The sequence below is a fragment of the Pezoporus wallicus genome, unplaced genomic scaffold, assembly GCF_028554395.1.
Source record: "Pezoporus wallicus isolate ANWC-B61680 ecotype Strahan unplaced genomic scaffold, APGP_CSIRO_Pwel_v1 contig_5418, whole genome shotgun sequence".
NCBI lineage: Eukaryota > Metazoa > Chordata > Aves > Psittaciformes > Psittacidae > Pezoporus > Pezoporus wallicus.
In genome coordinates this window covers 5,658,296-5,946,653 of record NW_026640709.1, presented here as the reverse complement: position 1 = coordinate 5,946,653, position 288,358 = coordinate 5,658,296, and the positions used below count along the sequence as shown (strand labels likewise).

At 39.3% G+C, this 288,358-nt stretch overlaps 1 protein-coding gene across 2 annotated transcripts; it reads left to right on the top strand.

The window, feature by feature from the left end:
* Positions 1-106,280: 106,280 nt before the first annotated feature.
* Positions 106,281-224,528, top strand: STXBP6 (syntaxin binding protein 6). 2 transcript variants are annotated; one of them, XM_057420095.1, is made up of 7 exons: positions 106,281-106,414; positions 138,395-138,580; positions 190,884-190,928; positions 192,325-192,455; positions 194,218-194,383; positions 220,472-220,629; positions 224,133-224,528. In XM_057420095.1, exons 2-7 carry the CDS (start codon positions 138,427-138,429, stop codon positions 224,154-224,156), a joined length of 678 nt encoding a protein of 225 aa, XP_057276078.1. In that variant the 5' UTR covers positions 106,281-106,414; positions 138,395-138,426; the 3' UTR covers positions 224,157-224,528. The 2 variants fall into 2 exon arrangements, with proteins under 2 accessions (XP_057276078.1, XP_057276079.1); XM_057420096.1 differs by lacking the exon at positions 190,884-190,928 and having other exon boundaries at positions 106,284-106,414.
* Positions 224,529-288,358: the final 63,830 nt, after the last annotated feature.

Genomic DNA, 288,358 nt, shown 5'->3' with positions numbered 1-288,358 from the left:
ACTGTTGGCCTAATACAAATATTATGGCTTAGTCCTTAGGTAAGGAAAGCTTTACTCATTTATAATCTCTCATAGAAACTAAAAGCCATGTGCTAACACTTAGCAGTTCTAGCAAGGTCTTCTAAAGTACTGAACTGTGGATTCAGAAAAATAAAAAGGAGATGACTTACAAAATACAGTCATTTTCAGTACAAGGTGCTAATGAAGTATATCTTATTTACACAGCCATAGATGAATCCTGAAAGATGTGACACAAACCAGTATCTTCCATAGTCTCACAGTAAATTCTGGCACCAGTCACAGAGTTACAGAGACACTGGTCAGTTGGAAGCAACCTCTAAATTGCTTGTCACCCCCCCCCCCATGCTGACAGCCTGTTCCAGTGCTTGGCTATGCAGACCATAAAGAAAGGTTTTCTTATGTTTGAATGGAATATACTGTATTTCAGTTTGTGTCCACTACCACTTTTCCTTTCCTTAGGCACCACAGAGCCAGGCTGTTATACACATTGATAAGATTTCTGCCAAGCCTGAGTAAGCAATACCTTATTCACATGAACAAAAAGATAAAACTTTCTAGAGAGCCAGATTTGGGAGCAGGGGGAGCGGAGCTATATCTATAGCAAATCCCACAAAATGTATCTATTAGAAAATTCTGGTGAGATGATTGGCAACAGATCTAAATCACAGTTCAAAACTATAAATCAAAACCAGAATAGCATAAAACTAAAAGAATTTTGTATTAAATATTTACTTGTATTAGCAGCTTACTCTCTTCTTTATATGTCAGCTAAGAGTAATGATGCTTTGATCCTACAGAACATGTACAAAACCCATTTTATTTCTGGCTCTACGTTGATTGTGCAACACATTGGGCTAGTGCAACGATATGTTATTGTTAATGCATTTTTGCTTGATTTTGGCTGTAAATGTGACAGCACACACTAACAGTTCTTGAAATGTAGGAAAATATGCCAAGATTAAAGACATGCATGTTAAAACATTGCAATGCCTCAGGACAGCAGGCATTTAAGATGGGAAACTTTTTTAAGAATCTGACAGACAGATTTCAGTTCTTCTAATCCCATTGCTCAAATTTGCATTAAGTACAAACCAAGTGTTTGAGGTGCCTGAGGATATGGCAGCATTAATTTACTTGCCTGCCCCTTGCCTCTGCTGCCCAGGATGACCCTCAGTATAACATTTGCTGTAAATTTCACCTTGATTAGACCTTGATGTAGGGCAGCAGGATTGTCAGTATGTTCCTAAATAACCTGATTGGAAGTGTTATCCAAATCTGCATTAGGAAGTGGAAATGCTGGTTCAGAAGGAAGGTCAGCAAACACAGCATCCTGTATAAAGCAAGGTAGGAGTGAATATGCTTATGTCAACAAATTATTTTCTCCCTTCTTGGCTGCAGTGGAACTTTTGTTCTCCTGTAGTCTTCCCAGGTTTTTCAGAGAAGCCCACAGCCTGGAGGGTACAGAATCGACAGCATGCCCACTAACAGCAGTGCCAAAAGAAAGAAGCCAATTTTTCAGGAACATTAGGATACAGGAATGAGAAATTGAGAGGTTTGGCAGTGGTGGTTATGTTTTCAATGCGGCATTCTCTTAAGTGATATCCAGGTTGAGCATAGCTTTTGACCTTAATTTATACAATTGAAATAAAATATTTTTGTCATACTTAGTACAAGTACTAAGAGTCCTTTTCTAACACATTTTTGTAAGGTTAAATATCAGACTGTCTCTATACTTCATATATTGTATACATTTATCTATGATGATTTCAATAAAAATTATTGAGATTAATATCTGTAAATAACGAGCATAACTATCATAAGTTGCAGTTACACATTTCCATGGAGCAGTGTCATGTTGAATGGATGGAATTATATAGCTCTTCTAATTCTGCAAACATAATAGAGTGAAAGCTTAGAATTACTCTATCTGGACCTGATTAAACAAATTATCATTGTGGAGTTATAATCATCCATTCTCTCTCATCTTTTAAAAAACTGTTATTTTCTCATGATTCACATGAAATTTGACCTCATCCTGTTCAGGATCTTCCTGAAGTTGGGTTAGACTTTGAAGCAATTCAGAGAGGGGTTTATGTGTCTGAATTGTGCCAGGCTGTAATTCTGGCTATGTTTTTCTTTTCTCTTATTTTAACCCAAAATATGATTTACAATTTTCTTGCTAAACAAAAAAATTGGAAAACTCTAACAGCTGTAGCTTTTATGTCATATTCCTATAACATATATCAGTACAGAGAAGTAGTGTGAATATACAAAGTATTTGTAATACTGTGTACAGTATTTGGAAAAGACTTGGTTAGATGAGATTAGGAATGCAGCTTTCAAACTGATACGATCCAGCAGCAAGGACTTGGAGCACTTCCTTTGCACTTTTTTGCCTTGATTTTCCCTATCATGCTATATGTACCTACTCAACTTGTTCTACAATCCTCTTCAGATACAACTTTAAGTAATTCTATTGTACTCGAAGGTTTACTGAACTGTTCTGCCCAGGATCTAGCATTTTCATTATTCAGATTATGTATTTGCCACCCTTCAGTTTTTCAATGTAGATTCTAATGAGACATTTTGCAACTTAATGATCAATTTCATTGTTTCATTTATTTAGAAAGCTTTAATGTATACTGTTGTGTCCTGGTGCTGTATCTCTTTCTCCCCTTCTGAAATGTCCTCATAACTGCAAGAATTGGAATAAAGAATCAATACATTCCTTAAGCATCTCTGGTATTACCATTAGTTCTCTTTTACTCACTGGTAAACCAACAGGTACTGGAGTGTATGGTGAACAGACTTGCTGCATGAAGACCAAATTAATAACTAGATTAATTATCAATCATCTACAGTTTATGTTTGTTTTAAAGTAAGGTGATAATTTTGTAAATTGTATTTGAGAAAAAACAGCATGATTTAACAAGGCTGGGCACTGTCAAGAAGAACAAAATGCTTTTGTATGCAGCAGGCAAAGAACCAGATTAAAAAAAAAAAAAAAAGCAGTTATGATTCTTGGTGATTCATATCTTTCTTAATAACAAGAAGTAAATAAGTAGAACATCAAGAGACAAATAAACCACAACAAACCTCAGCTTGTGATGACTAAGTATTTGTACTTTTTTTTCATTTCTTCAAAAACTTTATGATCTAAGCCACACCATTTCTATAAACCTGAACACATAGTTGCAAAATTCTATGCTAGCTTCTGAAAATCATCAGCATGAGACAGAGACTTTTCATTTACAAATCTGTAACAAATAATGGAGGCCAAAATGTGTATTTTTTCATTTATAGTTGTCCAATAAGGTTTTGATAGTTATTTCAGGGGTCATGCTGATACACACAACCTAAAGCCCTTTCCTAATTTGATACGTTGCAGGAGTCCCTAGAGTCAATTACAACTTTATGTTCTGTCTGCCCACTTGCATTTATAATTAGTTTGTGGGTTTAGTGCTTATTTGTTTCAGTTGTCTATTGTCATACAAAGCATACAGTTAAGTAGCTCTATGGACTCTGATGTCTCAAATAAAATTACAGATGTGGTGTCCTTGACAACTAAAAGGCAGTAAAGTGTTTTTTAAATTCTAAAATCTAAAATGGCATACGTGACTTACAGAAAACATTTTAAATATGCAACACTTGTCATGTATCCATTTGACATTTTCTATTAGAGATGCCACTGCCGTTATTTTTTATTTTAACTGAGTGGTGATCTTCAGTTCAAGTACTCTGTCTCTGATTATAATGGATGGTCTTATTTTAAATGAAAATTTGCTCCTGTCACACAGAAATCTACTATTATTACATTCTATTGCAATAATTTATTAACATCAAGAATATTAAATGAAGACACAGTGGGCATGGGAAACCTTTTTTTTTTTAATTCTAATTTAAATTTTTTTTCAGTTATTCAGAAGTGTCCCTAGCTACGCCAGAAAATGCTGTGCTGCTCAAAGCTTCCAGAACAAAGAGACAAGGAACTATTTTATATCTATGTGAATGTTTTGCTAAGGTTTCTTTCAGACTTACTTTATTCTGGATCACTATTAACATCTTTGAAATTAAAATTAGATGTTCCAATTTTTTAACAAACTGAGTACTCCCCAGACACTAAAACTACCTAAAAGTCAGCAAAGATTTACAGTACAATAGTTTTGTGAACAATTTCCTATGCATTATGTTAGACAAACCATGCTGTGCAACTTCATTGGTTTCATATTATGGTTCTCCTACTATGGATACAGTAGCCCATGCTGAGGATGTTCCATAAACTCTGCTCCCAGCCATTACAGGCTCTTCTGTTCATGTTGCTTCTTCAAAAGATGTTAGGGGACTATAAAAGCTACAAATGTAATTTGGTTTTGTTGCATTTCCACACAGAAGTAGAGTCATAAGTTGTTAAACTAAAGTCTTCCAGAAAAGTTTTCTACTGATTAAAAAAAAGCCAAGCAAAAAGAAAAGTAATTGATACTTCTATTTAAGAGCACAAGCATTCAGCAGAATCCAGCTCCATAAGAACAGTTAGTACAGGAATATGTTCCAGAATGAACAGTCACGGGAACATGTGAAGAACTCTGGCTTTCTACTTTTTCAAAGAAATACTAGTTTATAATTTCCAAATATCTGTCAAACAGCAGAATTGAAAAATAAGAAGACTGAATGTAACAAATTTCAGATCAATATTTAGAGTTAATTTCTATGCTGTTCCTGTTGAATTGTGCAAGAAAATTAGTGTCACATCAAATATCATTTATATTAATATAAATTAGACGTAACTCCACAGAAATCTTGTTATGACAATGTTCAGAAAGTTTCATGAGTTTTCATGAGTCTAATTTTTCACAGACACAAATTACTGCATTTGAAGAGTTATGCTCAGAATTCAGTGTAAAAAATGAACTAAGCATTGTACCTAATAATGTTCAGCAATAACAACAAAAATAAACTCTTAGTAATTACTAGCATATGAATATTTCACATGTACCAATTTTACAATGTTGATTTCAAGGGAGAACAATAAATGCAATAAATGATCTCGAAGCAAAACTATAACAAATGACAAATTGGTAGATCTCAGTATGAAGCTGCACAACAGAGGAGGGAAAAATCTCATTATACAGCCACTGTTATACAAAAAAAAATTCTTGTGTCTGAATATATCTACATGAAAAATCATTGTCTACATAGTTCCCTGCAGAAATAATAACTTGAAAAAAGCAAAACCACTACAAATAAAAGATTTGTCCTTCAGCAGTCAATTTGAAAATTCCAGGAGGACTGAACTGAGTTTAAATAATAATCTAATGGAACTTCTCCACGTTTTTAAAGGAATTTTTCTTTTCCTTGTAATCGAGCTCTGGTCAATTTGTTAAATTAATCTTCACTTTTAAGCAGGGGTGGGAGGATCAAGAAACTGGTGACATTACTTGTTTGAAAAAAAAGAAAGAGAATTTTCTACTGCTCTGATCAGGAAATAAAGAGCTTCTGTATTCACTATATGCCTTTTTGTTGTTGTTCTTTTCCCTTAACCTGGGCTCATTCATTATCCTGTACAAAAGAAAAGAAAACAATTAGTGTAGAACTAGATGGAACTAGTGTAGAACTAGATGGTTGGAACTAGATGATCTTAAAATCCTTTCCAACCCTAACTATTCTATGATTCTATGATTCTAACATCTGCTCTCAGGAACTAGGAAAAATATCAAATGGAAGAATCTTGAATAGATACAAAATTTTTGACCAAGACACCAAAACAAATCAAACAGAAGTTTTAAATTCCTCATTTTGAAGAATGAGTAATCCTCATTCTTTCCCAGTTCCTAACATCCTCTTCAGTCTACAGGTCTGTATTACCAACAAAAACATGAGCATTGTTTTCTTCCTTTATTTATAAACACATTTCACAGCTGAAACCAGTAAAGTCCCAGTTGGGTAAAGCCCAACAACCCTACTGAGGCATTTTCAAAGTATACTTTCATAGTTTTTTTGTTTCTGCAATCCCTAGATCATAACTCTATTTTAACTATCAGAGAAGTATGTGTGATTGATTAAAAAATATTTATTTCTCTGGTACATATTCTGCTTCATCCTAAATCAGGATCTGCTGACATTTCATTTGTAATGTTACATCCATCAACCAGCAGATAGCTCTGAGCTTGAATACTGTGGGTTTGTTTTGTGTTGTTGCTTTTTCCCTTTGACTGCTAATTGAAGTTCTTTTATCTTGAAAAGTCTGTTTCTTAAACTAGGCATCGGAGTAAAAGGATGTTTCTCTAGAACCTCATTAGTGATAAAAGTTTTTGGGATGCAACCACTTAGACTGTATAGTCATGCATACAGGCTTAACACTAAATTAAGCAGAGATGAATCAAAGACAAGATATCAGCAGTTTTTTATCTTAGGTTGGGGTGATGGGCAAAATGGATTTTTAGTGACGTCCCATTATTGATCTTTTACACACAGCTATTTTGTACCTTTTTCCATGCATAACTCCTTGGGGAAAAAAAAAAAAAAAATCTTTACATTAAAAAAAGCCAGACTGGGTACTGAGTTTTGTTACTCTTGGTGGGAAAAGTAGTTGTACAATTTTGAGTACAAAAGGAAAAGCCAGCTAATTCTACCTAAATCAAATTGACTATTTAACATCTGCCTGAAGAAAATAGAGTAAATCTCCCTGAAATTGGAATTTGTTGTAATATTGTGCTCAGCAAAAATAAGTATATTCTTCCCCACACTCATTTACTGCAGATTATTGATTTATGACACAAAATGTTTTTTGAGGTTGATAATGAACTATGTTAGAAGAAAGGTATGAGCTGAGAGTAGCTCTACAAATTTCCCACCATAATTTTTTACATAGGAACTCTCTTGAGAAAAGGAAAATTAAGTCACCCAGAAAGTAAACACTGGGTATTGTACAATACTGAATGACAGCATCATTTGGCAAGTAGATGAAGGATGTAACTTCTGCCTCCAGAAGTCTGGAGGATGTAACTTCTGTCTCCTCTGAGTCTGACAATGAATGCAGTCATGCTCTATTCTTCCCAACAGAGGTAAACTAGTTGACAATCAGGGTAGTCCCTATGCCAGCCAATTAACATTATGGGGATAGCATTAACTAATACAACTAAGGAAATGAAGAGAAATTCTCTTTGTTTAGGCAAATCTAAACTAGATAATGACACCTTTAATAATATTTCAAGTTAAAGTTTACATTCTTTACTGCAGTGCAGTGTAGAGATAGATAACCCTGTACTGAAAATATGCCAACTTGAGTGTCAGAGCAGTTTAGTTGCTGTACACTCCATAGCATTTAACTGACCCTTCCAAAAAGCAAACTGGCTCATCTGAAGCTTTACCCCATTGCAGTTACACTGTTCCTGGCACTTACAGCCAGTCATTCACTGTCAGTTTAGAGATTTCTCCTCTGGATCTCTGCATTCAGCAGAGGCACGGTCTGCCCCTATTTACACTGGTTCCAGGCTAATATGTAAGAATATGTAAGAATGAGAAATAATCTGCCTTAGGTATTCCACAGAATTCTCTTGTTGGGGAAAGAAAAAAGAACGTAAAACAGAAGAAAGCCTTAAAAACCACATAGGCTGCACTGACACACAAAAAAAAAGCCCTCCAGAGTTTAAAGCAAATATTTTCTGGAATTTTCTTGCTTTGAATTTTTAACTTCTACACTCTTCCGTACTACCACACAGGAACTTTTCCCCCTTCATGAAGAGCAGATACATGATTCATCTGCTTTGCATATTACCCTTAACTATCAAACTTACCTAAGCAAGTGATAAAGAGGAATGAAACAATGACACCTTCCCTCCAAGCAGAATGGTGATCGCTTGGGGTATCCTCATTGCTTTGCCTACCCTGTTTCCACATCAGAACATGTTCACTTAAATGCTCAATAAATAAGACCCTGGATTCTGTTCATTTTATAAAAAGAGGTTTCAGTTTTAGGTGAGAAACAATAGATGCAACATGGTTTAATTTCACTAGATACAGAAATATTTTTTTAAAAGGAAGCATTTATTAAGCACACCATCAATACAGGCTGTGGTCCAGTTCAGAAGGCCTTTCTGTTTTGTGGCAACAGAAGACTTCCTCAAATTAAAACAGAATTTAGTATTCAAAGCTTTTGATGTTAACACATTGTGATGCCTTCTAACTTCATAGTCCTACTATGTCTTTCTTAATATTATCCATTTGTTATTGAAATCTGACAATTCATCTTACCTCACAGTGATCTAAATTTCTATGTAAAAATTAGTAGACTTGAGTTATTGTAACAGTTCAGCCCACTTAGATACATGAGTCTGCATTGCCACTTGCTTTTTTTAATCTGCTACAGCATTTGAAGTCTTATGCTTAAGAAGTGCAGTACAGTTTGCTTGTACCTTCAAAGACAAGAGCAGGTTCTCAGACTATACCACTATTTCAGAGATAATCAGGATTTTATGAAAGCAAGATTGGACAGAAGTGGAAAATGTGGGATCTCTAGACTCTTTCTCCTTCCATTCACCTCCATTCATTTGGAATAATTGAAAAAAATTGGGTTTTTTTTATTAATTTTAGAACTCATTGTAATTGTTTGAATGCTTAGCAACATTCAAAAACTGGTTGCCTCACTACTTTGCTTTATAAAGGTGTTGCTGACTCACTCATATCACATTCTAAATTCAGATTAACTGCAAATAGATGGTATTTTATGCTGAATGCTGAAATGGTGCTTCAGGTCCTAGCAGCTGGCACACAGCTATGTGATTCCCTTTTTTCTTTTTGCTTAGGACTGCAGGCTGAAGTGGGTGAAGTTACTAACACACAAAAAAATTAATTACTAATACACAAAAAAATGCAAATTGCCATTTTCAAAGAGATACTGAATCTATTGTACAATTTGGTTTGAAAAAAACAAACTCAGAAGCAAGAGGTAGGAATATTATTTTTACCATGTAACAGATGTTAGTCCTATTGTTTAGTATTTTCCTGGAAGATACTAAAGTGCATTATTGGTAAGTGTAAAAAACAAAACAAAACAGAATAGAAAATTCGTGTAGAAACTCATACTTTCTTGGCCTGTAAAGAAAGTATTTTTTAGGCCCATCTTTCACACTGTAATACAGTTTCATCATAAAGGATTGGACTCTAATGTCAGTTTCCCTTTCCTACCAGCATTCCTGGTTAATATATTCAGGAAGGAACAGTCTTAAGTTCATTGTAGTCTTGGAGGATTCAAAGAGGAGTAGTAGTCAGCTCTAACATTGATATCAATGATTTGAAATCAGATTGAATGACACTATTTGAGCTAGGTGAAAATACTTTGAAAACTGCTGTAGAGGCACCAATCCCATTTCAAGTGTACTGACTCAAGGAACTGGAAAGGCATCATAAAGAACATATTATTCTTCCCATCCCCTCCGCTTGCTCAGAACTGTTAAAGGAATTTTTTGTAAGTGATTATCAATATCTAGTTAGATTCACACATTGGTGAAAGGGAAAACACATTCACCATCTTCAGTTATTTAGCAGGCCGCATCTTACTAAATTTAATAATAAACATTTTTAAATTCACAGGAAAAGCTAGACTATTTTAAGACATTGTCATAGGATGGTTGTAGTTTACTGTCAAAAAAAGCATATAGATAGAGGGAAGCCAAACTTGTAATGAAAGCAGACGCTGAGGCACACTGGAGAAACACTGCTGCTAGGAAAGTGATTTACTGTTGGAATTTCATTTCAGTTGTATCAAATGATGCATGTAGATTTAATAATTTTCTCTAATGGATCTTGGTTCAGTAGAAATGAATTGCTTAATGTAATAGAGTTAAAAAGCAGCATCTGATTTCGTTAAGGGTACAATCTTCTTGTATCATTCAACCAATCAGTGAACAACCTCATGAGAAAGAATATGTCATTGCTGATCAAAGAATTACTGTTATCAGTAAGTAAAACACAGTTTCTGTGTGAATCAAAAGCTGATTTAGATTTGATTTTTATCTGCTTTCAATCTGAAGAGCTCTCATTGCACATGGCTCCTATACTGAAATTGCATTCTTACATCAGTGCCTCATAGATTCTGACTGACTTGTAGGTCCTTCACATGTGTAGTTGTTCCATCCATATAAGACTCTGCACAACAAAAGTCATGTTCAATCTATCAGTCATTAAAACTATGCTAAACTCAAAATACCAGCTCTAAAGCTTTATGAATTTGCAGTCCTTAGTCCTATTCTTTTTTATTCCATACCTAATTTAAACTATTTTTAAAATAGTTATGTGTAAATTTCTGCAGAAAGTGAAAAGGTAAATGTAAGCTAGGTATTGAAATATAAAATTGACCTGGGGCAATCATGTTCTGCTAGTTGGTTGATTGGTTGGTGTATTTTACTTGATTAAAAAAAAATAATAAAACCTGACACATGGAACGTGAACAAAAGGACATTCATTTTTCAATAGAGTCACTAAATTGTTTACATTTTTACAGTTTAGAGTAAAACTGGATTCTCCCCCCTCACCCCCAAACATGTTTTAATCTTGGCTTTGATAACACTTCAGTATGTGTACTCTTCTATCCTTCTACCAATAAACAGCTGTTGAGATGGGTGAAATGAGCACAGACCAGAAAGAAACTTCCTTTTAGTATTGACAATTGCTTATAAAAAAAAAACAGGTTCCTGCTTCTGATACAGATACGAAAGATCATTACTGAAGGGGAAAGGGGAAGGAAAAGTTTTCTGGATGTTTCCAGTTGAAAGTTTCGCAGCATGATGACTGTGGTCATTTACTTCGAAGTGCAATGGCTAGAGCCTGAGCCAAGACTTAAATTTATACTTTGATAGTGAAAGGATAGGGAAGAATTCGGAATAAAAAAAAAGCTATGTCTATTTGCATTAGTTATTTAAATGAGAGTAGAAATTCACAAAAATCACTGAGCTCCAGCATAAGCCTTGATGTTTCCCTGGGAATAAGGCTTTATCACTGCTGCTAGAGCTGAATCAACTCTTCAAAGACCTCAGTGAACTAACAGAAAAATCTTTTAATTCATTTTCCTGGAATACTGTGGGTACTTCCTTTGAATTATTTTTTAGAAGACTGTAGGCAATCGCACTTTCCCTAATGAGGAGCTGACCTGTAGATCCTTATAGCATTTTACACCTGCTGACAGAATGAGAATCAGAGAATTCTAATATGCTTTTCTTACAGATATGAAAGGCAGTTTGTCTGGATCAATGAGGTTGATCTCTGCTGTCTAAGCAATGTCAGACCTTGATGGAATGAAGACGTGGGTAGGAGCAAAGGAACTCTGCTTTCAGCATTCTGTCAACAAGAGCAGAGATACCATTATAGGTAGGAAACCAAGACAGTGATTTGGCCTAAAGGACAAGGGAGAGCCTAGAGAGTAAAAGGCCTACATGAGTCCTAATTTCTTTCTCCATTTTATATGAATATTGGCATTGACCCTTTTCCCCACTTTTCTTAACAAAGATCTTTCATCCTGCTTTTCCTCAGTCTCTCTGCTGCAGCTGAAAGCCTTCACACCAGGATCTAACCTGTGCACATAATCTAGTCAACCTGTGACAATGTCATCTGTGCTTCAGCCATTGCCCCACAAGACAGCAACTCTGTTCCCCAGCCCTTGAAGGCCTTTAAAGACACCATGGGGGAAGTCCTCATGGAAGAAGAGTAGGTTTTCCTCCCAGCATCTCTCAGTTCTTCAGAAAGCCAGTGAAAAATAACTCATGATGCCCTACAAAGTGTAAGCTACAACGGAGCATTAATACCTAAAACACACAGAATTATACAGGTAATAACAATAATTGGCAGTAGCAGTGGCATACAAACACCTTAGGTAATTGATGTGATGAGCAAGAATTATACAAACTGCAAATTAAAACTGAATTTTCTATCACACTATCTGTGTATACAAATTTCCCTTATACTTTTTACATGTCAGAAGGGGAACATTCTGTTTTTCTTCCTTTCTGTTCTTTCTTCCTTTGATTCCTTTTTTTATTCCTTCCTTTCTTTCTTTCTAGAGACTTCTGAAACTAGCAAGATTTTATCACTGCACCTGAGCTTTGCACAATACAGTATCATAAATCAACTTACGTGTATTCTCCATCATACATCGCAGGGGGTTTCACTGCATGTACAACCTGATGAAGTGATTATTATGGCAAAACGAAAAATGGAAAGAAGAAAAATTTACAATCGTGACTCGAGCAGGTCTAACAATGGATATCTTATCATTTATTTAATGCATTTTGCATTACCTTTCAAAATATATTCTGAGATATATATCTTTCCAATTTTTCGCTGAGATCTCAGTGCTTGAGAACTGCTGGAGAGCTAACAATCAGTTCTGGATAAACTGTAGAACAAACTCAGCCCAGTAAAATAATTCTAGCCAAATATATCTGACACCTGGGAGTGAAAAAGGAAGCAAATATGATAGTGACAGAATTCACGGCAGGAAGCAACAGTAACAGTGATTCTGGCTCAAGCCATAGGTGTTATAGTGTAATTGCTGCTAGATGATCTAACATACTCTCTTTCTATAATACAGCCTTGGGTAAAGCCTGGCTACCAGCTGGCTGGCTATAACACCTGAATGCTAAAAAGTGCAATTTTAGAAGTGACATTGCTGATTTATTTGCAGAACACATCACCTGCCACTCGCAACATTGTTTGGGAGGGGGATCCGTTAAAAAAAGAAGCATCAGAACAGACATAAGGAGCTCTTCTTTCTGCTCACTGGCCTCTTTTCATCTCCTCTACTTATGTTTCAGTAGGTATTCTTCCCACTACTTCTAGGCTTTACGCTATGGTGGTGGTGCTGAATGCTGATGAGGCTATGCTTAACGCAACTTCAGGCAATGCAGTACTCCTGACAGCAGCCAAAGCTTTCTATAGTCAGACAGCATTCACCACAGCTTTTAAAGAACCTCCAATTAGTGAGCACCTAGACATAAAAGATAATAGAAGAAAACACTTAATAAGCACTTAAAACAAGACCTGATGAGGGGAACAAGGAAAAAAAACTAACACAGCATAATCATTCATATATTTGAGGCATACGTGCAGTCTGAAAACAATGTCTAAGGTTAATGTTTCTCTTCATTTCAATTACAAAATTTGTTTCAATATCTCTAATTTTACAGTTCTTTCTCTTTAAAAAATTGTGCTACATCGATCCTGTGTTTAGCTGGAACCTGTACAGTAACTGTATATTTCAGATTGAAGAATTCAAATTGAATTACCTACTTATCTAGCAGTCCCAAAGCAAATTGTGTGTTTCAGTGCTGTATAGCTCTAAAACCAATTATAGCACCATGCAGTCCTTGATAAGCACAAGTGATGTTTCAATTATAGATGGGCAGAGCCTGTTGAAGTAAAAATCAAACCTTCTTGAAAAGTCATTTATTAAATATAGATCATATTGGCAGGAACACCATTTTGGAAGTTTGTTTTTTCTTTCTTAAACATTTATAAATATTGATTACTGCAGACAGTACACTTTCAAAATACAGAACTGATTCTTTACACTATAAATAATATGGAATCATAATGCAAATCACCTGCAAAATCTTTCAAATTGAAATGCTCCAAAACATCCAAATATTTTTACATTGGAATACAAGTGCAGGGCTAAATTCTGAAGCTCAAATTCAGACATCTTCAAAATGAAACATATCTCTTCATAAGTAATGAAGTTTTTAGGGAGAACTGTTATCAATCCAATAAAGAAATAGAGTTTAGCCTATATAAGACAAAATGAACTAGGCTCAGAATGTGACATACAATGTATTATGTACAATGCTTTCTAAATTATAATCAGAAATAAATGAAGACTGAAAATTGGGCTGTTCAAGTATTGTTTCTTAATGAACTATAAACTTTCATCTTTCTTCAGATCCTAAACTCAAAATGGAAAAAATCCTTCTTTGGTGGTATCTATAGGTACAGGTTTCAAGAAGTATCAGAATTTCAGATTTTTTCACCTCCTGTGGCCTTCCATGTAATTGTAGACCTACATGAAGACACTCCAGATGATGCCATTACAGCAGGTTAATCTTCTTTTGATTGAATAGGTCAAGCCATATACTTCTTGCAGAGACTGCAATCAAGTTTCATTCCTGTCTGTTTTAGTATGAAGTAATGCAGACGAGGAATAATGAGGAGTTCAGAGTTCTGTGCCTCAGCCACACTTGTCCTCTCTGACATTCAGAACAATGCTGCGATTCGGAAAAAATTGTTAAAACTAATCTGGGATAACAAAACTAATTTCAATTGGATTAAAGGAAGATTTAAAAATTAGATCTCAAGGGAAATTGTTTTCTTCAGTCCTGACTGTGTAAAGACTTGTACATACGCTCATCTTTACTTGTGCAAATAAACCAGGTGTAGTCAACAGAATAATTCACAAAAATGGAATTTTAAACACATGCACCACATTTGTCAGGTCAGAGAGCTCTGTAAAATAGTGCCAAGCAATTCACTTGTTACATAGTTATTACTGCAGGGAAAAAGGCATTCTATTCAACTGAATAGATTATTTATGAAAAATGAGATGATGGATAGCTGAGTATTCTGCCTGAATCTACTCCATGGAATAAATCTCACCTGGCTTGTTAATGTGGTGACAGCTATGAATCTCATTATTTTAAGTTCTGACTGCCGGACGCAAGTTTTATCGCAATGACTGCCATGAGAAATAAGGATTGGTGAGGTTTTGGGGGGGGGTTGTTTTTTTTTTTAAAAACAAAAAGATATTACTTACTAAAATCAGAATCCCCTACCCTGACTACCCTGAGGTGAGCTTACAGCAGTCTGAGCTGTTCTTGGTAGAGCTGCTCTCAATAGCTGCTGTGGGTCTAGAGCACCTCTTTGTGGTATATTAGTGAGATGTTACTTATGAAAAAAAAACATGATAAGATGTATTTCTATATAATTGCAGGTAGCAACCTAGAAAAAAAAAATAAAAATGGAAAGAAAAACAAAACAAAAAAGAAAAATTGCTAGAAAAATATTAGTAGTAATTGTTAAATGACTGATGGATGAGTAGTAATGTGCAGAAAAAAATGACAGCTCTACTATCCTTCCTGTATTCTTTTTCAGTAGTTTCTGTTGCCACTCTGTATATCCTCACATAAAAAAGTATGTCCAACATGTATTTAATATAAGTATACGATTACATCTGCTATGACCAAGATGAAATTTATCTAAATATTCTTGCATTATTAAAATTGTCCTAAACGCAACTAAACACGTAAGTATGGTAACATAGAAGTTACAGTTACTTCAATTCATTTCTATGTCTGACTCAGTTCTTCACTGTCTAAATTGTCTGCATACTCTACTCGCAGAGAAAGGCAAAGGCGAGTCGGGATAATGATGGGAACAGGGAGTAGACTCCTTGCTTTTTCACAGGGACCATGAATTTCCCAGAGCTTCTCAGCTGACTGCAGGTCAGCTTCAAGGCAGCACAATTCTATGATTTAGAGGGAAGATGTTAAGGTAGAGATGTCTGTTTGGAGGTTACCTCAAGGAGTTATATTTAGTTATTCCGTATAAAAACAGCAGTTCTTTATGAACCAGTGACACATACAAAAAGTATTCTGTTATGGAAATTAACATAAGCATCAGATGGAGTTCAAGTTAGCTTGTACAACTGATATTTTAAGATGTGTTTTTTCAAGGGAGGAATTTCCTAAACTGAACCACTTTCAAATGTTTCCTTTAAAATAAATTATATATTATATAAGGAAAACACAAGTCTATTTTAAAGTAATGCTCATTTCACGTGGAAACTAAACTAATTCAGGTAATAAGAAATAAAAAAAAAAATGCTAGAGTTCAATCACAGTGTATAAGCCATTACACCTAAAGCCAAACTTCAGAATTAATATGAAATATCTCCCTAGTACTGCATTCAGAGTTGTCACTGGCTATTTCTTTGGCAAGACAAAATTTAGAAGGAGGATCAGTCTGTTTATAGAGTTATTCATCCATCATGTAAAGGTTTTTCCAAAAAAAGTATCTAATATAAAAAAATCCCACTAAATTTCTTTTTTGGACGCAGAAACTCTCTGTCCTTGTGCTGGCAGTACCCAGGGGGGACTTTCATCTTCATGCATGCTAGAGAATAAATCAGTCCTCAGAAGTGGGACTTTTATGTGTCATAGAACATTCCCACTGGAAATTCATGTACATTTTAATATAAATGAGCATTTATAATTTCTAAAGCTTAAAACCCCCATAATTGTTCCCTAACCAGCATTTATGTACAATGCCTTTGTTTGTCTGTCAAGCCAACCTTAAGAATTTTTTCCTACTATTGCAGAGGCCACTCTTGCAAGGATTAGAACATATGACAAATATGGAAAGATAAGAGAATCTGGTATTTGCTCTAAAGCTTAAGTCAGCTTTCCTGCTCTTTGAAGCATAAGCTTCTTTTTGAATTGTATCCAAATAGCCAGACGTCTTATGTGAATAATGTCTTACTATGCAAAGGTCTGTGAGATGACCATGGATTTCAAAAGGTATCTGTTCATTGGGAACTTTTAGAAAGAAAAGGAGTCTTACTTCAGCTTAGTGCAGTGTTTCAAATTGGTCTGTAAGCTTTTTGCTAGTTTTCCTGAAAGCCATTTTATTTAGAAACAATTCTGCAGTCATATTTTACATTTTAGCATGACAGGCAAACTGAAGCTGATGAAAGGTAGCCTGCTACTGTATGAGATGAGACAGTGGGCTAGTCCTAAACTTTCCATCATAGACACCAGATCACTATCTTGCTTCCTTGCCAGTGCAGGTACTTTAAGAAGCAGAAAAATTAAGCAGTTACATTCACTAGGCAAGGACCAGTTTTCTGTGCTGTATGAAGTGCTCCAGCAGTATAGGATATGGATATTAAATGCAACCATTACTAAAGACATCTTTTGAATACTGGATGCAGTCTTTACTGTAGATGTATCTAAATGTTGAATATAACATTCAATAACAGATTTCAGATGTGTTAGAAACTGGAAAAGGTACTCATAACAAATTGCTTCACTGATTTCTTTCAGTTCTTTTTCCATTCAGGAATTATATGTGATTTGACTGCAATTTTCTAGAATTTATCATTATCTGTGGAATAAGGTTTGTGAATTATTCTTGATCTGTAACTCATTAATGAGCAATTAGTTGGAAGAATTATACATTTAAATTCCTTGGTTAAAGATGTATCTTCTCCCTATGTGGGTTAGCACAACTGCTAAAATTCAAGTAGTGCCACGAGAATCCCAAATAGGCCCCAGACCAGTTGTACAGCAAGATATACAGCAGAAGACATACATTTGACTCCTGAGAGTCTAGGCATGCATAAAAGTGCAGTTTGAAAGTCTGTAAGCTTTTTTGCAATACATAAGTAAAATTAGCTGCTTCAATGTATTCTGGCTAGTAGAATGATTTCTGGACAGAAAAAAAAAATAGAACAGAAGGAGGTGTAAATGCATGAAAAAAAAACCCAAACAGACAACCCAGCCCCCCCCCCCCCCCCAAAAAAAAAAAAAAACCACAACTGTTCTTTTCAGATTGATTGGAAATGAATCAAGAAACCACACAACATGGAAAACCATATAAAATTGTCTTTTCCATGCCTTCAGCAGTGAATTTCTGGAGTACCTGGAATAATAACCCGGAACGGGGATACCAGTAGCTTCATGGATGGTACACCACCAAAAAAATCTATATTATTTTATGAGTGGTATATGCAAACCTGATCTGTTCAGCATTACCTTGACATCTTTGAAAGCAACAGTATGTCAAATGGGACTGCACAATGTTATGCTGACAATCCTGTCAAAAAACGTGGGACATGACAGAATGGAGAAACATGGGTACCCAGTATCAAGACAGTTAGGACAACAATGTCTTACACAGTATCTTGGAGGCAGAAGTTCTCCGGCAGTCATCATCCAAGCTAGACTACTTGGACTCTATTACTTGCTCTCTTATGAGCAGTAATATAAAAGTCTAAGAAGAAGCACAAGCACTAGCTCCCATGAATGAGACAAGTTACAGTGAACTCCGTAACCTTGGATCAGGAGCCTGAAGACTGTCTGCACTCTGCCTGGGCTACACAAATCCTCAAAATTAGAGCAAAACAACTGTTCTGAAAACTGTGGCCAAATTCCAAATGCCATTGCAGTGACCTTAGTATTGGGTCTAGAGAGAACGTGTCTCTGAGGAAGATAAGTTTTCAAGCTTTATTCACTCTGTTTTGTATAGTATCTTCAGCAGTCCATAGAACTGTAATTAATGTGAACAGAAAGGCACAGAAGTATTTAATTAATAATAAAAAAAAAATAAAATACAGCTGTATAGGATTCTAGCTCCAGGCAGATTCTGGCACCTTCATTCACTCCCATTGAGTAGTAGCAGTCAATTTTTAAAACTACAGAAGCATCTTCATTTTATGTTCCTTTTTTTTTTTTTTACTACTTGTGCTACTGAGAATCACATTCCCATCTAAAATGCATGCTACATAGCTAATTTATCATCACTGTGATGCCCTCTTTTCCTTTTGATTGTTCTAACACAGATTATGTGCAAATTATTCACATGACCTTTCTTTATGCCTGTTAAAAGTCTTTGCTAATTACAAATTCATTTCCAAGACTTTTATGACAATATTGTTCAACGTGAAAAGATAAAGATATATATGGTTCAGCTGATTATTTTGCATGCTAACAGTTGGTAGGAGCAAAGTCATGGGGATTTGATTGCTACCCTCGCTTTTAAGAAGTGATTGGTGCCAACATCTCCCTGAAAAGTAACTTTACTAATACTGGGGCAGCAGTTAGGAGATTTTGTTTGGATTGTTATTTTCTGGTAAGATAAATGCAGAAAGTAATCAGAATTGTTTCCAAAACAAATACAATTTGTCAGAGCTAGACATGGCTTGGCATTCAGGTAGTTCTCAAAACAGTCATGTTATTCCCTGGTAATTCTGGTTAGCTCACAACCAACGAAGGTTCTCTTCTGTGGATCAAGGATAAAAAAGGTCAAAGGGAAAAACAGTAGCACAACAATAATGAATCTCAGGTGGTCTCAGAAACTGTAACTGTCTCTGTAAACAATGCCTTTCACACAAAGAGCAGACTTTTATGTGTTATTTTGCAGCCTGTTTTTTCCAAGCTGTTATGGTTCCAATCAACTGTACCAAGGGTATTAATACCAACACAGCCTCAGAAGACGGAAAGGGACAATTGAACCCTTGCATGCTAACAGCTTTTTTACAACATCGTATTTCTACAGCACGAAAAGCAGATACACAATACATGGCATTCTCCTTAAGTAAGAAAATCATATTAAATATGCAGTTATTTGTTGATATATTCCCAGGACATGTGAAGAAGGAAGTTTCTCAAATGCCACCACAGTGGTTCTTTAATTTCTCTGTGAATGCTGCTAAACTTTGTACAATGTTTATAGCTCAGTAGGTACATTTTTCTGTCCATCTGAAACCCATCTGAGGTTGGTAGACCCAAATATTTTACATCACTAAGGCAAAATTGAAGTATAGTCTTTTTCTTATTTGAAGGAATATGCTCTAAATTTATAACCTCAAACTGGTATTAAAGTCTTATCTACTGGAATGATTGACAATTATGCATTTTTTGGCACTGTGTAATTATAGTCTGAGAAAAATATTGGCTTTTCTAACAGGCCTTTTCTATATTGCCTGAGAACTTTAATTTTCACTTTAGACAAGTCTACTTATGGTGTGCATGTGCCTGTCTGTTGCCTGTCAGTGGAGGGAAATAACAAATGTTTGAATATTCTGAAACTGTGTAAGGTGCCATATGTTCCTTTGTCTGCATATTATTTTAGTTTCAGTAAAAGAAGCAATTACAAGTATATTTCTAAGTGGCTAAAAATAAAGGCACAGTTTTAATTCTGCAACTTTAAAAAAAAATTAAAAATCAATATTGTTCTTCATTTTTATAAGTAAGAACAGCTCGTAAAAAACACTGCTCATGTGTAAGTAGTACTTTTAATTAACACTAAATTGCCAAGAGGGATTTCACAGGTGTGTGGATGTTGAAAGATTACTTTTTCAAAACTATACTCTTAATTATGGGAAAGAATAAAAGTCCTTTTAAATTATATTTCAGAAGAGAATGTACATGTAAATGCACAGCCATTTTCTTTTCAATGTTCTTTTTGCTGTGGGCTGTTTTGGTTTGGGTTGTTTTTTGGTTTTTTTTTTTTTTGAGGAAGGGAAAAGTAATCATACATCATGTTTGTATTTTGTCATCAGAATTCGAAGTCTTTTTCTTATATTTATTGTAATTAAGTATAATAAGTCACAATACGTTCACATTGATGTCCCTGCCCATTGCAGGGGGGTTGGAACTGAACCCTAACTAACTATTCTGTCATTCTATGATTCTACATGCAGCATGCTTTGGGACACTTTTACTATGCACTATGCAGTTATTTTGAATGGTCTCTCACGTGCATATGTTTTTGCTGTGGTTGCGATCTTTGACTGTCTTGGGAAATCTAGTCATTTTGCAGATGGGAGGCTAGTTGATGTGAAGCTAGTCTTGGTTAATATTAGCTGAATCAATGTATTCATACTTATTTATTAAAGCACTAATTGGAAAATATTCATTATTTGTATTATTTAGCCAATATTAACCTGCCATCAAATCACAAACCCTTCTGTGAGCACATGAACACTACTCTCTCTTCTCTCTACATGCTTTTGCTGTTTCCTTCAAGGTCATAATGCTCTCCCTCCACTTACATCCCTTGCTGTATTTATTGTGGTTCACATGGCCACTCCACTGCACTTGTTCTGATTCTTTGAGCAGCAAGATAGCTACGGCTGTAATCAGGGTAATTTGTTTTGTTTTGTTTTGTTTTGTTTTTTGTCTGGTTACTGCCTGCAGATTTGTTTATCACTTGTTTTTCTCTCCCCCCTCCACCCATCCCTTGTCCCCGACACCCTCCCATCCACACTTGTACTCATTCCTGACAGGTTTCTGTCCTTATAAAAGGCAAGTTTACATAAGGTAAATTGCAAGGTTAAAACTGAGGCAGTAAGAAAGCTCCCATACTAGTGAAGAGCAAGAATTCCTATTCTTTCAGCGTCCACAAAACACACCCCGAGTAGTTGCTGTCCCCCGTGGGCACTAGATGGCAGCATGTGTCAGCACTGCATTGAATCAGGCACGCACCACGTTAGAGCAGAACTGCTGCAAAACTTGCAGCCGAGAAGCAAAAATCTTCATCGTGGATTAACTCCATATCCATTAAATTTAGTTTTAAAACTCTCACTGTCTTTATACAGGAAGACAAGTGCCAACTCTGAGTGTCAGGCCCACTCCTCACTAAGACAACTGCATTTATAGTACTATTACCATCCTTCCATCCTTAAAACTAGACAGGCACTCTTTTCCTTCTGTGACTGCTGACGAAAGGTTGTTCCATTACTGTCTCCTGTATATAATGAACTTGTATCTGAAAAATGCATGTAAATGCCTTTTATTGCTAACTGAATGAAAACCAATATCACAATGAACCAAGTGCCCCAAGAACAGGGAACAGTAATATATAAAGATGAACAGGTGAAATTGAAATGATGTAAGGATGAGTTATGTGGTCAGATTCTTTTGGTATCGCTCAGTGCTCCTTTTATTTTGAACAGACAGTGAACAGTAGTTGAAGCTGATCTTTTGCACCAAAGACAATTACTTTTCTTTGTTGCAAGCCAACTATTTCTGCTTGTCCTCATATTCAGAAATAAAAATCAGCTCCCACAAAAGAATACTGCAGGAGAAGGTAGCAGCTGATCCTGTTATATCATGTAGAATCATACACTAGAGTGACATGTATCATTTCATACAAAAGAAAACACATCTCAGAGATAGAAACATAGTATAATTTAAGTTGGAAGGGTTCTCTGGAGATCATCAAGTCCAACTCTGTCGAAAGCAGGACTGATATGAGACCAGTTTCTCAGAGTCTTGTCAAGACAAGTTCTGAAAATCATTAGGTTAGGGTTGGAAGGGACCTTAAAAATCATCTAGCTCCAACCCCCCTGCCACAGGAAGGGACACCTTCCACTACAGCAGGTTGCTCCAAGCTCCATCCAGCCTGACCTTGACCACTGCCAGGGATGGGGCAAGCCACAACTTCTCTGGGCAACCTGTCCCAGGGCCTCACCACTCTCACAGTGAAGAATTTCCTCCTAGTATCTAATCAAATTTACTCTCTTTCAGCTTGAAACCATTCCTGTTTGTCCTGTCACTACATGCACTTGTAAAAAGTCCTTCTCCAGCTTTCTTGTAGGCCACCTTTAGGTACTGGAATACTTATTCCACAGTCTCTTTGAGAGGAGATGAAGATAAGAAATAGAGAATAAGCAAAATGTATCTCAGACTGGCAAACTGCAAGTCTTACTGACAGTGGGTGCATGTATGTGTGTGCACACCTGGATATGGAGCCGGTGGGAGGATCTACAGTCCTTGAACATTGTTGTCTCTCTGGAGGAATCTCTCCAGGAGGAAAACACACAATACGATACCTCTCTTCCCTTGAAGAGTTAGAAAGGGCATGTCTTTTACCTCTCTCTTCCTGTAGAAAATAACCCCCTTGTTTCATAGAAAACAAACTTCTGCTTGCTGAAAAACAGCGTAAAGCTCAGCTTTTTTTCCATATTTGTCTCCCTCCACTAGATTTTCCTACAAAACATATCAGGAGTCCAAAGACCTTTACCCACAATTCACAGTCATCCTTTCTGTGCTATAAAGCTCACACTCCTTACATTTTCTGTTGCTTTCTTCATCTGACCTATGAACAACCATGCTAAAAAGATCCCCAATACAGTATAGTAGTCAAAGCGTTACTTGTCGGCCTCCAAATACTAAAGTTGGATGAGAACACCTGGTCCTAAGCCGATAAGTATCAAGGCTGGGATAAATGAAGGGGAACAACACTCACTTGGAAAACAAAAAAACCCAACCAACCAATAATGCACAAATACAAAAATCACTCAATAATCAGAAAGCTGGAAAAAAAAAAAGAGACTATAAAATAAGCCTGTGTTATGTAAGTCACAGTCTGCGCTCTGTCTATTTTTTTGTTACTGCCTAATATTGGGTAAAAGCTCACTGAAATGTTTAATGCAAGATAAACTACATTTTTAGTGCTTAAATAGATGTATTTTTAGTTTCCCAATAGGGACATTGCTTTCTTCTTGCCCAGTTCCAAAACTTTCACCTCATATAGAGAAAGAAGCTCATATCTTCAAGTATCATCTCAGCTTAAAATAAAATAAATAAGGAAGTAAGTGAGTACAGTGAGCCCACTGTACTTCTCAGAAACATGGCAAATGAATTGATCAGATGATAAAACTCCTAAGAAACTTTTGTTGGTAAAAATCAGAGCAACTTACAGAATTTACTACAATCAAACAAGTATTCATTACAATATAAAGCAAAGGTTTAAAGGTCCTTTAATTACTTAAATGCAACTGTAAATGTAGACTTATTAATACAAAGAAATGAAATGAAAATCTGATATTCTTCAGGAATAGTTTTATTAATGATAGTTTGCTTTACTACTATAGCATGCACAAATTCTTTCAAGCTGTCGTGGTTTAAACCCAGTCAGGTAACTTGTTCACTCACTCCCAGTGAGTGGTGCCGAGCTGACAACAATCGAGGTCCGTGTCCGTTCCCCCTCCCCCCGCACCGGGGCTCTCCCCTTCCCCGCTCCCGGAGGAACGGGGAGGAGGATCGAGAGAGTGCAACTCCTACGGGTTGAGACAAGAACAGTCCAGCAACAAATCACCACCGCTACTATCAGCTAAAACAATGATAAGGGAAAATAACAAGGGAAGAGAATACGATACCACCGGCCAAGAAAGCGAGTTCCACCCGGAAGCCCCTGTCCTTCCGGGTAACTCCCAGTTACCCCTCACCCCGGCCATGACGTGCTGTGGTATGGAATACCTCCCTGACTAGCCCGGGTCAGGCGCCCCGTCTCTGCTTCCTCACAGCTTCCCCTCCTCCCTGGCAGAGCATGAGCCTCACAGAGTCCTTGGTCAGGGTAAACATCACTTAGCAACAACTGAAAACATCGGCTTCACCAACACTGTTCTCGAGCTAGAAGTCAAAACACAGCACTGCACCAGTTAACACAAAGGAAAAAACATGACTGCTACTGCTGAACCCAGGACACAAGCTCAACAAATACAGTCGATCCCCAGTTTCAATCCCAAAGAATACTTGTTTCATTTAAAGCATAGTTTAATTGTAGGTAAGTGCTGATATCTTATGGCAGGTATGCAATGAAAGCAAAGAATTTGCCAGATAAATACAATGCAAGATACTGACTTTTCTTCTTTAAATTATGTAAAGAATTTAGAAGAAGAATCAGTAGAATGAAGTCAAATAGCTCTGAGGAGGGATAGAAAAAGTACTAAAAGAAGCTTGATTTTTTTTAAGTAAATAAGAATTGCTTGTTTATGTATTTATTGAGAGAGAACAGGATCATTTCAATGAACTGAAAGCTTAGTAGATAGGATTAAGATTAGGACTCAGACTCTACTCTGAGTCTGAAACTCAGAATGTGAGTTTCAAATGGATATAAATTCTGAAGAAGTTAAAAACCTGATGAGTCTGAAAAGCAGCTTCTAGAATTATTTTTTTAAAGATATACTAGGGTAGTGTATGGGTGCAAACACTCTAGCGAAAGAGGCAAGACTGTGACAATTGCTGAATGCTACTACTGAGATGAAATAATAGCAAGGAAAGTGCTGAACAACATCAGAATGTAAAAGAGGTCATGAGTGCCTGAGACTGCAAGAGTAACCTGAACCTTTCAATGCTTTGCTGAGTAACAAGAGAACAGTAGATTATAAGAGGGGTGGTAAAGCTTACATAGTTGAGATGGAAACACACTGCTAGTCCTGAGGGTGCTCCCCGTGAGCAAGGTCCTTTTGGAAATCCAGGGAGGGTATAACTAAGGGAGAGTAGCACTGATCAGAGTGCAGATAGGCACTCTTTCCATGCAGCTGCCCTGACCTGGGCAACTTTGTGAGTGCTCACTGAAGGCAAATTTTAATAAATTACCATTAATTTTTAGTGGCTTAATGTTTTCCTAGTTAAAATATCCAGTTACCTTACATGCACATCAGGTCCAGATTTTGAAGCTTTAGATGCTTTCTTAGTAATTTTATCTAGAGTACATGTGAGAAAAAAAAAAAAAAAAAATCTATCTATAGAAATTCTACAGTATCTGAAAGTGGCTGAAGTAAAGTGTTGAGTCATTCCTTAATCCTGTAGGTAGAAATATGTGCAAGAGAGATGGTTTTGGAAGCTGGAAAGTAATTAGTTCCTCAAGTGAAAAGTACACAAGCTTTTGTGTATGAAAAAGCTTCTTCTTTCATCTTCATTAAATTCAGGCTACATCAGACCATGCTTTTAAGCTAAGTTAATTCAAAACCTCATACAATTCCCACACCTAGATCTGTTATACTGCATACTAGAGAATGAATGTTCTCAGAAATCTTTATTTTCACATTCAGCATCAGAAATCTTTCCTTGATAAGGAAAGAAGTATTTCAATAACTTATATTTCAAGAAGATTAATAATTTTATTTTCTCTGATTCCCAGTGACATATATTACACTAGCAGTACTGGACAGCAACAGCATGCTTTTCTACACATAGCAGTCTAGGTCCTTTAACGTTTTGAGACACAGTCAATCTGCTGCAGTATTTTCTCTCTCTCAAAGAGTGCTTTGGTCTCTGTATCTAATTTATGGGGACAAGACAGCCATTCTGTCAGCACTCCTGTAGTGGGACAAAATAAATAAGCTCTGCTGTTCCAAACACTTCTTACTAAGATGGTTATTTAACAGCATACAGAAGATAAAATATGAAGACAAGAACAGGGTCAAACCAAAGGTTCTTCTTGTCCTGCATTATTTTTCAGTAGTTTCCAGTAACAGATGCTTAGGGAAAAAATAATAGGAACCAACAATTATATAGATCTTCCTTTTCTCTGCTATACCATACAAGCCTTTTCACATAGCACTGTAGATGTTCACTAACCTGGAGACTGAATTTGCAGCATCTTGGTTCATAGACACTGCTTGAGTACTGATTCAATTTTAAAATAAGGATAGAAGTCCATTTTCTAACTCAACAATACTTTTAGTTTATCAACTAGCAATGAAGCTTGTATTTCAACAGTGTGAAAAAGTGACAAGGAAGTCTACATGTGCAGATACTCAGTTACTGCAAACAGTATAACCTATATTATAGCATGTTTCATAGCAGTAGGATAGGAGGCGATTCACATCCCCATCCCTGACACTGGCTGGATTGTGATTCAAAGCAATTTTCACATTTGGAAACCAGTCCACTGAGAAGTGATGGGTTCACAGCTCAACTGCTCAGGATCCTAGCACAGAGAGTGCTACGGTAGCGATTCCTTGGATGTCCTTCAAGGTGCTCACCAAGAGAGGAAAATGCACATATCTGAAGACTAAACGGAAGTATTTGCCCTAAAATTTTCAAATTCACCTTGTTTGTAAATTAAACTTTTAGCTTTCTTTTATTTTGCATACTATTTAATTTTATGATTCAGGCTTTATTTGTTGTTTGAAATAACTCAGTAGCTCTGCCAAAAAAAAAAAAAGTCCACTACCAAAATGCCAAGTAATAGAACAGATTAGTTCGGCTGCACTTACTGTTTGGGGAAAACAAAATTACAGGCAAGAGACCAGAAAGCAATGATTTTGGGTAAACTGCAATGGCTGGTAACAGCTTTGAGGTACTGAATAATCATAATGCATAATCATATGGGTCTCTGTCAGAATACAATGAAAGGAAACATTGTACCTTCAGACACACACAAATTATCCATCTGTGCAGATGATTTTGGAGTAGCTCTGTAACATTACTGTCATATAAGGTAACTCCAAACAATAGTACTGCGCAGGAGTACTGGGGCAGGTCCACCCACCATGACAAAAGCCCTGACAAAAGCTTCCCCCGCAGACCCATGAAGGCTTCCACGTGCACACTGCTTGTCCCATGCACGTGATGTGGGTCAGCGGGTGCAGGAGCAGGAATTTGGGCCCTTAGCCCATGGAACCTACATGACCATATCTGACCACAGCTCAGATTCAATCAGGGTATAAAATGAGCCCCTCCAGCAGCCATTTGGTTTTCCCTGGAGCAGTGGGCCTGCAGTAAGGGATTCTCCCCTTGGTAAGGACACCATCCAAGGGAACAACTCAAGGTCAAAAGCCCTCCCTTTCAGGTGAGTGAGTGCACGTTTTGGATCACTGGCCACAAAGTTTAAGAATCAGCAGTGTAGTGATGAATCCATGTGATATTCTGAATCTGTACTTGATGGAGTTTTAATTGAGCTTTATAATAATATTCGTTTGGCCTCAAGTTATTGGTTCTATTACATTTAAATTGGCACAGTGGGTGAGCTTCCGTAGAGGAACTGTGGAGGCAGGGATGCGCCCCTTCTCCCGCGGCTGTACAGTGGGCAAAGTGGTTCGATGCAGCAGCAGTCCCAGAGATAATCGAACAGAGCTGTAGCCGTGAGGGAGGTGGTGAAGAGAGTGCTTGCGCCATCTTGGGCACATGCTTAGTACTGGCACAGGGAGGTTTGCTTAGCAAGGAGTATTTTGGAGAAGCAATTGGAGATGGACTGTTTAAAAGAGGAACTGAAAAGAGAAAGGGGGAGAACGCATTTATTGGAACAAAGAAGTGAAATTATGCTGATAAGAGAAAATAAACACAAAAACCCACAAACAAACAAAAACCAAACAACCCCATGTGAGGATGGAGGCACGGACCCAGAGGTAGAGTGCAAGCTGGATCCTTTATTGAACAGATTACACAATATTTATATGCTTCCAAGCAATTAGCCAAGCACATCTGTGTTTGCCTTGCGGTTACATCAGGTGAAAGATCTATCTGATTTTCCTATCGACCTCTTTCCAGTTCCGCCATCCTTGTTCCTTGCCAGTTCCAACATCTTCCGAGTACCAGTCAGGGACAGGTCACTATTAATTGCCTACTATAGTTCCTCCTTCCCATGGCCACTCTTAATTGCCACTTTGATACATTCCAACCCCCACACCCCAAAACCCAAAAAACAACCCAAAACGCAGTGTTGTCCAAAATCGGAAGTTGATTGCAGGTACAGATGCCGAGGATTGGGACGGAGATGCCTGGGGAGTTTCAAGAAGAAAGAAATGTGCGACCTGTCATTAAACACGAAAGACACGCAGGTCTGCGCAGCTCCTGTTCGGGACCAGAGCCAAGAGAAATTGCAAATGCGACTTTTGCCAGATGAAACAGAAACTGTATTTTGTGGAGAGCCCCTCTGACGGGGGGTGGGGGAGATCGGCTACTGTTAAGCGATCAAGAAGCAAGCAGGTTTTTGGGGTCCAGAAGTGTTTGGACTGGAGAGTAGAGCTCAGGAGCAAGGGGAGAAGGTCACTGTTACAGCTGTCAGAGCTTCCGGAGGGAGTACAAAGCACTGTTTGCACCTAAGTGATGTCTGAGAGAGGGCTGCACTGAGTATTGATGGCCGCTCCGGCACATCTCAGCCACCTCAGACCCATCCCTAAGAGAGTACCAGACGTCCTGAAGATGTGTGTTCAGTCTCTTAGGGAGAGAATTCAAGCACAATTGGGAAGCCCTTCAGAACTTCCCCATGCACCTTTTTGCTCAGGCGGAGACGTTACACAATATAGTCACCCCCAGGCGGGAGATGGTATGGGCCGATCCAGAGGGAGGTGTTGGCAAGTGCAGGAGCATCCGGCCGGTCGGTGACAAACCATGGGCGGCTCCGGTCTGCCCACCGGGATCCCGAATCATCCTGAGGGACCGGAACAGATTTGGGTTTCGGAAAGAAATTACATTCAGTGAAAAGCATTAGTATTAGGGGTATCCCAGCAAGGTTGCACTGTCAACCCAGCGATCACATCTGGAAAGTGGTGGAATTATTGGGAGGAACTGCCCAAACAGACAGGAGCCCGCAAATCCAGCAACGGTACCTTGAGCCCTTTCACACCTTGGTGGGCAGACTTGAAGGGGTCAACCGAGTTGCCTGTTTGGGCCTCGGGCCGCCCTCTCCATTTGGTTAACACCAGCCGATGCAATGCTGATGAGGCCTCCTGTGGACACATCCGCGTGGGGCCAAAGGGAATAAGTCTGGGATTATTAAGTGATACAGGGCCCAAATTATTGTTTTAAATAAACAGCAGGCAAAGAACTTAGGAATTAAATTGTCAAGGAAAGCTATAAATATAGTGGGGATAACTGGTGTAGCAAAAAAATCCCCCTTAGCTTGAACTTAACTCTGGCTACTAGGGGAGAAAAGGATAAGAGCTGTGGAAGCAGCTCTAAGTCCTCACAAGGAAAATGCATTCAGATTTGACATACCAGCAGGCAAGCAGTGGTATCTACCCAATGGCAGGGTGTGGAGTTCTGGATGCAGAGAGGCAGAAGTCACTCATGAGCTTTTTCAGACTGCCCCTTCACTACCACAATCTGTAATAACCCGTGTGTCTCAATATCCACTGCCAAATGGGGCATCATTGAAGTAATGAAAGATCTAGAGAAGAGACAAAAGTCATGCTCAGTCCCCTTATAACTCTCTAGTCTGGCCAGTCCGTAAGGTTGATGGCCAGTGGTGTTTAAGAGTTGATCACAGGAAACAATAGTAGTACTCCACCACTGACTGCTGCTGTCCCAAGAATAACCTCCATAGTATACAACCTGCTGTCCACCCCTGGATGGCCACTCCAGATGTTAAGAATATGTTTTTTATGGTTCCCCTAAGGGAAGAAGACAAACCTCAGTTTGCTTTCACATGGGAGGGGACGATAAACACCTTTAACCAACTTGCACAAGGGTATAAACACTCCCCCACTATTGCCCACATTGCTTGAGCCCAGCTCCTCTATACTATGGATGTGCCAGAAGGCGTCCACCTACATCAGTATGTAGATAATACACTGATTGGTGGAGCTTGAACAATAAATTATGTTTGTTGTTTCTGTGACAAGTACTTGAAATGATTGGTTTACAGTTGTAATTTTGGTTATGCTTCTAGATGTGCATAAACAGTTGGCTTTCATGGCTAGATTCATAACTTTCAAAGCACATATTGGCAATAGTATCAATCAGGCAACCCAAACACACTAGTCAGCTTCCTGACGATTCAGGGAATTAAAAAAAAAAACCAAAATAAAACAACTCAAAATATATTTGTATTCATTCTTTAAGTTTTCTTCAGTAAAATATTACTATGTGGGATAAAAGCAGATTAAGCAAAAGTATTTCTTATATGCTTAACCAGAATATGTCTTTCCTTTCTCAGGGTAAGGGATTTTTTTATAGTTTCACAATTATTTCTTAATCCTAAAATGTTTGCTTATGAAAAAAAGAAAAAAAAAGAAAAGAATTTCCTATATTTAAATGAGGAGTAATATTTAAAAGTTAGGGTTTAATGTTTTAAATTCATAAAAATATGCCCTATTACCTGGTTTGTGGGTTTAGGGGTGGTGTTGGGGATTTAGTTATTTTTCGTGTAATTTCTTAAAACAAATCCAGTAATAGTTTAGCAGCTTTATGCTTTGCTCACTAGAAGGAGTTCACAGGAGCAGTATAGAACCATAGAATCACAGAATGACTTGGGTTGGAAAGGACCTAAGATCATCTAGTTCCAACCCCCCTGCCGTGGGCAGGGACACCAGTGGGAGCCAGATACAGACAATGATATAGGCAGTGCCTGATACATTCTTCTGGATGTGTTTTTCCAGGTTGTAGCTACGGAGATTAAATTTTAAAGTATAGAAATGCACAAGTAGGTGAGTAAGAATAAAAAAAAAAAACAAAAAAAAACAACTAAATGCTCGTCTTTTCAAATCAAATGAAGTACCCAGGCTTTTGCACATTTATAGACACCACTTAAGTCTGCAATTTCATTTACCGCACTGAATAATGCTAAATATTTGCCTAATTATTTTTTTCTAAGTGTTTGGGATGGAAAAATTTTAAATAAAAAGAGCTGAAAGTCAACAAGTAAGAGACGTGTGATATTTTGGAAATCTTATTCTATATGCATTAGAATGTGTGGGGCGTTTCTAACTTGATTGGAATCCATGTTTATGAAGGGGAAGTGTATTCATGTGTGTAAGCATATCAGATTAGCCATAGTTTACTATAAGCAAAGATGTTATTTGACACAAAATATGTTTGCAAACAGAAAATAAAACAAAATCTTCATCATGTTATTCTCTCTCCCTGTCACTTAATCCTTACCACTCCTGTTTCCTAGTCTTAATTGGGCTACATTTTCTTTCACGCTCTGCTTATGAAATACCTCCTTCAGTTAAATGGGGTATGTCTCAAAGGAACTTTGCTCATTGTGGACTGTGTAGTTTATTTAAGTAAGATTTTATAGGTGCAATGTTAGTAATAAAATTAGAATGGTAAGATATTATAAATTGTGGAAAATAGAGATTAGTAGGTAAATACTAAGTTTGGTAAGAAACTCAACCAAGAGAAATTGGAATAGATGATACTATAAAAGAAAGCATTAATCACAGGAAGGTTATTTGTTTTGAAACAGATCTTAACACCTTTCTAAATCTGAGTAAAGTATGAGCTTGGTTTGTGACAATTTAGAGCTGGATGCAAGAGGACAGATATTTACAGTGCGAACTGAAATCCAAGCCTGTGTACTTGGGGATTAACAACAAAAAACCTTCTATAAACTTGAAATTTAGTAGAAGCACTGTACAGGATTAAAATCTGACTGTGTTAGCTGATCTCAGAATGGCTGTGAGCTGTCAATATGAAATGAGCATTACAAAGGCAAATATAACTTGCCAATCATCTCAGTCATATTATTTACAAAGGAACGGTAATGCATTGTATAAGGCTCCAGTGAAACTAAATTTAGCATACAATGCATAATTCTAATTGCTGATACTTAGAATAGATTGATTTAATGTAAAAGAAATGTGAAGAAGGGACCTCTGTAATAATTAACAAAATTATAACCTTATCATAAATAAAAGAAGCCAAAAGGGTTGTTCAGCTCACAAATTACTGAGTAGGGGTGTATTTCTGTAAATACTCAAAGAGAAAACATTCAGGGTAGGGGCCGTTCAAGTTCATATATTTTACATAGAACTATCTGTTGGACTATATTTTACAGTGTGCTTTTTAATGAAATATTCACTGCAGTTGAATTTTGCAAGATTACGTCTTGGAGAAATATGGCTAATTATGCAATGCAGTCAATTAAAATTGGGCTCTTCCCAAAGTAAACTGCTAGCATGATGCTTGCAGTTTACATTCTTTAATTGTAAAATATGAGGTCCAGAACACTGCTTTCCCCTGTCTGAAATCCTTGCTATTTCATTATATCAGATGACTGTCAGGCAGAGCACCACAAGCTGGATTTCCAGGTACAAATCAAAAAGTGAACTTTGAAAAGGTCGTTAACACTCCCTTAAATTGTGATGTCCCTGTTGGAATGAACTGGCAACAGGATTTTTCTGTGTTGCTGATTTGGGCCAGTCAAACTGCAGTATATATTTAGTTTAACTCCTCTGACTATTAGATTAAATGCCTTTACAGTAAATTGTATTTACTGTGTATTATAATGCAATGGAGTCTTATTATTAAAATAATTTTTTTCTTTAGTGGTATTAGTGACAGAAATGGCTTAAAATTCAACTTTATTTCCACTTAGTAGATTTTAGAATAAACAGAAAATCAACATACTAATTTTTTTAAAAAACATGATTTTCACTCCCTTTAAATTTTTTAAACCATCTATTTTAAAACCAGAATTCTTTTCAAAAGAACTCAAATGAATAACTACCAGTTCTAGGCAGTCATCAGCACAGCAGGATCTTTTTAAGGAAAGAGCATGGCAGAAATGCATTCCTGCTCATACATGTATGCAGATAGTGAAGCAGTAAGTTAGTGTTAGTTGGATACATATAATGATTGCAGAGATAGTCTTGTCAAACTATACTATGATTAAATTTGTGTAGGCATTCCACTGACATCCATGTTGTTTGATATAATGGTGTATATTTCAATAACATTCGCCATATAGGTGAATGTAGGAGAAACAAAGGCATTTTTCCACAAGAGGGGGCTAACACTCTTCACTAGGTCCTGAATAGCACATTTTATTCAGAAATCTGAAACTTGGGCATTCCAGGTTAAACTTTCTCATTCCATGATATTTTCTCATTTTGCTGGTCTTTTCATGACATACAACAGAAACAGGAAGTTAAGGAAGTGGCCAGCTTCACCTTGGGTGATAGCAGCAGGACATGAGATCATTGTGACTGAGAGCTTTTCCCAGTGCAGCATATTCCCAATTTTTTAAAATTTTTTTAACATTTTTTTTTTTTTATGAAGAACTCTGGGCCTATTCTCACGTAATCTTTAGATATTTTTAAAACACTCTACCAAAAATCTGCAAAGAAAACCTTACTTAACTTCTCTGAGCTTACACAGCTGCTGAGCGCTTGGCAAGGAGTGAAAAAAACAGCAGTTACTGAAAGCAGCTTTATTCCTTAAATAAATGGAGAAAATTCAAATCTCCCTTCAGAACTTCTGATCTTAATTAAGAAAAAAAACAAAATTTCCCACAGACTTTCCATTTTGTTTGTAATGTTTCATCAAAGTAAAACAACTTATCAATGCAAAAAAAAAAAAGAAAACCACTTAAAACTGGTTTAGAGATAATCTGTCTAAAAAGTGACTGGAGACCCATATTCTCTTGGCTGTGACACAGAGTTAGAAATGGTTATAGTAATGGTAAGTTCTTTCTGTTATTATTTTAGTAGTACTTTTATTACTATTCATGATATTTATTGTTAAGGTAGCTACCGCTGAAAAAAAATGGCCTTCATTGCAAAGAATTCTAGAGCCACAGAACCTTAAAAACTCAGACTTTATTCAAACATTGGCTATTACTGATAAACTCTTATCATATAAGAATTATGTGTACATCATTTCCATATAGCATAAACTTGCATCAAAATATTAGTCCTAAATACTCTTAAATTACCTGAAAAAAAGATGAAGGAGTAAATATGAGGGAATTTGAGCTATTTTTCTATTATGAAATGCCTGGTCATTTTAACCTTGGAGAGGTTCTAGTCAGGGCATGAGCAAGAAACTTTTATTGGCAGGGAGTTCTTCTTAAAGCAAGGACTATATGGATGTGGTCCATGTGCATTTTCTGCCAACGAACTGAAATTAGATTTGCAGTCTGAAATGAGAGAGTAACTAGCCAAAGAGATTACTAGGAGCAAAGAATAAAGAAGAGCTGATGGCAAAAAAAAAGCTGATCTGTTCTACACCTTCATGACTTTCAGGGCCAGTAAGTTGTTTTTTAAGACAGGCTGAGGAAGTTGGAGCTGTTCAGCCTGGAGAAGAGAAGGCTGAGTGGAGACCTCATAGCATCCTTCCAGTGTCTGAAGGGGGCCTATAGGGATGCTGGAGAGGGACTCTTCATTAAGGACTGTAGTAACAGGACAAGGGGTAACGGGTAAAACTTCAACAGGGGAAGTTTAAGTTCGATATAAGAAGGAAATTCTTTCCTGTGAGGGTGGTGAGGCACTGGAATAGGTTGCCCAGGGAGGTTGTGAATGCTCCATCCCTGGCAGTGTTCAAGGCCAGGTTGGATGAGGCCTTGGGTGATATGATTTAGTGTAAGGTGTCCCTGCCCATGGCAGGGCGGTTGGAATTAGATGATCTTAAGGTCCTTTCCAACCCTAACGATTCTATGATTCTATGAATCACAGTTTCATCTGAAATTGTTGGTAGAGCACTCAGACTTGGTTAATCTATGCACCTTCAAAAAAAGTAAGTATCATTTATAGAGCTGAAATGTAGACTATAAAGAAGGTAGAAATCCACTTACATAAGCATTAACACATTGCAACAGGACTCTTTGTAATATAATTCAGTAAAGTGGGGAAGGGATAATAGAGATTTTAATATTTTAGTTCTTTTTTGTATAGTTCTTCCAGTTTGTTAAAATCATCATTTATTTGCAGTGTCAGGAAAAATTATTTTCATTTTTCCCATGGTTTTGTGGTGCGTTTGTTTGTTTAGTTGGTTTGGGTTTTCTTTTAGAAAACACTCTACTGTGCCATAGAGGTCAATAGAAACAGATTTTGCCATTTTGTGAAGGTGGCTGTGGCTTTGCAAAAGTACTGCATCTTGAAAATTGAGGGATCTGTTTGTCTAATATATGATACATAAATACCACTACAGGTGTCACTGAGAAGTACATAAAGAATTATACACTACAGAAACACAGTAGTTACGGTATGTAAGTGAATTTTTCATTGGAGTACAATAATACTTTAAATAAACAAAACAGAGATTATTTTTTTATTACTCATTTTAAACTAACATAAAGTGAAACATTTCCAGTAGCATATACTTCAGCAGCTGTATTTACTTTAAATACTGCAATGCAGTATTTAGAAAGATGAAGGCAAGTGCTTCTTCTTTCACACACAGGAGATAGATGCCTGAAGGAATCTGCCTGTGGAGGACAGAGTCAGGCAGAAGATGACCAGAGTTACTCAGAAAGCTCATTTAAAGGAAATTGCCATTCCTCTTTAAATGATGCAAGGACAATCTTTGCAATGTCATCTGTGATGAAAGAAAGAAAAAATGGTATTTTCCTTCAATACTGAACAAAGGAAATACTAAAATAAGAAAAATGTGTTAGTATTCCTTGCAAAGTTTTTTAGTGCTTATGTATTACTTAAGGCTGAACCCCTCAAGGCAGTTGCTGCCTATATGAATACATAAGCATTCGTTTTAAAAAGTGTTTCCATTTTCTGCAGCTGACAAGATAAGCTAGAATACATCACGTCAGTGAGCCTGAAAAATTCCCAGGCAGAGGGTAATTTCTGCAAACTGCTTACTTGTTTGTTTATATCTGATTATTTTACGCCTTCTCATGATTTCTACACAGCCTTAGTCACGACTCTTAAGTGCTTAAGAGGAGCAGTACCAGAGCAATTCTATTCCTTACACTACATCACTTTTTTTTCACCACTGCTCAGCTCCCGCTAAGAACCTTCCCCAGCTTCTAGAGTCATCTTCAGCAAAAAATGATGCCACTTACTTATGGCTGTAGCGAAGCATGAAGTACATCTATCCCCACTGTGGTTCCTGCAATGCGAATTTGGGATAGGATGAACAATGATCTTATACCCATTTTCTGATGTATGCTCTGACTGAAATGTTATACTAGCATCTATAGTGGGTCTACCAGGATGGAGTCACAACTGCCACTATTGTGTTCCTACAATATGTTCTCTCAATTTAACAGATTAAAAAGCTTTCTGCTTTGAAACCCTTGCTACTACTGTCAGCCAGGCCAACAGTGAGGGTTCAGATAGATTTTTTCCCATGATAAAATCTCATTTATTTTTATAATAATTACTATTTATAAGTTCTAACACAAGAATCTCTTAAGGTACTGCCCAAGAGTGCTGCTATACATTTGGTTAAAGAAGCTGTTAATACAGACTTTAATGTTGAACTTATCTGAAGCTAATTGGATTGCTTCTCCATCTTCCAATTGCAATCAGTGATTACTTAATGACTCTATGCAGTTACAGCTCCTTCATACAGTCCATCACTTGCATCATTGATTGCAGAAGAGTCAATTTCCAGAACACAAATGATTTCTGTGTTGTTTTAATAGTAGCTGAATAGATCAAAAAGATACCTTGTCGTAGTGAGCTAAAATTTCTCAGGGGAACTTTACATTGTGTGAAATTGTGAACTCAATCAGATACTGCAATTTTGAGATCCTTAATTCATCTTGAGAAATCCTTTTTTCCCTTTCTCCAGTTGATGAGATGCATTGATTAAGGCTTATAATGGAAAGTAGTTCAGCTAACAATCACAAATCTTCAAGAAGTTGAAACAAATGTAGAATGTTGCTCGTGAAAATCAGGTATTGAGAAATAGTCAAATGTTTGAAAAGTTAGTTAGACAAAAGCATTTCATCGAGTTTGAAGACCAACAGTCCTTTTCACAGGAAAGTGAACCACTCCAAATGTGTACATTTCACTTGTAAGAGGAAGTACTTCAACCATGTGCACATGCTTTTTGGAGCAGTGTTCTGGTTAGCTTAATTTATAGTATAGTATAGTATAGTATAGTATAGTATAGTATAGTATAGTATAGTATATAGTATATAGTATATAGTATAGTGTAGTAGCTAATATAGGCCATAATGTCTGATGCCTCTTTTCTGGAAATAGCCAGTCCCTGCTTCAAATTGCAAATCAAAAGAAAAAAGTATATAGTAAAAAATGAGCCAATAACCAGAAGCATGAATGGAGTGTTTTGTACCCAAAGACCTACCTTTGCAGAAAATAGTTTTATCATACTGGTCAAAATTTTGTATATACTTCCTGAACTCCTGCATTCCTCAAGAATTTTCTTTTTGGTGTCAATTGTTATAAGTGTCTATATATTTCAGATGGATTCAAGCAAGATCAAATTAATTAACCTGAATAAAATGCAACGACCCATAGTATTTTCCCTACAGTCTGAAGTTACAAACTATCCTTTATTTGACCAAAATAAACCTTGTCAATAACACTGTTAATTCAGATCATATGGTAATAAACTTTTATTTCAATTGTAAAACTAGGCAAAAGGCTTTATTTATTCCATTCTGCCTTATAGTCTGGCATATTACCATCGGTATTTTTCTGACATTGAATAAGAAGAGGGTCTTGGGTTTTTTGGTTTTTGGTTTTTTGGGGTTGTTTTTTGGGTTTTTTCTTTTTAATTCTGAGTACAAGAACTCATGGATGAAACTCTGCAGTTTTGGAAATAGATCTGGTGTACTTATTTTAATCAACCATTTCTAGCAGATACAGTTTTACCTTTCCTATCAGTAACAAATCTACATCACTACAACTTACTACAGAATCTACATAAAATAGTGTTTATTCAGTATATCTTATATATTTGCCAGTGAGCCAAAGAATTAAAAAAAAATCTCACTCTTAGTGATCCTTAGAACCCTTAGATTAAAAGATTACTAGTTTCCATGTTTTTTCATTTCTAAATGTAATCTAGGTAAAGGATACATAGGCAGCAGATCATCTGCTATTAATGGAGTTCCTGCTTCAGTTTCTAATTTCTTTTTTCCTTTCCCTTTTTTAAATCATGTTATTAGTGACAGCTCTTTTCTCCTTACCCAGGGTGGTGCTTCATTATAGCTAAGAAGATAAAGTAGGATGAAGGGGAATGGATTAAACTCCTATAAATGAAAAGTGTGGAGCAAAGTTTTTATCTTCCTTGTTCTGAATGGTTTTTGGTCGGAACTAAATGTTTGAGAAAAGGAAATGAATACTATAGCTGTCATGTTCCTCAAAGACACCATTCTCTGTAGTGGTAATTCTCCTGCATGGATAAAGCCTTCCGGTCCCACAGCAGAGCACTAGGCAAATTTACAGCCTTGCCAACAATGGTGTATAACTGACAGCAATAAAAGCCTGTTGAGGCCCACTGTTTGAAGGTATACTTGCAGTAGGTTATGAAGAGGAGAGACAATGAGGTGAGCACAAGAAGGTGAGCAAGGGTCCATTTCAATTCTTACACCATGATCTTTGGGCTTGCAGATCAGACAGCCTGGCATCTCACATAGATGGATTTGGTGTCTAATAGGCTCTCACTGTCTTCAACAAAAGCTGCACCAAGATGCATGTAGATACAGGATCTCAGTACAGCTACAGAGGACATCCTTTGGCTCTGGAATCCTTCATGTTCATCTTCCTTTGAACACTGTCCCTTCAACAGTTCTTTTTTCTGTGTCCATGGGATGTAGTGACTCCTTGGTATGCTTAAGCTTTCAGAGCAACACATAGGGCAGGAGGATCACTCCTTAGCAGATTCAGCTCTTCATTTCCAAATCTGGCACTGTGTTTTCTATACACTGTTTTATTCACTGCCACCTGCAGACTTTATTGGTCAAACATGACATAGAACATACCACTGTTTACAGTGATCAGTGTTTGCACTAAAAGCACCTGAGATGTTTACATTCAGCACCCCTTTAATCTGGTTAGACCTTTTCCTTTCAAAAATTATATTTGATGATGCAATTTTGTAACAGCTACTGGTGTCTGCCTACAAGACAAAGAGCCATGCTTTGTCTCCAAGGAAGTTCAGTATAATAAGTTTCTTGATAGTGATTAAGAAAAAAAGAGTTAACGTAAAGATAACTGGAATTTAGGGGAAAAAAGAACCCTAATATTGCAAATATCAATTACAGAAGAATACAATTGTGATATTCAAACGTTTCAACACAAAGTAGAATCAAAATACTTGAAAAAGAAAGCAAATCTAATGGAATGACTATAAAAGTTATTTCAGAATTATATAATATGACATATCTTTATCACAAATTAAGTATATAAACTTAAGCTTTTTTAATGAAATCATTTGGACTTCAAAACCATATACTAGGAAGCATTTGTTTTCAAAGCACTTTGGTGAGGGTTTATTTTTTATGAAAATAATTTATAACAAAGGCTTTATGATACAGGGGAAAAGTCTGTCAGGTAATGACAGGTCCCTTGGTAACAGCAATTTGTTTAGAAAGTATCTTTCAAAATGTACAATGACAGTTGTCCTTGCAAAAGTATAATTTCCTGATGCAACGCTGTCTATAAAAGCTATTGGAAATGCAACTGAGGAAGAAATGGTTTCAGTATGACTACTTTAGGATTCAGTTGGTAGTGAGATGCTAAAAAAAACCCAAATATTTTTAAAACAAGCTGGCCACCTTCATTTAAATAGAGAAAAAAAAAAACAAAACACAAGGCACAGCTGAAAGGCAAACAAGTCCTTGGAAGCTACAATGACACAGTTTTAATTATCTATATAGTTTTGAATCAGAAGTTTCTTTCTGTTGAATGCACTTCTCAAGCATAAGTGATGACTGTGATTCTACATACAAGTAAATATATGAAAGAAATATCCTTGCTGCAGAAGTCTAAAGATTTTTAAAAATTACTTTCAAATTAGGAGTTAATTTTGGTGCAATTAAATTTCACAAGTTACTCATCATAAACTTCTAGTGCATTTTCTAAGTCCTACAAAAGAAATTACATTAATTGTGTACTTAGATGCATTTCTCCATTATTTACAACATGCCAATATTCCATCTCAGCTTTCTCTGAAAGTACAGATATAAATAATTCATAGAGGCTTTTTACTTAAGGCTCTGTCCTTTGTAAAAATGGTCCAAAGTTAATAGATATGCAGGTTGTGTGAAACCAATGCCTTGAACCATTTTTGTCCACACAACTGATTTACTGACTGAGAACATCACCTTTCTCTTCAAAAGTTCTGGTAATAAATTGACAGCTACTGCGAAGGATAAGGGCAGAGGCATTGCAGATGAAAGCACATACACACAGGGCCACTAAGATATTAGGGATTTGAAGCAACTATCATTTAAGGATGGCTGAAAGAGCTGGGATTTTTTAACTTGGAGAGCAGATCTCTCTGGAGAGGCAGAGGCACTTACCAATGCATATAAGTACCTAAAAGGACTATGAAAAATTATGTAGCTTGTGATACACAGTGAAAAGACAAGAGGCAATGAATGCAAACTGTAACACAGGAAATTCCATTTAAACATAAGAAAAAAATACTGTAAGGGTGGTATTACATTGGTGTTACAGTCTGTTTCACTGTTCAGCTGACAGTAGCAGCAATTACTTGAAGTAGCCTGACGCTTTTTCTGATTGGCACCAGTCAATCAGGATGTCTGCGGTGCTGCCAAAACATTTTATATTCTCCCCACTAGAGTGCACAAGAGATTCAAAAGTGGAAATGCAGCGTCTAAGTGTTGTATGTTGAAAGCTTCATTCCTTCTGGGAGGAAACCCAGTTTTAATTAAAGTCACCACGTAATGAAGAACATGACTATGCTAGTGATTAATGACCCGCACTGTTTTACAGATAGTACCAATACTGAAAAGAAATGGTTTCAAATTGTAAGTTACTTAATATAATGGTATCTGCAGTGCTAAAATATCAGCTTGGGGATGGGGGAGGGGGGGAGGGGTTATAAATTGAAAACTGGTTGTTATTCTTAATACAACTTTAATTGCTGAAGATAAATTATGCCAGTGCCCTAGATGGAAAAATTAGGAATTCAAATGCGTACCTATAAAGCATTTGACTGGCATAAAGAAGGAGTTACATGCAGAATATATTTTGAAACCCACCTACTTGCTGCCTTTTAGAGTGTTAACCTTTCATGTACATGGAGTCATATTTGCTTTAAAAAGTAGCCTCTCTCCATGCCTGGAACTATGGTTATAGGCTTATCACCTATATGGCACATGATCCTGATCTTGAGGACTGGTTTAATGAAGTCTCTAAGATGCAGTGTGGCTGCATCCACTTTTTCCTTACTGTAGGTGCTTATTTATTATGGTCTTATTATGGTCTAATGTGAGGCATCCCTGCCCATTGCAGGGGGTTGGAACTAGATGATCTTAAGGTCCTTTCCAACCCTAACCATTCTATGATTTTGTGATTCTGTGATCCTATGATTTGTCAGTATATCCAGAATAAAGCGTTGCATCTTCTAGAACATAACTAGCACTAAGACCACGGACACTGAACCCTAACATAGCTGTGATGGTGAATTAATACATCTGCTAGAGAGCTAGCAATAAAGAAATGGTCTTAAGGCTCTTAAGTAGCAATATATTGCTCATTTTCACCCTATCATGTGACTTCTAATCAAGTTATAGTGGTTGTCGCACTCTTCTACTGAGGTCACCTTCAGCAGGAAGAATAAAAATCTTCCTGGTTCGCATCTGTCGTGGTTTAAACCCAGTCAGGTAATTCGTTCGCTCACTTCCCCCCCTTTCTTGCCCTCCCCCTGCTCCCGGAGGGACGGAGAGGAGAATTGAAAAGAATGCAACTCCCACGGGTTGAGATAAGAACAGTTTAGTAACTAAGGTATAACACAAATCACTACTGCTACCACCAATGATAATAATGATAAAGGAAATAACAAGGGAACAGAATACAACACCTCACCACCAGCCGACCGATAACTCGCCCCCCCCAAGCCCGACCAAGCTCTGACCGATACCTCCTCCAACCCTGCAGTCTCCCAGCCCTTCCGGCTAACTCCCAGTTACATCCTGGGCATGACGTGCTGTGGTATGGAATACCTCTTTGGTCAGTTTGGGTCAGGTGTCCTGTCTCTGCTTCCTCCTGGCTACCCCTCCCCCCTGGCAGAGCATGAGGCTCACAAAGTCCTTGGCCAAACCAAAACATCGCTATCAGCTCTGTTCCCGAGCTGAAAGTCAAAACACTGCACTGCACCAGCTACCAAGAAGGGGAAAAATGACTGCTACTGCTGAACCCAGGACAGCATCCTTGCAGAGCAGGTTTTGGTTCTCAAAGGACAGATACTTACAGACAATTTTCCAGCAACAGCTTCTTCCTTTTCTGCTACTACTTTATGACTAGTTTATTTGTTTTGTTTGCACCAGGATCCATTACAACCACCATCTGATTTAGGAATTCTTCTGATGGTAACTGAAATTAGAGCAAATATCCTGGCAAATGCTGACATCATTTGAATGCTCTCCATAATAAGCAAAGAGCTGAAATGATAATGATTGATCCTGCAGTACTCAGGGATGATTTTTGATCCTTTTTGCTATTTGATGCAACTCATGTGGCTTCCAAATGTTCAACGGGTGTCAGTTACCTGCTGGTAACTAGTAACTGGTTTTGAGGAATACGTTCAGCATTTGCTCCGTGCCTGGATACAACAATAACACTGGTATTTTATGAAGCATGTAGGCCTTTTTACAGGTCATATTTGGACTTCATATTGTTATGAACATCTACTGGTACAGCTAAACAATGAACTATTGCTCCCCAGGATGGCTTTTATATGAAATGTCATTGGGGGCAATATTTTTCTTTTTTCAGTATTTTATTAAAATAACATCCTCTCTCTTTTCTCATGTCATAATTCCTGTCTACAGAATTATTTACCAGTGCCTTTTTAATTTACACAGTTTCTCTCTTCTGAAAAGTTCTGCTCAGGTTATTCTTTTCACCCTGTGTTTTTATTATAGTTCCACTATTCAGAAGCTGAAAAGCATAGGCTGAGATGGAATTTTCAAAGCTTTTACATTAAAAGAGCAGACTTGTCCACTCTGCTGTAAGATATTTTGATGAAGTAAGCCATACATCATAGTGTTGCAGAGGTTTCCTGCTTTTCTTATTGGAAAATCTTTCTCGATATGTTGTGTTAGAAGTGCAAAGTCATTACAAGTAGATTTCCTGAAATATTAATGGCAAATATAAAATCATAGAATAGTTAGGGTTGGAAAGGACCTTAAGATCATCTAGTTCCAACTCTACTGCCATGGGCAGGGACACCTTCCTCTAAACCATGTCATTCAAGTCTCTGTCCAGCCTGGCCTTGAACACCACCAGGGATAGAGCATTCACAACATCACTGGGAAACCCATTCCAGTGCTTCACCACCCTCACAGTAAAGAACTTCTTCCTTATATCCAATCTAAAGTTCCCCGGTTTAAGTTATAACCCATTATCCCTTGTCCTGTCACTACAGTCCCTGCTGAAGAGTCTCTGTCCAGCACCCTTGCAGGCCCCCTTCAGATACTGGAAGGCTGCTATGAGGTCTCCACGCAGCCTTCTCTTCTCCAGGCTGAACAGCCCAAACTTAGGCTGAGCCTATCTTCATACAGGAGGTGCTCCAGTCCCCTAATCATCCTCATGGCCCTACTCTGCACTTGTTCCAACAGTTCCATGTCCTTTTTATGTTGAGGACACCAGAACTGCACACAATACTCCAAGTGAGGTCTCACAAGAGCAGAGTAGAGGGCCAGGATCATGTCCTTTGACCCGCTGGTCACGCTCCTTTTGATGCAGCCCAGGACACGGTTGGCTTTCTGGGCTGCGAGTGCACACTGAAGCCATCTGATGTTCATTTTCTCATCGACCAAAACCCCCAAGTCCTTCTCCACAGGGCTGCTCTGAATCTTTTCTCTGCCCAGCCTGGAGCTGTGCTTGGGATTGCAAGGTGTAGGACCTTGCACTTGGCATGGTTAAACTTCATGAGGTTGGCATCAGCCCACCTCACAAGTGTGTCAAGGCCCCTCTGGATGGCATTCCTTCCCTCCAGTGTATCAACCGAACTACACAGCTTGGTGTCATCGGCAAACTTGCTGAGGGTGCACTCAATCCCACTGTCCATGTCAGCGACAGATGTTGAACCAAGACCGGTCCCAACACCAATCCCTGAGGGACACCACTCTTTACTGGTCTCCAGCTGGACATAGAGCCATTCACCACAACTCTTTGTGTGCGGCCATCCAGCCAGTTCTTTATCGAACAAGTGGTTCACCTATCAAATGTCCCCTTAAACTTGCACTAACCGAACTTCAAATCCAGTTCTTAATATCATAGAATCATAGAACAGTTAGGGTTGAAAAGGACCTCAAGATCATCTAGTTCCAACCCCCCTGCCATGGGCAGGAACACCTCACACTAAACTATATCACCCAAGGCTCCGTCCAACCTGGCCTTGAACACCGCCAGGGATGGAGCATTCACAACTTCCTTGGGCAGCCCATTCCCGTGCCTCACCACCCTTACACAGTATCACAGTATCACAGTATTCTAGAGATTGGAAGGGACCTCGAAAGATCATCTAGTCCAATCCCCCTGCCGGATCAGGAACACCTAGATAAGGTTACACAGGAATGTGTCCAGGCGGGTTTTGAATGTCTCCAGGGAAGGAGACTCCACAACCTCCCTGGGCAGCCTGTTCCAGTGTTCCGTCACCCTCACTGAGAAGAAGTTTCTTCTCAAGTTTAAGTGGAAACTCTTGTGTTCCAGTTTGTACCCATTACCCCTTGTCCTATCATTGTTTGCCACTGAGTAGAGCCTGGCTCCATCCTCGTGACACTCGCCCTTTATATATTTATATACACTAATAAGGTCACCCCTCAGTCTCCTCTTTAAACTATAGAGACCCAGCTCCCTCAGTCTTTCCTCATAAGGGAGACACTCCACTCCCTTAATCATCTTAGTTGCCCTGCGCTGGACTCTCTCCAGCAGGTCCTGTCCTTCTTGAACTGAGGGGCCCAGAACTGGACACAATATTCCAGATGGGGTCTCACCAGGGCAGAGTAGAGGGGAAGGAGGACCTCTCTCGACCTACTAACCACCCCCCTTCTAATACACCCCAGGATGCCATTGGCCTTCTTGTCCACAAGGGCACAGTGTTGGCTCATGGTCATCCTGTCGTCCACTAGGACCCCCAGGTCCGTCTCTCCTACACCGCTAACAGGTCGTTCCCCAACCTATACTGGAACCTGGGGTTGTTCCTGCCCAGATGCAGGACTCTACACTTTCCCTTGTTATATTTCATCAAGTTATTCCCTGCCCAACTCTCCAGCCTGTCCAGGTCTCGCTGGATGGCAGCACAGCCTTCTGGCGTGTCAGCCACTCCTCCCAGCTTAGTGTCATCAGCAAACTTGCTGATAGTACACTCAATTCCCTCATCTAAATCATTGATGAATATATTAAATAATACTGGTCCCAGTACTGACCCTTGAGGCACTCCACTAGTTACAGGCCTCCAACTAGACTCCGCCCCATAGACTAAACTCTCTGGCTTCTCTCCTTCAGCCAGTTCACAGTCCACCTCACTACCTGATCATCCAGTCCACACTTCCTCAATTTAGCTGTGAGGATGCTGTGGGAGACTGTGTCAAATGCTTTGCTGAAGTCAAGGTAGACCACATCCACCGCTCTGCCATCATCCATCCACCGTGTTATTTCCTCATAAAAGGCTAAGAGATTGGTCAAGCATGATTTCCCCTTGGTGAAGCCATGTTGACTGCCCCTCATAACCCTCTTATCCTTGATATGCCTTAAGATGGCACCAAGGATAAGGTGTTCCATCACTTTCCCAGGGATGGAGGTGAGGCTGACCGGTCTATAGTTACCCAGGTCCTCCTTCTTGCCCTTTTTGAAGACTGGAGTGACATTTGCTTTCCTCCAGTCCTCAGGCACCTCTCCCGTTTCCCAAGACTTGGTAAAGATGATGGAGAGTGGTCTAGCAATGACTTCCGTCAGTTCCCTCAGCACCCACGGGTGCATCCCATCTGGACCCATGGATTTATGGATGTCCAGATTGCTCAACTGGTCTCTAACCCATTCCTCATCGACTAAGGCAAACCGCTCCGTCGACGTGACTTCGTGTAAGGTCTCAGGGGTCCAGGGCTCCTCAGGACTGCCTGCAGCAGATTAGACAGAGACAAAGAAGGCATTCAGTAACTCTGCCATCTCTGTATCTTCTGTCACCAGGGCACCCATCCCGTTCATCAGTGGGCCTACATTGCCTCTGGTGTTAGTTTTATCTGCCATGTATTTGAAAGAGCTCTTTCTGCTGTCCTTGACCCCTCTCGCCAGATTTAATTCTAAGGAGGCCTTAGTCATCCTAGCTGCCTTCCTACATCCTCTAGCAGTAGCCTTATATTCCTCCCAAGTGGCCAGCCCCTCCTTCCATGACCTGTAAACTCTCCTCTTCCACTTGAGCATAACCAGCAATTCCCTATTTAGCCACGCAGGTCTCCTGGCCCTCTTCCTTGACTTCCTACGTGTTGGGATGCTCCCATCTTGAGCTCGGAAAAAGCAATCCTTGAATGCCAACCAACTATCTTGGGCCCCTTTACCTTCAAACAGCCTTGCCCATGGGATTTCCCCTAGCAATTGCTTGAAAAGGCCAAAGTTTGCCCTGCTAAATTCCAGGGTTGCAATTCTACTTGCTATTCTACTGGTCCTACCACACAAGATCCTGAATTCCACCATCTCATGGTCGCTGCAACCAAGGCAGCCCTCAACCTTTACTGATTCGACCAGACCCTCCTTGTTAGTGAGGATGAGATCCAGCAGTGCTCCTCTCCTGGTTGGCTCATCCACCATTTGCAGGAGGAAGTTATCATCCATACACTGGAGGAACCTCCTGGACTGTGGCTGGGTTGCTGAGTGGTCCTTCCAGCAAACATCAGGGAAGTTAAAATCCCCCACGACGACCACGGCCTGTGACTGTGAGGCCGCTCTCAGCTGCCTGTAGAAGGCCTTGTCAACCTCCTCACCCTGATCTGGTGGTCTGTAACAGACACCCACAACAGTATCGCCCCTGCCAGCCTGCCCCTTAATTCTCACCCACAGACTCTCAACTCGCTCGTCATCTGTCCATGGACAGAACTCGGTGCATTGTAGTTGCTCCCACACATAAAGAGCAACTCCACCACCCCGCCTGGCTGCCCTGTCTTTCCTGAAAAGGACATAGCCCTCCGTGACTATATTCCAGTCATGTGAGCTGTCCCACCACGTCTCTGTAATTGCCACCAGATCATAGTCTCCTGACTTAACACAGGTTTCCAACTCCTCCTGCTTATTTCCCATGCTGCGCGCATTGGTGTACAGACATTCCAGGGAGCGAGCTGAGCACACCGATTTCACCCTAGGATTATAGGAGGCCTCCCAGTCTTCATCAATTCTGGAGTGCTGCCCCACTGGGGCAAGCCCAGCTACAACCCCATCCCCCTTCGAATCTAGTTTAAAGCTCTCCAAATGAGCCCTGCTAATTCGTGCCCCAGCATCCTTTTGCCTCTGTGAGATAAACCTTTCCCACACGCCATTGTCCAGACTGGTGCCCTATAAAACCAGCTGTTACCAAAGAATCCAAAGCCCTGCCTGTAGCACCAGTCTCGAAGCCAGTCGGTTATGAACTGAATCTTCCCATTCCTTCCCACATCATCAGTGGAAGATGGAAGGAGTGAGGAGAAGATCACTTGAGCCCCAGACTCTTTCGCCATCTGCCCCAAGGCCCTGTAGTCTTTCTTCATTCCCCTCAGATTGCGGGAAGCAGCTTCCCCCTCACCTGTCTGGAAGACCAGCAGCGGGTAGTAGTCTGTTGGGTGCACCAGGTTGGGGAGCGCCCTGGTGATATCCCTGATCCGGGCTCCAGGCAGACTACACACTTCCCTATGATGAGGGTCAACTCTGCATATCGGGCCCTCTGTTCCTCTCAGAAGGGAATCGCCTACTACAATGACCCTTCTTTCTTTCTTATCAGAGGCAGTCTTGAGGTGCAAAGTCGACCGCCTTTTCCTATGTGGCCTTGTAGGCTGGCCTTGCACCACATCCTCACCTACCTCTCCTTCAAGATCCAGGGCCTCTAACCTATTACGGAGGGACACCTGTGGAAGCAGGGCAGGAAGGGGGGAGTGTTTCCCACGACGCCGAACTGGAACTCACTTCCAACCCTCGTCGTCTTTTTGGTCCCCTACCAAACAGCGCAACAGCTACAGGGCAGGGGCTGTCTCAGGCCATCCGCCTCTGTGTGAGAGGGCAGGGGGTCCTTCCCCTTTTGGGGGGTATCTCCCTGGAACTGTTCTGACTGGCACGCCAGGGAGTTACTCCACCAGTCAATCTCCCTTTCACACTCCCTGATAGTCCTCAGTGTCTCAACCTCCTCCTTAAGTTTTGCCACCAGGCTAAGCAGATCTTCTACCTGCTCACAGCTCACGCAGGTGGAATGCCGTCCTCCCTCCCCTGGCAGCAGCAGGCTCTGGCACTCCCTGCATCCAGAGACCTGAACAGCCACGGTTTGGGACGGGGTCTCTGTCTGAGTTGCTGCAGTCACCTTACTGCAAGCTCTCTTTCTGGAGGCGACCATATTGGTCATCAGTCTGGGACACCAGCAACAGGGTCAGCAACGCGACCTGCTCGTTCCTCACTGCCCTCTCCGAGGCTCTTTCAAGGCAAGGGGCAGGGGGGTGGTCGCCGTCACCGTGAGAACACCCCCGCCACGTCAGCCGCTCTCTCGCAAGGGCTGCTGGGGCTTCGGGGATCGGGAGATGTCGGGAATCGCGATGTCTCTGCTCTATCCCCTCTGATTTTCCTAATCTCCGTTGACCCTCGCGGTCACTGAAGCGTGCCGGCTGTGGCTCTAGCTAGGCCAGCTCTGATCAGCTGACTGAATGAAAGTAAAGAACTTCTTCCTTATATCCAATCTAAACTTGCCCTGTTTAAGTTTTAACCCGTTACCCCTTGCCCTGTCACTACAGTCCCTAATGAAGAGTCCCTCCCCAGCATCCCTATAGGCCCCCTTCAGATACTGGAAGGCTGCTATGAGGTCTCCACGCAGCCTTCTCTTCTCCAGGCTGAGCAGTCCCAACCTTCTCAGCCTGTATTCAAACAGGAAGTGTTCCAGTCCCCTGATCATCCTCGTGGCCCTCCTCTGCACTTGTTCCAACAGTTCCATGTCCTTTTTATGTTGAGGACACCAGAACTGCACACAACACTCCAAGTGAGGTCTCATGAGAGCAGAATAGAGGAGCAGGATCACCTCATTCGACCTGCTGGTCACACTCCTTTTGATGCAGCCCAGGATACGGTTGGCTTCCTGAGCTGTGAGCTCTCACTGAAGCTGCCTCATGTTCATTTTCTCATCGACCAGCACCCCCAAGTCCTTCTCCGCAGGGCTGCTTTGAATCTCTTCTCTTCCCAGCCTGGAGCTGTGCCTGGGATTGCTCCAACTCAGGTGCAGGACCTTGCACTAGGCTTGGCTGAACTTCATGAGGTTGGCATCTGCCCACCCCCACCTCACAAGCATGTCAAGGTCCCTCTGGATGGCATTCCTTCCCTCCAGCATTATCAACCGAACTGCACAGCTTGCTATCATCAGCAAACTTGCTGAGGGTGACTCAGTCCCACTGTCCATGTCACCAAAAAAGATGTTGAACAGGATTGGTCCTAACACTGACCCCTCAGGGACACCACTCTTTACTGGTCTCCAGCTGGATATTGAGCCGTTGACTACAACTCTTTGCATGTGGCCGTCCAGCCAGTTCTTTATCCACCGAGTGCTCCATCCATCAAATTGATGTCTCTCCAATTTAGAGACAAGGACATTGTGTGGGACAGTGTTGAACGCTTTGCACAAGTCCAGGTAGATGACATCAACTGCTCTACCCCTGTCCATCAGTTCCATAGCCCCATCACAGAAGGCCACCAAATTGGTCAGGCAGGATTTCCCCTTAGTGAAGCCATGCTGGCTGTCACCAAGCACCTTGTTGATTTTCATGTGCCTTAGCATGCCTTCCAGGAGAGCCTGCTCCAAGATTTTGCCAGGCACAGAGTTGAGACTGACTGGTCTGTAATTCCCCGGGTCATCCATTTTCCCCTTCTTGAAAATGGGGGCTACATTTCCTTTTTTTCCAGTCTTCGGGAACTTCACCTGACTGTCATGATTTTTCAGATATGATGGACAGTGGCTTAGCAACTTCATTTGCCAGCTCCTTCAGGCCCCACAGATGGATTTCATCAGGTCCCATGGACTTGTGCATGTTCAGGTTCTTAGGATGGTCTTGAACTAGATCCTCTCCTACAGTGGGCCCAAGGTCTTCATTCTCACAGTCCCTGCGTCTGCCTTCCAAGACTTGGGTGGTGTGCTCAGGGCATTTGCCAGTGAAGACCGAGGCAAAGAAGTCATGAAGAACCACAGCCTTCTCCAAATCCAGGGTAGCCAGTTCTCCTGATAAGCCAATATCTCTACGAAGTGCCTGTTATGTCTAATTTACACTGAATTAAAATCCCCATCTCCAGAGATCTCTGAACAGAAATACACAGCAATTAAATACAGAGTAATTGAATATAATTCAATTAATAAATAATGAGTGCCATCTCTATGTGGTAACCCAAACTAAAAAAAAACACAATTGTGTTCCCTGAAAAGCACTTAAAATTCAGGTCCAGGCTATCAATTGCTATTTTGAATCAGGTATCAGGTATATGTTTTTAGAAATCAGTTTGTCATCCAGTTATGTTTTCCAAGTCTTGTTTTAAAATATATTTTTTGATAAATCTGATGAGGGTACAGAAAATCTGTGCTGGCAACAAATAAGTACATTCAGAATTCAAAATACATTTTGCATACAAAGGGTACAGAGTATGAACAAACAGGGAAAGTTAAGAGGGAGAAGGCTTCAATCTGTTCTTGTTGTATTTGAGAAGGACTACTTACATTGTCAGTGAGATGGTTGAGCCTGTTTGTCCGTAGAAGGAACCCAGTCGATTCTCAGAATGTTTCTGGAGCTGATACAGATTTTTAACCCTTTTTTGAATGTGCACAGCTCTGTTAGTTCCTTCCTACTTCTGTCTCATTAATAATATTTAACAAACTACTTAATTAAAGATTTAACTTCAGATAGAACCTATTTCTTTGCCTAAAGATAAATGCATCCTTTGATGCTGTCGTGGTTTAAACCCAGTCAGGTAACTCGTTCACTCACACCCCCCCCCTTCTTTCCCTCCCCCTACTCCCGGAGGGATGGAGAGGAGAATCGAAAAGAATGCAACTCCCACGGGTTGAGATAAGAACAGTTTAGTAACTAAGGTATAACACAAATCACTACTGCTACCACCAATAATAATAATGATAAAGGAAATAACAAGGGAAGAGAATACATCATCTCAGCACCAGCCGACCAATAACTCACCCCCCAAGCCCGACCAAGCTCCGACCGATACCTCCTCCAACCCTGCAGTTTCCCAGCCCTTCCGGCTAACTCCCAGTTACATCCTGGGCATGACGTGCTGTGGTATGGAATAGCTCTTTGGTCAGTTTGGGTCAGGTGTCCTGTCTCTGCTTCCTCCTGGCTTCCCCTCCTCCCTGGCAGAGCATGAGGCTCACAAAGTCCTTGGCCAAACCAAAACATTGCTATCAGCTCTGTTCCCAGGCCGAAAGTCAAAACACTGCACTGCATCAGCTACCAAGAAGGGGAAAAATGACTGCTACTGCTGAACCCAGGACATTATCCACCCCTTATTCCATACCATTCGCGTCATGCTCAGATCCCACATTTTCAATATACCATCACTCTTATCTCGGTGCACTCTTATCTTAGTGCACGGACCAGTACCTATAAAGCTGCTGTGTCCATCTGGTCCATGATGTCAGGCTCCATCTCTTGTAACAGTCTTCCAGAGCAGGAGAGACTGTGTGCAGTGTTCGCACTTGTGAATAACCTGGGCAATAGTGTCCATTGCTAAGTCCACCCCTCGATCATGAGTCCATCTCTGTGTTGCATCTCTGCTCTGATGGCCTGAAGTGCCATGGGCCCAGCAGGCTTAAAATAATTCACTGTCCCCTTCAGCAGTTTCTGCAGCTTGTCACTGGGGACTCCATACAGCTGCCTTCCATCTCCGATGCTTCCAAAGCACTGGAGGGGCCCAGTGGACTAGATACTTGCCCATACTGTCCCACACACCCTGCCACTCATGACTGTCCAGCTTTGGGGAAAATCTCTTGGTCACCCTATATCGTCGTCTAACCCCAGACAATACCCAAACCTGACTCTGCTTAACTTTTGAGATCAGACAAAATGGTTGTGGGTAGAACACAGTCTGTGTGTGTGCCAACATGCTGATCCCCATCACGATCAGCAGGCAGGTCCCAAGGATACCCAAAGGCCATTCAAAACCTTCAGAACTCTCAAACGATGCTGCTGTACTTGTCACTGGGGCTGGTGTAGCTGCTGTGCTTGCCGGCTCTCCCACCACCAGCTTCTCTTTTCCTGAGTCCAGCTCTTCCTCCTCTGCCTTGCTGGGAAACGCTGCGTGGAACACCTCAGCATTGTGATGAGTGACTATTAATCCAGTCAAATCTGTTGTTATCTCAACCCTTCGCGCCCCACGTTGGGCGCCAAAAAGAACTGTCGTGGTTTAAACCCAGTCAGGTAACTCGTTCACTCACACCCCCCCTGCTTCTTTCCCTCCCCCTCCTCCCGGAGGGATGGAGAGGAGAATCGAAAAGAATGCAACTCCCACGGGTTGAGATAAGAACAGTTTAGTAACTAAGGTATAACACAAATCACTACTGCTACCACCAGTAATAATAATGATAAAGGAAATAACAAGGGAAGAGAATACAACACCTCAGCACCAGCTGACCGATAACTCGCCCCCCAAGCCCGACCAAGCTCCGACTGATACCTCCTCCAACCCTGCAGTTTCCCAGCCCTTCCAGCTAACTCCCAGTTACATCCTGGGCATGACATGCTGTGGTATGGAATAGCTCTTTGGTCAGTTTGGGTCAGGTGTCCTGTCTCTGCTTCCTCCTGGCTTCCCCTCCTCCCTGGCAGAGCATGAGGCTCACAAAGTCCTTGGCCAAACCAAAACATTGCTATCAGCTCTGTTCCCAGGCTGAAAGTCAAAACACTGCACTGCATCAGCTACCAAGAAGGGGAAAAATGACTGCTACTGCTGAACCCAGGACAGATGCTTTGTTCATATAGTGTTAAAATTGATTTACTTTCCTCACAAGTTCCCCGCAGTAAACCTTTTTCTTTACCACTATCGCTGCTGTCACTACTGGCATATTTAGGATAATTAGATTATCTGTCATTTCTAACTGATAATATCCCAGGATTTCTACCAGTGAGTTTAGTGAAAGTTGCATAATGTTTCCCAGAAATATCCATCTACTCAACTCCCTTTTCATTACAACCTAATTTATTCTGTTGTCTTCTGTGCCTTACATTGCTTCCATGGATTTCTGCTTTATGAAACTTTGACTTTAATATCCATTCTCCAACTACCTCTATGGAATTTCTTATTATTTTCTGTAAAAGTTCTTATGAATAACTACTACAAGATTAGTTTTTAGTCTTTGATGAGCTTTTATATGTATCCTAAACATAATTTTCAGATGCTTATTTTAAACTAGCAGCTTGTGCTATTCTTAAAAAAAAAAAACAAAAACAAAAACCAAATCAAACCAAAAACCCAGGCAAGCAACCAACCAAAACCTTAGAACTCCGCAAGATACTTTGCATTCATAGTTTCTTTTTATCCTTCCACATTTTAAAGCACTAGTCTCATTGCTGAAGGCCCCTCTTCTCCCTTTACATTCTTTTCCATTGATTTACTCAGAAATCCTGTCTGGTGTCTACAAAAAATAAAAGAAACACACATAATTTTCACATCCTCTCATTTTCATATATATACGTTCTTTTGTTTCAAAGTTCATTTCCCATTTCTAAAGGAATTTACCAGCCTGCCAGTGTGACTCATTTAAATTGAATACACAACTCTTGCACTTAAAAACTAATTAAGTAGCCCAGAATACTTAACTCCATTGAGGGCTCCTGCTTTACTTAGGAGCATATAATTTCCTTAAAGCGATTTCTGGGAGGAAGAAAGGAAATTAATGAGCTCTTGTCCCAGAAGATTTTCTCCTGTTTCCTTTATGAATATTGCTTGGATCATTAAAATTTACAGAAACACATACAAATCTAACATGTATCCATACCATGAGGATAACAATGAAATGAAAAATTCAAAATGAATATAGCCAAAGTTAGCCCAACAGAAGTATTTTCTAACAGAAGCAAGTATTTAAATTTTACTATGCCTTTAATAGTTTTATTCAATGCTAGCTCAATTAAATGTCTAGGCACTGAAAAGAAAAAGGGTATTGAATACCCTTTGCTAGTGTTAAATTTGCACAAAATGATTGAGCTCCATTTTGATACCGTCATAGGGAAAAAAAAAAGGGGGGAAGGAAAACAAAAGTTGAACAAACTTATTTCTTATCAATTGGCTTATATGACAATTTTGTAATTAGAGCGTTGTGGAGTACACTGTATTCAAGGGCTTAGTGATTCTAAGTAAACCATGCCTACCCTATTGGGCCTTCTACTTAAGGCTTGAGAAGCCTGTTAACGTGAGCAGCTGCTCTAAGGGAGACTGCTGGAACTCCCCATGCTGGCCTGTGCTGTGCACTGGTGGCTCTTACAGCAGAGATGGCATTCCAGCATGCCAGAAGATTGATGATTTTGTTTGTTACACAAAATAAAATGTATCATATAGGAGGGAGGAGGAGCCTCTCCACAGATGAGATCTCCACAGTGTGCCATGGGAAAATCATCTGGCATCTGTCCGATGCTTCACAAATGCAGAATTCCCAGCCTCTGAAAGGACATAAGATTTATTTGCTATCTACATTCCTCTTTTTAGTCAAAATTCAGAACAAGCCTAAGAACAGTCAGGCAAAAGGGACTGGCTTGATAAATCATGTTTCTGTCTTCTTTTTGTCATGGAAGAAGATACTCATGTAATAATCCTACAATGAGCTTTCTGATTCACTGCTTTTTCTGTATATCAAAAAATACTCCACAGTCAACTGTGTCCAAATTGTGACACTTCCTTAGAGATTAAAACCCTTTCATTTTGAGAGATATTTTTAAGTTTATAGTCATCTACATAGTTTACAACTTATTCGTGAAGACAAACTTCATATTACTTAGAAAAACATGATTTTAAAACACCTTATTTTCTTCCCTTGGCGTTGCTCAGCCTGACCTCATATATTCAAAAAGATTATATGAATTCCCTAGTTACTTTAACTAAGACTCCAGATCAAATAATTAGAAATTTTATTAATTTAAGAAAAATACTTTTTTTTTATAAAGAGATAACGTAATTGGATTAGAAAAGTTTTACTGTGAAGAAGATGCCAAATGCATTTTATAGCTCCTGTGAAGGTCTTTATACATGCACAGATAAAAAAAAATAAAAATATAACCTGTTTTATTTTTCTCAGAAGTTCTTCAGGTTTTATTTCCTTTGTAATAAACAATGATGTCGGTTGAAATGAGCTATGCAGAGCTGGTTTGGGTCCTTCATTCCATCCACTACAGCAAGCCACCTAGTGTAGACAGCTATAGACAAGTAGCTAGAAAACAGTGAAACCAACCTGTGACAGTTATTAATCTAGTCTTTGAGAGCCAATATTCAACATCACACACAAGAACCTACTTACGTGTTACTCTTCTGTTTAAATTACATTTCTACTCAGTGATTGTTCAATTAATGGCACCATTAAAAAAAAAACAAACCAACACACAGAAAAAAAAAATCAAAAAAAAACCCAAGCAACAATAATAACAAAACCCAAGCTGAGGAAAAAAAAAAAAAGGATAAAAAATAACCCAACCAAGCAAAACCAAAAAAAAACAAAAAAAAAAGAAAACAACCAACAAAAAAATCAGAGTTCAGTACCAGGCCCAAACTATTTCTAGTATTAACCTGCAGTGATACAAAATTTTAATCACTGAAGTTATAACATAAATTTTTATGAAATAAAAGGAGTGTTTCTTCATTGAAATGGCTTATTGTCAATATGCCAGATCCTCTGTAAAATTAGTCTGTCGGTCTAATCAACTGTATTAAAAGTAGAAAGAAGGAATCAGGGGTATCTTGCAAACCTGAGTCTTCCTGAAACTCTTCCTTCATCTATCATCACCCAAGTCATTTTGGGTATGCCTATGAACATGTTAATGCTGTTAAGTAAGGAGTGCCACAAGACACAGCACCATAATGAGTCTGTAAAGCACAGCTTTATTTAAGTGCCATTGCTAAGGTTAACTCCCTCTCATCTAGTTATATGTAGATATTGGGAGACAGGCCTGGTGGAGTTCAGGTGGGACATTTTGTTTTTTAATTGTAAATCACAACAGGAGAACAATGATACCAAAAGTAACTGTTGAGATACTTATTGCCCTATGCAAGAATAAGTCACAGTTTATTAATATTAATTCAATAAATGCCCAGAATTATCAGTAATGGAAAGCTGCATCATGTGGTAACCATAATTAGGGCATCTCAGTTTGCATGTCTAACTACAGTAATGATGACTGTATTCAAATATATTTACTTTCCAAGTCTATACCTGAAGCATATTTAGCCATGCTTTTGCTCCAGCTGCTAGCAAAAGGAGCATAGTCAGAAGTTGTCAAGCCTTTTTGAGACTATTGCTGAGGTTTAAAGCAAGCTGAAACCTGATGTGTATTGTAAACTAAACTCCTTGTAATACTTGTACACTGTGGAATTAAAGCACTGTCTAACACCCCAAATGAAATGTTCCATACACATATACACATCCCTGAGCCTGAGAAGGTTTAAATATACACTAACTTAGTGGAGTGCAGTGTCAACTAGAGATCTTGCAAATACTACTGAATGAGCCATTTTATGTCATATATTTGAAATTCTTAGTACATAATTGGTCAACACCTGTGGCTTTTAATATTTCTAAAACCTTCTACTTTTATACTTATAAATGTTTTATAATCTCCTACAATTTTTTATAATGTGCTTAATATATCTCTGTCATTCAGTACTCTTTTATTCATAAACCTTTAATAAGAAAGATGACACTTTTTTTTTTTTGGTCAGATATTTTATTATGAGGTGAATAGCACAATGATGTCTCTAAACTGTAAAATCATTCCAGTGGAATCAAGGGTGACACTAATACACTAACCAGCAATGCTACCAGGCAAAATCATTTATGGAATAGCATGCTGTAAGTGTAAAATAGATTTAGTCTGTAGAAAACCAGTGTATCCTCTAATATTTTGTTTGGAAATGTGAATACAGCATATGGGTAGGTTTCTTTACTCAGTATCTCCTGAAAGCATCCATCTGAGATAGCATGTCACAGAACCCCTTCCTGCTTTTTGATTTTGCCATTCCTTTTACAACAAATGTCTCATTTTCAACTGCCTAGGAAGGAAAGTCTTCCAAAGATCCCAAAAGGTCATGAGGTGTGAACAGAATGAATCGTTTATAGAGCAACTTGGATGAATAAACCTTTACCTTTTTTTCTTCTGTAAATATGAACTTCACATAAAATATTATTTTCTCATTGAAAAATATTCTTTCTTTGACATAAGAGAATATTACAGCTTTGAAAATGTCTACTACATTAGCATATGACAATTTCATAAACAGGTTTTCTTATATTCTGGAACATAATTTTCATTAGAAGTCAAAACACATGTAAACTTGTTTTTTATTTTAATAGAAGAACATGTTCTTTTCCATGCAAACAATTTTTAATCTATGCTTCCAGGATGTTACAACAGAAGATAAAATGTTAATGTTGCTAAGATTAACTGTAGCCAAAAAAACTTTAAGAAAGATAAAATGACAGGGATCAAAATAAGCTATTCAGTGAAAAGTTGTCTGTAAATTTGTCAAAGCCCTTGATCAGGGCAAGTGCTACTGAGCAACAACTAAAACTAAACAACAACTAAAAATGTTGTTACCAGCATAGTTCTCAGGCTGAAGCCAAAATACAGCACTGCACCAGCTACTAGGAAAAAAATTAACTCTATCCCAGCTGAAACCAGGACAAATGGCTTCAGGGAAAATGTTTCTAAGATAATGGTCTACTTCTGGTCTGTTAGAGAACCATATATTCAGGTTCTGAAAATCTTACCTTTAAAACAGATGCTAGATTTCACCATTTACAATTTAAAAAGATTATTTAGGACTAAATTAAAACATAACACACAAGGATAAAAACTGATACTACATTTTGCTACAAAATTGCAACTACAGTCTTCATAATACTGCTGTGTATACACAGTAATACAATTAAAGAGCAATAATTGTCTGAAGTTTCACTTTGGTTAAATACATTAGTAGTTTACATGAAGTCTTTAAGTCTGGTTATTGGAATTAGCATCGATGTAGTCATTTCTTCAGAGTTCACAGAAGACTCAAATTCCAAAATATTTGGGTTTCCTTTTCCTTTCTTAATGCAACATAAAATCAGGAAAGGTTCCACAGATTGCAAATGTCATTTTATTTCATTAGCATTCTGCTTTTTTTAAAAAAAAATAAAATTTATCACAGACAAGTGTCACAGAAGAGTTTTCCATTCAGTGAAGATGATGTGGCAGGTTATTGGTTAAATTGGCCAAAACAAGGAATGAGACCTTAGTCTTTTGTTCCTATCAAGTTCTGCTGTCAACGAGCCGTTGGCAGAAAGAAACTATCCAGGTGCATTGCAAATGTGTGAGGGTAAGACCTCATGGTAAACAACACCAGGGAAATTATTCTTTTTTTCTCACAAGGCTATTTTTCAAATAGAAAAAATCCCTGACTCCTTACCATGCAGATGTAAAAACTGCTATATCAGCACGATAAGATGGGGAATACAAGTAATGTTTGGCAGTGGCTTAATCAGTTCTGGTGGTGAATCTGTAACTAGTCTAAATCATTACAGGCCAGTTTAAATTTTAATGGGTCTATTACTTATGTGACTTTTTAATGCTGTAATCTGATGAACTTTGGTCTCGTCATTTATACCTTCTTTCAATAAGTAACTGCATATTTAAACTCATTGAGGAACTCTATGGAACTATCATCTGTTAAAGTGTATAGCAGCTTTACATAATGCGGAAGCATGCCATGCAAGACTTCGACCATGCTGGCCTTGAACACAGCCAGGGATGGGGCATTCACAAACTCCCTGGGAAACCCATTCCCGTGCCTCACCACCCTAACAGGAAAGAATTTCTTCCTTATATCCAACCTAAGCCTCCCTTGTTTAAGTTTGAACCTGTTACCCTTTGTCCTATCACTACAGTCCCTAATGAAAAGTCCCTCCCCAGAATCTCTGTAGCCCCCCTTCAGATACTGGAAGGCTGCTATGAGGTCTCCACGCAGCCTTCTTTTCTCCAGGCTAAACAGCCCCAACTTTCTCAGCCTATCTTCATACGGAAGGTGCTCCAGTCCCCTGATCATCCTTGTGGCCCTCCTCTGCACTTGTTCCAACAGTTCCATGTCCTTTTTATGTTGAGGACACCAGAACTGCACACAATACTCCAAGTGAGATCTCACAAGAGCAGAGTAGAGGGCCAGGATCATGTCCTTCGACCTGCTGGTCACGCTCCTTTTGACACAGCCCAGGATACGGTTGGCTTTCTGGGCTCTGAGTGCACACTGAAGCCGTCTCATGCTCATTTTCTCATTGACCGACGTACCCAAGTCCTTCTCCGCAGGGCTGCTTTGAATCTCTTCTCTGACCAACCTGTAGCTGTGCCTGGGATTGCCCCGACCCAGGTGTAGAACCTCGCGCTTGGCATGGTTAAACTTCATGAGGTTGGCATCAGCCCACCTCACAAGTGTGTCAAGGTCCCTCTAGATGGCATTCCTTCCCTCCAGCATTATCAACCGAACTACACAGCTTGGTGTCATCAGCAAACTTGCTGAGGGTGACTCAGTCCCACTGTCCATGTCACCAAAAAAGATGTTGAACAAGACCGGTCCCAACACTGATCTCTGAGGGACACCACTCGTTACTGGTCTCCAGCCAGATATTGAGCTGTTGACCACAACTCTTTGCATGTGGCCATCCGGCCAGTTCTTTATCCACCGAGTGCTCCACCTATCAAATTGATGTCTCTTCAATTTAGAGACAAGGACATTGTGTGGAACAGTGTCGAATGCTTTGCACAAGTCCAGGCAGATGACATCAACTGCTCTACCCCTGTCCATCAGTTCCATAGCCCCATCACAGAAGGCCACCAAATTGGTCAGGCAGGATTTCCCCTTAGTGAAGCCATGCTGGCTGTCACCAAGCACCTTGTTGATTTTCATGTGCCTTAGCATGCCTTCCAGGAGAATCTGCTCCAAGATTTTGCCAGGCACAGAGGTGAGACTGACTGGTCTGTAATTCCCCCAGTCATCCATTTTCCCCTTCTTGAAAATGGGGGTTATATTTCCCTTTTTCCAGTCTTCGGGAACTTCACCTGACAGCTATGATTTTTCAGATATGATGGCCAGTGGCTTAGCAACTTCATTTGCCAGCTCCTTCAGGACCCACAGATGGATTTCATCAGGTCGCATGGACTTGTGTAAGTTCACGTTTTTAAGATGGTCTTGAACCAGATCCTCTCCTACAGCGGGCCGAAGGTCTTCATTCTCACAGTCCCTGCATCTGCCTTCTGAGACTTGGGTGGTGTGGTCAGAGCCTTTGCCAGTGAAGACCGAGGCAAAGAAGTCATTCAGAACCTCAGCCTTCTCCAAATCCAGGGTAGCCAGTTCTCCTGATAGCTTCAGGAGAGGCCACACGTTGTCTCTAGTCTTTCTTTTATTTGCAGTGTACCTATAGAATCCCTTTCTGTTATCCTTAGCATCTCTAGACAAGTTTAATTCTAACTGGGCCTTAGCTTTCCTAATCTTTTCCATCCTTTTGCTCCACTTTTCTCCTTTCTTGTTTATATTTTCTGCAACTTCATATAATTTTTAATGTACGTTTTACCTGCCAGCAGTATTTTTTTTTAAAATAAGACTAACACTGGATTCTGGCTGCACAGAGAATGTTCAGTGTTAACCATTCTTGTTTAGATCTCTAAAATTCAGCATGAAAGGCCAGAGTGGAAGTAATTTTTTAGTCATAAACTTTTGCCTATCAAATTTCAAGAAGACAAAAAGATGCAAAAAAAAATAAAATATATAAAAAATTTGCTCTCCTGAAGTTCGGGGATTTTTCACAATTTTCCTGTTGCTAAGATCACATTTAATGGAGACCACTACAGCTGAAGCAGTGTTAAGAAGAAAAGTATTCCTTTCCACGGGAAATAAAAAATTATATACGTTAGGACACTTCTGGAATAAGGGGTGGAAAAATAGATATCCTCTATGAACTGCTTCACTACCCACATTGCTATGTGATGTTAATAAAAGCCACCTGCAGTAATAAAATGGGCTCAGTTAGGCCGCTATAAAAATAAAGTAGTGCATAATTTAAGAAAGCGAGGATGTTACTAATGTTAGAACAAATCAAGAATCAAAATGTGTTTCCAACAATCATCTTAATTTACTTCTGACTTTATCTGAATTGACATGTCCCTTGGAAAGTTTTTGTTTAATAAATCAGCAATTTCTAAGGGAAACCTTTCCTATGTAATATTTTCAAACAACTCTAAACAGCATTGTGGGTGTTTTGTTTATTTTCTTAACATCATAATTCTTCACTCTTTCCATTATATTACAAATATGGATGTACTGGTTTTGGCTGGGATAGAGTTAATGAAAAAAAAAAAGGAAATTGTAAAAAAAAAGAAAGGTTTAGATCAGAATTTGTCAGCTTTGTAGTATGTAGAACAGAAACTTCATTACAGTACTTCTACCTGGGTCAGGCACACATTTAGATACATATTTACTAAAAATACAGACGTTCGTTTTGTGGTGCTTAAGCTGAAGCTAGTAGTCAATGCAATGGCTTAGAGTTTCATACTACTGAAGCCTATTCGTGGGTGCTGGGAGTAGTACCCTGGGAAGCGTGCTCACTGCCACACACCTGGCAGGGTTCCCTGGCAGTCATAGCTGCCAGTTCAAACAAGGCAATAAGTAAAATAGTGATTCATATTTGTCCCATTTAACTGTTAGGTTTTTGAAACAGTTTGAATGTAAGCATGGAGACCTGAAACCTCATGGCCTTGTTTTTATTTAAAAATGTAGTAAGAGTTCCAAAGGCAAACATCCTTTATGAATATGTGTGTGAAAATTATATAACAGTATGAAGGACCAAAAAGGAGGAGCATCTCTCCATAGAGAGGGTCTGTGCAGCATGCTGTGGGAAAGCCATCCTGGGTCCATCAGATGCTACATGAACATGGGGTTCCCAGCATCTGAGCTGAGGTAAGATTTACTCACTATCTAGATTTGTTTTTTGTCTTATTAAAGCAGCTATTTTATTATACCATTTGTTGTTGGACCTTTCTTTTTTACATAAAGAAGGAACCCTGCACCATGTCTCTTTCTCACCCCAACCAGTGCAGAGCACGTGGACTAACTCCATGTCTTCCAGACTTTTAAATCTCTTGCTATGCTTTGGATGTTGCCGTGACACACAAAAGACTTTTCTTCATCTTTTCAGTTGTCAAAATTTGCAAGTGGGAGTAGCTATCAATTAATTTCTTTCTCATTCCTGATACAGCCTCATGTATTGAGCAGCCCAAGATTTTTCTAAGCTTGGCATGGTAACAGATTTGTAGAGGAATTTGTTAGAATGGGGAAAATTCTGCAACATAAATCACTGTAGAAAATTGAAAGAACTATGATTCACCATAATTAGGGAGAAATTACATGTATTCTGTTTGATACCAGTCCGGTTTCTTCAACCAAAGGCAGTTGAAGCACACAAAAAAATATTTACTGTAGACTTACTTAAAATATTTGAAACCATTTGCATTAATTCATACATAAACAGCACCTCTGGAGTTAGACAGCAAATGATGTCTCTAGCAATAGATAACCAGTAATTACGTTTTTCCTGAAACCACATAAATGTTCTAAATAATGCAGCCACTTCTGTGTTAAAATTTCATGAGCTTGATTGTAATTATTCCCCAGTTTTTGTCAGTCTCGGCTCTACAGTAGACTCTACAAGGCCTGTTCCAGATCTAAAAATAACAACAGCTGTGCCTGTTTTGTCCTTTTTTTGACACTACAAGAGTGTAAATATGGATGGAAAATCCACTTTGCATGTTACTAAAAGGTTGCCAGATATGCATTTTGCCACATTTGATTTAAAGATGTTCTCTACTCATTTTTTAGCCTCGAAGTCACCAAGTGACTTTGTGAACAATAAGCAAGCAGAATGCCTTAGACAGCCTGTTACTAAGAAAAGACTTCTGGAAATTAGTTGGGAGCAGGGAAGGACAAGTTGTGGCCTCAGCATGGAATTGCAAGTTCACAGCAGAATTCCATAGGCAATAGATAATGGCATGGACTTTACTGCTGGCCTGAGAGAGAACTGATTTCTAGTCCTTCATGTAATTGGTACAAGCATGGAAGCCCATATCTTCCCTTCCTGGGGCATTTAACACAGTTTCCTCAACTAGAAAAGCTAAAAGTAGGCTTTAACAATCTCAGTTGTCTGAGTTAGCTTCTTAAAAAGCAACCCAAATCCTGAAATTCAGTATTTCACAGTACTTAGACAGGAAGAAATGAAATATAACCAGGTCTTATCCACAGCTTTCTCCTTGTATTTGTGGAAATACATGTTACATATTTAAGTAACTTATTGTTTGATTTGCTTAAAAGGAAATAACTCGAGCTATCATTTCAAAAATCAAAACAGAAGTGATGTTCACATAAGAACATTTTGCTGCACTTTTAGATAAAGGCAAGGCCGTGTAGGTGGTGAAAGCACCAGCACCAAGTGGGAGCTGCCTGAGGTCATCCTGTGGCCAAGGGATTTCCACACAGTCCTGAAGGTCATGAAGCACAGCACAGGCCTTGACACACAGTAATTTTTATGTCACTCATGCACTCCTTAGTATGTAATGATTTTCCAGCCAGGATCAATGCACAGGGGAAGGTAAAATATCTTTTGAAAAGTCAACACCAATGACAGAAATAGAAATATGGAAGAAAATGTCTAAAATGGAAAAAAAGAAAGTTTTCTGAGTCTATCCAGGGGAACAGTGGATACTTAATTTTCAAAATATAAATTTTACAGATACTCTTTTGCAAAATAGGAACAGTAACAAACTTCTTACAATTTGCACAGCTTTCTTGAGTTGTGGGCTTTTCAGTTTATGTCCAGAATATTGAATTGAAACTGCTTATTAAAGAAAATAAGCTATTTCAGATGGAGTAATCTGCCTTTGATTTTCTGTAAGGTTTATATAATAATCAGGTTCGGTTCAACAAAAATGTAAGCATGTGAGTACCTTTAAATACAGGCCAAATAATCTCTTAAACATTTCCACTGCTGGCTTTCTGCATTTATTTCACCTGATGCTTACAGCTAAGTCAAATTGACAATTCAAGGAACAAGTGAAGTTAATGATATCAAATTCAGGAAGGTCAATTTTAAAAGACAGAAGAGTAGTCCCAGCTGAGCAGCTTTGGACTACAGTGTGTTTAGCTTCTCTGTAAATCCATTCTAAATGCATGCAGCTTCTCTACATATGCTAAACATGAGTTTATATTTATTATTACCTTGTCTTACAATTCACCAATCAGAGCTTATCCTCTTACTATTACTACTGTATCTTTACTGGTTTAAATGATCTGCAATTACTATTGTTTCTGAAGATTTTTACAAAATACTATACACTATTTTGCAGTATGCATAGAATAAGGATGAAGAAACAGTTCAGTCCAAGGGGAGCTTGACAGGACTATGCCTGTCAAAAACAACAAGTAATAAAAGATATTGGTCAGTTTTCAAAATTTCAGTAATTCAGAAGTGAGAATATTTTTGCAGCTACAGAAGGACATCATAAGAACAGATAATCTGCTAAACTGCAATAGCTTCAATCTTTTTCAGGTTATTAAAGTTACAGGATTTAGGGGTACATATTGATTCTTTTGCCTTGTGAGTAGAATGCCACAGAGTTACTCTAGTTGTCTGGAGAAATACACAATGCCATCAAAATTTCATTCAAATATAAATTACATCAATATTCTATTATGATACTCTGGTGTGTGTACAAAGTGCGTAGATGATTTTTTAAAAGTCAGTTCAGTTTTTAAAAAGTTCTACCACTGGGAAAGCAAAAACATTCATATAATCTAGCAAAAGGCTAATTCAAATTTCATTTTACTCTGAGCATTTAGTCAGAAAACCCATCAGTTTTAAGTAGCTTGTCTTAAAGAAACTGTTGCGTTTATAGTACCATTCAATGCAGAAAGGTAGTTTCTTCAGGGTTGCACATGTTCTGTTTGTTCAGAGCTAAAAATTGTTTCAGTCTGCAGAGAACATTCTGAATTACCTATATTTTTAATTTCTTGTCTATATCACATGGCAGAAAATAAATATTACAACTCATATACAATATATAGTATACTGTACAAGCAGAACACTTAGGAGTTCATTGTGACAGCCTTCCTGATACTGAATTTTTTGCCTTCTGAGTAGTCCTATTGAAGGCAATTTATGAAGTCAGGAATTAATATTCAGCTCTGTATTAAATCTTTATATCAGTAATTTATAACAACTAATTCCCTTAAGCAGTCATCTTTCTCAAGTTTAATGCACTACAAATTACAGGAAAAAGAAACAATCTCACAAGCATCTTAATAGTATTCTGACTAATGAAATTCTTAAGACATAAAGACATAATAGTGACTTATCAACTGGTTTGCATGCATATTTTCTCAAATTACAGTTCAAATGTTAATTTTTCAACTGTTGTTAGCTACATAAAAATCTCAGTGATTGGTGAAATCATTCAAAAAAATTTGGCATTCTAGAAACAAATCATGCTTCTGTCCTCTCAATATAATGGTATTTTGTGATTTATAACATTTTCCTTTGAAAGTGTTCCCAAATGATTTGAAACATTCATCTGTTTTATAAAGCAAGCTCTGTTTTGAATAAATGTAGTAGCACAAGTACCAATTGCACCTTTCTGCTGTTACCTGAGATACTAATTCATTGCCTTGTGTAGCCTTTGTTAAAATTTATGTCTGGAATAAACTGGAATATCCAAAGAGTATACACTTTTAAATCGGGCATTTTTGCTCCAAAGCCAGTAGGTATGGTTACCTGTGTAACTATGGAATGAGCAAACATTAACAAGGAAAGAATGTGCTGTTAATGACAGCAAAAGGAACAGTGTGAAACTACTGAAGTCAATTGCATCCACTATTTGCCTAATCAAAAAGCAGGTATGATTGTGATTTGCAGGATACATTGGATAATATGATGACATGTGTCTGTATCTTTATTTACATGAATAAGTTTATTATTATGCAAAAGTCAATTTGCTTGGATGCAGAGATGAGATTCTCCTGCGCTGTCCATGAAGGTCCATAGATGCCTATGAACCAATAGCAGGAGTATAGTGCAGTGTGCAGAGCCAGGCCCACAAGAGTGTTAGGGCACTGTCCTGGGTTCAGCAGTAGCACTTTCTGCATGCAACTAAAACAGCTCTGGAAGAAAGCTTTAGCACTACTCCTAGAGAAAAATGAACAAAGCCATGTCCCTTGGTTTGTGAAAGACTCAGTGAGAAATACTGAAGGGTATTTGTGGCTATCTCTCCATTAAACATCCTGCCATAATTTCCTTGTGCATACGCAGTGATTTGTCCCACTCTTACCAAGACCCATTTTGACTCATACTGGAGTCTGGTAAGAATGACTAGAGGGCGGGGGGCCCAAGACTCTTGGTTGATATTCAAGGATGACCTGCTAAAAGTTCAGGAATGTTGCGTCCCAACTAGAGGGAAGTGCAGCAGGAGGGCCAGGAGACGTCCTTGGATTGATAAGATGCTGCTGAGGAAAATTTGAAGGAAAAAAGAGGCATATAAAATGTGGAAGAAGGGACAGGCAGCCAGGGAACAATACAGGGAAGTTGTCCAGGAAGCTAGGGACCAGGTTAGGAAAGCTAAGGCCCAGTTAGAATCAAACTTGGCTAGGGAAGTGAAAGATAACAGCAAGGGATTCTATAGGTACACTGCAAATAAAAGAAAGACTAGAGACAACGTGTGGCCTCTCCTGAAGCTATCAGGAGAACTGGCTACCCTGGATTTGGAGAAGGCTGAGGTTCTGAATGACTTCTTTGCTTCGGTCTTCACTGGCAAATGCCCTGACCACACCACCCAAGTCTTGGAAGGCAGATGCAGGGACTGTGAGAATGAAGACCTTGCGCCCACTGTAGGAGAGGATCTGATTCAAGACCATCTTAAAAACCTGAACTTACACAAGTCCATGCGACCTGATGAAATCCATCCATGGGTCCTGAAAGAGCTGGCAAATGAAGTTGCTAAGCCACTGGCCATCATATCTGAAAAATCATAGCTGTCAGGTGAAGTTCCCGAAGACTGGAAAAAGGGAAATATAACCCCCATTTTCAAGAAGGGGAAAATGGATGACCCGGGGAATTACAGACCAGTCAGTCTCACCTCTGTGCCTTGCAAAATCTTGGAGCAGGTTCTCCTGGAAGGCATGCTAAGGCACATGAAAATCAACAAGGTGCTTGGTGACAGCCAGCATGGCTTCACTAAGGGGAAATCCTGCCTGACCAATTTGGTGGCCTTCTGTGATGGGGCTATGGAACTGATGGACAGGGGTAGAGCAGTTGATGTCATCTACCTGGACTTGTGCAAAGCGTTCAACACTGTCCCACACAATGTCCTTGTCTCTAAATTGGAGAGACATCAATTTGATAGGTGGAGCACTCAGTGGATAAAGAACTGGCCGGATGGCCACATGCAAAGAGTTGTGGTCAATGGCTCAATATCCAGCTGGAGACCAGTAAAGAGGGCTCTGGAGGTTTAGTGTGAGGTGTCCCTGCCCACGGCAGGGTGGTTGGAACTAGATGATCTTGAGGTCCTTTCCAACCCTATTCTATGATTCTATGATACTAAGAACTGGGTTTGAAGTTCGGTTAGTGCAAGTTTAAGGGGATATTCTCAGTTTCTGGATTTCTCGGGGGCCATACTACAGAAGAAATCAGCATAGGCTATCAAGCCCTGATGATCTTCATCCCTTTCCATGACATGACCCACATGGAAGACACATGCAGTACATAGCAGATGCCTATTATTATTACCCTTGTGGAATAGGTAATATAGATCCTTAAAAATCTGAAAGATTGTCATTGGGATCAAAGCAGTCAGACAGCAAGCTGCCTTAATGATTTCAGTTCTGTCAGCTGTGGAAGTTATGTTTAAGGTCTCATACTCTGAATAATTGCCTTGGGACTTCAAAGAAACAAGGACTTCTGCCTTGTTCGACATATTCACAAAATACTTGGGAATAAGAAAGCGATAATTGGTGCTCATGATATGCAATTATTCACAGTAATCAATTTTAAGTTGACAGTGAAGTGTTGCACTCATAACACAATGAAAAATACAAAGGAAGGGCCACTGCTTCTCAATTGTGCAGACATTTTGTGTGAGACTCATTTGATCAAGTTTCCCATTCCCCATCAGAGATGTTACCCACTTTGTCCTAAAGCAGTTCCTGAAAACCCACATTTTTTTCTGTTGAATACCAAAAGTGATTAGGATCACAGTCTGAAACCCAAGTCTTTTTCAGAAAACTGCATTAACAAAATTTTCTAGCATCACCCTCGACCAGAGATACTGGAGGTTACTGATCTCTATATATTCACTGTAGTACAAACATATTACACCATAAACACTTTAAACTCATAATGCCTTAAACATGTCTTTTAGTGAATATTTTCATCTTAAGTTTTAATAAAATGGATTGCATTTGCCTGAATACTTTCCACATTACCATACTAAGTGTTGTTAGGGAAAGCATTATGTAAAGCATTAAAGAAGTTTATTTGGATTGAGATATTGCTGTAGATCAGTAAAGTATTCCTTTGGGAAAGGAATACAGAGGAGGACCACAGATTCTCTATATAATTTTCTTTTTTTTTTTTTTTTAACTGCCCAGTGAGTGTTCTGTACCTATGCAAAGCCCTTGCTAATGAACACTGGCTGCAGGTCTAACCCACTAATCATCATGAATTTTTTTCCAAACTCAAGAGATTTTTCATAGTAGCCCATGAGGCATACGAGGAAAATCTAGGACAATTTCACTGGATGACTCAGTTGCCATTAACAGGACTCAGGACAAGCTTCTTCTCAGCTCTTAGACAGCTGTTTACATATCGGCAATCTCCTGTTCTCAAGCTGTTAATATTTCTTACTACAAAAATGGATATCTCTGCAGACATGGAAAAAAAAATAAAAATCAATAATGACTGGATTGGCAGCATGAATCTCCAGTGCCTGCTGTTCTGAACCCCTGTTATGTTTTGTGGATGGTTTGAATTTTTCTAGTCTTCCAGGCAATAGGATTGATATTTTCACTCTTTTAAAGCACTATATATGTTAATTATTAGAGAGATATGAAACAGAAAATGGCAACTAGCTGGGGAAAAAGGTAGGCAAAAGAGAGCAAAAGATATGAAGAAATTTTATGTGTGAGTTCAAAGATGAATGCTGAAAAGGACAAGGGAAAATAGTACATCTTTCTAGATATGAAGAAGGGAAAATGAAAAGGAAAGAATGAGACAAAATTGTAATGAACCATATATAGCATAGAAATCATGGGAGACAAAAGAAATACGCAAGAGTGTAAAGCAAGGTAAGAGATTAAAAAAATAGAATTTCTAAATTAGTTTACTGCATTTACTTATCAGGCATGACTGATATAAGAAGTCTAGAAAATATATTGTCTCAGTCCCTTAAATCTAATACTGCTGCTAATTTCTGGGTTACCTATTTATTACAGAGAAAAATGGACAAAATGATTTGTGATGAATTTATCTTCTTACATTGTTTTCTCAGAGCGTGCTCTTTGTTCCTCTAAAGAAACAGGTTCATCTTTTCCCTGCTCCATAAATTCCTGGTGTTCCATATGAACTTTGCATTTCCATTAAGTTTTCTGAAGCAGAAAGAGGTTTTCATATTTGTTGAGCCAGGACTAACACATTCTGGTAGTGCTGGTCTGCAACATCAAAAGATGCTGATGCCATAGTCTTATTTGGACTCTTCCTGTAAGTTTCTTCCCATTTAGCTTTTGTCTTCACTGATAAGATTTTTTGGAGGTATCACGTCACTGATTATCAAAGTGAAATTCAAGTCCATTTAGTGGGGTCTGAAGCAGAACTTTTTGGTTGAGATATAAGGGTTAAGTTGATTTTACAGTTCCCAACTCATAGCCTGGGAGACACTTACTTTGACAACCTGGGTTAGTTTTGATTTCATATGTAACCTGGGAAAATTCCTAAGTATTAGTCACTGCCAATTTAAGGCATACGACATTTACAAAAAGGGTGCACTAGAGGGCTTTGAGGAAAACTGCAGGGACACTCCAAATAAAAGAAGGTGATTCTTCACACAATATGTAACTAGATTGTTACAAGCACTTGTAGATGCTAAAAGTTCACAAGAGTCAAAAAAGCCAAAGGTTTCATTGATGGAAGGGAAAAAAAAAGACTAGTAAATATAGAGGATCCTCAGGGATCCCTGGCGTTCCTCAGGAGTCAGTATCAGGACCAGCACTGTTCAACATCTTTCTCAGCAATATGGACAGTGGGATTGAGTGCATCCTCAGCAAGTGTGCAAACAAGACCAAGCTATGTAGTGCAGTCAACACACTGGAGGGAAGGGATGCCATCCAGAGGGACCTTGACAGCCTTGAGAAGTGTGCCCATGCCAACCTCATGAAGTTCGACAAAGCCAGGTACAAGGTCCTGCACATGGGTTGGGTAATCCCAAGCACAGCTACAGACCAGGCAGGTAATGGATTAGAATGGACTGAGAGTAGCCCTGAGGAAAAGGACATGGGTGTGTTGGTTGACAAAAAGCTCAGGGTGCCAAGTCAGCAGTGTGCACTTGCAGCTCAGAAAGCAAACATATTCTGGGCTGCATTGAAAGGATCGTGGCCAGGTGGTAAGGCATTGGAACAGGTTGCCCAGTGAAACTGCGGATGCCCCATCCCTGGCAATGTTCAAGGCCAGGCTGGGCAGAGCCTCGGGCAACCTGGTCTAGTAGAAGGTATCCCTGCACATGGCATGGGGTTTGGAACTAGATGAGCTTTAAGGTCCAAAAGATCTAACCCACACCATTCTGTGATGCTATGATTCTGTAATATGCTTCTGGCTTTGGAGTGGCTGATCTGTAAAATACTGGAGAAATGCAGGAGAATTTTCTGGGGAGGTGTCACTTGCAATTGCTATATTCTTTCCCTTTCTCCATGCTCTGCAGGCTACGCAGTTAAGCAAGTAATCAATGAAACCGGTGTTATCAGTCCTGGCAACTAATTAATCCTAAACATGACAGAAAGAGCCAAACATTCTTAATAGTACTGAAGATCAGCTGGCAATCAGCAGCAAAACTGGAAGACAATTATAACTTGGTTTGACCACTAAGATGGACTAAATTTTACAGGGAATCAGTTTATAGGCTTTCGTACAAGTTCTAGTAATGCAGCTGATTAAAAATACTTCATGTAAGATTTTTCAATTTGTCGTGGTTTAAACCCAGTCAGGTAACTTGTTCACTCACTCCTCCCCTCTTCTTTCCCTGCCCCTACTCCCGGAGGGATGGAGAGGAGAATCGAAAAGAATGCAACTCCCACGGGTTGAGATAAGAACAGTTTAGTAACTAAGGTATAACACAAATCACTACTGCTACCACCAACTACAACAATGATAAGGGAAAATAACAAGGGAAGAGAATACGATACCACCGGCCAAGAAACGAGTCCCACCCGGAAGCCCGTGTCCTTCCCAGTAACTCCCAGTTACCCCCCACCCCGGCCATGACGTGCTGTGGTATGGAATACCTCCCTGGCTAGCCCGGGTCAGGCGCCCCATCTCTGCTTCCTCACAGCTTCCCCTCCTCCCTGGCAGAGCATGAGCCTCACAAAGTCCTTGGTCAGGGTAAACATCACTTAGCAACAACCGAAAACATCCGTATCACCAGCACTGTTCCCAGGCTGGAAGTCAAAACACAGCACTGCACCAGCTAACACAAAGGAAAAACATGACTGCTACTGCTGAACCCAGGACACAATTTTTACACTGTAACCTGATGATTTGACAAAATCTAAATCTTTCAGGTAGAAATAACTGATTTTGTTAACATTTCTAGTACATTTATCAAAATTACTCAGATTAGCAAGTTTGAAAGGTATTTCAACTACACTGTTCTACTTGTATTATGTAATTTTACTACCATAAATAAAAATGGACTTCATCGTAAGAAGTAGAACTGATGTGAAGCAAAGAAACTACAGTATAAACAATAATTCATCACCTTTCCTCTATAGCATTTTGTCATCTTCTGACTTGACATTACATTCACTAGTAGTCAACCCATATATGAACCTATCAGCTGTTACACAGTATCAAGTTATAAACTCATTCTGGTCAATCTTTGAATTTTATTTTACTACAAGAATGTGGATTTTTTTTTTATTTCCCACAGGAGCCTTCTCTACTTTTTTTGGCCATGAGGGGGGGAATGCTGATCTGATGCCTCTTCAGTCTGCTGAACAGTGGCTATGTGGAGAGGAACAATTATCGGAGAAAAAAAGCAGAAAAAAACAGAGGGCTCAGAGGTTGCATTGATTTCCCTAAATCAGGGAATCAGCTGCAGCTCTGAAAAACCCAAGAGCCAGCTGCCTTATTCTGGAGTCAGGCCCAAGTTTCTGTCCTTCCATAATTACCATGGACATGAGAAGATACAAGCTTCAGCTGAAATGAAGGCTTAAATTAATATAACATAGAACTAAGGATAATCTTACACAGTATTGGAATAGCCAAGATAGAAATGTGAGACCATATTTTTTTATGCTTATTTTTCAGCAGGGCAGAGCAGAACAAAATGATAGCTTCTTAACTTACCAGCTTCCTTTTATATCCTATTTAATTGTCTGATCTTGAAATTCTTGTCCCATTGAAAAGTTAACACTGTAATGCAATATGTCTGCCTGAAATATATTATGCACTATGTTTTATTCCATGTCACCTCTGATGGGAAATAAGACATTTACACAGCATTCAGGGAATTAACTCGTTCATTGAAAAAGTAAACTTACTGGAAAAACAGAAAAACAAATCTGCGTGAAAATCAACAAACTCAGATTCCTACATTTAAACGGAAGAGGGAGGTAGAGGGCCAATGTCGGCACAGCTTCAAATACTGGGCATCATCAGGGTTATTTTCAGCTTGCACTAATGATTCAAAATATCCGGAAATTAATGTTGGTTTCCATGCAGCAAAGGTTGCCCAAGCAAGACTAAAGTTAATTTGAATTAGCTAGGTGACAGAATAGAACAAATGTGGCCATAACAGCATCCCCTGCTTGTCCATCAGATACGTGAGAGAACAGTCAAGTAAGAATGATCGCTTATTTAAAGCAATGTTGTGGTTGCCATCAGGCAGCCATAAGGCATTCAGCAAGCATTAATGTGGCACCTAGGATACATATTATCTAGAACATGATGGAGGTCTTAAGATGGCACCTGTAATGACAGGGTTTTATGAAAGACCACATTTTGAGAATTCACCACCTTATAATTAATGTGGAGGACAAATCACTTGGTGTCATCATCTGTCACAGTCATACAATACAGAGTATGCCAGACACTGCATAACTACATAATCAAGGTTTGTTCCTTCCTGATCATGTTTTCAATCTTAAGTATAAGATAAGAGGCAGATGGGAACAGTAAGGTTGAGAGTGACAATCACCATGTCAGCATGATGGGTATTACATTAGGCTGCCTAATAAATGTCAAAGTTTGAAAAGTGTCTATGAGCTATTTACAGACTACCAATTTATGTGGTACTCTGAGCACCTACTGTGGAACTATCAGTGAACGAGACTCCATCTTTGAATATGAGAATGGCAGATAAAGGCTGATGGTAACACAGTTCTCAGGATAATTATTTCAGACACTGGATAATAGAAATTGTACAGAATCATGTACCTTTCCCTTCTCATAAGGTTCTTCAAGCCACAGGGTAGGGATTCAAAAGGGAAAGCAGAGGTTTTAAGGTTGTTTTCTTGGTTCCTGCCAACAGTCTTTGTTATTGAGGCCCATTAAGCTCCTAAAACTATTTTTCACAGAACTTAGACTTTTCTGTGGTTGTCTGTTTACTTCAGTGACTTTTCTTGGGTGTGGAAATACTGCTGACATTCCACTTTGTTCATGTTTTTCAGATCAAATACTTAGAGATAACTTTTGACCCATTGCATGGGCAGTACACTTTTTGGACCATTTTACTGAGCTTCTCAGCATGAGAAGTCTGTGGAAACCAAGTTGTCAGCCTAATTTGAGAAAGAGCAACAGCAGCAGAAAAATAACAAGAGCCAGCTAACCCTTTAGTCAAAAGAGCTAAAATACAGCAACAGCAAATGCAGTCCCTGCTGTGAGGAAAGCTTTCTTGTCTATTGTTTTCTTGACTCTTTTCTGGAACTGATTTGTTATATGGTGGTGCTATTCCCTATTTGATTTACAAAGAAAATAAAGTCAATAAAACTGAACCAGCAGTCTAAAAATAGACCACTTGGTTTCCTTTTTTAAAAAAGAATCTTATTTAGTCACTTCTCCATACCCACACTGACCTTGTAATTTCACATGAAGGTTTGGGAATTTCAGCCTTGAGTTTATTCCTGCTTCTCTTGAAATTATCGCTATGATTTTTGGACTAAAATAATTTCTAGTGAAGTGTCATTGCTAGTACAAAAGCAAGGGAGGGAATGTTAAATTTCACTATCCTGAGACTGGAAATACCAATCAGTCTCCTATTCCAGAATACCACACATTCTTTCTCATTCACAGGCTATTTATGTAATACTGAATAAAATAAATATCTTGCCTACTTGTATACTTTTAGCTATACTTATAGAAGTGTTGGAGATGCTACAGTTAAGAACAGTTTAATAATTAAAGTACAATATAATAGTACTATTACTACTAATAATAATATTGAAAAGAGAAATAACAAAAAGAGAGAAAACAAAAAACCCAACAAACAACAGTGATGCACAATACCGTTGTTCACTTCCTGCTGACCAATACCCAGCCTGAACTGGGCAGTGATCAGTCCCTTTGGGGTAACTCCTCTCAGTTTATATACTGGGCATGACATGCTGTAGTATGGAATAGCCTTCAGCTAGTTTGGGTCAGGTGTCCTCTGTCTGGTCCCTCCCACCTTCTTGTGCCCCTCCTCACTGGCAGAGCATGAAAGAGTGAAAAGTCCTTGATCAGGGTAAGTGCTACTGAACAACTAAAACATGGGTGTGTTACCAGCATTGTTCTCAGAATAAATCCAAAACACAGCACTGCACCAGCTACAGGAAAAAAATGAGCTCTATCCCAGCCTAAACCAGGACAGCCATCCAGGCCAACTTTTTATTTAGCTACCAGTTTCATTCCAGTTTCCACTGCTAAATTACCTCCTCCCCCAGTCATTGCTTGCTCTTTGTGCAACACTAGCTATTATACACATTCAGAAAAAAATCCTCAACTGGCTTTCCCACTAGCAATTCTAACATCAAGACCTGATTCTACAACAAGTCTGTCAGGATGATAGAAGGGCTCAGTGCATTGACACTGGGCTACTTCTGAAGTTACAAAAGAAAATAAGGATCCTATTTCAAAATAATCCAAATGAAAGAAGTTAAAACCAACAGGAAATAGAGGAGTTGAATATCTAATGACATGTTCACATTTCTTTTACTTCATTTTTTTATCTATTTGAATTCTCTTTCTGAATTAAATGCATGATTAAGTCTACATGTTAGCACACATGTCTTATGCAACAAGCATTGTCTTCCACTACCTATCTTCTTCCCACTTTAGAAACTGATGTAATTTACTAAAATGTCTTTCTCCTTGATATTAAAATCAATATAGACAGAACTAATGCTTCTCTGGGAAGAGAACGACATGGGCTATCGTGATACAAAACAGGAAAAACTTACCATGTCACAAAAGCAGTGGCCACAGACGTTTTCCCTCAACTGTCCATTCTTTTCTTGCTGCCTTCTGCAAATGAAGAAGGAACTTCCAGTTCCTCCTGCAGATTTCCAGACTTTGGAAGCTGGACATAAAAGGTTACCACAGACCATAATCTGGCATACAGGGGATACCTACTGGGAGAATAACCCAAGGAAGAAAGTGCAGCCTCCTGAAAAAAGGAGGCACAGACCAGTAAACTGGTCTACAAAGCTCATTATCCTCAAATCCAAAGACACTATGCAAAAAAAAACAACTCCTCCTTGTGACTACACATGCAAATAGCATCCCAGCCCAGGGAACCCCCTTGCTAAACACACCAGAAACTACTGCCCCTTCACTTGCCTCCAGGGTGCAGTGGGGCCAGGTTGCTTGACTGAAGCTGGGGATGCAGCAGGATGGGAGGCACCAGAGCTGGCACTTTAGGCACATTTGACCGAGCATTGAAAGCTATGACCAAAGGGGCTCCATCCATCCATGCCAGCTAGGCCCCAAGTTACAGGGCAGCCCTGGTACCAGAGGGAAAAGGTGACACTTTCAGCCCCATATACAGTGGGACCATGCCAAGCAAGATGCCAGCTGCCCAGAAAGCCTGCCAGACCTGCACCCTGGCTACAGAGAGGCATGAGCTCAACCTAACTCCACAGCAACAGCAACAACCCTACAAAGAAGGCTTCTAACTTCTAGTTTGGTCACTTATCCTCTGGAACTTGCAAGCCTATATTTAAAAATAAGTTTTATTTTTAATCTTTTTTATCTCTCTTCCTTTATAAATATCAAATAAATAGTTCATATTGATCGTAGAGAGCCAAAATGCATTTTCCTGCTCAACAAAACTGTGCAAAGCATTTATGCAGGGTTGGCAATTTTAGCAATATGACAGGCTTTCTTGAGAAGTACATAATCATTGACATTCCAGTCTTGATTCCCACTCCAGAACTACCAGAAACAATATTCTGGTCTTTACAACAGAATTGAATTAATGTTTGTCATGTTGTCTTTTCTTTCCTTTGGAGAATGTTAATTCATTTTCTAGAAGAAGGTGTTTTAACACCAAAGTTGGGGGGGGGGGGGGGGGGGGGGGTTGAGCCCCTGAACAAGCCTTGGTCCCATATGCTCAGATCGCCTGTTCTGTAGCCACCTTGACCACTCTCATGCTATGCAGCTGAGGTCGTTCCCTTTAAGGGAAAAAAACATCTTTTGTCTCTAAGGGCAAAAAATGTCAGTTTTCCATAAGCCTCTGTGTCTCCTATAAAATATCTCAGTAGAATTACAGTCCATCTGATTAAATTCTGTAATGTCAGGCTATATTCTGCTCTACTGGCCTGCACTTGTAGTTTCTCAGGAGAAAAAGTATTGACAATAATTCTGTTTTCATTAACTTAGCTGTCTTGTATTGACCAGTTTTATGCTCTGTTCTTTTTCGAGGTGATAAAAATGATATCTCTTCTGAGTGGCAATTAGCATTTTAATCTTCTCAACCTTGGAGTAAAGATAACTGATCAAAGCAAAAGCTTACGGATGCTTTTAAACTGATTTGAGGATATTTGAGTAGAAAAAGATGCAAACGTAGCTAAGAAATTTCTTTTATGAGCATATGTCACTCATTTTGACCAGAGCATCTACAAAACATACTTTCTTGGCAGTTGCACTTTCAGTAACTGTTCCTGTCAGATAGGAAGAAATCAAAGATCATGCATTTGAAGTATGTGTTCTCTATAACTAACACAAGCATTGTGCCTAGGTTTGAAAGAGGAGGCTTCTAAAACTGCATAGATCCCTAGAATTTACTTTTTAGGGTCCAGCAGGATGGAAGAATGAATTCAGAATCACAGTGTGCCCGAGCTACATAATTAATTCTTCACAAACCAATAACTACCAGGACATGACTCTTTAATTTCCTGTTTCAGCTGATTTATATAGAGGGAAAAAATATAATGCTATATATTAACCACACAGTATTGAATAAAATCCTCTTTCTAAAGCCTTTTGACATTTATCTTTTCATGAGTATGTCTCCATGTAAGATGTGACATTGACCTTTGTGGGGCCTTTAGAACATCTATAGTAAAAATGCCATTGGTTTGTAATCTCAAAATGGGAAAAAGAGTTCAGAACCATACCCACCCATCTTTAAATTCTCATAGCTTCATATTGGATGCTGTTGCTAAAACAAAACACACAACTACATTTCAATAATAGAACACGTTTTAATGTGCTGTGTAAGAGAGCAAGGACAACTGCTGCCTATGTCTATAACCTGTATCTCTCAGCCTTAGGCTTGCCTAAACCTCAAATAATAACAACCTGCTCAAGTTTGCCTCTCTATAAGAACTTTGAAGTAAATAGTCTGCTATACTGTTCAGAGTTCAGCCATTCTGATTAAAACAATCTCTTCAAACTGGTATGAAGATTCAGGAATCTATCTACCATACCAGCTGTTAATTTGCTCAAGTATCTTACTTGCCTTTCTGTAAATGTGATCAGAAAGCTGTCTAATGGAAATTTTGATACAGATTACCAGAGCATTAGGGTAAAATGGGTAAAAGTGGTATCATGTTCTAGTCACACGGTGGGAGGACACTGGATGATTACCAACAAATAAGTGACAAAACCTGGGTCTTCACTGTAAAGAGGATGATGATCTATTAATGTGAGTGAACAAGAACACTGAGATCAAATGCTTATATTTCCAGGCTAGTCTGGAATGCACAGCCATACACAGAGAGCCCTTCTGTGTGAACCTAAGTGAGGACTGGAGCAACACTTGAACAGCATCAGAAACAGACTGAACAATCAGAATCACATAGCAGTCTAATGCTTCTCCTAGGTAGACTGATATTGTATTAATGAGCTTGAAATTATTCTGTTTGCTCAACTCTATCGGAAACTTCACATGAAATAGGTGACTGTGATAGCGTTGAAAACTGATGTGCTAACAGAAGGGTAGGTCATGAAAAAGCCAAGGTCAAGGGCAAAACATTTGGAAGAGCCTTTTTTATATCTGGATGTATTATTCCACATCTGTGCATGTTCCTCTTGCACTGTTGTTTTTTTTTTTCCAGCAACACAAAATAGCCATTGGCATTAAGAAGCTATGCTCAGACTGAGTTTTGCTACTCATGTGCTAATAACTTTGTGAAGCAGTTTAATAAAAACTAATTGTAGTCTATGCTGTGGGCTACTGCAAGAGCATACACTTACTGTGTTTTATTACTTTCTACTGCTTTGTTTTCTTACACTTTGGGCAACTTCAAATGACATCAAGCTGTATCTTAACCCGCTGGGAAAGTAATCCTGGGCTTTCAGGTAATGAGACTTAGTCACAAATTGACTGTGAACTGACACTGTTTCCCTGTATTTGCAAGTATTTAATTGCTTCTGAAAGAACTAATTATTCTAACTGATCAACAATGCAATGCAAAATGTATTTTCTCAACCTTCATTAAAATAATGAAGAAGAAGCAGTCTAGGACAAACTCTGTATCCCACATCTAATGTATATATTTTCATATGCAAAATACAGACCAGGGCTCAAGCTACTGCTATGATCCGTGAATAAGACTTTTCCACATCAGAATGTTAGGTAATTTGCTTGCCAAATCCTTTATTTATAAGGAAGAATTTGAATCAGGAAAGTGATTGCCCGTCTATTGAGGCCTAATGGATTCAAACTGCTGCCTAACAATTAAATAGTAATTACAATTATTTATTTTCACTGAAGTTAAAGAATATATTTTGCAACCTACTTAAAGGGGGGAAAGTTCAGGCTAAAGAAAAGATGAATTTGTAAAAAAAAAAGTGTAAACATTACCCTAATATTGCATTTTGCTATGTAAATTATATTCATTTATTTTATTGTATCAATAATTCACATAGAAAGAAGTAGCACTGGAGTCTAAACAAACTTTCTTCACAGAAATCTTCAATCCCAACTAGTTAATAAGTGCAGCGCTTTTAATCTCTGACAGCATCTGTTTAAAAAGGCTGTTAGCTTTTTCAGAACCACAGCATTGATCTTCTGTTTCAAAACCACTGCGTTTTTTTAAAAAACATTCATATATTGACAAATAGTCACAATGGTATAATTTTTTAAAAAAGCTACCAGAAATATATAGGAAAAGATTCATAGTGATTTCTTCAGACAAGAAATGCAGGAAGTGTCAAGCTCATTATCTCATTCCCTTCCCTTTTCTCTCTTTTTTTTTCTTTCTTTTCTATTTTTTCTATTTTCTTTTCTCTTCTTTTCTTTTCTTGTTTAGTCTTATCAGTGTAACAAGTCACCATCAGTATTTGACAAGATTTTCTAGCAAGGGCAACATGTTTGTTCCTAAGAGCAATTCAAATTATATGTGTCCAGCTTAGAGAAAACGTGTCAATAATTTTGATATAAATACATTCTCCCAAAAGCAAATAAATCTAGTATCTTTTATAAATACCATTTTAAAATTAAACTGGTACATGTAATACACCCTTTGAAATCCACCCTTGGATGGATTTCCATCCTTGGAAATATTCAAAAGCTGTTTGGACATAGTCCAGGCCAACCTGCTATAGGTGACCCTGCTTGAGCAGGGCAGGGGCAGGACTACATGACCCTCAGTGGTCCCTCTCAACCTCAACTGTTCTGTGATTTTGTGAAATCAGGCTCAAACACATTTACTTGTCTACTCAATATCTCATCTAGTGCCAGAAGTCAATAGCATGGCTTATTTTCTTTAAAAGTTTTTTTAATTTTCTATGGTTCATCTGTATCAGTGGAGGGAGAGCATTTCTAACAGTTGGCTATCTCAGACTGACAGTGACTAGGACAGGTGAAATAAAGTATTATTTGGCGTTACTTGACTCTCCTCATTGATTAGGGACAGTTTTGACAGCTAGCTTAGCCTGGAAGGTATTTTCTACATGGCTAAAGTTAGATAATCAGAATCATACCCTGAAGGACTGATTCCAAGTACATGAGATAGCATGAGTAGTTGAGATGTGCATCCTTAAAGCTTCTGTAGCTGGGTAGGATTGACACTAGAAACTGAAAAAATTATCCTCAGTATCTGTGGGCAATCACAAGCGTGTTGGGAGCCTGGGTGTTTAAACAGTTAAACCTTGAAATGTCATTCTAGATACTTTCTGAGCACTGGGGTTTAGCTGTTATTCCTTAGAATCCCAGAGAGACGTCACAGTCCTATTTTGCTGGCAGCATGTGTAAACCTGCCACAGTGAGTCCCCACCTCAGAAGTGCTTCAGAAATAAATATGTTATTGTCATTTATATTAGAAGAGAGGACTTCTGTGGGTAAAGGGAACTAGAGAAGTACGTGAGGAAAGAGTCAAATGTAAGGAATAGCAAATGTGGTTACAGTTGCAGATTTCCTTGCAATGGGGTTTCTCAGGGATTTGAAGGGAATCTTTGAATATTACATTTTGGAAAAAGGAAAGCGACACAGGACATAACTTTACACTATTCTTTGACAGAAAAATATAGACTTCATCTCTTTCTGAGGATCTTGCATGGAGAAGCTGCAGTGTTAGCAAAAGTCCCATGTTCAGCAGCAGTAATTGCAAATAGCAATTTGAGCAATAGATTTTCTCTCCATTCCCTGGACATTTCTTTAAGCAGAGATTTATCTACCAGACATTTTTGGACATTGCCTAGGAGCACAATTATACAGGTTTCCCAATTTCCATCTGAAAAATAGTATCAATTACTTCAATACACATCTAATATTTTAAATACATTCAGCATTCCCTGAATTTTAACAGCGATTAGTGAAATTAATAACCACAAATGGATTTTCTTGACTTGATTGCAGAAGCTGTTATTATTAGAGATTCAGAACATGAGTCTCTTACTTCAGTGAGCCTTTACAAGTGTGGAACTTAATGACTTTTCTATGCATTGCTTTCAGCATATTGCTAAGTATTAAAAATAATTTAGTTGGATAATAGCATGTCTCTGCTACCAAGAAAAGTGACCCAGAGTGGAAATGTTTTTATTTGACAGAATAGATTTTCCACAATAAGACTCTTCAAAAGTCATCACCAAAGGAGTGTTCTCCTAGTAGATTATTCAGTGCATTACTGAACCAAAGTTACAGGAAATAAAGCATAAGTCTCTTCTACGTAAATAAGCAGGACTAACTGGTACAGATTAAATTGTTTCTCTTAGAGACCTACCCTGTGGAAAAAAAATAATTTAAATTGCAATTCAAATTATGCTAGCTTCCTTGAGCTTTTTCCTAATGAGTTACTGAAACTACAGCCACAATTCACATCGGGAACCACCCAGTTTGGCATTAGCATCTACTTTTAACAGACAAGAATACAGCAATATTTTAGAAATTAAAAATGAAGTGCTGCTGCTGGGCCACAGAGAAGGATGCTTGTATACTTGCACAGTTCATACAGAATTCTGTATTCAGTCTCTCATTTTCATAAGGCCCAAGAAGCAATAGTATTAATAGTATTATCAGGATTATTGAAGTAGTGGGTCAGCTGTGTCACTTAACCAGATTTTCATGTAGCAATTTCTTTACATCTGTAATAGCTTGTGATTATACTCTAGGTGTAATTATATGTGTAAAATGTGACCAACAGCTTTTAGCCTCGTGTCCTAATGCCCCCCATATCCAGTTTCAGTGTGAAGCAGTAGCTGTAAAGGTGATGGGCAGAATGGAGCTGTCCCCAGAGCCCCTAATCAATAGGTCGAGGACTCTGCTGTAATGCGTGCATAAGGTAACCCAGTGCCTGGAGCTGCTGTTGCAAACTTCCAAGTGCTATGTCTGGTTTCCCTATGATCTTTTACTCCCCAGCTAGTTTATTGGTTCATGGTTAGACAAATGCAGTATACAACTAGATGTCCATATATCTCTTCCCTAAATTTCATATTTGGATAAGAAGAATTGATTGTGCAGTGTACTTCCCAACATGCTGAAAAAAGTTTTACTTGATGTATTGCTTTTTGTAGGTCTGTCCCTTGCCTTGTTTAAATAACGCAAATACACAGAAATTCTGTTCAAGAACAAGATAGAGCTTTAATTTCATAGAATCATAGAATCATAGAATCGTTAGGGTTGGAAAGGACCTTAAGATCATCTAGTACCAACCCCCCTGCCGTGGGCAGGGACACCTTACGCTAAAGCATATCACCCAAGGCCTCAATTTCACTATCACCTACTTGCAGATTTGTATTCTGTAATTTTTACACAGTTCAGTTTTCACATAAAAGGTAAGTTTTTAATACTAGCAACTAATTCATATAGGTCTTTTTAGAAATAACTATCAAAACACTTTTTAATCCCACTATGTAGTGGAGCACTGAAAGACAAGATGACTTGGTCAGTGTCATAAAACAAATATGCCCAGCGCTATATTATGTAACATGCTCTCCTATGCCAAGCACAAAGGGAAGTACAGCCACTTCTATTTATAGCTAAATAAATTTTCTCTAGAAATGTAAGTACTGTTTCTCTTTTTCACTTCATTCTAAAACAAAAGTCAGTTCTTCCCTTGATGGTCATAGATATAACATAAGCACATAACAACTGCTTTTTTAAAAAGCAGTACCTAGATTTCAATGATTCCAAGTATAGTCTTATTTTGCTTACATGCACAAACCACACTTCCAACCTATGTGATCAAGCACCAAATAAAAAATAATTTTCTTTTGGTATCTCAAATCAGCTTCAATATGCAATGCCTACAGAAAAATTCTTTCTCAAGAACTGTCTGTGGTCAAAAACCAAAGCAGAGTATAAGCCTTTTTTCACTCGGCCTCCTCTTCAAGCAGTTTCTGCACAGCACTGAACATATTTCTTTAAACCAAAACATTGCATTAAAAGTATGTGTAATAATACCATGTGTTAATTCTCACCATACTATATGTAATATGCATTAGGCTCAACACACAAAACTAGCTTTCCATTGTCTTTACAGCAGAAATTCTCTAAGGAAGGTTACAGTGATAAAAAACTCAGAATATCAATCTTTGAGTTTTTATTTCTAGCTCTAATTGCAGTTTATTTATCAACATCTTTAGTATGCCAGTAAATACTCTGGGGAAAATTGCAATGAAGCCCTGCAACAACCTAGAGATTTATTTCTAACGCTCTGATACTTTTGTTCAAAAGTTTTGTAAGGAACTGTGATGAGTCAGATGTCCTCCACAGGCAGAACTGTACAAAAGTTGAAAACTGTCTAACTGGTTGCTTGCTCACTCCTACTCAGCACAACAGGGGAAGAAAACTGGATAAGAAAGTTTGTGATTTGAGAGAAAGACAGAGACATCACTTACCAATGACTGGCTTGGGGAAAATTAATTCATTGCCAATTAGCATAGATTCAGTTAGTGAGAAACAAATACCTTTCTTCCCCCCTTTCCTACACTCAGCTTTACTTGTTCACTCTGAGTATGAGCTGTGGAAAATATAAAGCAACTCAGCTCAAAGAAAAAATCCTTCTTCTGTAATACTAATAACTCATGTTTATAACATATCTTCCGGTAATTTGCTCTCTATCACATGACTTTCATTTTAGGAGTACTTTAAGTTTTCCCCCATTCCAGGATGGTATTTTTCCAGACTTGATCAAACTTTAAGGAGTTTCATAAATCAAACTGAACTTTGAAATGAAAGTGCATAACTGTAACTACAGCAAATGGGCACTGTTTGCAGCACTGTAAATAGCGTTAATGAAAAGCAGACCAAGCAGAACTATCAGGCTACAGACCAGATGGTATCTGAAATTCTGTATTCATTGTGCTGGTTACCAGCAATTTCATGATGTTTTCCCAGATATAGTAATAACAATATATTAGCAAAATTACAGTTTTGTGATTCAAGTTAACATCTACATTATCTAGCATGCTTTTGGGTTTTTTTAACTCTAGCACTTGGCATCTATGTTACATTGGAATCTCAGGTTTTATGGCATAAAAAGTAGGATCTTGTTCACATTACTTCAGTGAAAAACTGCAGACTGTGACCACATAAAAGGTAAATTTAAAAAGGAAAAAAGACAAAACCCCATCTGGAACCCCAAATTTGTAAGCCCAGTTAGTAGCTTTAGAAAGCATTAATTGGCACTGCTGGATTCAAGCTTCCACAGTACAGCTGTTGGTTTGCTTTTTTTTTTGCTTGTTTGTTTAGGGGAGGAGTTATGTCTTTGCCTGAATTAAGATGTGTTATATAGAAAAGAGCACTTCTGAAACTTGAATAGCCATTCAAGACTTTTAAGTGAAATAATGGTGCAGACAGAGCTGAAAACTGTGAAGGGCAAATGCTTGAAAAGAGCATTAAGAGATGTATCTCTGGAACAGTTATTCTCTGAGGAGGTTAAGCAGGTAATGTCAGACAGAAAAGGAAGATTTTTTCAAAGAAGAGAATAAAAATCCTAGAAGTGGGAAGAAACTGGTTTCTATTGCAAAACAGGGCAAATTATGGTTCATGTGTTTTCTCTGAAGTCATTCATAAAGTATATTAAAACATATGCTATATCTGTAGTTAAAATATCTCAATAATATTTAATCAATTTGTTGATTTTTATAACTTGTCTTTTGACAAAAATTTCCCTGAAAATGTATATAAGCCCACAGTCAAAGCACTAATTAAATTTTAGATCAAATTTATTTAAGAGTCAGGTAGATTGTCCAACAAGCACTTTCAGTAAGAATAAATTGGAACAGATACTGGAAAAAGAATTCCTGGTAAGCACTAAAAACATGTTTCTATCTTCATTCCTCCCATCCTGTACCCCAGCACAAATGGTTGTGTATGTTCATACAGTGAACTGGGTCAGACAGCTGAGTGGATAAAAATGGGAGGAAGAGAGAGGGAGGAATCATTTTCTCTCAGATCAGATCCTGCATCCGGTTCATTACTTTGACACACAAACAATTTTCTGACACAGCTGAGCCTCGAGAGCAGGGAGCACACAGGTAAGGAGTATGCAGGGTTTCTTTAGGTGGGAATGGTGACCCGTAACTGCTGAAATGGCTGCTGAGAAACACCAGGTTCAGACAGTGGCAGCAGCTTGCTCTGCTGGTTTGAGCATTTTCCAAAATAATTGACAGGTTGACTTTTTATTACCAGTATTTATTTTCATCAGGATTATCTAAGCAAGTAAACCAGACAACTAGTAAGGATCAGAAAGGATAAGCTGCAGTAAACTTACTTCTCTTATTGTTAGATTTTTCTGCTATATTACATGGTTTTTTTCTTGCTTTTTAGCCTGAATTGCACACTTTTCATCTATTCAGTGACGCTTTAGGATTGAAGATTGTCTTTTAACCTTCTCAGCTATATGAAGATTACCCAGGCTGGTTGGCTAATGAACCCAGGCATCCTGTTGATCATGACGTTTGTTTACCTCTTACACAACAGTTCAGAGTCCAATGATGTGAGTAATGAGCTACAGTGAAACTTCTTCAACAGATATATATCAAATGAAAACTAATGTTTGCTTTCTAGTAGCTCCTAATGGACTGCTGAGCAGGCAAGAATGTTATGTTAATTTTTTTGACTTAACGTTTCTGGCAGTTGCAGAAGCTAGAAGAATGTGTTATGAGTCCAGCTAGCACTGTGTAGCTGCCTCATACAGGTTGCTGTTTCTAACTAGGTAGATGTAGATTGTCTTTTCCTTTTCTCTCTTATTTCATGATAATATTTTCTGTAGGAGACTCCTTTTTATAGCAGTGTCAGCTCCAACAGCAAAATACAATTCCTGTAGCCAAATGCACAATCTATAAAATTATTTAACTGAAACCTTCATTTACTTGCTACTGCAGCATGGCATAAAGTTTCCTTTAGGAAGGTAAACATTTTCTCTTCAGACACCAATTCGTTGATCATCTCCTTTATTGACTAAAACCTTGTATAAAGAAATGAAAGCAAGTGTATTTTGATTCTTATGTGCCAGTAACCAATCACAATAAAATATAACCTATTACAGGTACCTGCTCAGATTTCCTGTTCCATTAAAGAGACAGAAAGATACTGATGAACTTCACCGTAACTGGATCTCATCTTTTGTACATGAGAACAGACTTGGTAACCAGCTACCTAGTTCCACACTAAAACTGATTTGAGATCCCTGCTCTGCGTGCTGGAAAGCAAGGTACAATGCAGAACTTCATAGGCCAGAAAATGGCATATGAAAAATTGGCTCACATCAGAGCTCTCCAACTATCATCAAATTTATTTTTTGAAAAGTGGGCAAAATATGCAAAGGAGCATGCCAGGTCTTTTCTGTATTCTTCTGACCTCTGCCATGCACAGTACAGGACAGTTTGATTTTGTGGGACCTCAGTGGTCCCAGGTTAGGATGTAATGAAAGAGTAAATGAGGTGTTATCCTAGGCCTCCTATACTGAGATGTTGGTCTGCCCAGGCTAAGCACATTATAGTTCATTCTGTTATATGAAGAACACTGACATTTTCTGTGGGGCTTCCTGCATTTACTACTGGTTCTTAAGAAGTCACACAGGACAAACTATGCAACTTCTTATGAAAGCTGTGATTTAAGAGTGTGTTTTAACAGAAATGAAACTATTTTCAAAATACTTCAAAATATAAAACCACTTTCATACTGCTGGCTCCTCCTTTCAACATCTTTCAAGCTAAGGCTAAAAACCAAAGTATCTTCGAACTGAACTAAGCACAAGGCCTGCCCATATAAAACAACAGACATGCATATCTTAAGGGGAAAACACGCTCAATAATGCAACATGGTCCCTCAAGAAGAGTGATGTGCTTCTGCCTGTACAGCTTGTTCTCTGATAACGTATGAAACTGGGAGAGAGAATAGTATCTGTTCTTTCTGTCATGTTTTCACACTCTTGTGTCTATAATGCCTACAACCGAGCCTGCATGATACATAGGTCTGTGAGCTAGGAATAATTTTTGTGTCTTTTCCTGTTCTTTCCTAATAAAATGTGAGTTGGAAAAGGTAATTTGTAGTATGACAAAGCTGCTCCACTGATGAACTAAGCCCATAAATTATGTGGAATATTAGAATAATTTTTTGCCTGAACAAATCAAATTTAATCCCCAAGGGGATGGCTTTTTAGGCATTCAATAAAACAACATAAAAAAATCATTAGAACCTGATTTAGTCTATTAGGCTATTGCTGCCTTTCATAAGAATTAATTGCCATGGGACCTAAGGGTGGAATGGCACTTACACTGAAACTAGTATCAAACAGGCAAATAATTTCTTAAAATGTCCTTTTTATGAATTATTTGTAATGGGTTTACAAATGCTAAATGTATTTAGCATTTGTATATGCTATGGAAAAAAATATTTAGAGAACTAATAGCAAGTATCAGCAATTTACATCTAATTGATTACTAAATTACTACTTAATGATCAGTGAAGTTAATTCAAAATATATTAATCCTTGTTCATGGAAGGTAAGATTTAAGTATGTATAACTGAAAGGATTTTAAATCCACTAATACATGGAGCTGATATGATATTGGAGAAGAAAATGCAATTTCTTCAGGAGTCTTTCTAAAGTGCATACTTTATATATTACTGACAAATTTAAAAATATAAACCACCAATTTTAGACAGTAGCCAAAGCTTCCAAAAACTATGTTTCAGGACTCTCCTTTATACAAAATAGATTGAGTAAATAGGCTTACAAATGAAAATTTACATACACTTATACATTTACATTTACATTTTCCCCCAGAAGAAAGAGAAAAATAAACAAAAATATATAATAAAAAAATTCTAAAAAAAAACACAAAAATTTGCTGGGAATTTTTTTATTTACCTGGAGTTTTTGTTTGGGTGGGTTTTTTGAGGGGTTTTGGTTTGGTTTTTGGTTTTGGTTTTGGATTTTTGGTTGTTTTGTTTTGTTTTTTTTCACTTCCCAGTTTTTCCTAAGGTGGAAAAACTTCATTTCCTACATGAATAATTTTTAATAGGAATTTTTATCTTTAGCAACTCAAAGTGTAAAAACCTTCCATTTTACAGCCAAGGCCAGGAATCTTGACAGACGATGAAAAAGAATGACATTCCCCCTTTTCTTTCTTTTTAAAGATAACACCCAATATGAGAGATCGGCGTTGAAAGTGAACATGGCGGTTCAGAAGATGGCACTGCTCCCCCTGTTGAGTTTAAATGCTAGTGTGGTGTAAAGGGACAGGGCACGGCTGTCATTTAATGAAGTTGTACAAATTCCTTCCACATCCATTAATGCATATGACAAGGAAATTGAAAAATAAAATGTATGTTAATGCTTTGCTTATTTCTTCCTGGTATGAGTCAAGTAATAACACTATTACAATTCCAGTTATGTGTCTTATATGCCTCTCTGTGCTTATAGTATGTAAAATCACCTTTGTTCACATTATGGAAACATAGATGATGGAATTTCATTATTAATATCTTCTTTTTTATTGTTTTTGTCATGGTCAGACATTCATGATACTGTCCCTTATGTTCATTCTGCCCACAAATATACACCAAACACAGTAAAGAGAGTATCTCTTAATTACCTCTTATCTCACCTCTGGAAACTATTTTGCTATTGTTTTCTTTAATAAATAAAAGAATATTTACAATTTTCAGTCGTTTTCAGAAAGGAAAATCCACTTTATAGCTGTAATGCTTTAACAGAAAAAACGTAAAATAACAGATGTCAGTACAGATTGGATTTATTTTTCCAATATGCTTTTAAATGAATGAATGTGAAACTGTTAATACTTGTATCTCAGAAAATTGGTTATATTTACATAATTTTAATGTCTGTTTTTAATGTTAGAGCTGCAGTGACGTATGTGGGAGGTAACTGATGTTTGGCAGTTTCCCAAAAGAGCCTAGCTGCTATGAACTTGTCATTTAAGATGACAGCCATCTTTTCTTTCCTATTTATTTTGTGATTTCATAAAGCAGAACTTTTTTCACAATTAAATACTGAATGCAGCATTTATGCTCACAGTAGAGCTCAACGGTCAGATAAATGTTTCAACAATGCTATATGGACAAATTAAGAAGGGTATATTTTTCCTGGAAGAAAGGCATTCTAGTTTCCTAAATCACTCCTGTATTGTTGAAGCTGTACAGAGACATTTTCTTTCTGTTGCAGATAAAGGTACCTGCTGGTTCAAAACCTGTAGGCATCTTGAGAATGTGGTAAAATGAGATACACTAATAAACCAACCTGCAGAGGTTATGGTCAGGAAAGTGTGACGTTCTTTTACTCTGAATCTACACCCTTGCATGCTGTAGAGTCACATACACTTACGTTAATGCCACATAATTTTATTCCTTTTTTTTTACTTCTGTGTTATCAATACAGCTATGGAAGAATGATCTGGACTGCAGCTTTCCTTCTACATCATCGAAATTGTCAGCTTAGCTCAGTCTGCAGAGTTCTCATTAGAAAAGGAGTGGAGGGAATGAACAGCTTACTTTTTTCAGATTCCAGATGGAGTTTGTAAATCTGACAGGTGGGGAAGAGAAATGAGTGGGAAAGAAAGATTTTCATACTTGTGAAATGACAAAAATCTGCCCAGAAAGTCTTGAGAAAATGAATATTTGACAAACCAGAGTGGTATATTATACCTTTTCTGAGTATAACACTATTTGAGTGGTTAATACTTGTAACTAACACCCAGATAATCTGCAACTGGAAATGTCTCATATGAACACCAGCTGAGATTCTTGTCCATGAATAAATTACTTTGCATAAAGACTTGCACTATTAGGTGTTTCATTTGAACCTCATTTTCCTGCATTCTCCATGGATGAAAGGTTTCTCTGCTGTAGAAATACGAATCTTCCAGATACAGCTTTCTTGCTTGTTTTTAAAATTCAGTCATCATCTAATGTGTTTTCAGGCATTAAATATATGTACAAGGGCCATATGGAATGCACTTTTTACTGTACATAATTCTTTAAGATTTCACATAACTTTTAATATGCTGGGCTCCTTTGTGAGCTTGCAAGCATGAGGCTGTGATTTTTCAGATATGGGTATTAGACTACACTGCACAGGTGTCTAACTAGGTAGCTGTCTAGCTTTAGGTCAATACTTATCTGCTTGCTTGCTTCACATCTGACAGTGCAGCTTATCTGAAATAAACCAGACTTAAATAAATGTGGCAGTTAGTTTATATAAATCATACTTTCCATTTTGCACATTTGTAGATACTGGAGAGAGTAGAAAGAAAGCCAGGTTAAAAGCTTAAAAGCTAAGTTTTATACTACAAGACACTCGATTTCTGTATTTCCCAAATGTGTTTGAAAAGCAAAAGGTAAGGAAAGACACTGAAAAAAAGAAAATTGAATATGTGATAATGAAATATATAAGACTGAACCCCAAATTTCCCCTAACAGTTAATGAATAATTATGTTGATATACCTGATTGCTCTCTGCAAATCCCAGCTAATCACCTATGCAACACTACTGGCAGCAGCAGGTAGAGATGAGCTATACGGAAGCATATAGGGATTTGTGGAGCAGGTTTGTGAAGCCATCGTGAACGTCTGAACTCATATTTTGCTGCCTGGTCGGCTGTCATTGTAGGAAGGATGAACTAGATTGCACACGTGGTTCCTTCCGGTCCTATCTGGGAGCAATTGAGTGAAATTCCTGACTATGCTGAAGTGTTTCCATTCATTTGAATACGCCTGGATTAAATTTTAGTTTAATTTTCTAGGCAATCTGTTTTCCATCTCTGAATTTGCCTATATATTTATACAGACATATATACACACACTATATAAAAATATGTAGCATATATAGATGTCTATATACTATATACACATATATATATATACTTCCAGATTATACTGTGTTATGATACAGCCTTTAGCTGACTTGTAAGTTCTTCCAGAGCACAGGTAGGTAAAAGAAATGCTAGGTAAAATAAACAGCTGATGTCACTGTGTTGAGTTCTCCAGGACTTTAAGGCATTTGAAGATTCACAGTACAAGTAACTCACAGAAATGCTTTCATATCATTTATGATCCTCACCCTGACCTTCATAAGAAGTGGCATACAAAAAATAGTTTGATTGAAAGGAAATGGAATATGATTATGTTGAAACTAAGCAAGTTAATCCTGCATGATAATATATGCCCTTACGGAACTATTTTGCAATGTTAAAAAAAAACTTATTTTCTTTTAGCTTGCTCCTTTCATATCACATCATTAAAATGGAATTGAAAAATAAATAATCTAATTTCCTTTTCAATTTGTTCATAATTTTTTGAGGTTTTTATACTATTAGTCTTGAAATAATTTATTAGTTTTACATTTTTTTAATGAGAGTTTTCTTACTGTGTTTTTCACTTTTCGTGCAGGAACTGAAAACTCAAATATAAAGAATGTGACACAGGGTCAGTGTAAAGGTCTGTCTAATCCTTGCAGTGGCTGATAGCACATGCATAGCAGAAGAGTACAAGAACCAGGACATTATGTGATACTTTCACTTTTGGATTCTGGCAGAACAGTTAAGCTGGAGGTTTAAAACCAAAATTTTATGTTTAATAGCTCTCAGTGGAACCATCTTCGAAAAATTATCTTCTCCTATTGTCTTGTAACATATGAAAAAGATCAGTGTTTAATTTTTATTTGTGGTGTTTTACCCTTAAGCCTTTATATTGGAGACTGAAAGAAGATGACTGTACTTTTCCCTAAAAGAACAGCCCCAGAAGCTGTGAATCCATCAAATGATGTCAAAGCATCTAGAAAAACTGATACATAGAAAAGCTATTTCTATAGCCCAAAATGGGCTCTTGGCAGGGCTTCAAAATCCAGATATAAATTCCTTATGACCGCAGAAGGCCTGCTTCTGGGTCACAGAAGACAAAGTGCTTTCAAGGAATATGAGATTCATGATTTGGCTCTCAGTAGAGTGTAAACTGCTAAAGGCTGCATGCCTGCAGCCTGCATTCAGAAAGAACTCTGGCTCCTTTGTATTCAGAGAGGAGTATCAAACTCATAGATATCCTCTAGGGAAAATATGTGTATGCTGGGAAAATAAAGGTCCTGCCTCTGCTGCAGGGAAGTATTACACTGATGCTTTTAGAAATTGTGGAATATTTGTGACCTGCTATGCTGTGTTGTACTCCATAAATTCATCAGTTTTTTGCTACAAGCTCATTGTTACTTTAGCTGGTTTTAGAAAGAAAAACGGCTATTAAGCTGGTATTTAACACCTCACTGTCTGCAAAGTGCACAAAAGGAAAAGCATTGTTTACTGATTGACTCAAAGAGTTCTAATTTCTCCTCCTAATTTGTATCTTTATGCCTTAACCTATCACTCTTCAGGAAACAGCCACAATATTTATTCTCACAGGGGCTCTAGGCAGAGATTTATTAGCAACTGAATTTTTCAGATTAATATATGACTGAAATGCAAGGTGCCCTTACCAATTACAGAAATTGCAACCTATATAGCCAGGCTAAAGCATTTTTCATAAACTTAAGCTGGAATTAAATGTTGCTGCATTTGTATCCAGAATGTGTATTAGAAGTAGGTAGTAAGAACTACCAGAGTTCCAATAATTTTGTTTCCAACCAAGAAAACATATATGCTAAAAATATACTTAAAATATTACTTGGACAGCCTCTAAGAGTGCTTGGCTTCAAATTAGTCATCAAGTACTGAGGGATAATTATAGCACCATAGCACAGTGAGTGTGAGGAATTCTGGTTCTCCCTGCTGAAGCAAAGACAATTGCTGTGAACAGGCTCTCCACCCTTCTATAAACACTCGGTCTGGGAGCCTGGGGAAAGGACTACTTAGCTGATTTCTGCAAAAATGCATCTGTGTGTTGCTAGTCTGGAGCAGTAAGAGAAAATTTGTTTTAATCAAATCAGCGATAATTTTGATATCTTCTTCAATAGCTATGTCTTACTTTGGCATACTATCAGAGGCTCAAATGTGCTTATTAGTGCATTTTCCTAATTTTAGTGTATCCATCTGACAGCAATACCTGCTTTCTGTAGAAGTATCCCCCAAGCCTTATGACCTCCTCATGACCCTCCCCTCCCTTTTCATGTCAGTCCCAGCTACCCTTACATGCACCAAACAAGCCACATAGGCAGGATGAAAACCAGCCCTCTCTTTTCTGATGCAAACACCATGTCTCAGGTAACCAGCAACTGATGAACATGGACAGGACAGACCTTTTTTACTCAGGCTATGAATGCCTCCATCATATGCCTATACAGGAATAGCTGGCATATAAAAATTTCTTAGGCAGTCCCCACAGATGTCTTGACCACCACCACACTTTCCAGCTTTCAGCAAGACCTGAACTACATGCAGTAGCAATCTGTTCTGCTCTGAGATAGCAGATGCAAAATGCAATCCAAGGACTCTAATGTTTGATGAAGATGTTATATATCCTGGTGTCTGAACATGTTCTAGAGGGACGGGTTTTGTTTCTCTGCCCCCTTGTCAATCCCACATGCCTTTTCACACTTTAATCCAAATCTATCTTCTCTCTTTCTCACTTCCAGAATGTCCAAGACACATATTCAAATTTGGCAGCAAATTCCCTAAGGAAGAATTCACCTATATTTTTCTGCAAAAGTAGTACAATGCATTGGGGGACACGTTGAGAGCACTACTTCAGCAATCTCTCTAATGGCTTCTCCATGCTGCTAATCCACAGTGGAATTCCTGCCATACGGAGACAGATTTAATACGCAGAACCAACTCTGGTAGAATGAAAGTCTGGAAAAATGTATTACAATTGAAAAATTCCAAGTAGTAAGTACATGACTTACTTCCTCAGTCTGCCTAAGGAACAGAAGTATGCAAAGCACCACTGTTGCAGGTATGGACACTGACTTCAGAGGTCCCAAGACGGCAAGATAGTCAGCAAGGAGCTTGTGCAGAGCTCTGGGTAGGACAGATGCAATAGATTAGCAGATTGTCTTGTTTAAGACAAGTGAAGAAAAAGCAGACCTTTCCTTTTTCCCTTTGCTTACATTTTCTAGCCTTTCCTGCTCTAAAGGAATACCTAGCATACCCATGCTGTCTCCTTCAGAAACCTGAATCTGCATGTGGAGTTCAGCTACGTAGAACAGAGCCATCTAAGCCTTCTCACTGGAAAAAATAAAAATACACCCCATAGTCCCCTATCATCATCTAAGGCAAAGCATGACATGTTTTCAAAATATGGCCACATACTGAAATGACATTTGTGTTGCACACAACAGCCTATGAAGACATCTTACAGAAACAGTTCTGATTTAAACTGCTGCTCATTTATCCGAGTATGGAATTTTAGCTTTTTGTTCTGTGATTTTATAATCATGTAAAATATTCTATGGTTAGGCTTGTCTAGCACAAAAAAATTGAGAGCCTGAGTTCCCGTCCCATCCTTCATCTGCTCAGGAAAGTGTATGTTTTTTATTATAAACACAGTATCTTTTTAAAGCAATTGTGTTTTATTTGCAGGTTTCTACACTTCTGAAGCAAAGCAAAACACAGGCTTTCGTACTCTTGTATGCTCATTAACCAAATCATATTTTTAACATTTGAGAGGGGGTTTTCATATACAATGTAACATCAACAAGTATTTTCTCAGCCCAGGCAGAAAAATTGCATTCAAATGGAATTAATTGCTCACATGAGAATCAAATGCTGGTAATGTGGCATCTTAATAAGCAGAACCATCACTTTAAACATAATTTTTATATGCTTGTTAAAATAAAAATCACATTATATAATAATATCTATACACAATTTTTCTTCCTAGCTGACTTGTCACAACACAAAATGTCAATTCCCAACTGTTAAAAACTTGACGCTAACTTTTAAAACTAGGATTTGGATATTAACAAGACATCAGGTCAGGAAGTAGATGTATCATGATTTCCTCTTCCTCAACTGTGCTTTTTATTTTAGGAATTTTTGGCCTGATTGCTTTCATCTACTTCCCCTTTCGGGGAATCGAGTCTTAGGAGACAGGAGTTGCAAAGATATTTTCTTTCTTTCTTTTCCCCCTAACCTAAAAAAAAAAAAAGGGGGGGGGGAAGGAAAGTTACCTTTAGACATAAAAGCAAGCAAATATAACAAATATCCAAAAACTGCAAAGGAGGTCTGCCTAATTTATGCTAAGAAATGTTTATAAGGAACATTAATAATGACATGAAAGGAAGTTAGCTTGAATAGTTACCATTATACAGAGAATGAAAGCTTTTCAGGATGAACCTCACTTTAAAATTAATCTTTGTATTCAGAAGAGCAAACTTCAAGTACTTGGGAAGTTTATAATCCTTCTTGGGAAGTTAACATCAATGGCCATATATAGACATGTAATTAATTTAATTTTCTAATATAAAGGAAAAAAATCACTCATTCTTTTTTAAGTCCTCAAGATTATAAATTTTCAAAGCACCTTTTCATTGCATATGCTCCAATCCTTCAAATGCTGTATTGTAAATACAGTAATTCCCTCTCAAAACATTTATTATGTCTATGTATTATTGACGGCAACTGAATCAGCATTTTTAGCATTTAAATAAAACTGATGGTGCTGTCAATTGTATTATTTGGATTATTTGGTAAGTGATTTCAGGTCAAAAACCACAGTATTAACTAGACCGCAGTTTTGAAAGAAATAAACTGAGCATCTATTGCTTTATCTTTCTGTGCATATACATGCACATGTATGTGCATGCGTGTGTATATATATGTGTGCGTGTGTGCATGTGCATAGCTGCCCATTTTGGCAAACATAGTTTGACTAGCTCTCCCAGAGAATTAATCAACTAATCATGAGTGCAAAATTGCCCACTGAGAATTTAATTCATTGTCAGAATACACAAAGCCATTTAACCTGATTTTTTAAATGCCTGGTTGAGGCTGGGCACTGTGCTATGTAGGGGTTGAAAATTGATTTTATTAAATGCAAACTAAAACTCAAGTCATTAATGCTTGCCACTGTCCTTTGCTGTATGCAGAGAAACCTATTTAAAGTTTGAGATGGTTACGGTGCTGGAGCTGAATGAACTCCAAGGCTCTTCCCTCTGAAGTAAGGATTATAAGCCCTACTACTCCTGACAGTCTTGGAGATCAACAGAGTACATACCCGAAGTACACAGAAAACTATCTCCAGAGAAACATGCACATCTATATCCTTATGTAGGATGTTGATATAGATATACATGTAAACATTTTTAAAAAATATTCATTAAATAACCTATTAATTTCTTTCTTAAGACCAATGATTTGATTCTTTCTGCCTCTGAAGACAAGATTTAATTTATTGTCATTGATGTGAGCAATGTATCTTATAGCTTTCAGGTTGTAACTGGACTGCTTCCTAACAATCCTCCAAAAAGGCACATTGTCCCACATGCATATTTTCCTATTCAAGCAATCTGTCCATGCAAATTGTGTTTAATATAATTTCAGTGCAATTTCTAGCACTGGCAACGAGTGAGCCTCTTTCAGTGTTAATACCTTAACAGAGCCTGTAGATGATTTTACCAGCAGCAGACTCAAATTTGGCCCTGAATTTAACACTATTTCACATACTAAGTCTATGATACAGAGAGCACTGAAACTATTTTCAATTTGATGTGCCTTCACAAAAGGTAGACAGATGGTAGAACAACAAAGAAAAAGCCTCATAGGAAATCTATTGTAATGCTGTTATAAATTCGTATTAGGGAAAAAAAAAATCAAAACAATCCAATGAGTGGTGGTACACAGTTATTTCTGAGGCAGATTTTTGTATCTATCTGCCTTGGTGTGTCTTTTTCAAGACTGGCTGCAGAAACAAAGGTAAACATAACCATGAGAACAACAAATCTGAGTTCCAGACACTAACGCTTGGCAATATCTTAAAGCTTCTCTAAGATGTATGTTCTTCCCAGTTTTTACCAGTGCTGAATCAACTGCTCTGCAGATATAGATTTTCCAATTTTTATGGGTTTATTTGATGATTCTTATTAAAAAAAAGAAAAAGATGTAATCAGTAATGTTGGTGAGTGAAGAAAATTTATAGTTCAGTCTGTACTTCAAATCATGCCTTATTATTTATTGTTTCCTGTCTTATAAGCAGAGGTTTCTCTCTTTTTTTTTTTTACAATAAAACTGCCCCTTGCAATTTTCTTTACTCCTTTGTTCCACTTTGACGATCATTCAGCAATACACAAATTAGTTAGAAAAGAGTACAACAGTGGTTCCTTGAAGAGTGTCATATGGGAAGTTACAAGAAATATTAAGAAACATTCTCTGTCTTACTAGACATTTGACCACCATGAGGACAGAGGAGAGCTTTGCAGAGCTTGCCACAGTCCTGGCCCACCTCCTGATGTCCCCCAGTGCCGTGTCAGGGTAAAACATTCTCAGGGAGGTTTTGAATGTCTGTGTGGGCCTCAGACAGAGCCTCCTCACAGTGCTTTAGGATGACACTTGAATCAAACTCAGCCATGGAACCACAGGAAAAATTCATTAGGTTGGGCTCTTTAGAGGTCATTTTGTCCAAACTCAAAGCAGGGATAACTTCAAAGACAGATTTTGGCTTGATATCTTCAGTTATCTCTCTATACAATCTTTAAATGTACTCTTCCTCATTATTAAGTCATTTCAAATATAGTATTTAATTAGAGGAAACTACGTTTCATGTACAACTGATATTTCAAATATAAACCCACATAATGGTTTATACTTTAAACAAAATTAGGGTCTACAATCACTGCAACAATAAAAAATAAACTGAACGGTTTTCTGGGAGAACAAAACTTTCCCAAAACAGTCGGATTTTTCTTTTTTTTCAGTCACAGCTGCAAGTCGAATAGAAAAAGAATCTGGTTTCTAAGGAAGGCACATATTTGTTTTTTTTCATCTGGGACATGATTTAGAAAAGAAAAATACAGAGCCGACAGAACATTACACAACTTTGCACAGACATTACAGTAAATTATCTTGGGCTGTCTGCATCTTCTTTTCTTTACCATGAAGGGTGCTTTTCAAATAATTGCTACAAACTTTCTAAGAACTCGACTCTAAAGCAAAAAAATCCTCAACTGTAAAAATTGTTAAATTTACTGTTGTGACAGCATGTTTGTAACCTTTCTGAAGTCTTTGAATTTCATGCTCAGCCCCACGATCTTTACCACTAGTCTCCACATGGCTATGATAACTATTTAGGGATGATAAACAGAAAAGCATGCTGTGCAAATTATATATAATTTTATGTTGCATTCCCCATACCATATTACAAATCACACTAGAAATTCTGTGGTCAAGTCACATACTTTGTTAGGCCAGGCAGCATGTGATGTCATTCGCCTGGTAATCATAAACATTATGCATAGATTTTATCTGCTGCTTAAAAGAAACCTGTAATTAGTGACTAAGCCAACCAGATCTAATAAAAAGCTAGGGTCTTCCAAGCCCTCCAAACATGCATTAATGAACCCCCTTTAAAACTCGCACTGCTGCCTAACTCACTGTATGTATGTCTTTTCAGAGAGAGCATCTTTAAAAAAATTGAGGGAAACGTGACAAACTTTCTTTGCTTTATGTGTCCTATAGATCCTGCTGTAGAATATACCATATCAGGCTGTTTTCTATGAAGTGTTGTTTGTTCAGTCCAACTTTCTTCCCAGTCTCAGTCTTTTTGGTTGTTCTTTCAGCCTTATAGAAAGAATATGAGAAGGCATCGGGGCGGGGGGGCTCTTTCTTATGCAGGAAAGGAAGAATGAAAGATTAAAGAGAAGGAATGAGTCCTTTGCGACCTGCTACAGGAAGTGCAGAATTCCTGAGTGCTCCCACTGTAACAAAGGGGTGGGAGCAATTTGTTAAATGACCTTATTACCACCAAGAAGTCTGTATCTATTAATACAGACTTATCAATTTTGCAGTGCATAGATATATACTGCTTTTCTTGCAAACACTAGTAAATAATATTAATTTTGTGGACCAGATTGTACCAAATTTGCTAAGCAATGCTTGCTAATACTGAGCACTTTCAGAGGAAAATAAGACTCAGCAAGGTCAATGGGAATTATACTTTTATGTTAAAATTTATTTGTGCCTTTTAAAAAAACCCAGATGTAATTCTGTCCATTTATTTTCTTACATATAGATGCATTCTTTCATCACTAGAAAAAGCAATACTGCTTAATTCATTCTGAAGAAAAAGCAGGCTAATGGTCCTTCAAATGACACACTGGGGATATGCTGTAGCTTTGCAATATACTTGCTCTTTGTCACACATGACTGTTTTTTGCTTTTACCTTCCTTGCATAAGGTTCTAATCCTGCTGCTGTTCGCTCTCTACAGACCTGACCTCTTGGCACTTCAAGGCTGCCTGCCTTTCCACAGAGCAGCAGGCACACAAGCTGCCCTACTCCCTGCCCCTGCCATCCACCAAGTTCCCTGACTCACCCAATTACATTACTTTTAATCACAGACTTGGGTTTGCCATGAGGGTTTTTCTGATCAGAGGGCAACAACAGTAAGCAAGAGAAGCACCATATGCAGATGGCAGCAGAACACAGTTCTTGCTCCTCTAGCACCGCAGCCTGAGAAATTCAAAAGCCCAGGATACAGATCCCTTCCCTGCATAGTCCATATTGCACACTTTCTTATGAGTTATTATCTCTGTCTTGCATCTGCAAAGCATTTAAAGTGGTTAAATACTTTAGCTACGCACTAAGTATGAACACCAGCACTTGTCATTAGTGGCCTTGTGCATTCAGTTTATGCTACGTATCTTTAAATATGTTTGCACATTACTTCACATACAATGCTTCAGGTATCCTCCATAGTTAGTGCTGTGATGGACTGCAGACATCCTGCTCATTAGTCCTTTATTGAGCTGTTTATCAGTGACACTCCTAGGCATTCCAGTGGTTCAGCTGCATAGCTATAATAGATCTCCTGCTCTCCAGGCCTTCATGACACTTCTTTAGCCTAAATTCTGAGGTCATATTTCTCGGAAGCAGTTCATTGTCTGAAACATATTTTTAAGTGTCTTGCACACAAGCCACTTCCACAGTCTCGTGCTCCTGGAAGAAAGGCCAAGTTTTCCTTTTGAATACTCATATCTGAGTCTTAGACCCAGACAACCATCAGTATCTCCATTCCACTTCTGTCCTGGTGGAACTGATGGAAGAAGAATCTTCCAAGTCTGAACCTCCCTCCTGATCCCACAGGATTGTAGAACATACAGGCAAGCTCAGAGTTTCTCAGATCTCAACCTTGCAAACACTATGGCTCTCAGAGAGGTGCTTTGATAGAATTAATTAAAATAGTTTAAGACAGTATGGCTTCCCAGGTTTAAGCTCTGCCTCCTGGCCAGAGATTGCTGCAAGGAATGTTTACATTAGAGGTGCAGTTAAGTTTGTACTGAGATAACAGACTATGAATTGGGGTAGGAGAGGCACAAACACGTCCTGTTCTACTATGAAGACAGAAAACTGTGAAGGAGTCTGGCATTCTGCTGTGGGCAATAATCTCTCCAATGTATTCATTTTAATCCACCAGATATTACTTGTCTGAGCCTCTAGGCATTCAAATAATTTTACATGGCTGACTGACAGATTTTTTTTGTATTGTTTAGGGTTACTTTCGCGTGTAAACCCACTTGCTTGCCTAGACCCATTTGGCATGAAAACTGAAGTCTTCTGGACAGTTTTGGTGTGCTAAATCTGTCTAACTAATAAATTTATCCAGTCATAGGAGGAGAACTGTGTCTGAGCACAAGCATGCTGCTCAGCCTGACAAGCCCAAGGACACTGAGCTAGACATTTTACAGGAGCAGTACAAGCCATTTTAAATGAAAGACTATATGCTTAACTATAAACCAGAGTCCATCAATATAATTTGGCATTTCTAGCAGCAACAATCAACTTGCTGAAATTAAATAATAACAGTTCAAAAGATGATGGAAGCAAAAATGAGACACATTTGAAAGGTCTGTGTAACTGCAAAATTAAAAGCTGGACTTCAAGTTCTGCTCTCATCTGAAATACATTGACTGCAGAGAACTTCCACGGGGGAAAAAGAGAGAAAAAAATCAATCAAACAAACAAAACCAAAGAGTGAAACCCCACCAAAATACACTAGAGCTAAAGGAAGAAAAAATGGATAAAAGGTTGAAGGGCTGAAAAGTGCCATCTTTAGTGTTTCTGAATGCATATTCCAGCTCTTCTTGGTTTCTGGAATCAGGCAATTAAACGGCTATCTGAGCTTCAGTGTTACTTGTCTGTATGGTTGCAGACAAATTAGAAAATGACATTTTAGAAGACTTGGTATTTAGTTAGTAGGTAAGAATGGATACATATCTGGATGTTCTGGAGTTATTCCTCCTGAAAAACACAGTGATGAACTCTTTGAAGGTCTCAAAGCTCAGATTTGTGAGGAAAAAATGTAATCTTGTTTCCAACTTTGCCTCTCAGAGCTGTGTCCCGTGTTCCCTGTTTTCTGTTCACAGCAGTGCATTTGGCCAGAAGCCCACGGATGCTGGAGCCATTGAACTCTACCAGCAACCTGACTCACACAAAAAAGTGATCCCTATTTTGCGAATCTATTTTTAGTATGGAGGGAAAACTGAAGGCCACTGAAGGCCACCACAGGCTGAACTTCTTCATGCAGAAGATGGGGAGGCAGCAAGGCATTTGTGGGAGGCTGTTGCCTACAACTGAAGGAGATTGGCCTGTTTCCACGACACCCATGCAAAACTTACTGAAATTTATATGAGTCATTGAATGGATTTCAGGGCATTTTTTAATTGAGATCTAAAGGCGCAGCAACGCAACTGAGTGCAATGGACTGAAAAACGGAGGCGGTAGTGAGCAACTGCCACGCTGGAACATTAGCAACCTTTAGAGTGAAAGATGGTATCAAAATACACACACACTAAGCAGTCAATTTACATTTTCATTAAGTAACGGAAACTGTAGTAACTATAATTCATGTTGACAGTCATACAAAAATGCAGTGTGATAAACACTGTAAAATAAAGTACAAAAATATTTTGCTATGCTAGGAATGTTTATTTTCTTACTAACCAGCTTATTGTTTTCTAGCATTGCATTCCCAGAGTGAATACACAGCAGTCCTGGCAGCGTGGCGCTGAACCTGGGCATCTCACTGATGCCCACGGAGAAAGAACAGTCGCAGAATCTGTTTCCAGTCGCATCCTCACCCTCGTAGCCCTCTGGTGTTATTTACTTGAAGCCCGAGGCTGCAGCAGCACGTCACACCCTCAGGAAGCTCACCACGGGCTAGAGCAGCCGTGCCCGCACCTGACCGGCTCGGGGCTCTCCCGACGCGCACTCTTTGCGTCGCTTTACCTTCGGACTATGCAGAACAGCCAGACCCGGCTCCCGCACCGCGGGCTCTTTGTGACAAGGGGTTTACGTGCTGCCGTTGTCCTAGGCACATTCAGCGCTGCAAAACTCGCAAGAGCGCCGAGGGGATGCCTCAGACGTTCATTTTGGAGCTTTGCCCGTCCAAACTCTCGCAGCCCAGGAGCCGGGCGCTCCGCCCGCCCCGGCGGAACCCGCCCCCCGCGGAGCCTCCCCCGCCCGCCGCCACGCTGCGTGCTCGGCCCGCTCCCACGGTTCGCTCTCGGGGTGCGGCGCTGCCACCACTGCAGCCGCAGCCACTCAGGCTACGCGGGGCCCCGTAGGCGCGGAAGCGGCAGCCAGCCCGCCATCAGGAGCGTGTGGGGCTCGTCAATTCCCTCCCCTCCGACGATCCCAAACTCCCGTCCCAACGCGCTTAGTTCCTCCCCTCCTCCCAAACCCGCTTCCTGCCCCGCTTTTCCCTGCCGCCGGTTCGGGGCCGGCCCGGGACAGCGGTGGCGGGGGGCGGCCCGCGGGCGGCCCCAATTGGCGCAGCACGCTCACTTGGGGCCGCCCTCACGCCTTGGCGCTGGCAGCGCGGCAGCTGCCGCCGCGGGGCACAGCACGGAACGGAGGGGGTACGGCACAGTGCTGCGCTCCGCGCGGGTTCCGCGCGCTGCTGCATCCAGCAGGGGAGTCTGAGCCGGCAGGAAGGTAGGTGCGGGATGGTAGCCGCTGTGCCGCGGGTCGCCGTGGTGCGGGCGGGGTGGGAGCTGCGCTCGGTGGAGCACTGGCTCCCTGGGTGGCGGCGCCGCGCCCACCCCGTTGGGGCTGCCTGCTGCCGCGGCACCCGCGGGAGAAGCCCCCTGAGGAAGCTGCTAGCGAGTTAGCGCTCAACTCCGCAGTGGCGTCCCCCGCCCCGATCCGAGTGCCGGGAGTGCACTGGGCGTCCCGGGAGTGCCGGGCCAGGGCTGCGCCCTCGAGGGGAGGTGGCTGTTGCCGGGCGGGGCGGCCGCCCGCGGAGCCTGCGGAGCTGGGGTGAGGGAAGCGGTGCGTCTGGCAGCGCAGCCCTCCGCGCCTCGCCGTCGGAGGCTGTCGGAGCGGGACGGCGGGAGGGGGCCCTGTGATCCCCCCACAGCGGGAGACTCCGCTCCGACGCCGGCCCAGAGCCCTGCGAGGTGCCGGGGCCGCTGGTGCAGCCCGGGAGCAGTAGTTCTCTTGTTCCCTGTTGTGGAGATTCTCCGTGTGGTGAAGAGCAGCGCAAAACCGGCCGGCATATTAAGCGGATCTGCTGGTGTCCCTCCAGCGCTGTGTTTTAGGAGTAACCTTGACAATCCGGCGAAACGGCCACCACTGCTTTCCTTGCCGTGCCTGTCTTCTCTGCCGTCTCTCAGAACCAGGGAATGGAAAAGTAAAACTCGCAGTATCTGTCGTCTCTATCCTCTTGTATTGCTGTGGTGCTTCTGAAGTTGAAGGGAATATTTGCCATTATTTAGAGAAATGTGTTACTCTTTTTTTTTTTTTTTTCCCATCCTATTTTGTCCTCTGTCAAACGGGGGAGTTTCTATTTTAGGAATTGCATCACTTTGCAAATCCCTCTATCTTTCTCTAAACATAAGCTGCCTTTTAAGATGTGTTCAGCTTGTCTCTTCACATTTTGTGAGTCAGAACTAGTGTTACTGCCTTTCATTGCTTGAACAGGCACCACAGACCCATGACGCCTCTCTTTAAAGAGTTTTAAGAGTTGTTGCTCATGTGATGGGGATCATCTGGTATCTCTTTGTGCTTAACGTTCCTGATGCAGGCTGAACCTTAGCCTTTTCCATTCTGTGATACTGGAAGATGGCAATATGATCTTTTGATTCTCTTTTGATTATGAAATCTAATCAGAGCTGCAGCATCGAACTGTAGAAGTCTCTGACCTCACATCTCTTGTAGAAGGAATAAGCATAGGGCAGGGAAGTCGTACCTCGGTGGTGATGCATTGAGTTGGCAATCCCTAGGTTTCTTATTCACATCTGTAGTTTCTAAGCACCCTTTAACTCCTGAATTGTTCTGGAAGTGCAGTTAGATACTTTAATTAATGATGCCTTAAAACTCCAAACGTGGTGGGTTTTGAAGTAATGGACACGAAAGAAATATTTGCGGTAGTTTGAGTGTGAGTAATCATGGTGGTGAGTTATGATGTGCCTCTCCCCCCCCCCCCCCCCTTCTCTACCCCTGTCTCATGAAATACAGTTTTACAGTTTCTTGTCCCTGGGAAGAATGATCCCCTGTGGGGTTGATGGTAGCCTGCTTGATAGATTACTTGAAAAAGGTCTCTTTTAGTGAAATGTTACAGGGCCTTTCTGCCTGGGGGAATGCAGTTGTGGTGTAGTCATGCCACATTAATTTCCCTTGTGCATACTCTTAATTTTCTTTAAGGATATGCATTGAAAGTTCCATGGTCCCTTTAAAGATGCAGTAAGATAAATCAGTGAAAATAAAGATGTGACATTTTTAGAATGGAGAGAAAGTACCATTTTGGAAGTTAGCCCAATCACCATTTTGTGACAGCTTCTCCAGGTGAAGAAATTCCCAAGTAGAAGGTCTGGGAAGAACTGTGCTGTGGGAGGTAGAGGGTGTTTTACCCCTGAGTAAGAGTGTTTGCTGTGAGGACTGAGCTTCCTGTTAAATCTCACACTTGAAGATTTCCCATCTCCATTTCATATATCTTCAAGTCTCTGAGTGTCCCTCTAGACATGGTCTGGACTGAACATCTAGAGTCAGGGATGTGTGACGATAACACAATAATGTGTGTTGTAGAAGGCCCAAAGAGAAGTATTTTATGTTTTTTCTCCAACTGTATATTCAGATCACTTCATTCTTGTGTGCATGTGGGATTTTTAGACAGTGAGAATAATGCAAAAAAAAGCTATTTATAAGATGCTTAATATGAAGGTTTGGGTGTCCTTGTTTGCTTTCCGCTACTCCTCCCCCTCCCTCCCCCCAGTTGAATAGTTTAAACTACTGCAGGCTACTTACTTATACTGGATGGTCACTTCTTAAATAAGATGAATTTATTGATAGATACTTCTTGTGTTTGTACAGTTCTTGTACTAGATACGTATTAGCTTAAAAATACCATTTTTAAAAGAATGCAGGTTTGAAAACTATACAGGCTAAAATGACTTTCATTTAATACTAATGAAGTCCTGTGATATGCTGACTCTGGTAGATAGTGCATATGGCGACCAGGAAGCCAGTAAGTTTTCTTTGCGTTGCCAGGCACAAGTGGAACACATCTCTGAGAATCCATCCTTTCTCCAGTGTTTGCTGCTTGAAAGACCAAGGCCCCAACTCAAGAGTCCTACAAGATAATGAAGTGTATGCCGTTGAAGGGTAGAGCTGACTGTTAACCTACAGTAAACAAATTCCCACTCCACAAAACTAACCAAAACGTTTATATTAAAGTCACAAAGGTGCTAGCAGACTAGTCACTAATCTCGGCACGTATCAGAACATTTGGACACTTCACTATAGTGTGAGGAGCCTGCCATACAAGCTCAAGAAAATAAATGAACTATAAGGAGCTCACTATAACAGAGTAGTACCAGTCTGTCGGTAGTTGATCACATTGCCATTCTGGCAATGCAAAAAAACTTCTTACGGGCTTCCTGGTGGCCATTAGTTCCTTGCTGATAGGCAGCCACTGCAGGTGGGCTCTGTGCCTGTGGCCTTTACTACTTTTCTTCACTGAATACAAGTTACGGGATGCAGAGAGACAAAAGAATACCTGGTGTCTTTCCACTGGGAAAGACCAGCAAAAGAACTTGTGTTCAGCTGCCCTTAGCCTCTGAAGGACGGACTTAAAGGTGGGTGTTGAAACTCAGAATTCACAATTTGGTTTTGGCATTTTAAAATCTAAATCTACACCAAAGTGATTGCCTGAACAAAACAATCTGACTTTAAAATACAAAAACCCAGAAGGTCATCAAATTTCAGAACAGCGGAGGTTGGATGGGACTTCTGGAGGTCCTTTTTTTCACTTCTGGCACACCTTTAGGAGAAAAGCTGTGCTAAGATTAGCTTTTTTGTTTGTTTTGAGAGATGTAGAAAGGAAATCGTGGCTTGTAAATTTAGACGTTCACTAACTAAGAGGGAATATCAAACACAGGAGGTTTTGTCTTGTTCTTTGCCCTTTGTTTTTGTAAGCAGCTGGCAGACAGCTAAGTGAGGTCAGAGTGGCATTCACAGGTGGAATGGAGTTCTTGGTTACTACACCTGAAATTTTCCAAGTTATGTTTTCTCAGCTATCTTAAATGGGGACCTTTGCTGAGCCATCTTAAATTACGCCCAAACTATTTTTATCTTCATCAGTACAGAAGTTCAGTTTCAGTATAAGCATGCTTTCAGTATGTTTTGGGGAAGGATTATTCTTAACTGGGTTTAGTAAAGCTGCAACTTAAGAGAACTGAAATTGTGTCAATTGTTCATTTAAATCTTGAAAACATCTGTTTTACTGCAGCTTGTATTCATGTGCAGCTGTTTAGAAGTGACTGTCAGAGAAGCAAAGAATGATTCAACGGTATACCACATCACCAGTAATGCAGTATGATCTGTATTTGAGAAATGCAACCAAGACTGAATATTTACATGTTTTTCATAATTTTTCTGGGTGACAAACTAGTTTGGCTATGTTATGGTAGCAGGCGGAGGTTTTTTTTAAGGTAGGGTATCAGATCACTTTCAGTTTGCCGGGGCCTGGAATATACATACAGAAATTCATGTTCTTAAGAGTCTGACCTAATTGAATTCCTATGGAAATTAAAGAAAAGCCTGTAGTTGACTTCACAGGGACTCGAACAGAGCAGTTAGTCATGCTTTGTCCCATGGAGTTGCTTTACTTTTCCATCTGCTGTGTATTTAAGGAGGTTTCCTTTAATATGTAATTATGGGAATAGGTGACTTACGTTTTTCAGATGCTAAGGCTATAGTTACAGTACATAATCTGTTCTTGAAATACCCAAACCTAAGATTAAGTTTTTTTCTTATGGTGTCAGTTGTCTCTTACAAAGCTGTTAATTAATGTGCAGTTAGACACAAATTGCATTGTGGTTCAGTCTGGGTTTAAAACTAGTTTTTTATGTCAGGCCTTGCATTGACTCAGTTCTGAGTTGATGCTGTCAAGTTCAGGCACCTGATTACCCCCTGACCTGCAGTGTGCACATTTCCTGTCTAGTCAGTGGAAGGAGTTTGAAGCCTTGAGGGCATGAATTGGAGCATTCTGGTGTTTCACAAAATAGTAATGATGTTACTTCAATAAGCACTATCGAAAAGCATGAAATAGCTTTTATGTGAGTTGGGAATAAGGCAATGCCATTCTGTGACTGTACTACGTTTGATGATGTCTATTGGGTTATGTCCCATATGCACATAGCACACCACTGTCCCTGCATGCCTGAACGCTACCAAGGTAGTGCTGAATTATCCCTAGCCCAGAGGCTCAGTTGCTTGTGGTGTCTCTTGAGAAAGCTTTGTGAAGGTAAGATAATTAATTGATCTGTGAAGTTTCTCAGAATGAAGCTGGGACTTGTAACTTACTTTTAATGCCTTGATGAAATCTCAAATATGACACTTCTCATCTTGAAATAAAAGTAAAAACTCTGTGTCCAATATGATATTTTAGTCAGAGCGGTTATCTGATACACGATTAATAAGCTAGCCCTTAAAGGTATAAGAAACAAAAATGCCTATAGCTTGATTAAGATACGAGCTATGTATAGGGCATCTTCCGATGCTCAGAAGAATTACGTAAAAGAAGGCTAGTTTCAGGTTCTTGTTAGTTGTTTGACAATTTAGGGGACAAGAAGTATGCCATTAAAATATTTTAGTCTCTTGTAGCTTTTTAGATTTCCTAAAAAGAAAACTTCAAAGATAACCTGTCAGTTAAGAAATGTCTTGATTTTATTTACTTTTTTCCATAAAAGAAAAAAGTGTATCTAAATACTTTTTTATATAATGTTTACACACACATACATACTGGACTTGGTACTGGCACATAAAATAAGCCTTTTGGTGTCTCTTTTGTGAAAGTGACAGTAATGTTTTGGAGTGGGAGAGTAAGTGCTTATGATGAGCCTGGTACAGTCCCTTTTTAATGCTTCCAGATGTCTGTGGGTCCAGTCCTACTTCTAGTTAGTTGCATGTAAATCTTCTAATTCATTCTTAAAGAAATGACTACTTATACATGAGAGTGTGCAGGTCTGGACTGAGGTAAGGCTTGATATTGTTGACCTTACAGTAACAGTGCTTCTGCATTGTGACTTGGGTGGGGGTGATAAGAACATGTTTGCGACTCTGCTTCTGCTTCCCTGCTGCTCGTTTATTAGGGCCCTGACTCAGTTTTCTGGATGTTAGGTTAAATAAAACTGGGAATTCTCCAGTGGTGTCAGACACTTGTTTATTTCATGCTTGTCCCCTGCAGAAGCTCGTGAAACACTATATAGTCGAGATGCTGAAATAGCTTGTGATTAGGTGCTTGTTTGAAACAATAATAGCTGGTGTCTTCAAGTTATTTGAAACCTTGGACAAACTTTAAATACTGACTTTGTGTGTATGTGAAGGAAGTATTTTTTTTTTTTATTTAAAAGTTAACTGTATGGTTTGTGATTTGTTCTTTGTAGTCCATTTAGTTACTGGGAAAAGTGCAGGAGTGGGTTGTCTTTCCTGGTAACCCAAATACTAACTTGAATGTGAAGAGAGGCTTCCTTCCAGCCCCCTCTCAGAAGTGATGGGGCTGAGGAATGCAGTGGTGCAACTGACCTGGTGTTTAGCAGTACCTAACACCTGAGGTCTCACAAGTGTTCACTAGGTGCCAAGCTTTCCCGTATATCCCTGAGCTGGGTGTGGTGAGCCCACATTTGCTGTTGAAGTAAATGACTTTAAGTGAGTTGTTTAAGGTCATGTTGTATGTCAGTGATAAAACTGTGATAATAATGCATCTTTCTGTTTCTGTTTTTGTGTGTAGGTTGCCAGTGTATCAGACATTATTTTAACCTTTTAAGCAATTCAGTAGAACATGTGAAATTAACTCTGTGTGTATTTGAAGTCCCTTGGTATTTAAATTTATAGATTTATGCCATGGAGAATCTTGCCCAGTGGGTGACACCAACTTCTTCCCCTTTCCAGTTTGTAAAGAACAGTTACTTAGGTTTCCTAGAGTAAAGAACAGTTTGTAAAGAACAGTTTGTAAAGAACAGTTACTTAGGTTTCCTAGAGTAAAGAACAGTTTGTAAAGAACAGTTTGTAAAGAACAGTTACTTAGGTTTCCTAGAGTAAAATAGTCAATGGTGTATATGGATTATTACATTTTCTGCCTCTGTCTTTGTGCTTCTGTTGTATCTTGCTCTGTAGTCTGACAGTTTTTGCGTATACCCTGTCCTTGCACCAGAAGGAAATGAATTTTGGAATTCACTTTGGAACAGTGCAAGCCATGTGAAGGTGTAATGTCTGGGTGTTTCTCAGGAACCTGGTTTGGCAGCCAGTTACATGAGTGAATTTGTGCACTTCCTGCTGGTGACAAAACAGTAAATCCAGGGTTAGCTTTCTGTATGTTCCCTCCATTATGTGGATTTATTTCATATTCTTACAACACAGGCTTGTCTGAACTTCAGGATGTTCCCAGCTTTGATGTGAATTCTCATACTCATTTTTGCCTTATCATATGAACATTTTTCCCCTTGCCTTCCATTTTCCAAAAGAGTGGTATGTGATGGAGGTGACAACTTGTATGCATTATGGCTTTGAAAGCAAAACTTGTTCTTCTGAAAGGGGGGTCAATACGTAATTTTGCTGGCAATAGTAGAAAAATCCTTTTTAATCATTCAGTGAGATGGGGGGGGGGGAGAGAATTAGGAGAGGAGGAGGGACAGGGTAACAGGAGTAGGAAAAGTGGAACCTAAACAGTGATGTAAGACTATTACAATAAGCTATTCTGAGTAAACTCTTCTGAAAATGGAAAAGAGATAGGACTGATAAGTGCAGCAGTCCCTCTGTAGACATGTCTGAGATGGGAGGAAGTGATATTTCAACACCACTGAAACACGGAGAGGTGCAATGAGTAGCTTTCTTAACACTGAGGTGTGGAATCTGTTGGAGGTTTTCATCTGGTTAATGAACCAGTAGCACTGGTTCCTCTGCCTTCCTCAGGCAAGGGTTATTGCCATAACCTGGTCCCAGCTCTGTGTTACTATGATCTCGCCCTATATTTTCTGCTTTTATAATTTTGTCTATCTTTTCAGCATTTTTCATCATTTCTTGTATTGTCATCCTTTGTATGTATCTTTAATCATCAGACTGTTCTCTTTCAAACCTCATCTAGCAGTTCCCTGGAGCTTCTGAAGGGACATAGCAGGTGTGTATTCCCTTGTTGTGCCTCACCTTAAGCATGAACTTCCTTTTCTTTGGACAAAAAAAAAAAAAATTGAACAATGTTTGATTTCCTCCATTGACACGTTAGTTCTCCCCTTGCTATGTTTTCTTGTTCCCTTATCTAAATAATCAGATATTTTTTTTTTCAGTTTATCTTGAAAATAATTTTCAGGAGAGTAAGATGAGACATTTCCTTTCTAGTTTCCATTTCTCTCTACTTCCCAGTTGTCTTCCCTTTCACAAAGTTTCTTTAATCATTTTTGGGAGTTGCATACTTTAAATGAAATGGTGAGGTTACTGATGATAAGGGATGAAGATAAGTGTTCTGTAAATGCCATGTGGTATGTTCTGGGTCTTTCCAGATACGTCGTTATACTGTGTGACAGGAGGATGTCAAATATTTCACACACATTGAGTAAATAATAGCTGTTAGGAATAAATGCTTTTGATTTAGCAGAGCTGGGTGACTTGCTCCAGAAAATCCCAAAATGAAAAGCTGGAGAAGGTGTGGTTTGAATAAGTGTGGTTTGAATAAATAAGAGAATTATATTGGGTGACTAAATGGTTATCCTTATGCTGTCATGGAACTGTAGCAAAAGAAGCTGTGTCAGTGCTGAACGGTCACTAAAAATAAGAAAAAGACAAATATGAGACTCTCAGAGTTGGCTCCTGGTATGTCTAATACATATATACTGTGCAGAGCATTCTGCATTTAATAAAGCTGAAAATTGGAGCAATGTACATTCAGAGGTACAGGTCCACTGTGAGAGGTACAGTTGGAGCAATGTACATTCAGAGGTACAGGTCCACTGTGTTGGTATAATAAATAGTTCTATTTGTCTTTGGATTGGATTGGCAGCTGAGGGGAAAAAAAAACCCAAATGTGAAACATTTCTTGGAAGATATTTGGAAGGTTTATTAAGAGTGGATCCTTGTTTGATTGCAGATGGAAATCTTGCAATGCTCTTTAGGGTCTCTATGAAATTATTTGCTTACTGTAGGAAAGAACAGTCTCTCTCAAGTATATAAATGATGCTAGAATTGTCAAGCTGAGTGAGCAACTAAAAATAATGAGTTGCAAAGAATTCAGAGTGTGCATCTGGCTATTAGGGCTATACCCACACTTTTCTGGTATCATCCTTATGTGAAAAACATCTCTTGCTTTCTTCACTTGCTGTGCAGATGGCCATACAAAAGATTGCTCTATGAAGAAAGAATGAAACAGCACTCGGCGTAGTAGCTAAAAGTGCAGAATACACTTAACTCTGTCCTCAATATCAAAATCTTTCTCTTGTCGATTTAGACGCAGCTTTCGTAATGATGTATCTTTTGATAAATTGTTATTCTTGTAAAAATGAAATGAAATCCTTGTAAGAAGTTCTGAAAAAATATTTGTATCGTGCTGTGTGCCTGCACTCACGGCTCTTGCATTGTAGATGCTGATTTTTCCAGTTGCCTGAGCGTTGCATGCTTGTCTTCATATGAAATTTAATAGCACTTCCTTTCCTTCTTATCTTTTCTCCTCAGTTTTCCTTCTCCTGGTGTTATGTACTTGGATTGATTTTCTTTTCTATTCTGGCCCTTTACCAAATTTCACTTGAGTATGATGGGTACAAGTGGTTAAAACCACTATATTTGCAGCAGGATGTCTACTCAAATTGTGGCATGATTAGTGTGGAAGTTTAATATTAAATGGAGAAGACCTTGAAGAAAGAAAAATATTAAGCTATTAGCAAAAACATGCAAACCCTTGATGTTTAACAAAGTGTGGAATGCCATACACATTGTAGTTAAGAGCACTGATCACAAAATAATGTTAGTAACAGTTATATGAATCTTTAACAATTTTAGGACAGGTTTCTAGTTGGTTTAAAACTGTTTCACTTTTTACTCCAGCATATGTTCTCACAGCTCTCTGCCCTTCCCACTGCATTGTAACAGGGCCATTTTTCTTTTGTTTCAGAAATGAACAGAGGAGACAGAGGAGAGAATTGTATTTCTGAGGAAGGCAGCTCTAGAGCTGCTTACGAGGAAATACTAGATCTGAATTGTTCTTACTGCAGTGTGAAAAGACACCAGAGCAGTAAATAATTCTATTGTGTCGCAGCAAAGACAGCTAAAGGGCAGTAAACATTTGGGTTTGATTCTGAATCTAACTCGCGTAGTTTATTTAACAAGGCTACCTGCTTTAACAATAGAAGAGCAGGAACTTGTTGGCAGTGATCAGGTGAGTAGCAATTTGAGTTTCTATTTATGCCTTCCTCAGGTATTTGTACCTTGGGCTTACCAGATACGAAACGCTTTGAAGTAGTTAAAATATATTCAGAAGCTTGAAGGAATACCACATGCATTTGAATGCTTTGGAAATATTTGCCCTTTATTTTAGGCAGGCTTGCAGGTGCTCGGTATAAAGTTGTGAGGCACCAAATGTGGTGGCACACTGAAAGCACTGTGTTTCTCACTATGAACACAGCTGTACAAGCTGGCTTTTGGCTACTGGAAAAGATCCTGAAAAGGGTGAGTCCTAACAGAAGGCAGAGAAACCCAGTGGTTTCTGAAAGACCTAGTTCTTTCTCTCTGTCTAAAACATGGCTAGCATCATCTTTACAGTACAAGGGAGGAGAGAATCGGGCAGCCTTCCTGTGAGAGCTTGAGAGTCCATGCTGACTGTTTGAGAGCAGTGTATGAAAAAAATCCCATAATCTGCTGGCAGAGTAATGGTATAGCCAGAGAGCAGGGCTCAATCACAGAATGCTTTGGGTTGGAATTGACCTTAAAGATCATTCCGTTTCAGCTCCTTTCTTCCACTAGACCAAGTTCCATAAAGCCCTGTCCAACTTGGCCTTGAATTCTGCCAGGGATGGCGCAGCCACAACTTCTCTGGGCAACCTGTGCCAGCACCTCACTACCCTCATAGTGAAGAATTTATTCCTAATATCTAATCTAAATCTCCCCTCTTTCAGTTTAAAGCCATTCCTGAAATCTACTCTTAATCTGTTTAAGGTGTTGACAGATAGGAGAATGAACAACAGTAGTAGTCAGAATAGCCTCTTGATTTCTGTGCAGTGTGGATTTAAAGGCCCCCAAAGTGGTAGAACCACGTAAGTTTGTTTATGGAACTTGAAGCGGTTGTGGTGTTTGTTTCACCTGGGGCCTTTGTTTTCCCTCTCACCAATGCCCTTTTCATTCATATTTTGAAGTTATGCTGGGATTGTATCACTAATTTCAGTCATGCATGATTGCAGTGCTGTAAGTTTCCTCCTGTGTCTCTCCTTAAATAAAGGTAAGGAAAATTGATTGGATTGGGTAGATTGGATATAAGGAAGAAGTTCTTTACTGTAAGGGTGGAAAGGCACTAGAATGGGTTGCCCAGGGAAGTTGTGATTCTTCATCCCTGGGGGTGTTCAAGGCCAGGTTGGAAAGAGCCTTGAGTGACATGGTTCAGTGTGAGGTATCCCTGCCCGTGGCAGGGGTGGTTGGAACTTCATGATTTTAAGTTCCTTTCCAACCCTAACTATTCTATGATTCTATGAAAAGAAAGTAATTTCTGTTCCTGTTGAAAGTGTGTTACTGAATAATAGCAATGAGAGCATTTTAATAAAGCTGTTGTAGATTGCTTTATCACCCAAACACTGTTAACTCCTATTTGCTTTTCTTCTATACTACCTGCATAGTGTTCTTCTTCTTTCCCCCAACTTATGTACTGAAGATCCATAAATTAGGGGGGATTTGATAAATGAATCTCCTATCAGCTAAAATAATTTCAATGTTCAGGTTGTGGAATGAAATCTGGGGATTTGAATTGCTCAGAACATTCCTTAAAAGTATATACAAACAGTAAGTACAGGACAGGAGTTACAGCTTGACTGAGTTGGAATGAAGGTGTTGAACAGAATGAAGTACCATGGCAAAAAAACCTTTTCCTTTGTGTCTGAATTACCATAATAATGTTAAAAGATAAAGGATGTTGGTGCTGATTTAGCATGGAGACAAACTTTTTTCTTAATCTACATAATAAAAAGAGCAATTGCAGTAACTTCTGAGAGACAGTTCCTGGCAGACAGTAGAATTATGACTATATTGATAAAGTTGGTTGCATGATTTCTCCCCCTTCCTTTCTGAGGTGGAGGTAGTGGTTCCTCTCGTAGAGGAATTAACCCTGTTTATGTGCACAACAGCGAGACTGTGAAGAAAAGGTTCTCTAAAAATGCAGCTCTTAAGGCTTCATTGCAAGCATTTTTTAAACCTGAAAGTCAGTAGGCCTCAATCCTGTTTAGTGATTTGAGCTCATGATTGTTTAAGTTTTGAAAGACTGGCGTTGATGTCATACTGAATCTGCATAATGCCAGTGCTGGTTGCCTAATGTAGGTTATTTTTGTGAGCTGCTCCACATTCTGGACTCCATTGCTAATGCAGATATTTTGCATGATCTTCTGGAAGAAGAAAGGCTACTCTTTTCTGTGTTATTTTCTATATTCTAGTTTCAGAGTAACTGAAGAACATCCATTTGCCCACCATTTTCCACTAATGGCCACAGTAATCTCTCTATATATTTCCAGTTTTGCAAAACAAGTTTCTGAAAGTAACCAAAGAAGGGGCATTTTGAAATACAGCAGGAGGAGAAAGGGAATCTTTCCCTATGGATACTGTCACTATGCCAGAATGAGAACAATTTGGAAGTTTGGCCTTTGCATATAAGTTTTCTTTTTTTCACCCCCCAACCCCCACCCCCCCTGTTTTTTTTCTCATTGGTTTAATAGAGTGGGTATGCTGGAGATGTAACCCCTCTGTAATCATCATGGCAGGGGGGTTGGACCTAATTATCTTAAGGTCCTTTCCAACCCTAACTGTTTTATGATTCTGTGATCATATGAGAAAAATTCTTCTGTCTCAGAAGTAAAAATGGGAAGAGGGAAATTTGTGTGGGATAACAGAAGGATACAATTACGAATGTGAACTTCCAAATTTAGTGTTTTATTTCAGTATGTTTTCAGTTTGCATCTGTTTATTTACTTGTAACAGAATTACTACTGATTATGTAGAGATTAAACTTTCTTAGTGATGTTCATAATATCTTTTGCCCCTTTGTCTTAAGGGAGGAGGTAAGGAGCGCTGCCCTCTGCTCATAGATGACCTTTTTGTTTTGTACAACTGTGCTAGATGTTAACTGGCATGTTGCATTTTCATGCAATTTAAGGATGCTTTTTATTGTTTTTTCTTTGCTGTACTTAAAGATTCTTGTGTTTGTATTGTTCTTGTGTTCAGTAATTCACAAGAAATTGAAGTTACATTGGCTATTATATGGCTGTTTCTCTTTTGTACTTAGTAAGCATGTTTCATCATACCAGAAATTCTGTTCAGTCTAAGGCTAATTTTGGAAAAGAAAGAAAACTGTTGGTTTCTGTCTGGAACTTACTTGCTGGAGGGCAGAAACTTTGAACTGAAGGAATGCACATAATTTGTGTTCGAAGAAATTTTTAACCATAAAGAAAAATTCAATATGAATTGGAATCTTAGGTTTTTACTTGATTCCAGCTGTCCCTGGAGAGTGACTCGATTCATTTAATGCTTCACCTAGTCTCTCTCTATGTATATGATCTAACCACCTCTCTGACCTCCTCCTTTTGAATGCTTGGTGGCTGTTATTGCAGATTTTTAGTTAAGTGAAAATGACAACTTCAGTATAAATGAATTTTCAGATCCTTTTAAATAGGCACAAATTTTGTCCAATTGCTTGTAGATTGCATTGATCCCCTTGCATTGCTTTTAATGGGTTTGTGGGATCTGTAGCAGCTGGAAAGGAGTTTGTTTCATAACACTTGTCAGCATCACCATTTACAATTGGCGCAGCATACCATTACTGCTTGCTGTTAAAGTGCTGAGCTATTACAGCATGGATGCATGTGACCTCTGAGTCTGTTGAGCACCTTTATCCTATACATAAGCACTGCAATTACCTCATGCTGATGTGTCACAAGCATGGGCACAGACCTGGTGTGCAATACAGAATGCTCATGTAACAGAGGAACACTTGTTGGAGTGGTGTAATTGTGTGGTGCAAACAGCACGTGTATTTGTCAAACATGTTCTGGAACTAGTACAGATAAGTGGGTACCCGTTGGATGGACAGATGTCTAGCATTTTGATCTGTCAAATGCTAGAGGACAAGACTATCAAGTACTAAATAGAAAGCTTTTTCTTTTTTTTTTAATTTGGGTTTACAACGTTGAGATCTGTATTTCTTCTTATGCTGTTCAACCTAATTTTTTACATCAGCACATGAACCATAGTTTCCGGTTTTAGAAAGTCAGATTATTGGTTTTATTGTGACTTTTTAAGAGACTTATGCACTTTGGCAGTGTTGGTGAGTCTGAACTATTATGCAGAAGCAGCTGAAGCCTGAGTAGTATAAATGACATTAATAGTAATTAGGATTAAAGGATATTAAAACAATCCAAGGAATAGCTTGTTCCCTTTTATGTCTCATGTGCATGACATGATGAGTTTCCTTTGGTTTAGACAGATCTAGGAATGACATTTCCTGATTTCATCTCCTGAGGGGAAAAAATTTCTCTAGAAGGAAGTTACCTTGGGTTGGAATTAAAGACTGCTTAGAGAAATGGCAGTTGTAAATGTGTGCTGGAGATGTCACCAGGAGGGCCTGAATATTCTGAAATGCTTTCCAGATATGAGTTTCAATATGGGTTAAACTTCTTTCAGAATGAGAACTTCCCCATTCTCTAAGCCTGTCCTCAGAAATAAGTTGAGCTGTTGTTTTTGGTGTTCTCCTAGTACTGGTAATTCTCAACTGGTAGTTTTCCTGGCAGTGATGTTAGTTTGCATGTATATTTTATTGCTCTTTTCTATTTCAATTCTCAAAACGTTGCATTATGCACCAGAGAAGGCTAAGAAGAATCAGTTTGTTTTATCAGTACGTGGGTGCTTGTTTACAGCGGGCAGTTATGCTTTTAGTTTCATACATCCACCAACCAGAAATGGAGAAAACCTCTCAGAAATAATTAAACCTTTGAAGTACACCAAAATGACCTCAAAATTTCTCATATATGTACAGGGTGAAGTTCCAGTCTGTTATATATAGTCAGCATTTTGAGAGGCAGAATTAAACTGTTAAGGTTGGTAGCCAATGTCTTACTAATAGATACACATACTAGTGATCTGTGAGATGGTTTTAACTCTTTCTGAACAGCTACACAATTTCCTCAAAAATATGATTTAAAATGTCCATTTCACTATTCACTTACATAATAACAATGCTAGCTATTTGAAATCCTTTTGTTCTTTCTGTTGAAGGTTTTATTTCTTTTTTAATTTATTAAAGTTCACAGACTGGAATCTCCCTGACATTCGGAAGACTGCCTGTTGCTGGCCTATATGGAAAGGGAACCATGTTGAACTGTGAAGCAAGACCATTTTGTGCCTAAGTTTTCTTTCTGGTGTGATCCATTCTTCTTGCCAGAATGGGATTACGGAATCATAGAACAGTTAGGGTTGGAAAGGACCTTAAGATCATTTAGTTCCAACCCCCCTGCCATGGGCAGGGACACCTTATACTAAACCATGTCACCCAAGGCTCTGTCCAGCCCTGCCTTGAACACCACCAGGGACGGAGCATACACAATTTCCCTGGGCAAAGGGAATTATGCTCCCAGGATGTTGAAAAATACTGATAAGGATCATTTTGCAGCCTGAGCAGTTACTTCTATTATGTATGAACTGTCATGTTTGAATAAGAAGGAATTTTTATTGACACTGGTATGATGTGTTGGACTCTCACACTGTTGTTAGAGTGGTTGTCTTGTTGTCTTGACTTAGAGTGGAAGACCTGGTAAGACTTGGCAGATCTTTTGCCTTCTGTCTAATTTTGATTTCTTGCCAATGTCACAGAACCATTTTTTTAATGTACTCTTATTAGACTTGAATTGCTTGTATAATTTTTCTTTCCCACTAAATATCAGCTCAGGCTTTGTCAGAAGAACTATGTTCTTGACATGCTGGTGAGCATTTCAAAGAACATCATTATTCACTTCAGCTCTGTGCACTGAGGCTCTTGCCCACAGGAGGTATAGTGACTAAGGGAGATGGTGTAGCCTTTCTAGGTCAAAGTCAGATAAGGCTGCAGCTATTGTTCTGCCGAAGTCTCACAGCCCTCTCTCTGAAGATCTCCATCTGCAGTTCTGAAGTCCCTGCTGCCCTTGCTAACCATGAATAAGCATAAAGTCTCTGATTTGTTGGTATAGCTTTCAGATGTGTGCTGTCTGTCTTCCCACTACTCTGCTGGGCGGCCTCTTGCAAAGTTGCCTTTTCACTGAAAAAGAAAAAGAAAAATAGCTCAGGCTGGCTACTCCTGCTGAGTTGGAGACAGTACCATGTGCAAGCAATAGTTAGGTGTTTGTTTCTGTTTCCTTCCTTGTGCTTCTCTCCTCTTAATGGGCTGGCTGCCCTTTACTGGTAGCTTCCATGGTAATCTCTCTTGTGATCTACAGTCTGTTACTTAAAACTTTCTAAAAGCAAGTAAAAATCAGTTTTGTATGCTTGTTTCATTTGTTTTTTTCCCTTTTGCTGTCACAATAAGACTTCAAATAACTGTGATATCAGTATGGGCTTTGGATCCTGCTTGCTGCTCAGCATGTTTGCTCAAGCTGTTGTTGATGTTCATTGTGCAAGCAGTTGCTGATGGTTTTGAGTCACTCTTCCTTGTTTCTCGCATTGGTTAAACTTGCACAGGTGCCTGGCTGAGGTTGGGCTGTGATGGGGGGAGCTGGAGACCAGCCCTCCTGCAGCATCACTGGGGCAGGGGCTGATGGTCCTGGGAGGCTGACATGTGGTCCGGGGCTGGGCAGGGAGTGGGGAGCCCTTGGGGACTAGACAGGGCTGATAAGGCCTGTCAGGGTCCTGATAAAACCTATACAAGGTTTTAGCTGTAAAAATAAAATACCTAATTGAACAAATTCTTTTGTGAGAGTATTTTCTCTGATACATCATAGCCACCTGTTCCAGTTGGGGGAAATTTGCTTGCCAATTTATATTATTTAAGGTAGAAAGTAGACAAAAAAAATGGGATAATTCTAATAGTGCTTTTCATAGTTCTGAAACTAGGTTAATCTCAAATTCACTGGGAAGAATGCAGTGGGAATGTGACAAAATCACTTGTCTAAACCCAGCAGTTCTCTGGCTATTAGACAGTGAGCAGCTGATGGATGTATTGGTGTATTGAACTAGGTATGATACAAGTGACTTCTAGCAATTATCTTCTGAACTTTTGTACCTGCCCCAGGGAGTGCGAGCGACCAGGAACGCGGCGAACAGAGCGGGCAAACAGAGTGGGTCGAGGCAGTTTGCGAGACAGTTTGTGTGGGCAGGCGAGCGGGATGGTGAGCACTCGTTGTATGATCAGGGCCTGGTCTGGGAGCTCTGCTCTGGCTGCCCCGGCGGTGGCCAGCTTAGGCACTCAGACAGAGACAATGAGAGGTGAGGCTGCAGTGCAGAGCTCAGGGTGTAGAGAGTGCCTGCACTGGTCTGGTGAGGGGAGGGTGCACAATGGGCAGGGCTGCACTTGGTGCTCCCTGGTGGAGGTGCTGCGGGATGCTGTTAATAGACTGTGAGATTTCAGGGAAGCTGAGAGGAAGCAGGAATGCTTGCTCCCGGCCCAAACTGTGCAGGGGCCTCGAGCTTCACCTCTACCTCATGAAGGAAAGAAGGAGAACGTTAACCCGGGAAGCTGGGAATTAGTGACAAAAAAAAAACAACAAAAAAAAAGAAGGAAAAGGACAACCAAAAGCGAGGGGCTTCCCCCTAAATCCCCTGTCCCCACACAGAACCGCTTTGCTGTCCTGCAGGGGGCTAATGAGGAAGCGCACTCGAGCCAGAAACAGCCGCCTGATGCCCTGGTAAAGAAGATCTCTACTGGTGCTGCTAGGAAAAAGCGGCGGGTCGTAGTCGTAGGGGACTCTACACTGAAAGGGACAGAAGCACTTGTCTGCTGGCCAGACCCTGTCTCAAGGGAGGTGTGTTGCCTACCGGGGGCACGGATCAGGGATGTGGCAGAGAGGCTGCCTGCTCTAGAAAGTCCCACGGATTATTACCCACTCCTGGTGATACACGTGGGTGCTAGGGACATAGATAGTAGTAGCCTGGGGAACATAAAGAAGGACTACAGAGCCCTGGGGGAGGTGGTTAGGAGCTCTGGAGCTCAGGTGGGCTTTTCATCAATTCTCCAGGGTACAGGGGAGGACCTAAAAAAAGCTAGGAGGATTAGCCAGGTTAATAACTGGTTAAAAGGGTGGTGTCATAGTCAGGGGTTTGGGTGTCTTGAACATGGGACCCAAGCTTGTAGGCCAGGTCTAGTGGGGGCTGGTGGAGCTGGTCTGATAAAGAGGGGAAAGAGCAGTTTTGGTAGGAGGCTTGCCAGACTGGTCAAGGAGGCTTTAAACTAGATATGTTGGGGGAGGGGGGCATCATTCCATTCCAACACACCCAGTCAGTTGCCAGAACCTATAATAAATGCCTGGAGAAATGTAGAGATATCCCAGCTGCTCCAGCCAATGAGCCGGCTTCAGTTGGAGCTCGGCTCAGATGCCTCTATACAAATGCCCGTAGCATGGGGAACAAACAAGAGGAATTAGAGATGTGGGCACGTCTACGGGGGTATGATATAACAGGCAGCACAGAAACATGGTGGGATGGCTCCTACGACTGGAGTGTTGGAATGGAAGGTTACAGGCTCTTTAGGAAGGACAGTCCTGGCAGGCAAGGAGGGGGAGATGCCCTTTATGTTAGGGATAGGCTGGAGAGTATGGAACTCTTGTCTGGGGACACGTGAGCAGTCCACAGAGAGTTTGTGGGTCAGGGTTAAAGGGAATATAGCTATGGGAGACATTACTGTGGGGATCTGTTACAGACCGCCTGATCAAGGAGAACCTGCGGATGAAGCACTCTATAGACAGATAGGAAAAGCCTCACACTCACAGGCCCTTGTTCTCATGGGTGACTTCAACCACCCTGACATCTGTTGGAATGATGGTACGGCCCGGCACAAGCAATCGGAGGCTCCTCGACTGTGTGGAAGACAACTTCCTTCTGCAAGTAATAGAGGAGCCAACAAGGAGAGGTGCCGTGCTTGACCTCATGCTCACCAACAAGGAAGGGCTCGTTGGAAATGTGACGCTCCAGGGCAGCCTTGGATGCAGCGATCATGAGATGGTTGAATTTGAGATCCTCAGGACAGTGAGAAGAGTGTGCAGCAAGCTCACTGCCCTGGACTTCAAGAGAGCAGACTTTGGCCTCTTCAGGAACTTGCTTCGGAAGGTTCCATGGGATACAGCCCTAGAGGGCAAAGGGGCCCAAGACTGTTGGTTGATATTCAAGGATCACCTGCTACAAGCTCAGGAGTGTTGCATCCCAACAAGAAGGAAGTGCAGCAGGAGGGCCAGGAGACCTCCTTGGATGGATAAGGAGCTCCTGAGGAAAATTCAATTCAAAAAAGAGGCTTATAATACGTGGAAGCAAGGACAGGTGGCATGGGAAGAGTACAGGGATGTTGTCCGAGAAGCTAGGGACCAGGTTAGGAAAGCTAAGGACCAGTTAGAATTAAACTTAGCTAGAGGTATTAAAGATAACAGGAAGGGATTCTACAGGTACATAGCAAATAAAAAACAGACTAGGGAGAATGTAGCCCCCCTCAGGAAGCTCTCAGGAGAACTGGCTACCCTGGATTTGGAGAAGGCTGAGGTTCTGAATGACTTCTTTGCCTCAGTCTTCACTGGCAAAGGCTCTGACCACACCATCCAAGTCTTGGAAGGCAGATGAAGGGACTGTGAGAATGAAGACCTTGCGCCCACTGTAGGAGAGGATCTGGTTCGAGACCATCTTGAAAATCTGAACGTGCACAAGTCCATGGGTCCTGATGAAATCCATCCGCGGGTCCTGAAGGAGCTGGCAGAGGAAGTTGCGAAGCCGCTGGCCATCATATTTGAGAAATCATGGCAGTCAGGTGAAGTTCCCGATGACAGGTAAAAGGGAAATATCACCCCCATTTTCAAGAAGGGGAAAATGGATGACCCAGGGAACTACAGACCAGTCAGTCTCACCTCTGTGCCTGGCAAAATCTTGGAGCAGGTTCTCCTGGAAGGCATGCTAAGGCACATGAAAATCAACAAGGTGCTTGGTGACAGCCAGCATGGCTTCGCTAAGGGGAAATCCTGCCTGACCAATTTGGTGGCCTATGATGGGGCTACGGTACTGATGGACGGGGTAGAGCAGTTGATGTCATCTACCTGGACTTGTGCAAAGCGTTCGACACTGTCCCACATGACATCCTTGTCTCTAAATTGGAGAGACATCAATTTGATGGATGGACCACTCGGTGGATAAAGAACTGGCTGGATGGCTGCACACAAAGAGTTGTGGTCAATGGCTCAATGTCCAGCTGGAGACCAGTAACGAGTGGTGTCCCTCAGGGATCGGTGTTGGGACCGGTCTTGTTTAACATCTTTGTCACTGACACGGACAGTGGGATTGAGTGTGCCCTCAGCAAGTTTGCCGATGACACCAAGCTGTGTGGTTCGGTTGATACCCTGGAGGGAAGGAATGCCATCCAGAGGGACCTTGACACAGTTCTGGAGTGGGCTGATGCCAACCTCATGAAGTTTAACCATGACAAGTACAAGGTCCTACACCTGGGTCGGAGCAATCCCAGGCACAGCTACAGGTTGGGCAGAGAAGAGATTCAGAGCAGCCCTGCGGAGAAGGACTTGGGGGTGCTGGTCGATGAGAAAATGAACATGAGCTGGCAGTGTGTGCTTGCAGCCCAGAAAGCCAACCGTATCCTGGGTTGCATTAAAAGGAGTGTGACCAGCAGGTCGAAGAAGGTGATCCTGCCCCTTTACTCTGCTCTTGTGAGACTTTACCTGGAGTATTGTGTGCAGTTCTGGTGTCCTCAACATAAAAAGGACATGGAACTGTTGGAACAAGTCCAGAGGAGGGCCACAAGGATGATCAGGGGGCTGGCGCACCTCCCGTATAAAGACAGGCTGAGGAAGTTGGAGCTGTTCAGCCTGGAGAAGAGAAGGCTGCGTGGAGACCTCATAGCAGCCTTCCACTATCTGAAGTGGGCCTATAGGGATGCCTGAGAGGGACTCTTCATTAGGGACTGTAGTGATAGGACAAGGGGTAACGGGTTAAAACTTAAACAGGGGAAGTTTAGGTTGGATATAAGAAGGAAATTCTTTCCTGTTCGGGTGGTGAGGCACTGGAACAGGTTGCCCAGGGAGGTTGTGAATGCTCCATCCCTGGCATTGTTCAAGGCCAGGTTGGACGAGGCCTTGGGTGATATGATTTAGCGTAAGGTGTCCCTGCCCACGGCAGGGGTGTTGGAACTAGATGATCTTAAGGTCCTTTCCAACCCTAACGATTCTATGATTCTATGATTCTTTGATCTATCAGATAGATAACAATGCCCTTAGCAGACATGAATTTAAGAGCTCCATGTTGATTGCTTTGCTGCAGAAGTAGATCGGGGATGATAGGGAAGTGGTGATAATAGTGTTTTTGGGGCTTTTCATATCAAGATAAACAAAGTTTACTAAGGAACTGGTTTCATCTATCATACAGTGGTACTAAACTCTTATGTCACCAGCTCAAGTTAATCAGTTTGTCAGACCTAATAGTCTTAGGCCGGGAACATGAGAAGAGTCATACATTTGTTGTTAATTGCCGTAGGGTTTTTCCAGGTTGTTAACATTTCGGCTGCATGGATGCATGTCTCTCCTTACACTTTCTATGAAAGCTGTGAGAAAGGTCTTCTGTGGTATTGAACAGTATCTAGGACATTGAATAAAGACCAGAGATCCCATTAACTGCAAGTGAAAAGCAATATATTTGAGTATAAATAGAATTATTTGAAGTGGGGGAGTTTCTGACATTGTGTTTGGAGATGGTTTTCTAGGATTTCATGAAGGTATGGGTACTTAGCTTCCATTAATGTCTTGAAGTGCCAGGTTTTCTTCACTGGAATGCAAATTAGATACACCTTAGTGTAGTGTTACAAAAGAAACCGGATAGGAAGGAAGGAAGTATTATGTTAGAAAACAATGAGCCATGTGCAAAGGAGGATATGGTGATGACAGAGGAGAATGCAGGTGTGCATCATAAGTAAATTTATCTCTGTTGAACTGGCTGATACTGTGATTCTGTGCATTTTAGGGGTAGACAAAAATATTTTCATGGGGAAGAAGCAACCTTCATGTAGCAGCTAGTTCTCTTAAGTTAGCCTGACTCCACTTATGTTATCCAAGTGTCTAGTGAGAAGAACTTAAAAAATAAGTTAAATAACAAAACTGTCTAAATGAAATACTCTTTTGAGGTTTGATGTCAAACTGAACAATGCTGAAAGCTACTTCTTTCAATTTCATTATCTGTTCATAAGCTGTACTTGGGCCTCAGTATAATTTTATGTCACAAGGAACTAATGCTAATAGTTTTTGCTGCATAAGACCTATGGAAGTAAACTTTGAATCCTGAACTGTGAATATTTAGAAGTTAGACATATTTACACATCATAGCTGGTAAATCAAATCTTTATTGGTGATTTTCCTAAGGAAGTTGTTCAGGTGCTGGGAACATCTACCACTGTTTAAATTTTAACACAATAGTATTTAGAAAAGAGTAAGGCAGGAGTATGAATGTCATGCTTTATTTTCATCATACAAAGTGAAGCCTGGTATTTTTATGACTGAGACACGCTAAAGGAATTAATTCATCACAAACAAAATATTTTTGCTGGGATAGGAATGAGTCATGGGTTTGGGAACTGTGCTGGTCTCAGCACAATGGTATCACCAGAAAACTTAAGGGTTTTCATTGTGCTTTCCTAAAAGAAAAATTATGAAGTCAGTAAAACTTGCCTTCTTTTCACACTTTCAAGTGGCCTTCTACTTTTGAGCTGTTATGACACTAGGAACTCTTCCAGGAGAGCAGTTTCCTTTTCTTCCCCATTACATTTTCTATACTAGTAAAACCAAGAATCTGAATGCAGTGAGAAGAATCAAGAATACGGAAAGAATGGTGAAGAACAGCATGTTGTTGCCAGGTCACCTTTGGCCCAAATTTATAAATGGGTAAATACCATCACTAAGGTAAAAGCTTTGAGTGCTGGCGAAAAGTAGCACAGAAACTTTTCAAAGAAAAACAGATTTTAAACACAAACTACTTGAAAGGCATTTTTATGGCACTGTAGACAGCAGATGGTTATTGAAAATGAAGCTGTTGTCTTCTGCACTTGCTTTTTCTGAGGTTTTATTTGTGAACTGTTTTTATTTATCTAGTTGAGTCATGATTTATTTACAAGAAGAAATTGAGGTGACTTTCAATACTTCATTCTTGGTAATTTTTGTAGGAGATGTAGTAGGTTTTGAAGTGCTGTTTAAGAAGGCTATATTATAACTACATTTGTTGCTGTAGCTTGTAAGGTGAGAACAGCAACTGTTTTGTTGGCAGAAATGTATGCAGCTGGGTTAGCATAGTCACCTCAAACTTGATCTTTTCTCTCTGACACTTACAAAAATCTCGAATCCCATCATTGTCTCAAAGACATCAGTTTAGGAGTCAAGAGTAATCAGCTTTAAGAATGTTGTTTCTATACTTGTTTCTAAAGGCATCTGCGGAGATTACAGTAAGGTTTCAAGAATTAATTAACAGAGTGAACTGTAGTTTATTGTCAAAAGTAGTGCATATTCACACCAGTTGCACTGTGTTGATGCTAATGATGTGCAGCTGCAAGTTTTAGTATAGGATTAGTGTTCTTATGAATCGTCAAAAAACTGGAAGATGAAGGATGTTAACCACTTTAGTTGGTAACATCTCACAGTTAAACTGGTATAAGCTGGTGCTGAAAAGCTTGTTTTGGCTGAGGATAGGATTAGACTGATTTATGGTGAAACAATTTTACTACCTGTAACTGGTTATTTCTGTTCAGTTGTATGAGTCCCTACTGTTGCATATTGGGGACTGGGTTTGCACACATGAAGGATTTTCATGAGGCTGTTTATGCTGGAAAAAGAACGTTATATTTGGGAGAAACATGTATGTACTTTCATGGATTCTTTTTCAAGGCTGGAAGTTGTTTTCTCTTAACGTTGTATTCTGATGTTTTAGTTAAAGATGTAATCTGTTTCTTCCTGTTGCCCTCGCAGGAAGTTTTTGTGAGATAAAAATTGTAAGACTATATGGGATATGTGCTTATTGTTTTCAGTTGGCTGCCATTTTATCTAAGGGTGTTCCTTCTTGTATTGACATGTTTTCTGGCAGTAAACAGTTGGAAGGTTGGAGATGTCATTTTGTTTCTACCATCTGTGTTTACAGTTCAGCACTAGATGTGGGATATATTAATTTGATTTTGGCATAGAATTGCTGCAGAGGATATGCTGCCGTGGACATTGTCAATTACTGTACTTCTGAATTTGACAGGAAAATTGAAATTCTTAATCCATTTGAAAATATGTATTTCTAAACTGTGTATTTTTGGTGCTATAATTATTTTTGTGTAAGCCTGTAAAGGTAGATTCAGAGATAATGTTATTTCAGGGTTCATAGCTGTGGCCACTGTTTATAGACAATATAAACGATGCACGGTAAAGTTGTGAAATTGAGATCAGAAGGATACTCGACACTTGATTGAGCTGATTATCTTCTGGGATCAGTCTAATGGAAAATGTGTATTGCATAGTTTTTGTTTTGTTTTTTTTTAATGGTGTGTTTTTTGTTTGGGTTGTTTGGTTTTTGGGGGGTTTTATTAAGAGCTCCCCTATTGTGACACACGAAATTGTCCAAGGGTAGTTAAGGGTTATAAATGGAAGTTACGCGTGCAAGCAGTGTAGATTCACTCCTGAATTTATGAAATGGATGTTGCAGGGTTTTCGTATTGTACTGTCCTGTCCCCCTCCTTGGATAGAATGTTTCTTACACAAGCTCAGATGCTACTGTTTGCTGCACTTCCTCATGCCTTATGTTGTATTGTCTCAATTCAGGTGTCCAAACATATGGAATTGTTCAAAGTGAAAAGATTAAAAGAATGGTATTCCAATAACACTCTCTCTTGAGAAAATGTAAAAACACATAATAAAAAGAACTAAAGGATGTTTTCCATTCATTTAGGTTATCCAGGTTCCCCTCTTTCATCCCTCACTGTGCTGTTATGCTGTGTATCTCAGAATTTGGTGTAGACCTGTGAAATGTCACTATCATAGAATCATAGAATAGGTAGTATTGGAAAGGACCTTAAGATCATCTAGTTCCAACCTGCCTGCCATTGGCAGGGACACCTCACACTAGACCATGTCACCCAAGGCTCTGTCCAACCTCGCCTTGAACTGCAAGGGATGGAGCATTTACCACTTCCTTGGGCAGCCTGTTCCAGTGTCTCACCACCCTCACAGTAAAGAACTTCTTCCTCATATCTAACCTGAACTTCCCCTGTTTAAGTTTTAACCCGTTACCCCTTGTCCTATTGCTGCAGTTGCTGATGAAGGGTCCTTCTCTGGAATCCTTGTACACCCCCTTCATTTACTGGCAGGCTGCTAAGAGGTTTCCATGTAACCTTCTCTTCTCCAGGCTGAACAGCCCCAACTTTCTCAGCCTGTCTTCATACAGGAGGTGCTCCAGCCCCCTGATCATCCTTGTGGCCCTCCTCTGGACTTGTTCCAACAGCTCCATGTCCTTTTTATGTTGAGGACACCAGAACTGCACACAATACTCCAGGTGAGGTCTCACGAGAGCAGAGTAGAGGGCCAGGATCATGTCCTTCGACCTGCTGGTCACGCTCCTTTTGATGCAGCTCAGGATACGATTGGCTTTCTGGGCTGCAGGTGCACACTGAAGCCAGCTCATGTCCATTTTCTCATCGACCAGCACCCCCAAGTCCTTCTCCGCAGGGCTGCTCTGAATCTCTTCTCTGCCCAACCTGTAGCTGTGCCTGGGATTGCTCCGACCCAGGTGCAGGACCTTGCACTCAGTATGGTTAAACTTCATAAGGTTGGCATCAGCCCACCTCACAAGCGTGTCAAGGTCCCTCTGGATGGCATTCCTTCCCTCCACGGTATCAACCGAACCACACAGCTTGGTGTCATCGGCAAACTTGCTGAGGGCACACTCAATCCCACTGTCCATGTCAGCGACAAAGATGTTGAACAGGATCTGTCCTAACACTGATCGCTGAGGGACACCACTCTTCACCCATCTCCAATTGGACATTGAGCTATTGACTGCAGCTCTCTGCATGCCACCATCCAGTCAATTTTTTTTATCCACCAAGTGGTCCATCCATTGGGACAGTGTCAAACATTTTACACAAGTCCAGGTAGATGATGTCAACTGCTCTGCAGCTATCCACCATTTCTGTAACCCCATCATAGAAGGTCACCGAATCGGTCAGGCAGGATTTGCCCTTAGTGGAGCCATGCTGGCTGTCACCAACCACCTTGCTTCTTTTACCTTGATTAATACCGTATTGATCTATAAAGGATTTTAATCTAAAACTTGCTTCTTTGTCCAGATTTATAAATCTGATGAAAGCTTTCACATCCTCAAGAAGTCACTGTTTAGTCCCTGACAGGATTGCAGAGGGAAAAGTGGTGTCTTTTTTTAAGTGTAAAAGAATATCTCATTCCCAACAGGCTACCGCTTGACAAGATGATTCCTCCCCACCATCTCCATGTTTAATGGAAAATTTCTGGTTGTTAAAGTTGTTAAATTAGAATACTTCTGCCACTGATCACTGATTGCAGATCACTGTGAAATCATCAAGGGAGAGCAAAAAGCCACTGGTTTCCCTTCTAACTTTTCTTAGATTTCTGTGAGACTAAACAAACCATTCATTTAAAAAAAAGAAAAAAACAGAAGTATTCAAACATACAGTCTCTTCCCCTGCCCCAGATTCTGTCAGGAGCGTGGAGCTAAGCAATCAAGCATAGTGGGGGATAAAAGCCACAGACAGTGTTTAAAATAATTCCTGAGATGATTATGTCCCTTGAACAAAACACTGCAGCAGACTCGTTCAGGGTTTTTTGCTGTTTTGGTTTTTGTTTGATTTTGTTTTTTTTTTTTTGTAATTTCTTTAGTGTGCAGGACTCTGCAGTTTTTTCAAGATTTACTGAGCTCACCTGTTTTGGACTGGGTGATGCAACAGTTGGAGGATACCAGGGAAGAAGCATGCAGCATGTCAGAAATGTGTTCAGCTTGTGTTACTTGCCAGAATGAAAACTTTATTTAGTTAACTGCTAGAAAATATCAGGACACTGCCAACAGATGGTTTACTACTTCTACATACACAGTTCTTGTTTTTCTCTCAAGTAAAATGTTGGTGTAGTACTTTACAGAGGTCTCTCAGCCCTTACAAAGATTCCAGTATCCCCAGAACCTGATATATTCCATTAGAATAAGAATTATACTTTTTGCTAGTAAGTGATTTTGCTCGCATATTTGGAGTGATTGTAAAAAATATTTATGCTTACCAAAGAAAGTTGATTCACCTTGGATGAATGAAATTGAATGAATAGAAGGCTTTAATCCTTTGATATTATGTCTTATCCTATTGTATTACTCTGCTTTTGTACTCTTCCCCAGCATTAAAGTAATATAAAGGAACATCATAATAAAGAGTTTACCCCCCCCCCCTTTTTTTTTTTAACCCAGATGTGGTTGTTGCAGGTTACATTTCAGAAAATCGAAAAACTTCAGCCTGAGAGACCTGATTTCATTCCATCCTTCTCTTTTGCAATTTTCTATTTAGTAGATGACTGTAATGTGCAGAAATTTGCAGTCTGTACCACTGAGGAGGAATGGAAATAGAACTGTGAGGATTTGGAAAACATGATTTGCGAGCATACTTAAGCATACTAGTTGGAGTAAGCCAGTGGCAAGAATACTGTGCGCTACCTGTTAGCTGAAATAGCTGGGGGTTATTGCTGTGGTTTTGTTTTGTTTTTTCTTTAAAATACCTTCACCTAATACTGTGGCAACATCCTGTCTCTTTGCCAACTTGTACACTGAATTATAAATCCATTTAATATCTGTTTTTTCAGTGGTCAGTATTTAGTACTTGCAGAATTTGTGTTAATTGAACATCTGTAATTTTATTTGCTAATAAGGCAAAATCAGGCTCCTGTGAGATGTCTTGCTGGAGTAGCTACAGTGACTTGGTCTGTTCTAGTTATGTAGTATATACTGCAATATTAGCACTGCATAATATTTTTATGTATTTGCCAAGTTCTGATATAGCACAGGAATCACACAGCAGTCTACCAGAGCCTAAGTTCCAACCTGCATTTTAGCTATGCCTCTGTTTAACCCCCAAAATGAACTCAGTATACCAAGAAATCTGCTCCTGTCTTGAGACACGTTTATTCTTATCAAGAACCCACCTATGAACTCCCTTGTTTTATCACTTTTTGTTCAGTTTGCTGCTTTGTTGCAGTTTTTGATTTTGAGAAATTTTGTCTAAAGTGGCTCTGTGCTGTGTCCTCAATGAACCAATCTCACTAGTTGATGAAAGCTTCTGACATCTTGGGTTCTGTCTTTAAACCACATTTTCATGATCCTTGTAAACTGATAATGCTGGTATACTGCTGCCCAAGGCAACCCTAATCTTACCCCAGCTTTTCTTCCCATGTGCTGACGCACAGTTGTGTGCTGAGCTGAGTCAGGGAGCTGAGACACATGACTAAGCAGCATTGTCCAGGTGCCCCCTGAATTCTGACAGGCTTGTTGCCATGACCACTTCCCTGAGGAGCCTATTCTAGTGACCCATCAAGTAGTTCTTCCAGTTGACTCTGGTGCCATAAATGGAGCTGTGAGTCCAGATTTGAGGGTTGCATTTCAAAAAAGAAATGGACTAATGGGAAAGAGTTTGGAGAGGTGGAGTGTCTGAAGGAAGAAATCTGAGGAATGACAGAAGAAACTGAAATATTTCAGCCTGAAAATAAAATTCTAAGGGCAGATGTAATAACTGGTCTCAATATCTAAGCATATCTAAAAGGTCATAACAGTTAAGCTGACCTCTGAAGACAGTAATTTTCCATGTTGGGAAGTTAGAGAAGGATGACAAAATGTACTTCGATCATCTTGTTATTTTCAATCCTTTTAAAGTTTTTTATCTTGTCTATTTTAGAGTAAGATTGATCTACTGGTTTAATCCTTGTTTGCAGAGCTAATTAAACCTTGCTGTTATTTCTTTAAGATAGCATTAAGATAGCTTAATAAGCTTACTCTAAACCAACTTTAGGAATTGTTCTGTTCTAATATTTGTTCTTCAAGGATCTATAAGTTTGCCTTGGTTTAGCAATGATTTTGTGCTTCCCCAAAGTTGTACTGGCTATTTGTTGGAGACTACAACAAATATAGAATTGTGATAATAATGATCAAATATGTAGCCTCAACGCTTCCAGCAAGTAAAAAACCCAGACAATTATCACAATAGCAGGAACTATTGTGATATGGTGTTTTAATATGGTGTCTTTCAATGGTTTCCTAAGGTTGATGTCCTCTGTCAAGATGGTAACTTTATTAAAAGCAGAGTTGAGTGCTTGCTAGAGCTGTCAGTGGAGCCCAGCAATAGTTGGTTCCTCAGATGATTTCACACTGCAGGCACCATTTGAGTGATTAGCCTGTCCTACAAGCCCATCCCTGTTTGTGATTAAACTAAAGATTCTTGAAAACAGCAAGACCCAACATACTGAACTTTTTTAACATTACTTGCCCTTCCTTTTCTTCTTTCTTTCTTCATTTCTCCTTGCTAATTTACTGCTACTTAAATTCTGCATGCTGATGATTGGTTCCCCACTTCCTTCTGCATACTAATACTTCAACACAGATTCTGTCAATCTCCTTTTTTCTGCTTGCATAGTCCCATAAAACATCTGGATGTGAAAGATAAGTCAGCTGCTTGCTGACTGGCTGGCTGCCCAAAAACAGTCTGAGATTCTGGCTAACCACGAAGCAGTTCATGTTTTTTGTTATTGAGCATGTGAGATCTGTGAAGGCAACGTTAAGTATCTTGGGTTATTCAGTTGTATTTGTTTCAGAGACACTTACAGAGGAATGGTCGGCTGTTCCTAGGAGGAGCTTTTTAATTATAGGAATACCATGGAGAGGAATTGCAGTAGAGAAAGATTTGAAGAGATGCAAATGGGGCAGTGCATTGCAGGCACTAGTTCAAATCCACACAGGAATCTTCCTCTCAGGCATTTCTGTTGGGTTTGGAGGCAGAGTGTAAATGCTGAAGTTCTCTTCCATAATGCTGTGATGGCTAGAGCAAAAATCCACAGGAGGAAAATGGAATTTTTTTCATTCAGCCAAAAGCATCATCACAATAATTTGGGTGGAATTAGGTACATGGAACAAGGAAAGCATGTAAGGCAGGAAACGCGGGCTGTTTTTAAAGACTCATACCTTTACGGAAACATTTAACTCCTCCCTGCCTCAGAGGGGTAAATGTTGTGGACAGTAATGCACTGTCTCACTGTGCTCGTATATCCTCCGATAAAAGTTTCTTCTTTAAGGCATTTAGTGTTTCAGCATGGGGAAGCCTGTTTTCATTTCAGAATGCGAGTCCACATGGACCATGAATGGAAACTGCTGAGAGTCTGAATTCATACTGGAACATGTGCCAAGAACAGACATTACAGTGTAAAGAAATCTGTGCGTGCTACATGGAGTTGTGCATGTACAGCCAGCATCTTTCTTATGAGAAGAGGTGTTTTTATTGGAGAACAGGGAAAATTGAGGCTTATTCATGTTCTTTGAGCAAGACTTTCATATGGGTTTTTCGGTAGGGGTTTTTGTTTGTTTGTTTGTGGTTTTTTCAGGGTTTTTGTTTATTTTTTAGTAAAACAAAAAGATTGCATTGCTTTTGAAAGAGAGGAGCACTGGAATGTTTTGTTTACAACAAAGCAAAGGTCTTTTGCACAGATCCACCAGTAAATATGGAGAAGGTTGCTTATTTAAACCCAGCTGATGACTTTATGATCTGTGAAAAACAATTTAATCCAAACTATACTGACAGCTCAATCTCAGAGGTCTGTTTGCACACAGGCACAGTTATTTGTTTTCTTTTTTAAGTAAACTGGCTTTTGTGTTTTGTGCTAGTGTCAGTTTCCATATTAGATCGAGCAATCATGTCAAGTACACTGCATTAGATTAATTGATTAATTCTGGTGTCTGAGGCTGTTGTAAGCCAAGTATTGGGAACACACAGATCACAGCCTCTGAGGCAATGAGCGCACACTTTAGTTGGAGGCTTCACCTACAGTGTTTGGTGTGTGTTGCATCTCTGTGTATAACTTTTGGTGGGTGTATATAAAACCAGGTGAATCACAAAGCAAATAGCAGCATGCAGCAATAAATTGCAAGATTTGATTGTTCTGTGTCATGTCTTCTCTGTCTCTACTGAAAGAGGAGTTTTAATCTGCCTTGGGGTGTTGCGTTGAACTGGGCTTTATTTCCAGTTAGATCTGTATATTGATTGTACATAAAAGCATTTGCATTAAGAGATAGGGATGTGTATATACATAGGTACATTAATTAAATCTCCTAGCTTTTGCATTTATTTGGGGTTATTGCATATGCAGCAGTCATTCTCGTCTCATGCTGTAAACTGCAGTGCACGTATGAAGCAAAAAGATTTGGGAAATGAAACGGGATTTGGAGATTTTCTCTTGATTGGCTTTCCTCCTGTTCAGCAGTCTTATCAAATGCAGTTATATACAATGAGACCTATTGATTGTAATATCTGTAAAGTAAATCTTGAAGTACCATATGAAAGTTTTGAAGCTATAAACCAGTATCATTTCTGCTACAAACAACTGTAGGTAAGGAAAACGTGCCTCTTCTCTTAATCCAGGAAGCCTTTACGTCACTTAGTGCATCTTTGAAATCACACTTTATTTTTCAGTGTGTGAACCTCAAGAATCTGAGAACATCTATTCCACAACTCAGTTGTAGAATTAACAGTGTCAGATCATTGCAAGGTGGAGAACGCTTTTTAGTTAGATACAACTTGAGTATATTTTTACCTGACAGTATGTGCTTTCCCAATAAGTTATTTATTGAAAATTCCTTAAGCATGCGAAAATCTGAGAATGAAGGGTTTTTTTTGCAAAAATACTTGTTCTCTTTCATTGAAAAGTAGGTCCTTATGGTTAAACCCATAGTCATTGACTGTGGCCTTGAATCTCAAATTAAAAAAAAACAACCCAAAATTAAAACAACCCAAACAAACCCACCCCAAACCCCCAAAGTAGTTATAAGGTGCCAACAGCTTACATGCTAGTATAAGCAGTACTGCAAATACTCTCAAAACATGGAAGAGGAGGAAAGTGTGGTATAATGAATGTGGAAACCACCTTTTCTAAATAACTTGCAGGTAAATTTATTCTTTTGATCCTGTTTTTGTGTTTATATAGTTGTCGGTAAAGGATAAGCAACTTATATTGCAGGTGTTATGAAATCACATCTTTTCAGGAGCTCTGCCTTGTTTCTTACATAGAAATGGGTGTGGATTTTTGTTTTGGTGGGAACATTTTTTAAATTCAGTTGATTTTTGTAAAGGTGTGTGTAAAATGACTTCATGCTAGAACTTGTCAGAATTTGAACCCCTCTATATTGGTTAACTGTTGTGTGCTGTTACAGATTATTTTGGCAAAAGGTTCTGTTTGCATTGCAAAACAGTAGGTGTTGAATTTGATTTGGACTGTTTTGCTCTCTCACGCCTCCACAAATGCACCTCTTTTTTTTTTTTTTTTTTTTTTTTTGAGGTAAGGGAATATCATAAATAGGTGCCAACAAAATGTGGACACTGAAAACAATTACTTTGCTGGTAGTATGCAAACTAAAAGTGATGATTTCATGACTCTCTTGGCTTCAAAATCTAATTTGACTGGAATTTATCAGTTTTTTGATAGTTGCTTTGTGGCAAATACCAAATTTCTGGCTTCAGTAGTTGAGACCTGAAGATGATCTTATTCTAAGAGAGCTGAAGATGTCAAGAAGATCTGTGGGCATGAAAGTCTATAAATAATACGGAAATATAATGTATGTGGCTTGAAGTCATTATATTTGAATAATTAAAAGGGACATTTTGCAGTCTGTATCAGTGAGATAGTGTATTTATTCATAGATTTAACTGCAGAACTAATTGGAGATACAGCTGTGGTACTGTCTACATGAAGAGAATGTTAATGTCTCTTCTGTAACTGAGCTCTCTCCTTTAGGCAGGCTGCTCCATATGTGGTCAGATTGACCTGTCTTTTGCTGGACATGCCTGAACAAGCAGCTTTCCGCCTTCCCCTGTCTGTTCTCTACATTTATTTCTTTTATTTTCCTCTCCAAATGTCTCTCCAAAATAGACTGTGTTTTCTTTTGAAACGCATTGAGGAACTGACCAGGGCCAGAATTACTTAGCAGAAAAGAATTACTTAGCAGAAAAGCAGAGGTGTGGTTTCGTCTGTGTTAACCCTCTGGTTTCTCTGATGCCTTTCCATGGGCAATTGCCCAGTTAGTAATTACAGAGGAGTTGAGGGCACGAATCGTAAAGCTGTGAGAGGTGCAGGAGCTGTTTAATCAAGTTCTGTCATCAATAGCAGTGTTGCTGCAGGAGCAGTCTTATGAGTCTGAAGCTTCTTGTATCTTCTGTGAATGTGACTTGTCTGCCAGCACAACCACGGTTTCCTTTCCTATGCCCTTGCAGTGCTTTCCATGTGTCAGGCAGATGAGTTTCCCTCCAGTTACCAGAGAAGGAATTAATGAAGCTTTTACGCACCATGAAGTTATAGGGTATCTCAGATGATTTTGCATCATACTGAAGTGCTAGTGTGGACAGCTTCTGCCCAAAATAAACTAAGCTAGTTTAAAAGAATTTAAGCAGCTTGGAGAACAACTTCAGTGAAGACTCTTGGATATTTCAAAAATTCTGCCTCTAAATGCATGAAGTTAGCTTCTAAATCCTTTGAATAATAATAATAAAAATCTTTATTTTTAAGGTCAGAGCTGTTAATGGCCATGAAAATGAACTGGACTTTAACATAATTTGTAAGTTTCTAATATTTTTAAATATGTTTTTGTTTTTAGATTGCATCAATCTGCTATATCTGTGATCTACAATGAATGCCAAATCTGCAATCAGCAAAGAAATTTTTGCCCCACATGATGAAAGGATGCTGGGAGCAGTCCAAGTAAAAAGAAGAACAAAAAAAAAGATTCCTTTCCTAGCTACTGGGGGTCAGGGTGAATATTTAACATACATCTGCCTGTCAGGTAAGATTAATGATTTTGACATGCAGTTGCCTGTTCAGGTTTATCTTTGATTAGCTGATTAGATGTTACCTGTGGCCATAAGGAGCTGGGTGACTCAGTAATGTAACCAGAGAATTATGGTGCCTTTATCATTAATCTTGAGAAGCCATGCGATCAATATGTATACTATATAATAAATTGAACAGGTGGTTTCAGTGTTAAGAAAACCCTATGTTTTATCTCACGTCATAGCTGCAGAGTTATGAACAAATAGCATATTTTGTAACAGTCTTTGCTTATTAAGGTTAAGATCTTTTTTGGAGGGATGAACTTGACATTGTATTTCACTTTAATGTGCTGAACTTTTTGATTGAAGCAAATGTGTTCCTCTTCACATTTGCCTCTGTTACCAGCTCATTGTCTAGTTAGATACATGACTTTCAGCCAGAATATTTTCAGCTCGTTGAACAGAAAAGTAGTGCTGTGCATCAGTCTCCTGACTTTAAAAGCGGTGAAGATGGGAATATTTGGATTGAAGGAGAAAAGGATGTATACAGACATGTTTTGTGAGACATCATGGAGAACAGGGAGAAATTACCTTTTTGTTGCTGATGTGTTCAGATGAAATTGAGCATCTCCAAGGTCACACCAGCACTCATGAGAGTCTGGATTTCAGGAATAGGGTAGGTGGTAGCTGTATGATAGTTTGCTTCTTATTTTTACCCTTTCTAATAAAAATAATAGTCCAGTTAATATGTTTTTAATTGTATAAATTAAACCCATTGATTTGGTAACTTGTGGTTAACTGTGGTGAAACTTTTTTTTTATATATACTTTGTTTGTTGTAGCGAAATTCACTGTAATTTAAGATTACATCTCAGCACAGTTGGAAAGCAGTTTGTGATCCTGATTTCCCTATAGTTTATTCTTATGTTCAAACTTAGAGTGGAATTTAGTTGCCAGGAGGCAGGCATTCAGTGAAGTTTTAGGTTTCTAGCCCTTCTTCCAGGTAGCTTTCAAGAAAGGCAGAAATCCCTTGCTCTGTCTGCCAGCTGAGTGTGTGTGTGAGTATCTGGTATCCTGGGGTGATTTAGTCACTAAGTTTTTTTAGGCATATCACTTGTTCCTTTGAGTGTGTGTATCTTACTGGGAGTACAACTAGTGGTCAGAGGAAGAAGTGCTCTATGAATCTCAGAAGATTGCTGGGTTTTTTTGGACTAAATGGAAGATAGGATTTCATGGAGTCTTTACATTTCTTTTTTCTTCACTGAAAAGTATGTTAAAACTTAGATAGGAAGTAAACCCTAGACAGTCTACTATTATATAAGACACGACATACCTGCACACAAAATGTACATCAGTTGAATGTTACCTAGCAAAATGTTACTTGTATGCATATGTACAAATGCTTTTGTTAAAATAGCAGCTGCAAATTAATTATGTGCACATACTGAGGACAGTGAGATGAAATGGAAGATTTCATTTCTAGCGGAGTGTTCTGCTTGTCATTCTCCCCATATACAAAGCTTCAAGGAAAATTTTAAAACTTGATTCACCTAGACTGTTCCCTAAACTTGTGGTTGGGATACTCTTCAGATGTAAAGGTTGCAGATGTCGGTCTTCTCAGGTGTCCTGGGTTCAGCAGTAGCAGTCATGTTTTTCCTTTGTGGTAGCTGGTGCAGTGCTGTGTTTTGACTTCCAGTCTGAGAACAGTGTTGGTGAAGCCGATGTTTTCGGTTGTTGCTAAGTGATGTTTACCCTGACCAAGGACTTTGTGAGGCTCATGCTCTTCCAGGGAGGAAGGGAAGCTGTGAGGAAGCAGGGATGGGGCGCCTGACCCGGGCTAGCCAGGGAGGTATTCCATACCACAGCACGTCATGGCCAGGGTGGGGGGTAACTGGGAGTTACCCGGAAGGACACGGGCTTCCGGGTGGGACTCGTTTCTTGGCCGGTGGTATCGTATTCTCTTCCCTTGTTATTTTCCCTTATCATTGTTGTAGTTGATAGTAGCGATGGTGATTTGTGTACATTGGTTGCTGGACTGTTCTTGTCTCAACCCATAGGAGTTGTACTCTTTCGATCCTCCTCCCCGTTCCTCTGGGAGCGGGGAAGCGGAGAGCCCCGGGGGGGGGGGGGGGGGGGACGGACCTCGATTGTTGTCAGCTCGGCACCACTCACTGGGAGTGAGTGAACAAGTTACCTGACTGGGTTTAAACCACGACAGTTCTTTTTGGCGCCCAACGTGGGGCAATACAGTGGAAGAAGTCTTTGAGAAAGGAGGAAAATAATCCAAATCCTGCTGAAAGCTGCTTTTGCCATAAAATGGAGTAAGGTCAAGGGACCTGCACAGGAGATTCAATTTTGGGGAATAAAATGGCAAGATGGACGTAGACAGATCCCCACAGATGTGAACAATAAGATAACAGCAATGTCTCCACCAACTAATAAGAAAGAAACGCAAGCTTTCTTGGGTGCTGTGGGGTTCTGGAGAATGCACATCCCAAATTACAGTTCGATTGTAAGCCCTCTCTATCATGTGACCCAGAAGAAGAATGATTTTAAATGGGGCCCTGAGCAGCAACAAGCCTTTGAGCAAATTAAACGCGAGATAGTTCATGCAGTAGCCCTTGGACCAGTCCGGACCGGGCCAGATGTAAAAAATGTACTGTACTCTGCAGCTGGGGAGAACGGTCCTACCTGGAGCCTCTGGCAGAAAGCTCCAGGGGAGACTCGAGGTCGACCCCTCGGCTTTTGGAGTGGGGGATATAAAGGATCTGAGGCCAGCTATACCCCAACTGAGAAAGAGATACTGGCAGCCTATGAAGGGGTTCGAGCTGCTTCAGAAGTGATTGGCACTGAAGCACAGCTCCTCCTGGCACCTCGGTTGCCCGTGCTGGGCTGGATGTTCAAAGGCAGAGTCTCCTTGACACATCATGCAACTGATGCTACACGGAGTAAATGGGCTGCACTAATTACACAACAAACTCGAATAGGAAATCTCAGTCGTCCAGGCATTCTGGAAGTCATCATGGACTGGCCAGAGGGCAAAGATTTTGGAATGTCCCCAAAGGAGGACGTGCTGCGCGCTGAAGAGGCCCCACCATATAATAAACTGTCAGAAAGTGAAAAGCAGTATGCCTTGTTTACTGATGGCTCTTGCCGTATTGTGGGAAAGCATCGGAGATGGAAGGCAGCTGTATGGAGTCCTGGACGACAAGTTGCAGAAACTGCTGATGGAGAGGGTGAATCAAGTCAGTTTGCTGAGGTGAAAGCCATCCAGCTGGCCCTGGACATTGCTGAACGAGAAAAGTGGCCAGTACTTTATCTCTATACTGACTCATGGATGGTGGCAAATGCCCTGTGGGGGTGGTTGAAGCAATGGAAGCAGAGCAACTGGCAACGCAGAGGTAAACCCATCTGGGCTGCTGCACTGTGGAAAGATATTGCTGCCAGGGTGCAGAACCTGGTGGTGAAGGTACATCATGTAGATGCCCATGTACCCAAGAGTCGGGCCACTGAGGAACACCAGAACAACCAACAAGTGGATAAAGCGGCTAAGATTGAAGTGGCTCAGATGGACTTAGATTGGCAACATAAAGGTGAATTATTTTTTGCCCGGTGGGCCCATGACACTTCAGGCCATCAGGGCAGAGATGCAACATATAGGTGGGCTTGTGATCGAGGGGTGGACTTAACAATGGACACTATTGCCCAGGTTATTCATGAGTGTGAAACATGTGCTGCAATTAAACAAGCCGACATCCCGGCAAGGCAAGCACCATGTGCTTACCATGGTGGAAGCAACCACCAGATGGCTGGAAACATACGCTGTGCCCCATGCCACTGCCGGGAACACTATCCTGGGCCTTGAGAAACGGATTTTGTGGCGACACGTCACCCCAGAGAGAACTGAGTCAGACAATGGGACTCATTTCCGGAATAACCTTATAGATATTTGGGCCAAAGAGCATAGCATTGAGTGGGTATATCACATTCCCTACCATGCACCAGCCTCTGGGAAAATCGAACACTACAATGGGCTGTTAAAAACTACACTGAGAGCAATGGGTGGGGGAACTTTCAAGCATCGGGATACACACTTACCAAAGGCGACCTGGTTGGTCAACACTAGAGGATCTGCCAACAGGGCTGGCCCAGCCCAGTCAGAACTCTTACATATTGTAGAGGGGGACAAAGTTCCCGTGGTGCATATGAAGAATTTGCATTTCCTCTTGGAGCTGGGGTAACCGCGCTGTTGCGGTTGAAGTTTGAGCAGCTGCTGTACTTGCCACTGGGGTAGCTGCGCAGTTCATTGCAGCCAAAGTTTGAGTAGCGACTGTTGCTTTGCCCTCAGATCCGCCGACATTCTTTTCCTTTTGAAGGTGCTGGATAGTGTTGAACAAGGCCCTGTAAGCATAGGCCAAGCCCCAGCACGTTGCCGTGATTTGTCCATCTCTGGTATGGCCAGAATGACCACACACCTCATTTAAGTGTTTTACTAATTCTTCTGGATTTTGCAGTTGCTCGGTAGTGAAATTCCAAAGTACTGGAGGGGCCCACTGACCTAGATACTTGCCCATACTATCCCACACACCCTGCCACTCATGGCTGTCCAGCCTCAGGGAAAATCTCTTGGTCCTCCTACATCGTCGTTTGACCCCAGACAAGACCCAAACCTGAATCTGCTTAACTCTTGAAATCAGTAGTGGGCAAAACACACTCTGTATGCGTGTTAGCATGGTGATTCCCATCACCATCAGCAAACAAGTCTCAACAGCATTAAAATGCCATTCAAAAAATTCAAAACTCTCAAATGTAAATGGTCTGGGGGGAGGACTGGGAGGGTAAAAGGTTGTCTCCTTCACAGGTTGAGCACCTGAGAAGGAGAAAAAAGATGTGTAATTGCTAAGCACCTCCATCATATACCTCCCAAAGTATAAAGGTGGTGACCACACTGGGAACATAAGCCAGATCAGTTTCATGATCAATGATTCTATTGTATTACAAGTCATTACCATAAAATACAATGGGACAAAAACCTTAGCCCAAGCCCCACACTTGAAAAACACTAATACAGCAAATACCGGATGGAAGTAAGATATGGTATACTGAAACTGTGAGATCAAGAGGAACAACCTTGAGAGCCAATAAATCAGCATTGCGACGAGTGACTATAAATCCAGTCAGATCTCTTCTTATCTCAACCCCTCGTGCCCCACGTTGGGCGCCAAAAAGAACTGTTGTGGTTTAAACCCAGTCAGGTAACTTGTTCACTCACTCCCAGTGAGTGGTGCCGAGCTGACAACAATCGAGGTCCGTGTGTCCCCCCCACCCCGGGGCTCTCCGCTTCCCCGCTCCCGGAGGAACAGGGAGGAGGATCGAAAGAGTGCAACTCCTACGGGTTGAGACAAGAACAGTCCAGCAACCAATGTACACAAATCACCACCGCTACTATCAACTACAACAATGATAAGGGAAAATAACAAGGGAAGAGAATACGATACCACCGGCCAAGAAACGAGTCCCACCCGGAAGCCCGTGTCCTTCCGGGTAACTCCCAGTTACCCCCCACCCTGGCCATGACGTGCTGTGGTATGGAATACCTCCCTGGCTAGCCCGGATCAGGCGCCCCATCCCTGCTTCCTCACAGCTCCCCTTCCTCCCTGGAAGAGCATGAGCCTCACAAAGTCCTTGGTCAGGGTAAACATCACTTAGCAACAACCAAAAACATCAGCTTCACCAACACTGTTCTCAGGCTGGAAGTCAAAACACAGCACTGCACCAGCTAACACAAAGGAAAAACATGACTGCTACTGCTGAACCCAGGACATCAGGTTGCAGAGGAAACTGAGTCTAGGTCTCCCATCTTTTAAAGAAATGTTCAAGTTGGTAACGTTTTGAAGCAAAGCTCAAGTCTTCTTCCTTTGGCAGTCAGCTGTGGTTTTTTTGGTCATCTTAATTTGTAGGTCCATTCTTTTCTAGGGTGTCCTGGGTTCAGCAGTAGCAGCCATGTTTTTTTAGGCATGTCTAACCCCAAGTGGTCTAAGTTGAACTGTATCTTGGGAATAATAGAATATACTTGATGACCTTCCACCTTTCTGGGATTCACTACAGTGAGTGAGATACAGCGGTAGCTAGCTCTGGATTTATTTTCCATTTCAAGCAACATACATGTTAATGCTGTGTGTTGCAACATCTACCTTGGCAACATCTTTGTCAGCTTTTTACTCTTGTCCCATTTTTTAAAGGTTTACTGTGTATTAGGTAAACACGGTGATTGGAGTATCTTTGTGTTCTTAGTTTCCTTGGACTAACTCATATTTGCCTTTGTTAAAAGAAATTTGTTAATTTACTGTTTAGAACTGAATTTGTCAGTTGAAAGAATACACATAGAAACTGACTTGTTAGGGACTTGTAAATATTTCGAGAATATATATTATCCTGCCTAGCTGTATCATTCAATGTATGGTACAGAAAATGAACCACCAGCCATTGTGATAGCTACTTTTACTTACTGCTTAGTTTGTAACTGACAGATTGCATGAATTGTTATAATCAGAATTAAATGTTTTACTTACTGTGTTGCATTTGAAATACATTATATCATAATTGTAGTCTGCATTTTTGTAAGCATGGATAGAGATGCTGAGCAGGAATAATGCCCTTAGGACTCAGAGATAAGATAGCTAAACATTAAAATAATAAAATGTTGAACAGAGCAAGATGGGTGAGTAAGGGAGGTTCTTCTTTAAAATTTGTGTTTGCAGTATGTACTGGGTATTTTTGTTTGACAGTACTAAATGCTGAATTGGTTAGAAGGAAATAACTCACTAATGCTCCTAAAACGCATACCTAAAGCCTGTGATCAGAAACTGGATACAGGGTGAGGTAAGAAGGCTGCTTGCCAGGCTGGTGGAAACCAAGCACCTGGGGTACTTGCAACGCTTTAGCCTGCTGTAGTCATAGGGCTGACCAAGTTAGACTGGTAGCAGAGCCAAGAAAAATCTTGTGGGAGTTAGTTGAAGAACAGCAAGAAAGGAGTAGACAGATGGGAAGCACAGAGGTGGGGTAGCTGTAGGCAGAACAGAGAAGGTGAAAACTGGGATTTTAATTTTTTTATTTTATTTTATTTTTTAAATGTAGATGAGGATTCAACACAGAGAAAAGACAAATTCAGAGCTGAAAGTGGGTATTTATCACCTCCTCCACACTAGCAGACCTAGTGAGAGTTACTGGATCAGATCTAAGTTTTAACTTTGTCACCATTGTCTTATATAATTGAAACATAATTGTTTAAAATAGTTCTTAGCCTTATTTAGGACTCTGAATTAAGCATAAAATACTTAAAAGTCAGTTCACAGAAATACAGGACATTGGCTGTCTCTCCTGCTTGCTCGTGCACAGTCCTGTGTGTATTTCCTTTGACACCCTATCATTATGGGTTGTTTTTTTTTTAAGTAACTTCTAATATTTTAAGTGTTTTAATCTGTTGTAGTGGGTTGGTAGTGTTCCAGTTTGTACATATGCATGTGGCGTTGACCTTTCAGGACTAAAAATCTATTGCAAGTTCAAGTGAACAGAAGGAACCAGATGGTTCCTTTTGAACCTGTATTACTGTGTCATAACACTCTCAGCTTAGCTGTACTGCTCTTTTTAGCCCTGCTGAAAAGCTTGGTATTTAACTGTAAAGCTAAAGTTCCTTAAAGCCGGGAGTGCAACTTTTCCCCTCTGTGATTAGGACTTTAATAGGGTTATTTCTTTGCCACCTCCAGATTAAATTAACATACTGTCAGTTCAGGGCCTTTTTTGGATGGCTTTTATGCAAAAGTAGAATCTATCAAGAATGGTGCTAGGAAAGCCAAAATAAAATGCAATGAAATAATAAGAAATAATATACAAAAATAAGATGTACATGCAGGGGGAGAGTGTGTTGGGCTTTCCTTCCTCCTTTAAAATTTAACCCCTATTGCCCATGTCACAGAGGTTTTTAAAAGATAGGGTTAGAAAGCGCTTTGCAGTTACCACAGTAGGTGGATCATGGATCATTTTTATTCGGTTTTCATACAGTAATTGATTTACCCCAGAAGTAAATAAGTAAACACAAGTGTTGTCAGCCTTTATGTGCTATTTTGTATATGTTTTATCCTGTTTCTGTATTTCTTTTTTGGGGGGTTTTTTGTTTGTTTGTTTGTTTTTAGGTCAGAAAATATGGAAAACAGTTCTCTGGGTGTGTACAGTGCACTGTCTGTGTAATACTTAATTGATAATTGGCACTTGTAGAAGACATTTGAATACTCAACTTTAGCCCTTACCGTGGTTCAGTCTTGAAAAATCAGGTTTCCTCTTATGGTGAAATACTTCATCACTGAAGAAGCTTTACAGGAAACCTGCTGAAATACATAAGGTTTTCAGTGAAATTTAAGGGCCTGTATGAGGATTCCTTAAAGTGAGTAAGGAGTCTGTGACAAACATTAAAAGGGTCAAGAAATGTGTCCTTTTCAGTATGTTAGGTTTTGCCTTGAAACTTTAAATGTTTGGAAGGTAGAGTGGGCTTATTCTGCTTTTTTTTTTTTTGCTTTCTTTTGCTCCATTAATTTAGAAAAAAAATATTTGATCATTCTAATGCTTATCTGCTCTACTTCTGGGTAATGTCTTCCTGTGATTATACACATGGCAGATTACTCTATTTGCTTTACCACTGAGTGTGTTAGGCTTGTGCTCATCTTTGTTGATTAACAAAGTTATTTTCAGTGACAGTATCAAAATCAAAAAATTGCATCTTAGCTGCTAGCCTCAGGGCCTGTAGAAAGTGTGGAAGCAGTTGTTTCCAGCAGTGCTGGTTGATTTTAACTGGCTGTGCTCAGACATACTTCATGTTGTGGCTTGAAAGACTGACAGTACAGGCTAGGGTAATGCTTGCCTCAAAAACAGCTTCCCTGTTGTATCACAGCTGAGTGAATCTGCCATGATGTTGATGTTTTGGGTGCTCATATTAAACTGTCAAAATATTGCCTTCATCTGCTCATAGTAAGATATTTTGATACTGAATACAGTTCTTAACCAAGCCTCTTTCCCCTTCTTTATCAGAATGCTTTGTCTTTGAAATGTATTTCTGATATTTTAACTCCATAGTTCTCAAAAGGTGTTTTAGAATTCAAAATATCACTTGCTCTTAATGATAATAAATGCCAAATTTTATTCTATAAAATGAATTAAATATCTGAGTTAGAAAAGCTGGTGGCTTTTGGGTGGGAGCCAGATTTACCTTCTGTTCTTCATTATTGATCTTTTTCTATTTATTGAAATAGAAGAGGGGAAATAGTGAACTTCTTTGGCACATAGCTTACATTTATTGATTGTATTTAGAATAATACCTTAATATATGTTGATCCTTGACTCTGAGTTGTGCAACTTAATGTAACCAGTCTTTTTTTCCCAGAGGATTTTTGTGTAGGAGGGAATCTTGTTACAGCAAAACTACAGAATTGCGTACTTGAAAGCATCTATTCTAAGAATAGTGTGATTTTTCTTTTTTCTTAAAGCACAGAAGGAATGTGTGTGTACTCCCGTGTATCCTCCCAACGTATTACTTGATATAGTTTGCATGCTGGAAATATTTTATAAATTACAAGCTGAGAGTGTGCAGTTATGTGGCTGCTGTTTAGGTTTTTTTTTGTTAGATTTTTTTTTCCTCTGCCCTCAAAATGGAATTGTAGTGGATTGATAACACTTAACAGTTAACTATTGAACATCACTTTTAGTATTGTAAAATGATGCGTTAATTAGGGAACTTGTGATACTAATGTTGCATTTGGTTTTATTCAGAATTGAGCTTTTGAAATTGCATTTACCTCCACCTCAAGCACACAGGGACTCCTTAGAAAGATTTCCAAAATCCCAAATGAAATTATCTTAGAAAAATAAGAAAGGAAAAAACATGAGAAAAACAAAACCATAGGAGGCTTGATGGGGAAAAGTAAGGCGTTGGATCTGTTTATTTAGTCATATGTAATTTTGCAGTAATTAAAAGGGGTACATTTACTATTGATGTTGTAAGTCTTTATGCCTAAAACAGGTCAGCTGCAAAGCTTCATGTTGGAAGATGTATACTGGAAGCTGTACGTTGCCCCATTCATCATAAAGGAAGCTTGATGAGATTATTCTTAGATGGAATTTGTAGTCATTTCCATGGTGGTATCAAAAAATTGCTGTGAAGGCTTACACAAAGTAGTTTAGGTTGCAGAATCCCTTGCCCGTCTCCATGTTCAGAGGAGGATGGTGGCTGTGTAGTGCTTTATCCATTTGTTGCTGGGTAGGTTGAGAGAGCTGGCAGCTGCTTCCTTCAGTGAGTACAGCATATTTCATTGCAGAGTTTTGCCCAGAACATGGCAGATGCTTGCATCAAATTTAATGCCAGGTTAAAATGTTTGAATGTCGTGCTGGCTTTGGAAGCAGTTTGTTCATTCTTTGTCCAAGTGAGGCTTTTGGCAGGGCTTGATGCTATCTCATATGTGATAAAAATTCAGGGCTAGGAGTATGGATATGCTAAACAGTACTGCATAGTAACTGTTCCTTCAAGTTGAAGTACAGCAAGCATGCACCTAATTGTTAACTTTGGTGGAAACCATTCTGGTTGTACTGTAGCAGTTAAAACTAACTGGCTTGTTTTGCTTTGTGGTAGGATTAATTTTGATCCATTTTCTCAGTTTTCATGGTGCTGAAGAGTGGCATTTATGTAATCCCCTGACTCTCTGTGTTACGGATAGGTGAACTTGAATCATACTGGGCAGAAAACATCTGGATTTTTACCTTGCTGCTGCACTTCAGAAAGCATTTCTGTCAATTGCTATGTATCTCTGCTCTTAGTAACTGGATCAGCTTGTTAAGAAAACCAGAAGTGTGCTCTCTGTCTGACCGGTGGCTGGTGTATTACAGACTCTAAACATCTGATTAAAATCTTATCCTTTTATAGCACACTGAGCTGTAGGAGTCAAATCCTGTAAATTTTCATCGTACTTCTGACCTTTGGAGTCTGTAATATCAGATCATTTGCAGTGTGGAGAAGCATGTAAGAAGTACTTAATAAAGGAATTGCTAAGCTGATTAAAATATTACTTCAAGCTTCCCTATCATTAGGTAGGCTTTATAGTTGCCATGACAAAGAAAAAGGTGAGTAGTGCAGTCCCAAACTCGAAATATTTTCTGTTTGTGACTTTAAACTGTAAATAATCTTTTTAAAATAAGTTAAATGGAAAAAGAACAGATCAGAACTGATGCCTGATCTTCTGCTGTGATTTGCCTATAACCCCTAGTTTATCCAGATTGCTGCCACTGGAGCTCAGATACCAGTCAAGTAACATGCCACCTATAAAATACAGTAGGAAGTTCTGACTGATTTTTTGCCTCACTGGTATAGTATTTGGACAGTTTAACTGCAGCAATAAAAACAAGCTCATGGTCTCATGAATGCATGTGTATATATGCTGCCACAATTGTTCTGCATTTACAGTAGGCAGTATTTTTTCCTCCAGCCTACTTACATTAAGATTTTTTTGTAACTTGGTTTTTATAGTCTGATTATGCATATCCTAACAAGAAGGAAAAAACATGTGAAGGGTGGGGAGGCTGAGAGAATATAAACTATGCAAGTTTTGTTGGCCTTGCATCAGGGAGGAGCCTACCCATTTGTCCAAGTTAAAACAATCTCTAGTAACTGTTTAGCTGGAACAACTTCATAGAGAAAGTCTGGCACACCCTGTCAGCTGCTCTTCTGCTGTGTTCATTAGAGCTCAGCAGCACAAAGTAACATTTCAGTAACTGGTGGAGTTAAAGCCATACTACAGCACACTCTCAAACATCAGTATTTTGAGGAAAACTCCATTTAGGTAGAATTTTTAGGAGGTAGAAGGGTATTTCTGTAGTAGGTGTATAATATTGTGGAACATGTGTATTGGGCAGTGAAATTTCTCAGGCAGATTTATCCCCTAAATCTAGATGGCTATTGGAAAATTGTTGTAAGCATCTGAGTGTCCTTCCCTGTTGTCATCTCAGATGTCTTCAGGGGACAGGCTCAGCTGGAAGGGAAGCTGCAACATAAACTTCTTGCTGGATGAAATAACTAGTAAATGCTTTTTGTGGATAATATATCAGTCCCTGCTGTGTTAGTTTTCTTAGATCTCTGCCTTTTGTCACTCTTTGTGGACCCCAGTAGTACTGGCAAGAGCAGTTTTCTGTGACTGGATCAATGACTTGGAAGAGAGACTTGGACTTTATAACTGTTAAAAGAATATTCTCCTACTTCTAGCAAGAGAAGCATTTGCACAAAGCATTTAAAGCACTTACACAAAGTATGTTTTCTCTTGAGGTGAAAATTGAAAGCTTAAATAAACAAAGTGTCCTGGGTTCAGCAGTAGCAGTCATTTTTCTCCTTCTTGGTAGCTGGTGCAGTGCAGTGTTTTGACTTTCAGCTCGGGAACAGAGCTGATAGCGATGTTTTGGTTTGGCCAAGGACTTTGTGAGCCTAATGCTCTGCCAGGGGGGAGGGGAAGCCAGGAGGAAGCAGAGACAGGACACCTGACCCAAACTGACCAAAGAGGTATTCCATACCACAGCACGTCATGCCCTGGATGTAACTGGGAGTTAGCCGGAAGGGCTGGGGACTGCAGGGTTGGAGGAGGTATCGGTCGGAGCTTGGTCGGGCTTGGGGGGCGAGTTATCGGTCAGCTGGTGCTGAGGTGTTGTATTCTCTTCCCTTGTTATTTCCTTTTCATTATTATCATTGGTGGTAGCAGTAGTGATTTGTGTTATACCTTAGTTACTAAACTGTTCTTATCTCAACCCGTGGGAGTTGCATTCTTTTCGATTCTCCTTTCCGTCCCTCCGGGAGTAGGGGGAGGGAAAGAAGGGGGGGGGGGGGGGGGTTGAGTGAATGAATTACCTGACTGGGTTTAAACTACGACACAAAGCTTTCAACCTCCAGTCATTGTGCTTGTTCACCTGCATTAATGACAGATTCCCAAAAATTCTCAAGTGTTCAAGTGTCTAGAATATCTGAAGTTGTCTAAAATACTGATAAGATTTTTGGCAGCTGAAATTTGCTAGATTTACTTGAAAACAACAAGAGGTAGGTAGAGAACTTTTTTTAAAAGTTCTGGAATAATTTGTGTTCTGTTTATTTTTGTATTCAGATATCATGTTTTCTGTTAAGAATAGCTTTCTCAAATTTAGCCCACAAATTCAGCAAATACACACAAACCGTCCTTCAGCTTTACCAGCATATGAGGGAATGCTGGTTGTTCACTCAGTGTTCAATCTGTAACGGAAGATAGTTGGGAAGCAAAAGAACAAACATCATTCTCAACTGTGGAGAACTTAAAAATGGAAGAGATTTAGAGATGCTTTGAAATTTGTATCATTTTTAACCAAAAGTGCGGTTGGTTTGTGTTCTAGCTAGAAACTGAGGTAGCATAATAAAACATTTTTTGTGTTAATGTCAGATAACTTTTCTTTTTTTCTTGTCCAGGAGAAAGGGTCAAGATGGAAAGAGCAGAATGGAAAGAATCAGTGTGTGTAACTACAGAAGCTGGTAGAACTACAGACTACCCTTGACTCTGATGTATTAGAACATGATGTTGCCATCTTGCAAGATAGATCTTTTAATCCATACTGATATACTGTGAGGACTAAAGCACACCATTAACTTCCAGTACTAGTGGGGGTTTTGTGATCCATGTGGGGAGAAATACCATAGGTTTCATCGAAGGCCCTAATTGCCTTTAAAATGTGACAAAAAAGTCTTTGTTTAGTCATATTTCGGATCTTACATTACATTAATAATAGAATGGCTGAACAGCTCAGGTTGGAGGGGGCCTTGAAAGAGCATCTGGTCCAACCTTTACCCTGTAAATAATATATTAAAAAATAGTGGGGCAGTGGTGTCAGGCAGGTTTCATTCATTCATTCATTCATTCAGGCAGGCAGAATTATTCAGAGCAGCAGTCTAAACAGTAGAATTATTGTCAAGAATTGCATTAGGTCTTCGGACTGTGATACTAGTAATCTGAGGTGTACTTTTGCTTTGGACTCAAAATTTAGTGAAGTGGATAAAATCTCCTGGAAGTTACTTGTATTTGACTTTCTGCAGCTCTGCTCTTCCTCTTGCAAGCATTTGTCACTAACCTGTGGTTTCAGTCTGTTTCAGTTTGCTCTTGGTCACATTCTTAATAGGGTTCATAAAGAGTGTTCTCACCTCTCTGCTTACTGTGGACCTGTTCAAACTGTGATTCTTCCCATTTGCTCTTTTCTCTCTTAAAAATACCTACATGATTTAGGGGGATCAGCTTGATTCCATGATGCCTTTCGCCTCTGCATGTATGAAATGCCTTGAAATGCTGCAATAAAATGCTTGGAATGCTTTTTTTTTTTTTTTTTCCTCCCTGTAAATAACTTATTTTTAAAAAAATCTCTTGTGGACAGCTTCTTTAAGTCTTCTTATTTGTGGAAGTTTTACTTTGTCAAGGTTTCTATTTATTACTTTTAATAATCTCCTTATGGCTAATTAATTTGATCTGTCCTGCAACTATTGGTTATTGCTTCTTGCCATATCAACTGTTTTCTATCAGCTGATTGTCTCTGTGATTCTATCAGGCTACAACACCTTCTTGGAGAAATTTCAGTCACTAAACACTGTTACTTCACTTCAAGTTAATTCTTGTTTTAATTTTGCGTACTTCCTTCCTGAATGTGAATATTCACTAGTAACCAGCCATTGTCAGCTTGCCGCTATTTCTGCTTAATTCAGTTTCCAGCTGTCCATCTCTACACAAGAATCTACCCTTTTATTTTAACAAATAAACCATAATGCTCTTCTTCCTTTGTCAGCCAGTGCTTATGACAACCTCTTCCATTCCTAATGCAGACTAGTGATGTTGCTGATTGTCTACTAACCTCATGTGATTAACCCATCCCTTTCTACCTTCTTGCTCTTTTTAAGCAGTCTGTTCTCAGACTTTTCCATCTTACAGTCAAGCTCTTCAATTCCCAATACATCAAAAATATGTTGGACCATATTTTTGTTTTGTTTAGTTTTTCTCTTTCCCTTTGTTTTTAGAATCCTGCTGCAGCTGTAAACCCAGGCTTCCGCTATGCTGTTTCCGTGAAAATTTGATATCCTATCACTTGGCTGTGTGCCCTGCTCAGGAGAAATCGTTGTGTGCAGAGATTCCTATTTGTTATTCTCCCTCATGCTTTGCTTACAGCCCCATTGGATGTTTGCTGTTTCTGATGGGTTTTGTGAACTCCATGGTTTGTTAGTGAGTGTCTGTTGGGAGATCAAACAGTATCATTTAGCTGATTTGTGTAATATTTGATCAAAGCAGTTCTAGCACTTGCCTATCAGCTGCGTACAGGGGTCACAAAGCAGAAGGGCAGAGAAGGTGTTCATGAAATATTATTTGGGGATGTTTTTTGACCACAGAATCAGGTTTTAAAACCATTTGGAAAATTAAGAAGTGCACAGAATAGCAAAGAAATAGAAATGAGTATGAGAGCAGCCTTGCAGGTCTGTATTTTTGGCTGTGAATAAGTGGTCATTAGGACAGGTTTGTGGGGACTGATCATTAGAAACAGCTGTGTTGCATTCTCTGAAGTTTTTGGGATTCAGTTCTAAACATCGGCTATACCTAGTTGTGCCCTGGCTTCCTTTTCACCTGTTAACTGCTTTTTGGCTTCACATTTTTGGCAGTTGCTCATGCTGCATTTTCTTTTGTGTATTCATCTCAACAGAATTTACGGCTTCTTCTGTCTTGTTACATAGTGATCTCCATAAATACTATCATGTATGCATATAAAAAGTAGTATATTGCATTCTCCACCTGTTGAGGCTTCTGTGAACATCACAGAAGGGAGGAATACAACACATCCATCCTTGTTTTAAAATTAGCTTTAGGCCTAGCTCCTCGATTTGTTGCGAGTTGTCTCACAGCATTTCTTGTGTGGATAAAAGAGTGTGGATAAAAATTGAATAATATGGTGACATAATCTTTTTCATAAAATGCTTTATCTCTGCTAATGTGACATGTTAATAACACAGTTTGCCAAACATCTGTACGTGTATAGAAAATAGAATAAAAGAAATGCAAATTCTTTGGGCCTTAAAGTGCTGTCTAAGCAGACAGCTTCTCTTTAATCATAACAGGAATGCATCAGTTTGAGGGCTGATTCAAAATTCTTTTTTTTTTCTAAGTATAGAAATGGTTTTTAAAGGGTGGGGTTTGTTTCATTTTGAGCATAATATGAATATTCCAAGAACTGGATGGAATTGATACTCAATAAATTCTGGAAACTTAATATAATATAAGCACATGCAACTTTGTCAGGCTGTCTCTTGACTATGTGCTTTATCTGTCAAAGCAGTGTGACTCATACTACGCATAGAATTTCCTAGAATAGGAGTAACTTGACTGACATGTCCTTTATTTTAAGATCTTATTTTTACTGAACCAGTAGTTTCATAATGTAGTTATCGATAGTCTTGAAACAAAGGCAGTTACCAGCAAGTTGCTAAGGCACTATAAGATTGTATAAGGGGTAATTAGTACTGTAAAGAAAAGGGGTAGACTGCCCACTTCTTAGTTTAATACCAGAAACATTAGAATTCTTGTCTGACTTTTCAGGTTCATTTTTTGATGCTGGTGTGGCTGCACCACATTAGTTTTATCCTTACAGGATAGCGAATACCAAAAGATGTGTTAGAAGAACCCCTGAATCATAATGTAGCAGGATTATTTTTCCACAAGAAATGCTATTTCCTTGTTACCTGAAACTTTTGCTAGTGTTTGTTTTTTGTTTGTTTGTTTTTTGTTTTTTTTTCCTTTTATAAGCAGATGGAAGAAGGATCTTTGAGGTACAGGAGACAGGGAGTCTCAGGGGACAACTGGTGCTGTACTGTGCAAGCTGTTCACTGCAGTGTGCAGCTTTCAGCATGAAAAGGTGGCAGCTGTGCAACTGCTCTGCTCACATCCACTGTGGGGCCAGATTTTTACATGCAGTATTGTCAGCCACAGGAGGGTGAGGCTCAGAACCTCTGGGCACATTTTCATAGATTTTGTATTTTAGCTAATGGTATTTGTAGTCATTTTATTGAAACATGAATTTATTACAATAAAATAATAAATAATATTTCCAAAGGAATAGCAGGTGTAAAGTAAAACTCGCCACAAGGAAAATAATTTACTGGAAATGATGATGGCTGCCAAACATCACAAATGTGATTAAGCAATACATCAAGATAATGTTTTTGGATATTTCAAATACTGTGAAGGTCTGCAGGTTTTTCTTTGCCACTGTAATATGGTATGAAAAGAACAAACAATAGAAGTAATTAATTACTTGCATTCCCTTTGGTATTGTCCATAATGAATTAAAAAATCAGACCGAGGCAGGTGAAACTAAACTTAGTGTATCAATGCATGTAAACTGTGTGTTGTTATGGTCTAGAATTTGGAAGGGATCATAATATGTGTATTATCCCTTTCCACCTGTGCATTTTTGGGATTGTTTTATTACTCAGAAACGCAGAAAATGCTCTAAAAATGACGTGGTTATCTTCCCCCTATCATTTGTGTTGGACCAGTATGTGCTTAACGTACAGTTAATAACAGTATTGATAACTGACAGAGAATTTAATGTTTTCGTCTAGGTTCGGTGTGTCTGTTGGTTGTGATGCAGTGTCCAACCAAGTTGGTGAGGTAACAGGAGCCATAACCCAGGCAAGGGAGTATTGAAGTAGGGGGAGGAAAGATAGAGAAAAGGCTTAGTTTTATGTGCAGCTTTCTGACAGTACAGGTAATCCATGTAATTAGGCAGACACTACCATATCCTGTTCAAGCAAGTCTTACTTTATTTTATAGCTGATACACAGTTTGTTCAGAACCTTGTTACACTGTTAGGTGTCTGTTATGCCTGACCTGCTGTTGAACTGTGTTTGAGCCTGGTTATTAGTGTTCCCCTTGGAGTGATAATCTCATATTTGTTAGGTGAGTTTGTTTGGGATGGTGTTTTGTTCATTTTTAAATTTTTTTTATTTTAATATATGTATTTATTTAATTTTCTAGGTAAGACATTTGTATTTATTGTTCTAGGAAACTCTGTCTTAATCATACAAGCATTTTGATGTACTCCTGGAGAACAGAAGTTTACATTTTCCCAGCAGAAATTCCTAGTCCCAAGGGTACTGAACCACTGCAGCACCCAAATAATTGGGTTGTTCAGTGTACTCTGACATATGTCTGAAAGATCTTCCTTTGAAAGGTGTTTGTCATGTAAGGTCCTGCTATTCCAATTCCTATTTGACTATAACTTCAGAACTGTTTACTTGCAATTTTAGATTATATATAAACACTAAAAAAGACCCAGACCTCAAGCCCTGACCCCTGGTAGCCAGAACCTCCATCTGTGATAACAATATTATAACTGTGGTCCTTTAATGTTAAATCATTCATCATCAAGATCTCTTATATAATCTGTAACCTCAGTCTACAGATTAGCATTGTTTATTATAATGCAGTAATAAAACTTAATAATTTCCTACTTGTGCATTGCTGCATTTTTTTAACTCTGCAGGGTTTTCCACACCCTTGGCTGTGTCTTGTCTGTGTTATGGATTCCACAGAATCCCTGCTGGTAACATCTGTTTAGGTTTTCAAGATGCAGCTGCTTCTTACGTTATTAAATCCTTTTCATTACATATTCTATATAGAAGGAAAAATACAATTAGGTTAAACAACAATGGCAAGATGACTTAGTGCAGTCTGGGGCTGTATAGCTGCAGTTTGTGTGGGATTGTGCAGTATGTTGTGTTCAGTCTTAAAGTTCAACATCGTTAATATACCAAGCATTCACTATGAATTTGCTGTATAATTTTTAAAATTAAACTTAAAGCTGAGCTGCATGGGATGGTATAATGAATTAGTAAAAGGCTGGGATTCCTATTAGTATACTGATTTGTACACTACAGTGGCAAAAGGAAACTCCCCCCCCCCCCCAAATCCTACCTATAATACCATGCTTTTTCTAATCTTTTGAGATATCACCCTTTCTGAGAATTCTTCAGTATGAAAGTTGGGTTGCACTGCATATGTGGAAGGCCATGGAATTACGGGAACTCTAAGGAGATACTGAGGTGGTTGATTTTTCTCCAACAGCTACAAGCAAGGGGAGGGGGGAAGTCAGCCAGCCAAGTATCTGTTTTTGTTCCAAGTACTTGAACTAGCTGATGTCATTCCAGGCCATGGGCTTCTGAATCCGTGTTTGTTTGCTCCACAGAGGTAAGTATGTGCAGCTCTGATAGCTCTTTATCCTTCTTAGAGAAGAAGTACTTGAGTGAGATTTTTATGGTATTGAGGAGGACTCCAGGCAATCTTAAGCAGAATTCCTAGGAGGTGTTTCTAAATGGGATTTCCAGACAAATATGTGTGAAAGCGCAAGCACTGCAACTCCTGATATTATTTTTATATGTATATGTTTATTGCAAAAGTAGCCGTATAATCTCTCTCTTTCTCAGGGGAAATGTTATTTTTATTTGGCAGTATCAGGTGAGTTGGGGGGAATGTATGAGATTATTATTTTTTGTGTCACATTCTATTCCTTGTATCTCTTGGTGGGATTTACTTAAAGAAATGCTTCCTTCTTAAGCAAAAGTGCTGCATCATATAGGATTTCTTTTCCTGGGTTTTTATTGAAGTGTGATGCTAATGTGTGTGTGGTCCATGGGTAGGGAAGAAAGCTATGTATCTTGAAGGTCTTTTATTACTGTGTGGCTGACCCTTCTTCAAGGTCTCTTAGAAGTGAAATTAATAGCTCTTATGCCTGGACAATTTGACAAACACAGAAGGGTGGATGAGCTTCTGCCTGTTTTTTAGATTACTTTTTAAATGCCTGTTGTATGTGGGTGATGTAGGTGTGAAACATCACTTGGCTGATGATGCATTTTGGCTCTCCTTAAGAGAAATTGATGTGGTTCAATTATTTATTTTAAAGTAATATGATCCTAGTTATTGTCTTAGATTTGCTGGTCATATTCAATACCTAATAATCCAAGGTATGGTCTGGCCTAACTCAGTGCATAAAGTACAACTTAATCAGACATTCCTTTCAAGTATAATCAAAACTGAGGCCTTACTATTCCATGGTATTGTCCAGTAATCTTTGAGCATTTGTAAACTATTGGGATGCTTCTTCAACCAGTCAGTTCATCAGTACTATAATTTTTATGTTTCATGCTATTGAGTTTGACTAGGGAGAGTGAAACATTATGATAAAGGCCTTTGAATGGGATAGGGCTGCTAAGCTCCCTTCCTCTGTAATTTTAGTCTTTGCATCCTTTCAATATGAACGTCTTTGCTTTCTTTCCCTGAAGTTGTAGTTTCTTTAGCTGTTCTGGATCATATTCAACTTGTGTTGGCATTCTTTGCAATTATACCACATTCAGTAAATCTCTGACAAAGCTAAACTGGCTTCTGAAGAGCCTTTTGAAGGCCTCATTACCATCAGTTTCTGTCCTGACATGTTAATAGGGACACATCCCTGCACTTCTAGCAGTGCCAAAGAATTAATTACTTGAATACCTGTCCCTGTGCAGTATAAATTTTGTAGAAAAATTGTAGTGCTTATTTCTTTTAGTTTCAAATATCATACTCTTTACAGCTGTGATAGAGTAGGTCTGTAGAAACCTGGAACTGGGATGCAGATGTGTCTGCTTAGAGAACTCCTAAACCGGCTGATGCAGCAACATACTGCTTTTACACAGCTGGCAAAAACTTTTTTAGTTTTGTAGATAATCTTGTGAGTTTGAGATTCTAGTTCATGTAAGAACAAACCATTTCAGTATTATCAGGCTTGGGAGAAGGACTGAAAGGTTCAGTGGTTTACATGAACTAGAGGAGGGCAAGGAGGATGATCAGGGGACTGGAGCACCTCCCATATGAAGACAGGCTGAGAAAGTTGGGGCTGTTCAGCCTGGAGAAGAGAAGGCTGCATGGAGACCTCATAGCAGCCTTCCAGTATCTGAAGGGGGCCTATAGGGATGCCAGAGAGGGACTCTTCTTTAGGGACTGTAGGGATAGGACAAGGGGTAATGGCCACCTGTCCTTGCTTCCACCTTTTATAAGCCCTTTTTTTTTCCCCCTCTAAGTTTCCTCAGCCGCTCCTTATCCATCCAAGGAGGTCTCCTGACCCTCCTGCTGCACTTCCTTCTAGTTGGAATGCAACAGTCCTTAGCTTGTAGGAGGTAATCCTTGAATATCAACCAGGAGTCTTGGGCCCCCCTGCCCTCTAGGGCTATTTCCCATGGAACATTACTAAGCAGGTTCCTGAAGAGGCCAAAGTCTGCTCTTTTGAAGTCCAGGGCAGTGAGCTTGCTGCACGCTCTTCTCACTGTCCTGAGGATTGAGAACTCAACCATCTCATGATACTACAACCAAGGCTGCCCTGGAGCATCACATTTCCAGCCAGCCCTTCCGTCTTGGTGAGCATGAGGTCAAGCACGGCAACTCTCCTTGTCGCCTCCTCTGTTACTTGCAGAATTTGTTTCTTTTATTTATTTATTTCAAGGGGGAAGGAAAATAACTTTGGCTTTAGTAAAGCATCTTACCTTAACAGCAGAATGCTGTTCTGAGCGAATGTAAACTGAGAAGGTGGTGTTTGCAATAGGTCACTGACTAGGAATAATTACTGCATGGAAAAGGTAATGGAAACGGACATCTGTGAAACAAACATTTCTCATGAAGAGTATTGGCCTGTAGGGTGGTGTGGTGGGTTTTTCTATCCCTTCTCTCTTCCCTTTTAAGGTGCTGTGTCTGACTGCTACTATTAATGTGTACTTTAATTAAGCTGTTGAATAGTGGTATACTTTGAAATCTTGTGTTTTCTAGGAGATTTCTTTGGGATTATTTTCTCTTAAATTTCACTCTGAAGCAGCATAATTAATGTAATGGTGCCTTTTTTATTTTTTTTTCTTCTTAAGTTTCAACAGAGGCTTAGGGCTTGGAGGTTTCCAACTGATTTTACAACTTGGTTTTAGTGGGAAGCAGGGTCATATCTGCAGGAATTATGGTAGTTGTTGGCAATATGCTGTTGCAGATTCTTCGAAGAAGTAGTGAAAGTGAATCTTTACAGCAGGAAACAAATCCTGGTGTTTCTTGTTTTGGTTTGTTGGTTGTTTTTTTTGTTTGGTTTGTTTGTTGTGATGGTTTCTGGTGTTTTTTTTTGTTGTTTGAGTGGTTTTTTTTTTGTTTTTTGTTTTTGTGAAACTTAAAACTGAATTTAAATGCTCAGAAAACTTCAAGTACCGAGGCTTTTGCATTTTCATGTCAAACACTTTTTTATATTTCAGTTTTGTTTCCAGTTTATAACCCAACGCTGAAGTTTATTTACTCAACAAGGTTCTGTTATGTAAAATAAAGGTTTTTTGAATAGGGTTTGTGTTTGCAGGGACTGATATGTGAAAATTAATACGTTTATTTGTTTTACTGCTTCTGTGGAAAACCAGTGTGTTTCCACTAAGACAACAGCTTGGAGCTGTTTTTCTCCTGAAACATCAGCCATCAGCCATGGGCATGGAGCTCTGGTATAGTTATGTCTTGATGGCTGGGGATGGCTGGCTGTGAAATGGCGCAGAAGAGAACCATTAAAGGAAAATAGATTGTGCTTAAGCTTCTTGCATTCTCCTTTTATCTTGGCTTAAGAAGGTTGTCATACCATTGTTGCAGCGTTCTGATAGGAAAGGAGGAAAGGGAAGTGTTACAAGTCTTAACTTTGTAGACAGCAGTGGTGTGTAATACAAATGTGCGGTTAAGCATTGAGAAACAGTGATATATAGTCTGGAGTCCTGAAATTCTTGGCCCCACATCCTGAAGCTGTGTAGAGCTGAGGCCAGTAAAGTAAATAATCTTTGATTTGATATTAAAGAGACTTTCATGTGCTTATACCAATATGCTTTTGACTTTCACAGTATTCTTTTTCACTGCTCAGCATCTTACTTTATTTAGTTTGAGTCCTTTAAAGACTCCACAGAAAAGTAGCTGAAAAATAATTCTTAAGTATTCTCCGCCCTCCCCAGAAGTCAGCTAAGCATTTGGTAACTTGCAAAGAAACATGGTTCAACAGGTTTGGATTTTATTCCGTAAGTAGGTTTTGATTGAATAACATAGTCAGGGCTCATCCGTAAGGAAGAGCTAGTTTGCCCATGAGTGATTAGTCTGTAACAGTGATATTGACAGGGATCCATCTAGCAGCAGTTTCTTTGATACAGGCTAATAATTTGTTCTAGAAGAGCAAATATAGGGAAAGCACAAACACATCAGTATTCTCATTAATGTATTTTCTGTCTCATTATAAAATCTTAGACTTATTGAATCTTTATACTTAATGTTTTTATGCTCTTTTTGCAAGCTTATCTAAAATCAGTGTTTAAAGTCATCTAGATTTTCTAGTGTTTTGTGAGTTTTCTCATTGCAAAATTTCCCTGCACAATCTTGGATCATTCTTGTCATGTTACTCTAGGTTTTCTTTGGTTTTGTAGTTTGAAGTTTGTCATGGTTTAAACCAAACCAGACAACTTGTTCACTCACTTCCCCCCCCCCCCTTCTTGCCCTCCCCCTACTCCCGGAGGGACGGAGAGGAGAGTCAAAAAAAATGCAACTCCCACGGGTTGAGATAAGAACAGTTTAGTAACTAAGGTATAACGCAAATCACTACTGCTACCACCAATAATAACAATGATAAAGGAAATAACAAGGGAAGAGAATACAACACCTCACCACCAGCCGACTGATAACTCACCCAGCTACCAAGAAGGAGAAAAATGACTGCTGCTGCTGAACCCAGGACAGCCTGCAGTGCTACTGAACACATACATGGGTATCTCAATTATACTGTAAATATCTTAAGTAAAATATATTTAAATATAGTTGTGGAATATAGAAAAATAATGTGTTATAATAATAAGATGTGTGTTGAGAAAATTCATATTACTCTTGTGAGTTGGAACTTAACCTTGTAATAATGATTTAAGATAAAGTCTTAGGTGATGGTTATTTAATCCTCTATTTCTCTATTTTACTATCAGCTAGTATTATATTTTGTTGAAGTGGTCAGTGATTCCTTTTAAAATTGATGATAGCACAGTCATTACAAACCTTTTGTTATATTTCTTGGGTTTAGTATTTCTGGATTTGCTTCTTAACTTTAAATTTTGAGTAGTTATATTGATTCATTGCTGTGATACTAACAATGCCTTGTCCAAAAAAGGCTCAGCAGTATAGCTAGTTTCCAAGCTAGGAAAATCACTCTTAAGTCTGTAAAATTATCTCTGTATGAGAAAAAAGATACTATGCAAGAATATTTGTTAAGACAAAGCATTCTTTTTAGCTAGGCAAGAGTGGTCTTAATACAGTTGGACAGAGAAAAGAAGCCTCTGATGGAGGTTAAGCAGCCCTAATAAATTCTTTAACCATGGTGGGGAAAAGTGCGAATAAAGAAATTTTAAATTCTTTATACTCTGAAAGAACTTTAAAGGACGTTATACAGAGAATATGGGAGAAGATGTTTTTCAGGAAGATATAAGATGCAGTTTGCCTAATTCTTGATATAATTTCAAAAACATATATCCTGGCTAAAAGGGGAATTTAGCCGAACAACAAATAGAGATGGCTGTGGTAAGGGGGAGAACAGTTTAGAACCTCTTTATTAGAAATAGCCTTTCTGTGGCTTTCATATGAAATAGCTATTCTCTGAAATAAGTCCTCATTCAACTCATTAAGTGGCTTTTAGGCATTAAAAAATCCTAGAAATAGACTCTTATGGAAAAAGTCTTCTGCTTGTAATGCTTACCTTTATTTACTAAGCGTCCTGTTAGTGTTCTCCAGGCCCCCTCATTTTAATATGAGGATTCTTAATAAAGATAAGAAACAACCAGCTGGAACCACTAGTGATACAGAAGTTGTTTCTCTTGCTTTGAAAAAACTTTGTTGCTGTCCTCTTGCTTATTAAATCCTTAAAATATTTGATCATAAGTCCTCAGCACAGACAGTCATCAAAGGATTTGTATTCATTTGCATCAGCTGATGAGTGGACTTAAAGGCCATGTGTTTAAGTTGAGGCTGGACTGGGACTTATACCCTCTTGGCAGCTTATTGACCAGTTGACCAGACTGCATAATACACCACAGTCCGTGGAGAGGGGCTTCATGTCTTTTGTCTTTAATAAGTGATAAAGTTCTCAGTAAAATAGGGTGTCTTTTGGTATGTTAATAGATGGATATACCAAATGCTTACTTCATGGTATTTTAATTCTTTAAATCATTGCGTTTGGAATTACAGCTTTTTTCACTAAAAGAAAGGTTTCTGAGTAATGTAAATCGATTGAAATCAGTGGACAAAGCTGTGGAAGCTTGAGTTTAGTGACTAGGGGGTTTTATTTTTTTTTCTCTCTTCCATAATTTTTGACCCACATTTTCTTGGTCAGCTCGCATCATACAATTTCCAAACATCACATTAAAAATGCATAATTACAGTTCAATGACAGGCATAGCTACCATTCTGATTCTTAGTGCTTTTAAACAAAGTCAGTACTTGTAAATTGTGTTCTGATTTTTATGATTTCACTGCTTGGTTCATACTGGTACCATATGGCAAATGTAATTTCAAAGGATGTTGTGCAGTAACTTATTTTTTCCTAACATAAACTTAAGATCTGTATCACTAATTGATTTACCAGGAAATCTTTCCTAATTGACAGTGAAAATACGTAATGTTACTGATAGGAGGCAGAGGAAATGGTGGCATTTTACTTTATGATGCTGTCATTGGAAAGGCTATTTGTAGACTGTTGGAAGAGTCTAAAAAACTGGGAGACAAGGTAATTAATTTAGTATGCTTATACACTTGCAAGTACGTCTCAAGTACAGAGATTCACCACAAAGAAGTGTAGAATGTGGTAAAATCTGTAAGTGTCTTTGAAAATATATTCTTAATTTATCTAGTATATGCAGAAATACTTCAGGGAATATCTTAGCGAGGTGCTTGATGTAACTTTTGATCAATGCTCAGATTTTACTTTCTGAATTGCTGAAGCTGAATAGAAGTGCATGTGTTGCAATGATACTGATTTGCTTTGTGATTATGTCAGGACACTTTTTTAATGCAGCTATTAATAATTTTACAAATGGAACTGCTTTATAATTGTAATATTTACAACAGAATTTTTAATTGGACTTTTTTATTTTCAAAAGGAAAATTATTAGCCTTTGAGAAGAATGTGGCTACTTACAGGTCTCTAACTACTACTAAAGGGGTTTAATATGTTTAAGACTTTCAGCAAGCTTTGAATGGATTTTATTTCACATAAGGTAAAGGCTTAAGGAAACTGAAAAAACTGTGGACTTTCTATAGTAATAAACTATAAAATCTACAAAGTGAAATATAAAATATTATGTAAATAATATAAAAACTATACTATAATCTATAGTTTCAGATGTGAACAGAATGGCCTTAAACTAAATAACAAATTTTAACGTGTTTTCAGGCCCCTGAGAAACACATTGATACATTTATACTAAGCACTTTACAGTAAGGAGAGCAGATTTATTTTCTTCTTTGCTGCACCATTTAGCTGTTTCTTTCAGTGAGTATCTATGGATGATTCTAACAAGATAATTACAGGATAGCCTTCATAGAGTGGGGAGCAGACAAGCCAAGACTTATGGTGATTTTTGGCTCTAAACTGTGCAGTGGGAAGAAGCTCTTAACAGCACATTTACAAGCAATGAGGCTTAGAATAATAGAATATATTAATACTATGAGAACAGGAAAATCAAGCAGATGCTCTACTATACATACAACATCAGATTAGATGTAGGAGCTTTCCTTTGAGGATGGAATTTTCTGGTTTAGGGGTATGTAAAGCAGAGAATAAGAAAGAAACTCCAAAAAGTCATAACCAAGCCAAAAACTTTTTTAAAATGGCAAATGGAAATACAAAAGTGCATGTAACTTGCATAGTAGTAAATTCCATGCAAGAAAAATAGGAACTGGTTAGTTATATGTTGAAATTCCTGTTAGTCCTGGTGTTCGGAGATTTTGTTGGTTTTTGCTATGAATTTAAATTTGAATGGGATAAGTGGAGGAATGGATAATTTGGTAGAAATACTGTGGGTTGTTTTTTTTTATTTAATCCGCTTACTTTAAAGTGTGTGCAGAGTTTTTACAGAGTAGTCAGCAGGCTAAAAATGACTGTGACATAAATGTTACAGTTATAGAATGTGATCAGAAGAAAATGCTGACATCAGCTAAGAGGGCACTTAAGTTAAATAATAGAATTATTTCTGAGTAATAGGTGTGTAATTTCTATGTATTTTTAAAGCCACTTAAGCTTTTGGTATAAGTTTATGTAAATATTACTTAAATTGAAATTTTCAAATCAAATTTCATTTTCAAATCTGCCCAGTGCTAGGCCCTCAGACACTACAGTTGGCATTACAGAATTGGTCCGATTAAAGTGTTAGGCCCTGAGCCTTCAATAATTAAGTAACGCTGAAGTAGAATAATGGGAGAGTAAAAATTGTGTATTATATAAAACTGACATCAAAAGGTAGGAGACCTATAGCTCACTGTTCTGCATTACAACACTAAATCAGTGTATTGACGCTTGTAATGGAACTTATAAATCCTCAAGTAAATCTAATATATATACATACCATATAGGAACAGAGTCACTTGGAAGTGTAGCACAGCTTTCAATATTCTGCCTTTCTGATCTGTTTTCAGGCAGATAGGGTTATTTGGATTGGAGAGGTCGACTGATGTGAGGGGAGGAGCTGAAAGGACCAGGAGACTCATAGGTGTCATTCTGTGTCTTCTCAGTGATTCACACTTCAGCTGGCCAGCTTGAAAGAAAGAGTACACAGCATAGCTTTAAAGCTTCATAATGGAATTAGAACTAGCACAAAACTCACCAAAATTTTCTGGAGAATACTAGATTTAGGTTAAATCTCTTTATGAAAATGCTAGATCCTTCCTAAGTGTCAAAGACAGCTGGGGAGGTATTGAGTTTGGAGGTATTTTTTAGTCCTGAATTAACTTTGCTTTTAATGACAAGTACATTACATAAGACCTAGAGTGGTGGTAAGGACACTTACTGAGAGAAGGAAGTTTCTGTCAACATAAAACTAAACTCATTTTATAGAATCATAGAATGGTTAGGGTTGGAAACGACCTTAAGATCATCTAGTTCCAACCGCCCTGCCATAGGCAGGGACACCTCACAGTAAACCATGTCACCCAAGGCTCTGTTCAACCTGGCCTTGCACACCACCAGGGATGGAGCATTCACAGCTTCCTTGCGCAAATCATTCCAGTGCCTCACCACACTTGCAGTAAACAACTTCTTCTTTACATCCAATCTAAACTTCCCCTGTTTAAGTTTTAACCCTGTTACCCCTTCTTCCTGTCACTACAGTCCCTAATGAAGAGGCCCTCCCCAGCATCCCTATAGGCCCCCTTCAGATACTGGAAGGCTGCTATGAGGTCTCCACGCAGAATTCTCTTCTACAGGCTGAGCAGCCCCAACCTTCTCAGCCTGTATTCAGACAGAAAGTGCTCCAGTCCCCTGATCATCCTTGTGGCCCTCCTCTGGACTTGTTCCAACAGTTGCATGTCCTTTTTATGTTGAGGACACCAGAACTGCACACAATACTCTAGGTGAGTTCTCACAAGAGCAGAGTAGAGGGGCAGGATCACCTCCTTCGACCTGCTGGTCATGCTCCTTTTGATACAGCCCAGGATACAGTTGGCTTTCTGGGCTGCAAGTGCACACTAGTGGCTCACGTTAATTTTCTCACTGACCAAAACCCCCAAGTCCTTCTCTGCAGGGCTGCTCTGATCTCTTCTCTGCCCAGTCTGTAGCTGTGCCTGGGAGTGTTCCAACCCAGGTGTAGGACCTTGCACTTGTGTCCTGGGTTCAGCAGTAGCTGTCATTTTTCTCCGTCTTAGTAGCTGCTGCAGTGCTGTGTTTTTGACTTTTGGCCTGGGAACAGCGCTGATAACACAGATGTTTTTATTTACTGCTCCAATGTTTAGTCTGACCAAGGACTTTCTGAGTCTCATGCTCTGCCAGGGAGGCGGGGAAGCCGGGAGGAAGCAGAGACAGGACACCTGACCCAAACTAGCCAAAGAGGTATTCCATACCACAGAACGTCAGGCCCGTGATGTAAACTGACCATTACCTGGAAGGGCTAGTTCACTGCTCGGTTGGGCTGGGTATTGTTTGGTGGGTGGTATTGTATTCTCTTCCCTTGTTATTTCCCTTATCATTGGGGTGGTAGCAGCAGTGGTTTGTGTTATACCTTAGTTACTGGACTGTTCTTATCTCAACCAGCGGGAGTTACATTCTTTTTATTCTCCTCCCCATCCCTCCGGGAGCGGAGGGGAGGAAACAAGCAGGGGAGTGAGAGAGAGACTGCATGGCTGATTTACAGCTGAGCTTAAACCACGACAACTTGTCATGGTTAAACTTCATAAGGTTGGCATCAGCCCACCTCACAAGCATGTCAAGGTCCCCCTGGATGGCATTCCTTCCCTCCAGTGTATCAACCAAACCACACAGCTTGGTGTCATTGGCAAACTTGCTGAGGGTGCACTCATTCCCACTGTCCATGTCACCGACAAAGATGTTGAACAAGACCAGTCCCAACACCATTCCCTGAGGGACACCACTCGTTACTGGTTTCCAGCTGGACTTTGAGCCATTGACAAGAACTCTGTGTGTGGCCATCCAGCCAGTTTTTTTATCCACCAAGTGGTTCATCTATCAAATTGATGTCTCTCCAATTTAGAGACAAGGACATCATGTGAAGCAGTGTCAAATGCTTTGCACAAGTCCAGGTAGATGACATCAACTGCTCTAACCCTGTCCATCAGTTCTGTAGCCCCATCATAGAAAGCCACCAAATTGGTCAGGCAGGATTTCCCCTTAGTGAAGCCATGCTGGCTGTCACCAAGCACCTTGTTGATTTTCATGTGCCTTAGCATGCCTTCCAGGAGAATCTGCTCCAAGATTTTTCCAGGCACAGAGTCGAGACTGACTGGTCTGTAATTCCCTGGGTCATCCATTTTCCCCTTCTTGAAAATGGGGGTTATATTTCCCTTTATCCTGTCATTGGGAACTTCACCTGACTGCCATGATTTTTCAAATATAATGGCCAGTGGCTTAGCAACTTCATTTGCCAGATCTTTCAGGACCCACAGATGGATTTCATCAGGTTGAATGGACTCCAACCAGATCCTCTCCTACAGTGGGCCCAAGATCTTCATTCTCACAGTCCCTGCATCTGCCTTCCAAGACTTGGATGGTGTGATCATAGCCTTTGCCAGTGAACACTGAGGCAAAGAAGTTGTTAAGAACGTCAGCCTTCTCTACATCCTGTGTAGCCAGTTCTCCTGACAGCTTCTGCAGAGGGCCCACATTGTCTCTAGTCTGTCTTTTATTCACAATGTACCTATAGAATCCCTTGCTGTTATCCTTCACATCCCAAGCGAAGTTTAATTCTAACTGAGCCTTAGCTTTCCTAACTGGTCTCTAGCTTCCCAGAGAACATCCCTGTATTTTTTTTCTAGGCCACCTGTCCTTGCTTTCACCTCTTATAAGCCTCTTTTTTCCCTTGAATTTTCTTCAGCAGCTCCTTATCCATCCAAGGAGGTCTCCTGGCCCTCCTGTTGCACTTCCTTCGACTTGAGATGCAACACTCCTGAGCTTGTAGGAGGCGATTCTTGACTATCAACCAACAGCCTTGGGCCCCCCTGCCCTCTAGGTCTAGATCCCATGGAACCTTACTAAGCAGGTTCCTGAAGAGGCCGAAGTCTGCTCTCTAGAAGTCCAGGGGAGTGAGCTTGCTGCACGCTCTTCTCACTGTCCTGAGGATCTCTAACTTTACCATCACATCATACTACAACCAAGGCTGCCCTGGAGCTTCACATTTCCAACCAGCCCTTCCCTGTTGAGCATGAGGTCAAGCACGGCACCTCTCGTTGTCAGCTTCTCTTTCACTTGCAGAAGGAAGTTGTCTTCCACACAATCGAGGAACCTGCTGGATTGCTTGTGCCAGGATGTACCGTCCCTCCAATAGATATCGGGGTGTTTGAAGTCCCCCATGAGAACAAGTGCCTGCAAGTGTGAGGCTGTTCCTATCTGTCTATAGAGTCCTTCATCCACATAATCCTCTTGATCGGGCGGTCTGTAACAGATCCCCACAGTAATGTCTCCCATCACTGTTCTCCCTTTAACCCTGACCCATATGCTCTCTGTTGGCTTCTCACCTATCCCCAGACAGAGTTCCATGCTCTCCAGCCTATCCCGAACATAAAGGGCATCTCCCCCTCCCTGCCTGCCAGGCCTGTCTTTTCTAAAGAGCCTGTAACCTTCCATTCCAACACTCCAGTCATAGGAGCCATCCCACCATGTTTCTGTGATGCCTATTATATCATACCCCCGTAGACATGCACACATCTCTAGTTCCTCTTGTTTGTTCCCCATGCTACGGGCATTTGTATAGAGGCATCTGAGCCGAGCTCCAAATGAAGCGGGCTCCTTGGCTGGAGCGGCTGGGATATCTCTACATTGCTCCGAGCATTTATTATAGGTTCTGGCAACTGACTGGGTGTGTTGGGATGGAATGATGCCCCCCTTCCCCAACACATCTAGTTTAAAGCCTCCTTGACCAGTCTGGCAAGCCTCCTACCAAAACTGCTCTTCCCGTTAGACCAGCTTCAGCAGCCCCCAGTAAACCTGGTCTACTAAATGGAGTTCTATGTTCAAGATACTGTCGTGGTTTAAACCCAGTCAGGCAACTTGTTCACTCACATCCCAGCAATCGAGGCCCTCCCCCCCCCCTCCCCCCCAGGGCTCTCCACTTCCCTGCTCCCAGAGGAACGGGGAGGAGGATCGAAAGAGTGCAGCACCTACGGGTTGAGACAAGAACAGTCCAGCAACCAATGTACAACACAAATCACCACCGCTACCACCAACGACAACAATGATAAGAGAAAATAACAAGGGAAGAGAATACAATATCACCAGCCAAGAAACGAGTCCCACCTGAAAGCCCGTGTCCTTCCTGGTAACTCCCAGTTATCCCCCACCCCGGGCATGACGTGCTGTGGTATGGAATACCTCTTTGGCTAGCCTGGGTCCGGCGCCCCGTCTCTGCTTCCTCATGGCTTCCCCTCCTCCCTGGCAGAGCATAAGCCTCACAAAGTCCTTGGTCAGGGTAAACATCACTTAGCAACAACCAAAAACATCGGTATCACCAACACTGTTCCCAGGCTGGAAGTCAAAACACAGCACTGCACCAGCTACCACAAAGGAGAAACATGACTGCTACTGCTGAACCCAGGACATTATCCACCCCTTATTCCATACCATTCACGTAATGCTCAGATCCCACATTTTCAATACACCATCGCTCTCCCACATATATACATCCATATACACACAGACCAAGAGAAAAAGATCATTTTCTTAGTGCACGGACCAATCCCTATAATGCTGCCGAGTCCATTCGGTCCATGATGTCAGGTTCCATCTCTTGTAACAATCTTTCAGGGCAGGAAAGGCTGTGTGCAGTATTGGATCGTTGCCTGCTGATGCTGGTCGTTCCTTTACTGTGGAACTCATCCGGTTCTATCAAAGTTCATTCTCTGTTGGGATGATGGTTGGAGGGAAGTCAGGGCTAGTCGCTGGAGACCTGGAGACATCTAATTGATGAGCTATAAAAGTATTACACAGCAGGCAACAGCATACAATTAAGTTCACTGGCTGTTTTCCCCTAAAATCAAATCCCCTTGAGGTATACATCGGACTTCCCCATCTGCCCGCATTACCCACCAAGTATATCCAGGTCCCTGAGCACAGGCAATCCCACGAGTGGGTTTGCCTTTACCTGAAGCAGGAATAACCCAGACTGTCTTCCCCAGCAAATTCTTCATATGCACCACGGGAACTTTGTCCCCCTCTACAATATGTAAGAGTTCTGACTGGGCTGGGCCAGCCCTGTTGGCAGATCCTCTAGTGTTGACCAACCAGGTCGCCTTTGGTAAGTGTGTATCCCGATGCTTGAAAGTTCCCCCACCCATTGCTCTCAGTGTAGTTTTTAACAGCCCATTGTAGCGTTCAATTTTCCCAGAGGCTGGTGCATGGTAGGGGATGTGATATACCCACTCAATGCCATGCTCTTTGGCCAAAATATCTATAAGGTTATTCCGGAAATGAGTCCCATTGTCTGACTCAGTTCTCTCTGAGGTGCTGTGTCGCCATAAAATCCGTTTCTCAAGGCCCAGGATAGTGTTCCAGGCAGTGTCATGGGGCAGAGCATATGTTTTCAGCCACCCGGTGGTTGCTTCCACCATGCAGTCTGGATCAGTCCATGGCAAATGGTAGGGCTGTGTTTCCACCCCTGGGGCAGTCGGTTCCAAATGAACTGGACACCCCTCCAAGTAAAAGCAAACTGTGGCCTGCACTCTGCTGCCAAAGGAATTGAGAAAAATGCATTGGCAATATCAATCGTGGCATACCACTTGGCTGCCTTTGACTCTAGTTCATACTGGAGTTCTAGCATGTCCGGTACGGCAGCACTCAGTGGTGGTGTGACTTCATTCAGGCCACGATAGTCTACTGTTAGTCTCCATTCTCCATTAGACTTTCGCACTGGCCATATGGGGCTATTAAAGGGTGAGTGGGTCCTGCTGATCACCCCCTGACTCTCCAGTCTACGGATCAGCTGATGGATGGGAATCAGGGAGTCTCGGTTGGTGCGATATTGCCGCTGGTGCACTGTTGTGGTCGCAATTGGCACTTGTTGTTCTTCGACTTTCAGCAACCCCACAGCAGAGGGATCTTCTGAGAGACCAGGCAAGGTGGACAGCTGCTCAATTTCCTCAGTCTCCAAAGCAGCAATACCAAAAGCCCACCGGTACCCTTTTGGGTCTTTGAAGTACCCTCTCTTGAGGTAGTCTATGCCGAGGATGCATGGAGCCTCTGGACCAGTCACAATAGGGTGCTTTTGCCATTCCCTCCCAGTCAGGCTGATTTCAGCCTCCAGCACAGTCAACTCTTGGGATCCTTCTGTCACTCCAGAAATATAGATGGGTTCCACCCCTTGACAGCTTGATGGCATCGATGAGTACACTGTGCACCGGTATCTACTAGAGCCTTATACTTCTGTGGGACTGATGTGCCAGGCCATCTGATCCACACAGTCCAGGAAATCCGATTGTCCCCTACCTCCACCTGGCTGGAGGCAGGGCCCCTCTAATGGTCATCACAGCGTTGGACACTTAAGTCGTGGTAAAAGGGATTATTCTTCGTTATCACAGGAGCTGGAGTAAAATCAGCTCTTCCACTCCATCTGGGAAACTGCTCACCAGAGACTGAAGCCGTAGCTCTCATGGGATGATCAGTCTTGGCCCTTGCTCCCCTCTTCAGTTCACTCACCCGTTCCTCCAAAGCTGAAGTAGGTTTTCCATCCCACTTTGTCATGTCTTCTCTGTGATCCCACAGGTAAAACCATAGGGTACCCCGTGGCGTATACCTCCTGTATCTCCTCTCTCAAACAATAGGACGCCTTTTGTTAATAGCTGAGACGTGTGTTGGTATACGTGAGGAGCTGGATAAATCAGATAGATCGTCCCTCAATTGTTTGAGGTCCTGGAACAGTTTTTCCACAGCTGAGATGATGGAAGGGGTGAGATTGTCTTCTAACTCTCGGAGTTTATGAACCATTTCATCCACTGTTAGTGGTACTATGTCATTCCAGGTTACTGTTGCCAATGAATGGGCATATGATGACGGTGCATTCCGTGTAAGTTTTCGCCACATGGGTTATGCACATTCAACTTCATCTGGATCTATGCGTGTATCCCCGTTATTCGGCTTCATGTGATAGATCATCTCTACGATGGCCCATTCCCTCAGAGACTGGATGCCTTTGTCTAATGTAGTCCACTTGGCTGAACGACTCATAAAATCGTCCTTGTATGGAAACCTTTCTTTCACAGCTGCCAAGAGCCGCCTCCAAAGGCTGAGGGACTTTTTCTCTCTTGCAATTGCTTTGTCAATTCCCCCTTCTCTAGCAAGTGATCCCAGCTGCTCGGCTTCTGTACCTTCTAGTTCGTGACTATCGGCCCCATTGTCCCAGCATCGGAGTAACCAGGTGATGATGTGCTCCCCTCGTTGATGGGTAAAATCTTTTCGCATATTCCGCAGCTCGGTTGAGGTTCGAGGTCGAGAAGTTACCTCTTCTTCTTCTTCTTCATCATGTGATGGTGACTCCTGATCAGATGCTAGACTGGGTGGTGAATTCATTGTTTCTTCATCTCGCTTCACCCTTTTTGCCTCTTTTTTGCTTGTTCTCTTGCATACAGGGGCAACCGATATTGGTACGAATTGGTCCTCTGGTTTGGCTGCAGTGATTATCACTGTGGTTTGAGTAGCGACTACATGTTGCTGGGGGTGGTGCATCTGCTGTGCTTGGAGCTGGGGTAACTGCGCTGTCTGTTGCAGTCGAAGTTTGAGCATCTGCTGTACTTGCCATTGGGGTAGCTGCGCTGTTCATTGCAGCCAAAGTTTGAGTAGTCCAGCAACCAATGTACAACACAAATCACCACCACTACTACCAACGACAGCAATGATAAGGGAAAATAACAAGGGAAGAGAATACAATACCACCGGCCAAGAAACGAGTAGAAACGAGTCCCACCTGGAAGCCTGTGTCCTTCCGGGTAACTCCCAGTTACCCCCCACCCCGGGCATGACGTGCTGTGGTATGGAATACCTCTTTGGCTAGCCTGGGTCAGATGCCCCGTCTCTGCTTCCTCACGGCTTCCCCTCCTCCCTGGCAGAGCATGAGCCTCACAGAGTCCTTGGTCAGGGTAAACATCACTTAGCAACAACCGAAAACATCGGTATCACCAGCACTGTTCCCAGGCTGGAAGTCAAAAACACAGCACTCCACCAGCTACCATGAAGGAGAAACATGACTGCTACTGCTGAACCCAGGACAGATACCCAAACCCCTGACTATGGCACCACCATTCTAACAATTTATTATCATTACTCCTGAGAAGAATTGCCTGAAGTGTCATTGCTTGATCATAAGGCTTAGGATTATGTTTTTGAAAATTTAGCAGTGAAGCGTGGCAAGATTGCAACAATACCATACTGTGAAGCAAATTGCATTTAGTTTTAATTTCCCAGATTAATCACCCTCAGGAGGAATTTTACAGCAAACTGTTTTTTTATGCTCAAGTTGATGTTATTCTACTTTTCAGTGATGGCTGCTATGTTTTCATTCTGTAACTATTGTTTGGACAGGGTTTTATTTGGTGTGTTTCTGTACCTTACTATGGAATGGGTGGGCCTTATGTGCTTTGCTTTAGGTTAAGTGTTGCAAAGTGTGTATGAAAGTGAACTTAACACATTTTCTCATGACTTCTGTAGCACTCTTGCTGAGCCTTCCTTCTTGATTACTGTAGACACAAGAAATAAGTAGTATTATTTGGGGACTCTTTTTTAAGAAGTTAGAATAATTACATTTATCTGGTCTTGTTTGATTCTTCTGTTGTCAGGTTGGAAGAAACCAAATGCATTTTCCATATCAAGCAAGTTTCCAATGAGTTTCTTGTCAAACAAGTGGTGTGGTCTAGGTTATCCACATCGTTATCTCCAATGCCCTTCAAAGGAGTGAAAAAATTGGTCGTGCAACAATAAAATGTCACAAATGAGAACACTGGGCTGTCAGATTAGGGTTTGTAGGTTGTTCATCTCTTCAGAGATGGTTGTGTTTGGAGATAATAACTTCAGATACATTCTTTTAGAAAACTCACTGGGTTTTTTGCATATTCCACCCCCCCTTCCCCCCTCCATCTTAAGTCTTTCCAGGTACCAACTGTACTTGATTGTATGCTGGTCAGCACCTCATTTCTTACCACGGAGAAGTTAACACTCAAGTCAGAAGAATAAAGTGCAGGGAGACACAATAAGCAGTTCATCCATTTTAAAATTGATACCTCTCATTGCATTGTGCAATGAATACATAATAAGAACAGTAGGACCAAGTCTGCAGGGTGTTACAGAGATGATGATTGTAGTGTGTGTTCACTGTATGTTCAGGCACTGGTTTTGTGTAAGAAGACAATTGGTGAAACGTTGGTTTTTTTTTTTTGCAGTGATTCTTCCTGGCTTTTTCTCATGGTTTGAGGAATTATTTTGGGGAATTATTTGCCCTTCAGATACTGCCATGGATTTGGGCTTTTTTGCACTCTTTTAGCATTGTATTTTTCATCTCCTGATACATGGAAATGCTTGTGGGAATGTAATCTGATTGCAGTAATACCGCCCACCAAGACAGCAGGTGTTTCCACTCCATTAAAGCTCTTGCACCAACAATCACAGTATGACTCTAAACTGAGGGGGCACACCTGCAGACACAAGGTCCAGCTATTGAGTGTCCTAGTTGTATAACTTTGCTAGAAAGTGAATGATTCTTGATTTCCGTGATCTGTGATACTTTATTCATGCTTCATGCCTGTTCTTTTGTTTTTTTTTTCTTTCAAACTGTTGCATTTATCTGCCTCAGAGATCTTTAGCTTTAACCTTTGAAGGTAGAGGAAATCAGGGTGTGAGGAACAGTTTGGCTTTGTTTGGGGTTTTTTTCCACATGGTTTTAATTTGGCTAGAAGTATAAATGTTACTTCTACACACAGTTTGCAAAAGAAAATAATTGGATTTCCTCTCTCAAGTACTGGTATTAGTGTACTGTCTCTGGGAACACTGTGGATATTGCTTTAAAGAAAATACTTCTTCCTCTGTATATGAGTTGCTTTTATGTACTGTCAATTCATTTATGCTTTCATTGGCTGTTTTCTGGTGGAAGATTGATACAATTCAGTCATCCAAAAAACACACTTCCAGCTAAATAAGGCATAGTTATATGCTTGGACAGATAAAAGACTATTGTTCAGGTGGATTAAAAAAAAAATTTAAAAAATGGCAAGCAGTAGTGCTTTGACAGGCATGGTTTTATTTCTGGTTACTCGGGGGTTTGTGTTTTGTTCTGGGTTGGGTTTTCTGTTTTGCCGTGCAGATGCGTAGGCTAGATGTTTAACAGTTTTGGTATGGTTTATACTTTTCTCAGGAAGAGGTTTTGTCTTTTTCTGTTTTTTCCATGCCACATCAGACCAAGCTTCAGTGAGATAGTATTCAAACACTAATCTGCAGATTGTTTTCAAAACAGGCATTAATATACATTGCCTGGCCATAGAGCTTAACCGAGAGGACCTGACTCAATAGCTCAGTTGGCCCTATGTAGGGATGATTAATAACCCTTCAAAAGGCCAACACAGTTCATAAAACATGGATGTTGATGTCTTTTACAGCTCTTGAGGTGTACTAATTATCTTCTTATTCCATCATTTAGCCTCTAAAAACCCCAGAGTCTTATATTTTAGTCTGTGTGTTGGAAGTGTTGAAAATAGTGGCTAATTTCTTGCCCTGTGAAGGAGGAGAAGGACCTTTGTGGTTGCATTTTACTGGAGGACAGAAAGAGTCACTGTTTTTAATCTTTCAGAAAAAAGCCCAATAAAATATTCTGTACAGTATCAAAATTGTCTTTGGTAATTGAAAAAACTGCATGCTGTAGCACTTGGGTGCTGTACTACTGGATGCCTCCTATTTACCTTAAATTGAATGGTGACCACTAATGTATAGTATACAAGTAATTTTTTGAAAGATTTTTTTTTTAATGTGTTATTTGGATTTCTGCTTAATTTATTTATGGTATCAGTGAGATCTTTCCTTTTGGGGGTCCATGTATATTTTTGTCTTGTTTTGTGTGGGTTTGGTTTTTTTTTTGTTTGTTGTTTTTTTTTGTTTTTTTTATTTGGGGGGTTTGTGACTTGATAATTAATACTTGGTGGAGGAAGATTGGAATGTTCATCTGTAGTAGCTTCTATTGCTAGCATTTACAGATGATGGACAAAATTAGTGCAATCCATACAGGTTTCTTAAATAACACTTCGGGATTGAGCTGGGACCCAAAATGAAACTGTTAATATGTTTCCAAACTGAAATATCTTTTCTTTTTTGGCTTCACATTTCAGCTAAGACTTAAGGTTTGGCCTCTTAATGTATCAAGTTGTCTCTGTAATTACTTAATGGTTTTTTGGGTCTGCCTGTTTTCCTTCTCCTGTCTGTATCCATTTTGGTAGAATCACAGTACTCTAGGCTTTAGTGAGTGTCTGTTGACCTGAAAAGTGCTTTCATTACATTCCAAGCTAAAGAAGAGAAAATGGTTGTGGGTTGTTGCTTGGTTAGGGTTTTTTTTTTTGTTTAGTTGTTCTGGGAGGGGGTGGGTTGGGTGGGGTCGTGGTGTTGTGCTTGGGGTTTTTTGTTTGTTTGTTGGGGGGGGATGTTTTTTTTTGTGTGTTTTCCCCATTTTGGTTGTGTTTTGGGTTTGTTTTGTTTGGGGGGTGGGGTGTTCTGCAGAAAGTACAAATGTGAGCAACATAGTGACAGTGGTATGTGAAACAGCAAAAGTATAAGAGAAGTGTAAGAGTGTTTTGATTTCATTTATTTTTTTATCTGTTTAGGTGGTTTTAGTACTCTTGGCAGCAAGCTATTTCCTGTGTTGTGTTTTTCTTTGGAAACACTTGTCTCTTCAGGCAGGTCAAATACAGCCACATCCCAACTGAACTATTGGCGAACTGTTAATCCGCTGAGGAGGGAGCAAACAGTGAATCCTGTCCAGCACAGTGTAAAAATACTGTTGTGAAACACATTCACATTACATGGGTTTTAGTGATCCTGTTTGATAAAACTTTAAAGGAAATTATGATCTTAATGTTCAGTAAAGACAGTGTCTAGTGATCATTGCAATTATTGGAAACAGCTTTTTCAATTATAACTAACAACATGTCTCTAATGTGGTAATGAGCTTCTTGGTGGGGCTGGTGTGGCATATTTACAGTTGGCTTTGGTTTTATGAAATGTAATAAAAAGGATGTTGTTCCTTGTAATAGTGCAGTACAGTGTGTATGGTACTGTAGAAAATAAGGTCACTTGCAAAGGCCTCTTGCTATCAGAATCTTAAAAGTGCAAAAAAAAGGCTCAGTTGCTCATTTTTTGTGCTGTAAAATAAATTCATGAAGAAAACTCCTTTTATAATACTGGCAGTATAGATTATTTTCAGAGTAATTTTCAGAGGAAAATTTTCACAAATGAAAAGCTACTGTAAGCAATAAAATGTTACTGCAAATTAAAAATTAATGCTACGTTACTATAGTAAATCTTTAAAAGGTTTTAAAGGTATTTGCTATTTAAAAATGTGTAAAAGTTATTTATAGACTTCTTTGAGACTTTTCTGTGTCTGTAGGGTGTCTATTTTTCTCATTAAGCATGAATTATCAATTGTATTTTAAACCTCTTTTGAAGTTTTAATTTCATTTGAAATTAATAGCTAGGGACACATTCATAGTTTGACATCTGAGAGATTAAGTCTGAAGCCAAATTTTATTTGAGTTATGAATAAAGAGAAGAAGATACAGTCTTCCACACTACTGGGCAAAAAATTTGGGGCCCAAAAGGACTACCTAGAGCATAGTCCTGTAAGAAGTATGCCTATGAAATAAGAAGAATTAATCCTGCCCCATCTCTGGAAGTGTTCAAGGCCAGGCTGGATGGCACTCTGGGCAGCTGGGTCTACTGGAAGGTGTCCCTGTCCATTGCAGAGGGATTGGAACTATATGAGCGTTAAGGTCACTTCCAACCCAAACCATTCTATGATTCTTTGAACATAAGGAGCTATGCATTTTAAGATACACAAATCAATAGGCCTTTTTCAAAAGGAAAAGAATGAAAACTGAAAAAAAGAGCTGGTGAGGAAAAAAAGCTGGTGGTATGCACTTGAGATGTTTAGTCCTATCTTTGTATGCATGCCCACACAAATGTAATGAAGAAGGTAGTTCAGTTATATATACTAGATATACTGTTTACCATTGCGTAGTAAATACTGAGGTAAACTTTATCCATCAATATCTTTTTATTGTGTTTTTCTGTTACCTATCACAGTGAACCCTTTGGGAAATGAAAATAGCAGATTTACTGAATTACCAGTTTGATCACCTGCTAGTCATTATACTACAGCATATTAAATCTACAAAGCTAGATTAAATCTACACCTAATCACCATAAATCTATTAGGTTTAACAAATATGCTGAAAGTCTTTGAAGTCAGTAAAATCCTTGATGAAAAGAACTTCAAAACAGTTTCTCTGAGGTTTCTTATGACTGTGGGGAGGCACAGACACTTTAAAAATGTATGTTGTAGCTGGCTTGCTAAAAGTTCATGGGAAAAAGCTACAGAAAGTCATACAACTACCGAGGAAACTTTTGGCTTTTCTGATAACAGACTGGATATTTCCATGTAAGTTATTTTACTATGATGGCTTATATCTGTGATTTTAGATACTCAGCTTTTGTTCAGTTGAGCAGCCTGAGAATGTGCCTTTTAAAAATGCATTTTTAAAATACTTGTTTTAGCACATCATTGTAAATCATTTCTCCATGTCGCTTTAGAAACTTAGCCTTTTATGTAAAGTTTTGAAGACATGGCTTAGATAAACTTCCAATTTACAGAAGTGATCTTCACCTTATGTACATTATATAGTCTATATTCTGGATACGGAAGCTGTTAGGGAAGTTCTTCAGGAGCCCCCTAGTTGCATATCAAAGTGACATACCTGTTCACATTTATCTTCGCCAACAAAATGTTCCATGATGGACCTTTATTTGTTGGGAGTACTCTTCAAAACTACTGTTCAAGGAAGTGTATGTTATTCCTTATTGTTGTCACCTCAATTAAGAAGTGTGATGAAGTTGGAGAAATAAAAACCATTAAAATTTGCTAATAGTGTGCATGCTTTCTTTTCTGTTTTTGAACCTGTTTGATGTCTTACTCTCTGTACCTTTAAAGGCTGGGAAAGCTCCTGATTGGAAATGGTAGACTTATCCTTGGTAAAGAGAGAAAACTGGTGCTTTGGAGAGTTTTCCAAAAGAACAGTAAATGGAAGAAGACTATCAGTTAAGTCAAATTTTCGGTCCTACCGTTGCAAGGCTGTGCAATGGCAGATGAGAGATTAATTTTAATAAAACTGAACTTAAAGAAGCAAATTTTACAGGGGTGTTCTTTACAGAGATGTTCAGTGCTTTGCAGAGGACTTTAATAGTAGTAACAATTCAGATTCTAAATATTTACTTTTTAGTTTCTGATCTGGTTTGTTACAGTGAAATCTTTTATGTTAATAAGAGGAACTGTACACAGTATTTCATATGTCAGGTAGCTTAAGATACAACATACAGTAACTGAGTGTTTTATACACATTGCATCTTCAAATAAATAGCACCTTCTGGTGTTACCTGTGGCTGTTTGCTCCCAATTTATTGTGGTAGGGCCTTTTGATGTGTCAGTCTGTTAAGTAAGCATTGGTATAGTACAGGTAGCAAACTGCACATATACTTTAGTTTCTAGACACACAAATTACTTGCAGCTTGTTCACAAAGTGAAACAAGCTCAGTGGGTAGCTGCAATAAATCAGTAATTGAAAGAAAAAAAGGGCAGTTTAAGAAATGCCATTATTGTACAAATATAAAATGGAGCAGAAGAATAAAGCAGAGCGAAAAGAATGGAAGGTAAATGCACGACTTAAGTGTTTAGTCCCAGCTCAGCAAGACAATTATTTCTGTTAGATGGATTTATTATTCTTTTTAGCACTTTTTAAGTTAGCCTTGTTAGAGTCTTGATTTCTTGATTTCTAAATCATTATTCTCATCCTTAAAGATTTCAAAATTTTAAATATAACTCACATATTACCTTCTATGTCATGTTCTCAAAGAGCTTTGCAAACCAAATTGGCATACTAGTGGATGTCATGTTTTAACCCCAGCCAGCACAGCTGCTTGCTCATTCTCCACACAGCAGGATAAGGTAGATAATCATAAAAGCGAAGAGAGCTCATGGATTGAGGTAAAGATGATTTAATAAGTAAGTCAAGGAAACTAAAGAAATTATTCACCATTTCCCATCATCAGGCAGGTGTTCGGCCATTGCCAGGAAAGCAGTTTCATGACACCTAGCAGTTACTTGTGAAGACAAAAGGTATCACTGTGAATGTCCATCCATGTTCCCCCACCCCCTTCCTTCATCTACCCTAGCTTTATACGCTGAGCGTTACATTGTGTTGTATGGAATATCCCTTTGGTCAGTTGGGGTCAACTATCCCAGCTGTGTCCCCTCCTGATGCCTGGTGCACCCCCAGCCTATTCACTGGCAGGGCAGAATGAGAAGCAAAAAAGGCCTTGATCCTGTGTTAGCACTGCCCAGCAATAACGAAAATATCCACGTGTTAGCAACACCTTTTTCAGCACAAATCCAAAACATAGCCCCATACTAGCTGTTATGAAGAAAATTAACTGTATCCCAGCCAAAACCAGCAGAGCAGAGGCGATTCCTGACCCTAAAATGCTGTTGTTGAGCACCACATGGAAATAGTAGTGAACATCTTGACAAGAGACCGTACTGTGTCTCTTCATGAATATTCCTTATGGCTTAAATTATCTGAAGGTTTAAGAAAGTTTCTATTTATTTTGTGTGTTATGTCACAGATTGCGTGTTGGTTGATGCCATTGAAGAAGACGACTTACCCACTGAACTCAAGCATTTGCAAGCATTGGAAACCCTTGATTGCAGATAGGCAGAGAACTGGTTTCCAGAAGCATGATGAGCATTAGAAGTGTGTCAGGGTTGCTGTCTGCTGAGCTGTCCATAAAACACTGCACAAGATTCTGTACTATGGAGGATTTTGGTCTGTCTTCTAAACTCTCTTAATAGCGTTTAATATATAAATTTGTGAAAATTGGTGTCTAAAGTTAATTTGTTGCATTCACACTTTTTAGAGCAGCAAAAATGTTGGGGAGTAAGGCTGCATTTCAAAAGTCTGTTCGTTCATATGTCACTTATAAATGTTCATATATGCATGAAAAAATTACTCTTTGGACTACTACTGGATACTGGATATCATTACTTGATATGTAAAAAATCCTTTGTATTTTTGTAAAAAACACATAACATGATCATTATCCCAGACATAATGTAGTACTAATATTCTTATGAATTTGAATCAAGTTCAAAATATTAAGAATATGCATCTTTTCAAGATTTTTTTTCCTACTTTTGCATCTGAGACTTAAATGCTGTCTGAACTGTATGTGTTGCTTGCTCTATTTCATTTTAGTTGTCTACAGAAAATAATTCAGACAGTGGAAAAGTTGTTATATAAAAACATCCCTTCATAGTAATCACTGGAGTTCCACCAGTAAGATGCGAGAAAGGCTGCATATCTGGCTTCTGCTGCGTAAATGTGTTGTGGATTATATACTGTGGGTAGAGTACTTCATAGGTTGAGATACTGCATTTTGTTATTTTTTTTGTTTGGTTGGTTTTGTTGAGGTTTTTTTTTGTTTGGTTGGTTGGGTTTTTTTGTGGCTTTTTTTTTTTTTATGTAATAGGATTTACATAACTGGCTTCCATTAAAATAATGTGTGATGATACCTTGGGCTTGCAGCCATTGGCCCACTTAGTTGTTTTTCTTCCTGCTTGTCCTTTCCTATAGTCACCTCTGTACTTCCCCACAGATGTTTCTGAAGGCTTTGTTAGTTTGGGGTGTGTATGTATGTGTTTTAATTTCTTCATAATCTGAGGTGGTCAAAGTCTGCCAGCCTTCTTCAGTTGCTTACATTGATACTTGGATATTATCATGCCCCCCTACAAATGTGAAGGTTTTGGTAGAATTCTGTCCATCTGAAAGTTTGAGTCATAAGAATATAGAGTAATTTGCCTACTGCTGTTCTGACTTAAGCCACTGTGTAGCAAAAGCCTGGAACTTTGCATTAAGCAGATGTAATTGAGTCCTTTCTTGTATCTGCTGTATGCAGACTTTTCTTTAGTAGTAGGCTCGTCTACTGCATTTTAGGTCATTGATTCAGAGCAAAACCAGTAAAACAGCACTGGCTTATAAATCACTTTAAATGTTCCAGTAAACACCATACACTGTTGCAGCAGGGTCCTGTTAGACTGTAGGACCTTAAGTCCAGAACCTGAAACCTGTCAAGTTATCTTAAGCAAACTTAGAAATGGAGAACTATTTCTTAAATACCATACTTTTGTGTGAATTACTGTGTAACCAGTTCAAACTTTAATTTTCCAGAGCCTCTTCCTGCCCCTCAGGACACTCGCTGTGAAGTTCAAACATTTTTTTCAGGCTAGTGAGATAATTCCTAGTGTACTCTCTGCATGCAGATTCACATCTGTTAACTTGTGTGGGAATTATGCCAAATTCCACTTATTAAGTTTAGAAGTGCTTTTGTGGTATTGACTTTAACAGGTTCTCCGTAGTTGCGGGTACTGAAGTGACTAGAATGTGATAAAAGGAGTATCTCAAGCCACCCACACAGGTATTCACTGTGGTCTGTATCTTCAGCCTTGATTTCTAAACTAGTTTGAAGTGGGATTTTCTGAAGTGTGCATAAATGCTCTCAAGGATATCTAAAGAATCCTGTTCAACAAAGTCTGTGTAGGATGCTGCCTGCCTTTTGAGGACAAGAGAGCAAAGACTGTAGCTGCAGATGATCCATACTAATACAGAAGGGCACATGCTATGGTGGGCTGAAATGCTCAGTTACCAAATACCTTCCACTCAAGAGGTGAGGCTCTACCATCTCAGAACCAGGTGAACTACTAGTGTAGAATGCTGTAGGCCAGGATCAGCAGGAGCTCTGCACTGGTTGAGAGGTCCCTGATGAAGATTTTGGTCCCTAGGTTGTAAGGAAGTCATGCCTCTTCCCTGGGACCTGACTGGAATACCTGTTGTCATCTTCTGCAGTTACAATGCCTTGGCAGATCTGTTAGAGCACCATCTTGTCCTCTGGACTAGGTTTTAACCTAATTCATATTGGCTATATTTTACTAACAATATCTCAAGAATCTTCAAATGCAGCTGACTGTGTACAGGAAAAAGGAGGTGGGAAATTTTGAAAGTTGGCTGTGTTGCAAGGTGGAATAGTAAAAGGCAATTACAACAAAACCTGGAAGTTCACTCATCATTCTGGAAGTGAATATGTGTTTAATAAGATTCTTTTCCAAATATTTGAAGTTAAGCAGAAGCTTTCTCTCTGGCTATAAAATGAAGTCTGCCATTTTTCCACCGTTAAGTGCATCTGTCTGTATAACTGTGCCAGTGTGAAAAAGAGTTGCTTTGGTACCAATACCTTAAACTGTATTGCTGTACTATATGAAGAATAATTTAAGCAAGCTCTTTATTTATAACTGCAATACTTATATCTTTCTAGCTTTAAAAAAATTGTAGGAATGAAAAATAAGTCAAGAAACTGTAAGGACTGAAATATATATATGGTATGTTGGGGGCTTAAAGTGTTTGACTAGGCATAAAAGCTATTTTTAAGGGCATGCATTTACATGGTTCTGTGAAAACTAAATATAATGGAAAGCTAGGTGCAAACCCAAAAGGAAAGGCACTCTGCCTATAAGCAGCAGTTTGTTATTAATGTACAGTGGTATGTTTGGAAAATATACAGGCTCTCAGGCAAGCTTATAGCACTTCATGGTGTCTTACACATAAATAAATAAAAAAAAATGCAACCCAAAGCAATTTTTCTTTCACTTGAAGGCACCAGAAAATTGTTTTGTCTTTCATCTTGGGAAGGTAATACAAATGCCTTAATCTGAATTTCCAGGGTAATTGTTCTTTTTTAGTATTTGATTTGTATTTTACTCTTCAGCAGATAAGAACTTCTATGTAGAAAGAAAAAAAATGTTACCTAGAGAACTGTATTTTGAGCAGTGTAGGAATAAACCTTAATTGAGATACATATTTTGTACATTCTTATTTGGAAAGCAATGAGAGTAAAGCTGGCAACTTGTTACAGACAGCGATGCAGTAGGTGCTGATTGAAACAGACATGATGCAAAGTGTTTGTTATTTGAACTATTGGGAAGGGCTTTGGGGAAAAACAGTATGTGTTAAGATTTACGAGTAGATTGCCTCTGTATTTGAAATACAACAAAATTTTAAAACTACTGTTTTACTGTTTCCCAGTTTGATGTGAAAACATGCTGCGCTTAAAGAAACAGGAATTAATTTTTGGTTAAAATGCTGTGTATTTAGGGCCACTGATACCCTCTTGTCCTATTTGACAAGTGGAGAAGGTGGGGACTGTGCAGTTTCTGTGTGCCTTCAGCTTCTTGAATCTCAGATGATGAGAAAGCAGCATTGCTAAAGGAAGGAGAGAGGAAATGTGGGCAGAAGTAGGAAATGCAGTTCATGGAAGTCAGGCCTCAGCAGACATGTTGACACCTGGCAGGCCTTGACCAGCAAGTGGAAATTTAAACCTGCTCCAGTTTTAACTGGTTTTATTTTTCACCGAGGCTAGCTGTCTTCTGATGCAGACATACCTCTGGTTTGGGTTGTTTGTTTTTTTTTCTCTGTACCTAAGGTTAATCCTGGAAGTGGCAAATGTAAGTCTGGATTCCAGTTAGCACTGTCTTCTCAAGAGCATCTCTTTGTATTACAGATAACTGAGGCCTGAAAACCATAGCAGGTATGAAGGTCCGTGGAGTTACCAGGTGGACAACCAGAATGAGAAGGCTCAAAGTTCTGGAATTAATTTAGATGCCACATTAAATCAGTCTTTACTTGCAGCTGGTCTGAGGAAACATGAAATACTACAAATCTTGGTGTTCAAACTCAGAGCTGGAGTTGATAGACCATAAAGCTCGCATTCATCACGTGAAGAAGACTTGAAATGTTTTTCCTGAAATTAAGACAGTTCACATACTTGGTCCTTATTCTTTACTACCTAAGTAGGTCAGAAGGTATCCATTTGCTCTATTTTTTTTTTAATCTGTAGCTGCATTTGTCTGATTCTTGGGAAGCTGCTTTGGGAAATGCTGGAAGTTGCTTTCCAGGGCCATACTTCTCTTATAGGACCATGTGGCCTGAGCAGTGGTAGTTCAGGCTACCTTGAAGCATTGCAGAACAGCCATAATACAAGCTTCTACTATCTTTAAGGTTGAGGGATTTGTTATTTAGTGTCCTTTCCCCTCCCTAGTCCCCCTTTCCTTGCTTTGGTAAGAAAACAGGGAGATTTTGAAATGTGGAGGAAAACAATTAGGTTGTTCTTGTGATATAAAGAAAAACTCCTTCAAATGTTAGAGGAATAGAGATAAATCTTCTTGACTTTTGCTTTGAAATTATGTAGGTGAGAATAGCAAATGAGAGTCAGTCCCTGTAGATAACTCCTGATGTTGTCTTTCCATTGAAACTGTACTTCGACACTTGCAAGCAAAAAAAAAAAAAAAAATTAGTCTTGGGTTTCCACAAACTTCTGAGTCATTTCCACAAATTGCTTGTGTTTCATCCTCTGAATACAAAAACTCAAAACATGTTGCACAATTGAGTAGCAATTGGATGTAGAAGAAGAAGTGCCACTATTTTTTCAATGGTCAGAAATTGCACATCAGCCCAACTGATAGCCATAGCTGACTAGGATTGTGTACGTGACTGTCAGAATTTTAGTCAATGAACTTTTTGCAAGTTTGAGAAATGTTTTCTCCTTGGTGGCTGGGGAATGAAGGGACTTGCAGGATGAGAATTAGATGTAATTGCACAAACAGAAGTCTGGAGGGAGAAGACAGCATTTCAATATGTAACTCTAGAGAACTAGAAAATACAGAGCAGTAATTATCTCTTTCACAGTCTGTTCATAACCTACTTCTTTTCCTTAAGAACTGGCTTGAAAAAATATGCATTTGTACCACAAATGCATAATTTTATCTGTTTCCTAATAAAATCTGTATTGATGTTAAATAATATTTTAAACTAAGATGTGCTGCTGCTCTTAAATTCCCTCTTTTTATTCTGACCTGCTTAAAAGCTTTTTACGAAACTCCTGGCTGTTTTTAGTCTTTCTGTGAAAAGAGTAGTTTTGCTTTAGGGCAGTGTTTCTTCAAGAAGATAGAAAAGATTAAATTCTAGACACAGTAACCATGAAATCACATCATGTCACTGCTATTGAGTTCAACTTTTTCTTTGTCAAAGATCTTTTTTAAAAATATTCAGTGCATTATAAAGATTTCTTTTTTTCCACCATTAATTATTGACAGCCAGCTTGGTGAACTTTGCAACACTGGTTATTTGTGAATTGAGGGATGAGTATCCATTATACAGGATTTGACATACAGGTAATTATGCTGATCTGACATTAGGTTGATGAATAGTTTTGTATTGAGCTACACAGATAGCCAGTGCCTTCAGTAGACTTCTGCAGGCCCACTCAGGAGTCTCAGTCTGTCATTTTGACAGATGAATAATTTTATAGAAAAAAAGACTTTTTTTAATGATCTTCCTTCTTTTGGGGGGGGGGGGGCGGGGTGTGTCTTGGTGGTTTTTTGTTTGTTTGTTTGTTTTATTATTTTCGTTTGGTTTGGGTGGTTGGTTTTCTTTTCCTGAAAAGCTCGTGACACAACAGCAATAAAAATTAAGGCTGCATGATTTATTAATCTGTGCAGTGCCCAAAATAAAAAAAATCTTGTTACAGTGTAAGAAGTTAATGCCTGCTTCAAGACTTTGCGCTTTTTAATTTCTGCCTTCAGTTATTAGTTCAGTCATTCAGCACTGTAGAAATACACTGCAATATGACAAGAACTTTTGTGGGGCAGTCAAGCAATTTGTCATAAGATTCCTAATTACCTGGAGTATGAGTTATTAAATGCACAGGTCCAAATTTAAAGAGCATCAAAACCAAACACAGATATCCAGACTCACGACTTCAAGGACAGACATTGCTTTTCTATTTCTGATTAAAATAAATAGAAGTTCATAATGCAGTGCTTTAGAGCTTTCAAGCTGCTGCTCAAGGCCAGGTATTTTGGGGTAGATATTTAAGAAATTAAGCATTTTAGTTTTTATCTAAGCATTTTTTTTAAGCATTTTATCTTTTCCATTCAAGTAAAGGTACCTTAGAAGACTGAAAAAGTAAAATATATTCCAGACCGCATATTGGGCTTTAGTCTCCCTTAGCATTGTGTGAAGAGCTGCATCGATTTGCTGCTTAAGATGCTAGACATTCATGTAGTACTGGATTCTGGCTGAGGTCTGGAATTCAGGTACATTTGTTTTAGTGTGTTCCACATGATAGCAGTGACTTTTCTGACTGTCACAGCCTTCTCTAAAGCTGATTCTGAACTGACTATTCTGCCTCATGTTCTCTGATCTGCTTTTGAAACATCTCAAATACATGCCTCTCAATGCTTAACAACCTCTTTGAAGCTTAATACTGTAACTTTCTGTTTACAATACAAATGGTTAATCATGTCTTCAGTCCCAGAAGAAATGCTATGTATGTTAATATAGTGTTAAAAATCAAAACCAAAACCAAATCTCAGAGTGTCTTCCATCATAAATTGTTATAGCTGATTTCTCACATTCTTTCTTTCTCTACCAATAACTGTATTCTTTAAAAAATAAAATATAAATAGAAAATAAAAAAGCTTCCTTATTTGCATCTGATGGCACACAGAAGTACCATATGGACCTACCATCTATTGATAGGTTCCAAATAAGTATACTTTGTCCACACTACTACAGGTTCATATTTTGAAGGCATAATGTTAAGTTCTGTTATAAACAAACAAACAAAAAAAGGCAAAGGAAACAGAACAATCCCACCTAAAATTGAAGCATAACTTGAATATTGTCTTTTATTTTCTTAAGGTCAGTAATGTGTGTGGAAGATTTTAGCTAACTCAGCTGAATGACTTGTCAGAGAAGGACATGTGGCTAGGAGCATGTAACTGCTTCCAATTTTTTTTCAGATTTAAGAATATACTTTTTACATGTTTGCAGAGTAGCACCCACTCAGTATTTTGTGTCTAAGTGTTCTAGTTTGCAAAGCAACGTAATGAGCAGTTAATGAGGATGGTTTTTCTCAGCTGCCAAAGGGTTTCACAGAGTTGTAATAACTGCCGTATTACTGTCAAGCTGTCATAGAGTAAATGAAGGTTTTAAAGTGTGTATTGTCAGGTTTTGGGTAGCTGTTTTTTTGTTTGATTTTTTTTTTTTTTGAATGTTTGAGAAATGCTAACTTTCCCCTGAAATAACCAAGACACAAGAGGTGAAATGCAACTAGATCTGTTTAGCTGTGCACAGTAATTGTAAGTGTGAGACCTAAAAGGAAAACTGTTTTTCCAGGAGGATCACATTAGCTAACTTGAGACTGAATTTCTACCTAAAACAGCTGAGATACCCAAGATAATCTCTTCCACTGTAGAGCAGCCCTCTTGGACTCTCCCAGAGTTGCTGTGTGGTGGATGATAGAGAAACAGTCATCTAATCAAGATGTTTTTATAGTTGATCACCAATAGAGTTGGTGAGGTTCAGGCTCTTAATGTGATCTTCTTTTGCTGAAGTACTGCAGGCTGTACTGATGGCTCCAGCTGAAAACAAAGCTGCTGATCACTGGTTATTAAAAGTGCTATGTGAAGAAGTCTGGAGATGGAGGTGTTGAGATTAGATATTTGGTGTTTTAACTCTCATATCTGTAAAATTTATATTTTCACCTTGAAATATGCAATGACCACTGTTTTCAAGAGCACTACAATGTATCTCTTGTAGAAGCCTTAAGAACAATGAGAAGTTTGCTGTATTAAACTTTATTCTCATAACTGATTTTCCATGAGACTGAGGGGGTAAGAGGAGATATAGCACTTGATAAATAATTTGTTTGTCTAATGCTTCCTAGGTTTGAATGCTTTGTTTTGCTACTAGTGTTAATTTTCTATGTGGCTTCTGTATAGTATTGCGCGTATTTTCTTTTTAATACATGCCTCATTCAGCCGTAGATTATTGCCTGTTTATCTTGGTAAAGGAATAATCCACAGACCACAAAACTTGAGCCATTGTTATATAGCCTTCTGTTAATACTGCTTTGTAGATAATGCGTGGAACTTGGTCTAGTAGAATGCTATAGAACCTGCCAGAGTGACCATTGGAGTTAACAAAAAAGACATGACAAATGTTAGGGTGTATTTAGTGAATGTAAGGACATAAGTTTGTGGTCTGCTTGTGTAACTTTAAATTTGTTTCCTACACAGTGGTATATAAATTTGCAGCAAAAGCACAACCTGTGTATATACTGTGTAAGTATGGATAGGATGTTGTTATTGTTAGGCTTGGGTGCATAGGTCATTGAGCAATCGAAGAATCTTTCATGCTAATATCACTTCTTAGTAATATCTAGTCTTTGCGTTTCAGTAGTTCTAATTTAATTTTGCTACTACCTTTCTGATGCTATGTTATTTTCTCTGTTCTATACTGTTTAACGTGTGATTCTGAATTGCATACTGCACTGATTTGGTTCTTAGTGATTCAAATGCTGATGAAGAGACTTCTGGCAATCTTTTTATTACATTCTTGTTGTCTGTTCAATATATTGAGTTCAGCTACTTTTTACTTCATGCTTTCTACTTCAGTGTAACTTCTTAAAAACAATTGTCTGCCATGTGGAATATCAGATTTTTTTTTTTTTACCTACTAAAGTTTCGTTGGAAATTAATTTTTTGCTTATCAAATTAAGCTCCCCTAAAGGTGCTTGCACTTTCACATGTACAGACACACACACGCTGAACTGAAAATGTATAAGTCTGAGATACTGAAATGGGCTTTTTATATTAATGTGCATTTGTCCTAATCTATTCCAAAGTACATTTAATATCCAGACAGTGATCTCTGCATTGGTAAATTTTCATTATTTGAACAAATAATGAATGAGAACAGTGAGACACATTATTAACTTTTTAACATTATGGAATGATGAGATATTATGCCAATATTTGCTTATTGTATAACTATACCCCTGAGTGCAGAAGTGCATGCAGCATGCATCTTCTGAGTGGACAGCCTCTTCGCTTTCCTGACGATTTGGGTAAAAGGGTGCATAAAATCAAGCAATCTTATTCAAATCTTGGTTATTTTAAAAGCCTTCTTAAGCTGCTAGTATTTAATAGCAGAGAGAAGTGACTTTTCCAATAATAGTCTTTTTGGAGGGCCATATCAGTGACGAGTTGAGATGTCTTCTACACCCACACTTTTTTTTGTATGTGTGTGTTCTCCTTTCTTGAATTCCAAGAAGAAATTGAGGCTGAGTGTGAGAAACCTCAGCTAAACAGTGTGGGGAAAAAGGAGCAGTAAGATGATTGTAAAAAAGCAGATGGCAAGACCTTTCTTTTAGTTCTCTTTTTTACAGGGTATTGTCAACTTAAGCTGATAATGCCTAAAATATATCTGATTTTCAGTAGTATAATACTTGTTGGTCATCGTACCATCGTTCTGACAATGGGGAACGTGGTTTTCAGTACATTATCCAGAAAAGGGCATGTGTTCTACTGTGCCCTTTCATAATCAGTGACATGTTTACTTTGTGGGACACTATAGAAAATATACCAGTAAACCAGCTACTGTTAAAGTGAACTAAATGTCATGTTCCTGAAACATTAAGCCTATTTCAGTTACATGCTTTTTCTTTTATATGTTTAGTGACAAACAAGAAACCAGCTCAAGCGTCTATTACAAAGGTGAAGCAATTTGAAGGCTCTACATCTTTTGTCAGGAGAACACAGTGGATGCTTGAGCAGCTTCGCCAGGTCAATGGTATAGACCCTAATCGGGTGAGTTTGAACAGTTCTAAAAAAAGAAAATTAAGCTCTCGTATAACTGATTTGTGAGTCAGGCATTCTCTCACTATTCAAAAGGCATCTGGAAAGTTTGGATACAGGTTTAAGTCCAAATTCTCAAAAAAGAAATGTCAATGCAATATGTGAAATAGATTTTTAATGGAAAAGGTGGGAGGAGGCCAAAGCTTACATTCATATGGGTTTTCTTTCTTCTTGCCTTTCCCTACTTTTCTTCCTACTCTCTCTTTGTAAGGACTAAAATAAGAGCCTTGTTTGCCTATAAGCCTCTTGGGGTCCCTTTTGGCATGCAGCTGTGTTGTAAGGTAGAGCATTAAGTAAAAGCAGGGATGCGAGAGGTTACTGAAGTTCAATTTGTGAAATAATGTGAACCTCTCATTTTTTTCTAGTGTAATCCTGTCCTCAGATCTTTCTGCATTTCTTACCCTTTTATACAAAGGGTGGTGGTGTGGTTTAGTTGCCAGTGACATGCAAAAGCCAATTTAGACCAAACCAAACAAACAAAACACCAAAAATAAGACAAACAAATAACATTCCCTCCCCCCCCTTCCCCTTCCCTGGCTAGTTCTGGGATTATTCTTTCAATGTGGAATATACAGTCCACCTTGACCTCTCAAGACAAAGTCATACTAACATGTAATAAGCTCATAAATACAAATCTTCAGTAGTAAATCAGCAAAATTAGAATTTAGGAATGTGGCCTATATTAAGTGATCACAAAATGACTTAACTGTGTTCATTGTACAGGAAATCAGCCACCTAAGCATCCTAACATTGGTGCACCAAATTCTGTTACCACCCAGTACAGTCTTCTGTACAGAAAAGAAGCCCTTTGGCCACTGCCCTGTGAAATGCAGGAGGTGGAATTATATTTTCTCTGGGTAAAGGGACAATGAAAATGAGAGCAATTGAAAATAGATAATGGATATGAGGTTTAGGCCCTTTCCCAGCATCTAGTGTGCAGCTATGTAAATAAGAGATACTTGAGATACTCTCAGATTGAAAGTCCTGTCAAGTTCTTCGACATGTTCCTTTCAAACTTGTCTTGCTGTGAATTCCAAGTATCATCAATTCAAAAAAAGCATTTACTAGATTAATTACAAAATGGTGTTTAGCAAATACTGCTAAATATATAGCAATACTTCTTGCATAAATCCATTTATTTCGGTAGTTGCTGCATGGTATAGAGCTGGGCTGTGATTTCTTCTGGGAGTGCTCTTTTGTTCATGTCACCCTGAGACCTATGCAACACTTTATGATAATATGTTAAACACAATAACAAAACTAAATTGCTATTTGTTTTCCTTCTTTGGTTTGGCATCAAGAGCAGAAGCGCATCTTCTTAAAATATAATATGAAAGTAGATTTTGTGCTAAGGCACAAATCCTTGCATAATTCAGAAGACAAATAAGCATGTATTTGTAGAGACATAGTTAAAATCTCATATTTCTTACGAGAATGAGATTCCAATTTTAAATGTTTTTTTGTTTTCAGGTATTTTTTCATAGGTGAATATTCCTCATTAAAAATACCTGCAAGAAAAAGCCTTCCTGTCTGTTCTTTTTGCATCCAGAAATATATGAAGGAAAAATAATCCCATGACAGTCTTGAGTTGCATGACCTTTCTGCTTTTCCAACATAATACTTCTTTAAAATTAATAGATCTGTTTTTCCCAAGTCATTTATAAAACTGGACTAATAGTAGTGTGTGATTTTTATTTTTATTTATTTCTTCTAGGATTCCCCAGAATTTGATCTACTATTTGAAAATGCTTTTGACCAGTGGGTAGCAAGCACAGCTTCAGAAAAGTGCACATTTTTTCAGGTTCTACATCACACTTGTCAGCGATACCTTACAGACAAGAAGCCAGAATTTATCAACTGCCAGTCTAAAATTATGGGAGGTAAGTCAGTTGAAGCTGAAGTACTTGGTGCAGTTGGACACGAAATGATTTGCAAGTGAGTTACTCTGTTTTGAAATGAGCCTAATTGGATCTTGAAATCATGGGTCTGAATATGCTAACTTAGAAGTAAAGTTCTAGGCTTCAGCATTTCTTCATCGAGCACCGCTTCAGACTCTTCCACTGTGATTGCTTCTCTAGTCTTGAGCGAACAACATCCCCTACACACCTTGTGAGAAGTCATTCTCCTCCCTCCTTTTAGCAACCTTCGTTTTGATTTGTCTCCCTACTTTTGTTCATTCAGAAGCATTTCTGGGTGGTTTGAAATACTTCCTACTAAAGCCTGTTCTGCATTGCCATTTCCTCACAAGTCTATGAAAAAGTGGTTATTTCTAAACTTCCAGTAGTCTTTGGGGAGTCACTTTGATCTTGACAGAAATCAGCTTGTTTAGAATTCTGTTATATTTCATAAGTCATATATCTTAAGGTGGATTTATGGGATTAGACTAAAAAACATCTGGTTAGGAAAAAAAAGTGTGGTCAATATGTGAAATTGGTATTCACCATCCACTTACCAAGCAACAAAAACTATCATTCGGGGAGTATTTTCACATATTTCACAAAATATCCTTTAGGAAAATAAACTGGTTTAGTTGTTCCTTTAGACTGAAATTTCTGAAAAGTCTCCTTTTTGTCTGCTCTTAACCAGAATATTTTTTTTTTTAATTCTTACACCATCTGTGTTCCTCACAGCTGAAATAAGAAATTGTTTTTCTGATTGAGTCTTCAAACTGTAGAAAAAAGTGTAAGTTGACCTGGGGCCTTGTTTAGTTGTTGTTTCTCACACACACACACACACACACACACACACACACACACACACAGTATACTTCAGTTGTAAATATGGAGAGCCTTACTCAGGTTTTTCTAGTAATTCCTCTCTTATAAATCTAGAATATATTCCTGTATGCTGTTACCAGAACTATATTTTGTGCTTCCACCTTCATATGTTCTTTTATCTGGCTGTTATTTTACCTTGCATCCCTTTGCTCTAAAACACTAAAGGTAAACTTGAGGAAGGGAAAAATCATCTCTACTTTACACTTCAAATACTGACACTGAGGTTACCAGTAGCTCTGGGGTCGTAAGTTAGAACTGTTCTGTAAATCATCCTTTTATTTTACTATTCCCATTCTAAGAAAAAAGGCACAAAGTTTATTGTAAACTTCCTCTTCTCGTTTTTTCCCTTCCATGTTAACTAGTATTTCCTTTGTTTTATTTTTTGTGTGGTGAGGAGGAGGGAGGGGCAATTTCTGCACTTATGGGAGAAGATATCCTCTCTGAAATTTTTTCACTTCATATAGAAGAACTCATTCATATGGAAGCCTTTGCTTGGCGTCTGTTTAGTCATGTTGCTCACTCCCATCCTTCCTGCCAATAAGTCAGTGTTAATAAACCACCTGACATTTCAGCCTCTGAAAGTTTTACTGTTATGTAAGATGGACAGGTCTGAAGTTGAGTTCCTGATTCAGCTGACCCAGATACCAACATTTTGTCCTAAACAAGTGTCATTAGTGGAGGGGGCAGGGGGAAGGATGCCACTGAGGTTCATAGACTTCTGCTTGACTTCTGCGTTTATTTTTGTAACATGCACTAGACCCAGCCGTGTCCCATGAAGCTTACCCATGTTCTTTCTTTTACAGCTTTGTAGCTGGGCTTATTCAGTCACTGCCTGATACCACATGGTGACTGTTTCCATATTCCTTGCCTGTCATTCTGATAGACACAGTCAGTGTGTGTACACACACTCTGTGAAGACTACAGATAAAGTATTAGGCCAGGGACTAATAAGTTTCATAGATACAGTGCTTTTGCTGTTCTTCACACTGCCAACTTTTTCCATGCACTTGGTTACAGGTGCCTTGTACATAAGTTTAAACTTGATAGAAACCAAGTAATAGGTAACCCTACATTCCAGTGACTTTGTGTGTCAGCCTCAAGAAATGTAAAGTCTACAGAAAAGAAAAAGTCCTAATTAGTAAATAACCACTATCAATAATTATAAAAGGCAGTGCAGTCCTCTTGTTGGACATTGTCTTTAAACAGACTATATCATCTTAAGTATTTTAACATCTGCTGTTCCTTTCAATATTCAGACTGGTATTCTTAATGCAATGCTAAGTTTTCTATGAAAGTTTCGTATTTATACTATAATTGCAAGCCTTTTTTGTATGTTCATGCATACAGATAAATTCTCACTCAGTTCCGGAAGCATTGTTCTCACACCCATGCTGGTATTTGTTGAAAATGCAGGTAATTAATTATGAAAGAAAATAGATTAAATTAGCTTTTCAAATCATTTTTTTTAATTGTGGAAAAAAAAAATTTTTCTTTCGTTTAGCAATTTTCCTAATGTTTTCATATACATGGGGATGTATTTCACTAATCTTTCCATCATCTTCAGAAGCTTTTGTATTACTTTAAATTTATCTATTGGAACCATGTTGCTTCCAGTTATTGATTAAAAATAAATAAATGTCATAGCAGCTTTGAAATAGAACGGTTTGGGTTGGAAGAGACCTCCTGTTCCAACCTCCCTGCCTGTTCCAACCTCCCTGCCATGGGCAACAACACCTTCCACTAGACCAGGTTGCTCAAAGTGCCATCCAACCTGGCCTTGAACACTGCCAGGGTTGGGGCAGCCACAGCTTCTCTGGGCAACCTGTTCCAGTGCCTCACCACTCTCATAGTAAAGAATTTCTTCCAGATATCTAATCCACCCTCTAATACTTAATCTACCCTCTTTCAGTTTAAAGCCATTCCCCCCTGTCACATAACCACGTGCCCTTGTAGAAAGTTCCTCTCCATATTTGTTGTAGTCCTCAATTAAAGCAGGTCTCCTTGGTAATATGTAATGCTGTGAAGTTAGTTCAGTCACAGGTTTATGTTATTACTCCATTTGAAGCAAATGGAGTAATTAATTGATCAAAAGGAACACCATTCATTGACTTCAGGAGCTGTTCTGCGAGTTGGTAGTTGGCAGGCTCAGACACTGGGGAGGTACCTGCAGTTCTGCTAGTAGTCGTTTGAAGCCCAGGGATGGGTCAGTGTGTATCAAAACCCATTTAGTCAGAGACCTGCAGTGTCAGAGTTCTTATGGAAAGTGCAGTGAAATACAGTCTCAATCTCAAATTCATCCTGACTGGAAGAAGTGTAAGGTCCAGCTGTAGTCAAGCAGCCCAGAGAACCTGATTATATAGCTTCAAATGAATTATATTCAGTTCAGAATTTGCAACTCGGTGTATTTTGCTAATTAGCCAAAGCAGTATATTCAAATCATTCTTAAACCTTAGGACAGTGTCGTGGTTTAAACCCAGTCAGGTAACTCGTTCACTCCCCCCCCCCCCCCCCCCCCCCCCTTCTTTCCCTCCCCCTACTCCCAGAGGGACGGAGGACGGAGAGGAGAATTGAAAAGAATGCAACTCCCACGGGTTGAGATAAGAACAGTTTAGAAACTAAGGTATAACACAAATCACTGCTGCTACCACCAGTGATAATAATGATAAAGGAAATAACAAGGGAAGAGAATACAACACCTCAGCACCAGCCGACCGATAACTTGCCGCCCCCAGCCCCGACCAAGCACCGACCGATACCTCCTCCAACCCTGCCGTCTCCCAGCCCTTCCGGCTAACTCCCTTTTACCTCCTGGGCATGACGTGCTGTGGTATGAAATACCTCTTTGGTCAGTTTGGGTCAGGTGTCCTGTTTCTGCTTCCTCCTGGCCTCCCCTCCTCCCTGGCAGAGCATGAGGCTCACAAAGTCCTTGGCCAAACCAAAACATTACTATCACCTCTGTTCCCAGGCCGAAAATCAAAACACTGCACTGCACCAGCTACCAAGAAGGGGAAAAATGACTGCTACTGCTGAGCCCATGACATTATCCACCCCTTATTCCATACCATTCACGTCATGCTCAGATCCCACATTTTCAATATACCATCACTCTTATCTCAGTGCATTCTTATCTTAGTGCACAGACCAGTCCCTATAAAGCTGCTGTGTCCATCTGGTCCATGATGTCAGGCTCCATCTCTTGTAACAGTCTTCCAGAGCAGGAGAGACTGTGTGCAGTGTTCACATTTGTGAATAACCTGGGCAATAGTGTCCATTGCTAAGTCCACCCCTCGATCATGAGTCCACCTCTGTGTTGAATCTCTGCTCTGATGGCCTGAAGTGCCATGGGCCCACCAGGCTCAAAATAATTCACTGTCCCCTTCAGCAGTTTGTGCAGCTTGTTGCCGGGGACTCCATACAGCTGCCTTCCATCTCCGATGCTTCCAAAGCACTGGAGGGGCCCAGTGGACTAGATACTTGCCCATACTGTCCCACACACCCTGCCACTCATGACTGTCCAGCCTTGGAGAAAACCTCTTGGTCCCCTTATATCCTCGTCTAACCCCAGACAAGACCCAAACCTGACTCTGCTTAACTTTTGAGATCAGACAAAATGGTTGTGGGTAGAACACAGCCTGTGTGTGTGCCAACATGCTGATCCCCATCACAGTCAGCAGGCAGGTCCCAAGGATACCCAAAGGCCATTCAAAACCTTCAGAACTCTCAAACGATGCTGCTGTACTTGTCACTGGGGCTGGTGTAGCTGCTGTGCTTGCCGGCTCTCCCACCGCCAGCTTCTCTTTTCCTGAGTCCAGCTCTTCCTCCTCTGCCTTGCTGGGAAATGCTGCGTGGTCTCCTGCATCCTCCTGGGGCTCGGCGGGCGGCTTCCAGGGGATGCTCTCGGCCGTCGCGGGGCTGGGCTCCTCCGTGGGGCTGTGCTCCTCCGCCGCCTTCTCCCTCTGCTCGGCAGCCGCCTCCTTCCGCTCCTCGACCTCCCCGAAGTCCTCCACCGGCAGCCGTCCCCTCGCGGCCTCCGGCCCCGCTCCCGCCGCCGCTTGGTCCCCGGGGCCGCTCTCCCGGGCCGGTTCGGCTGCCGCCGGCTCCCGGGGCTGCTCCCCCTCAGTTCCCCGCAGCCTCACGAAGATGGAGAGTAGGGCGAGGGCCAGGACGGTGAAGAGCAGCCGGACGGCCAGGTACAAGTCCACGGCCACGTCCGTCCCGCCCTGCTGCTGGAGCCCGCCCGTATTACAAGCCATTGCCATAAAGCACAGTGAGACAAGAACCTTAGCCCAAGCCCCACGCTTGATAAACACTAACACAGCAAATACCGGCTCTAAGTAAGTTACAACATTCTGAAGCTGTGAGATCAAGAGAAACAACTCTGAGATCCAATAAATCGTCATTGTGATGAGTGACTATTAATCCGGTCCGATCTGTCGTTATTTCAACCCTTTGTGCCCCACGTTGGGCGCCAAAAAGAACTGTCGTGGTTTAAACCCAGTCAGGTAACTCGTTCGCTCACCCCCCCCTTCTTTCCCTCCCCCTACTCCCAGAGGGACGGAGAGGAGAATCGAAAAGAATGCAACTCCCACGGGTTGAGATAAGAACAGTTTAGTAACTAAGGTATAACACAAATCACTACTGCTACCACCAGTGATAATAATGATAAAGGAAATAACAAGGGAACAGAATACAACACCTCAGCACCAGCCGACCGATAACTTGCCGCCCCCAGCCCCGACCAAGCACTGACCGATACCTCCTCCAACCCTGCCGTCTCCCAGCCCTTCCGGCTAACTCCCTTTTACCTCCTGGGCATGACGTGCTGTGGTATGGAATACCTCTTTGGTCAGTTTGGGTCAGGTGTCCTGTTTCTGCTTCCTCCTGGCATCCCCTCCTCCCTGGCAGAGCATGAGGCTCACAAAGTCCTTGGCCAAACCAAAACATTACTATCACCTCTGTTCCCAGGCCGAAAATCAAAACACTGCACTGCACCAGCTACCAAGAAGGGGAAAAATGACTGCTACTGCTGAACCCATGACAGACAGTCAGATTTCAGATGAAGCATGTCACTTCATCCCTTCCTGCAAGGTAGCATTTATGGTTTAAGTGAGATTCTTACGAACTTTCTGGGAGATTTGAACATAAATATTCTTTTGGGGAGGTTAGTCACTTTAACTTTGTCCTGGGTTCAGCAGTAGCAGTCATTTTTCTCCTCCTTGGTAGCTGGTGTAGTGCAGTGTTTTGACTTTCAGCTCGGGAACAGAGCTGATAGCGATGTTTTGGTTTGGCCAAGGACTTTGTGAGCCTCATGCTCTGCCACGGAGGAGGGGAAGCTGTGAGGAAGCAGAGACGGGGCGCCTGACCCGGGCTAGCCGGGGAGGTATTCCATACCACAGCACGTCATGCCCAGGATGTAACTGGGAGTTAGCCGGAAGGGCTGGGAGACTGCAGGGTTGGAGGAGGTATCGGTCGGAGCTTGGTCGGGCTTGGGGGGCGAGTTATCGGTCAGCTGGTGCTGAGGTGTTGTATTCTCTTCCCTTGTTATTTCCTTTATCATTATTATCATTGGTGGTAGCAGCAGTGATTTGTGTTATACCTTAGTTACTAAACTGTTCTTATCTCAACCCGTGGGAGTTGCATTCTTTTCGATTCTCCTCTCTGTCCCTCCGGGAGCAGGGGGAGGGCAAGAAAGGGGGGGAAGTGAGCGAACGAATTACCTGACTGGGTTTAAACCACGACAGTTCTTTTTGGCGCCCAACGTGGGGCACGAAGGGTTGAGATAACGACAGATCTGACCAGATTAATAGTCACTCATCACAATGCTGATTTATTGGCTCTCAGAGTTGCTCTTGTTGATCTCACGGCTTCAGAATGTTGTAACTTACTTAGAGCCGGTATTTGCTGTGATAGTGTTTATCAAGTGTGGGGCTTGGGCTAAGGTTCTTGTCTCACTGTGCTTTATGGCAATGGCTTGTAATACGGGCGGGCTCCAGCAGCAGGGCGGGACGGACGTGGCCGTGGACTTGTACCTGGCCGCCCGGCTGCTCTTCACCGTCCTGGCCCTCACCCTACTCTCCATCTTCGTGAGGCTGCAGGGAACTGAGGGGGAGCGGTCCCGGGAGCCGGAGGCTGCTGAAGCAGCCCGGGAGAGCGGCCCCGGGGACGAAGCGGCGGCGGGAGCGGGGCCGGAGGCCGCGGAGGGACGGCTGCCGGTGGAGGAGGCCGGGGCGGTCGAGGAGCAGAAGGAAGCAGCTGCCGAGCAGCGGGAGAAGGCGGCGGAGGAGCTGAGCCCCGCAGAAGAGCCGAGCCCCGCGGAGGAGCCCAGCCCCGCGATGGCCGAGAGCATTCCCCGGAAGCTGACCGCCGAGCCCCAGGAGGATGCAGGAGACCACGCAGCATTTCCCAGCAAGGCAGAGGAGGAAGAGCTGGGCTCAGGAAAAGAGAAGCTGGCGGTGGGAGAGCCGGCAAGCACAGCAGCTACACCAGCCCCAGTGACAAGTACAGCAGCATCGTTTGAGAGTTCTGAAGGTTTTGAATGGCCTTTGGGTATCCTTGGGACCTGCCTGCTGTTTGTGATGGGGATCAGCATGTTGGCATACACACAGGCTGTGTTCTACCCACAACCATTTTGTCTGATCTCAAAAGTTAAGCAGAGTCGGGTTTGGGTCTTGTCTGGGGTTAGACGACAATATAGGGGGACCAAGAGGTTTTCCCCAAGGCTGAACAGTCATGAGTGGCAGGGTGTGTGGGACAGTACAGGCAAGTATCTAGTCCACTGGGCCCCTCCAGTGCTTTGGAAGCATCGGAGATGGAAGGCAGCTGTGTGGAGTCCCCAACAAAAAGCTGCAGAAACTGCTGAAGGGGACAGTGAATTATTTTGAGCCTGGTGGGCCCATGGCACTTCAGGCCATCAGAGCAGAGATGCAACATAGAGATGGACTCATGATCGAGGGGTGTACTTAGCAATGGACACTATTGCCCAGGTTATTCACGAGTGTGAACACTGCACACATTCTCTCCTGCTCTGGAAGACTGTTACAAGAGATGGAGCCTGACATCATGGACCAGATGGACTCAGCAGCTTTATAGGGACTGGTCTGTGCACTAAGATAAGAGTGCACTGAGATAAGAGTGATGGTATATTGAAAATGTGGGATCTGAGCATGACGTGAATGGTATGGAATAAGGGGTGGATAATGTCCTGGGTTCAGCAGTAGCAGTCATTTTTCTCCTCCTTGGTAGCTGGTGTAGTGCAGTGTTTTGACTTTCGGCCTGGGAACAGAGCTGATAGCGATATTTTGGTTTGGCCAAGGACTTTGTGAGCCTCATGCTCTGCCACGGAGGAGGGGAAGCTGTGAGGAAGCAGAGACGGGGCGCCTGACCCGGGCTAGCCGGGGAGGTATTCCATACCACAGCACGTCATGCCCAGGATGTAACTGGGAGTTAGCCGAAAGGGCTGGGAGACTGCAGGGTTGGAGGAGGTATCGGTCGGAGCTTGGTCGGGCTTGGGGGGCGAGTTGTCGGTCAGCTGGTGCTGAGGTGTTGTATTCTCTTCCCTTGTTATTTCCTTTATCATTATTATCATTGGTGGTAGCAGCAGTGATTTGTGTTATACCTTAGTTACTAAACTGTTCTTATCTCAACCCGTGGGAGTTGCATTCTTTTCGATTCTCCTCTCTGTCCCTCCGGGAGCAGGGGGAGGGCAAGAAAGGGGGGGAAGTGAGCGAACGAATTACCTGACTGGGTTTAAACCACGACAAACTTCTAATACCCAACAAATACTTTTAAAGTATTAGAATATATATATGCATGCACCCGCATGCTTATGTATGTAATGATACAGATAAGTGCATCATATACATAATGTGTGTCTTGTAGCTAATACACATTTTCAAAAACAAAACAAAAAAAAATACACCAAAGAGCACTTCTTCCCAGTGGAATGAAGATGAAAGAACTTGAAGGGCTTGTTTACAAGCTTATCTTACTGAGACTTACTCCTTTCTAAATGATTGAAGGGAAGAATGTGAAATTCATGCTGCTCCTGTTTCTGCAGGAAGAGCTTAGGAGATTAGCCACAAGTAAACATTGGGTGTCCCTGCGGAACTACAGAACCTCTTCATTGCCTTCCTCCTTCTACCTCCTCCCCACACACCCACTTCCCCTTACATGCCAGAGCTCTGTAATGTTGTTCTTCAGAACCATTTTTTGCTTTATTTTCATTTAAGTATCATGTAAGGATATAGTAGGGTAATGTAGGCTAGACTGTCTTCTGTAACTTGATTAATGACAGATGATCTTAAGGTCCTTTCCAACCCTGACCATTCTACGATTACAGGTGTGAGTGCTAATTGTGGGAACAAATAACAAATTTAAATTTAGGAAGACTAGCAAGATTCCTCCTATTCGTATCTTGTATTAGGTGTTTCAAGCTTGTCTGTTTAGAAGAGACCTCTCCATAGCTTACCTTCATTCTGGATGTTATTTTGGAGAGGAAAGGCAGGCATTTGAGAGTAGAGGGGTTTTTGACAGAGGTAGGAAATATTTTCTGCTTTTGTCTCTTTCTAGCATACAGTTTCTGATACTGGAACTGGTCTAGTTTGCAGTATTTTTGTGTTGTTATTCGTTGGCCAAGTTTGTATTGCTGTTGCTTTTATGTCAGCCATGTGAAAAACAAATTCTTGACATGACATCAGGCTGATATTGAAGACAAATCTTTCTGGATAGAACCCTCAAATACAGCATTTGCAGCTCTTAGAAGTTTCATTCTGGACCTGTAAAAATAAACAGTTGCTGCCACCTTTAGATACATGTTAGAAGTGCATAATCTTTGGAAAGGAGCAAGACCTCAGGTTGAAGGAAGATGATGACCTTGCAAGATACTTTATTTGCTTGGTTGGTTTTGTTTTAAGCTTTGTCCCGCCTACATGCATTGGTTGTAACAGTCATTTGGTTTTGTCTTGGATTTGGTTTGGTTTGGTTTTTTTTCTTTTTTTAATTCTGCTATGGGGTTTGTTTTTTTGTTTCAGGGTTTTTTTGGGACGATCTTTGCCTTTGTAACCTTTTCTCTAGGACAGCTGGCAAGAGTTATTAATGGGTCATTCTCTTTCTCCTCCAAGTATATATTGCCAGTGTAAGAATGGTAATGAGTACTTCTTTTTTTCATAGACTGCTGACTCAGATTACCCCATTTGAGAGCTAGTGAGCATAGAGTGGTGTTTACCATACTGTGCAAGATTAATGACTGAATAAAGGAGATGAGTGAAACTTGCTGTTAGGCATTAGGATGGGAAGACGCTTGCGCCCCTCCCTCCTGTCAATACCCGGTGTTTGTTGGTTTCAGGTCTTACCTGGTAGCCATTGAAAAATAGTGTAATTTAATGTACTGTTCTTGGAGAATTTCACTTCCAAATGAATTCTGAGCAAAAGAATTTGACACCACCACCACACACATCCCCTCAATCCTGTGACATTCTGTCCCAGCATCAATGCCAGGGGAAGTACATTTGAAACAGAGAAGATAGTTTTTTCTGAAAGGCATTTGTGACCTCTCAGTTTGTGTCTTTATTTTTGTGCTATATGTTTTTCAGACTTTAATTATTAATTTCTGATTTCTGTAATTTTGACTACACTCTAAACTTCAGTCCTGTATTTCAGAGGAGGGGGGGCCAACATCAAAACTATGTGGTGATGTTGAACCCTGGAAAAAAAAATCAAAGTGTGTGAATGTAATTGTCTTGAAAAATTATAGGTAGTATCTCATTTTTGTTCTTACTTGAAGATTTATTAGCACTAAAATAACAAAAAGATCAAATGTAGAAGAAAAAAAAAAGCCACTAAACTTATAAAACCCCTTCCTTTAATGTGCTGCCTATGTAAAAACATTGAAAAGATTAGCTATCTAAAGATTAATATAACCATAATTTTTTAATATAAACAAAGATTGGAAGTAATCTGTTCTCTTGTTCTTCTGATCGTCAGGTGAACTCATTATTATTGAGGCTATGGGGTTGGATTTGTTGCTTAGTTGATCCAGTTTGCCTGTATTACATCCCTTTGGGAAGGTGGTAATGCATACAGCTAGGCAGACCACTGGTCTGATCCCCTGTGGCAGTTCTGTTCACCTCCCTCCTCTATAAATAAAATACAATTGGTTTATAATTCAGTTCTACTGAATTGCTGCAGTATCTGTAGTGCATTCCATCACCAGTGTATTTTGTTTCACTGTGTCTGTACCTTGATAAATATTTGTCTAGGAAATTGGTTTTAAAATGATTGTATTGTTTATTGTGGCTTGCAAGTTATTGCACTGTTTTGGTGCATTCTGCATTAAAAAGTGCTTTTGTGGATGAAAGTGAACAGCTTATAAAAATAATGTTGATAGAGAAGTCAGTTTCTGCATGTCAGTCATGCCATGAATCTGATTCCAGGAGAAAGCACAATGTCACAGTGCTACCTATGACAAGGAAAAGCTTGTGTGGGTCCCATGTTGCATTACAGTGAACACAAAAGATCACATCCTCCAGCTGTAAAGTTACTGTATGCAATTGCCCAGACTCATGAACTAATGATGACGTTTCTAAGAAGTTTACAGCATCGTTGAAATGCTTGCTGTGGGTAGCTGATCTTCTGTGCTTCCCTAAAGAAAATTGCAGATAAATAAGCTGAAGAGAAGTTAGTTAATATTTTTCTTCTTTACTGATTGATTGGGTTTTGCACACCTGAGTTACTACATATTCAGTTTGTCACTCCTGTAAGCCCACCTCAAGGATTACTTGAGGTGCTTCTTACCCCAGAGGTAAATTTATCTTGAATGTAATTTATGCTAATTGTGGCAAAGCTATCCCCTGCCAGTTTGACTCTGATTTGTTTTACTGGCATATCTTTTACTGTTTCACCTTGCATAACTTCATTAGGTTAGTGGTTGTAATAGCTTTTGAAGGTACAACTCTGACTTACACATATTCAGTATATTTGTACATATACAGATGTATTTATGTATAGATAACATATGTTTGGTTAACACATAAAACATGTTTGGTTTTGTATATGTATTTTAAAAGCATATTTGGGGTCATTAGTGATAGCTTAAAATGAGGTGGATACTAGTTCTGTTTTGATCCTGCTCTGCATTAATCAATCAGTGAAAGCTGTCTTCTGATTGCCTTTGCATCTAACCATGTAAGACAAGCCAAAGTTTCTTCCCCTTTATTAAAACTCGTTTTGATCTATCCGTACTCGGACATCAAAAGGTGATGTCTGTGTTCCTAATGACTTCAGATCTATTTGAAATGGAAAACAGAATTGCTTCACTTTTTTTTTTTTTGGGGGGGGGGGGGGAGGGGAGCTGGATGATGGCCAAATTAGGTCTTTAAAAGGGAAAACTGCACCACCTGAATGACCAGCTGTTTCAGAAATTAAAGTCCCCCTTTTCTGTTCCTCCAGTCCAATAATTCTCACATTTATTCTTTAGGTCACTGTTACTTTATTTAATGAACCTGTTTTTCCCAGTTTGGAAAATGAATGCAAGTAGTGCATCAGTAGTAATAACTGAAAATAAACTACTCAAAACGCCCCTACAGACACACTTTTGTGTGCATCCAAATCCATTTCTTAATATTTATGAGCTTCTTAAATCCTTGAGAATGAACTTCATGTAAATTTATAGCCTGCTTGAGACAAGAAAACTCAAATGAAGCACTAAAGAATACTTTTTCTTAAAATTACAGCACTCCAACAATTTGACCTCAGCTTTTTGTGAACCACAGAGCACTAGTTCACTTGTAATGCGTTGCTCAGAACCACCTTGTGCTTAATGAATTGATACTTTTTGGGTTTTTTTCAGAGTATCCTTTTGTTATCCTTTTGAATTTTGGTTCTTTCCACTTCCAGTCAGAAAGTCTAAGACTTGGTCTGTCTCACTTACCAGTCCTTGGTCTTTGGGTAAAAATCCTATTTGCTACATTTTTCTTAAACAGTTCCTTTCGGAGTCATAAGACAATGACATTACTTAATACTTCATTCAGATGTATAGTGATGTTGCACTTCTTGTCCAGCATTATTTCCATAACTAGTAGGCATTTGTTAGTGTTGACATTTTCAGTCTTCTGTGCTTCTCTTGACACAGATAGGAACAGTTCAGTGTGTGTATATATCCCCAGTGTGTGATCTCACAGCAATGGCTCTTTCTGTTTTGATAGCATAGGTCATTTCTCATCTGAAGGATTTTAGCATCTCCATCTTTGCAGTTCCCATATTGATACAAGAATGTGTAGATGGCCTTGTTTGTATAGTCTTATTTGCTAACATTTGATTTTTTTGTTCTGTTTGTTCAGATGGCAGTGTTAATCTGGTACCTGCATTTTAATTCATAATATTTACGGTATATAGACATTCTCTACCTCCAGACCTTGTGGGAATTGAGGGGAAGGAGGCTAAAGTTATTCAGCAGTTGGGATGTTGGGAGGTGAGCCCTTTGTTCAACATAACCCTTTCCAGGTCACTGGGAGTAGAACTTGCAGATTCAGGAGGCTGGTTAGAGGAATAAAGGAATGGAACTAAAATTGCTTCTTTATGTGTTAATACATAGTTAATTTTGTGTCCAGCAAAATTGAATCTACAACAGAGAAATATTAATTATTTTATTGCTGAACAATGCTCTCCATGTGTTCATCTCTCTGCTCTATTTCAATTTTGTGTATATAACTGTTTAAACAAAGAAGTCTGCTGCCAATGCTGTTGGAAATGCCCATTCTAATTCTGCTTTCCACCCCTGATTTTAACAGCCATTCCATGCTAGCTTAATTTTATATATCCAGTGTCCACATTTGAATAGAATGTCACTCCCTGTTCTTCTTTTGCTTAGAAGAAAAATCTAGTTTCAGAGTGTCTAGCATTTTTCATCTGGTCTACAAATTAACATTATATGAAAACTTCCTCCTAACCCAGGCTTCAAAACTGTTTAGTTTTCTAACCTGAAAGAGGTAAATTTAAAGTACAGAGTTACAGATGATCAGTCTAGGTAGCAAATAAATAAGAAAATTACTTGAAGCTACTATTTGAAAAATAATGCATAAAATTTAGTTGCAATGACATAATATTTTTATAATTTGTTTTCATGGATTAGCATTATTTTTAATATAAAACATTAAAAAATAGATCATTTTTTATAGTCCTGATGACTTAGACCAAAATGTTGGAGTGTTTGCTGCTCAGAATTACTTACAGAAAGATTGTTTCAGAATGCTGATTGTGGTATGATAGTAATTTTCTAAGTATAGAATTCATTGATTTTTCTATACTTCTTTCTCTTCGCAGTACTTAAACTCATAAAATGCAAAACAGATTGGATCTGCATCACCTTCACTCACTGTAGACTTCAGTGTCTTACAGTCAATGTCTTACATGTAATGTCTTACAACTGTGCAGCTGTAGAACATCCTGAGAGAACAGGCTTGGTGTAGACACCTCTATTTTGATTCCCATGGATAGAATCCAATCTGAAATGACAGTCCCTGAAATGACTTAACTTTCCCATTATTGAAGGTTAGAAGCTGATCCAAGCTACTGAAAGACCAAATATGCTACCTAATCATAGTCGATCCTGTGCTGCTATTGGGCTACAAAAAAATTCTGTGAAGACGTATGTCTCATTTCTTCATTCTGTTAGAAATTTTTCTTCATTAAAATAATACATAGTTGATGGATCTATGTAATATTTTCCATTCTCTCTCCATTACCAGACTATTAACGAAATACAACATCAAATTATTTCTTTCCCTCTTTGCTTTTATTTACATTTAACAAAAATATAAAATGAGAACCTTAGCTCATTGCTGTTTCTGCTTACCAGTGCATATCCTCAGTTCGTACCCCTGTATAAACAATGTTCCATCTTCTGTTTCCTCCTCCCCTCCTTTCCCTTCTAAAGGGATGGTGCTGAAATGATGCTTTTTAAAGCTGGTTTTGTATTTGGCCAGGAAAGTATGGAGGTTGACTTCTCTCAAGTGTTGACTTAACACATGCAGTCAGGAAAGTCATTGCTATTCTGACCTGGACAGGGTTTCAGTTTGTTCCACACATGTTAAGTCAGTAGTATCTTTCAGACTTCCCTTATCTCCTTTCAGGAACCATTGCAACTCCATTCAGTATGAACTTTGTCTCGAAGTTATTTAGTGAGCACCTGGATACTGTGATTGCTCTGCATGGTTCCTGCTGATAATGGTGCAGAAGTGTAGTGTACCTAGCAAATCTAAAAAGCTGACATGGCCAGTGAGAGGAGAGGAAGAAACTGATCTCAGTTGTCAATAAAGCTTACTTGTTTTGTTGTTTGCTGAAGAGGGTTTTGCAGCTAATTAGGATTATCGTTTCACCTCCTGCATTCTTGATAATCAGTAGGACCTTTTAATAAAAGGTATAATGTTAAGGTTTATAAGGTGGGGTTTTTGTTATTCTTAGAAGTAACTTGGAAGCATTTGTTTAACTCCCAGGGTATAGATATTACTTGACTAGTAGCAGGAATAAAATATGCTCTTTCCTCATATGAGAACTGAGATATGTTAAACTCAGCTCTATTTTTGGACTGAAAAGTACAAGATTACAGATATGTAAAAAGAATTTGTATGCAGTTGTAAATAATCAAAAGCAATGAAGTGACAAACTAGGATTACATTAGAACATGGTGTAACAGTATAAAATATTCTAAATTACTAGAATTCATGTTATAGGCTTCTTTTCAAACATTGCAAATCAGGAAGAATGAAAAATATGGAGTCATATTTTAGAAGTTTATAGAGGTTTAAAGAATGCTTATAATACACTGGTTTTTTTTTATGTTATTTATCTTGTATGCTTTGGACAAAACAACAGATCAGATGGATTTTTAGTCTACAAGTGTTTCTGCTTCAAAATGATACACCATATTTGCCTGCATTTTTCTATTCACAGCTGTTCTTGGCCGCTATTTGCATTAATGGGTATTAAAAGATTCATTTGTGTTGGAAGAAATTGCCTATCCCACAGGGGAAACTAGTGTAATGAGTCTTAATTTGTGATCACTTGTTACTCTGAAACCTGTGTTATTTTCCTGGGCAGAATCAGATTTTTATGAAGGTGAAAGAAAGATTGATCCGTGACTTGAGAGTTCAGCTAATCTTAGTTTCGCTTTTACTGATCATGCAGTAAGTGCAGAATATATTCCACTTACATCACAGCAGTCATCAGACTTTGATAATTAATGCTTCTTTTGAAGGTTATAAACTTTCCAGATTTACGTACAAAGACCTACATAAGTGTTTTGTTTACTTTCAGGGAAGGCAGAAGTCCATGCAAATCCTCCCGTCCAGGATGAGCTAGGAGACTTCTAGATTTTAAAGTTCAAATTTAAGTTGGGAAGTACATTATCCATGAAAGATAAATAGAGAAATTGATGTTCAGATTTAAGTTCAGGTTCAAGTATTTCAAAATTATAATTAATAAATCCAGTAAAGATGCTACTTGCTATGTATGTTTTGTCTTTCACGTCACTTAGTCATCCTTTCTGGCTGGTAATTTAAAAACTGAAATTATCTAGAGAACATTCCATTCATGTGATACAGGAATTGTAACACGAAAGTTGTAAGAGGGAATTACAAGATTGTAGTCACAGAAATACTGTTTCTGTAATCTGCTTACTGACTTGAGCTGTTTAATAAGGTTCTCGTGTGGCTATTTGAGAGATCAGAAAGCTTTTATCCATTTGGTACTTTTTAGCAGCAGTTTCCTCTTTTATTTGAAATAGCTCCTGAATGAGGCCCTCAGAATACCAACACATGTGTAAGGATGTGTAGCAATCACTTGGCAGGGAGGTGAATGTGGTATAGAAGAAGGGGAAGAACGTAATTGTCCTGTTAACCTTTATGATCAGCTGTGAAGTTACAGTAGTGATGGAAAGCCTTGGACTAATGGTAGGTTAGGCCAACGTGCCCTGAAGATAAAACAGGATTTTTCTAAACAAAGGTACTGCTTACAGTCACTGTGTCAATGCTGTTGATTTTGCTTCTGGTTAAGCAGTGTTAAATCTGTTTGAGAAACATAATGCACTAACCAGCTAGAATGGAGGCATGGAAGACATGGACTCTTCATTAGGGATGGTAGTGATAGGGCAAGGGGTAATGGGTTCAAACTTAAACAGGGGAAGTTCAGGTTAGATACAGGGAAGAAGTTCTTTACTGTCAGGGTGGTGAGGCACGGGAACGGGTTGCCCAAGGAAGCTGTGAATGCTGCATCCCTGGTGGTGTTCAAGGCCAGGTTGGACAGAGCCTTGGGTGACATGGTTTAGTGTGTGTTGTCCCTGCCAATGGCAGGGGAGCTAGAACTAGATGATCTTAAGGTCCTTTCCAACCCCAACAATTCTATCATTCTGTGACAGTGTGTGAACAGATTTGCGCTTCCAAATCAGGTAGGTGATTTGAGAGTTTGCTGTGCTAAACCTGAAGGTACTCAAGCAGCAGGAAATTGAGGGGGAAGAGATTCCCTGGTGTGGGTTTATGCTAAAAGAAGTGTCAATACTTCAGTGAATTTCATTTGAAACAAAACAAAAAAAATTTCATCTGGAGATGTGGAAGCCCTTTGGACTGCCTTGACAGGGAAAATGTGAATTAAACTTTGGTTTAATTAGGTTTTGGCTGGGATGGAGCTCATTTTCTCCATAGCAGCCAGTATAGTGCTGTATTTGTCATAACCAAAGCTATGTTGATAATACTCCCATGTTTTAGGTGAGCAGTGCTTACGCAGTGTCAAGTCCTTCTCAGTTTTTTGTTCTGCCTGCCCCCAGCAAATAGACTGGGAGGGGACACAACCAGGGAAGCTGACCCAAATTGACCAAGGAGGTACTCCATGCCATGTAACAGCATGCTCAGCATGTAAGAACTAGGGGGCAGCTACCTTACCCCAGGGTAGCTGTTACTCGGGGGCTGTGGTCTGCTCAGGGACTGGCTGGGCATTGGGCAGCTGGTGGTGACTACTTTTCCATTGTTTCCATCATTTTCCATCATTCCGTCCATTGTTTTGTTGTGAGTTGTCCTTGTCCCTGTGTCACATTACCTCCCCTCGTGCTTCACTTACTAGACTGTTTTTATCTCAACCTTTGAGTTTTCTTGTTTATGCCCTTTTGCTTTTCTTCCCTCATGCCGTGGGGTGGAAGTAATCAAGCAGCTGGGTGAGGGCATACCTGCCAACCAGGGTCAACCCACCGCAGCCTTTCATTCAAAGTAGATTTTATTTCATACTAAAAACAACTCTTTATAGTAGTCACTGCTTTTTTATCCTATATGAAATATTTCCTCTTTTTGAATATTTCTTCTGAGAAAAAAAATCTGATTTTGAGTAGAATTTGGATGGATATTTCAGCTTGTGCTAATGAAGAGATGTAGGAAATACAGGATTTTACTTGCTGGTAGAAATGTCTGAAAGGTATCAAACAAGCAAAAAAAAAGCCACAGACAGTTGGAGATTTTGAAAAGATGCTAGATAACTATCCCTATACATTTACCTTATTCTTAGCCTGTTTTGAATATGCTGATTACTGTGATTTTCTTAAATGTCCATCAATTTTTGTTACACAACATCTTCAAGAATTTTCTTGGAACCTAATGAACATTGAAACCAGATCAGACCAAAATCTGTTTTGTCTTTGGCGGCAGTCATCACTTCATATTTGACAAACAGAATTACCAATTTCTAGTGCTTTTGGAGAGAGAGAGGAATACATGTCCTAAAGGGAAGGTTGTCTACCTGTAGCTAGACTGATTAAAGTGGAAGTAAATTGAAATAATGTGGGCATATGGAGTGTTACTGTTGGCAAGCACTAGTAACTGTAACTCGGGATTGAGACTTCTTGTGACTAGTTCTAGGTTTTACGAGTCCAAAATAATGTTGTAGGAATTGTCTGATTTCTGCTGTGTTCAGAAACACTTCAGTTTTCCTGTGGGGCAGATCCCAGGTCTCATCCTTGAACATGGAGAGAAGTTTTGCAGTGGGGCTGCTTGTACCCTAATAGATTCAGGGAGGTTTAGGGAAGCCTGCTTCAGGGGTGTTCATGTGCTGCAGACTGCAGAGCCTGATTACTTGCAAGCTGTTCATCAGCACTGCCGATGGAGATATTTAGTTGGAACAAGTACAAATTCCCACACAGCAGCCCACACTAGAGGATTTCTTCCCTCTTAATTTCCTGCTGCTTGAGTACCTTCAGGTTTAGCATATCAGGCTCTCTCTGACAGAGAGAGAGAGAGCTTAGCAGAAACAGAATGCTAAAATAGCAACCCTTCACTGATAAAAAGACAGAAAAGGACATCGAGTTTAAAAAGAAAAAAAAAATTTGACTGATACAAGCTGTCATAATGATTTATTTTTTTTCTTCAGTCTATTGGAAGTTTTTAAAGTAGCAGTGAATGAGTTTAGTATCAAAGAAATACTGTGCAACTTTGCTGTGCAGTAATTATGGGTGGTTGGTTTTCAAAACCTTTTATGAAAACCAGGATGGAGGTGGGTAAGAAAGAGGAAAACAAATAACAACAACAGAAAGACTACAAAACCCCAAACCAGTTTCAGACATGCAAAGGTCTGTAGTAATTTTTATCAAGCCTGAAATTTGAAAATTAATGACAAGTAAGAATTGCCATATTATGTGTAGGACTGAAGATTAAATGAGGTTTTCATGAGTTTGAATTCTATATGCATCCATAGAGAAGCTTTGATATTTAACAATTATTTGAACCAGGCAATAATTCTATGTTGAAAACTTCAATTTCTAGTTAACTTGAAATATATTTTTTATCTTCTTAAGGCTATTGATCAAATCCTTGTGAAAAAACTTTCTAGCAGAGAGCAAGGATTGTTGGCACCAGAGATACGTTAAAAGCAAACTGTTCCTGACCAGCTTCTCTTCTGTGACGATGAAGTGACTGGCTTGATGGATGAAGAGAGAGCAACAGATGTCCTTTCTCTTGACTTCAGCAAGATAGTCAACACTCTCCTCTAGCATCATCATAGCAAAGCTGGGGAATTAGAGACTGGGTGGGTGAACACCAAGGGGAATAGTCAAGACAATGGTAATCAGTTACTATTGGCATTCCTTTTAAGTCAGCACCAAAGGCCATGCTATTTAACAGCCTGGATGACAGGATGAAATGCTAAGAGAGACCTATGAAATGACCAGTAATTTCAGGTCAAATATTTCTGTGATTTTTAAAGGTAATACATCCGTTTCTGAATGAACTTCAGAAGTACAATAAAGTAATATTTTTTGTTTTAAATAACCACAGTTATCTTGAGCATTTTTTCTATGCTTAGGTAACTTGCCAGTAAGAAGTTTGAAAGATCAGAATATTAGAAAACTGGTGGCTTTTTCTTTGTAATTTTATAATTCAATCAGTTTTTATATATGTATATGGATGTCCTGGGTTCAGCAGTAGCAGTCATTTTTCTCCTTCTTGGTAGCTGGTGCAGTGCAGTGTTTTGACTTTCGGCCTGGGAACAGAGCTGATAGCGATGTTTTGGTTTGGCCAAGGACTTTGTGAGCCTCATGCTCTGCCAGGGAGGAGGGGAAGCCAGGAGGAAGCAGAGACAGGACACCTGACCCAAACTGACCAAAGAGGTATTCCATACCACAGCACATCATGCCCAGGATGTAACTGGGAGTTAGCCGGAAGGGCTGGGAGACTGCAGGGTTGGAAGAGGTATCAGTCGGAGCTTGGTCGGGCTTGGGGGGCGAGTTATCGGTTGGCTGGTGGTGAGGTGTTGTATTCTCTTCCCTTGTTATTTCCTTTATCGTTGTTATTATTGGTGGTAGCAGTAGTGATTTGTGTTATACCTTAGTTACTAAACTGTTCTTATCTCAACCCGTGGGAGTTGCATTCTTTTCGATTCTCCTCTCCGTCCCTCTGGGAGTAGGGGGAGGGAAAGAAGTGGGGGGGGGGGGTGAGTGAACGAGTTACCTGACTGGGTTTAAACCACGACAATGGAGTATAATAATAATAATTGGTATGAAGAGTTAGAAAAATACTATCACTAAGGAAAGAATTTAAAGCTGGTCTGTCAAAAGGATCTTCATTAATTTTAGATGAAAATTAAAAAGGTAATTTATTTTCAGAATTCCCTTTTGAAGCTATATTCTGTCTTTGTCACATCCATTTTTGAGGAGTGATAAGAGAAACTAGAAAGTAATCTTAATTCCTAGCTATAATTAGAAATACAGTCTTAAGGTTTCTTTCACTATTCCTTGCGAGGAAGTCCAGAATTTATATTGATCTCTTCCCCTCCTAGTGTGGTGTTGTTTGGGTTTTTTGGGGGGTTTTGGTTGTTTTGTGTTTTTTTTCCTGTATTTGGCTTTTGTCAATTTAAGCTTTTTATTCAGTAAGTTTTTGAAGTAGTCTGGGAGGAAAAATAGTGCTGTACTATATAGCCTCCTCTCCAGACCACATTCCCGCTTACAAAACCATCTCTGTGATGCTTCCCTCTTTCGCAAGGATATCTTCTTTTTAATTGTTCAGCACCTTTCTCTTCTCCCTATATCCCTTTAGTTTTCTGTTGATACTTTAACTTTTCAGTGCTTTTAGTTCTTATGTAAAGAGTGCACAGGCAGTTAACAAAACACAAAATAGTGAAGGAGAAAAATACATTCTTTGTATTTACAGTAAGTGCTTCCAAACTTCTGTTGAACTTTTAGTGGCACCAGTGTATATCTGAATGTGAATAGTATGTGTAGACATTTAGAATAATTACCATGTGATAGAAATGGTCTTGTTAATGAACTGATTGTCATTATGCTGTTAACATTTATTCGGTGACACAGGTCCAGTTTTATGCAGTTCAATGGACACATTTTTGTTTAAAAAAAATCACGATAGATGGAACTTCTTAGTTGTCATAGCTAATTGTGTTTACTTCCTTCTCAGAAGGTAGTTGCTAAATGCTGTATTAATGCATATAGAATTAAAAAGTGAGTGCCTGCATTTACCAATTAGTCAATGTAGACTCATCACTAATGTATAAATAAATCCCTGTGTTTGATATGGCTAATGGAGAATGCGATGAACCTTTAATGAATGTGTGATAAAACAAGTTATGCAAACTAAAACAAGTTATGCAAACTAAGTAGTCTCTAAACACCAGTTAGTTTCATCAACAAACGTACCACTTCCCATGCTGATTGATGATAGTATGTCTGTATCTTTCAGGTGCTGGGTATGTTGGGTAAAGGATGTGCATGATAAAAGGCCTGAAGACATGTCACGTGTTTTCATGGGCTGCAAGACCCTCTGATATAGCTGGTGATTTTAAGAGCCAAAATTGTAAAAATGAGTGTGAGAGGAGCTGTGGTGCTTCCTGCAAAGTGTTACTCTTTCAGGTTTTGTGTCCCTAAGCAAGTAACAGTGCTAGGATCACTGGTCTAAAGCACTCGCCTAAGGGCAGCTGCCCTTCTACTATTTCTTCTTCTTTGGGCCCCAGTAATGTTATATATAATTATACAGGTCACTAATTGATTTTTCTAAGGGGAGAGGGGAGTTTAATTCTAGTGGTATGTATTTCACTACAGCAAATTCAGAGTGTTTAATTTTCTTAGCAAATTGTATTACTATTGCAATACAGTTGTAGCTATTGATTGCTTTGGAAATCTGCGTTGTCTTCTCTGCTGGGTAGACAAATTCAGATAGTAAAAGTATTACAGAAGAAAAAAATATAAAGTGACCTTTTTAAGGCACTCCTTTAAGTAACTGAAAATAAATTAGCAATATATTTCTGTGCTTTTATAGATAGAAAAATTAAACTGAAGAAGGTCACTGTATTAAGCTTGATTAGTTTAGTTTCATACTTCTGAGATCTGTTTTACAGAGCTATAGAAAGGTACATGTGCTCCAAAAATGGATCTCCATATACCTTAGAAAAAGCAGCGACACAGGCATGTGACTCTTTCTGCTCACAGTGAAGACTGTAGCCATGCAAAATTTGAGATCGCAGACTCTTGAACATCTTGGGAACACTGTGAGCTCTTTCCTACTAAAAACGGCTCAGAACATCAGCTGACCCATGCCCATGTTTTGGTGGTGCTTATCTCATCTTGCAAGTGTTATAAAATCTTTTTTCTGAGAAGATCTATGTGTGAAAAGCAGGTGAGTCTTCAATTAAGGAACTTGTATCTCTCACACAGTAGATGAGAAGTCCTGAAATCCCTCAGACTCTTTAGGGGAGGGGCTGAAGAGGAAGTGGAGGTGGTTAAACAGCAGTTGTCACATCTTCGGTAAAAACTAAGCAGAGCTGGGAAACAGTCTTTCCAGACTCTAGGAAGTTTACACCTAAGTGGGTGCAGTTCAGGTGGTTTTATTGTTCACTCACGGAACAAACTTCTCTGGAAATCTTGAATCACAATAGTTACCTCCTAAAGAACAGCTTAAAATTTTACAGGTTGAAGGTGGTTTGTTCGTAGGAATGCTTCTCCAAAACATCCAGTGTAAGTGTTGCTATTCTTGTAGTGATACTAATAGAAGGACAAGGCATAGTCATACCAGCAACCACCTGCAGATGCCCTAGAAATATACTGATGAAATACAGTACATGATACATGGGTTTCTGTGTTGCTCACAGATTAGAGTGGAGTTTTTTTTTCTATTGTTTTACTAACATGCCATTGGAAAAGAATATCCAAAAGGTTCTCCAAAGCAGCCTCACAATAGCAGCTTCTGCAAGTCACTACCGTAGACAAATACAGCAGATCTTAACCTGGAGAGAACATAATATTGTATTAGCTAGAGAGAAACAAATTTACTGTTGTTGTGCCAAATTTCCAAGTTCATTCTTCTGTGCTGAAAAGGAAGTGGAAAAATAGATATCAGTCTTTGGCTATAAATCCTGATATTTTCAGGAATACAGAAAATACAGAATATTTTCATTCTGCAGTTTCCTGTTGAAATTTAAAAAGATCAAAAATACGTTAACTTTTACCACCGAGCACATTTGTAAGTCTTCAAACGATGCTTGCTTTTATTGGTCTCTCCATGTGCCCAGCTTCTCTTGAGTTAAGCAGAAGCTCTGTGATCTTGTATACAGCAGTTAATCCATTGTTGAGAGCTTTTAAAATTCTCATACTAGAAAACTAGCAGCATTTTATGCAAGAAGTTAGTCTTTAGATCACATCTCCAAAAAATGGAAACTATTTCCAGTGCAGTGTTGCCCAGTTACATGTGTTGGAAGAGCTACCTGAACAGAAGCCAAAATAATCTCCTAAGAACTTGTCATTAAACAAGCAAATTATGAATAAAATAGCAACTGACTGAAAAATCTTGAAGTAAGAAAGTATACAATATTTAAAGTTGTTTGGTTTCATTATCAGACTCCTCAGTGTCTGAAGAGAGGCCACTTAAAAGATGAAGTTTCATTTCTGTCTCTTAATTACTGATATAAAAAATCTAACAGTATTGGTATACAGGGGGTCAGGGTGCTCTTTGCTTGGTATTTCTAATATTGACTCATCAGATGTGAGTCATTGTGTGTAGGTTCTTGAGTCCTTCCCCCACATCCATATTTTGATACTAGTAGTGGTTTAGTTTAATGAATTTCTAAGGCAGTTTTTCATCTCAAGAGTTCCTGCATGGGCAGCTGATACTGTTGTTCCACAGGCTGCTTGAGGCAGCCTTCAGTTTTGCTCTTTGTTGTTTGTTTGCTGTTTCTAAGGAAAGGAGTATTAGCTGTAAAATGAGTCTGAATGGGTCTTTTATTTTTTTCCTCATGAACATAATAACAAAATAACCCTTCAAGTTAATGTTTTGGTTTTATTTTTCTAACTTGGCAATATTTTTGAAGTAGATGCATTTTTCAAGTTAACAATGAAAGCTGTGGGTTTGTGTTCATTTTCTCTAGTCTTCCTTCATCCATAAGAACAGCAAACTTTGTTATAACAGCAGATTTGCTGTAGTGCTTGGGTCAGCTTCATGTGTTGAACTAGTTTTTGTACCTTTAGCAGCATAACTCATTTAAAACCATTACGTATTTGGTTTTCGCACTGTGAAAAAAGGCTCTGTGCAATTATAGTATTTGGGTCAGTTTAGAAAATTGGCAGTAACATCATTGCCTGGTGATTAATACTCTCTGTACTGACTTTCTGGCTCTCACGATGCCTTTGTATATGTTTAGACAACAAATTCCTAGATAACAAATTCCTGTAAGGTAAATTAAGTTCAGAAGCTTCTGGAAGACACCAAGGGGCAACCTCCTGTCTTGCAAAAAGCTGAATTTTTACTAATACTTTTTCTGACAAAGGTTAAAGGCTAGGTCAAAATAATTTTTCATACTGATCAGTTCATACTGGTAGCATGTAACTTTCTCTGGAGGGTTTTCAGGTAGTACTGTGGTTCATATTATAAATATTCAGCAGCAGCTCAGAAAAAGGATAATCCCTTCTGTTGAGAAGCAATATAGAAAGGAGTACTTACAAAGGTGAGCATTTAAAAGGGATAAATGTAAAGTAGAAGTACAGTTCTGTTGAAAACTTGAAGAAACTTCTCCATTGTGTGCCAGAGAAGAAACTCAGAAACTGCTAAGTTGATTTGAGTGGTAAAGCTAATAGAGCTAAAGGTTTAGAAGATACTGAGACTTGGTGGGACTTTAAATACTAAAGTTTAAATAAAGTATGTTGTCATATGAAGCATGGCAGGTGCCCCACACAGAGAAGGGTCAAAGGCAGATAGATCAAAACAGCATAAAATAAGTGTGGTAATAGTTTTTGGAGTACAGTTGTAAATGGTGTTTTCATGAAGATGTGTCCGGTGCTGTCAATCATTTATTCTCTAGGGGAATAGTGGAACTTCCAAAGAAAAGTTAATCTATATTAAAGTGAGAGTCTTGTGAAGGAACCTGTGTGCACTTGTGAATGGTTTAATTGACGTAATAGAATAGCTCCCTGAAATTATGTTTGAGCATAAGGCTTAAAGAATAATACGTAGCTAAGTTATGTCTACTCTCAACTATGATGTTACCATATGGTACTTATTTGTAATTTGCTAATAGTACAGATTGAATGAGAAAACAATAACTTACCCCATTTTCCAGAATGCAGCTGGATGGTAAATTAGCAGGTAACATCAGCTCTGGAACATTGTAAATGATAATAATTGTATTGAATACTAATCATATATCTGATAGCTTCTTTTGATATTGCAGGAAACAGCATACTCCATTCAGCAGCAGACAGTGTGACAAGTGCAGTACAAAAGGCAAGTCAGGCTTTGAATGAGCGTGGTGAAAGGCTAGGTCGAGCAGAAGAAAAGACAGAAGAGCTGAAAAACAGTGCTCAGCAGTTTGCAGAAACTGCACACAAGGTAAGATTTGGGTGGGATACGGCTCTGAATAGCTTAAAGTCGAGCTCCTTTATTTCAAGAGGAGGAAGCTCTGGAAAGAATTGCAGTCCATTACTGTTTACAATCAGCTTATTGTTTTCCTTGATAAATTTCCTCACTTGGCAGATTTCTGGTTTATAACTTCTGTGTGCAGATCTGAGGCTTGCTGCACTTCTGCTTGAATTGAAACTACCTGTCTTCAGTTTCCTGAAGCCTATTTCAGATCCATCTTCCCACTACTGTTTGGCACAATTACTCATACTTTATGCAGCAGTAGAGTAAAATTGTTGTTAATTCCCTTTGATAAGCAGTGATTATCTGTCTGTTTCTGAAGATGTATCTTTTTATGTCTGGAAATGTGATTTAGGAGGATTTTGAGGAATCATTCTGTCTCAGGAATGTATGGACGTTTTCTGTGCTTGCTGGAAGGTATTACAGTACTATGCCTGATGCATCTGCATATGGATAATTGTGCTGAACTTCCATCTCTGACGGAAATTCGACATCCAAAGCATTTGATTTGATGGCTGTGTAACACATCCACAGCAAATAAAATGTTGTGTTGTTTTTTTTTTAAAGATAAAAGTTTTCTGAATGTGCTTAACTATTTTAGCATGCAAGTTCAATAGTTTTGCTGCTTAACACACATGCGTTAGGTTTTATCATGCTTGCATCAAAAAAATGCTGGGCTACTGCATTAACAGTAGGAAATCCTGCATTGGTATCTTGCAGTTCTATACAAACGTCTGTTTTATGTTGTCTTTAACATGTCACAAAACAAATTAATATTTACTGGGATAATCCTATACTTCATGGTCCAGTTAGATCAGCATGGTTCAACTTAGTGGTCTGAGTATGGCACGAGCCTGCTCCTGGACTCTTCCATCCAACACTAACACCTTCTCCCACACACTGTGATGATAACTATGCCAACTTAGTAAGCCAGCCTTAAGCAGCAGCTGCCACTGCTTCTAGGATAGGGGGCAAAAAGTTTGCTGCTGTAGCATAAAGCATAGATTGCTGCTTGGTAAGGAGTTTGAAAGTGAAACATGCCTCTTGATATATGAGCCAGTATGAATCTTGAACAAGATTTGAATAGTGTGTGTTGCTCTTTCATCTTCACATGTGCAGAACAGCAGTTCTACAGATGAAGATGTGCTGTGAGCCAAAACCAAAGCTGTTTATCAGGTTATCTTAGGAGAATCATACTTTGAAAATCCTACTTTAAAAATCTTAGGATTACTGTATACAGTCTTACAATAAAAATATGATCTTTGATAGCCTGTGCTGTACCATATTTAGAAACAAAAGCTTAAAAAAGTCCTGAGTTAATAATTCAAAACAAAAGTTGAAGGAAAATGTAGCAGAAATGATGGAGAAACTAAAATCATCCACAATACAAGGGTTTTGTTGTTTTGTTGGGGTTTTATAATCAAATAAAAACTTCTCAATCTGGATTTTGTTCATAGTCATTTGAGTTTACATGTCTGTATGGCAGTAAGTGAGAATATTTTATGCAGGAAATGTCTAAGCGATGCAGAGCAGGAAGGGGTCATCTCTGTTTGGACTGTCCTGGGCTGATTTTTATGAAACCTATCTGCCAGTCCTGTTATAAAGGTTACTACTGTTCTCCAGATGAATGTGAAATCATGTCCTGATGAAGTTATCCCAATTACCAGCTGCCTGAAACAGGAGTGTGACAGTCTTTGAGTGGATTGTAATTAAGGATCCGTAATAAGTGCTTGGGTTTTGACTTTTTAAGAGGAAAATAACATCTTTATGTTTCAGGGGAACAAATACTTGTCATTTAACAATCATAAGGATAATGTGGTAAAATGGGGTTTACGGCTTTTTTTTTTTTTTTTCAGTGTTTTCTGTATTGGTGCCCCAAGTCTTGAATTGTGTCTTAGAAGTGCAGTAGTCCTGCAATTCCTTTTCTGTTACCTCACAAAAATGTATGGTGCAGCCACACAGGAATGTATTAGGTTAGAGAAGACTGTTGGTTTATGGTGATGTGCTTTGGTTTGCAACAGGGTTGTTTGGTTTTTAGTGGAGCATTTAGGAATAAGTACAGTATTGTTTATTGTTAATGTTCTTCTGGTTAAGTCTTTGAGGGGCAGCTATTACTGAGACCGTAGGTGTTGTTTGTACAGAAGGGAAAGCTTATTCACTTCAGTGAAACCAGGAAAGTGAGATCCAGCTGAGTGTTGCATAAATGGCAAAATTAGAACTTTCTGACAAAATAGTGACAGTGAGAAGAGCACCAATTTTAACTTGATAGTATTTGTGTGAGCACTTCTTTCAGCAGAGTTCTGATTTTGGTTGCTTTATCCCTGCCTTCAATAAACAGTAAATGTACTTTCAGATGTCAATCTGTAATTATTTTCACCCCTACAGTATCATGAATGGATACAGATTTTGCTCACAAGTTAATTTCTATATCTGAACATTACTCAGGCAACAAACAGGAAGAGTTAGAAGCCATTCCACAGCTGGAAAACTATGATGCAGTTGTAATCACAGAAGCATGGTGGGATGACTTGCACAGCTGTGCAATGTCAAAGTGTTGCAATGTATGGCTATAAGCTCTTCAGTAGGGATAGGCAAGGAAGGAGAGGCAGTGGGGTAGTCCTGTATGTTAGTGTGGTTTGACTGCACCTTAATGATGGTGACAGTAAGATTGGACGTTGATGGATAAGGATAGGGGGAAGGCCAAATGAGGCAGAAACCATGGTGAGTGTGTTATAGAACTCCTTCAGCATCAAAAGCTTATGCAAATTGAATTTGAGTCATTTGTTGGTCAAATTTTCACTGGTAGTAAATGAGGAAGTTTTAACTGTTCTTAGTTCTTGCTAGTTCTGGTTTCTAGGTGAGTTTCTCATCTCAGCTTTGTTATCATGCTGTTATCTGCAGATAATATACAGGTCCTAGAACTTCAGTTATTTGCTTGGTTTGCAGTTTATCTACACTTTTTATACAGGATTTAAATCACTTTCGCTCTTTCCCCTCCCTCTCATTCACAGTTTTGAATTATTTGAAATAGAAATAATGAGTAATTACAGAGGTAGAAAGGCAATCAGTCCTTAATTTTTCATCATTATGTAATGGCATTGCTGCTGAACAAGTCTAGAATTTCTGATTGTATTTCACAATCCAAATCATGAAGTCGAAATGACTGTTCCTTTAGGCACATCTTTGTTTCTAGCCTCTTGCTGTAGCTCTCCTCACAGATAGCAAAATAATGCAACATTGGGAAATATGGCTATGAAAGCAAATAAATCCTGCTCCCTCAGTGTGGCAAAGAGAGACTCTGCCCGTCTATCACAGTAAAGGGAATGATTGCATATCTGTGTGCAAAGGAGTTACACATTTCAGGCATCTTTTGGAGAACTTGGTTTACGAACTCTTCTGATACTAACTAGCTACATTAGCTTGATATAGCTATTGTTACGTGAGCTCCCTTTAATTAATTTTTTCTTTTTCAGCTTGCCATGAAGCACAAATGCTGAGAATACTGCCCAAACTTGAAATCTTCCCAAGAGAAACTGAAAAGGCTACATCCAGCATCTTTTACAGGAGATCCAGACTTCTGTGTGCTTTTTTTCTTCCAGTTCAGTGGAGATGCATTCTTTCAGTTTCTGTGCAGGAAACAGTGTTGCATTTCTACCTTTTTGACTTTTGTTCCTCTTTGTAATATTGCTACACAGTCCTGCAGTATTTTCTACCTGTATTTCCTTTGTTACAGGAGTGAAAGCAAACAGGGGAACTGGACCAAATGACAAGCTGATCAGGATTAAAATAGTAATATTCTTCCCCAGTTGTACGGAAAATTATTTAACTTGTTGTGGACATATGTGTGGAAATAAAATCCAAAGAAGTGGTATGCTTTTCATTTTATGTAGCATCAGCAGAATGAGAATGTTGGAATTATACACCTGGGGTTGTAACCAGTGGAGAATAGACTGCATTGTCCTGAGAAACGGAAAAGCTTGTTTCTTCTACCCGATGTAGGAAGTTTTGCATGTGCCATCACCAGCATTCACAAGTGCATATCTGAATTTCATAGCTGCATTATGCATATTCCTGTTTTCACCTCTGGATTGATTATTTGAATAGTATAATGAAACCTACAGAATGTATGCTTGAGGTTTCAAAATTGAGGAGAAAAGTAAGATTTACATCAATGTGACCATAGCTGTGCCTCAGACACAATGTAGAATTCCGCAATCTGATAATAACATTTCATCATCTTTTTACCTGTGATTCTGTGAGTAAAGGCCTATGTAAATGAGAATGCAAAGGCGTGGGAAAATGAGAATGCACTATTCTCCAACACTTCAGAAACTCGTCTGATTCGAATGACTTTTGTGTTAGCTAGTGATCTGATTTCTAATATAGAGGCTTTCAAAAAGCATGTCTTGGTACATTAGTATCATAACTTCTGGTATGTGTCTCAGTTTTCAGTATATATACAATATATATATCGTCACTGGAAGGGTGACTCCATTCTGTATTCACTATATGCAATATATGCACCGTATTCTCTTAAAAAAAAAAAAAAAGTTTACTCTTTTCCTTCACCACTGTTTTCTTAACATTTTTTAAGATCATCTAAGACACCTTTGGAGTGAAAAGGGGGAGGATGCTGCACCTTTTTGTTTCTTTGGCTTTGGTTTTTTTTTTTTAAACCAGTAAGCTGGAAACAGACATCCTAGCAGAGGTTTCAGCCTTCATCTTCTAAAGATGCCTGCTCTCCATTTTTTGTCCTCATCTTACTAGATTGCTGGCATTATATGAATGTACTGTAGTTTTCATTTTTAATGTAGAATAATATTTTTGCATTATAAATGACACTCGGAAAAGTCTAAAGTCCTCAGAGCAGTGCTTCTAAGGGAGATAAAAACTTCTGTTAGTAATTGAGAGTATTTTAGTTACTGCAAGCTGAAGTAACTGAATCTCTTGGAAATACCCATTTTGTGAAAAGATGCTTGGCTTTACAAAAACATTCTCATTTGAATTAAAGACACTATCTAGTTAACTGATTGCATTCAGACTTTACATCTGGTTTGTTTGGGTTTTTTTCCTGTAATTTGAACTGTTTTGTATGAAGCTTTGTATTGAATTTCACACTGGGAATTTGAGAGAAGGGGTAAATTTGTCATCTCTGTAGCACCATAGGATCATTTGGATATGTTTAGCATCATCTGTAATGGTTACTACACCCAGCACTGTCAACTGAAAAAGAATTTGGCCACATCTGTTATAAATCAGAACAGGTTCATTAGCAACATGAGTTCTGAATACTCCATTGAGCTACATACAATTAATGTATGCCCTGGAAAAGTCAGTGGCTTTCTGAGCACTTTTCTAATAACTATGGGTATTTCTGCAAATTAGCCAGAAAACCAGCCCCTCATTAAATATTAAACTTCTCCTAGAGACAAAATATTAGGCTGTTTTTTAAAAATAGCTGCATTAGAAATGAATCCGGGAGTCCTTCTTGACCACATAGCTATCTTCTGTCATCATCCTTTCCACTCTTTTCATAACTACATTCTGCTGCTAACCTCACACATCTTTCTCTTGAGAGAAGGAAGGAATAGGTTTTGAACTGCTGCCATCTAGCTGGTCTTCTAAGCTTGTCAGTAATTTAGAAGAAATGTCTAAAATCCAGATAAACCTGAAAAGAATGAGTTGTCTAAATTCAGGTAAAAAAGCATAGGTTTTCAGGTGTTTACATGAATATCAGCTGGACAGGCCAAGGTCACAGTTGCGCTGTAAAGTTCCAGACCTTTTGTGAGTTGAACTATTCTAAAACATTGCTTTAGTCTCGCTGACAGTTTTTCAACTTTTTTTTTTGCTGTTCTCCACTTACGTGTGTTGTGTTATGTATCATAACTCAGGACTTAAATACAACCATCAAAAGCCATTTTCTATGGGAATTTTGAGTAACCTAGTGTTATTAAATGAAGGAAAAGTGATTTGTCTGTGTGTTTACTTTGTTCTTGCTGTACATTAAATGACAAAATATGGTAGTTTATAGAAAAAAAATTTGAGGCGTATAAATGTCTATCCAAAATCTTACAACATTGCAGTTTCCTTCTGGAACTGAGCTTGTAGTGTATACAACCTAGTATTATTAGATAGTCATGTATATACCATATACTATAATTCAGGTTAATGTTTCATATGAAAGAATGTATTTGTAAATTGTAACGACATCAATAGTTTTTAAAGTTCTGCAAAGAATAAAAATATTGTTAGGTTTCACTACTGTACTGCAAACACTGTCTTAAAAGGCTACTTTTGTGTCTAGCAAAAGTTGTGTATTATGTGAAATATTAACAAAAACGTGCTCTCTAAAAAGTGATCTTAATGGTAGGTAGGTTTTGCTATAATATACCAGAATCGTAATACTGGTAATTGTAATACTTGCTGGTATCTGTTGTAACCAGTTCCTTGAAAGTTCTAAGATGTAGAAATTATTTTGTACTGTTCTGGGGAAAGAAAAAAAGCGGGACCGGCTCTCTTGAGTCATTTCTGGAAACCCTGATTTTGTCATTAAATACTTTAACTGCGATGAAAAAAAAACTGTCCTTGGATTATTTGAGTTGTCTGTGAAAGATATAAATTATTTGTAAATGACACTTATATTTCAGTCCAGCAGAATTATATCTCACTCTAGCAAAACTGAATAAAAATTAGTTTCCACTTTCATGATGAACTCTTTCTATAGAAAGAATACTGTAATTAAAAAAGAAATAATGGGAACTAGTTTGAAGGATTTTGTGTCCAAGGAGATTCTAAACAACAGTTAGCTCAGGTTTAAGTTAGCATCCTACCTAAAGGCTGTATAGGTTAAAAAGAATTTCTTTGTTAATTTTCTTTCAATTTGCTGTGAAATACCTATTTGCAAATTATTGCTAATTTCTTTTGGACATCTAATTTTATTGATTTTTTTTATCAAAGCAAAAGTAATTTTAATTGCTATATGGGAATAAAACTAAAGGTGGGAATCTTCAAAAAAAAAAAGACACAGAGAAACAATCCCATGTATTTGACTGAGGGCTACTTGGAGAAAAATCATTGAATATTAACTGGCTGCTGAAATCTCTCTTTTTTCAGGCTTAAATGGGGTCCTAATCCTAATTACAAAATGCTAATCTCAAAAATGTACTGTTGAAAAATATTGTCACCTTGTTAAATTACTTTGCATGGTAGGTAAATCTTGCTGGATTGCACGTTATCCATCCAGTGTTGAATGCCATTGTCATGGATTCAGCAGTAGCAGTCATTTTTCTCCTTAGTAGCTGGTGCAGTGCTGTGGTTTTGACTTTCAGCCTGGGAACAGCGCTGATAACACCAATGTTTTTGGTTGTTGCTCAGTAACGTTTACTCTGACCAAGGACTTCCTGAGTCTCATGGTCTGCCAGGGAGGAGGGGAAGCCAGGAGGAAGCAGAGGCAGGACACCTGACCCAAACTAACCAAAGAGATATTCCATACCACAGCACATCCTGCCCAGTATATAAAGTGGGGGCAGTTACCTGAAAGCCTAGATCACTGCTCGGGTCAGGCTGGGTATTGGCTGGCAGGTGCTGAGGTGTTGTATTCTCTTCCCTTATTATTTCCCTTATCATTATTATTATTGGTGGTAGCAGCAGTGATTTGTGTTATACCTTAGTTATTGGACTGTTCTTATCTCAGCCCATGGGAGTTACATTCTTTCAATTCTCCCCCCTGTCCCTCAGGGAGCGGAGGGAGGAACAGGGCGGGGAATGAGCGAGCGGCTGCATGGTTCTGGGTTGCTGGCTGGGCTTAAACCATGACAGCCATATATAACCAATGCCCAAACTGCATGAAACTTCCTGTAAAAGAAATAGATCTGTGGTGGATCAGAGGCAAAATCAAAGCAGCATTTTGTTGTAGTTCACACATAACAATTTGGCAGTTCTTTTCCATTTTTTTTTTCGTACATTTATCCTTTAAGATACAAAAAGAAAATGTTTGCTTCATTTTCTGAGCATTTTCACAGATCAGTTTTACCATGGTGGCATCTTTTTTCTTGATCATCAGTCTAATCTTCTGTGTATAATTTCTGGTTGAGATGATGGCGTTTGTTTTCTTTGAATCATGGAAGAGACTCAATCTAACAAAAGTTAGTGGAGCTCAACCCAGATGCAGACTTTGGCCTCTTCAGGAACCTGCTTAGTAAGGTTCCATGGGATATAGCCCTAGAGGGCAGGGAGGCCCAAGACTCTTGGTTGATATTCAAGGATCACCTACTACAGGCTCAGGAGTGTTGCATCCCAAGTAGAAGGAAGTGCAGCAGGAGGGCCAGGAGACATGGTTTAGAGGAAGGTGTCCCTGCCCATGGCAGAAGGGTTAGAGCTAGGTGATCTTAAGGTCCTTTGCAACCCTAACTATTCTATGATTCTATTATTCTATTTCAGACAAACTGAAGGTCTGTTAAAGGTTGGAGCACAGAAACTGCATGGCAGGTACTATTCTTCAATGAGACCATGAACAATTGCAGAGCTGCCAGTGTCTAAGTGACATAATAGCTGTATATATGGGATCATTTGTAAGACAGATGGCTGAGAAAGGTCCCATTTATCTACTAGGAAAGATTTTGTAACTCTTAGCATCCCTTTATGAGGAAAGCATCATTAACTGTTAGCTATTGCTAATTTTATCAACTTGGTAGGTATTAGATTAAAATCCCTTTTTTCCCCCTGAAGTTTCTATTCTATATGGCAATGAAAGAGAGAAAGTAGGCGGAAAGGAAGAGGTTATGTGTTCATGTTCATAGACTGGGTATGCTTCCTGGAATCTGTTCCCCCGTCTGTCTGGCACAGTAAATGTGCAAGTTATTTATGGCTTCTCTTACTACTCCGACTGGCTTTCCTAGTTCCCACTTTTGTACAGTCTTTCCATACTGAATATTATTTTCCTCTTATTACTCACAACTCACTCATGCTAAGAGGTGGCTCCATAGCTAAAGTCTCTGGATTTTTAGCATGAAGTACGATCTTTAGCCCTTGCCCTTTCAGGTTTGAACAGCTCCTGTTGCATTATTTATTGACTTCAGTTTGTTGCTCTTTGTAGATGAAGATGTAGACGTGCAGTGCACATGAAATAAGGATACTCCACATCACAAGGGCAAAATTGTAGAGAAGGTGTTTCAGCATGTCTGAAAGGATTTAGGACAAGATTTCATAGTGCTAGAACGCTAACATAGGTGTTTCTTCCTTAACCTTACTAAAGGTTTTCCTCTAAAGTCTGTTCTGAAGCCATAGTAATAAAAGTTATTTATCTTGAATGTAGTATTTTTTCATCCTTCTGTAACAATTCAAAGAGAAATAGCGAATTTCTTTCACATAGGTATAAACTAGGGCATGGATGTAAATAATTTAGAGTAAACTAATGGGCAGGAATAGAATGGAGATCTGCGAGCATAAACCTGATTCTTTATTTCTAGTAGAATGTGTCAGGAATATAATGGAAACATTTTTAATTTCTTGTTTTATGAAAAGCATCAGAAACAAAAGTAGGTTCTGACAAAGACTTTTTTTTTTTCCTTCCTGCTCTAGCAATGTATATTTCATGGTGTGCCTGCAAATCCCAATATTATTGCAAAATGTTTATGGACAAAGACACAAGAGAAGAGCTGGGCAAAAGCAGCAGTAATATCTCATTGCTTCTTTGTTTGGATTTTACAAGCACTGCAAGAATCTGTCAGCTTTCAGGCCGAAGGCATTCGTATCAATACAGCTAAAGAATTCAGTTCAAGGTATTTTGGGGAATCATGTGTGTGTATGCCTTCTGTCACAGGCTTCAGCAACTGTAAGAAGGAAATGTCTGTTGCCTTATGCTCAAATAGTTCTCTGACATCCTCTGCTTTAGTGTAAGGAACAAAAGCATCTCTGTGTGGCTCTGACAGAGTGCCTTGTCGGTGTCAGGTATCATTAAACTGCCCTTTATGAAACACACAAACCCTCCCTCCTAAAAGTATGGGAGAAGTCAAGGAAAAAGAAGATAAATCCTATTAAAGCATCAGAAATACTCATATTCTGAAATGGTTTTTGCTATAAGAATTCATACTGCAAACAGTATTTCAGGCAGCTTAACTTGAGCTGTTTTCTTAGCTCAGCTGAACAAAATCAAGAAGTTCTTCAAAGTCTTTCCTGTCCCTGTTTTTGGAATTTGGAAATTGAGCATTGGGATACTCAGCTGAAGTGAAAGAGACTGTATTACAACAGAAAACATGAAATAGGACGAGACATACTTTTAGAAAGAAGATTTACGACTTCCCGTGGACGACACCCAGTAGAGGAGGCATGCAGTGAACAGGGGAGGCACAGAATGAGCGAAAAATCACAGAAAAGAAATGAGGATACACTGGACCACCGTGACCCTCCAAGGGCAACAGGACTTGGCATTTCAGGGGAGAAGTCATAGTCCATGAAAAGAACGAGATTCATGGTTGTTGTGCAAGAAAAGGGCAAGGCATCCATGTAGAATTAAATTTCATAAGATTATGCAGAGAATTTATAAATAGAAAAGTAGTCAGCCTTTGTTTTTTAACATCAGATATTTTAGCTGTCTCTAATGAGCAGCACAGGGTTTAATTTTAGTGTATGGTTATAATGACTTTAAGTCAACCATTTTCATATTTCATGCCTGTCATGGTTTAAACCCTAGCCAGACAGCTTGTTCACTCACTCCCAGTGAGTGGTGCCAGGCTGGAAGCAATCAAGGCCCCCCCCCACCGGGGCTCTCCCCTTCCCTGCTCCCGGAGGAATGGAGAGGAGGATCGAAAGAGTGCAACTGCCATGGGTTGAGACAAGAACAGTCCAGCAACCAATGTACAACACAAATCACCACCGCTACCACCAACGACAACAATGATAAGAGAAAATAACAAGGGAAGAGAATACGATACCACCGGCCAAGAAACGAGTCCCACCCGGAAGCCCGTGTCCTTCCGGGTAACTCCCAGTTACCCCCCACCCCAGGCATGACATGCTGTGGTATGGAATACCTCCTTGGCTAGCCTGGGTCAGGCGCCCCGTCTCTGCTTCCTCATGGCTTCCCCTCCTCCCTGGCAGAGCATGAGCCTCACAAAGTCCTTGGTCAGGGTAAACATCACTTATCAACAACCGAAAACATCGGCTTCACCAACGCTGTTCCCAGGCTGGAAGTCAAAACACAGCACTGCACCAGCTACCAAGAAGGAGAAAAATGACTGCTACTGCTGAACCCAGGACAATGCCCTAAGCTGTAAAGCAATTTTTCCATGCCTAATCAAATACTAATGTAATGCTAAAGGTCTTAAAGGTAAACAGATGTCCCAATTTTTATTCTAATTGGTCAAAAATTACAAGAAACTCTTACTTGCACATCCCTTCCATACAAAATAATCTTTGAAGTGTTGGTTTAGTATTTCACCAGATCAGCTAAGATTCCTTGTCCTGTAGTGGGGTTAAGTGAAAATTTCCATTATCTGCTGCCTTCAAATACGGATTTTTTTCAGTTCTGAGATTTGTTAAAATGTTACTACTAAAATGACACAAAGCCTTTATCTCAGTTTTTATACCTTACAGCATAGCTTCTGTCTGAAATGCAGCATAGTGGGATTAGTGGGTGACAGCTCACGCTATGAACTGCAATGACTTGTCAAACAAATGTAGTGTTACTAAGTTCCATCAAATTCTTTTTAGAGGTAAATATGAATTCCTATCTTACTAGAAATTGTATTAAAATTTGTCATACTTTTGACATCCCAAGGACTGTAAAGCAACAGACAGGCAGCAAAACAAGTCAGACTGCAAGTGCTTCTTGTGTCAGGGGGATCCAGAAATCTCTCCAAATGAAATAGCTTCAGAATATTTCTTGCAAGGTAAGTCAATGTGAAAATAAGCATGCTCTCCTGGAAAATCTTTAAAAATTTCATATGATATGTCTGAAAAAAAGAAAATATGCAACTACGTCATGTCTTTTCATAAGGACTAAAACATAGAGTCAAATATTAGAAAACTTAATGGAACGAGTTAGCAAAATCACATTAATATATGAAGGTACTTATTCAGTAGACTTACTTAGGGAATAACTATTTGTTTTAAAAATGTAATCATTTATTCAAATGAAACAAAATAACATCTTCCAGGAAGACAATGAAAGTTCATAGCTATCATCCTATCAGCTGCAGCTGATCCCTAGAAAGATGTTATAGGCACATCATCAGAAGCAACTCAGATAAGATGGTTTAATCAGCTCCTCAGTTGCGTTCTGACAGCTAACTGGGTTCAGGCTTAGCTAATGAAGCAAACTTGTTTCAACTATTTTTGTGGATACCCAGCCTTTATGTTTTAAGCAAGCATGGGTTATTTCCCAAATAGGAAATTTAAGAGTATGTATATGGCCAGTTTTTATAGCTTGACTAGCAAGTTAATCTTGCTTGACACAGTATGACAGAAGTCACATAGCCGTAGCAATGCTTATCATAGTAGTTATTGTAATTAGTTTGCATTATCACTCTTTTCTCTCTTTTCTGCATTTCCCCTCAATACAGTGTTTCTGTTTTCTCTAAGTGCAGTAACAGATTTCCTGAGTTGTAATGTATGTTCTTTCTAGACATTAGTACTGCAAAAGCAATCAAAATAAACACTTGGCTGGTTTTGGTGCATTAAATTCCATTCAAGTCCATAAAAGCCCAATATTTGCATAGATTTTTCAAAACTGTCAGACAGGTTTTGAAGAATGACATGAGCAATGTTCTGTGTAGGGAGTTTGCTGAACTAAAAGAATAATGTGAGGAGAAACCGTTTCTAATGTCAAAAGGCATTTCTCAGTCAGCTTATTTACAAAAGATTAAGGGAAAATGCAATTTCTTAGAATTCTCATTAATCCTGTCATGCTGCTTAATATGTGCAACGATGATTTCAAAATGTGTAAATGTTTGCTGATAAGGAGGACAACTTATACTACTTCTAGTTCTTTCTTGTCTGTTTTGTAGGCAATAGGATCCTAGAGGAGATTCAGAAGAGAGTTCAAATGACTTGAAAATGTAGAGTATTACTGTATTAGTGACTTTTAAAGTCCTACATGAACTCTTGTGTAGAGAAAAAAATCAGCCTTCTGTTACTGGTATTGAAAGGATGTGCAACTATAACTTTGGGGAATGTAGAAGGGATGTTTTAGAAGTTTTCATTTATCAGAGGTTGAAAGTTATTTGGGCCAGCTGTGTGCTAGAATACGGTTATTTCCTGTAAGAGGAATTGCTAAAGAAACGGTTATTTCCCTTATGAAGTATCAGGGAAAGGGAAAAACTTTGCATTATTAAGAAGTCGTATATGTTCTTTACAACTTCCTTTACTTGCATGAAGATAAGTCTCAATCTTTTTCATGCTTGTAATTTATCAGCCTGATACTTGTCATTGTGTAACAAGATACTACGCCTTCGCACATGTGTCTGAACCAGTACAAGTTGCCTTCCTTTTCATCAAACATTTACACATTTTGAAATATTTTCAGACCCTTTTTGGAAAAGAATACCTTAATCTCATTGCCATTTCTGCTGGAGGGACTCATGCTCAGCAGTCAGCGGCCACACCTGTTTAAAGAGAAAGTCTCTGAAATATTTTAATTTGTTACAGCATGTAAAGTCTTTTTTTTTTTTGTTTTTCCTGCTCCTGCTATTCTCTGTGTAATAGGCATATTCTGTCAATCTTCTGTGTATGCCTTAACAACTAAGACATAAATAAGTGGTGAATTTCACATTAAGTCTGACTTGAAGGACTATTGTGGTAAAGCACATGGAATTTTGTAATGGTCCTTAATGTAATGCTGCAAATTACATTCAATGATATAGAAACTAGCTTTCCTTTTATTAATTTTGCCTCTTGAATGTTGTAAAATACAGAACAGATTCCTTGGTGAAATTTATTTTTGTAGGTTAAAATTGACTTCTGGTCAAGGATACCCTTGATCTCTGGATCTGACATTTCAGTTTCTGGAGAGTAACATTAGCTTTGATATATGCCTTGTGTTAGATAACAAGCTCCCCTTCTCCTCTTTTGCTTTCCCTTTGTTTCCCTCTGAAAGAATGAAGCCTGGCCATGTAGGACGAAAGTGAGCCACACACTTTGAAGACCTTTTGAGATAACAAGGGAAAAGAGAAGGTGGGATATGTGGCACAACACATTTTCTTTCAGTCCTGACAGGCCAAAGAAAGTAAGACTCCCTACCCAACATGATAAATAGACTCATTTAGAGATCCTTTGGAAAAGTTGAAAAGTTACTATTCTTTATGTGTCAAAGTGTGAATTACAGGAAGTAGGACCTGAAAAGTAGATTACCACCTATGAGTTTACCAACTGTAAGCAAGGAAGGCAAGAGGGAATAAAACAATAGGTCTTTCTGGTCTAGGATTAAGATTTGAAAGATGAGGGATTACCACTGTGTGTATGTTGTAAGAGAAAAAAAGGGGGCTTCTAGGCTTTCTAGAGCATCTGAGGAAGAGACATGGACAAATATACTTTCTTAATTATGATTAAAAAAATAAAAATATACTTTCTTAATTGTAATGGTTGTTAAAGCTAGAATTCCTGTCAACCTAAAATCGGGAATAAAAAATTCAATTTGTTGATCAATGTAACCTTGGGCCACAATGCAGTTAGACAAGGCAATGCATGTACTGGGGCAGTTTGCCATGATCATTAATCCCTGCAGTCACTGTAGTCAGTTTCAGTTTACAATTAATCATACCTTTATCGATTTGCAGACAAAAAATGCTTCAGTGACACGGGAATGAGAAAGCCTCTGTTTTGGGGTTTTGTTTTGTTTTGGACAGGTTTTTATCCCCATCTCCCTGGTTGTGTATTCACAGTTTTCTATGAAAATAACAACTGATTTGTATGTAAACATTTATCTCTGTGTCCCTGGAGTTTGGAATTTACTGCAAAACTGTGCAAGTCTCATTCACACACAGCCAGTACTTGTTCATGGCTTTGTATGGAAGGGAAAACAATTCACAGATGCACAAAACAGATATGTAGAAATACTATTATATGTACACATGCACACTCAAACATACTTCCAGTACAGCATATTTATAATTTGTACTATGAGTCTACAATGTGATTCATTTTTCATATAAAAATCCTCCTTTTTGTAAGGAGTTTTTTATCCCATATCCCAATTTTCATTTCTATCTCAGTAAAATGACAAAGGAGGTCACCTGAACTAGGCGGCTGCCAAGAAAGGAAAGGTTTTCTTAGAAAATTATTTCTGAAACATTTGTCTACTTGATAATAATCCTTAACTACTGTGAGCTGAACTATTAGTTCAGATTCCACTCTTCTGTAGCAAGATGTAAAGAACATGCTACCACAACTGGTGTAAGAAAGTGTATTTTTCCCCTCCTTAGAACTGATTGATGAGGTCAGATTGAAGGGGCATTTTTTTTTTTCCCTTCTGTAGTTTCCCAATCCTTTAAGTCTAGATTTTTTGAGTTGGATTATTTTTTTTTTTAAATCATCGTGGGGAAAGAGATTTCTAGAAGTCACTTTTAGTGGTAAATATCAGTAATTAAAGAGTTGACAATTAGTCTGAGAAATGGTGACTTGAAGAAGAGCGAAGATTTCTTTGCCAATTAATACTTGCTCCTGCACAGTACCAATTATTTCTGGAGCTGGAGAATAGAGATCACGTCTTTGAAATGTGTTGTTAGTAATATCATTATTATACTGAATTTACAGAGAAGAAAAAAAAAACAATATAATTTTTTTTCATAGTGCTTTTCTGTCATGACTATTCACTCTGAAGGAGAGAAATGTCCTCATCAATCATCCAAGTGAAAAAACAAAAGTAATATGGCTGTAGTATCCTTTTTTATTTTTCCTAAATCGGTGTATGTGTGAATTCGTACAAATAGTTCTTAGGGCTTTGCAGTTGTCACTTGAAGTGTTTAAAACTGATAAACACCTACACTGTACTAGCAGTGATAATTACCTTGGCCTTTTAAAAATCGCCAAAACTATGTTAAACATTATACATTTCTGAAAAATCAGTTTCTCTCTTGAGTTGCATATTTAATGTGCACATTAGTAGGAAAGTCACTATTAGCAAAAAAGAAGAAAAATTTAAAAAGGTTCTAATTTTAATGACCCTACCAGCTAACTTTACTGTTTTAGCTATCACCTATTTCAAAGTTGCTCTGTTTCATACACAGTTCTTTATGTCACTTCTCTTTTAGCTTACGCTACTCAATCTTCTCCAACTGTTTTGCACAGTTCTTCTAATAACATTCTGCAAGTCATACTTGGACTTTTTTTCCTTTCCTGTTTAAATGGTTTCTTGTAAAACATGGAGAGATGCTCTTTTGTCAAGAAGCAGGAGGAATCAGACTTTTCTTGCTAGTGAATTTGAACTCTCAAGGAGTGTGCTGTGTTATTAATGTACTAATCTCTTACATAGTTTTAAGACAAGGTAGAAAAAATAGAATTTAATTTCCTCTTTCAGATATATTTCTGAACTACGATGTTATATTAATTATTCTTTAAACTGAGGTAGCTGGTCAGGCTATGTAGGAGATAATCAACTATTTTTCCCTAAACATCCTTCTCAAATCATGTCTTCTCACCTTGCTACAGTACATAACTACTATTGATTAACTGCCCTCTGTTAAATTCTGATTCTGTTCAGTGCTGAAGGGTGCATACATGACTTCTGACAGATTGATCAGGACATGCAGAATGCAATTTAAGGAGATGATAGCTCTGACCTTCAACTGAGAAGCCAGTCCAGGCTGCTGTGTGAAGTATGGTTTTTAATTAGCCAATGATACTTTCTCTAGCTTTAGAAACATATATTATATGGCATTCATCTCAGTTTCTATAGATATATGCTAAGTAAAGTTACACAAAGGAATGTTAATTATGCTTGCTCATTAAAAAAATAAAAAACCACCAAACAAGTAATTTTGAAACTGAATTTTAACTTTTGAAAATGCAGCTGCTATAAATAAGATTACAATGCAAAGGATCAGCAAAGCTACAATGAATTTGATTTGACAGTATTGTACTTCTGGCAAACAAGGCACCTAACCTGCACAAAGTGGTAAAGAGGAGAACAGAGTTGGTATTGTCTCTTGGAAGAATGTTCGGTATAACAAATCTCAAAATAACCATGGGTTCAAAACCACAGATATTAAGATTGCATTTGGAAATGAAACAGGTTTAAAAAATGCCAACAAAAAAATATATTGATGGCATATTTTAAGTGACATAAACAGAGGGAAGAACTTGAATAATGTAACAGAAAAAACACTCAAAGCAAGTGTAGTTTTTATTAAACTTACTGATATCTGAATATCTGACAAAAGAAAATGAGAATGTGCATAGAGACACTTCACAGTTGTCAGCCAGCCTGTATGTGCCATGAAAATTTGCTCACTGAGAAAGAGCAGTAATAAGCGATTGGAAATGGTTTAGTTACCTGTGTTCAGAAAGCATCTTGGAAGTGACTTTGATCTGTGTATCAGTCTGAGGAAGAAAATGTTGAAGAGGATGGTCTGTGGCTCTTTTAGAAAGATTCACAGTATCAATGTTGTGTTACATGTATCATAACGTAGCTGAGAATGATATAGGTTAGGCACCTGAGGCTCCTGTATGGGGAAAAAAGAAACTAAAAAAGGAGGACTCCTGGGTATGGTGGTATGTTCTCATCTGGGTCTATAACTTGAAGGATAACAAGTTTTAGCACCCACCAAGAGTGAAGATACGAGAAACAAAAAATAAAAAAAGGAAAAGACAAAAAACCAAACCAAACAAAAACAAAAAAAAAACCAAAAAAAAAAACCCCCTCTTCCCTGGTCAAAACTGTAACATTTCTACCCATTTATTGTACATTTTGCGAGACTTGCTATTATTGAAATAATGCAGAATCCATAAAAAATGGCAAAGAAAAGCACTTAACTAGAAGTCCATGAGCTATTTTCCTGCTTACAGTATGATGTTATTGTAGCCTAGACCTCTAAGGATTTCAAAACATTAGGGCCAATGTGCTCGGAATTTCTATTTTGACACTGGAAGTTCAAAGAGGTTCAGAAATTTTTTTAATCATTTTAGTAAAGAGAGAAGCATGATAATAGTGTGTTACTTGCAGCAAGTGCTAGCATAGCAAACAATAGGGAAAAAGCTTTTGGACACTGATTCTGTGATTGCTGAAGTCTAGTTGTGAGCAAAAGACAGGACGTTGTTAAGCAAGACCTGAACATTGGCTTACTGTGTCCTGAAGTTGTGCTGGCCCTTCTTGCTATGTATAAACCTAAGCATGCTGGGCACTTGAGTCTGTTTAAGTGGCAATACTAGATTCTGTTTGTTGCTTTTACATCAGTGTTAATTATTACTGCTTTCAGTGTTGTGGACAACAGAATAGATGGTGTTATGATGAGAACAGTAACTTTTCCCCCCTGTCCTTTGCAAGGGAGGAGTATCTAGCATTCATCAGAACATTATGACTCTGGGCTGACACTACTCCAGCTCAGGTCTCATTCTCACCTATAGCTCCCCAACTTGCTTGGTTTTGATTTTTTCCCCCCTGTCCTGTGCTGTCTATATGGAGTTGTATGAAAATTCAGATAATTTTTCTACACTAGACTACCACACTAGTCACAAAAGATAAAAAGAGCTCCTGCACATGAAAAAGTTATCTTTATTCTGGTTCTTCTCTTTGAGGCATCATTTTAAACCTGCAAGAATTCATTAGAGAGTTCTTGGTGATACCAGGAAAGAACTATTTGTGAACATGTTGGTCTTTTTACTGAACGTACCTAGCGAATACTGGATAGCTTTGACATTGGTGTCTACAAGAAAGATGTAGGTATCCTCAGATGAGTATCTGCATCAGACAGGCTCAAAAGTAAGGCTTGGAGGATACTGCTACAGATGGGAAGAGACAACTGGAAAGAAGTGCAAATAACAATGCGGAAAATTCAGAGTGGAGACCAAATCCTTGTTTCTTTGCTCCTTTGATGTCCAGAAGTCTGTTCTGTACTATTTGATACATGCCTGATGTTTAGAGATCTTTGAATTTCAACTCTGATTACAAGAAATGTGTGCACTAGGGCTAAGTTCCTTATATATAAAAAATCATGTTGTTTCACTGGCAAAAAAACACATCTCAATGACATGACCACATTGCACACTGAAAAATGCTGCATGGGCCAGTTACAGGTAAATTTATCCTTTGGCATCATCATCATACTGTGACTGAAGAAACTCAAACAGTATGTTAGAGTGTAGAAGATCATATCCATGTGGCCTGCATTATACTTTTGTTTAACTCACTCTGTTTACAGTATTGATCAGGTGGCTAGCTTTCTGCTGTCACCTATTAAGGCTAAACAGCAGGAAACTGCTGTACTTTGTTCTGTTGTTAGAAGCCAATTGCTGTCTGGTGTTTTAGTTGGGAAAGGTTATTCTATGTCAGCAAATACAAAGTGCAGCAGATTGGTGAACATACAGGGGACACAGGAACACTGCTGCAATAACTGTTGCCTTGATCCAAGAAAGCTTCATAGTCATGCAATTGTCTGGTAAGTTAAAAGACTAACTAGTGAAGTTGTTCATCTTTTGCATTTTTCATAGTAGTCATATGGAAGGATCCGGGATACTGATGAGGGACTTATGCTCAGGATTCTGGAAGCATATCAACTCTTCCAAATAACACCCTGTGACACTCATCCAAACAGCCACCTTTTCTTCATCAAATGTGGGGTATTTTTTTGAGTTTGTCATGAAAGTTTGTTGTTAAGGCAGCAAAACTGAGATTTGTACTTTAAGAAACTGCCTCAAGCATTTGACCAGCAGAAAACATGGCTAGGAAGCACCACAGTTAAAGCCTTACCTTGGCAACAAATATAAAATAAAAACCTTCTGGGGTATTTCTTATATTTGGCTCTCCTCTGCACTCAATCCAACAGATCCACATCCTTCTTATGTTGGAGGCCCCAGAGCTGAACGTCATAATCCAGGTGTAGTCTCATAAGAGCAAGTTAGAGGGGGAGAATCACCTCCCTCCATCTGCTGGCCACATCACTGATGTACCTGTAGAGGCTTTTATTCTTGCCTGTGACATCTCTGGCCACATTTAATTCTGTCAGGGCTTTAGGTTTCCTAACCTGCCCCCTGGCTGCTCAGACTATCTTTCCGTATTCTTCCCAGACTACCTGTCCTTTCTTCCACCCTTTATAAGCTTCCTTTTTGTGCTGGAGATTGTCCAGGAGCTCGTTGTCCATCCACACAGGCCTCCTTGTGGTTTTGCCTGACTTCCTCTTTGTTAGGATGCATTCCCCCTTGCTTGGAGGGGGTGATCCTTCAGGATTAGCCAGCTTTCTTGAACCCTCTTCCCTCCAGGACTTTATCCCATGGTACTCTACTAAGCAGATCTTCAAAGAGGCCAAAGTCTGTTCTCTTAAGTACAGGGTAGCAAGTTTGCTGTGTGTCCTTCTCACAGCCCCAAGAATCTTGAGCTTCACCATGTCATGGTCACTGTGGCCAAGGCTGCCCCTGGACCTCACATTCCTCATCAGCCAGTCGTTGTTGGTGAGAACAAAGTCCAGTACAGCACCTCTCCTTGTTGGCTGTATCTCTTAGAGAAGGAAGTTATCATCAATGCATTCCAGGAAGATTGCTTATGCCCTGCTGTGTTATCACTCCAACAGATGTGGTGGTTAAAGTCCCTCATGAGGACCAGGGCTTGTGAACATGAGTCTGCTCTTATCTGTCTGTAGAGAGCCTCATCCACTCAGTCTTCCTGGTAGGGTGGCCTGTAACAGACACCCACTATAATGTCCCTTCTCCCTGCCCTTCCTTTAATCCTGACCCATAAGGTCTCACTTGGCTCCTCATTCATCCCCAGGTGGAGCTCTGCGCATCCCAGTTGGTCATTTACACAGAAGGCAACACCTTCTGTGGAGTATCCTTCTATGGAGTATCCTTCCATTCCAACGCTCACCATAGGAGCACCCCACCCGTCTCCATGCTGCCAATAAGGTCATAGCCCTGCAGGTGTGTGCATGTTTCTAACTCCTCTTGTTTATTCCCCATATTACCTGTGTTTGCATAAAGGAATTTAAATTGTTTTCCTGATGAAGCTGATTTACTGTCTGGAGCGCCTGGAGTTCCTTTGTGCTGCTCTTCAGGTGCCCTCCTGCTGACCTGTGCTTCCTCTCCAGGCTCAGAGCATCTCTTGATGGCACTGGCATAATTTAGCCAGCATTCTCCTCTTCATCATTTGTCTTTCACTACAAAACAGACTGTAAAGTTCCAGGTGTTGTTTTTTTTTTTCCTTTGCTTTTCCAGGCAAAAAAAAAGATATTGTTCACAAAGTCACAGACCCTGTTTATAACCTCTGTACGGACAAGTAACAAATTTCAGTATTGTTTGCATTCTTGACTCTACCACAGAGAGAGGTCTGACATGATTGGAGAGTAGCCTGGAAATCAAGAGCAATAAAAATGATCTGCAAAGTGTAAGCAATGAGAAAAGTCTGTACAAATTCAATTCATTTAGTGTAGCAAACTAAAACAGAGAATACACTATGATGACTTTCAAGTAGATAAAGAGATAATATGAAGAACAAAGGATTAAAGAGAATTAAAGTGTTTCATAATTAATAGCTTTAAGAAGAAATGGCATTACAATTGCAGAAAAGCAGATACAAATTAAACAATAGAAAATATTTCTTAATGGTATAAATATGGTTGAATGGGCATTAGTGAGTGTTCTGAAGACCAGAAATGATGGACATATGATTTATGTTCTCTTGGGGCAGGTAACCTCAGTATCTTTTTCATCCCTATCAGTAATGGTTCTGTGACTTCTGATCTCTTTTCTATTAGCTGTTCACTTAAATAGACTCAATCAAACTGGATTTCATATCATCATTATCCTTGTACTGGCTCCCCAAATTACTCATTACATCATGAATTAAATTAGATTGTAAGTGACCTTCCTTTGAAGAATTCTTTAAAGTGTCCATTCAGTACATGGCACAGTAGAAAACTCTGTTGAGTTTATTCTGAAATAGGCCCGTATCTCTCTGCAGAGAAGTTCTAAGGCTCCTTGGAAATTAAGAGGAATGGGAAGTATAAAGACCAAAGACCAGCAAAAAAAAACAAACAAAACCCCCATAAAATTGACTGGCTTGTCACACTTCTGAACAGTCTTTGGACTATGTCACCAAATACTGTAAGCAGGGTCTTAATTTCATAGTTGCTTTTAGTTAAAACTGACATGTTAAAATCTTTGTGATCTTGTGAACTGAACAGCTATGCTGCAGAAGTACAAGACCAACAGCATCACATAGATAAACAGAAACCAAATATTCCATGAATATGACTTCGGGCCTAGCTAACACTGTTAGTATGTCATTTTTCTTTTCTTACTTGTTTTGTTCATATGTAATAGTAAGTATAAATATTAAAACCTCAAATGTAAAAAATTCCCAGAAAGGAATTGTTTGACTGCTCATTTACTACACTACCTGTAGAAGGTTTTGATAAACTAGTAATTTGGATTATATTTCAAAACTTCAATAGCAAAAGACGGAGATAAGTGATAGATTTATGTTAAATACCTTTATGTGCAGCAGAATACATTCCATGGCTCTAAGGCTCTTGTTTGAATTAGATGTTTCATTAGTGTCTGATGTTGCCTAGCAGGCTAGCCATTTCAGTCTATGACTTCTTTCAATGCCAATTTTTTTTTGGAAGCCAGTGATGGTAAGGAATGTCTCAGCACCTGATCTAGGTGTTGTCCCACTCCCAGGAATATTTTACCCTATCAATATGAGACCACATTATCTCAACTAACATGGGTAAGGTGAAGATCTTGATAACATTGCTAGGCCTTCAGGAGCTGAGATACAGGACAAATTAGAAAATCTTCTATGCTATTACTTATCATGTATCTGCTTCTTAGCCAAAGCATCTAACTTGCTGAACATCTGATACCCTATGATAAAACCTAGTCACTTTTAAAAGTTAATATACCAAAGAAAATGCAAGTTTTCCAAGCATGTGAGCCTTTTATACCATAGTTTATGTAGTGTATGAAATAGTAATTTAAAATTATTTTGTTACATTGTAATCAATACTAGGATTATTTCTTTATTTTTAATATGGTTCAGACCTCTTAAATCACATATATAATTTTTACTGAGTAATTGTTGATTATTTTAATTCAGTCCTACAGCCATTGGTATACGTCTTGTACATTTATTTCCTGTAGTGCTTTCTATCAAGATTTAGATCTAGTTGACGATCCAATATATACCTTCAGTTATATTTCTGTTTAAACAGATTAACCTTGGTATGAAATATGTAGTTCTGACCAACTACACCACATCTTCGACTCCCATGAATGGAAGTAGGGGGTGTTGTTAGTGAATGTCAAAAGATTAAAACCAAAACATTCACCCAGTTTCTTCTGGCTTTATTTTGCAAAACAAAAATGTTCAGGAATGAGTGATTTAGTGACTGTGATTTGGTTTTCCTCTTTCTGAGTGAAACATGGTCAATTGTCTGATAAAATACTGCATTAAACAATTATTCTTACGTTTAAGTATTTGAACCCTGTGCTTTTATTTTCCACATTTTACTTTAGCTATATTTTAATATAAGAATTACTTCCTTATATTTTGCAGTTTTAAATAGAAGGTCATGCTTAATAAAGTTCTGCTTTAAATCATGTCCATTAAAATAACTCCTACTGTTTTGCAAGTGATTGGAACAGTGGGTACCTTCCCTGAAATCTATTTTTCCTCTTTCTGTTAGAATGTATCAAAGAGAAACAGGAGCTAAAATTAAAAAAAAAAAAAAGCATACTTTCTACCAATGGGGTTCAAATTTAAGAGGATAACTCTTTAAAGCTATTTTTGGAAATGTGCTCAAGGGCTGGTATTCTTACCTGATAGAGAACTGTAGCTGATGATGGGTGTTTTTTGTCAAATAATACTTACTGGGTTCATAGGTTCTGGGTTTTTACTTTTCAGTGGTAACCTGCTGTTTTCAGGAAGCAGGTCCTGCCTTTTAGGAGAAGGTGGTAATTCAAATCTGAAGGCGTAAATCACTTCCATATTTATCGGAGTAAACCCGCATTTTTTAATTAACTGTGTTCATGATTAAAACCCCTTCCATATAATCTTCAGTGATGGATTGACTGTGTTTGCACTAGTGTACATGTGGGGAGGATTTAGCTTAAGATAGCTCGATTAACTGAACTTCAGGATCCTACTTGTCTCTCTGAGTGTGCAGAAGCAGAAGAAAACTCTACAGTTAGATACGATATAAAATTGCAGTTTACGTGTTATAGACCAAGAAGCAAATTCTGACAGAAGTGGAAGAAGTATAAACAACATGACAATTTAGCTTGCTTGATTTCTCAGTTTCTTTTAGGATTTTCCCATTCAATTACTGAAATATCTTCACTGTAGTCCTAGATACTAATGGTGAGTTATGTAGCGTTTATGTAGGAGGTTCAAGCTGGGCCACTTTTGTTCATTTGGGATCCCAGTGTGCATTTTTTAAAAGCAAGACTGTCGACTTCAAAAGGCTTGGTCGTAATCCACAGTCATATTCACTCCGATCAAACTCTCTTTGCAGTTTTAGTAGGATGTGGTATTTTTCACCTGTCTTAAACTATATAAAAGGTACTTATACAAGTAAACAAATGGTAATTATGCTAAAATGTTTGCATTTTTAAGTTTGAGATATTCTTAAGGATGTGCAAGTTTGGTATAAATATGTAGACAATGTGTATATGTGTGTATCTATATACCTACATATAGACTAAATTTACAAGATGAGAGTTAGGAAGAACCAGTTTGTTTATGTACTATCATCTTGAAACTGACTCTCTTAGGTTTATGATTCAGTATTTTGCAGTCATGTTACCACTATCTTTTATTTTTCTTCAAAGACCTCTGGTTTAATTCCAGGCATGATAGTATTGCAGAGGTAACAACTCTGTGAAACTTCCTTTCGTCTTTTTGCCTTTTGACATACAGTGGCTGGAGAATGAAAGAAGTTGGCTGTACGGCTCAGGCAGGCAATGTTTCCTTTAGGGAGTGGCATTCTGCCCTTATTTCATTCGAGGTTCCTTTTTGATGCCCTGAGTTGCACTTTTCTAATTTATGCAGATACAGCTGTACTTCAACGACAGTAGGTATTAGAAAATGGGTGTTAGAAAATGTTGGGCTGCTCTGAAATTCAGCTCCAATAAATGTTCCAATTGATGAGACTAAAACTAATAATTTTTTTTTAGTCTTCCTCTAAAGTGGGAAATAATGTTTCACACCATAGTAGGTATTGGGAAAAATCAATGCTAACCATTTGTGAAGGACTTGGACTTTATACAGGGATAAGCACCACAGAGAACTTGTAGCCAAACTCATCACTCAGTGTTCATAATAGTGTTTGGATGATGGATCACATACAAGGTATGGACTGACAGCCTAAACACTGAGTTGAAAACAAAAATAAAATTGCTGCTTTATTGCTTCCTTACATGCACCTAAGTGCCAAATAGTAAACAGGCATTATTGAAAGTAAAGAATACAAAAGATCTGCAAAGAAATGCTTCTTGAAGTAATATGTGAGGTTTGGCAACTTTTCACTGCAAAAAGTAGTTTGGCTGATTTTTTTTCTTCTAAACACTGATGAAATTAAATATTTCAATTAATTCATAATCCTTTTAGTCTTCAACCCAGTGAGTGATAAAAAGTTAATTCTCAGGAAACGCAGTCTCTTTTTTTTTTAATTTTTAAATTTTCTTTCATTTTGTTGTCTAGGCTTCCAGAAGTTCCAGAATATGCCATATTGCAGGACAGAATATATGACTGAGCTACTGAAGACCAATACTGTGAACCCAGTATCAGCCCATAAGGCAGGTGACTGAACTACCATGTTGTTTAACAGAGCAAGAGAATATTGTGTATCTCTATTTTTTTAATTGTACTGTTAAAAAGTTAAAGTTAGGGGTTTCTGGATGCCACACTGCTTAATGATGCCAAGTGTTTGAAATTAAATTAAGGACAATAATTTGAGAGCTTAGCTTAAAATTGTCAAAATGCAATAATATATTTGATTATTTTTTTCCAGACTGATTTTGAGCTGAATTGTTTTATTAGTTGCAGACCAACTAAAATGGGTCCATGACAGTAAGTAATAAAAACGTTACATATTTCATTCAGTTTGCTTTTATAAGTGGCCAAAGTTAAATAAAAGAATATTCAGAATAATTACAAATATTTTTAATTTATATTTACATGTAAGTACATTGTTTTGGTCTCAACATTCTGAAAACATTCAATTGTTTGGTTTGCAGTCTGGATAACCTGCTTTAAGAAGAAAGAAATTTGTTTTTAAAAAGAAACCAGAGCTCAGAAATAAAAAAGTGGTGACCTTAAAAGTCCAAAATTATAATAGGAAAGGCAGTGTGAGGCAAACTCACAGTACCTTTTTCACTGTTGGGAGAAACATCTGAGATTTTTCTATAGCTTTGGAGATAAAGTTCAGAAACTCTTCAGATACTACTCTGTATTTTAATACTTACTCCAAATATAATAAGTAAAGCAAAAGGCTAGCTGAATAGGGCTATTCATCTTATTTCTGTATGAAGAAAGAGTCAACTTCTTTTATTATAAAATACAGTCATAAGTCCTGAAGATTCTGAAATAAAGTCTACTTTGACATCCTTGCTAATAGCTGTTCAAACGAAAAATTTTCTTGTGCCAGCCCACTGCAGCACAGCTGGTGCAAACGATAGATGCTTCCTGTTTTCTTAAATTGGTTTCCAGCCTCTGGATTATTTGCTGTGCAAAGGCTGCTGTCCTAGAGAGATTCATTGAATCCTTTTAGAGACTGGATACACTTCCATTAATTTCCTTCATGCCTTTTTTTTTGTGAATTAAGCCTGACACAATTGTCACTGTTCCCTTTTGATCAAGCATTCTGGACAAGGACTGCAGTTCATTTACTGCCTCTCAAGTAACCATGTTGAAGTGCATTATAGAGCATGATGTCTGAGGAGGTGTTGCTACTATCTGCGCTAAGCAGGCACATTTGCAAATTCATGAGCTCTTTTTGAAATTCATAAGCCACCCTCTGCCCAGTTTTCCCTTTTGTTTTCTAATAGAATATTCAGAAGATTTAATTGTCTGTTTCTTCTTCTGAAAGCACAGTGCTGCATCTTTTAAAATATAAACCCAACAATAAAAATAAAATACGTTTGCAAAAGCAAGGCAAAACAAGCACATGTGAATTACGGTCTTCCTCTTTAGTCACAATTCTTTCTTCATTCAATGCATTTCCAACTGAAATTGTGGGGCATATGCAATTTCCATTCATTTAATCAGCTTTCAGTTACCTCTTTTTTTTTGGGGGGGGGGGTGGTGGTGGTGTTTTTTTTAACGAGGTCTCTTTATTTGTTGTGGTTTTGTTTGGTTGGTTTGTTTTTTGTTGGTTTTTTTTTTAATAGCAAATTACTATGCTCTGTGATATGTTCCAGTGACAAAATATTTGTCTGTGCTGGTAAACCAGACACAGGAATTGTACATTATTACGAATATATAATGATGAATAAAGGTGTGCCTTTTTTTTAGTCCAGTTCCAGTATCTGACCGTCTCTTCCGATAAAACCCATCTGGTTTTCACACTGGGGAGCTTTCCTGGGCTCAGGAGAAGGATGTATGGAGGGCAACAATCACCAAGTAATTCATTGGACCCTTCTAACTATAGGGCTGAGTTTTACACAAACATTTTGTGGACACCACCAAAATACTTTCTATCTTGTTCATACATTATGCTACTTACATTGCTATCAGGCAAAATCAGAAAAACAATTAGTCCTCTCACCTATGCAGAGCAATGTGACTTACAGAGTATAATTTAAGGAAGGAATTCATTGTATATTGACATATGAATTTTTCATTTTTGTCTTACTGCAGAATCCTTCTTGGTAACTTGATGATCTTTATAAAAGACAACACATTTGTAGAAATCAGTACTAATGATAATAAACGGCACTGATCTTTTATATATTGGCTACAAAAGGCATTTTAAATAGGGCACATGTTTTAAAGAGTTCATATGATAAAAAGTAATGTGTTTAGCTTCAAAAAACATGTTCTGCTTATTTTTTTCATTGTCAGTTGTCTGGTTTTAGTCTCCTGAAGAGATTCTCCAGTTTCACTGTAAGTGAGATGTGAACTGATCTACAAGAAATGACAAAGTTGTGGGAGAAACTATAAGAATTTCTGTTCTCTGTAATCCAGCATTAAATAAATACAGACACAAATATCAGAGGAAAAGGAAAATGAGCAATGGGGCAGAGTTCAAAATATCATTGACAGTGAAACATGAGAAAATTACGTAAGCACCCTAAAAATAGAAATCCTTAAAAAAACCCAAAAAACATTCAAAGAGATATCCCTACCAACTCCTCCAGTTCCAAAGGGAAATAGGAGCTGCTCTTCTGAGGGTGCAAAGTGTGCATCAATGAGACAATACAGTATCAGAAGAAGCTGCAAAGTAAAACATTTTTTCTCTGAATATTAATTTACTTGGGGTTTTATCTTAGAGATATTTGAAGGATTTTATAACAACAGCTATCTTATTTTAAAAAAGCAAGGTTTTCAACCATTTCTGGAAATGGTTGAAAAACATGGGGTTTTTTTGTCCGAAAAGATTGTGATGTAAAAAGCAAACAATTGGTGCAAATTTGTTTTCAAGCATTTTTTTATATATATTTCTCAGTCTTTTTTCATAGAAAAAAAATGATCAAAGCTTTCTCTTTTATTAATTTTATTTTATTATCATTTATTTACCAGCTTTTCCTTTAACTTATTTTATTTTCTATTTCAGTGTATGTCGTAGTACTGTGACAAAGGCCCAGTCCTGTAGATGAAATACAGACAATGAAAATTAAAGTGCAGAACCTCCCAGTGTTAAAATAAGAAGGAGAATTAGATTTGACCACAAGTCTTGACTTGTGCTGGTAGCAGAAGTTAATCTTCTACCATTTTCCTGGTAGTCATTTTCCACACTGCACTATGTGTTAGCCTATGTTAACCCCTCTTTTCAAGGAAGAAAAATTGAATCTTACAGCCTTCCATATTCAAAGAGCTTTGAAGAATGAGGTCAAGAGCAGAGAGGTTTCCTTTATTCTGTGGAAACCTCATTGAATGTTTCAGGGACCTCGCAGTTTTTGTGGGCTGCTGGCTGTCAAAGAAATGCTCGATGAGGTGATTGCACAGGCTGAGCAAGCTTTTGGTTAAACTATGGTAGTGAGCTGCCTGTGCCATCTGTTTGAGGCATTTTCTGTTTGTCAGTTCTGACCCCAGCAACGATATAACGCAAAGAGCCAACAGCATTGTATTGCTTTGCAAATAGATGGAGGCTGAATGTAAGTGAACTTTACAGAACTTTCCTATAGTTGTGTCCTAACCCTAACCTCAGCGAAATTCACCAGGGAATATTCTGCATCTCTTTAACTGTTGTTTTTCCATTATTGACAGGACAAGTCAATCCATGCTGAAGCACTGAAAAAACAATTTTGGATATACCTATATTAACTGGTGCCACTCTACTTTTTGTAGAAGACAGATTGCAAATATGAAGTTGGAATAATCTTATTGTTTTCCTGGTTAACTTTCTGCAGTGAATAGAATATTGAATAATCTTAGGAAAAAAATGAGGGATGGGAGTGGGATTGGTTAAATTGAAAATGCCTGGAACATGGGATAAATTGCGTAAAGTTATAAACTAAAGAAAATTGTCTCAATGTACTACTTTTAAGCAGGAAATTTTAAGTTGTAGGTAAAAAAGGTGAGATTTTGGTAAAGGAAATAACATTTCTTCTGCGTTCATTCATGAAATGTATATGCATTAAGATACTTTCAAGATGCTCTATCAAATCTTTGCACTGAACCTAAGGCAGAATCAAAACATGACTCAAAAACTCAAACCATAGCAGCCACAGTGACTTGACTGACAAACTCCAAAGAAATAAGGACTGAGTCTGAGCATCTTGCAATTTTCTTCCAGGAGTCATCTCAGGCAATGAAGAATCATGACTGTAAAGTTAGATCTAGGACTCAAAAGCTGATTTGGCTACCCAGGGACACAACCTGCTGCAATTGGTATGACTACACTGTCTGAGTTACAACTAGCTTGGAAACCATTTCCTTATCCAAAAGGCCCAAGCTGCTTGTGGTAACAGAAAATTTCAATGCAACTCCATCAGGAACCTCCAAAAACAGAACCATGTTGCCTTCATCTGACACCAAGCCAAACTTAGCTCAGGTGGGCTGCATTTTTGAGCCCAGCATATGTCTGGGTTCATCCCAGACTCCTCAGGGATCCTACATCCCTCACACTTTTCAAGATTTTGAGACCACCACTAGTCTAATACCTTGGGGCTATCAATACAGATAATTGCGAGGAGGAGGACTGTAATTGGAACCTAGGAGCTGAGTAGTAGGAGTATGTCAGCACTTCTGAAATATTTAATGTAAGAAAATATTTCATCCTGCAATAAAAACTGACATAAAAAAAATGTATTTTCCAATATTACCCAAGTAAAATAATAGATGTTTCAAAGTGGTTTTGAGAAGAATTTAATTTTTACACCACTAAATTTTACGTCACTAAAAGTGATGTAGTTTGGTTATCTAAAAATAAGTGCTTTTCTAATGCATGTGTGCAAAAAGAAGAAAAATTCACTAGCAATTATAAAAATCAATACTTTAGAAATATGTGCTCAAGCTTTTGCTCAATCATAGTGTGATAACATTTTCATGCTGTCTAGCTGACTGACATTTACATTACAATTATATCAAGCATCTGCTATTAATGTGTAAAAGATTTTTGTATTGAATATTTTTTGCACAATGAGCACATGGTAAGATTTTATAGTTTTGTTCTTGCTGAAAAACATCTTTTCAAATCTGGTTTTGAGCATATTTTCAAATTAGTGTTCCACAAGATACCCTTACTGTGAGTACTGAGGATGTTTTATGTCTGTACTGCCTGCAGCCTGTTTTTGAAAGAGGGATTATAGACTCAAATGGCTGAGATACAGCAGAATGTGAATTGGACTTTGCTTTTCCTTCCACCTCCTCCTTGCCCTTCTCTCTGCTGAAATTCTGACGACAATATTCTCTTGCTAAGCAAAAATTTGAACTGAAGAGTGCAAAATGATGAATGGCTTGAAAAACAGTAAAAGAATTGTTTTTCTCGGGATTTAACGTGAGGGAGGCAGAAGCCTGGGGAAGAACGTACTTTAAAAGTAAGTTCATGACATTTTATAGGGTATATTTTGTCTTTGTTTTCCCAGTGTATCAATGCTCAACACTTCTGTAATATTGGTTCTTTTGAAGGTTTTCTAGTATAAAGCTTGTTCATTTTGCACATGTATTCCTTTATTTTTAAGTCAGGTGTAATTTTAGTCTACACTGAATAACCACACTGGTGTGAAGCCAGACATTTGGCAAAAAAAATACCTAGGCTTTCCTTCACTGCTGTTTCAATGGCCCTTTATGTTGGCCTGCAATATCCCAGTCACTGGCCTCAATAGAAGAGGCTTCCAGACATGATGAGAAACTTCCATGTTGTTTTATGCTGTGAAAAAAGGGCTTACAAGGGACTTTAAAATAATGAACTGTGACAACATTTGAATACTGCTCTCCAGACTAGCAGCACAAACATGTTTATTTTGAGTCCTAGCTCTTTTATACCATAAAAGTAGACATATTAAGAATGTCATTACCATAACACAGAGGTGTTCACAATATGTAAAACAGAACACTACATAGACTATGTGGTGATAATTGCATGGTTTGGTGTCTTAGGAGGCTTAAAAAGGCAGTAAGGCCTAAATTAATTTGTCATATTGAATCATGGGCACAATGAAATTTTATTTCATGGTCAGATAAGTTAAAATACTCTATCTGAATATTCATCACAAAGCTTTTTCATGTCTCCTGAAATTACACAGGAAAAAAAACTCAATTCCAGGTTCCTTAGGGTGGAACACCAGCTTCTGGAAGTTCAGCTCCTGCTACTAAAAGGTGACCTTGAAGTATCAGACCCACCACTTGCTGCCGAGCCAATTGTTGCCATTATCACGCTTTGGCTGCAGCTTGCCACAATATCTTAATATTGTCACTCTTGGCAGAACTTCATATATGCATTAGTATGAGATGGTATATACAAAGCCTGTAGAGCTGATAAAGATGTAAAGGCTGGAAAAACGTAGGAAAACATGTTTAATTTCCTCAGTTCCCTGGGCTCATTAAACTGGCTTAATGACTGGATTTAAAATAACCAAGCTGATACATCAGCCCCCAATCATTTTTATGCCAGAAACAGCAGCAGTGTACTTTACAGCTCCAAAGCTAGATTTTCCTGTGACATACTGCCCTCTTGTGCATTGTAGTTTTCTTCCAATCTAAGAGCAAGAAGCCCATTTATGGTCTCCCAAAATCCATGTCTGATATCAATATGAATGTACTAACTTGCAAAACATGCATGAGGGACAGCAGGAATATGTGATAAACAGAAAACCTTAGAACTGTTGATCAGGTGATCAGTCTGTAGATCTCCTTTGATATTTTCTATTTTTATCCAGAATGAATACAATTTCTTCTTAGATAAATAAATTAAATAATTAATAAATTCTGTCTTCTTTGCAAGTAATACCAAACCAATGGACCACCGAGATATATTGGCAGGTAATGGCCATTCAGAGGGCTGTCAAGAGAATGGAGAAATAAGCTGGCAGAGACTTCATGAAGTTCAGCACAGACAAGTGCAAAATTCTATGGGGAGAGAACAAGCCCATGCTGCAGGGCAGACTGAAGACTGGCCAGCTAGTATGCAGCTCTGCAGAAAAGAAACTAGGGGTCCTGGGCGGTGACAAGGTGACCGCTAATGAATGAGGTACTAATGTAGCAAAAAAAAAACCCTGCTTATCATGCATGAGTATAGCCAGTAGGTCTGAGGAAATATTTCTCTGCTTCTGTGTGACACTTATGGGATTGCATCAGAAGTGCTGTGTCCTGTTTGGGCTCCCCAGGACAAGCACAGATACTGATATGCTGGAATGAGTGCAGCAGCTGGTACCAAGGTAGTGCTAGGGGCTGCAGCACATGATGGAGAGGCGTGATTACATTGTTTTCTTGTTTGGCCTAGTCATCTTGCATTTTAATCTGTTTAAAATGTTAAAAACTCCAATTTATATTCTATGATAGAATGAAAGTTTTGCATTTAAAATCCCTTTTGGTTATCTGTAGAGAAAGTAGTACCAGGAAACTGTCACCAGCAGTACTTTCATACCTGGTTTGGCTCCTGTGTCAATAATATTTGTTAGGTATAAAATGGAAAATCTTCAACCCAGAGAGATTATGTTCTTTTGTTTAGATTTTTCTAGCCTGGTAGACAAGTCACTTTTCTGCTTGTAGGCTAATGTGGAATCAGTTCTCACTAGGCAAGAGAAAAAGAAATTGAAGCTAGAATTTCTTCATCCCAATACATATGTTGACCATTAAGCTTTGGGTAAATGGGAGTCCTTCTCTTTCACATTTATTGGACAGATGATTCTCAGGAAAGCTACTTCAAGTACCAAAGATGAAATGAACTATATATCTTACCAGTGAATACCATAATAGTTTAGATGAAAGGTAGAGCTGCAGTTAGTTATGTTTGCCAAGGATTAGTTTAACTGACCAAGCCCTGTGGCAGAAATAAGAGAACATGAAAATTCCTTTATCTTAATTTAGTATGTCAGGTTTGGCTGTAAGCATTTAAAGAGCCACATTGGATACCTACATCTTTTTGTTGATCCAGCCCCTGCTGTAATATTAACTTCTGGAAAGGACACTGCGGGATTAGTGCTTTTGAAAAATGTTACACATTCTCTGGATTTGAATTAGAAAACTATGTGGTAATTTAAAAATAAATCATACTTCCCTTACTTATGGCAATGTTTGGCCCTCTTACCTTTATGAGGAAGGAAAAAATAATAATACAGCTATTCTACCATCAGTCATGTATCACATCTTTATGGAAGTGCCAGGTAATTTATAAGAGCTTTCAGAAATAGATTTCTTATATAATAATAATTCTACTCTAAAGAAAACCTGCCTTGCCAACAGAATAAATGGTGATTTGGAGAGGAAAGAAAAGATTTTCTATGTAAATACTTGTTCAAAATACATAGAGGAAAACTTTCCCCTACACATTATATACTGTGTAGCATACATTATAAAAGGCCATAAGAAACTTTGCAATGACAACTTACTAGGGACTCTGGTTTTGCACCCTTATAAATGATCTAATATCTCTAGATGAGTTTATTGTTAGTCTAATACCTTACATTTAGAACAGCACAAGTCCTGCAAAATTAACATGCAAATCGTTAACATGCAACTCCATCAAGGGGGATGGGGTTGTAGCTGGGCTTGCCCCAGTGGGGCAGCACTCCAGAACTGATGAAGACTGGGAGGCCTCCTATAATCCTAGAGTGAAATCGGTGTGCTCAGCTCGCTCCCTGGAATGTCTGTACACCAATGCGTGCAGCATGGGAAATAAGCCAGAGGAGTTGGAAACCTGTGTTAAGTCAGGAGACTATGATCTGGTGGCAATTACAGAGACGTGGTGGGACAGCTCACATGACTGGAATAATATTTGCTGGAAGGACCACTCAGCAACCCAGCCACAGCCCAGGAGGTTCCTCCAGTGTATGGATGATAACTTCCTCCTGCAAATGGTGGATGAGCCAACCAGGAGAGGAGCACTGCTGGATCTCATCCTCACTAACAAGGAGGGTCTGGTCAAAGCAGTAAGGGTTGAGGGCTGCCTTGGTTGCAGTGACCACGAGATGGTGGAATTCAGGATCTTGTGTGGTAGGACTAGTAGAATACCAAGTAGAATTGCAACCCTGGACTTTAGCAGGGCAAACTTTGGCTTTTTCAAGCAATTGCTAGGGGAAATCCCATGGGCAAGGCTGTTTGAAGGTAAAGGGGCCCAAGACATTGGTTGGCATTCAAGGATTGCTTTTTCCGAGCTCAAGATCGGAGCATCCCGACACGTAGGAAGTCAAGGAAGAGGGCCAGGAGACCTGCGTGGCTAAATAGGGAATTGCTGGTTATGCTCAAGTGGAAGAGGAGAGTTTACAGGTCATGGAAGGAGGGGCTGGCCACTTGGGAGGAATATAAGGCTGCTGCTAGTGGATGTAGGAAGGCAGCTAGGATGACTAAGCCCTCCTTAGAATTAAACCTGGCGAGAAGGGTTAAGGAGAGCAAAAAGAGCTTTTTCAAATACATGGCAGATAAAACTAACACCAGAGGCAATGTAGGCCCACTGATGAACGGGATGGGTGCCCTGGTGACAGAAGATACAGAGATGGCAGAGTTACTGAATGCCTTCTTTGTCTCTGTCTAATCTGCTGCAGGCAGTCCTGAGGAGCCCTGTACCCCTGAGGCCTTACACGAAGTCAGGTCGACGGAGCGGTTTGCCTTAGTCGATGAGGAATGGGTTAGAGACCAGTTGAGCAATCTGGACATCCATAAATCCATGGGTCCAGATGGGATGCACCCGTGGGTGCTGAGGGAACTGACAGAAGTCATTGCTAGACCACTCTCCATCATCTTTACCAAGTCTTGGGAAACGGGAGAGGTGCCTGAGGACTGGAGGAAAGCAAATGTCACTCCAGTCTTCAAAAAGGGCAAGAAGGAGGACCCGGGTCAGCCTCACCTCCATCCCTGGGAAAGTGATGGAACACCTTATCCTTGGTGCCATCTTAAGGCATATCAAGGATAAGAGGGTTATGAGGGGCACTCAACATGGCTTCACCAGGGGGAAATCATGTTTGACCAATCTCTTAGCCTTTTATGAGGAAATAACATGGTGGATGGATGATGGCAGAGCAGTGGATGTGGTCTACCTTGACTTCAGCAACGCATTTGACACAGTCTCCCACAGCATCCTCACAGCTAAATTGAGGAAGTGTGGACTGGATGATCAGGTAGTGAGGTGGACTGCGAACTGGCTGAAGGAGAGAAGCCAGAGAGTTGTAGTCTATGGGGCTGAGTCTAGTTGGAGGCCTGTAACTAGTGGAGTGCCTCAAGGGTCAGTACTGGGACCGGTATTATTTAATATATTCATCAATGATTTAGATGAGGGAATTGAGTGTACTATCAGCAAGTTTGCTGATGACACTAAGCTGGGAGGAGTGGCTGACACACCAGAAGGCTGTGCTGCCATCCAGAGAGACCTGGACAGGCTGGAGAGTTGGGCAGGGAATAACTTGATGAAATATAACAAGGGAAAGCATAGAGTCCTGCATCTGGGCAGGAACAACCCCAGGTTCCAGTATAGGTTGGGAAACGACCTGTTAGAGAGCAGTGTAGGGGAGAGGGACCTGGGGGTCCTATTGGACGACAGGATGACCATGAGCCAACACTGTGCCCTTGTGGCCAAGAAGGCCAATGGCATCCTGGGGTGTATTAGAAGGGGGTGGTTAGTAGGTCGAGAGAGGTCCTCCTTCCCCTCTGCTCTGCCCTGGTGAGACCCCATCTGGAATATTGTGTCCAGTTCTGGGCCCCTCAGTTCAAGAAGGACAGGGACCTGCTGGAGAGAGTCCAGCTGTCGTGGTTTAAACCCAGTCAGGTAATTAGTTCGCTCACTTCCCCCCCTTTCTTGCCCTCCCCCTGCTCCCAGAGGGACAGAGAGGAGAATCAAAAAGAATGTAACTCCCACGGGTTGAGATAAGAACAGTTTAGTAACTAAGGTATAACACAAATCACTACTGCTACCACCAGTGATAATAATGATAAAGGAAATAACAAGGGAAGAGAATACAACACCTCAGCACCAGCCGACCGATAACTTGCTGCCCCCAGCCCCGACCAAGCACCGACCGATACCTCCTCCAACCCTGCCGTCTCCCAGCCCTTCCGGCTCCCTCCCAGTTACATCCTGGGACATGCTGTGGTATGGAATAGCTCTTTGGTCAGTTTGGCTCAGGTGTCCTGTCTCTGCTTCCTCCTGGCTTCCCCTCCTCCCTGGCAGAGCATGAGGCTCACAAAGTCCTTGGCCAAACCAAAACATCCTTGTTATCAGTTCTGTTCCCAGGCCGAAAGTCAAAACACTGCACTGCACCAGCTACCAAGGAGGAGAAACATGACTGCTACTGCTGAACCCAGGACACCAGCGCAGGGCAACGAAGATGATTAAGGGAGTGGAGCATCTCCCTTATGAGGAAAGACTGAGGGAGCTGGGTCTCTATAGTTTAGAGAAGAGGAGACTGAGGGGTGACCTTATTAGTGTCTATAAATATATAAAGGGGGAGTGTCACAAGGACAGAGCCAGGCTCTACTCAGTGGCAAACAATGATAGGACAAGGGGTAATGGGTACAAACTGGAACACAAGAGATTCCACTTAAACTTGAGAAGAAACTTCTTCTCAGTGAGGGTGACGGAACACTGGAACAGGCTGCCCAGGGAGGTTGTGGAGTCTCCTTCCCTGGAGACATTCAAAACCCACCTGGACACATTCCTGTGTAACATTATCTAGGTGTTCCTGCTCCGGCAGGGGGATTGGACTAGATGATCTTTCGAGGTCCCTTCCAATCTCTAGCATACTGTGATACTGTGATACTGTTGCTTCCTTTTGGTCTTTTGGAAAAGAGGTCATTAAGGCAGCGGTACATACTGTGGTTATGTGGAACAACCCCTGACAACAATGGTCTTCCAAACATTCACTGTCTTTGCTAGTCAAAGCCATCACACTCTAAAGCAATTTCAACTGACGGGGAAGCTTTTTGGCTGCAAAAGCCTGTATCCATTTAATGAATCTACCAAGTGCAGAAAAAAAAAAATTATAACAAAGCTGAAAAACTGGTGGATAAGCCAGGGTGCTTGTGAGGTTACTGCCTTTGAGTAGGAACCAGAGGTTATGTGAAACCAGTGGAAGGTTGTCTAGCTCAGGTTAAAGTGAGCGACAGGAATCCATGCAGAGGGAACCTGAAAGCTGGGCATCTTGCATACCTGCCATCTCCCTGGTTTTTACGGCAACTCGGCCTGTTCCATTGTGCAGATGTAGCAAAAAGGCTCCGAGTCCTGCAGGAGATAATTCAGAGCAGAAGTCTTGCCTTCTACTGTCTTTTAAAAAAGTCCTTGAGACAACAGCTTTCTAACTTTAAAATCCTTGCTCAGTGCCTAAAATTTTATGAGTGGAACTTTACCAGTGTCTTAACAAAATGAGCTCTTAAAGTTCATGCAGCACCCCTCAACCAATGGTTTATTCCAGTGTAATATCATTAGCATTCATCATAGAATCATAGAATCATAGAATCATAGAATCGTTAAGGTTGGAAAGGACCTTAACATCATCTAGTTCCAACCGCACTGCCGTTGGCAGGGACACCTTACGCTAAATTATATCACCCAAGGCCTCGTCCAACCTGGCCTTGAACAATGCCAGGGATGGAGCATTCACAACCTCCCTGGGCAACCTGTTCCAGTGCCTCACCACCCTAACAGTAAAGAACTTCCTTCTTATAACCAACCTAAACTTCCCCTGTTTAAGTTTTAACCCTGTTACCCTTTGTCCTATCACTACAGTCCCTAATGAAGAGTCCCTTCCCAGCATCCCTATAGGCCCCCTTCAGATACTGGAAGGCTGCTATGAGGTCTCCATGCAGCCTTCTCTTCTCCAGGCTGAACAGCCCCAACTTCCTCAGCCTGTCTTCATACGGGAGGTGCTCCAGTCCCCCAGTCATCCTCACGGACCTTCTCTGGACTTTTTCCAACAGTTCCATGTCCTTTTTACGTTGAGGACACCAGAACTGCACACAATACTTCAGGTGAGGTCTCACAAGAGCAGAGCAGAGGGGCAGGATCACCTCCTTTGACCTGCTGGTCACGCTCCTTTTGATGCAGCCCAAGATATGGTTGTCTTTCTGGACTGCAAGCACACACTGCCAGCTCATGTTCATTTTCTCATCAACCAGCACCCCCAAGTCCTTCTCCACAGGGCTGCTCTGAATCTCTTCTCTGCCCAACCTGTAGCTGTGCCTGGGATTGCTCCGACCCAGGTGTAGGACCTTGCACTTGGCTTGGTTAAACTTCATGAGGTTGGTATCAGCCCACCTCACAAGTGCATCAAGGTTCCTTTGGATGTCATTCCTTCCCTCCAGGGTATCAACTGAACCACGCAGCTTGGTGTCATTGGCAAACTTGCTGAGGGCGCACTCAATCCCACTGTCCGTGTCAGCAACAAAGATGTTAAACAAGAACAGTCCCAACACCGATCCCTGAGGGACACCACTTGTTACTGGTCTCCAGCCAGACATTGAGCCATTGACCACAACTCTTTGCATGCGGCCATCAAGCCAGTTCTTTATCCACCGAGTGGTCCATCCATCAAATTGATGTCTCTCCAATTTAGAGACAAGGATGTCATGTGGGACAGTGTTGAATGCCACCAAATTGGTCAGGCAGGATTTCCCCTTAGTGAAGCCATGATGGCTGTCACCAAGCACCTTGTTGATTTTCATGTGCCTTAGCATGCGTTCCAGGAGAACCTGCTCCAAGATTTTGCTAGGCACAGAGGTGAGACTGATTGGTCTGTAATTCCCCCTGTCATCCATTTTCCCCTTCTTGAAAATGGGGGTTATATTTCCCTTTCTCCAGTCATTGGGAACTTCACCTGACTGCCATGATTTCTCAAATATGATGGCCAGTGGCTTCGCAACTTCCTCTGCCAGCTCCTTCAGGACCCGCGGATGGATCTCATCAGGACCCATGGACTTGTGCACATTCAGATTTTTAAGATGGTCTCGAACCAGATCTTCTCCTACAGTGGGCTCAAGGTCTTCATTCTCACAGTGCCTGCATCTGCCTTCCAAGACTTGGGTGGTGCAGTCAGAGCCTTTGCCAGTGAAGACTGAGGCAAAGAAGTCATTCAGAACCTCAGCCTTCTCCAAATCCAAGGTAGCCAGTTCTCCTGAGAGCTTCCTGAGGGGGGCTACATTCTCCCTAGTCTGTTTTTTATTTGCTATGTACCTGTAGAATCCCTTCCTGTTATCTTTAATACCTCTAGCTAAGTTTAATTCTAACTGGGCCTTAGCTTTCCTAACCTGGTCCCTAGCTTCCCAGACAACATCCCTGTACTCTTCCCATGCCACCTGTCCTTGCTTCCACTTATTATAAGCCTCTTTTTTCAATTGAATTTTCCTCAGGAGCTCCTTATCCATCCAAGGAGGTCTCTTGGCCCTACTGCTGCACTTCCTTCTGGTTGGGATGCAACACTCCTGAGCTTGCAGCAGGTGATCCTTGAATATCAACCAACAGTCTTGGGCCCCTCTGCCCTCTACGGCTGTATCCCGTGGAACCTTCCGAAGCAAGTTCCTGAAGAGGCCAAATTCTGCTCTCTTGAAGTCCAGGGCAGTGAGCTTGCTGCACGCTCTTCTCACTGTCCTGAGGATCTCAAATTCGAGCATCTCATGATTGCTGCATCCAAGGCTCCCCTGGAGCATCACATTTCCAACGAGCCCTTCCCTGTTCGTGAGCACGAGGTCAAGCACGGCACCTCTCCTTGTCGGCTCCTCTATTACTTGGAGAAGGAAGTTGTCTTCTACATAATCGAGGAACCTCCTGGATTTCTTGTGCCTTCCCGTACCATCCTTCCAACAGATGTCAGGGTGGTTGAAGTCCCCCATGAGAACAAAGGCCTGCGAGCATGAGGCTTTTCCTATCTGTCTATAGAGTGCTTCATCCGCAGGTCAAAAGAGATAGGTGGTAAATTAAGTGCATTAATATAATTTTGTCACAAAGTTTTAAATCTGTGAATGTTATTTTCAGAAGCCTCTTTAGCCATAACTTTATTATTAGAAATAAACTCAGACATCTCTACTGTACTGCTCTTTTACATGTTTAGCAGGAGATTTGTCACAACTAATGCTATTCAATTTTAATCCATTTCAAGCTGTGCTTGGGGGAGAGCCAATGTGAAACAAAATAAAGATTGTAAACCCAGGAGTAATAAATCTCTGAAGTTAGTGTTAGATTCTGACATGTAAGTGGATACATATCCAATAGGGCTGGAAATCACTGGGGGTGAAATACTGAAAAAAAATCAAATAATAAAAGATGCCCATGTGCCTTCATTCAAAAACCCCCAAAACCCTCAAAACTTGTCTATTTGCTTGAATTAACCACCAGCTCAGTTATATTACTATAAAACAGTAAAAGCAAAGCTGACACTATTGTAGCTATTTTTAGTAAATTATGTTAGTATGCAAATATTGTTTTTATTTTATGGGTTATAGTTCACCCAGAACTGAAAAAAAAAAGTGTTACTGTTTAACCTTATCCTGTGTGTGTAATCATGCTTACCGTTCTTGTGAATCAGAGCCATTGCACACAGCAGAATTTGGCTCTGTCTGAAGTTTTCTAAGTACAATTTGGCATCCTCTTCTACTGTCACTGATCTTCTACTGAATTAGTTCTGCAAAGATATTATCTTTGGCCTGTGGAGTAAAATCAATTCAATGAGACTGAAGTAATTGTTAAAATCACATTTTCTTCCCACAGAACACATGGCGTTTCCAATTACAGAGCTTATTTACTGCCTGCTTCCTAAGCTGTTTATTCTGACTGTTAATGATCTTGTGGTAGGTATGCATTTCAGTTACACTAGGTTCCAAAAAAGTAGTTTTAACATTATGGAGTAAATTGTCCCAGCTTACAGCACGGAGCATAGTGAAATCTGAGAGAGACCTTTGTGTTGAATTTCATGCACCTTGAACAAATGCAATGCAAACATAGTTTAAGAAACAAAATATTTCTTATTTGTAAGATAAAGGGATGTGTAGCAGAAAGAACTCTGACATGTGAATAGAACCTAAACCTCCTCTGGAAAGTTTTAAAGTACAATTTACTTTTTTATGAAAAAAAATGATAATGTGATAATGTGTTCTATGACAAAAATACATACAGGTTTGGAAGCCATTTTATCACCTTACAGATTTACCTTCTGGGATAATAGCTATTCTATTCTACTGTACTATATTGTATTCATTTTGTCACAAAAATTAGAAAAAAAACAGACCTATATGCTTCTATGACGTTGATTGCAAGTTAATAAATAATCAGATCTAAAAATCTATGAATATCCCAATTTATCTTGCTATTTAAATTATGCTAACAAAATTGAACAATGCCCTTATCAAATCAAAGTTACATCTGCAATCAAATTAAATACATCAGTAATATAGAATGAAGAAAGAAGGCAAACTGACTCATCAGGGCAGCTCAAAACAGGAAATTGGACTATATTGGATTTTTAACATCTAAGCACTAGCAAAATAAGCTTCTTTACTCTTTTTAATTTGGACCATCTGAATTGCTGTTAATTCACTGAATTACAAGGAGTCCATATTCTGTTTAAATCATAGAATCATAGAATAGTTAAGGTTGGACAGGACCTTAACATCATCTAGTTCTAACCTCCCTGCCATGGGCAGGGACACCTTGGAATAAACCATGTCACTCAAGGCTTTGTCCAGCCTAGCCTTGAACATTGCCAAGGATGGAGCATTCACAGCTTCCTTGGGCAGCCTGTTCCGGTGCCTCACCACCCTCATGGTAAAGAACTCACACCTTCTATCTAATCTGAACTTCCCCTGTTTAAGTTTTAACCCCTTACCTGCTGTCCTATCGCTACAGTCCCTAATGAAGAGTCCCTCCCCAGCATCCTTACAGGCTCCCTTCAGATACTGGAAGGCTGCTATGAGGTCTCCACGCAGCCTTCTCTTCTCCAGGCTGAACGGCTCCAACTTTCTCATCCTGTCTTCATACAGGAGGTGCTCCAGTCCCCTGATCATCCTTGTGGCCCTTCTCTGGACTTGTTCCAACAGTTGCATGTCCTTTTTCTGTTGAGGACACCAGAACTGCACACAATAATCCAAGTGAGGTCTCACAAGAACAGAGCAGAGGGGCAGGATCGCTTCCTTCAAATCCTCCCTTTTGATATGGAATGGCTTCTAATTCCCAATTGTTTTTTTTTTCCACAGTCGATTACTTTTAGGCAGACAATTTTTTGAATGGGCATGGAGCTCCAGTTGCTCCTGTTTGTTCTCTAGGCTATGTGCATTAACATACATGCACTTGAGATAGTTGGTCTTCTGGTTCTCATCTTGGGAGGCAGCTAAGGAACATTTGTTGCTGCTCTGGTTGGCCTGGCTTATCCCCCAGTTGATTGCAATTTCATGAGCACTGCCACTTTGGACCTTGACCTCAGAGTCTTTCAGTTTAACGCCCAGCTCATCAAATAGGCCAGCCCGATGCCAAAGATTCCCTTGACTCTTCTAGGCAGGTGGGTGCCATCCCTCCCTAACAGGCTATAGTCACTGAAGGATGTCTCACTGTCACAAAAGCCAAAACACTCTTAGCAGCACTAGCCACAAGTTCTGCACAGGTTCTGGCTTGCAGTTTCAATCATGCCCACACAAAACAGTAGCAGTGGATAGTAGCCTATGGTCTTGCTAACTGTGCCATCTTCTCAGCAACATCTTGGACCTTAGCTCCCAGAAGGAAACAAAACTCTTGTAACTCCCTCTCAGGCTGGCAGATGGGTGCCTCAGTGCCCCTTAATCAAGAGTCATTCACTATGAGCACTCATTGTTTCTTGTGGTATATGCTCTGTTAGTGGTATATTCTATAAATAGACTTTTTAATTTTATAATAATTAAAATAAGTAATTCTTTTTAAAACTTGTATTATAACTCAAAAATATTGTCAACAGCAAGACAGCCCCCAAATTAAATTTCTAAACCCAGCATGTGATTTGTATGGAGCATATCTGCCAAGCAGGAGGCAGCTGTAGGTCCAGACCAAGTAAGCAGCTGTGTAAGGCAGCAGCAGAGAGACACGAAAATCACAGAGGTAGCAGAGCAGCTCCCCCAGGCACCACCTGGTGGGCTGAGATTATATTATCTTCACAGTCCCAATAATGAGCAAATCTACTCCACTCCCTGCCTTGGTTTTCCCTCCTCCTGCTGGTAGACAAAGGAGGTCTTGAAATATCCCAGCATGGAGCTGGAGAATGACTGCTTTTCCCTTCATCCCCCTTCTCTCAAGCATTCATGGTACATTGAGTCAGAAAGTCCAAGCAGGTGTTTGTTATTTTAGTCTCATTAATGTTGATTGACTGCTGTGAAACCTTGAGTCTGACCGTGACAAAATCATTACATTGACTTCTGTGCCACTGTACTGGTTTTGACTAAGATAGAGTTGAATTCAGTTGAAACCAGGTAACACATTAAAATCATAAGGAAATGAAAGAGTACCTGGCTGTTTTCTGAAAGCTGGGTTAAAAATGAATCTCTGAAGGAGTTTAAGATCCAACTACTAAGGAGTAAACGGAGTGCTTGGATAAATAGAAATATAAGAGAATAATTGGTTAACCTTATATTAATTCAAATGTGATCTGTAAAATGCAGATGGACAGATGAGAAGAGAGTGAGAGCTATTTTGGATAATATTAACAACTAAACTTTGCTGACTCAGGAACAATCCCAGAAAGTCAGAGTGCATTGGCCATACTGGTTAAAATTGGTCTGAACTGGTAGCAACTGGAAGCAACTTCAGCCTCCCTTTCAGGATGGTCAAATGGGCAATTGCAAACTTAAAGATCAGTATTAAGCCTGTGTTATAAGCAAATTTCGAAATGGTAGACTCAGAGGGGACTGGCTAATAAGATATGTAAGTAGGGACTTACATATTTCACTTCAGCACAAAAAAAACTCATGAAATTCAAACTTCTCTTGAAAAAATGGTTATTTATTATTGTTAGTGCAATTAGATTTTCTTTTGCAGTTTTGCAACAGCTTTTGTACTTTCATTTATATCTTAGCTTCTTCCACAACCCTTATAACTTACATGAACAGTTGTCAGATAATGGAGGTGAAGATACATTAATATGTCTGCTTTTTTCCTTTTAGATTGTGAAAGGCTCTTACATTTCTGCTTTAGATGAAAATACATTTTGAGAAGACAAGAAATGTTCTTTCTCAGAAGCATTATCTTGAGGTAGCTTATTCAGATTATATTTTGCCATTTGTTATTTAAAATACTGGAACAAGTTGCCCAAGAGGTAGCAAATGCGCCCTCCCTGGAGGCATTTAATGCCAGGCTGGATATGGTTTTAAGCAACCTGATCTAGTTGACGATATCCCTACCTATTGCAGGGGGGTTGGAGTAGATGACCTTTGAAGGTCCCTTCCAGCCCAAACTGTTCTATGATTCTATGATAACTCATTAGATGTTCCTAAAACCAATGCGATTATATGCAGTCAAAATGGTTAATTTCTATGAGGCCACTAGATGGTGCCACATGTATTGTAATATGAATCAGAAAACTAAGGTCTTAGAAAAAATGAGCAAACCAACCAACCAACTGAAAAAGACATAATATTGTTTCATGAAACAGCAAGCATGTTTTTAGATATTATTTTTCACGCTCTCAAACCTCCAATTTCTCTGTGCTACCTCTAACTGTACCATTCTTTATCCATTGGGTAAGAGTATACACTTCAGAGGGACTTTTTATAAGAGCAAGTAGTGATAGGACAAGGCGGAATGGCTTTAAAGTGAAAAAGGATAGATTTAGATTAGATATAAGGAAGAAGTTCTTCACTGTGAAGATGGTGAGACACTGGCACAGGTTGCCCAGAGAAGCTGTGTCTGCCCCTCCCTGGAAGTGTCCGAAGACAAGTTGAACGGGCTTTGAACAACCTGATCCAGTGTAAGGTGTCCTGCACATGGCAGCGGGGTTGAAACAATATGATCTTTAAGGTCCAGTCCAACCCAAACCATTCTGTGATTCTATGATTCTATCATCAGAAAAATGCTGGTTCAATTTAATGTATGAGATGAATAGCCTTCTATTTCTTATTGGGAATTTCTCAAAGGTGTTTTCTCTAATATCCTCAGGTATTTGGAGAAAGGAACAAGTTGTAAATTTACTTAATGTGTATCATTACTGCTTGGTTAGCATAGCTTATTCTACAATCAAGTTTTCCTCATCAAGTCAGCCAGCATTGGCTCCTGCACAGCACTCAGCTGTGTAAGGCAGCAAGTCTCCTGAGGGTCATATCCTCTTGGATTTTTCATTGAAGTAAGCTGAACTATTCTTTGAGTTGTGTAGTGAGCGTTTTTAAGAAAATAGGCCTGGTGGTTTTTTGCCAACCTCATAGGCAATTGTGAGAAAGTACAGAAGAGCTATGGCATTTGAATTACATAATGTGTGTTCATATTATGCAGCAATCATACTACAAAGTAGTGAGCTGTATTAAGTTGTCATATATATTTCTTCCAGATCCATCACCTTAAACTCAAATCATGATTACATTTAAAGCAAAGGGTTACACATAAGCACAGCACTTAAGACTGCGCATAGCTCATTATCGTCGTCCAAGATGCACATGGTAGCAATACTCAAGGTATCTTTACAGTTAATTCTGCATTGAAGATAAATTTCTAGCTATTTATTTTGCTTTCGAAGGTGACATTTCATTGCTTATTATCGTCCATGAGACCTTCTGATACATGACTTCCAGCACTGGCTTGAGAGTACTTCAGAAGAAGTTGTATGCTTTCATTTTTCATCTACTTTTTATTTTGAAAGTTTTGTTTAATTTTTCCAATGAAAATTCTATATAGAATCATAGAGTGGTTTGGGTTGGAAAGGACCTTAAGGTTATCTAGTTCCAACTGTCTTGCCATGGGCAGGAGCGCCTCATGCTTTGGATAATAGCTAGGGAACTCAGTGAAGCTATAAACTGAGGAAAGAAAAAGTGATCACTCAGGTAAATTGTTGAATATTAAAAAGGCCAAAGTAAGGAAGTGTAGCACTATAACTCATAGAGTATGTGAGGCATTAAAAGATATGCAAGTTCAGGTTTTGATCAAGATTTATTGGAGAGAAATGTCAACCAGAACTTGATTATTTTTTCATGACAAACATGGTAGAGAAGATAATAAGGTAGTATAAATTTAATACTACTAAGTATTTTAGAAGTCTTTATGAAAGGCTGTTCACTTGCTGCTCTCCATCAGACTTGGTGAAGGCTGACATTTAATGAAAGACCTCTGTGCTACAGGAAAGTGAGAAGTGATTAATCTAGTACCATTATTTCTTGCCCCATCCCAATAAACATTGCCAATAAATGTTGCCATAAGAAGTGCTTTTTGTTTGATTATTTTGACTGAGGATTAAAGCCAGATACATTTCCTCCTGATAACTCATCAATCCCCAATTTAAGCGCTTACATATATTTCCCATATGAGTTTAGTTAGGCATATTGAAGTCATGGAATAGAATTCTACTTCACTTACTGATGTACAAATAGGTAGCACAAGGCAGTTCTTGGTTGAAAGACTGTACCGTCTAATTTAAGATAAGATAGTCAATTATTTTTTCCCATTAGGAACAGTAGAGTTTTGCTGTGGAAAATGGGCCAAACACCATCAGATGACATTTTCCTAGCACATACAGCTAGGTGCAAATTTAGATATTGTGCCTTAGGAATGAGGCAAGATAGTAAAAAAATTGAAGTGAGAGGATATTTGCAGAGGATAGATAAACTCATCTAGATGAAATACAAGGAAACTGCACCTCTGTCAGTGAATTATAATGCTGTAGATTTATAAGTCATGCTAGGATTTCAGAGTTTCCATCCTCTCCTGTATAAACATGTGATTGGGCATTTTAATTGAACATAGGCAGCAGTTAAGTTGGAGCTGAAAAGAATAGACAAAGATGTATTTTTTGAAGTAGAGAAAACATTGTCAGCTGAAAGCTGTGAAGAATTACATCAAAATAATTCAGAGACTGTTAGCAACAGAAGGCAAAACTGAATGGTCCTGCATACAGAAGCTGGAGAACAAGAGCATATGACCAGACATAAAATTAATTTATATATATTTAAGTCATCAGAGTTATTCCTCTTCCTGAACTCCTGCTCTGCCACTAATGGCAGTGTGGCATTGGTCATGCTCCCCAAACCTTGAGGTGCATGTATGTTTGTACAAACATTCTGAAAATTCTTTCCAAAATAATCTTTCAGTTTAACCATCTGTCCTGTTATGTCATATCTAATCAGCATTGTGAGCTAAATGGGCAAGCGTCAATTAGGAAGGCCCTTCATCCTTTTGTGTCTCACTACAGTTGATTCATTAGCAGTGCTACTTAGAAAGTCTTAAAAGTATGAAGAAGGCAGTCTCCTATTATATGTGCAAAATCACTATGCTTTTTCTGTTATATGCTCAAAATTTTGGTATTTTTTTATCCTTTAAAAATTTGGGGAAACACAGAAAGGAAGTACCAGTTCTTTAACTAATAACCCCAAAACCAGATTTGATTTCAGTAGCAGAATTTCTATAACACTCCTTTAAACAGATTTAGGAAGACTACAGCTTCTTCCCTCAGCCTTTTCTTTGAAGCTCAAGAAATCCAGTTTCTTCAGCTCCTTATCAAAGAGTATGCCTTGCAACTTATCATATCAGTGGGCCTCCATAAGTCGTGCTCCACTATGCCCATGATCTCTTTGTTCTGAGCTCTCATCTGGGACTGGGTACATGAAAAGTGGCCTCCTGGGTACCAAGAAAGCCGCAGGGAGAAGACAAGTCATAGAATCATAGAATCATGGAATGATAGAATGGTTTGCGTTGGAAGGGACCTTAGAGATAATCTAATTACAACCCTCCTGCCATGGGCAGAGACACCTTCCACTAGACCAGGTTGCTCAAGGCCCAGTTTAACCTGATCTGGAACGCTTCCAGGGATGGGGCACTTCCCTGGGCCTGTTGGCTGTTGTCCATCTGTGACTGGTACACAGCCCTGTTGCCACAAGAGTGCGCTGCTGACTCGCGTTTAACAAATATCAGCAAAATGATCCGTTGAGATCTCGGTTTGATCAGAGGTATAACTTCAGATAAGCACTAAAGTTTCCAAGAAATGCTTGTATTTTGGCCAGACCTTTCTTCACTGCAGCTTCTGATGTAAGTGTGCATCAAAACAGATACTGGCTACCTGTTTGCATGCCAGTGATTAAACTCCATGCACAAAACAGGAACTATAAATAATGCCTGAGTAATATGTGGGAGAGTGCCCCTAGAGCAGGCATACTTTTATTTGGGTAAACTAAAAATATTTTTAGAGGTAAAAACTTTTAAAAATTAATTTAGGGTTGTTTGAAGATTTCTCGGTTGGGTTTTTTTTTATCAGAAAGTTGATTTTCTTACTAGCCCTAGAATATACTGTAGCTTAATATACACGTTGGTATCTTAGTGTTAGACCAAAGTCCAAAAGAAGCATTCTATGGCCAAAGGCCTGAGGCAGCTCTTTTAGGTAGAAAGTGAAAAGTTCCCCATTTTCTCAAGGCTTTCAATTTTCAAAAAGTAGATTTCCTTTTGCTCACAAATCACTGCCTTTTTAGAAAGTCAGTTCTAAAGAGGACCAGAAAATAAAGCTGAACGTGTTTTCACATGACCAAAGGTTATAACAATAATAAAAACAACTATAAAAAACAAATAAAAACCAAATGCTATTAATCCAGAAAGTGAAGGTCCACTTTCAACTCTGTCTACTGAAATGTTCCAAATACTTTTATTTGCTACAGGCTATTCTCATTACAAACTGGCTGCTGGCTGAAAAGTACTGTCCTGTAGCAGGTGACCTCTGAGTGAAGTTAAAATTTTAAGCCTGCATGGGGCAATCAACATTCAGCCATGTGTGACATACTGGGAAATGTCTGCATAAACAAAGCCTCTTAAGCAAGCAAAACACCCAACTTGTTCTCTGACATTTATTGCCAGTCGTGTCTGTGATTCTTTTTTCTTGGCTTTGGTTTAGTTTTGTTTGCGCTTTTTTGTGGTTTTGGTTTGGTTTTTTTATAGAATCCAAGTATGTTTCACAAATTCGTATCCTGCTGGCAGTAATGTGCCAGCTCTTTTCAAGACAAATAAGTTATTTTGATTAGCCTGATACCATTCTAGAAATGTTGCATTCTCCTGAGGCGCAATGTAGTCTTGTTTATCTCAAGTGTTAAAAATGCCTGAGTGGCCTTTGGTCCCTTCAAAGCCCTTGCTTTATGACATCTTCCTGAGTGTCATTAGAAAATGTAGTCGGGAAAGCACATCCCAGGCTGCATCTTCACACTTGTTACTTCCTCTCTCTGAGCTGTCTGTTCAAGTCCAGTCTTAGGTGTTTTCCATCATCTGACAACAAAAATACACATTTTTTAAACAATCGTATGAAGCTATCCATCTCCTAGATTACTCTGGATAATTTCTCAAATATCTGCCTGTATGCGCATTTTATTCATGATCTGTATCACCAATCAGCTAGACCAAAAGTAATGTCTGTTTTTTTTATGTCTAAATGATCTCAGGAACTGAAACGATGTTAAAATTAGTACTTCCCAGATTACCACGTACTAATTCTTTACTTAAACAGAGGGGATGGTGCAAGAGTATTCTCCCCTGTTTAAGTTTTAACCCGTTACCACTTGTCCTGTCACTGCAGTCCCTAATGAAGGGTCCCTCCCCAGCATCCCTATAGGCCCCCTTCAGATACTGGAAGGCTGCTATGAGGTCTCCATGCAGCCTTCTCTTCTCCAGGCTGAACAGCCCCAACTTTCTCAGCCTGTCTTCATACGGGAGGTGCTCCAGTCCCCCGATCATCCTCGTGGCCCTCCTCTGGACTTGTTCCAACAGTTCCATGTCCTTTTTATGTTGAGGACACCAGAACTGCACACAATACTCCAGGTGAGGTCTCACGAGAGCAGAGCAGAGGGGCAGGATCACCTCCTTCGACCTGCTGATCACTCTCCTTTTGATGCAGCCCAGGATACGGTTGCCTTTCTGGGCTGCGAGTGCATACTGCCTGCTTATGTTCATTTTCTCATTGACCAACACCCCCAAGTCTTTCTCCACAGGGCTGCTCTGAATCTCTTCTCTGCCCAACCTGTAGCAGTGCCTGGGATTGTCATTTAAATGATGGTTAAAGGGTCCTTTCTGAATATTTGTGCAATTTTCTATTGGGCATTTTAGGTTTTAGATGCCATAATTTGTGTGAATTCGTACCAAATAATGATTTTAATATTTAAATGAGAGATGAACTTTTAAAAAATTCACTTGTACTTTAAATAAATATGTAAACCATAGAACACACTTGATGCTTTCTCTGATGAACAAAGAGGTTTGTTTCTATTTCCAAATCTGTCTGAATAGTACTTCAACTTTATGCAAGTGACGACTTAGTTCCTGTATGGATGTGAATTGAGTGTGATTGCTAGTAAAATAATTTATACGTCTTGGATGAAATGCCTTTTATTAGTGTCTATATTTGTGGGGAAATATTTTGGCATCTATTGTCATTGAAATTTTTGCTGTTAGGGTGTTAGAAGAAATTTTGAATGGAAAATTGAGATTTGTATTCCAGAAAGTTTCACTATTCAAGTAATTTGTCTCCTGTCTCATCCTGCAAAGACAAAGTAAGCAGCCAAAGCCACAAGTGTCCATTCTGGAGGCATTTTGCTAACATCAGATGCCTGCCATACCTGCTTTTCCAATGCCTAAAGCTGGTCTTCACCATAACTATGAAAAAAAGAATAAAACAACATTCCTAGTAGGAAAAGGTTCTAGGAAATATCTGTTCATGTTAATGCCAAGAAAGTTAGAGGATGGTTTGATCATAGTGTCTAAATAGCTGAATGGGATAGAATGAGTTCTCAGACTGGCCTAAAAGAGGTGAAAGAATCCAGAGGCTGGAAGCTGAAGACAGATAATTTCACAGTAGGTTTGTTTGCACTTTTAGAAATGTGAATAACTAGCTATTGGAATCACATGTCAAAATGGGCTCTCCATCATATTCATGAATGTATTTCTTTTTACCTCTGAAAGATATGCTCTTCTAAGGTCAGAAATTAATTCAGGAAGTTTCTGTACTGCTCTACCAAGACCAATCCCTTTTAGATTCAAATCTAGACCTAGATATGCCATGTGATCCTATAGGACAGAGCACAAAATATTTTGCAAGTCTATTCCCAAGCTTCAGTGTGGCTTATGTAAAATTTATTTTATACAATTGGCTCCTGACAGCCATTCATAAAACTTGCAGCATTTGCTATGCAAATAGATACCAGCCACTGACATTATATCCTTTAGCATATCTGCTTACGTTCTGTTGTTGTTCTACTTCCAGATACCATTCATCTTTGAGTGTACAGTCTCACTAAATGCATCATTGCTTACTCTGCTGACATCTTCATTGAAAGCATTCAGATATTGAAAACAGCAGGTGTCATTTAAACAGAATGTCCGTGTGATTTGATATGTTAAAATCCTTCAGGTCTGTTCTAAACCTGCTTTTTCTTAACATTTGTGCAAGACTGTTTACTCACTGGCTTTTTATATTGCTTTTACCAGATTATTGTTTATTAAATTTATTAAATTATTGTTTATTAAAATTATTTACCTTGAAGGAAAATTAACCAACAGCACTAAATATGCCCATATTAACCATTTTACAGTTATTAGCATTTAACTGTTCAGGTGCCCAAGATGCTCTTTTCATAAACATTAAATCTTCATAAGTCAACATAGTCAAATAGGGGAGTGGACCCAGCTGTTCATTCTTGTTTCTCTGTCCCATCTTATCTCCCTTCCCTGCCCTTATGCCCTATGCCATATTTATAAGACTATAACTCTGAAATTGGGGTGGGTTAACTGACCTTAGTTTAAACCACTTCAGCATAAGACATAGCTAATTGAATGGTTGTTGCGATCTGTATTTGCTCCATACATTGACTGTGCAGCTCCACAAACAAGTTTTCTGGTATTAAGGAATAAAACAACATATGCATAAAAAAAGTATGAAGCACAGTGTCCTGGGTTCAGCAGCAGCAGTCATTTTTCTCCTTCTTGGTAGCTGGTGCAGTGCAGTGTTTTGACTTTCGGCCTGGGAACAGAGCTGATAACAATGGTGTTTTGGTTTGGCCAAGGACTTTGTGACCCTCATGCTCTGCCAGGGAGGAGGGGAAGCCAGGAGGAAGCAGAGACAGGACACCTGACCCAAACTGACCAAAGAGGTATTCCATACCACAGCACGTCATGCCCAGGAGGTAACTGGGAGTTAGCCGGAAGGGCTGGGAGTCTGCAGGGTTGGAGGAGGCATGGGTCGGTGCTTGGTTGGGCTGGGGGGGCAAGGTATCGGTCAGCAGGTGGTGAGGTGTTGTATTCTCTTCCCTTGTTATTTCCTTTATCACTGTTATTATTGGTGGTAGCAGTAGTGATCTGTGTTATACCTTAGTTACTAAACTGTTCTTATCTCAACCCGTGGGAGTTGCATTCTTTTCGATTCTCCTCTCCATCCCTCTGGGAGTAGGGGGAGGGCAAGAAGGGGGTGAACGAGTTGTCTGGTTTGGTTTAAACCACGACACACAGTCAAAATCATTTTTGGGCAACTGATCAGGCTCAAAGCATTTGTGAAACTCTTTTATTTTTGTACTACCTTAGACATCATTGACAACTATGGCCTCATCTTAAGGTTTAAGAATAATACAGCTGAAGTATCTTCTTATCAGGGTACCATATCTATCAACATTTTATAAGCACAGAGTGTAAGACTATTATAATAATCTTGATTCACTGAAAACTTCAACAGTTCTTCCACTTGATATAGGAAAAGGACATATGCAGCAAGAGTTTTTTATAAAGCATATACAAATTACATTCAAAATACTATTTTTGCATTAATATTTTAAAAGTGGGTAAGCAAATAAAGTTAGCATTATACATCAATTAATTTTATTATCAACTTCACTGGCAGTAATGTGAATATAACCATCTTGGTAAAACAAATACAAAGTTACATTAAATATAAAATATTACTTGTATAAATCCCAAATAGGCTGTAAAGTAGAAGAAAATTTTTCTTGTATCTCCTTTAACACTTGTTTCTTTTTTAGTGATATAGAAGGTAAATTAGAATTTTGCAAGGAGAGATCCTGAATTAATGTGTTCTTTGCTGGATGTCCGTATAACTTTCTTAGCACTGTTATATTATAAATTTACTTGGCAACCTTGTGCTATTTTTTTTTAAGTAGATTAAATACAAGTCATATTGTTATAACACAATTATATTGCTTTAACAGGCTAAGATGTTGAACTTGCAGAACATAAATGAAATCTAGCTGGAAAGAAAGAGTGAGTAATTTAATCTAATATTTTTTAAAGTATTAGGAAAAAATCTCTCTGACACTTTAAAAGTATCTACAGAAAGGGTAATGTACAGTGAACACATCACAGAGCTAGATAATCTGGGATCAGAGTAGTTCTACATTTTTTACACATAACTACAATGTGACCTTAAAGTCCATCTGTATAGTACTTTCCATTGATTACCTGTAACTGAGTAATTCATCTCACTAGAGCTCAGCTGTTTAAAAGTTAGGTAGCCGTTTCAAGTTGCTTGTCTGATTGCATCTAGCTCTTGTCAATAAAGACATAAATACATCATTCAAATGGGGTGAACCTTCTTTGGGAAACTCTCTCCATTGCCAATAGAGAGAATGTAGCTTGAAACAGAGGCGTCCATTTAAGCTAGGAAAAAGTAGGTAAGCTAAGGACCACACTAGTAGCTCCCTGGTTAATATTCAGTTTCTTTCTGGATGGCATCTCAAAGAATTTCAGATGTCATTGAGTTAGGAGCATGAAGTAGCACTGTAATTAAGGCTGAATAATTTGTCTTTAGGAACCTTTAGTATCTCTCTTTTTTCTCTCTGCTGGTTGCAAAGTAGGAGTGATATCTGGCCGCATTTATAAACCAGTTTCTTTTTCATGCCTTTTCTGCAATTTGAGCAATAAAGGAAAAATAAATTAAAACCTAATGTGATTTAATTGACATGGAATATCTTGACTATCAGTTCTACACTGATATTGTCCCACATGACATCCTTGTCTCTAAATTGGAGAGACATCAATTTGATGGATGGACCACTCGGTGGATAAAGAACTGGCTTGATGGCCGCACGCAAAGAGTTGTGGTCAATGGCTCAGTGTCCAGCTGGAGACCAGTAACAAGTGGTGTCCCTCAGGAATCGGTGTTGGGACCAGTCTTGTTCAATATCTTCGTCGCTGACATGGACAGTGGGATTGAGTGTGCCCTCAGCAAGTTTGCCGATGACACCAAGCTGTGTGGTTTGGCTGATAATACTGGAGGGAAGGAATGCCATCCAGAGGGACCTTGACACACTTGTGAGGTGGGCTGATGCCAACCTTATGAAGCTTAACCATGCCAAGTGCAAGGTTCTACACCTGGGTCGGAGCAATCCCAGGCACAGCTACAGGTTGGACAGAGAAGAGATTCAGAGCAGCCCTGCGGAGAAGGACTTGGGGGTGTTGGTTGATGAGAAACTAAACATGAGCTGGCAGTGTGTGCTTGCAGCCCAGAAAGCCAACCCTATCCTGGGATGCATCAAAACCATCATGACCAGCACATTGACGGCAGTGATCCTGCCCCTTTACTCTGCTCTCATGAGACCTCACCTGGAGTATTGTGTACAGTTCTGGTGTCCTCAACATGAAAAGGAAATGGAGCTGTTGGAACAAGTCCAGAGAAGGGCCACGAGGATGACTGGGGGACTGGAGCACCTCCCGTATGAAGACAGGCTGAGAAAGTTGGAGCTGTTGAGCCTGGAGAAGAGAAGGATGCGTGGAGACCTCATAACTGCCTCCCAGTATCTGAATGGGAGCTATAGGGATGCTGAGAAGGGACTCTTCATTAGGGACTGTAGTGACAGGACAAGGGGTAACAGGGTTCAAACTTAAATAGGGGAAGTTTAGATTGGATATAAGGAAGAAGTTCTTTACTGTTAGGGTGGTGAAGCACTGGAATTCTGGGTTGTACAAAGAAGTTATGAATGCTTCATCCCTGGCCGTGTTCAAGGCCAAGCTGGACAGAGCCTTGGGTGACATGGTTTAGTATGAGGTGTCCCTGCCCATGATGATCTTAAGGTCCTTTCCAACCTTAACTATTCAATGATTCTATGATTTGTATATAGGCACTGACACACAGTAATTACTGGCATGTATTTTGTTGCTGTAGGGCCACAGAGGTCATATAATGCATTCTTAAAAATATGTTGCATTCCTATCTACTTTAACTGAGATTTTGGTTAAGACTGCAGTGCAGAATAGGTCCCCATGTCTACATGCTTAGAATTAATAGCAATATTTTTCTAAAAAAAATGAAAGATATGCACGTGTGCTGAAAATGAAAAACCTCACTTCTAACTGAAATAAATCAGTTGCTTTAGCAGATCATCCCTTTGGGACACCTCAAGGCAGTAGTTTGTATTATGGACTAATGGGCTGCAAAATTTCAATGAAATGACAGAATTTTGTTTCTGGCAGATTGACAGAATTTTGTTATTTTGGGGTTGGCTGTAGGGGTAACCATAGCTAAAAGTAAGGTCAACTCCAGTGAGACAATTTTTAGTAACTGGAAGATTGCAGTGGTTGCCTGGCAACTACAGCAGAGATAAACTAGCATTTCCAGGTGACTTGGTAAACTCACAGCACTTTCTCTTGGTACATTGAGAAGACCATCCTTTAAAAGGGTCTGGCAGTCAGAAAAGTAAATTAATCATGGTTAACAGCCCACAGTAGAGGCAGAGGCCGGCTGACCTGGGTTCTTCCCAGTACTCTTTCTCCATGTTTTCATAAAGTGTTAATATACCATCTGACTCTTGAAATTAAGAGACACCAGCTTGATTCCTTTGCTGCATTTGGGTAAACTTAACAACACATGTGGGCTCAAAACATACCTCTAGTTTCCCAGCATCATCTGTTAATCATTTGCATTAGCCTACATAGAACACTCAACACGTTTTAGGTGGGACCCACCCTATGCAGAGCTCTACCTTTACACCTTTTTTTATGCATAAGTAGGAAATTATTACAGAAAAAAAAAGCCTCTTCTCATCAAGGAGTGATACTTATAAGAATGTGATTTAAATTTTAAAACTGCTCTGCTTCACTGGGTCATTCCCACTCTCTGGGCTGTTTCTCAATGCTTTACTTTCCATTGTTTCATTAGAGAAGTATTTCACCCTTCAGATTGGAAAATTAGATATTTTCTTTTTAACAAAGGTTATTAAACCTTTGTATAAACCATAGGCATAGCATACATTTTAGCAGGATTCTCCATACTGAGACCTTTCTGGATAAGCTCTAAAAGTGAAGAGAAGGTACTGATTGGCCTTATTTGTTGCAGCTAGTCGCAGCTCACAACTGGCATTATTTTTTCTTCTAGGATCCTTTTATCCATCTGAAGAGCACCTCCTTCCAATTGTTATTTGCATTGGGTGTTCTTGTTACTATCTTAATTCCTCTAGTATATTCAGACTGGTTATAAACTAGTCATGGATAAGGTTTTAATCATTTTGATGGCTGATTCCCATAAATGTTGCCATTCCCATGTGGAGGATGAGTTGTCTGGGGAAAAATAAACTGCATCCACCTTCAATAGGATAGAGTAGGCTATTGTCTAGCTTGCTTAGTACTTAGTGGAAAATCACCGCTACCTTTTACCAATCTTAGTTCTTCTGATACAACGGATGTCCTACTGATTGATTTAGGCTAATGACTTTCAGAAAGCTATGGCCAGGTGTAATGTATTCCACACTTGATGTTGCAATTAGTTGCTCCAGAAATGTTTACTTACAGCTGATAGTTACTGTGGAGGAGTAAGTTATGCAATGCTGCATACAAAACATTCATGCTACAATACTTTATACAAAAACATTCACACTGAATACTTTCTAGATGTCTAGATTAGATTTCTACTTCATCTACAAAATATCTCTTCTAAGACAAGTAAAAATATGATGTCAACTGGTAACTCTGAATGACCTCTCCAACAATTCTCTTTGACTTGAAGGACAAGTTGAGAGACACAATGAAGCATTAACCTATGTTTTTCTATAAAAAAATCCCTTTAAAACCAGCATACTCTATAAAGAATGTGCTTCCTCAAACCAGCTGACCTAACCTTATTTAACATAGTCCTAGATATAAACTCAGTCACTTTCTGTTAACTTCAAACCTTTGGCTACTCCCTCAGATTGTCTCATGACTATCTGAGAGCCCCAAGCCAGATCCATGGAACTGACAAACATTGTGAATGCTGAGTGTCAAAGGAAGCTTTTCATCTATACACAGAGGTGAGCACCAAGGATGCTGCAGATTTGAACTGAAAAATATATACCTTGAGTAGTAATTTGTAATCTTCTGTACTATGGACATGAGTATTGTGCCAAGGCCTTAAAGATTTATGAAGGCTTTTAAGGAGGTATGTTGATTTTCAGAATGCTTTTGAAAAGTAAGTGTCATCAGGATCCAGCAATAGGTTTTGTGTCTTTCTACTTTAGGAAACATACTGTGTTTTCCACCCCAAATCACCTTGCAATTCTCACATCCCTATGTGACATAATGCAGCTGAAACCAGCCCTGGAGCTATTATGAAATGCTAATGCCTTTTTTGTTTATAGTGAAAATCAAACATTTTCTGTGCCGCCTGGACTTTCCCGTTTTGAAGTGTCCTACAAAATTCCATAGACATTTCCTCTGTTCATTCAAGAGCCTTATAAATGCAGTTTCATAGAAACTTTAAAAGAAGGGGTTATCCTAGTTAGTGTTGCTGATTTAAGAAAAAAACAAAAGAACAAAAAAACACCCCCCCCCCCACCCCCCCCCGCTAATTGTACAATTGTAATTGATAATTTTCTCTGTTACGTTTTTGAGGTTACAGATTCTGTTGTTGGAAATAGCAGTAAAACTGGTACAGAGACTGTTTTGTTTATGTTTTAATGACTGGTAAAAAAGTAGATCTTTTAGAAACATTAAAAATTCTATTATGATGCCAGAAAGACAGAAGCTTATGGTAAGGAAAAACTATATCCAGAATCAAAGGCACTTTTGACTGCAGCAGAAAGGAAGGTAAGCCACCACCAAAATGCTTTCGTAAATTTCCATCACATGTTTCAGGGCAATCTACAAGGAAGATAAAAAGAACAGCACTCTGCAGATGAATATGCAGATGAATTATTTGCCTTAAAATGGAAAAGAGCTATTCCTAAAATGTTAATCACCAATGTTCCCTTTCTAAGGTTTGTTGCAGTGGTATTACTGAACATCTTTAAGTGGCATATGTCTGCTCTACTGCAGCAGGCCAGAACCAATTATCACAATGTTTTTTTTTTAATTCCATAAGGAGCAAACCTGCTGACAATACACTGGAAAGAATAAAAATGCCTGCCGTTGTGCTGTATTGTTCGTCTTCCATGCAAAAATACTTCTTTTGTGTTCATTTTCTCAAGCTATTCTGAGTGGCTGGGCTCCATCTGCTGTGTAAGTGGCACATTACTTTAGGCATGATGTGTTACTGCGTCTCTCTTTACGCTAAGCTGGAACATGATCCCATTCAGTGTATGGTGAAAGAGCAGATAAAATGTCTTTCCTGACAACAAAGCATTACAGAGAAGGGTATAGACAGAGAATTTTTTCTTTGTTGTTGATTATACAAGAGCTCAGTCAATAAGCAACTGTTTGGATTCTCTGAGTAGGGCTTATTTTATGCAAATTTTATACATCTTTGCTCTGCTCTCAGTTAAATATGTAACTATATTCATTTAGCCAAATTTTTGTTTTTCATTGCCATGTGACAGTTATTTCACTATTTTGAACTTTGGTGATTGCATGTATACACAGTATACAGTAGCAATTTTTTCAGTAGAAATTTCTAAGTTTAATAACTGAATATGCAGTTTAAGAGTTTTGCCAGAAAATGTAGAAATTCATCCTATAAAGTCTTCATTCATGTTATACCATAGACAATGTACAGCACTGTATACTTCTTTATTTCATTTTTATTTCAACATCTGTTCATTTGACAGGAATTTTTTAAAAGAGTTTTAAGATAACACAAGAAACGGCATCTAGATGGTAAATTTTGCTACAAACAAATGTTTTCTGCTTTATCCAAGAATGGAATCTAATTCTGAAGAACAAAATTTTCACTAATATCATTGCTAATCATCTGAGCAATTGTCCCCTCCTTTGAATAATATATTAACATTGTACTTTGCCTGCAGAAGTGTTGGGCGCTCTAGCAGTAAAATAGTAGACTATGTTTTCCATATTTTCATTCATTAGTCATGATTTCTGACTGACAAAAGCATGAAATTTAGACACTTTTTGGCCACTTAAACTTGCTTTAATTCTCCAAGGTTTCAAGAAGGGATAGATGTTGTCAAAGAATAAATTACAAAAAAAAAACCCAAACAAACCCAAAACAATGGGATGGTGAGCCCACAGGATGTTAAGATATATGGGCATTCATTTCCATCTGCTTTTAATCATCTGAAATTGAACTAAAAAGCAGAAGTGGTCTTTCAGGCATGGGTTTTGTTGATTCTGGAATACTGTACAGATTCTTTTTTATTATCTGTTGATTCTTTACTATGTTATTTAAAGTAGCCCTTTGGGTCAACATAACCCATAGGTTAAGCAATTCCTGAATATTTGTCATAAAAAATTATAAACTTCCTGTTAGGTTGGAAGCAACATAATATCAATTATGCCAGTGCCAGGCTTATAGTTTTGCTGCTAGTAGACAAATAGCACACTAAAATATGCAATTTTGTGTAGGAGATTTTTTTCTACAAATGCTCTTTAAGACTTGATCACTCTTTAAAATTAATTGAAGGGTTTTTAGTAAATTAAAGCATCATTGGATCACTAGACAAGGACAAAGATCTTAGCGTTCAGTCAAAAGGTTTACCGAACTTGCTGGGTATCTCTATCCTCATGTATTTTATGCCTTGCATTTCCTTCAACAAGATCTCCACAGAGCCTTACTCACTGCAAAAGTTAATCTTATTCATGCAGGGCTAAGAGAGATCAGAGAAAACAATAGGAAAAATGAAGAAATTAAGAACTGTGAACTGTGGACTGGTGGGTTGGGTGGTTTACATGAATGGTAAGGAAAATAAGGGGTGTAATTGAGTTTAGAGAGGGACCACTGAGGAGAAAGAGCGTTACATGGAATGGCCACAAATGTTATTTTCTGAGAAAGAAAATAAATGTCTTCTTTTCTTAGATGCTTCTTCATTGTTATTATAATACAAGGTCCCAGCATTCTAAATTTCTAACATATTCACAGTTTTATTATTTCTGAAGAAAAGAGAAATATTGGCAGTAATCATATCTCCAGGTTTCTAAAACCTGCTTTTGTTCCTAGGCAGAAAATAATGGTATTTCAAGGTTGGGATTTGGAGGGGTCAGGGAAGAGGGAGTTGTTGATTTTTTCCATTCCCACTAAAAGGAAGGAAAGAAAATACAGTTTCGGAGAGTTGTGAGGCATTTACAAAAGAATCGGTTATTATTATTATCTATAGGGAAATGAAAAGGGAAAACCAAAAACCCAGTTTGTAGTGGCATTTTGGTCATGTGATAAAATGTGGCTCAGGTCCTGGTGGTACAACAGAAAGAACAGAGAAGCATTAAGAACACGAGGAAAAACGTTAAGAACTGCCATTAAGTTTGTATCACTTGTGGTTCTATTAGGTAACTGATTTAGCATTATGAGCTATAAGAAGTATTTTTTCCTCTGAAGAAAATGAAAAATTATAAATTGTCAGCTGTTTCTGAATAGAAGTCACCTATTTATTTGAAAATTATTTCATAATATGTCATCATTCACTGAAGAGCTTTAAGGCAACAACTGCTTATAAATTGGTGGGTTGATTCTTTTTTTTTGTTAGAAATCTTACATAATTAGAGTAGCTGAAGCCTAAAGCGATTGTGACTGAGAGATACAGAGCAGTCTTTTTACCCAGGTGAGACACCAGCTTTGTCTTGTCATTTCTGCATGGGCCATATGGAGGTGTGGCTGGGCCCTCCGTAGGAGACATACATCATCCATCTCTCCGCCCACGTGGAGGAAGCCCTGGCAGCTTCTGAGGAAAAGGCAGCTGGCCAAGCGGAATCATCCACCTGGGCTACATCCAGCTCACAGGATACTAGAGAACATCCTGGCCAGAGCTGCTCAGGGCTGCATTAGTTTGAGCTCTGAGAATACCATGAACCTTGGCTGAGCCTAGGAACTTGCATTTTACAGAAGCATGTTCTTGTCCTGATACTAGTTTGGAGAGAAAAAAAAAAGTGCTTCTGAATTTCTCTAATTTTTCATGCAGGCTGCACAGCCTCTGTGAAAAATTGAGTAAGATGACTGCATTTTAGAAGGATTTCCCTCTACAATTATTACTAAGCATGTGTCTATTGCTTTTGGTTAATTGAGCAAACAATGCCCTTGATAGCCATTTCCTTTCACCATACTCAAAGGCAAGGTAATTAGTTAATTGCCAGAAGGGGTTGTTAAGTTCTGGTAATGAACCACTGCTGAGGAAATTGCTACTACAGTACCATTAGATACTGCAAGCATGGGTGAAGGAGAGGAATACTGTTTCTGATATTTTTGTACTTTTTCCTTCAAGGGAGTTGTAGCACAGATATTGCTGAGATATAAACACACACACACACACACAGAAAGAAAAAAAGGAGAAAAGAGGAAAGAATTACTGTTTAGAGAAAACAAATTATCATTCAGGTAGCTAGTAATTACATGAATTTTCAAGAAAACAGTCCAAATCCATTCTTAACCTTTCACCCTAAAATACTGATAATTTGACTCAGCAGTACATAAAATAACAATATTTTGCTAATATTTACATGATCAAGTACAGGGTAATGTATTTTTATGCTATATACACAGAAGGATTTTTTAAAAAAACAAGCTACCTCATTCTAATCTACATCCTGTTTTGTAAATAGGTTTGCTTCAGATCTAAAGGATGGATGTTCCCATCACCAATATTATCAAAATTCTCACTTATGATTCTTCTTTTTGGCAAATTTAGTAATATCCCTGCTACGTATGATGTGGACTATTGTACAAGGGGGTTAGGTGAATTGTACAGGGGGGTTATACAAGGGGGTATTGCTTAAGTTACACAGATTGCTTAACAGCTATATCGCTCAGCAAATACCTATCGTGCTTTACCAGGCAGTACCAGAACATAACCTCCTAATAAGGAAAGCAGTTACTTAAGTTTCAGCAAAAAACATTTGGGCAGAGACCAGACTCATCCAGGCTCCTAAAAAGCATGCATGAGGACCAAGGGTGAAAAGTTCAGGCCCGAGGAAGACTCGTTTACTTCATCTGAAGACCCCTGCCCACGACCACCAGGAGGCACTGCGCATGAGCAGAAGACCTTTGAGCTCATTATAATACGAAGCAGAGATAGGACATAAATATGTATAGGCGTATTGTGTAACCTGATGCATATGTAGTAATTTAGAGGATAAATGTAGAGGAAAACGACAGTGAGGCACGCACGCCTTTGGAGGAGTAATCCCCCATGAGCCTTCAGCTGAATAAACGCATACCTACTTTACAACTTTAACGAGTTGTGGAGTCTATTTGAATATCATGTATCTCAAAAAAAAAAAAGTCATGAAGTTATGCTTATATTAACTATGAAGGTCAAACAAACTTTTGGAAGGCTAAATTATAGTGAAACTGTAACCAAAATAGGAATTAAACATTCAATCAATTTTCCAAGAATCCTTATAGCTCTTGATAAAACACTAAAAGCATTTTTCTTTTTAGTCTGAATAAAAATGTCCCTGTGTATTGTACTTCAGAGGTTCATACATTATCCTGTAATAAGAAACTCAATTTATTAAACTCAAACATATACAAGACCTATCTGTGCATGGTAAGCCCATCACAACATACATTATACTTCATGAAAATTAAGTTTGTGTACTGTGAGTTCACAAAACCATAGAATCACAAGATTACAGAATGGCTCAAGGACGGCCACCTAGAGCTGGTTGCCAGGACCATGTCCAGATGACTTTTGAATGTCTCCAAGGTTGGAGACTCCACAATTTCTCTGGGCAGCTTATGCAGAACTTGGTGTGTGAACTTTCTCCAGTATATCCTTCTCTCTGTTGTACTGGGGAGCCCAGCAATGAACACAATACTCCAGAGCTGGCCTCACCAGTGCTGAATAGAGGGGATCACCTCCCTCGACCTGCTGACAGCACCCCTCCTGATGCAGCCCAGGATACCATTAGCTGCTAGGGCACACTGCAGGGTCATGTTCAATTTGGCATCCACCAGGACCCCCAGGTCCTTTTCTGCAAAGCTGCTTTTCAATTGCATATCGTAAACAGATGCACATATGAGAAGCTGTTAAAAGGCAATCACATTTATGCTACATCTGGGAACAAAAAATAGAAACCAGAAAGATGTACGGCAATTCTGTCCATATGTAAACAATCCACAGATGTCTCTCCTTGTCTGAACAGGCCTTGGAGGTGAGTTTTACATGTCATACATATACTAACAGAGTCATCTACTATCTACCCATGTCTGCTTTAACCATGTGTAAAGGATTATAATTTCCTTTTACAAGAAGAAAAGTCCTTCCTTTTGCAAAATAGTATCCAAAGAGTTAACAAAAACTGCACCACATCAGAGGAGAAATTGGTAGAAAACTCAGCAAAATGTTCTGTGAGGATGAAAATTCAATACACACATTCTCAGAAGGAAAGGATTTTAGTCACAGAAAAACATGGGACCCTTCTGGATTATTTGTAATTCTTGGTGGGTTTAGTAGAATAAATCTAAAGCAAATTTTAGCAAATAAGTATGGAGTTCAAGTCAACTATTGTGTGCTGGCAATACAAAAAGAAAGGTTCATATAGGTAGCAGATTACATATTAGTTTACTACATGCCTTTAAAGGACAGTAAGAAGATACTGGGAAGCACAAACTGATAAACAGAACTCAGAAACTAAACTGAATGCAACCAGATCTCCCATTTGTGATCTATTTCAGGCTACATAGACAACACCTACTTAAGGTATCTAAGTTCAAATTCTTTAGTTCCGAGCACTCCATTAAGTATGCAGGAGATTCACAGCAGCAAAGAGGAGACCTTGGACTGTCAGTGCACACTTCCCTGTGTTTCTGTACAAGAAATTCCCCCTATTTCTGTAAAAACCCATATTTTTTCATTTTATTAGCTCAGCATAGTCCAAAGCCAACAAGGTGCATAAGCAAGTACTGAAATCTCAGTGTCTTAGTATACACTGGCACATGATTACTTAGGTCTAGGCCTTTGGAAATACCTCTCCTCCCCCAACAGAAGCTTAGCTCCCTACGTCTCCCACATAGCGTTGCAAAGGAATTTCGACAGCACTTTAACTCTCTAAATTTAGACTGCCACTTTAGTTCTCCAAATCCAGCTGTGAGACCCTCAGAAAGTCCTGCTTAGCTGCTACTTAACCTGAAAGGCACTGAAACTATCTCAGCATTGAAATACTCCACCAATGAATTCTTCTAGGTGCCCAGATTTCTGATGCTGGATAATGATATCCTGTGCATATCCTGAAGATGCCGAGCAGCTGTGAATGTGAGTATGGCAGATTCTCAGATTAGGCATTCTGCTACTTGGCTTGTCTGTTAGGACTAATCTTGTAATCATCCTTATATGCCAACCATCAAATCAGGTTTCAGATGTTCTATTGCCAGAAGAAGGGATGTTACATTATTTCTGAATAATTCAATTCTAGTTCATTTTTTGGGGAGGTGGGAGATCTTTCTAATTCCTTTTCCAAATCAGGCACACAAGGTAAGTAGGAACCTGAACCTTTTCACTGCTGTAAGAGAGAAATATTGTTTCTGCCTGTTTGCTCAGGGAGAGGCTATTAGAATCTAGGATTAATAATCAAAATCAACATTCTTCGATATTCCAGAAGGTAATTTCCTTCTGACTACCTTAGCAATGCTGCTGTTCATCAGACTTTTCTTTTTCTTCACTGGCTTGGGTGACTTTTTACTCTCCAGTGCCTGCTATGCATCCTATTCTTAGGACCCTGATACCATGTGCAAGAAATTCCTAAATGTGGACTGACAAATTCACTAGAGAACATGCACCTAGCAATCAGCAACATTACTAAAGCTAATCCCACTTGGAAATTAAAAAGTTCTTCCTGCTTCATGTCCCATTTGTCTGAACTCTCAGTTCAGTTCTGCCTGCTCTCAGTTTTATATTGCTGTCTCGTTGCAATAAATCCAGTCCCTGCAACAGATATGAGTTTTGAGCCTCTTCAATTTAAATTCAATACCAAATTCTTGCTGCTTTAAATGATACGGAGTCAGACATGGTTCAGGGTGATAGTTCCCTGGAACTTGTCACAAAAAGAAACTGAGCAGGTCCTTCAGCAAGTATAGTCTTTAATGTGCTTTCAACATCCTATGCACACCTGCAGCATTTAAAAATTATGGTTGTAAGAGGATGGAGAAAACTATTAGAAGATTATAGGAGTTTTTTTACGAGTGACCATACATAGTGAATTAAAAATATATTCTGTTTGGCTTAATATGCCATGCAGAAAATGGATTTAGCCTGGAAAATCAGCCATTGTCAGGATTGTCTGGACAACTGGCATCCAGTTAAAGTCGAGTCCAATATATAACCTCTATAAAAATATCAAATCAAGGATTAGCCTTATATGAGATTTCAATTTGCTAGAAATCTAAAAAGGTTGCTTCACAGAAGGATGTTATACTCAATAACATTTGGAAATAGAAAAGAAATTAAGGCAACTCTATTGTCCTTAGAGGTGCTGTGGGAATCTACGGATTTCCTATTTTTAAATGAATTACAGAGAAAAATGTACAAGTTTCCATAGCTACAAGGTATAAACCCGAAGTTAAAAAAAGAAAAAAAATAATCGTTTCTATTGCAGGTTCTCAAGTTGTGCACCTAAGGTGGGTGAACATGAAGTGGAGCAGGGACAACTGAAAGCTGGATATTTGCATAACATTGCCTGTAACAGTAAATGATGAATGCATTTTCACAAGCCAGTTTGGTTGAACAATATTGTAGGGAGAAGGGGCTAAAAAATCTTCTTTTTAATAATTTCTGGATATAGCAATTTGCAATATTTAAAGCACACTGGAATCTTATTTTATTAAAACTCTCATATGTCCTCATAATAAAAAGAATAGCTAAACTAGTTTCATTATACCTTTAATGTTTTAGTCAATCTTTAATTCCTTAAATATTTTCTTTTCATAATTTATATGCTTAGTTTCAGACCAGAGATTAGATTAGGCTTTGATTTGTTTTATTTTTAATAGTTCTACCAATCATTTGATATACATAAACTGAGTTAGTATTATCATATTGCTTTGCAGTTCCCAGTGAGAACAGACAAAACATATTTTGAGATGAAATCAGAGAATCATGGAACAGTATGGGTTGGAAAGGACCTTAAGGTCTTTTAGGTTCAACCCCCCTGCTATGGGCAGGGACACCTCACCCTAGACCATGTCACCCAAATAATGAATAGAATGATCTTCTGAGAGATGTTTTAATGCTCTTACTGCAGAATTTGACATTTTTGCTTTTTCATCCAAGGTTTGACAGGTCATT

What these genes read in the sequence shown, in the direction of transcription:
- STXBP6 (XM_057420095.1), top strand. Translation starts at nt 138,427, where the DNA reads ATGAATGCCAAATCTGCAATCAGCAAAGAAATTTTTGCCCCACATGAT. An exon ending in ACAACCTGTGTATATACTGT is followed by an intron (nt 190,929 to 192,324) that starts GTAAGTATGGAT and finishes TTATATGTTTAG; the next exon opens with TGACAAACAAGAAACCAGCT. An exon ending in ATGGTATAGACCCTAATCGG is followed by an intron (nt 192,456 to 194,217) that starts GTGAGTTTGAAC and finishes TATTTCTTCTAG; the next exon opens with GATTCCCCAGAATTTGATCT.